The sequence below is a fragment of the Uloborus diversus genome, chromosome 2 (assembly GCF_026930045.1).
Source record: "Uloborus diversus isolate 005 chromosome 2, Udiv.v.3.1, whole genome shotgun sequence".
In the NCBI taxonomy this organism is placed as follows: Eukaryota; Metazoa; Arthropoda; class Arachnida; order Araneae; family Uloboridae; genus Uloborus; species Uloborus diversus.
This window is the reverse complement of record NC_072732.1, coordinates 201,929,704-202,218,061: the sequence shown is the minus strand read 5'-3', so window position 1 is coordinate 202,218,061 and position 288,358 is coordinate 201,929,704. Positions and strand designations below refer to the sequence as shown.

General features: G+C 32.9%; 5 protein-coding genes across 6 annotated transcripts; 2 read left to right on the top strand and 3 right to left on the bottom strand.

Moving 5' to 3' along the window:
- Window positions 1-41,310: 41,310 nt before the first annotated feature.
- Window positions 41,311-94,648, bottom strand: LOC129216759 (cilia- and flagella-associated protein 251-like). Its single transcript, XM_054850976.1, has 25 exons — window positions 94,541-94,648; window positions 92,926-93,072; window positions 91,834-91,937; window positions 87,969-88,305; window positions 86,242-86,322; window positions 84,823-84,900; window positions 81,898-81,951; window positions 78,063-78,192; window positions 77,801-77,978; window positions 76,308-76,379; window positions 68,308-68,490; window positions 67,052-67,111; window positions 65,846-65,943; window positions 60,255-60,394; window positions 59,440-59,655; window positions 57,368-57,511; window positions 55,727-55,809; window positions 54,182-54,371; window positions 52,243-52,334; window positions 52,009-52,140; window positions 49,296-49,404; window positions 47,005-47,095; window positions 45,666-45,800; window positions 42,934-43,139; window positions 41,311-41,521 (listed from the first exon to the last, which is right to left on the bottom strand). The coding sequence occupies exons 1-25, from the start codon at window positions 94,646-94,648 to the stop codon at window positions 41,357-41,359; spliced, it is 3,333 nt and encodes a 1,110-aa protein (XP_054706951.1). The 3' UTR covers window positions 41,311-41,356.
- A 6,013-nt stretch (window positions 94,649-100,661) lies between these two features.
- On the top strand, window positions 100,662-205,797 carry LOC129216245 (kinesin-like protein unc-104). The gene is made up of 45 exons (XM_054850443.1): window positions 100,662-100,740; window positions 110,195-110,330; window positions 110,409-110,491; window positions 113,940-114,019; window positions 115,164-115,329; window positions 116,124-116,302; window positions 117,381-117,492; window positions 119,795-119,938; window positions 121,836-121,914; window positions 122,004-122,082; window positions 123,371-123,507; window positions 126,112-126,144; window positions 127,860-128,019; window positions 131,021-131,102; window positions 132,757-132,836; window positions 133,224-133,315; window positions 134,144-134,284; window positions 134,378-134,419; window positions 135,413-135,533; window positions 136,881-136,953; window positions 137,083-137,206; window positions 147,333-147,487; window positions 148,243-148,421; window positions 151,682-151,837; window positions 154,485-154,622; window positions 157,473-157,591; window positions 157,674-157,765; window positions 159,402-159,513; window positions 162,865-163,048; window positions 164,145-164,235; window positions 166,264-166,391; window positions 166,471-166,563; window positions 166,643-166,714; window positions 167,812-167,963; window positions 177,096-177,201; window positions 180,108-180,222; window positions 180,296-180,378; window positions 182,319-182,443; window positions 183,198-183,343; window positions 184,879-185,196; window positions 185,977-186,062; window positions 187,191-187,434; window positions 188,597-188,716; window positions 201,407-201,525; window positions 203,374-205,797. The coding sequence occupies exons 2-45, from the start codon at window positions 110,231-110,233 to the stop codon at window positions 203,420-203,422; spliced, it is 5,289 nt and encodes a 1,762-aa protein (XP_054706418.1). The 5' UTR covers window positions 100,662-100,740; window positions 110,195-110,230; the 3' UTR covers window positions 203,423-205,797.
- Window positions 205,798-211,238: 5,441 nt separating this feature from the next.
- Window positions 211,239-235,116, bottom strand: LOC129217626 (myosin heavy chain kinase B-like). The gene is made up of 10 exons (XM_054851955.1): window positions 234,942-235,116; window positions 230,129-230,238; window positions 227,914-228,700; window positions 218,415-218,620; window positions 218,213-218,299; window positions 217,326-217,414; window positions 216,129-216,351; window positions 215,081-215,203; window positions 214,115-214,277; window positions 211,239-212,906 (listed from the first exon to the last, which is right to left on the bottom strand). Exons 1-10 carry the CDS (start codon window positions 234,971-234,973, stop codon window positions 212,750-212,752), a joined length of 1,977 nt encoding a protein of 658 aa, XP_054707930.1. The 5' UTR covers window positions 234,974-235,116; the 3' UTR covers window positions 211,239-212,749.
- Window positions 235,117-241,770: 6,654 nt separating this feature from the next.
- LOC129216758 (cytochrome b5 domain-containing protein 1-like) lies at window positions 241,771-255,449 on the top strand. Its single transcript, XM_054850975.1, has 4 exons — window positions 241,771-241,840; window positions 243,834-243,907; window positions 246,120-246,464; window positions 255,219-255,449. The coding sequence occupies exons 1-4, from the start codon at window positions 241,771-241,773 to the stop codon at window positions 255,447-255,449; spliced, it is 720 nt and encodes a 239-aa protein (XP_054706950.1).
- A 2,674-nt stretch (window positions 255,450-258,123) lies between these two features.
- On the bottom strand, window positions 258,124-287,287 carry LOC129217624 (33 kDa inner dynein arm light chain, axonemal-like). Of its 2 annotated transcripts, XM_054851954.1 has the most exons (7): window positions 287,039-287,287; window positions 275,591-275,709; window positions 273,194-273,363; window positions 270,837-271,015; window positions 264,051-264,215; window positions 262,111-262,214; window positions 258,806-258,921 (listed from the first exon to the last, which is right to left on the bottom strand). In XM_054851954.1, exons 1-6 carry the CDS (start codon window positions 287,144-287,146, stop codon window positions 262,149-262,151), a joined length of 807 nt encoding a protein of 268 aa, XP_054707929.1. In that variant the 5' UTR covers window positions 287,147-287,287; the 3' UTR covers window positions 258,806-258,921; window positions 262,111-262,148. The 2 variants fall into 2 exon arrangements, with proteins under 2 accessions (XP_054707928.1, XP_054707929.1); XM_054851953.1 differs by lacking the exon at window positions 262,111-262,214 and having other exon boundaries at window positions 258,124-258,921.
- Between the last annotated feature and the right edge of the window lie 1,071 nt (window positions 287,288-288,358).

Below are 288,358 nucleotides of genomic sequence, written 5' to 3'. Positions count from 1 at the left end.
CAATGGTGCAGTCTGTGTCATGTCGCCCCCCCCCCCCCCCCAAAGTGGGCACACCTGTTTTAGTATCACTAAAAACGAGTGTACATGAGTACACATACCAAGACCGTTATTTCAATTTTTCCAGGGTAGGGGGTCTAAGTTAGCACTCAATTTTCCTCTTTATAAAGACATAGGGACCCCCCCCCCCCCTAGTTTAAATTTATACGGAACCGGTTTCTACTAGAATTCATTATTCCCTGCATAAGGGAAAAAAGGGAGAGCGAGTTTATTAGAGGTGCGTAAGAGCGGGTTTTTGGTCTATGTCATCGGACCCCAATGCATGTTATATCAAAAAACAAAATAAAAAAGAAACAAAAATAAAACTTTTCTACATTTATGTAAATACGTTGGTTTCTAAAAGTCAAAGCGAGCAATCCCCCCTCCCCCCGCAGACTCCTCTAAATGTCGAACCTGAAACGTACCTATTCTTTTAAGTTATTAAAAAACATCGGTTATTTATTTGGCGTGAAAGGAAACATTGTGGTTCTCACATCAAATTTTTGTTTATTAGATTTTGTGATTATTTTTTTTATTTATCAATTTAAGTTATTTCTCTGCTTTTTTTTTTAAATTCAGAGATAGAAAAATCAAGAGTACTTTCCTGAAAGAATTTTTAAATTTTGTAATCATTAACTTTAAAAACGTATTCCCGAAAGAAAACAAAAATAAAATAAACAAAAAGAGATATTAAAGCATTTCTTTTTAAACTTTATCAATAAAAGCACCAATGAGATTGAATAAAAAATTCCACTCTTCGCTTTGAAAATGTTTCTACATGTACACTATCCCACTCATTTCAAAAATGGCCATTTTGTAGCGCAAGAAAACATAATCAGATATTTTGAAGATTATTCATCTGCAGAATTCCATTAGAAAACAGCACTAGTCTAAGCGCAGACTTTCAAAATAAATTATCCCCTTTAAACAGATTTGGCTACGGAGAGAGCGCTCCAATTTTCTTTCTCACTCATGTATGTATATTTCTCTAAAAATTTCTTCTCGTAAGTCCTTCCATTAATCTAATCTTCGTTTCTCGAGACTGGAAACCCGGCTCCACCTCGGATAGTGATACGTAATCTCATGCAAGATCCATAAGTTGTGAGGTGCTTCGATGCAGTTAAAATTACAATCTCTAGCGGAAGAGTTTAGAAGTATTTTGCGACCACATTTAATTTATTGCTTGAAGACTGAAGTTAGAAAATATAAGAATATATTTATTCCGAGGTGAACATCCGGAAATGGTGAAGTCTTATGAAATTCGTTTCCGCCAAGAACTAGTTTCTTTGCTTAATTCTTTTGAACTGTTAAAAAATACGAGTAATTGAAGAAAATTATAAGCAGCTCTTTAATCCAAGCTATTATAATGCTATGGGAATGTCTAAAAATGTTAGTTTTTAAACACCCGCATTATAGCTTTTGCTATGGGGTTTTTTTTTTTTAAGTATTTGACCCCTCCCCCCTCCACTTGTCACAAAGTGCCACACTTCACCATACCTCTTCCCCTTAGCAAATGTATCACCACATTTTTCAAACCTATTCCAATGAAAAAAAAAGTTTTTTCTTTTAACTAAAATGTGTCATGTCACATTTCTAGTCACCCCTTACCTCTCCCTTACCACAAACTTTCAAAATTTCGCTCATATCAACCCCCTAACCCCCCACCCCCCGCTCACGAACATATTGCATTAATCAAAGGTTTTTCAACTAAATTGTGTCATGTCACACTTTTTGTAACCCCTTCTCCCCTACTCCTTTGTCACAAACGTTCACAATTTTACGGCCAACCCCTCTCAAAGCGTGATGTTAGTTATGGACGACCCATACCGTAAGATGACCCAACTTTGCGCCACTTTCCGAGGTTTTTCAAGCACATCCTTTTTTAGCGATAGAAGATTGGCAATTTCGCCAAGGATAAATGAATATCTCTCGTTCACGATAAATGGGTGCTTCAACTTTGTGCTTCAATTTTTTCTCACATGAACTTAAGTTAAACTCGCTCTGGCACAATGTTGTACCACCTCATCGTTTCACTGCTATTCACATAAGAAAAAAAAAAGATTTGAAAAAGTTTTCTTACTTCTTCGGAAGGTGGTATGAAAAATGAAATTATTTTTTAGGGAAGCGTTTTATTGTATACTTTCAGTTAAAAAACAATACATTCAAGCAAAACAGTTTAACAATATAAAACACATAAAAAGGCACTTATGAATGAAATACCTACTGCAATCATGATTTCACAAATTGGAATGAAATAAATTGTCTCCTATCCGTCTAGGAGATGCCAACGGCTCTATTATTTCATTTTTCCGATTCCATGAAGTGTCGCGAGGGGAGGGGGGGTTGGCCTGTACCAGAATTTACCTTTTCTATTCGTGGTCTCCCTGACCGAAATTTTCTTTTTTAAACACCTTCTGCAAGACCTCATTAGAATAATCTCGGTAGGGCCAAGCTCCGATCTTCCTTCTACTTCCATGCATCATTTCAAAAGAAACACGCACACAAGAATTTATTACAAGAGCTACATTGTTAGTTACGAAAATTGATGCATTTGACAAAAACACCCGTTTGGCACATGTTTGTTTGGTATCCTGACAACCATTTTACTACAAGTAATCGAAATAACTAATGATTTCACCGTTTTGGCTATTGTATTTCATCTAGGATAGTTAAGAAATTAAGTTTTAAACTTACCGTAAATCAAAAACGAAATCCAATACTTCATCCAAGCAAGACTATCTAAAAACTTAAAAGCACCAAAAACATGATCCGTAAGCGTAAGTTTTTCGTGGGCAAAACAAAATTCTGACTAAGTTGATAACAGGACGGAGTGCTCTCTGAATGCTAGTCGCCATCATACATTATTTAGAAGCAGTAAAAAAACTAATATATGCCGCTAGGTAGCGAATCGTCGGGCATTTTTTTTTTTTTTCATTGGTACGAAGTTGTACAACTTTACGGTGTTCTTATTTTCGAGTTATTAACTTTAACCCCAGGGACTAAACTGTAATAATCCGTGTGGGAAAGCTGCGTAACGCTCACATTAGAATCCCCGTTGCATAACAAGTGATCACTAATCGTCTATTTCTATTTCTATTCAAGAGTCACAACTGACTTCAACTGTATTTTATGTCGAGGTCTGCATACTAGTGCCTTGCCTCCATTATTTTATATACCGATAGATGGCAGCACCATCACCGGATCGAACAGTTATTGAGAATTTAGAACTAGTCCAAGAGCTAATAGCTACCTGGTACTAGCACCCCCAGAGGTATCGTTTCACTTGGAGGACATTGAGACCACGAGCATATTTAACGTCGCCCAGTCCCCTTTAATGACGACGGTGGGTCTTCGACCAGCGGGGATCGAACCCGAGCCCCTCCGGCCCCGAGTCCAATGCCCTACCGATCAGGTCACTAATCGTCACTGATCGATATGTCATGGCCACAAATCGTCAAACAGAAATTGTAGCTACTTATGAATGTCATTTTGCAGTGACATCACAAAATGACGTATGTAGTGACTTCTTCAAAATATCACAAGGCGACTGGTTACGAATTGATTGCTGCAGCGATGCTGCAGTTAAGTCACATGAAGCATGTCACGCATACGCCACAGCGTGACTCCAGTGAGACGTGTCAATTCTATCACTACGTGACTTCTGACGATTTGGAATCGCAGTGACGTCACTAACTTTGCCTTAACATGTAGTGTTATCAGAGAACATGTAAATTCAGAATAAATATGTGGTTTCGTTGAAGTAAATAGTTTAGTTTCAATGAAACCCTTTATTTAACGTTTCTCATGAAACTGAGTTTAAAAAAACGTAAAATACGGGAAAACGTAAAATAAGGAATATACATAGAAAGCAAAAATCAAATATAAAACACTAAAGGTAGTAACGATGACTGTTTTAGAAGTTATAATATCTATATTTTATGAATAGAGCATAATTATACATACCATTTTAGATCATTTTAACACATTTAATCCGCGTGAATCCGAGAGTATAGACAGAAAAGTATTCCGAAACAGTGGATTGTTTTTAGTCATTGAATTCCAAATAAATGCAATGTCTTCCAAGATGGAAATACTTTGCAAAGTTTTTTCCTTATCTTTACGGGAAAGAAGTATACATAATTTACTGAAGTATAGTGTTTCACTATTTATAAACACTCCAATGCAATATTGAAAGGACGGACGGGTTGTGCTTCCGCTTCTTCTTGTGCATTTTCATTGGTGGACGAAAAGTCTATAAGGTCGGCTACGGATGGAGCAGTAGCATTTCTGCTTCCATTAGCTTTTTTGAAGTACAAGAGGAAACACGCTTCTCATTTTAACAAATTGTTTCCCTTTTTTTCTTCTACTTCCCAGGGAAAACATAAAATGCGGGAAATTCGTAAACAACAACCTTTTTATCCGGGTTAAATTAACATTATTAGTACCGGGAAAAACTGAGACCTGATCATCATAGATTCAATATTTGATCGTTCAGTTAATTCAACTAGAAAACATTCAGTAATTTCGTTTTATGTATATGCTGGATACTCAGGGTCCTATTCCAGAAAAAATCGAAGCATCCCCTTTCGGATTGACCGAGCAACTCCTCCGTCAAACCGTCTCCCTTTTCGGAAATTCTGTGCTGAGACGGTTTGAGGGAGGAGTTATGACGTCAATCCGAAACGGAAAGATTCCTTTCACGGACCGGAATACGCCTTCAAGGTCCATACGCCTATTGATAATGGACAATAAGCGTACGAACCGGTCAAGGTTCATACGCCTAGTGTCCATTTTCCACGAGAAGGCACTTGACTCCGCCTTCAACACGTGGTATCCGATGATTCTATTTCGCTGTTTTCGGCAGAAGGTATATTTAGATCACATGGCATTTTTTCGTAAAGACAGCAGTTTTAAAATGTAAGAATAACGAAAGTAGCAACGGGCAAGTGAAGTAAGGAGTGCAAAGGACACTGGATTTTTTTTTTTTTTTTTTGCACATTAAAATGCACGCTAAAGTTAAGGTTGTCTCGTTTACTGAATTACAAGCACGGGGATATGTTTACCGACCACCCCCGCGTAAAATTGAACTTTGCGTTCGAGAGGCGGGGTGAAGTGCCTTCTCGTAGAAAACGGACAACATCTCTGTTCAGTTACAAATAGTGGTTATTCATATCATTGTTTGATGTTGCTGAAAAAAGAAATTGATATATCTTTCCTAAAGACGGGATCTACTATTCTGAAATTTGTCAAGTTGACTCTGTTTAAAAATAGCTTGGTAATGGACTTTGATTACGCATTCTGTAAACTTAATAGTTTTCTAAAATGGAATATGGAAACATAAGCAACTTTTATTCCTATGCCATCATCGGGAAAGAGTGAAATGTTATCAGGTTTGTTTTCGCTGAAGTAATTATAATACTACGGATATGAATCAAACTTTGAGATTCTGGTCCTTAAGCTTTTTGTGTGACGGAAGTGGCGTAGTTGTGTTTTAATTGTTGGCGAAAACAATCAAAATGTTAGTAATTGTAAAGTTAATTTTGTTAATAAATTCAACGAATTAATTCCAAGATTGAAACTATAACCATACATTGCCATTGAGGATTTTGTTCATTTTAAACTTTTCAAATAGTGCAGGTTTTCAAAGATTTCTTTCATTCAAGTCAAGTCAGCAGTTGAAAAGTGTAATGCTCATTGCTTAAATTTAGCCTTGAAATTAGTTTGTTAATTTTTATCAACAAAATCAAATTTTTAACTATTCGCAACTCCAGCGCTCGAATACGCTACCTTGCGGTAATTTACATAACTGCCGAAAAAACTAAAACATTGCGTTCCACGTATGTCTGTTGAGTAAACATAGGCAGTTTGTTATGAGTATTTATTAACGCATTCGATGTGTCTTGGATTGCTTCCAATAATAGAAAGTGTATTTTCCCTTAATGTTATTCTCGAGCTCCTCAAAATAATGTTAGTCTTTATTATTTCCCTCTAAAAAGTGAGTTGACTGTCGTAAATGGCGTGAAATCCTAAACAAAGAAAAACTCTGGATTAACAAACTTCGCATTTGCAAGTCTATTCGAAGCTTTTTTTTTTTTTTTTTTTTTTTTTTTTTTTTTTTTGGAAGAGGATAACTTTATACAAGGTAAATTTTTTTTATTGTTTTGTGTGAATATGTAAAAATATGTTTTATTATTTATCTTAAGCTCAGAAAAAGGATTGTATGCAGTATTATCGTAGAATGGAATGAAAAATGTTTAACGCTGAGAATTTTCATCGCCAAAATAGTGCGATTATATTTTAGGGTTATAGTTTTAGTATTGTGCGAGCAAAGAACACTTGCTTGGCGAGATTTTGCATGTCAGTTGTAAACCATTTTTATTTTTTATCATGTGTGAATTAAAATGGTAGAAAGATAACAGAATTCGATAAGTTTAAAGAAATAATGGAAGATCAATTAAAAAGAAAACTACTGCCATGTATCCGTGAGAATTTTATTGTTGATGCATGACAGAACTAAATCATGATTCAGAAATTAGAAACATACGAAACCGAATGTAAAACAATTAGCGCTAGCCAAACAAAACAAAAATCTTTCATCTTCCTATTTTGATAACACAGATAAACAAAGGTTTATTTACATGAAATATTTATAGTGTTCATATGGCTACAATAAAAATAGTTTCATCAAGAATTGATAAATTTTAAAATCGACATCGTAGAAATGGCTGCTTACAACTACGAACTACGAAATTTGTATTAATTTCTAATGTTTAGTAATGCTTCTTGAATTCTCATTTCTTTTTACATGGGCCAGAATATCCATAAGACTTTGAAAATTGATTTAAAAGGAATAAAACAAAAACGTCATGCATACAAACAAAAATTACTAGGCATTAGTAGCATTTTCTACGCTATGGCGTGCGCTTGTTTTAGTTTTTTCGTCCGCCATTAGACAGTGACTGCAGTGCTCCCTATAGTTCGTTGGAGTTGCGAATAATATGTATCACTGTTTGTTCTCAACAGTATGAAGTATGAATTTTCTCGTTGTTTATAATATTTATTTTTATTAAAAGATACAATTTTTCTTTGAATATGCCTAATTCAGGCGCAGAAAGAGCAATAGCGTGGAGTAAGAGAAAAGTTCACAGTTCAGAACGTTAAAAAAAAGATAAGATAAAGTCCCCCCCCCCCACAAGTTTCATTTCTATAGTGTGTCTATTAGTGATGTGCCGGATCGTCAAAAATTAGATCCGCGGATACGGATCCGGATACGGATCGTTAGTGTCAAGATCCGTGGATACGGATCTTTTTTTTTTTTTTTTACCCAATTCAACTATCCAAGTGTTTAATTTTTTACGGAAGGTATTTCCGTTAGAATAACAACACTGCTTCTTCAAAAAAATGTCATCTGCGGCGAAAATATAACCAAGACTATGATTTACTCTTTAAAGAAATCTCCGTTAAAATTCAGGGAGAGTTGGAAGGACAGGGTCAGCGCTGCATAAATGCTTAGATAGAATGTGATAAATTATTTCTTGCTTGCTCCGTAGATGTATGATACAGAAGCAAGAGTGCAAAACTGCTACTGGACAGGCTAGAAATATTTTTCGCATTTTATTTCTGCATAAATGCAGCGCTGACCCATTCCACCCAACTTACTCCGACCGACAGAATAACAGAGCCGGGAATACCTTTACAAACAGTAAATAGAGAATTTAGTCTCACTTTTGTTGAAGAATGCCGAGGAAAACTAAAATGAAGAATAACAGAAACCTCAAATGAATAACAGAAACTAATAGTATTAAACTAAAAATTAAAAAAAAAAACATGCTGACCTGATATTGAGATGGATTTCGCGGGTCAGAACACACATTGTTAACAAATATGAACTGACAGCGGATATAGAAATTTTAAATCATTAAGCTTTTCTCCTTATCCGACTATGAAATAGCTATCGATCACGAGTATAAAGACTTTGAATTGCATTTAAAATTTCCTTATTGCGATATAGCTTTTACTGTATATAACTTGGAAGTTCCAAACAAATTTAAAAAGCAGAAAATTTAGTTCTTTGAATTTGGGACCAATATTTTTAACGTACGGTTTCACTACCATAATTCTGAAATACTTTAAGTCGGTTTTTATTAATATTTCCGGTAATTCAAGTTCTGCAAAAACGAGGCCAAGATAAGAACACTTTCGATCAAGTCATTTTTTGAATGAAAAAAGAACTATCAAAATCGTTTTATCTGTTTAGGAGCTACGATGCCACAAATTGACACACAGATACTTTTAAAACTTATTACCCGTTGGGCAATTCCACGGTGTCGGACGTAGAATTTGCACGAAATTTATCAATAAAGGTTCATATTTGTCAGAGTTAAAATGGATGAACTTATATATGTAGGAACAATATAAAAACTTATAGAATTTCTGAAAAAAAAATTCAAACTATAAATATTAAAAATAAAAAACCTCATGGTGTCGGACGTAGATGAAAGGGAAACTGAAAATTGACGTACGTTGAAAAAACCCAAGTTTCAGCTCAATGAACTGTTTTCAGATTTTTTGACTACTTGAATGTTGAAAAGTAAAGCTGAAATATGAATAATTTTTCCTTTTTCACCAAATTAATTCACGGATAAATAGTACATTTTTCCCCCCTTGGTGTCGGACGTAGAATGTGCAAAGCAGACAACATCCGACATGAAATAAACATCTTAAAAAGCTGTTTAACTCTTAGTTTGTTAATGGAATTATATATTATGGTATTTTAAAGCATAAAAAAGGGGAAAATATGCATAACAGGAGTCTGTGCAGAAATTTTCCCAAGGCTCCATTTTTTGTGAAAAATCAAATGAGTTTGTGAAAATTGAAATAATTTGAAACTAAAAATTTTATGCAAAAAGAATGCAGGGAAAGGAGGGGGGGTCATGGCCCAATTTATGTCATAGAACTTGTTTACAAGGAATGTTTTTAAAGACATTTCTTTGTTTTTCTGACTAAATATTATTCTTCTGGGTGTTCTTGAGGGATTTGGGGGGGGGGCTGGGGAGATCTCATTGCTTTTGGGGAGATAGACACCCCTAATGTATCAATATCTGTATACCATTCCAGGAAATTTGTATTTTAATTCTTCACTCATAAAATAAGGAAAATACTATAACGAGAACAAGAGAGATTAGACTCATTTTGTCAAGTTTTTTTTTTTTTTTTTTTTTTACAATCTCTATGTGAACAACAAAAAACTCAATCTCTAGGGTGAAAAGAAATGAAGATTGATTTGTAGAATTTTAATGAAGAAAAATATAACTCACTAACAAATAGTAAGAAATTTGGATGTTGGTTACAAATTGTTGAAAACGAAACTGAGCATTTCTAGGTACAAACAGGGGTTGTTGTGAGTTCACCAAAAATACCTGCGAGTTTTTAAGTGAAAACTGGGGAAGGGAGGAGTGTTATTTTTGAACTGAGAACCCTAATGCTTCTTAAATATGCATAATTTTATACATAACTACTTTAATCACTATTGATAAACATATGAGACTCATTTCTTATCTTCAGATATTTTCCCCAGTCAAAATATTGTGTATATGTTCTTTAAATTTATGTTATATAAAATATAAATACATAATTAGGCATGAATAGCATGTGTGAATTATTTAATTTAACCACGAATTTTCGTATACTTATAAACCTAGTTTCAGTTAGGAAAATATTGGTGTCGGACGTAGAAATTTTTCTGACCATTTATTTAAGCATAACTAGTTTTTTAAATTTAATTTAAATGATTCAGTTAATTGCATATAAAATCTTTATTTGCAGACAAAATATTTTGTAAAAATCTCCACTCAGTTTTACATAATATAAACTTTCAGCCAATTTGGTGTCGGACGTAGAATTACAAAAATGCCTTATATGAAAAAATCCCTAAAAATTAAGTTTTGCAGTTAAAGTGCAATTTTTTTGTACATAACTCTTCTAGAGAGTTCTGAGAAGCATATTTTAGAGAGAATATTTGAAAAATGCGACAATGTAAGTATCAAACAGCCATTCTTAAGTCGTATAAAAAAAGTTACTCGTAAGAACATGGTCATAACAATCTGATTTGAAGCCTCAGAACTCTAATTAATTTTGCTTTTGTTACATATTTTTGTTATTTCCATACACTTCAGATAATTACCTTTCCATTGATACCAAAATTGTGAGAAAAAGATTATTTTAAAATGTTGCCACCTTTTCCCCTTTTCTGTGGAATTGCCCCGTTTCTTTTTGGAGCGAGGGGTACAAATTGGCTTCTGAAATGATACCTTATAATTTAAATAGAGAATAAAACCTAATTTAAACGGAATTTAAGAGTCTTTTATTCAAATATTTACGAATTTTTAGAATAGAAAAAATCCTTTTAAGACCCGTCAAAAAAGTAGCAGATACGGATACGGATATTCGGAACATGACTAGTGTCTATAGCGTGTTTTGTTTGTTTTATATTAAATAGTGTGTCTATACTGTGTATTTCTGTATCGTGTTTTAAGACACTCATTTTTTTTTTTTTTTATTTTTTTTTTTCAAATTGTTGTAGTGAAAATGCCAATAACTTGGCAATTGGCATCATGACGAAGTGTTAGTTAAATTGTGTAAATATAATGACACGCGCTGAAAGTATGAGACAAACATTTTGTCGCCGTAGCAATGAGTGAATTTGGCATAAGATAATAATTTTAAGTCCTTATCTCACAATTCATAAATCAGACTAACTATAATTTCATATCTGATCTTTCATATTGAATTGCGCAATCAATATCTATACAAAAATGTTACTAGGAATGTTTAAATTTTAATCTCACCGGAAAATATTTGAAAAGGATTTTTAAATGAAAGCTATCATCGCTGTTCAAGACGATAAATTCTATGTCTTAATGACAGAACGAACATAGACTAGATCATTAATTGGATCTTTAGAGTGGAACAAATGATTTGCTTGAGGCATAATAATAATGATTTCTCAAAACTAAATTTCTTTAACTATGTTGAAAACTATTAGTCTGAGTCTTAACTATTTGTCGAAGAAATGTAAATTTCCAATTAACCTCTTACTTCATTTGTCGCGTACGAAATGAAAATGCAGTAAAATATCTGCATTTGTTGTTTTGATATTTTATTGGATTGCTAGTTTAAACAGTGAGTTTTGTATAATCATTTTTTTAGTAAAGAAATGTCAAAGCCAGCCTTTCACTTACTGAAAAATGACTAGTCTACCTTTTACACTTTTAACTTGATTATGAAAAACAAATATTGCTCACCAACGACAATTCAGTATCTGCAGAAAGGAATTTTCGAGATATTTAAAGAAACGCATTTTGGATTCAACACTAGCAATTGAGGTTTGAGTAAAGCTATAAAGCAGTATTTTTCGATTGAACAGCAAAGAAAATATCAAGCGAATTGTAGATCAAATATCTGTTTATTTTCAATACACAACCTTTCGATTATATCAGTACAAAAAATGAAATTTTCGTTGAAACGTGATTGAATATCACTATTACATTTCCTTCTATGCGGTATAGTATGTGTGAAACTTGGTTCTTAAATTTATGCCAATTAAAATAAATACCGTAACAGACTTGATTCTATACCTGACATGAAAATTCAACGTTCATACATAAGTCCTAACCCTAATGCTAGCTTTTGAAGTTACTTTCTAAAGACTATAAACATTATTTGAAATCATTTTCATTTTACTGCAAGTAACTTTTAGAATGTTACATTCAAACTATAGGGTAGCGGCACTGGTAACAGACAATGGTCCAGTAACAGACAATCGTAAGTTTGGATTTAAATAAGAATTTTACACGTGTAAAACTGATGTTGGTGTGGCTCATGAATACGGTTGAACCATCTAGTGATATCAGAGTGAATTTTGTGAGCGAGTTGGTATTTACAAGGCAGTGGTGGAAGGTTATGAACAGCTACCACGACGTCAGACCGGTGTTTCATGTTCACTTGAATTTAAAAAGGTGTTAGATCTAAAAATAAAGATTTTTTGCACATTTTGAAGAGAAAACGGGAATTCTGTCCATTACTCATCCTTTCTTCATCCTATCTGTTACTGGGTATCATCAGTTTTTTCAGTATCTGTTACTGGGGGTCGAACCGTTTTTCGAAATTGAGCAAATAAAAGTATAAATAACTCGTTCAGAGGATCCAGAAGCAGCCAAACATTAGATGAGATGTAGTTGCATGAGAGAAAAATAGTTTTAAAAGTCTAAATACATTAAAAGACTCAGAAATTGAGTTAAACTGAGAGCAATGTCTTAAGCATGTCCGTTACTGGTGCCGTTACCCTACTACCGAAGAAAAATCTTTGGTTCCATGAAAATAAAAGGACAGTAAAAGTATTCCAGTTAGCAAAGAAATTAAGAAATGGTGCTTTCCGCGAAAAAACGAAATGAAAATCATGATAAAAGTGCATTCTAATCATCGTATTTTCATTTGTAAGTCAGAGGTAACCGTGATATTACCAAGTGACATCTTTATGTAACTCGTAACGGCAGGAGAAAGAAAAATAAAATGTATCGAAAACAGTATTAATATTCTAAACGAGTTCTCTCAACGATACATTCTGATTGCGTTTGATTTGTAACTTCCATAGCTCAGTCTTGCTATTCATATCCAATTCACAGGTTTATTGTTATTATTAAGCCCATTAAGCATAAACAGAATTTATTGCGATATTTCCGCTTCGGGAGCCTTTCATGCCTGTCGTTTGGGGAAATCAATTCCCCCCCCCCTTCTCCGTGCTCGAGGTTTTACAAACATTTTGTAAATATATGTGTTTTATTCTTTTCTTATTCAACAAAATGTATTGATTAGATAACCGTTGCCTTCGTTGCTCAAATTGGAAAATTTTGAAATAAATATTCTGGAGCTTTTTATTTTACATGATCTCAACTAGACGTTTTCTACTACCAGGTGGGTCGCTATTTGATGTTTTTAGTAATTAATTCACCATTCAATTAATTTCTGTATTCTAAAGTTAACAAAAGACGTATTACCTAAAAAATTAAAGAATGCATTGAATAATTTAAACGTACATGAAATACACCGCCAGTTCAGTCATTCCAGCCGAGGACTGCAGTTTCGTGCTTATTAGCACTCATCAGCCCGGCATAGGAAGTGCATGTGCTTGAGGGGAAAAACCTCTTAAGGAAGCCAAGAGTACCAAACAAACTGGTAGTTAATACAGAATTAGCACTGACCAGACGAGTGACCGAAGCAATGGTTCAGTTCAACTCGATTGAAGGCAAGGCATGGTATTTACAGTAAGTTACCATCCTATAGCCAGGGCTAAGCAGAAATACATGAAATAGCAGAATATGCAGAAACCCCTATTGGTAACTTACTGTAAATTTAAACGTAGTTTAACACTGCTTTGTGATGTAACTTTTCCAAGAGATTTACCAAAGGGAACTTCTTGAAACTAATCATGTTAAGGACATTACATATCTATCTTTGTACGAAACAATTAATCAGCAAATCAACGCATTTACAGTGCTTAGTGGAGCAAAAACGTGCATACACATGTTTCTAGGTTACTGAAAAACTGTTTATTTGTTCCTACAAATAAGAACTTGTCACACATAATATTTTATAGTAAACTAATGGTACTCGCACGGATTTGCCCGTAGTAGAAAATTAAAAGGTCTTTTGGTTTACCTGTAGGTTTACAAAAAAGTATAATGAATTTCTTGCCAATTGGCTTGCACATGTTACGGTTCCACCTTATGATAACTTGGTAATTTACTCGTCCATCTTATGATGATTTTGCTCGGGGAAATGTTCTTAAAATTGGAACAGAAAAAGAACGAAATCGAATTTAAAAAAAATCGCTTCGAGGTGCACATCCCCACGCTGCAAACAAATTTCGTGCTGAATTTCATAAAAATTGGCCGAATGGTCTAGGCGCTATGCGCGTCACAGAGATCCAGACATCCTCCAGACAGAGAGACTATCAGCTTTATTATTAGTAAAAGATTTGATTTCAAAAGAAACAATCGAAAGTAATGTGCTGAACTCTGCTGGCAAGATTATACTTTCCATTTTCTTCTTCCATTTCGCAAAATAAGTTCATTATACTGAACAAAGCTAACAATAACTATGAACTTGGAAGCTATCTTTCTGATGTCGGTATGAAGTCGTTGAAATATCTCTTTCTACATTGCAATACTCTTTGTAAGGGACTGTCCACAAATGACGACAAACTTTTTCTAGCACTTTCAACCCTCTCCCTCTTTTTCCACACAATGTCACACTTCACCTTACCCCCTTCCCTCTTCTTGTCACACATGTTACGCTATATTTTCGTAAACATATTGTTATAAAATGTGTGATGTCACATCTCTTGTTATCCCTCTTGTATTCCACTCACCCCCGCCCCCCCCCCTCTCCTTCTAAGCATGACATTTTTTTGTGGAATGCTCCTTTATGTAATAAATTATATGCGTCACATACACTGGTGTTCAAAAATTAAGGAAGAAGTCGAAAAATTAGCATATCAGCTGAACGAAGAGGCAGAACGGACAGAAAGACCAATCAGGATATTAAGTAAGGTGATGTACGGTAAAACATGCGCAGATATGCAGGCAGACGTAATGGGGGAGTGTCTGAGTAGTATAAAGCATGTTGTCGGTGTAAGATCAGTAATTCTGGCAAAGAGATTGCACGCCGTATAGCAGTTAAAATCACACCGAGTTGCTGCCTCAGCGAGAAATGGCGAATAATCAATCTGTTAGACGACATCTGGATGCTTTTACCCGAGGTCGAATCATTGGGAAGTTGGAGGAAGGCCGCAGTGTGACAAGTGTGGCTGCAGAGTTCGGAATTGCTCACAGCATCGTTTCACGACTTTGGAGACAATATCAAACTACAGGAACAGCTATCCGGGGGTTCAGTAGTGGTCGTCCACGAGGAACCACACCCGCAGATGACCGGTATATTGTCTTACAGGCCAGAAGAAACAGGCGGCAAACAGCGGGAGAAATCGCTAGACACACGACACAGGCGACTGGACGACCGATATCGCGTTTTACCATGGCCAGAAGACTGCACGGTGGTGGTCTGTTTGCACGACGCCCTATACGGTGTGTACCTCTAACACCTGCCCATCGGAGAAGGCGTTCTCTGTGGTGCCGGGAACATCGGAATTGGAGAGACAATGAATGGGGACGAGTACTCTTTACAGATGAGAGCAGATTCAGTCTCAGTAGCGATTATCATCGCATACTCATCTGGAGAGAGCGAGGAGGCCGCAATCATCCCTCGAACATCATTGAAAGGGACAGGTATGGAGGTCGCGGTGTTCTCGTTTGGGGAGGCATCATGCTTGGTAGTCGTACAGACCTTCACATCTTCGACGCAGGTTCAGTCAACGGGACCCGTTATTGTAACGAGATTCTTCTTCCATATGTGCATCTTTTTAGAGGCGCTATGGGTCCGCAGTTCCTTTTCATGGACGACAATGCACCATATCATCGCACAGTAGCTGCCGAACAGCTCTTAGAGAGTGAGGATATTGAACGTATGGGTTGGCCGGCACGATCTCCGGATCTCAATCCCATTGAGCATGTATGGGATTTTCTAGGCAGACGCTTGGCAACTCGTACATTACCACCAGTAACGATTCGGAAGCTTCGATTGGCGCTGCAAGACGAATGGGCAGCAATGCCTCAACAACTCATTGACACCCTCATTCTCAGCATGGGCAGACGCTGTGAAACCTGCCTAGCAGTCGGGGAAGATCATATCCCCTCTACTAAAGACCGGATATTTCTTGCTGGACACCCATCACGGGGATGTTTCGGCCTTCAGTCGCATTGCGCTCCATGCTACTTTTTCAATAAAGCTTCTTTTTATCCCTCTGATTTCTCTTTTAGTAAGTGTTGCTTACATTACACATGTCCTTACGTATTGGGGATCTTACGGTATTAAATGTGTTGATTTGGAAAGCTTTTGTACAAAGTTATGTTGAAAAAACCGTCTCGTCCTTAATTTTTGCACACCAGTGTATGTACTGTAAAATAAAAATGAGGAATCCTATATATTTAAATTTTATTTAGTTATTTTATTTGTTTATTTATTCATAAAATTTATATTTTTGATTTTTTTTTTTTCGTTATTTATTTTTTTATTATTATTTTATTCTCATTTTGGTTCAAACTTTTCCTTTTTTTTTCTAAAATAAGCTATTTTAAATGTCATTTAATGTGTGCTTTCAAAGCCCTTACGTGACAAGATAGTATTCAGGACAACAAGCATATTAGTAATTCCTTTTGCAATGGTGGCATAAACTGTTGATCCTTTTAAACTTTGAATGCTTGTAGAAAATGTTAAGGTTCGCAAAATACAAACTCCTTCATACGTTTTCAAACAGAAATTTACACTGAAATCAAAATAAAACAAATTTCCAATATTTGCATTACGATAGTTGTTAAGCGGCAAGAATTGTAATTTGGTGACGGAAAAAATCTTAATTCGACAAAACAAAGCACATAATGATTTACATGAAATACACCGCCAGCTCAGTCATTCCAGCCGAAGACTATAGTTTTGTGCTTATTAGCACTCATCAGCCCGACGTAGGAATTGACTGAGCTGGAGGTGGAAAACCTCTTAAGGAAGCCAAGAGTGCCAAGCAAACTGGTAGTTAATATAGAATTAGATCGACCAGACTAGTGACCGAAGCAATGGTTCGGTTCAATTCGAAGATTGAAGGCAAGGCATGGTATATTCAGTAAGTTACCACCCATTAGCCAGGGCTAAGGCAGAAATACATGAAATACAACGCCAGCTCAGTCATTCCAGCCGAGGACTGCAGTTTCGTGCTTATTAGCACTCATATCCTATCACTTCCTATGTCGGGCTGATGAGTGCTAATAAGCACGAAACTGCAGTCCTCGGCTGGAATAACTGAGCTGGTGGTGTATTTCATGTATTTCTGAATAAGCCCTGGCTAATGGGCGGTAACTTACTGAATACACATAATGATTTGTTTCAACTGTAAGCATGTCGGATTCTGCTGGAAGTTACTAATATTTGATTAGTGCCGAAAACACGAGCAGTGATTGACCTGGAAAGTTAAACATTAAAAACTACTCCACAACTAGGTTTATTAAAGCATATTTACTTTTTTTGTGTTATAAATATTTGAACTTTGGTTTTCTGCAGTGAGTTCAGTATTAGCTTTTTTTTAATCATGTCTAAGAGTTTTCACCATCACTGTAAATAGTTTTTAAAAAATAACTTCCTAACTTCATTAAATATGCAATACTTACGCAGTTTTTCTTCAGTTTTTGGTAAAAAAAATTCAATAACATTCTTAAAATGTGAGTAAGGCAGTTAAAAATAGAGATATAGGAGATTAAAAAAACCTGAATGATTGTAGCGGCATAAAAGAACTGGCACAAAGTGTAGGAATTCCACACCACACACTTTTCTGAATACATCAACCTATTTTTGCGTTGATTTATTATGCGCACATTATTTTCTAGCAATTTTAGTCTATTATTCCATTTTAGGAAAAAGGCGAATCTCCCCAAAGAGAAATAAAAAGTTAGTTAAAAACCCACGCTGCCGATTTACAAGCCTTTTACGAGCCTATTGCCCGATAAACTGTTATAATATGGTTTCTTTTTTTGTAAATAAAAATTTGCTCCGAAACTCTTATCAAAAAACTTAAACGCTCCTACTTAAGTAGGTAATTTTTCAAGATATTTTTATCTGGGTTTGCTATTTAGTTTAATATATCGCAAGGGAACTATTAAACTTTTTGGTATGGGAAAGTTTGTCGTTTAGACGAAGAGCTTCAATTCGAAATTCTTAAGTTGGAGCCATAATAGGTGTTAAATATTCCAGTCTACAATTTATCGGTTTGAAGCTCGAAATGTTTTGTATTAAAATGCGACATTTATTGAAATAGAGTCAGAAAAGCATTCATAAACAATTTTCAGCTCGCAATTAAATCTCTGCGCTTTGATTTTTCCGAAGTCTTGGAGCAATATTTCTTTTTCGTTGCTGTTTATCCGCATCAATAATTTTTATTACCCTACGTAGCAGTATTAAATATAGGTGTGGTACCACGGTTTTGGCATGTAATATATGCATGAACAAAACTGTGGAAGCTCTGAGTTCAAAAGCTGAAAGCAATGAAAACATTAACAAGCAACAAAAAAAAAAAAACTTATTGCAGCATTTCTTGCTTTAACCTTTGACTATTGAAGTCATTTTCTTTTTCTTTTTTTTTTTTTTGTAATCACGATTGCTTATTGCTTTCATTTGACTGTTTTGATGTCCTATGATTTTATTTTCCCGCCAGGACCCTCTGCAGCATCACCGTCGACCGGCTCCTCACGATGCTGCTCCTATAGCGACAACCGTCTCCAGGTTGCATCCATATCCTACACACACGCGCATACACATACAACTACACACACACACACGCGCGCATACACATACAACCACACACACACGCGCGCATACACATACAACCACACACACACGCGCGCATACACATACAACTACACACACACGCGCGCGCGCATACACATACAACTACACACACACACACGCACACACACACACATGTACACACAAACACATGCACACACACAAGCACATACACACACCTACACATACACACACTAACACATACACACACTAACACATACACACAACTGCTCACACATTCATGCCAGCAGACAGACACAAACACATATTCCTACACACATACACATATCCCACCCCCACACACACACACATTCATACTCACAACTACTCACACACTTATGCCTGCACACATACACAAAAACACATGCCTACACACACATACACATACCCCCTACACACAAACATAAATACCCCCCACAAACAAACACACACGCCTACATACACACACTCGTGATTGTGAAAAACATAATTTGAATCCAAGATGTCAAAATTCAATTTTTTTTTTTTTTTTTTTTTGTAACTCCAATGGTCCGATGGGGTATATGGAACCCCAACATCACATACCTTGCTCACTTCACAAATCAAGCAAAGAAAGTCGAAACACTCAAAATGATAATTTCCTTGTTTGTTTATATAAGTACAGATACAACTGAAACAGTACCGTATGGAACATACATACTGTCCACCTCTGGCAACTTGGAGCTCCGCTGCCCGACCGATTAAACGATTCTATTTGTTGAAATAGGGGGGGAGGAAGAACGGCTTAAGATCTTGTGGATTTAGTTTGCAGTGTTATTGCTCATTTGGCGAACAATATAATTCAGGTAAGAGGTAGCAAGCGGTACAGGATTTTCTCGCCAATAAAAGGGTTGCAATGGAAGCCCAACACTGAGCCTAACAATTCCTCTTCTTAATGATTGCTCTCCCTTAAAAGAAATGGACTTGTTCAAGGCCATAGCTCAACTTCTAAGAGGTGAACAGTGTACTCTCTGACCGCCGATCGGATGGAAGAGCGAGCACCCAAGTTACCAAGGACGGATCCAGAAACTTTTTAAGGGAGGGGTGATTGATTTTTATTACTTACCTTTTACTACATATCTAAGTTTACATGTGTGGGTTACGAGAGCTTCGGCCTTCAATTCCGAAGCATTTCTGAAGTTTAGCCCCAAATTCTTCCCCCCCATCACCTAATATCATCGAAGGTCGTCTAAAATTACGTTATTTGAACTTCAAATTTGAAAGATTGTGGGGAGAGCATTCATGGCAGGGGGGGACATCGGATCCCTATCCTCAAAAAATCATCAAAAATTTTCTAAAATTGAATTTTTTCGAATTTCAATTTCGAAAAATTTCGGGGGAAAGAGTTCTGAACATCATCTCAATTCTTCTCCCTTTTTCAAGAATTTCGTACCACGTATGTCTCCACAGAACGCCGGATAAAACCAGAAGCGATTTCTACAAGGCGCTGTGCAAGACAACCTCCACACAATGACATAGCCAAGGAGGGATGGAGAGTCGTAACTCCCCTCCCCCCTCCATAAAACAGCAAATCTATATGCATGAACACACATGTAAGAGTCTAAAATTTACTCTTTTCGGTCTTTAATTTCGAAAAATTTCATGTTCTCCCTTCCCCCCCCCCCCCTGGAAAAATGGTAACTACGCCACTGCCTCTTACATGTAACTTCTCTGAAGGAAAAAAAACACTCATTACTTCAGTAACAACGGCAAAGCTGCCGTCGCGTGTTGCGAAGTCTATAAAATGAAATGCAATCCGCTTCAGTTTTGCGCGGGTTCTGATTGAAAATTAATTTTTTTCGTAAATGAATGATCTGTGTATTACATTATTGTTTGAATGTAATAAGAGCATTGGCGGGACTGCGCAGACCTTAATGCAACGCAGTATAGGCACCCCCTCCCCCAACACTCACGAATACTACAGCCGTAAGACGGTGGAAAACAACCTGCATAACACATGACACATGGTGCCGTATAGCTCATTTTAACTGCGCCTAAGACGTAGACCGATCTCTATGCAAATGTGACATTTATAAAGCCCCACAACCAGAGGTCACATGGCATAAGATCTGGAGACCTTGGGGGACAGTCATGTGGAAAATATCGACTGAGGATCTGTCTGTCCCCAAATGTTGACCTCAAACGTTTCGTGACAAGAATTGCTACGTGCGGATCCTGCATAAATTTTATTAAATGAATTGCTTGCCTCTCAAGCAAATAGTGATGACTTTACTTTCTGCTTCTGTGGAATCAATTCTCAAAGTAACATCAGTACAACATTCTGAGAGACAATATAATGTGAAATTAACTCATTTGCTTTCCCGGAATAGGTCCTGCAAGAGGGCGCCACCTTGACTTCCCAAAGGACGTACAGGTTCATGAGTGCACCCTCCCCCCCCCCCCCATCCAAAGGCTCACAAGTTCATAGGCGAAAAAAAAAAAAAAAAAAAAAAAAAACGCGAATTCGCACAGGTTTGAGGGCGGGAAAAAAAAGAAACAAAGGCGCACAGGTTCCAAGCTGAAAAAAAGCGCACAGGGTCTAGTTCGCATAGTGGGATTGTATTCACATGAAACACAAGCAACACCTTTAGAAAAGAAATGCAAATCCTCATATAAATAATAGCCGATGATCGAGTAACCCGCGTATTTCAACAATGAAACTCGCGCCACGGCATGATAATTTGATAATATATTTTGGTTTTGTTTTACATGCAGGGAAAGGCTTTATTGTGTGACAAGGCTGAAAACTCAATCCGGTAACTTATAAGTTTTACTGGTAAGACTCATTTCAGTGGAATGAAGAAACGAAAAAATGGTCAACAACGAACGCTACCTACTGGAGTTTAGGGTTCATACAATGCAGTTAGGGTTACAATTTCAATTCTCAAAATATCACCAAACAGGCAATGGCTTCGTTCAAATGTAGAAGAGTAGAAGCAATTTTCACCTGTCATACCTCGACGGGCGACTTTTTAGCAATAATAATAATAATTCATTATATATATTTAAAAAAAAAAGACACCTTGTTTTTGAATCTATCTGTGCAAACCACATAGTTTCATCCAAAATAGTTCACTACGAAAAAGGTTTCAAAACGTCTACAATAAAATATTGCAATAAAACTTTCAAAAGTATTACAAATACATTTAACGACAAAACTACTCATTATCGTAAATCTTTCGTGACAAAAACAACAGTTTTCCCGTTTCTGATCCGAATACAAAGGTTCTGCCTAAATGGCATAAAATATTCCAGGTTTCATTCCTGCTGATTCCCAAAACAACGCTAGCTCATTTTTGCTCGACATCCACATGGAAATGCAATAATTTTACGATAATTCTATCAGCCGTTCCAAATTCGACCGAGCATGCGTTTATATGTATCAATGACTGTTGTGTCACAGACGGGAAAAGCCTATTTCCGCTTGATTTATTTTTGCATCAATCGAGTTTTAGCGCTGCAAAGTTTTCCAATATGGAACGAATACATTTCCCAGAAGAGGAATAAAACGTCAAGCTTTAGCCAGAGTCACAGTTTGACACAGATCGCTCCAAGTTTTATAACTTATCGCATTTTGACTGCCGATTGCTTGGCCAAAACGTCGTAAAGGTTAAACGAGAATTTAAAGGGGGTACCGCTCCGCCACCCTTTCCGATGGTGGTGACTTCTGTCTGTGTGCTTGATGGAACTAAGTTCAAGAATAAGTTGTTTAAGTGGTTTCAAGGAGTAAAGAAGCTATTTTATAAATAGCTGAAAGATCTGTAAAAGAGTATTTGACTAGCTTAAAGTTTTCAACAGCAATTTAATTACTTTTAAATATAAAAAAACCGAATTCAAAAAAAGGAACTAAAAAGCAAAAAATAACTAATTACACTTACATACTATTACCTACCCAAAACTAGAAATGAAATTTTAATTTATAATTACAGTATAAAAATCAACTAAACTAAACATCCAATTATAAAATAAACACTGATTTTAATTACTATACGATGAATTATTTTAAATACCTAACTAATTATATACGATCACTTAAGTTTTAATAACCTTTTGAAGTTGGGGCCTCCTATAAACTACTACGTAACGTAGCTGACAACCCTCCGAATCCTGAATCAAACACTAATTTAACTAAACACGAAATTAGTCTTTAAAACTAAACCTACTCAGTTACGTTAGGTAATAGTTTATAGGAGGCCCCTATTTCAAAAGGTTATTAAAAATTAAGAGATCGTATATAATTAGTTAGGCATTTAAAATAATTCACCGTATAGTAATTAAAATTAGTGTTTATTTTATAATTGGGTGTTTAGTTGATTTTTGTACTGAAATTATAAATTAAAATTTCATTTCTAGTTTTGGGTAGAAAATAGTATGTAAGTGCAATCGGTTATTTTTTGCTTTTTAGTTCCGCTTTTTGAAGGCGGTTTTTTTTTTATTATTTAAAAGTTATTTATTTTTTGCTTTTTTGTTTTGTAAATATAAAATAAGTTCGTAGGATAGAGTATGTAGTAGATGACGTTGAGGCCTTTCTTACGCGCATGTCGAGTAAGAAAACGTCGAGCACATGAGTCTGAAAACAACAACGATAGAAAAAGAAATAGACCACAGCGTCTCGGAAACTTCCGAAGACTGTGAAGAAAGGCTTTTTTAAATGTGCAACTATGTACCAAAAAAGTTTGTCTTCATTATTAGTTCGACTTAATCAAAATTTGCTTTCCGAAAGCAAAGGCACGAGTCACTACAAGAACAACAGAAATCGCTTTACGTTTAAAATTGTAAATTTTAAAATTGTGACATTGTAAATTATATTTCACAACAATACGTATCACACAACCCTCGATAAAGCTGTCATGGATTTAGGAAAATAGAACTTTGTGAAAGGACGAGCATACGTAGCTCTCAGCATAGTCAAGACTTGAAGTAATTGCTCGATCTGATTTAGAACCCTTTTCAACTTTTAACTAAACCTCACGATGAATGAGCATTAGCAGAAATGCAACAATTGATACATCTCATTTCTAATGAAAAGTATAGACTAAATTCAGTATTTAGTTAAAACCATTTAAATGTTTACGGTTTCCCAAACTACAAATAAACTGTAAATTTCAAGTCATAAAATTGTAAAGTATAAATTGTAGCATTGTAAATTGTAAATTGTAATTTATGTTTCACAAGAATACGTGTCATGCAGCTCGTGATAAAAGTCGCATGGTTCTTCAAATGCCCCCATTATAGATGAAGATCAAAAATTCCACTAGAATGAATTTCGTTTGCTTCAGAGAATCCTTGATTCAAAATTTTCATTATGGTTACACTTAATAATCATGTTTTTTAGTACTTTCTTTAACTATGGGTAAAGAAAACACATACCTTTGTTTTATGGTATTTTTTTTAACAATGGATTTTATATTTAATCGTTCGTGAGGGAAATTACATGAAATTGATTGTTTTTTACCCATAACTTTTCTTTAAAGAACAAATAGGGTAAATCAAAGATTTGGAGCCTTAGAGTAAAGTTAGACCACACCCTATCCACTAAACAAAAAAAAATCATAAAAACCGGTTCACTAAATGAGACGATATACACAGTTAATAAAGTACAAATCGCTTTAAATCTGAGTATGCTATTTGAAGAGTTCCCTCAATTTCATCAAACCCGAACTTGATTACCATTAGACCGCCAAGGAAGTATACCGTTTCAAAAAAAACCAGCTGATGTGTGCATCACATGACTTCCTTTTACTCCAATTTAATGTCATTTTCTCATTATTGGCAGTTTTTATATGATTCAATAGTTTACTCTCTAAATGTCACCAACATTGGCCAAATTGAAACCAGATTTTAAAAAAAAAAATTTAAATCGCCAAATTTGTCGCCAAGTTTGTGACAAAACTTGGCGACCAAAAGACTGGCGATATATCGCCATGTGTGCGCCAAATTATAACACCACTTGAGTTTACATCGAAATTAACAATGATTTCCCCCCAAAAAGGGGGCAAAAGACCCCCTTTGGAGCATACGAATGCAACCAAAAAAGAAGGTGCACAACTAGACCCCACTAGAAGTCTACATTCCAAATTTCAACTTTCTAAGACATTCCGTTCTTGAGTTATGCGACATACATACACACATACGCACATACGCACATACATACGTACATACAGACGTCACGAGAAAGGTCGTTGTAAATAACTCGGGGATCGTCAAAATGGATATTTCGGGTGTCTGTACGTATCTAGGCACATATCCACTTGTGGTCGGGTTGAAAAAAAAAACTCAACATTCATTTGGGGGTGAGCAAAATGGAAATTAAGGCCGATTTTTGAGTGAAATTTTTTTCGCGAATACAATACTTCCTTTTTTTGTAAAAGGAAGAAAAAAAGAATTTTCCTAATCGGTACGGGTAGGAGCGTGCACAGAAATTTTGGAGCGTCACAAATGATTTTTCTGGGCATCTCTCCATATTGTTTACCCCTATGCTTCACTCCTAGTTTTAAAAATATTGGCCCTCCTTCAGGCTCGGGCCAACAGGTGTCCTTTCTCTCCTCCTCCCCCCCCCCCTGTGCACGTCCCTGGGTACAGGTGTCTTCGAGTATTTATGGAACATTGTATAAAGAAAAAACAAATCTGATGAGATCAGAACTTCCTCCTTTTTTTGAAGCTGCTAATTAGTATAACCCTTATTTCAAATTAAACTGGTGGCATTGTGAGATAGTAAATCTAGAATATTGGTCAAATTTCAGAAATCAGACACCAGTTACAACATATTATTAAAGAATGTAAGTTATAATCATCGGGGGAGGGGTGTTCTACATTCAATTTCCCTTGGTTGACCACTAAATATGTTTTTAAGAATTGAATTGTGAAAAAAAATTTTAGTGAATAAATTAAGTTATTTTAATTAAAAATAATATTAAGGTAATTGATTCAGCTATCAAAGTAGCAAAATGTATTTAATTTACTGCTTTGCTACGTAGTAAGACATTGGTAGCACCTATAAGTAAAAAATAACAGGCGGCGAAAATTAATCATCCATATGCCCCGAGAATTCTCGTTCAAGATGAAGGCAAAACATTTGCTGTGAAAACCGCACCGTGTGTGACCTGTGACGTATTCCGCCCGTTGACGTAAACTTGCTTACGTAATTTCACAACGTGTGAAATTCAAAGTTTCTTAGATTTCTCCATGACCCCTTATCAGATCCAAATCAAATTACTGTTGGACCATCTAGGAAGTATACCCTTCCAAACAAAAAACGAATTTTTCAAATCGGTCCAGTAGTCTTGAAATAATCCGAACATATACATAAAAAGCCGCAAGACGAAATCGTAATCTCCATTTTTGAAGTCGGTTAAAAAAACGGTTGAACTGGATTAATACGAAATGTCAAAAATCCACATTCATAACAACCGTGAATAAGTGATACTGTGAATAAATAAAGAAATGCTTAACTATATTTAAAAAATAATTGCTACTATTTACATACTAATTGTAATCTTATTAATTCTGAAAAATTTAACTCATTTCTCAAATTTGAATGTTTTTTAGGAGGATATGAAAAAGCAGATGATAATCAGAGCAATTGGGAGACAGAAACAGATTGTAATCTACCATGACATATTTAAAAATATGTGGCATGTTTTTAAACATGTCTGAATGCCAGAATAGTACTTAAGAACTGATATTGCAATCGCCAGTTCAGATATATTAAGTATACAAAACAATACCTAAGCCGACGGCTTGAGCCTAATATTTTAGAGTAGAGTGCAACTTTTTATGTAGAGATGATTTTCATCTATACGACAATGTTTACAGCTAAAAGACACATTTTGTTGGTTATCTTTGTGGTTGGCTATTTAATTACATTAAAAATTTCATGCATAATATGTACATATTTCAAGTTTTCAAGTCAATAATGAGTGTCAAGTGTGATTTTTTTTTTAATTTTTTTTTTTTTTTTGAGCAATCACACTGTTTATTGTTCTCACTTGACTATATTGAATTCCTATATGATTTTATTTTCCCCCGTCTCCCTCTGCAGCACCACCGTTGACCGGCCTCACGATGCTGCTCCTCTAGCGAAAACCGTCTCTAGGTTGCGTCCATATCCTACACACACGCGCATACATACACACACATACATACATAAACACACACCTACACACACATATACATACATAAACACACACCTACACGCACACACTCCTACATTCACACACCTACACACACACACACTCCTACATACACACACCTACACACACACTCCTACATACACACACCTACACACACACCTACATACACACACCTACACACACACACACTCCTACATACACACACCTACACACACACACCTACACACACACACTCCTACATACACACACCTACACACACACGCTCCTACATACACACACCTACACACACACACTCCTACATACACACACACACTCCTACGTACACACAGCTACACACACATACACACACCAACACACACACAAATACACACACACAAATACACACACAAATACACACAGACACTCATGGCTGCACACAGAACCAAACACACACACACTCGTGGTTGCGAAAAACATAATTTGAATTCCAGATGTCAAAATTCTTTTTTTTTTTTTTTTTTTTGTCTAAGGCTCGAAAACATCACGATGCAGCGAGTTTATGTCCATGTTATGTCCACCCAGTTTTGGGTCACATTAAACTGGGTAGCATTAGTAAAAATTTGATTTATTTGTTTTGATTTAACTTTTCAATCAACAAATTAGCTTCAGAATAAACATACATTTTCTGAAGATTTGAGAGAAGAAAATTTCTTCCTCAAACACGATAGAGTGTGTAAATTCCGTGGTTTTTTCAACTATCACTTTCCTGGAAAATATTTTGCAAAAAATAAAATGTCTTATGAGAAGTTATTACATTAGTTTCCTTTTTTTTAAAGGTACAGCTTCTTATTTATTTATAATTTTGCCGGCTATAAAAGGCAAATTTTGCTGTGAAAGAAGCAGAAGATTAAATGTTAACTTATTTAGTACGTTTTCTATTTTAAAATTATAATTTTGACATCTTTAAATGAAAAATATTAAGTGTAAAAATTACGTTAAGTTAAACTTCTTAACGATCGATGCCCTTCATTTTAAAAAGTGAATGTCCAATTTATTTTACTCATTCTAATTTACAAAGAGCATTTCAAATTAAGGAAAGACATTAAGCAAACAAAATATTTGGAGAATTTGGGAAGAAAATAGCCGTTGCCTAGTTACCTAAATACACAACCAGACACTAGCACTAACTAGAAATTGCGTGTTAAAAAGCTTACTGCTTCATTGCGTGCTCGACGTATACTCTAACGTGCTATCTTTACCTAGACCTTCAACGGGTTCAGTTAACTTCGAATGCACAGTTTAAGATTCAGGCCATGATCAGGATTTCTGCGAAACTACCTCCGGAGTTGGGGGAAATCGCCTTGAATTGGGAATGTTCGAGCTTCTATGCAGAGAAAATGCTGTTCCGTTAGCTTTCAGTTTTGACTTTGAATGAGATTTTTCTTTTAGTTTTTCCTCAAAGAAATGCGTAAAAGGATTTGTCAAAAATGACTTAAGATCTATGTCACATTTAATTGGGTTGTTCGTAGGTTATGAGAGAGGTGACTGCTCGGGCTATATCTACTAAGCTATGGGCGTAGCCAGAACTCACGAGGAAAGTAGAGCGTAATTAGAGTGTTGATTTTAAAATTACCTAACCCCCTCCCTTCCTGAACATTTTGGTCTCGCGTTATGTAGCCAATCCTAGTATGGATGGTTCAAAAAAAAATTTTTTGCAGCTAGAGTACAAGAGTCCAAGGCACCCCCTATTTTTTTTTTATTTATTTATTTTTTTTTATTTATTTATTTTATTTTTTTTGAGCAATCATGATTGCTTATTGTTTTCATTTGACTGTTTTGATGTCCTATGATTTTATTTTCCCGCCAGCGCGCTCTGCAGCATCGCCGTCGACCGGATCATCACAATGCTGCTCCTATAGCGAAAGCAGTCTCCAGGTTGCATCCATATCCTACACACACGCTCACATATATATATATATACATACATACACCTACACACACAAACACACACGCATACATATAGACACCTACACATACAAAAACACATACACACAACTACCCACACATTCATGCCTGCACACAGACACAAACACACATACACATACCCCTACACACAAAAAGACACCCCACACACAAACACACACGTCTACATACACACACTTGTGATTGCGAAAAACATAATTTGAATTCAAGATGTCAAAATTCAAATTAATTTTTTTTTTAACTTACTAGTAGTATTATGCTGTAAAAGTTTTAGCTTCGTACTCAAATTTTAAGAGGGTGCTCAATGATTCCTTAATTTAACATTAGCCGTAGCATAGAAAATGTCACAAATTTAGAAACATTTAATTTCCCTCGCTGTTTTTTTAACCCCCGACACACAAAGGAAGGGGGTTATAAGTTTGACGTGTCTCTGTATCTGTGTGTCTGTCTGTGGCACTCTAGCGCCTAAACGGATGAACCGATTGTGAAAAAAAAAAAAGAAATTGTTCGAAAGGAGAGTTTATCTAGAGTGTTCTTAGCTAGGTTGCATCTTTGGATGACATTATTTAACGAAGAAATTTATTAAAAACCTCTAAAAGTTTTTTCGTGATTCTTGCAGTGAAAACATAGTTAATTTTTTTTTAAATTTAATACCAAATTAAAGAGACTTTTTTCTCGCGTCTGATAGAATGTGTTTGGAACTTCCATGTTTCATAGAACTGGAATTACAACGTTTTTTTAAAGCAGGTTTGAATAAGGGCTAAGCCTTTATTCACGCAATTGATAACCGATTTCATTGTTGGACATCAAGGAAATAAAACGCAATGGTTTAAAATTTTTATGTTTCCAGTTTCTATTTAATAGCAAATAAAATACTTGGCATTGATTTTGAATAATATAAGGCTTTTAAAATTATTTTCAATTTTCCATCTTGATTCTACAGTTGCGACTCAGCCGGGGTTTTTATATTTTTTAATTTTATCGTTGCTTGTTGTAAATAATTATTTTATTGCAATGTATATGCATATTACTCGTGTATATTATAATATGCCGCATTGTTTTTTCAGTTCAATGTATTTTTAACCCTCCTCCTCATACTGATTAAGTTTGGGGGAGGGGGTTAAGCACCTTCTTTCAGTTGAAATAGAAACTAAAAACTTTTCAGTATGTTACTATCCACAAGTGTGAAAATAATGAGAGGTGTCTTATTATCTAGGAGAAACTTTTTTTAACATGTATTTTTGAATCACCCTAATGGTCACATAGACACATTGAGAAGCGATAAAATGGAGGGGGTGATGGCTTTCATTCATGAAACCAAGACCCCAAGTCACGTGATAGTTTTTAAAGAAAAGCATTGGAAGAAATCAGGTCTCTTTCGCTTGTTTCACGCAAAACGTGCCAACCATTCGGCGTTGTTTAGTTCGCGACTTGGGGTTTTTGAGTCAGCTTTTGCTAAGCCAAAATTATTTATTAATTATTAATTTTAATTCCTGCTCTAAGCATATACGCCTTTAAGGATTTTCATGGCTCAATTTTTCCTCAAAAAAAAGGTCTGGTTGTACCCCTCGCCGGACTTAGCAAATGCGGTACCTGACTGCAGAATTCTGGCTGGCCCTTTACCGATTGATTTTACAATACTGAGAAGTGCCTGATTGTCGATTTTTCCGAAGTGGGCAAAGATTTAAAATTGCCGCAACTATCCGTTTTCCTTCAAATTTCTACATCACGCTTGATTTGTAGTTATTTTATGTTAAATAAATGAATGAATGAATGCCCACAAAAAAATAGGAGTTACCTTTAAGAACATACGCTAACTAGCTCTGAGATTTTTTATGCACGATTTGTCGCTTTGACGGAAAAGTGCGCACCAAAATTTACAAGTTTTGAAAAAGCAATTTTAGAATGCTTTTGGGGACGTCAAAATTAGGAATGCGCCGATAAGCAAATAGGCCGATAACCGTTTACCGATTAATCGGCTATGGATTAATTGGCCGATTAATAATCATATAATGAGTGTTTTTAATACTACCAATTTCTTCACCATTTGTTTTCTTGAATAGCTTTGACTTTAGAAGTAGTTAAAATATTAGGGGTAGTCTGTGGTCAGCAAGCAGGCTAATATAGGAGGATTTTTAATTTAAATTTATTTTTCACTTACTAGTAGCCATTTAGTTCAAGACATTTATTCTTCACAAAAATGACAAAATTATCTAAAAGCACTTAAGGGAGAAAAGGATCGACACCTGAAAAGTGCTGCAAGTGTATATACAATGACCTGTAAAATATAGTTCCGAAAATCATGTTGACTTTGAACTTTATACATTTTATCCTTCAGACTTTGTATGATTTGCTTTTAATATTTAGTATTTACTTATTTTATATGTAAGAATTCTTTTTTAATCATTTTTTTAAAATTACCTTAAAATTATTTTTACTTCCTTTTACAAAAAAGAAAGTATTGTATTCGCGAAAAAATTTTCACTGAAAAATCCACTTTAATTTCCATTTACCCCCCGAATGAATATTGAGGGGGGGTTTCTTCGACTCGACCACACGTGCATAAGTGCCTAAGAACGTAAAGACACGCGAAATATCCATATTGACGTTTCCCGAGTTAATTACAACGAATTTTCTCGTGACATCTGTATGTACATATGTATGTATGTGCGTATATGCGTATGTATGTCGCATAACTCAAGAATGGTAACTCCTAGAAAGTTGAAATTTGGTACGAGGACTCCTAGTGGGATCTAGTTGCGCACCTCCCCTTTTGGTTGCATTCGGGTGTCTCTAAAGGGGTCTTTTGCCCCTTTTTTGGGGGAAATCATTGTTAATTTCGGACAAATTTGGCGATATTTTTTTTTTTTTTTTTTGATTTTTTAATCTGTTTTAATTTGACCACTGTTGGTGATATTTAGGGATGAAACAATTGAATCACATTAAAATTGCCAGTAATGGGGAATGACATTAAATTGGTGTAAAAGGAAGACATGTGATGCCCACATCAGCTCGTTTTTATTTCCTTTCACAAACGAGCTGATGTGTGCATCACATGACTTTCTTTTACTCCAATTTAATGGCATTTTCTTATTATAGGCAGTTTTAATATGATTCAATAGTTTACTCTCTAAATATCACCAACAGTGGTCGAATTAAAACCAAATATTTATTTAAAAAAAATCGCCGAATTTGTCGCCAAGTTGGCGAAAAAAACTTGGCGACCGAAAACACTGGCGATATATCGCCAAGTGCCCGCCAAATTATTGAATTTACATCGAAATTAACAATGATTTCCCCCAAAAAAAGGGGCAAAAGACCCTTTTTGAAGCATCCGAATGGAACCAAAAAAGAAGGTGCACAACTAGACCCCACTAGGAGTCTATGTACCAAATTTCAACTTTCTAGGCTATTCCGTTCTTGAGTTATGCGACGTACATACACACATACACACATACGCACATTCATACGTACATACAGACGTCACGAGAAAACTCGTTGTAATTAATTCGGGGATCATCAAAATGGATATTTCGGGTGTCTATACGTTCCTAGGCACATATCCACGAGTGGTCGGGTTGAAAAAAAAAAAACTCAACATTCATTTAGGGTGAGAAAAATGGAAATTAAGGCCGATTTTTGGGTGAAAATATTTTCGCGAATACATTACTTCCTTTTTCGTAAAAGGAAGTAAAAAGGAAGAATTGTATTTCGCGAAAAAAATTTCACTCGAAAATCGCCCTTAATTTCCATTTTGCTCACCCCGAATGAATGTCGAGTTTTTGTTTTCAATCCGACCACACGTGGATAAGTGCCTAGGATCGTATAGACCTCCGAAATATCCATTTTGACAATCCTCGAGTTAATTACAAGTTTTCTCGTGACGTCCGTATGTATGTGCGTATGTGTGTATGTATGTCGCATAACTCAAGAACGGTATGTCCTAGAAAGTTGAAATTTGGGACGTAGACTCCTAGTGGGGTCTAGTTGCGCACCTCCCCTTTTGGTTGCATTCGGGTGTCTCTAAAGGGGTCTTTTGCCCCTTTTTGGGGGGAAATCATTGTTGATTTCGGATAAATTTGGCGATTTTTTTTTCTTTTAATTTTTTAATCTGTTTCAATTTGGCCACTGTTGGTGATATTTAGAGAGTTAACTATTGAATCACATTAAAATTGCCAATAATGGGGAAATAACGGCTAGTGTAATTAAGTTGGTGTAAAAGGAAGTCATGTGATGCACACATCAGCTCATTTTAGTACATTGTGTGTGTGTATCATTAGCTATGTCCACCTCTTTAACAACATCTTTTTAAAAAAAAATTAATGGCGTGCGACCGGCATTTTAATATGCGCTCTTAGGTACAAAAAGGTTGACGACCGCTGTTCTAATGTAAATTAAATGTGAATTACAACTGTTTTTAACTAATTTCATGCTAAATTGTAGCAATTCATTGTTGATCACGGTCACTGTTGAACAATGATATTATTCAAATGTATCTCAAACTTTTAAAGTAATATACAGTCTGACCACCAAAGACGTGGAATCTGACAAGCGGTCAAGTTAGGTCGATTCTATCTCAATAAATCTTGCTGGGGAGAAGAGAAAATAGCAATGGGATTTTGATGCACGCGTTTTATAATCTCACTAGGGCTTATTAATTTATTGCATTCTCAAAGTTGAACATGAGGAGAAACAAAAAGAGCTTTTATGGAAACAACAAAAAGAAAATAAATGTTTTCATTTTGTCCAGAAATGAAAAAGCAAAATTTTAAGCTCAAAATTATATTGTAAAAAATAAATCAATGAATTTTTGCAGTGAGAATACAGATCGAATGTATCTGTCATTTTTACAAAATTTGGTTTAAATTGTTAAGAGGCAAAAGCGCATATCTATAACGAACAAACTACCGCTACTGAAAACTAATAGATGTGTCCATTTCCGCCTACAAACAGGATGTTTGTCTTTCCATATTGGTGCTGATCGGACTGTACAATTTTTTTTGAGCAATCACGATTGCTTATTGCTTTCATTTGACTGTTTTTGGCGTGCTATCATTTTATTTTCCCAGCACCACCCTCCGCACCATCACCGTCGACCGGCTCCTCACGATGCTGCTCCTACAGCGAAAGCCTTCTCCAGGTTGCATCCATGTCTTACACACACGCGCATACATAAACAACGACACACACGCACACATACACATACACACCGCCACATACACACACACACCACCACATACACACACTTACACAAACACATACACACACACAAACACATACACACACGCATACATACAGACACCTACACATACACACACACACTTTCATACACACAACTACCCACACACTTATGCCAGCACACAGACACAAACACACACGCCTACACACACATACACATACCCTCCTACACACAAACACACATACCCCCACACACAAATACAGACGCCTACATACACACACTCGTGATTGCGAAAAACATAATTTGAATTCAAGATGTCAAAATTCAAATTAGTTCTTTTTTTTTTTTTTTTTTTTGAATACACTAAATTATTTTGTGGCCAAATTAAAGCTTCGAGATAAAAAAAATATTCGAGCTATCAGACTTCACTTCGAATTAACGAGAGTCAACATGAAAAGATATAGAAAAAAGTTTTCCTATGACCACAATAATATCAGGATTTTTTTTTTTTTTAATATTGTAATTAAGTTTTTTTTTTTAATTGAGTTTTGTATTGCCCTCCTAGAAGTTTTTTAAAAAATGTACCGAGAGTTGTTTTTTTTTTCACATTTTTTTTTATTATTTTCACTTTTGTTACATCGCTGAGGGGCCCTAAGGTGGCCCACAAACTAGTTTTTAAATTTTATGATTAAAAAAATAAATATATAAATAACAAAAACATATATTTAACTTGATATGTACAATTTAAAAAAAGGGACAAAAAAAATCTCAAAAACTTTTTTTTACTTCTAGAAGAGTAATACAAAACTGTTTTTTTTTTATTTATTTTTTTAAGTAAGTATTTAATTACTATAACGAGCAAAACTAGTTTTACTGTGATTATCAGTAAACTAAAATCATTTTATTCTCTCAATTATGAATTCTGTAAATGTGTTTTCTTTACTGATAGAGTTTCAATGCGAAGAAAGCAACCTGCCACTGCTTGTTATTGATATAAAAGTGCTTTTCGCCACACTGATAATTCGGTGTTTGTTGCTTGCTTTAAATCGCAGTATCGATACAAGGAAAAGCTCATTTTAGGTTATATTATGTATTAAGAGTATTATGCATTGAGAAAACTGTGCTTATCATAAAAAGGTAGGTTTTGATTTTTTTTCTATTTAGCTAAATCTTTTTTTTTTTTTTTTTTTTTACATTAAAGAACTTTTTGTGATTTAATTATTTATTTATTTTTATTTTTGTAGTAACAAAATTTCAAAACTGTAACTTGCGGGTAACCTTTGGAGTGAGTCCACAGCGTGGTCCAAAAGTGACCCTCATAATGAAATTTATTTTAAAATGTGAAATTTTAGGAAAGAATGTTTTGGGAACTAAGGTCGACCATAAAATGTGTATTTTATAATTTTTAATTCGTCTTATTGTTCTTTTACTTTTTTAAGGGACGGATTTTCAATAAACGGGGGACCCCCTACTGGAACTTTTTCGAAATTGAAGTTTAAAAAAGGAGTTTTAGTACGGAGATGAGGTTGGGGGGGGAGGTCAAATAAGCCGCCCATGGCCCCTCGAAAGAATTTTCAAAACTGGAGTCTGAAATTGCAAATTCGGGCTATTTTTACTGAAATTATAGGAAAGGGGGAAGGGGTTCCCTACCAACAGAATTTTTTTGTTTTAAATTTAAGATAAGTTTAAGTTGATTTTGATGACGATGGGTATTTGGGGACTCCTCTCAAAAGCTGTTTCCAAAATTGTAATCCAAATTAGACGGTGTTTGATGTAGATCGAACGCCACAGTGGACGAACACCCGGAGTTATAGTCTGGGATGCCATAGCATATCATGGACGATCACTATTGCTACGAATTGTGGGCAATTTGAACAGTACCCGAAACATAAACGAAGTTTTACAGCCCCGAGCTATTCCTTTCCTGCAAGGATTGCCAGGGGCTGCATTCCAGCAGGATAATGCCCGTCCACGTGTCGCCAGGATTGTCAAATCCTACCTTGATTCGCAGCAGGTACAGCTTCTTTCTTGGCCTGCACATTCCCGGATATATCACCGATTGAACATGTGTGGGATTTCGTTGGACGGAGTCTTGCTCGTGATCCTCGTCCTGTTGCTTCAACAGACGAACTTTAGTTGCGCATACAAACAATATGGAATACTCTTCTGCAGGCAGATATTTAAACTTTGTTTCACTCCATGACGAGTCGTGTAGCAGCTCTTATTGCGGCGCTTGGTGGCCATACAAAATACTAATTTCTATTTATTTTTATTGTTTGTTTGGTTTGAAAATGTAATCCTTTATCTGTACCATTACCACTCAAATGTGTATTAAATTTCATTCAACTATAATGCTTCCTTCATGGTGTTGCAATTTTCACAAACAGGAGTGTAATTGAAAATGATTTGTTGCATTGGACATAACGACGGGCCCATGGAACAGCTTAGGGGTCTTTGACATTTGACACCCTCAAAGACCCCTGCACCTACCAATTGCTTCTGCTCTATCGGTTTTAGATTCTCAGATAAATCTGAGCAAGTGGGTTCCTGAGGAACTTTTGTTCCACACTTAGCTACAACACCACTGATCTAACCCATTAAATAAATTGATACGCTAAAATAGCATTTATGAAATCGGATTTTTAAGAAAAATGAAGAGAAACAGAACAATTTATGTGTATAAAAAGGGGGCGAAGTTGTGAAACGAAACCACAGCATTAATGTCCCTCAAAGCCGGGGGGTAGCTATTTTCTTCTCCTGGCCCCTTTAAACGACGAGCCTGTTAAAAATATTCCTCTGTATCCTTATACGAATTTGTTTAAAACTTTCAATAGTCTAATCTTTCATATTGACTTTTACAGCTTTCAAACTAACGCAAATATTTCAAGTGTAAAAGCTTTGTTCCCTACCCAAACTTTTCTATAGAATATTATCCAAGGTTTTCCAATTACAATAAACTAATGCAACTCCCTAATTAGAATTTTCAGCCCGAATAGACATTAATTAATAGCTAGACAAAATTTCGCTTTGATTTCGACATAACCTGGTAAAAAAAAAAATATGATTTAACCGAGATTCTTTCTTTCGTCTTCTTTTGGAATTATGTAACACAGGTGAAGCATGGAGGAATTTTATGAATGGGAGGCACCAGATGACGCCTATCATAGAGAGGTGAAGTCAACACTCGCGAAAGTTTCAGAGTTTCCCAATAAAAAGAGAACTCTGCCAATATTAAGAAACTGTAATGAGTTCTCCGTAGTTCGATCTTTCTAAAGCTGCATTCAATATTAAAGAAAATATTAAAGAATAAAACTTGTATATTTCGTGGTTGGAGACATTGGGTGCCCAATGTGCAGTTTTAGAGGAGGGCTAGGATAATTAATATGTTTCAAAACTTTAATTTAAAGGCAAAATCACTGCTACTTTCTTCTTCTGTTTACAAAGTAATAAAAGATGAGTGAAAATTTCATTTTAAAATTCAACGGAGTTTTAAACAATTTAAGAGATTTCATATTTATGTTATCTAAAATGCGTTGTTGTAATTCTAAAATCAAAATCAACGCAGATTAAAATTAGAAAAAAAAATGAAGTAAAGAATGCTTTAATAACTTTTAACTGATATTCGTGCTCAAACTTTATTTAATAAATTGAAAGTACCAATGTCCAGGGCGAATCACGCCCCCCCCCCCCCTCCTATCCCTCTTTTTTGGCGCCCACGTATCGTCAAAGAAACTGTGAAATTCTGTTTGAGGCAGGTCCGCATCCAAGGGAACCCGTAGCAACTACGGCCTTGAAATTTGCTACAAAATTACTTCGAGCTCCAAGAGTTCGCACCTCGGAACTTTTTTTTTTTTTTTTTTTGTAACTAATTTTTAAGCTAAAGTTTCACATTAATTGCCGAAAAAAGGGCTGAAATATTTTCCACTCTCCTTAACATTCTAAAGAGTTCCTTTTTTCTTTCTTATTCTGCATCTGATCAAGCTTATTCAATCAATTAGAGCAGTAGATATAAGGGTTTCTATAGCGAAAGTCATAGGTTAAACTCAATTCAAAATAGGAGCTAAAGTTCAAAATGTTACTGTTAATGACGAGTTTGAATAGGACTTTTCAAACGTACAAAACGGCCATTTTGCTGCTCAGAAAACCCTAAGCACCTATAGTTGTGAAATTTGGTATAGCTTGAAAAGGTTAGGAAGGGTTCTCTTTGAAGCGTTTTCCTTCACAATTCTTATTCAGCTACTCTCATCTGACCGGTTTGTGAGTTAGTTGCTAGAATTACTGTCGGCATTTTTTTTCTAAAAGTAGACTTAAGTTTTCGAACATCGATACAAAGTACAGATCGCAAAACGAACTAAATCAAGCGGCAGTCATACTGGGATCAATGAGCATGGAGTCAAGGAGTCAGTCATCATTGGTAAGCATGAAGGCGGAGTCAGTCATATGAAGGGGAAATAACTGCGACACAATTTTTCTGTAAGTCTCATGTCTGCTCTGACATCCTTAATACTATGAAATAAATTCGAGCTTCAAAATAAAAATGAAGATTTTTATTCAACACAATCTCATATTCCTGATTTAATATGTTACATTTATTGAGTCGTCTCACTCAGATGCTTGAGAAATACTTACTAATTAATTTGGAATAATTATTTACCAAAACTTTTTTTCCTCTTTGTTCATAATGATGTTACACTTAAGAAACATTCGTCATTTTTCACTTTTTAATCGAAAGCTGAGTAAAGTTTTAAGCATTTTAATTAGGGCTATTTCGTTTGAACAGGCTGGTGTAAATTTTTTCATATGTTCTAGAGAAATATTGATTTTTCGCAAGAAAAACACTTCTCTTCTCGACTTAAATGTCATATCAGCAAAAGCTTCTATGTAGATAAGAGGTATTTAGCTGGCAAACAAACTAGGATAACTAAAGCGGTACTAATTAGCGTGAAAAGCGGACCTCAGATAACATATGCAATTTATTTAATTACCAGATAGGATTAACGAGGGTGCATTGCCAGACGGCGATGAAATTTATTTCCTAATTGCCTCTTACTCCAATTTTGTTTCTTTATTTTTTTTTTCTCTTTTTTTTTCCTCTTTCGTTTTAATATTATTTATGTTGAAAGTAATCATTTTTATATCCTAGTAAATCCTTTAAAAAGTGAAGGAGGAAAAATAATCAATGCTTATCGCCCATTTTTTTAAACCTAATTTAGAAGTTTTTGTAAAAATTAAGGAATCTACTCTCATTCATTAAAAGAACAGAGGCTAAAGCATACTTGTTAACGAAAGTGAAGTAGACAAAAACACTAATATTTTTACCAAAGCGAGTATATTGTTTCTGCTTCTCCTAGAAATTGTCAAGGGGGAATTGTCCTCTATGGTAAAACTTATACAGCTTTCATTTCATCGGCGGGGATTAAGATACATCAAACATAAATGTGAAAATATGTATGTTGAAATATATGCAGATATGCTTGCTAAAATCAATTGTCACTCTTAAATTCGAAACAACGCAACGCTTGCTATACTCAAACAAGCGGGGTAAAGTAGGCATATGCTACTGAATAAAACCACTTATACGACTCCGTTGAGTTAGAGTTCTTATTTTGAAAACAGAACGAAATAGAGAGAAAATGGTTAATAATGTTGTAGTGTAGAGTATCGTCGCCTTAGTAAGACAGACCACCTAGACATGACAGCAAAGAATCGAAGGTTAAAACGTGAATTGTTCTTTCGTGTCTTCCAATTCCAACACTATGAGGAAGAAAAACGATCCTAGTACAAGAAAACAACTAGTTATAACAATAGCAGTGCGATACTGCAAGAACATACTGCTTTACGCGGTATGGTGTTTTACAAGAAGGGTAATCATTTCTCCTTCCGTTCAATTTTCGAGTCGTCGCATCTAGAAAATCGCGAGGAGGGGATATCCGGCATACAGCATTAGTTTGAATTTTGGTCTTGAATTCTAAAATTATGTTTTTCGCAATCACGAAACTCGATACGACTTTACTCGTTGGGTATCTTGTTTCTACAATTATAATGGAATAGAAACATCCAAGAAATTCGCACCTGTCATGTTATGACTGGTGATTTTCTAGAATATGTAATATAAGGCATATCCATATAAAAAAAGAAAGAGCGATTAGAATGCGTTAATAAAGATTTTGTGGCTAATATCCACCAGTACAATTATCATAAAAATTATTTACTGGGTATAACCCCCCCCCCCCCATTATGTATTTTTATTTCTCGCCAAACTTAAATGATGGGAATTAGTGATCTGGAAATTTTGATGAAGTTTTGTTTTTTAAGTTCGTCTTAGTTGATGTTTCTCCTGAAAAATATAATTTTGCACCCCCCCCCCCAGTAAAAACTTCCTTGCATGAACACAGGCGATTTGTAGCCATGACAGCGAATGTTTCTCCACTTAATAAATGTAAAAACAAGTTAGATCCATTCTAGTCGTCATATGACAATCTGGAAAATCAGAGAAACATCAACTTTGGTCAAGTGAGGATAATAAGCAATTTGTGACCGCTCGAAAAAAAAGAAAAAAAAAAAAACTCCACGTTTTTCCATTTTATTCTCTTTATAAGTGTGTGTACAATATCGATGACGCTTTACTACGTTGTAAATCAATCCCCCCCCCCTCCTTCCGCCCAACTCCTTCCATTGAACTCTGCAGTGGACCAGGAGATGGTTTTATTTTGTAGCGCAGAGCTGCTTCACTAGACTATATGCACTGCTTTTTGTTTCCACATTATTTACTCTATTATCATATTTAAAAGTTATACAAAAGATACTTTTGATATTTACGTTTTATTGCAACCAGGGAAAATTTGATGACATTGTGTATTAGAATGCATATTTTTCATACATATCTGAGCTTCAAAGCCAGACTACCATTAAGTCATTATCACACTATTTTGCAGGACAGTATAAAAATGCTTGTCTGAAGCTAACAAAGGCAGGGCCTAGTTCTCTTAACACTGGGAAATATATTTTTCAATATAGAATAACATTGTTATGGAATTATGCAAAATATTATACCTGCATTGCAGTAATAATCTGAAAATTGCCATTCTCGGACTTAAGTTCGTCTGGCTCGGAAATTCAGAAATTACTTTCACTTGTTATTATGTAGTGTGCATAAGATGTCGCTAAATTTTCTCTGAATGTGATCTTACATTTAAATACTTCACTATAATAACAGCGGCAGGGGGTAGGGAGACACCAAACAAAGTTCGCGCCAGTCAGAAAATGGGTGAACTGTGCAAATATATTCTTGTTTTGTTAACTTTCGGTTCGGTAGGTTTTATTAATTTTCTTGATTGATTAATTTTGAAGTAGTCATTGGTTTGGTCCTCCTCCTTTCCCCCTCCCAGTGTTATTATTGCTCTTGGCAATGACGGGCAAGCTATATCTAGTTGAGATAAAAATTAACGAACAATTTCAAAGTTTAGGTTTATTAAACTTAAATATTTATTATGAAGAAACATTGACAAATTTCATACATGGCTCTTCGTTACTGAAACAAATTAAGAGCTTGGATTTCAGAAAGAAAATCACTCAAGCTAGGCTTTTCTTCCACAAGTTTTTGGTCCTCTTTCTTCAAAACGTATTTAGACAAATCTTCCTTGGAAGGTTCCAGGCACAGAATATCTCTTATGAAAATTTCTTCAGTTATATACTAGAATAAAACAAACATTTCCAATAAAAAAATAATACACAATTTTTCTATAATGTTATCAAGTCTTCAAAATGTTCCAGGATCGTGCATTTGAAAACTTGCAAAATCACCTGACCATGCATAGATTTTCATGTTTTTAAATGGGGGTGTACTACTTTTAGTCATTGAAAATGATAGAATAAGCAAAAAAAAAAAACCCCCATGGAATCAAAAACTTTTATTTTTTAAATTTTTTTTTAAATTCAGATTTCTAAAACAAGATGTTTTGTCGCGTGACTCACAAGCCATCTTGTATCGGATCACGTGGCTGTCTTTTCTGGCAATATATATCGCTTTTTAGTGATTTTTCTTTGTCAGCAGTTATTATCAGAAGAGAATTGTTGGTGAAATAAAATATTCATTGGCAAAGCATGGAAAGACCCGGAAACTTATTTCTGGTAAACCCTAGAGACTTGTTCACTTGTGATGTCAGCAGCGAAAATGAAAACAGTGATGTTTTTAACCTAGCTCTTTCAGAAAAAATATTTTTGATAAATGGGAAAAAAAACAACCCAGTTATAGTAGTACAATTTCTGTTTAAGTGTTTTTTCACTTAGGTGAGCACAAGGGTGATATGGCGGTGGGGGTGAGAGATTCTTTTTAAAACAAACATTTTGAAATGTCATTTTATTTGTAATTATGAAATATTTTAACTGGTTATAACAATCTGTAAATAAGGTTTCATGACAATGACAGGCTTATTACTGGAAAAATAACTTTCAATTTCTTCTGAAGTGAGATAACAGACCGGGTAGATTTTGTTACAAACATTTTGTCTATTATACTAAACTGAGAAAAAATTACAGTTAATAAAAACATTTACATCATAAATTGAAACTTAAATGTGAAATAATTTACATTTTTAGCAGAAAATTGTTAGAGATACGGATGTGTATTAAAAATTCCAATAAACACAACTTACAAAAAAAAATAAATAAATAAATAAAAAGGATGAAATGTATAACAAAGAGAGCATTTCTGTGTTCTCAAATTTTTGGATTGTATTGCACACGGTAGTAAAGTAGAGGCAAAGTGAAACGGTGAACTATTTTTGCTGCTTTTAGCGCTACCTATCTGGAAATATTTTAACATGTGATCTATTCCAGTCAGGAAAAAATACCACAGAAGATTAAAGCATATGCAGACAATTTTCAAAAATTGATACTTATAATATTTTGATGCAAGTCAAAAACTCTTTTTGTTATTATAAAATGATAAAGTTCACGTTATTAACATTTATCTCAATCAGACAGCTCCTTCTTGATGCTTTTATTTTTTATTTATTCATTTTATTTTACTTTTTTTAATTTATTTATTTATTTCCACATAAGCAGAAACCTTTATAAATAAAAATCATAACAAAAAACATGAACCTCTGGAATCAGTTCCTCAAATGATAATACAGGTTGTTCAGTTGAATCATCATATTTTTGCTTTTCACTATCTTCCCTCATACCATCTGAAGCTCCTTCAGCACTTTTGAACCCACCACTCTCTTCTCCAATCCATGGAATCTTAGGTTTTACTGTCTTCAGACATCGCACTATATTCACCAGTTCTTCTTTTGACATTTTATCACCTAGAAATCAGTCATAGTCATGAAACGAATTGACAGTGCTGATGAATAATACGTACTATACTTTTTGTAAATGGTTAAGCATTTTTTGAGTATTAATTTTTTTAAATGGTAATTTTTTTCACTGCTTCATTTATCTTCTGTCACATGAAAATATTTTTTCGGTACAAAAATTTTTTTTAAACGTATATTTAAATATATATGTGTGTGTGTATATATATATATATATATATATATATATATATATACAAGGATTTCAAAAATACAAATATAAAGAGACAAGCATAAATCTAACTAACAATTATGTAGAATAGCAACTGAGCTTATAATTAATCATGGTGCCATCTTTCGGTTTAATGTTGAGTATTTGCATATTTTACAGTAGTATTAAGGAAAATTCTCTTCACTGCATAGAAAACTGAATGTGTGCACAAAATTAAGAGAAAACATACTTCTTCATATCATAGAAAACTTAAATACAAAAAAAAAATTTTTTTTATTCATTTATTCATCAAACCAAATTTACAATGATTTTTTTTTTTTTTTTTTTTTTTTTTTTTTTTTTTGCCTATTTGTGTGCAAGTTTGATTGTTACTGCTTGTTTTAGACAAGGGTAGCTGAAAATCTTGTGTAAAAAATAGCTAAAAGCATGTTCAGAAATATAATAAAATTTAAACGCATTAGATTCAATATTTTTAAATACGTTCTAGTTGTGAAATACATAAAAAATTAAGCTTCACTAAACACACCCTGCCCCAAAAATATAGACACAAGCATAAAAAAACAATTTACAGTAAGAATGGAGGGGTTTTCATTTCATACATGTATAATACTATGAAAGTATATGAAATGTACATGACACTCAAGTTAGGGTTAATATATAAGAAAAACATCAGAGGTTGAAGTTATTTGGAAAAATAGAAAATAGCATGTAAGACAATTACAGACAATTTTTTAATTTATAAATTATATTAAAGGTTGAAAAACAGTTACAAATGTTAATACGAAATTGTGTTTCCATTTTCTCTAATTACTTCAAGCATAGAATTTTAAAATGAAAGAATCAAGTTTTGTATTACCTATTGGGAGAGGTCATAATGGTTTATACCATGCTTTGCTCTATGGTCCAGGAATATGAGCTCCAATTTTTATATATCTTTCGCGCTAGGTGTTCCTACAAGTTTTTTTGTTGGATCTAAGTCTGAACTAAACAATGGCAAGTCCGTAACATTGCTATTATTCATGTAGAACCAGCTATTTGAAGAGTGAGACATATGAGTAGGCACTTTGTCTGGCTGAAATACACAGTTTGGTCCTCACAGCAAATCCAGTATTGAAATAAAATTATCCTCTAGTTCTTGTGTGATAATAGCGTGGTGGAAGTTCATTATATCGCTACAAATAGCAAAAGCATTTGCTGATTAAATCCAAAAGCACCAGAAAATTCTAAGTTTAAACTGGACAACAAAAGTGATGTCTTTAGGAGAGAAATGGTTAACAATATTTAATAACAAGAAAAGTGGAATTTGAATGAACCCAAGAAATATAAATTCTACTGGCACGATTTAAGAAGCAAACGAAGAAGTTTTATTGAACCCATTTATTGAACTAAATGCTCATTTTTTGAAATCAAAAGCAAATGAAACACTTCGAGTAAAAATCCTAAAACCAGAAAAAACTACAGGGTGTTCCATTTTAACCTGCAAGACCTTTATTTTCGCAACCGTTAGTCCCAGATGTATACTTCCAGTTACAAAAATGTTCAAAATCAGATGCAGAGTTAAGATACTGAAAGTTTGAAGCGAAAATAAAAATGAGTCAAAAATATACCAAATTCAACTTTTTATAAGGGCCCTAGGTCCCTAACTAATATTTAGAGAAATAATCTCCATTGAAAACTATTACTAACACAAAAAACTTGACCCTTGTGCGACTAAAAGTCAAGGAGATATTACAGTTTAAAGTTTTAAGGGACCATACAGAAGATGAGATTGGAACTTATTGCTGTTGTAAAAGTAAGAAAAATAAGGTATTTATATTTTTCATTGCTATTCAAAAATAAATACAAATGTTATGCCATGATATACAAAAATACACTACAAAACCTCGAATAATTTGAAAACTCTTTGCACAAATGTAATTTTTCACACTTGATAAAAGCTATATTTTCCCCCCAAAAGTTGTTATTGACGGTAAGTGAAAAGTGGTGTAAGTCACAAAACGATTTGTTTCATATATCTGGGTGGCTATTGGTTGTACTAATTTCAAACTTTTTGCGTTGGAATTATTTTTCAATGGAGATTATTTCCCCGAGTATAAGTTAGAAAACCTGGGGCCTGTATAAAAAGTTAAATTTTGTATTTTTCGACTCATTTTTATTTTTACTTCAAACTTTCAGTGTCTTAACCCTGCATCCGATTTTGAACATTTTTGTAATTAGAAGTATGCATCTAGGACTAACGGTTGTGAAAATAAAGGTCTTGTAGTTTAAAATGGAGCGTCCTGTATAGGTAGTTATGAAACTATCACCTTGTGTTGATACTATGTCCAAGAATCGATTCCTAGAAATATAGTCAGGATCATCTTCCAACACAAGAATGTCTTTAAAAGCTTGAATCACTCTCTCTTTAGATAAAAACTCTTGTGGTCTGTAGTTGACATATACTATACAGGGAGGGAACAACAGTTAATATAAAGAAGGAGCAAAATTTAACAAAAGGCAACATTTCTCTCATAACAATACAAGAAAAACCAAAATAAAAAAGAGGGATTTTTAGGTGAATATTTGTTATCAAGAGAAGTATATGAAGCATATTACAGTGGTCTATACTATCCAATCTCTTGTACTATTTGAGCTAGTAAAAATTACAGAATGCTGAAATTGATCATTTGAGGCAGTGAGAAGCAAAGGGATGTAAGTGGCAAAATTAAAAATTTGGATATAATCAGTACACATGGTAGGTGAACCTCTCCTCTGTCTTGGGGCAAGAGACGGTACTAGTAGCCCTTGTAGGTGTTGCTATACAGCAAGATTTAGAAGGAAAAAAAATTTAATGAAAGTCTACATAGGATCTTATATTTAAACGTGTTTTACCCAAAACTTGAAAATATCCACTTACATCCCTTTGCTTCTCACTGCCTCATTTCTAAAACTTGCTCAAGGAGGTATAATAGGATCCCTGTAGGAGGATTTCTATACAAATTGAGAGGCATAAAGAAATAAAACAGAAAAAAAGGAAAAGAAAATGATGAAACAAACAAGGAGAGGGGAGGGGACACTTTTCAGAACTCATTGCATTAGGGAGTTGTGTCAAAGTGCTAAAGACAAAATCAGGACTTACTGTACATTTTGACTCTTGTTAGTCATGACTTTTTACAATTGTGCAACTTGTTGATAAACAGTAAATGTTTGTGCATTAATCATCAATCTTAGAATATGTTCTTAATCATATGGGAAAGGGGGTAGAATGTGGAACTCATCCTATCCACCATTTTCCTTATCTAGATTACATGTTGCCACAATGTGCCAAACTGCCATGAGCGTACTGTATTTCATACTTGATCATACTCAGTAATAATACATTAGGGATGATAATAAACTGGTTTGCAATGGGCGAAAGAATGAGGGAAAAAACTTCTTGTTAAAAACGCAAAAATATATTAATAAATATAAAGTTTCAATTGTAAATCATAACAAAATCTTAGTATTGTATATGCATTAAAAAATTCAGCTTAAAATTATTTTTTTTCCTCTTTTTCTCACTTTTTGAGTGATATGATTGAGTGTCAACATATTGTTCATAGCATAGCGAATAGCAAAATGTATTATGGCTTGAAACTGAATAGGAATAAAATATATATACTGTACATTTCATAACATCCAAGCAATTTAAAGTTGTTTTCTTCCCACCATACATGTATTTATTTTCATGCTTAATATCATTCATCATCAATTCCAGCTACAAAATATTAAAACAATTAATTTATAAAAAAAATAAAGGAATGAAAAATTACCCCTGAAAACATTTTTACTAGAATAATTTTATCATGTGATCTGTACACCCAAGTATTTGAAATGATGTTAGTCCTGCTTAATCGAATATCGTCGGTTCCATGAAATATTATTTGATTAAGGAGAGGTATTTAATAAAGAGGGCATATTTTCTTTACCTTTATAAATTGATAACATTTTTCTTAAAATGTCACAATTATAAATTATTAGCTATATAAGGGAAATAACTAATTTTGTTCATAAAAAGTTTTTTGAAATTGGCTAAGTAAACAACAAAATAGTTTACTAATTTATTCATATATTATAGTACGTATGAAAATTATAAAAAAGTAACTTTCAACTTGAGTTAAGAAATGTTTGTTTTAGCACTTCATTTCCGTACAATATTAATTGGAAAAAATTCTGTTATATTGGATCGCTTGCTCCAAGGTCTTTTGGGAATACTTTTCCCAAGTCCTTTTCTCCTTTCTCATCAGCAGTGTTTTACAATTAATATTTTTCAATGTTCTTTTGTCCGAAATATGTATATGCCTTTGTGTTATCTAATTTATTTATCGACACTGCGCTATTTGTAGTTTTTTGTAAAGGCAACAAAAGAAATTAAATAGAATGAAGGAAATGTTTGATGAAAACAAGTTTTTTCACGCCCGTTGGAGGCAAAAGATATTGTTTTATATTTTTATGTCAACAATTGTTCTTACTTAACTTATTTCCGATTTATTAAAAAAATTTTTAAAAATATTTGCAAAAGCTAATAAATATTACTTGATTATCCGTGTAAGTTATTTGATTTAACGGGGATGTTTAACATTGCGTCTTTGGGGAAATATTCGGTTCCGGGAGGTTTTATTCCTAAAAGCGGGGTATTCGTTTATCCGTTGCCCAATTAAGCGGGGCTGATGGTATTCCATATCATTCGGAAAAAAAGGACTTTTTCAGAGATGTTTAAAGAAATATCTTCTGTTTTAAGAACACATGCTTAAGCACATATTTTCAGAGGGAGGGGTACTGCAGAAAGCTGGATTGGAGCCTGTTATTGCTTTCTCAAGCATGTAGAAATATTTATATCAAAATATTAAATACAGTGAAACCTCTCTGAGCGGTCACTCCTCTCTTCTGTAAAATTTCGGCCATTTAGAGTGGACGGTCGCTTTAAAGGGTTTTCATTACAGTAGCAATGTATTTTAAAAATACATAATATAAGCATGTCTAACACATAAAATGAAGTTTGAAACCTTTCTAAAACATTTTTGAAATTTTTTAAAACCTAAAAGAGAAATAGTATAATTATTATACCTTTATTAATTATTGTTTACCTTCTTCAAAGAAAAGATACAGTTTCTGACTTAAGTTTTTTCCAACAATTGTTTTCAAATTCGTTTTTCAATTCAAATGTTTATCTCCAACCAATTTATTTGTCATTGCATTTGAATTTCTGATGATTTTATCTATTGTCCCCAGAATCACTTCAGCTGAGAGTCGATTACAAGCCATATTAGTAAATTGATTGTCAAAACTGGAATTAGTGCCTGAAAGGCATAAAAAAGTATTTTGTTCAAAAAACGTTAATAATGCACACAGTGAACTGATAAGTTAATTTCAACCAATCTCAAATTAATATTAGATTTGATCAAAAAATGCTTATTTTCGCTGACAGTTAACTAGAAGTCATTTCTCTTAGTCGGCACTGTAGTTATCAAATCACTTCAGTGCTACTTGGTGCTGGAATGAATTTGAAATGCTACTCTATCAATCTTATATTTGAAGTATGCATTAAAGAGGTGAGTGGTAAATTGAAAGATTTTTTTTTTCTTTTTCCTTTCTTCCTTTTTCTCCTTTTTTTGTATTCCATCACTGATTTTTTTTTTTTTTTTTGGAAAAAACGTGTTTACCCAAAAAATCTTTTTTTTAATGTGAAGTCTGCTTAAGTTAAGCTTTGAAAAATAAATATGTATAAACTCAAACCACACATGATTTGTAACTAAGACATTGAAAATTTTGCTCTCTAAATAGATACAAAAAAACAACTGCCATCATGGCAATCTGAAAAACCAGAGCAACATTAACTTTGGTCAAGTGAGGATAATAAGCAATCTGTGATTGCTCAAAAAAAAAATTAGAGAGATTGATTTTTAATTGTTTTTTACATTTTTGACTGTCAAGAAACATCCCATTGCAGCCATTACATATTCTAAGCAGTTTATTGGAATTTCTCCCTTAAGTACAGGCTCTTCACCTCCAAATTTCAATAATTTCCTAAAAGTAGAAGAAAAAAATTCATTACATAATTATAAAAAGAATTGTGTCACAAACACATATTGTTACACTGTATCTTTGCAAATTAGTAATATTTTTTTTCTTTGCAAGTTTAGGTTGCAATGTTGTTTTTCCGCACTTATACAGCTAGTTATATTTGCTAAATTTTTTGGCTATAAGTACTAGTCGGGTACAAAATGAGCTTTATGTAACTTTTAGGTGTTTTGCCGATTTAGAGAGCTAACAATATGATAGCAAATAAATTTCAAGTTATATTATATATGTGGCATGCAGCACAATGATTTGATTTTTATTATTGCGTAATAGGGCCAACATACTTTTACCAGACTCTGGTTCAATTTAAAAAAAAAAGAGACATTTCTTTTCGGCAGAAATGACATTTTGACAGCAAAATTACCATTTGTTTCGGCGATAACACGCAGTTTGAGCAGTTGAATATCAAAATGAACCTCGTTTCAGAGTTCAAAAAATGCAAAAAAGCGAAGACAGAGGCTTAAAAATTACACTGCTTAGCAAGCATGGTTTAAAAAAAACAAAGAAATTATAAACAAAATAAATGGCATGTTATTAAAAAGATTTATATGTGTATAAAATGGTCACACTTAAAAAATTCCGGTAATTTTAACAGAAGTGCAATACCTATTGACACAATTTGTATTGTAGAGCAACAAACATATTTAAATCAAGCTAATTTTAGTTTGTAACAATTCTAAAACTAGTATGTTGTGGCCGGGGGTCATGGCACACCAACGAGGTACGGGGAGATATACCGTATCTCACGGTGAGCAAGACCCACACATTAAGGGGTAAACTCCCAGTTGGGCTGACGCCCAGCACGGGGACCTTCCCCGGCGCAATAAGCACCAAGTGCGTCCGTAGCATGATACGACTATCGACCGCCGCACCCAGCCGTGCGGGGGGCCCGCTACGCGGACCCCCCGGGCGGTGGAACCTAAGGCCTACGGCTAAGAGGTGGGGTGCGTGCGGAGAAAAGTATGTTGTGGCCATCACGAAACTTTCTTCTATATTTTTCTTTTTTTTCTAATCCCTCCCCATGCTTGACGAGGAAGCAATATTCCCAACAAAATCAAAATTACACATGCAAAAACTTGACGACCATCTCAATGTCTGAATTATTGCAAAAGCAAAGCAAAGAGCGAAAATTGAAAGTTATTTTAAAAGCCTTGCTTGAATTAATTACAAATTTTATTTGTTAACAAACATAAGATGGCAACAGTTAAAAATTTTAAATCATTGAGATAATATTTCCGATCAAAATCACGAGAAATACGCAGACGACAATCTATTAGGATTTATCTTTCTTATTGTTGCATTAATAAAGCTATTTTTATTCAAAAAAAAAAATCAACACCTCTTGGAGCGATTGGCGTCAAAATTGAACCAAAGCCTGTTTACATATGGATTCACATATATTCCAAATTTCAACCAGAACGTAGCATTACTTCTTGAGATAGGGCACTCACAATGGAAAAAAAGAACGGGTGATTGCGCTACCCCCCTTTTAGCTGTTGACACCAAAATAAAATCAGCTCTTATACCCACTAAGGGCTACTTGCCGATAAATTTTTCTTTCATTCCGTTCATTATTTCTTGAGATACAGCAGTTACAATTGACGACAAAAAACGTTCTATACCTCAACCCCCGTTTGAGTTATTGACACCAAAATTGAATCAGCACCTGTTCCTGTTAATGGCAACATATGGACCAAATTTTGTTTGATTCCGCCAGTTACTTCCTGAGGAATAGCAAGCACGCGTAACTCAAAAAACGACCCATTGCTCCACCCCCCTTGGAGGAATTTGCGCCAAAAACCAATGGGCACAAGTTCCCATAGCGGCACATATGTGTACCAAATTTCGTTCAATTTCATGCGGTAGTTTTTGCTGTAGAGCGGCCACAAAAAACTGGTCACCCACAGACGTGACACACTCACATACACACACACACATACACACACAGAGACAGACAGACATTTTCCAAAAATAGTCGAAATGGACTCAGCACACCTCAAAACGTTCGAATCCGTCAAAATTCGAAATTCGAAAACTTGTACGAATCCAATACTTTCTTCTATATATTAGATATAGAAGAAAGTAAAAATAAACAAATTTCGACCCCAGTTTCTGTTACAGCAATATTTTTAACTACAGAATAACTACTCCAGAAAATTAGGTTTGCTAGTAAAGACAGGGCAGTATTCCATTACATTTTTGGAGGCAGAGAAAGTTTTAATACATGGTTTTTTATTTGTTTATAGTTAAACAGTATTTGGAAACCTCATTTGACGAACTTGGAAAAAACTAATAACATTTTCAACATGTAACTTTTTTATATCTATATTTGGTTGCAGAACAAACGCTTTTTCGACCCGATGAATTAGAGAAACTTTATCGCCACAAAGAAGGAACTGCCTAATTAACTTAAAATTGGGAAATATACTTTTGTTTTTCAACTATAATGAAACATGATAAATCTAAAATGATGAAACACCTTTCTTTCCATAATATCAATGTTTCTTCATGCAAGAATACTATTCTATTAAAACTATTTAAATTACTTACAACTCTAATTCCAAGGAATACACACTAAGTATAAGTCTCTTCTTCATTTCTTCAGGATCTTCATTAGTTGGAAATAAGTTTTTGAAGCCATCAATTCCTTCACATGCTTTGATTTCTTCTTCAATCAAGGTTCTTAAACAAAAGGTTTAAAATATAAAACAATAGTGATTGAGACTAATATCCTAAAATTAACTATTATAAAAAACAAAGATGTAACGATCAATTCATACATACAATGGATCAATTTCATACATATAAACAAAAGAATCCTCTACTCCAGCAGTAAATACAAAGTTCTGATATCTATCAGGAACCAACATATTAATCTGCAAGATTTCAAAGATTAACAAGCAATTTAACACTTTATTGACATTTTAAGAACAGTTCTTTAAGAAAAATAAAAAAGTTATTTATGCTTTATGAAAAATTTACTATTGGTTTTGATGAACAGCTAAAATTGATTATTTAATTGAAAACTTCAGTTTGTATCTATGATGAGAAAATAGCTGATTTAAATTATAATTGTCAGTATAATAATAAATAATTATACTAATAATTTAGGACGTATTACTAATACTAGCAGGCATCTAATCCAGGCATTTTTTTAGGTCTCCATTTTGTGAAGGAACAAAATATTTTTTTTGGATTTTCTTTACTTTTGTAAAAAAGTATCATGAATTTCCCTTTTTTTCTCGGAAAAAAGTTATATTAGGTAAAAATTTAAATGTTCATAAAACTTTAAAATTTAAATGTATACTATCTTTTTTTCTCAGAAAAATCTTTGATATGATACACAATAATGTTCTTTCAATCACTAAAAATATTGAAAAACAGTATTTACACAAAAACAGATTCCCAGGGTAAAAAAATCTTCAAATTTGTGTCATTGAGGATACAATAAATTTACTGGCAAAGAGGGAATCATTAAGATACTTTTAAAAGTAATTCCCTTTTTTTTATTTCTTCAAACAATTATTTTATTATAAAAACAAATAAAAGAATTAAGCAATCAAGTGCTTATTATTATTATTTTTTTTTTAAAGCTAGCAATTTTCCAAACAACAGGCAGCTACCAATAAATTTAAAGTACTAAAATCATATTAGCAATAAAATTAAATTATCAGAATAAATAAAATTAGTCATCCTAAGTTCGCATATATCAAAATAACATCCATTCTTTTAAATGATTGAAATATTAGCAAGCTGTAAAAAGATTGAAATGCTAAACACAGTAATTTTAAAAAGTTAATGTAAAATTAGTCATTAACTTACATGACATGATCGCCAAAAGATTAAGAAAGGTTACATAAAAAAAATGAAAAAATCTCAAATTTTCATAGTTTGCAACGTTTTATGACTTACAAAAAATAATATAACAATAATAATTATAATGATGAAAAAAAATTCCATTTTTTTCATTTTTTATTGCCACTCTACCTGTTCTTAATTACTTATTAGACTAATTTTATTTTCAAAAACCTTAATAAATTTAAGATAAACTCTGGTGAAACTTAATTTTTCCTGGTCATATTGGCTTTGATAGACTCGATTGCAAATGGATTAAAATATTTTACCCCCCCCCCCCCCCCAACCCCATTATCAGTCAGTCCCATTGTCTATCGATAGCACAAAAAAAGTATGGAAAGTATGTTCCTAAATAGAATTTTCTTCTCTTTGAAGAATTGTGTACAACGTATACTGATTTCCCTTTAATGTTTACATCTAGTACTCAATAAGAGACCTTGTAAATAATTCATGTGAATCTAGCTTACATCCTTTATAAAGTGCACATAAGCAAAGATGAATTCTCTGGTAAAATTGATCTCTGTCAAGTTCTAGTACAAAAACTGCTATGCTTAGCACAGAACATACTGTGTTTTTGACCAATTTGAGAACTACTGGTTTGGAGGATCTATAACTACAGAATTATGACAATTATTAATATCTCTGTTTCCAATGTTTTAATTCATTCATATACTAAATTTACTTTTAACACATTTTAAAATGGGCACTACTGATTGAGATAAAAACTTTGTCTAACTACCCCAACTGTAAGTTAACAAACATTACTGTATATTCGACATAGATGAATTACAAGATACAGTTGTGTAACTTCCTTAGGAAAAAAAAAGTTCCCATGCTAGAATTTTAAATTTTACAACTAAAAACTTACTCCTTTTGGATGACTATCCACAGCCAAACTAGTATTTGGGTTTCCATCAATAGGATATTTAATCAGGCCCACCATCGTATCAGTTTTAAAAATGAAATATCTCAGAATATCTTCCTTTAAGTAATCCAAACATTTACGTCGACCACTTGTAAAAGAAAATAGGAGTTTCTCTTTCTCAAGAAACAAAACTCTGTAAAAAAATAAACCATAGTGAAAAATTACAATCCACTCAAAAAGATTGAACATATTTTTAAAGCCTCAGCTTTCATATGAGTGGGAAAAATAAATTTTAAACACTTTGTTAATTATAGATTATAGTAAAAGAAATTAATTGAACATTTAATTGCTATATTTAACTAGTTGCAAACAGGGGGAGCACAGGGAGACACACCTGTTGACCTGGGCCCGAGCATGAAGGAGGCCTGAGATTTTTAAAATGATAGGTGAAATATATATAGGGACATAGGTTAAAAACAACGTGGAACGGGGCTTGTAAAAGTCATTTTTTCACACAACATTTCTGCACATGCCCAGCTTGCAAAACATATTTGAGATGAGCTAGAAAAATACTTATGTCATTTTTAAAATTATACTGAAAGTAGCTAATTTTAGTCAGACAAAAGCTTTCGTCAGATGTCTGTTTTACATAAGCACTTTTTATTTATTTTATTATTATTATTTCTTTTTTTTTTTTTTTTTTTTGTAATGAATAAGGAGTTTTTCGTAACTGCATAACATATGTTTACGATAATAATTGCTATTTATATAATTTTTATACTGTTCTTATAAGCAACTTACTACGAAGAGGAAAACATTTCATTTTTACAATCCAACTTTTAGGAGAGTTCATGATCCCCCCTCCCTCTTCCTGAATCTGCACCTGTCAGACTGGTTTGAAAAATGAGATTTACATTCAAATATTGTGTTAATGCTTCAGACGTATGATTTGAATGCAGGAGTTATGTAAGAAAGTCACATTGAGCTGGGATCCAAGGGATAGGCCAGGGGGTCACAACTAAAGACAGCCCAAACCTGCTATTTGGGGATTTCTATTTCAAGAAATAACCTGGAAAGTCTTAAATCCCCTATTTATGCCTAAGAATTACATTTGTGAACCCCACCCTTTCCGATTTGTGAGCTCATATTCCAATATTGACCCCTTTCAAATCCAGAAACTGGATTCTGAAAAATGTTAAACTTCAAAATAAAATTTGATACTCAAAAATTATATACCTATTTTTACCAACAAGTGAGAACTGATTGCTTAATTTATACTTTTAAATTTGAAAATTGCATGGTATTGGTTAATTTTTCTTCCATTCACATTCTTTTGTACTATTAATATTCCTTAATCAAGCACTCTCACACTCAATCTTTTCTCAATTACACATTTTCAGGGGCTTTTCTAACTGATGTATTTTTTCATTTGCTCCTCATAAAAATTGCTTGTAATGATGTACTGTAATAATTATACCAATGAATAAATCCAACCCTTAGTAATAAGTAATTTTTTTTTCTCGAAAAGTTAAAACAAAATACTCCTACCTTCTAATAGGCTCCTCAAATATTGGCAATGAAACCATACGAATAAGCTGGTCCTCTCTTGTACTATAAATTCTCATTTTATCCTAAGAAAAACCAAAACTATAAAAAGGAAACTACAACTTTCTAACTTACATAGTTCTTAAGCTACTTTTGTTAATAAATGAAAAATATCAACGTAATCAAAGCAAATTTTCACAAGATGGCAGACATGTTTTGAGGTTACAAGGAACCACTTCTCAAAATTGGCTTTGTACGATATCAAACCCAGGTAATGTCTATTGTTCATTGAATGTGAAAAAGACACTAGAAACTCTGAATAAATTACATTTAACTGTTTCTAATTTTGTTATTTTTAATTTTGATTCCACTGAGAGACCAAGAGTCCCGAATTCTTCTTAGAATAATCAAGTTGGGGTGTAGAAAACTTCAAGAGCACTTCTTAATATTTCCCAAAAACACAAAAGAAAATATTTATTCAGACCATATTTGCACCAAATTTAAAGAGCTATTGAGTGAAGCAACTTTATTAATCTAACGTTTTATACAGCATTACTGTACTTATTATGCCTAATTAATGTCAATTGCTGAATTTCTTACATAAAAAACCATTATACAAAATTTAAAGGCTTAATAAGTTATTTAGAAAAAAAACACAAAAAAAAGAAAGAAAAAATGGTTAATAATGTTTAAATATCCAGCGAGATATCCCTGCATGACATGAACATTTAATGTAAAATCACTCTTTTTTTCTGTGAAGGAGGAGTGTCCTACTTGAATAACAATGTCTCTTGAAACTATTTTGGGAGGTTTGGACATACAGCAGGTCTTCGTATTTTCAATGTAAAAGTGTTTGGCAGTGTGTCATCCATGTCAGTGTCCTCTTTGGTTTTGTCTTCCATTGTCAATTTTAAAAGCTCTTCTTCCAGTGAGCTCTGAATTGTGTGAATTCAATAACTTTACATCTGGAAAGAGCTTTGAAGCCAATCCGAAAAAAATTTACGATATTTTCAAAACTATTTGAAATGAATGTTTAAATTTAAAAATACAGTTTTAACGACAAAATAGCTACATTCCAGTAAACTTTTATTTCATTTTCTCTAACCATACCTTCTTAAAAAAAGTTTTAAATAAATTCTTTATAATAGTGATCTAACAAAAGTTAAAAGTTTTTAAATTATCAGAATAGCACAACATAAGAAACATTTTCTTTAAAGTGAAAATAAGAGAATTCCATTATTTTATCTAGACATTTACCGTCTCCTTTTTATTACTGAAATTTACAGAGGAGGGGCACATGGCCTAGATCAACAATTTTGCTCATTTCTGATATGTATACTCAAACTTCTTTTCATGCGGTGGATAGGGACCACATAAAAAAAGTTTGTTTGTTTGGTTTATAAATAACTTTGTCCATTTTATAAATACTGTCATCAATTGAGTACCAATCTGACTGAAATTTTCATACCCTGCACAAAAAAGTTTGAACAAAAAAAGTCGCGCAAAAAAAAAATGGCACAAAAAGAGGTTTGGGTGTACTACATATCACCACAGGAAAAACTTAGGATAAAAGTTATACATTAAATAGTAGAATAAATTTGATTTATTTTAAAGCATATTAAATCATCAGATTTAAAATCTTACATCATCACTAATAACAGCAATTAGCTCCTTAATGCCGAATAAAGGGTACCAGCTCATGCATATGGGCACAGGTTTCTTCTCAAGAATCATTCGCTTTGATAATTCTACATCATTAGCTTTTGAATTACTTATGTCATATTCTACCTGAAAAAAGGTTCAAATTAAAGACGTTATCAAGAAAGCAAATTTGTGTTACTTTCTGTTCATATATTTCTTACTGTAATCATTTTAGTACAAACTTGTTCAAAATTTAACTTTGACAGAAAAAAAAATTAGACAAATTTTAATAAATCCTTTTAACACAAAACTACAATTGAAGATTTTTTATTTTTATTTATTTATTTTTTTTTATTTTTTTTTTTTTTTTATGTGGCATTGCAAGATAAGTCAGAAATGAAATTTTAAATATACTGCAATATCAAAAAGAGAGAGAGAGAAAGCTCATTCCAACAAAAATAATAAAAACTTCTGTGCAGTAGTGTAAAAGGAAGTACCAACATTGATACCACAAATTGGCAGAGAGCAGCATACATGTTTTTCAGGGCTATAAGGAACCCCTTTTTCAATCTCAACTGATGGATGAAAAGACATGTGACAAAATTGTTTGAATTGTACTGGGCTGAAAAAAAATCATTTGCTATTGTTCGTTTTTTACTTTGGTTTTAAGCATAATTTTACATCAATTTGACAGTAAGAAATACTTTTGAAATTCCTACTAATCAAAAAATCTAATTTTGTTAACTATAAGTTTGTTTCAACTGTCTATGTTGCTTTGAACATCCCATAGTTAATTCTTTGGGAACAAAAGAAACAAGGCTCAGCGGTATTTTTAAATGCTAGCAGCCATTTTGGATTTTTAAAAAGTTATTTATTAATTTTAAACATTTTTAAAAGTGAAGTTTTGTTTTTTTTTTTAAACTTTTAATTTTTCTTTGTATTTTCACCTTCTTAAATTTGTTCTCTTTTATCCCATATTTTTTGTATATTGTTGATTCCCAGATCTTTTATATAACGTTTTACCGGCTATTTTGACTTGCATTTCTCTTTCTGTCTTTACACCAGGGATTTTCTTGCCCTTGCAACAATAATATTTGTTAAGAAATAATTATCTATATCAGGGCTTCCCAAACTTTATAGCCAACAGACCCTTTTGTAAACCAATATTTAGGGGGGCCACAAAAACGCCTTTCCCTGTCATGTTTCTTAAAGAGTTTATCTTTGGAAAAAATATATTACGGGTCATTCAAGACTGATGTCACAAATTGAGAGGGAAGGAGGGGGTAACAAGATGTGAGCCAGCAATTAATTTGGTTGAAAGAAAAATGTTTGAAATATATAGCATGATATAGCATGATATCTGACAAGTAGAGGTGAGTAGGTAAGGTGAAATGTGACACTTTCTTGGCAAAGAATAATGAATGGGGGATCAAATGTGAAGAAAAAAAAGTGTGATATCATTTATATGAACAGCCCCTTAATATTATAATCATGAATCAAAACCACTGTATAGAACTCAATTGATTAAAATTTGAAATTCTTTGGGCAAATATGCAAATTTAAAAAAAAATCACATAAGCACATTTTGTGAAGAGTGATTTCTCAAACTATTATCACTTTGTTTACAAGGTATGAGTTAAGTATTTATAGGTTATGATAAAATTACAATCAATTATGTGCTGCCATCACTTTATAATTCTTTTTTATGTTTTACATTTCTACATTTGTTTTTTATTTTAAGTTAGCCGCAAATATGGATGAAATTGAAATGATTATTCAGATTTTTTTAGCATAAGTTAGAATCTAATCAATTTAACAGTTTAAAACAAACTTATAAAATTATGCAAGTTCTAATTGTAAAGAGCAAATAATTTGAGAATTAAATCTGGGAAAATATTTCATCAAACATGGAAATGGGATGAATGAAAATATATAAGTTTAATTCAAGAGTTTTTATATTTGAAATGAAAAAATAATAAACTAGTGCAGGAAAAAAAAGGTAAAAAAAATAGTGAAGACTGTACATCAAAAATCAAACATAAGGAAGTTACTCTGATTATAAAAGGAATACAAACCAAGAACCGATCTTCTCCTAAAGTGTAAAATAAAACAGATCCTTCTTTGTCAGCTTTATCAAACAAGCAGTCCACAATACGTCCATTATGTTGCCGAGTTTTTCCACCATATGAAACAAAGAGTTCCTCTGTAGGGGTATTATTTTCCATAACTTCATAAGTTTTCAGGGGAACTAATAATTGAAATCTGTATCTGGTAATAAATGATGCAGAGTCCTATAATGCATAATGAAAAGAATATAGGATTTAGGGTGTTTTTCTTTAATCCTTTTACAAAAATGTAGGACTGATAAGAAATAGATGACGGCATTGATCCTTGCCCTCGCCATAATTAAATAGTTATCCTTCAAAGCCACTACTTTTAACTTTCCAGGAAGATTAATTCCAGTTTTCCAGCTTACATTATGTAAGCGTAAATGACAAGGATGTGCTTCAAGCTTCATTATATTGATAATTTTAATATCTTTATAACTCTAACCTTGAATGTTTCCAGCATTTTGATTTAACCTTGGGAATACTTTAATGTCACTAATTTACCATTAGAGAACATTTAGGATTCAATAATATGAACTATAAAAAGCAAAATGAATAAAGATATTTTGTCCATAATTTTAATAACATCAACAATTTTTCAATGATACTTTTTTAAGAAAATCCTCATTGAGAGATTTGTGATAGAGTAGTAGTTGCTTGTATTAGAGATGATTCAATGCAGTAAAACAAAATGAGAGGAGAAAAATGATTCATAAATGCAATACACATAAAAGTAGAAACACAATTATCTAAAAGCGAACAAAAACTTAATTGTAACTTACAACAACAATTAAATGCTGTGAATCAGGAGAAAACTGGATCCTAGTTGGACGGTGAAGAACTTCTTTGTCCGTGAAGAAAGGCTTTCCAGAGAAGACAATAGCATCAAATAGTGCAACACTACCATCAGACATGCCACAGGCTAAAACAGTATTGAAATAGATAAACTTAAAAATGTAGACTTATATGCAGGGGAGTTCGAAGAAAAATGGCGGACTCCGACTCCTGGATTTTGAAACTTTCAACTCCGTTCCCCCCCCCCCTCCAATTTCCCCTCCTCCTGGGAAGTGGAAAAAAAATCTAAACAGGTTTTAGAATATTAATTCATTTTATAAAGTTTTCACGCGTTCTCACCAAAACTAATTTGAATTTGCTGCCCCTTCAGAAGTTTTCACCCAGGCTACGGGCCCCAAATTGCTCCCCACTCTCCCTTTAGATCAGGCACTGAATTTACCATTATATAGCTGATGCTTTTGATCAAAAATCTATGATTCTTCGAGTTGTATAGTTTTAAAGAGTAAATCCGTCAGTGTAAAGTTATTGCTTATATGTAAATCGTTTTTTCTAAGTTATAGCATCATCTTTTTACAAGCAGGGGAGCTTTTTATTATATTATTTTACATTCATTTTAGTTTTTATTAAGCACCTTCTTAACAACATTCTGAGAACATCTGAATTCTTCCTGAAAACAAAAGTCTGTTTAAATGTATATAAAAAAAACTTTTTTTTTTATTTACAACTAGCAATTTCATGTTCTACTAAAATTTTAATAAGTGATTTAGTTTTTACCTTTTAGAGAGTCATTTCTTTTATTATTTTATAACTGAGATCAGAGTAAATAATACGTAACTATTTTTATTTGAAAGTGATAACTTTAAATTAAACTATTACTTCTTTTTAGAAAATATTAGACAACAAATCAGCTTGCTGACAGTCGCTATTAATTAAAGAAAGTTATAAAAACAAGCAAATTAGATGTTCTTGATGGAGGTAGCTGTTACAGAAAATTCGATAATCAAGCCAACTGATTGCCAATGGCAATTTATTTTCTAATCAGTTGGTCTTTCTACCTGTAGACAAACCAATTGATCATCACTCTTTAAAAAATGTAAGGAAATGCCTGGAGTCAGAGTTGTCATGTTTTCTAACGACTCTGACTCAATTACCAAAAATCGATTCAACTCAGACTCCACAGCCCTCCTAACAAGTGGGTTTTACCAAGACACCTCTTTAAACATTAATGTTCCCACAGTCGTTATCCCACAGTCCGATTCTATATACCCACTTAATTATTTTAGTACAAGTAAAGCACAATTAAAAAAATAACAACAACCTTAATTATATTATACATATAAAGGGTTTCCATTTTAACCTGCAAAAACCTCTATTTTTGCAACTGTTAGTCCTAGATACATATTTCCAATTGCAAAAATGTCACAAAATCAGATGCAGGGTTAAGATATTGAAAGTTTGATGCAAAAGTTTAAAAAAATGCAAAGTAAAATGAGTCAAAAAGTACAAAGTTCAACTTTTTATACGGGCCCTATGATGCATAAAACATAATATATGTGTGTATGATCCCTAACAATTCAACAGTTTGCGTTGGATTCAGGCCAAATTTGACAGGGAGGTACTTTTGCACCTGGGAAGATCCACCAGATGTGGTCAAATGCTAAAAATATTGAACTGTTCAAATTTTAATTTTAGAACCCAACTTTCACAACTTTTGGCAGGTTTATTTTCAATGCTTAAAGCAAGGAGCTACAAGTTTTTTTCTTTTTTTCATTTGGTATTTGGTAAAAATCGGCAGAAACTGGCAAAAACTTAAAAATGTCTTTAATAACTCAAGTAATTAGTAAATGATATTTAATTTGTTTAAGTAAACAAAAAATTAAACATCATTTCATCATTTAAAAAAATAAAATCCCATGCTAGTGGCCTTGATTTAATTTAGAAAGGGAACTTTCCAATTACAGAGGCACGTAGTATTTGGATTAATTTAACAAAGGATAAAAAATCATACAGAGGGTGCTTAGGAAAGAGGAGTGACATGCAAAATTAAAACAGGCATTACTAATTGAAATTTGCTCACTTATATCCTTCCTCTCAATTGTTTGTGATTGAAATTATCATGTCATGTGCTTCAAGAAGAAAGTGCCGGAATTTTACTTGCCTAAATTTTGTACCTAATGTCACAGCTTTGCAAAACAAATTGGCCCCATTTCTCAAAACTTATTTTTCCAGACAAATTTTTACCACAACCCCAGTTACTACATGGTGAACCAGTTATACAATAGATGAAACATTGCTTGCTCCTTGATGCATTGTCTGCTAGTTCTTGTTTTAAGAATATTCTAAAATTTCTTATTTGTGCGTAGTAAATTGAGAACCTGTTTAGATTTTTGAAACCACCTTTTCAAAGAGTCAATTGCAGGGTCCAAACAATGTAACATTTGATTTTGAATTGTGATAATTTTGTAATAAAATTACAGTACTTTGGTTAACAATTAAATATTTTTTCCATGCATTTTCAGTTGTATATCAAGAATTAATTTTTCATTTTGTGAGTTTTTGCCATGCCGGTTTTAACCGGTTTCTACAAGTGGTTTTAACCGCTTCGGCAGAAACTCGCCAACCCTGAGAATTCAAAAAGCCACCCTCTGTACACAAATGTAATTTTAAGAACACTTGTTAATCGCAATATTTTCCACCAAAAGATGTCATTGACGGCAAGTGAAAAGTGGTGTAAGTCACAAAACACTGCGTTTCATATCTCTTTGAATATTGGTCCGACTAATTACAAACTTTTTGTGTTGGAATTGTTTTTCAATGGAGACTATCCCCTAAAGACAAGTTAGGGAACTTAGAGCCCGAAAAAAATTATATATGTATGTTTTTGACTTATTTTTATTTTTGCTTCTGCATCTGATTTTGAACATTTTTGCAATTGGAAGTCTACATCTAGGACTAACGGTTGCGAAAATAAAGGTCTTGCAGGTTAAAACAGAACACCCTGTATGTAATAGCCAATGATCGAGTTACGCTCCTGACATCATCAACAATGAAACTCGCCACAGCATGATAGTTGGATAATTCGCAACTCCAGCGCTCGAATACGCTACCTTGTGGTGATTTACAAAACTGCCGAAGAAACTAAAACATTGCCACGTTGCGTTCCACGTGTGTCTGTTGACGTAAACACAGGCAGTTTGTTCTGAGTATTTATTAACGCATTCGATGAGTTTAAGATTGCTTTCAGCTACAGAGATTGTTTCGTCCCGTAATAGTATTCTCCAGCTTCTCAAAATAATGTTAGTTCTCTTTATTTTCTTTGAAAAAGTGAGTTGATTGAGAAATGGTGAAAGCGAAAACTCTGGATTAACAAACTTGGATAACGTCATACAAAGTAAAAATTTTTATTGTTTTGTATGAATTTGTAAGAATATGAGTTTTTTTAATCTTAAATTAATTTAACTAACCATATTTTACAGCAGCATTTAGTTGATATGGACAGTATGCAAAACATTTTCTTGAATATATTATCGTAGAACAAAATGAAAAATGTTTAACCGAGAAAGAATTTACTTTATTCTTTTTATTCTCAGCTGAAAGGTTTCGCCAAATTTGTTTAGGGTTATAGTTTTGGTATTGTGCGAGCAAAGGAGCCTTGGCGAGATTTCGCGTTTTTAGTTAAACCATTTTTAATTTTTATCATGAGCGGAATAAAATGGTAGTAAGATTACAGAATTCCATAAGTAAAAAGAAATAATGGTCAATCAACTGAAAAGAAAACTACCACCATATATCCGTAAGAACTTTGCAGATGATTTGCATAACATGACATAATTAAATTGTAACTCGGAAATTAGAAACATCTAAACAGAAAAATTTTAAATTAACCGATTCGGGAATTCGAGAGAAATAACTCAGCTACAAATGCAAAACAATAAGCGCTAGCCAAGCAAAGCAAAGAAGTATCATCTTCTTTTGGTAATAATTTGTAATGTCACATTAAATTTTCTAGCATTAATTGTAATTCTTGTCAGGCCACAATTATTATTTTGTTTTATCAAGAATCGATAAATATCGAACTCAACATCGTGAAAATGGCTGCTTAGAACTACGAACTACGTAGTTTGCATTAATGTTGTAAGTAATGCTTCTTGAATTCTAATCTCTTTCTACATGGGCCAAAATATCCTCAGGACTTAAAATATTGATTAATAAAGGATAAAACAAAAAAATCATACATACGAACAAAAATCACAACATTTTTGGCATTTTCTTCGTTACCACGTGCGTTTGTTTTAGTTTTTTCGTCCGCCATTAGACAGTGACTGCAGTGCCCCCTATAGTTCGTTGGAGTTACGAATATACTTTCGTGATGTTTAAAATGCTTGGAAAGGCATTTTGTGACAAGGCTGAACTCGATCCAGTATCTTAAGTGTTTACTGGTGAAACTGTGTCATTTCAGCGGAATGAAGAAACGAGAGTTTCTTCATTTCGCTGTACTGGAGTTTAGGGGCAATCCACTGGAGTTAGGGTTAAAATTTCAATTATATAAATATCACCCAACAGGCAACTGCTTTGTTCAAATGTAGATGCAATTTTCACCCCTCAAATCTTGACGGACGATTTTCTAGCATTTAGAGAATTATGAAAGGTTTAAAAAGAGTGTGAAACAATATTACCATAATCATGATTTTTCTCTTTCAAGTACAATTTCCTGCTCTTCAATATCAGAAATCAAAATAAAATAAAAAATCAACAGTTATTTAGACACTGCCAAACAGCAAATTATTATTCAGTATTCTGAATTTGATATTAGAAAATCTGGTGAAAAAAAAATAGGTGCAAATATATTATAAATCAGAAAGAGGCTGAATATAAGAAACATTAGAATAAGAATTTCACTAAAGTTTTCAGAGATAATATTATCTTCAAATAAAAGATAAGACCTCATGGATTGAGAATGAAGATTTTCAGCAACATTGAATATTTATGTGAGGGGAAGTAACAGTTTTAACATAAAAATAACTATAATAATTACTTGAAATTTAATTATATTCTTGGCTTCTTTTTTGCTGAAATACATGTTTCTGCAATGAACTTAAATATGTTATAGGATTTGCATACATTTAATTACATATTATTTGTTTATTCACATTGCTAAACAAAAATATGTATGACATTATGCAATTTGACATAAAGGTGAAAAATTTATTAGGATGTGTTGAGGTTGGCAACAGTCTGCCAATCAATCAAAAAAGAAAAAACTTACATCAGCTGATGAAAAGATTTTATTTTGCAATTCAGTTCCATCTCTGATTTTAAGACTGTAGCAAAGTTATTTTAATGTTTAAGAGCTCTGTAATATTTTTGCTGAATGAAATGTTGCATTAAGAATTGTGTAACCATTATAATTATCTAAGAAAGTATTATCTTAGAAAGCTGATGTGATTCATCAGGTAGATGATAGTTGAGCCTGAAGCCTTTTTGGCCCCAAATTTTTTAGTGTAATAGAATTAGAAAGTAATACAAAGAGAATATATATGAAACTCAAATATATTTATATGAAACTCAAATACATTACCTATGAAACTGCCTTTAATATCAATTGCCAAACATTCAATTTCACAACATGATGCTTTATATGAATCTTCATTGAGAAGTTGTCTAGAGAAACGACATCTTAATAAGATTAAGCAGAAAAAAAAGTTGTAAAAAAATGAGTAAAAACACCACGGGCAATTCGGGGGAAAAAGCTTTTTACTGCTATTCCTGAACACTAAGTCTTTTTCCCATAATAAAAATTCTTAAATTAAATGAAAAAAAAAAAAAAGATCCTAGAAATAGTCAGAACTGTCTTTTAGAAATGTATTACTTAATTCAGATCCAACCAATTATTTGTTGTTGAAAAATAAAATATAGAGTGCCCAAAAAGTCCATGACACATTTAAAAATTCATAGAAAAGCAAAAAATTGTGGTATAAGGATGCAGTTTGCCCAAAAATACCTCACACGTTCACAAATATTTTTTAAGTTTATTTGTGTAGCATTAATAGCATTGAAGATCTGAAGGTACATATGACTCAACTAGCACTAACTGTTCCCGTTATGCAGTCTATGCTGACTACAATATAAAAACCATATATGAACTTTAGTGCCCTTTAGATGTGGTTCTAGCAACAAATGGAGCCCACATTGAACTTTGGTAATGAAAATTATTGTTTTCTATTTAATGAAATGATTTAAAACCTCACATTATGTTTTTTTTTTTTTTTCTTCTTCTTACTGTGATGGTACAGCACCACCTTCGCGCAGTACCGTCAATACAGCAAAATTGTACAGCAAAATTTTGAGGGGGGGTTTTCTTTTTTATAATGGCATAAAATATTCATGAACCTGTGAAGTATTACTAGGCAAACTGCATATTCATACGACAATTTGTTTTCTATGAATTTTTTTTTATGTGTCAAGGATTTTTCGAACACCATGTATTTTTAAAATACTTTCTGTAAAATAACAATGGGTTTGGTTATGCTACATTTTGACAAAAATTGTACTCAAAACTAAGTATTTTTCAATTAGTTTTTTTCCCACCTGGAAGACAGCCCTTTTTGTGTACTCTATGCTAAATTCACAACTTTAGCTTTGGTAAATTTTTATATCACTGGATGTGTTTGATTTTTGCCCAGAAATAGCCATAGGTTACTATGATTTCAGCCAAAATTTAAAAAGTATTTAGAATAGAGGTAAGGAAAACATTATAAAAATATTGGGCCAAAAAAAATCATACCTCGTGTTATAATTCCATTTCTTCAAATTTCCATTTTGATCACCAGTGTAAATATATGGCCTAAAAGTATGGCAAATGCTTTTTTACAAAGTAAAACAAGAGTTTTTACATAAATTTTGTAATAATTTCAAAATTAAATCAGTTGATATGTTTTAGTGAGTGTAAAGTTAGTTTTGAATAAGAGAAAAGTAGCAAGAAGATTTGCATCATTTTAAGCAAATTTTCAAAGCATTTTTTTCTCCCTTTCTCCCTATGTTTGTTTTCTTCTTAAGTTTTATATTTTTAAAGGTACCGTCTTTAAAGTTAGATAAGGCTTAAAATGATTTTTGAAGAAAGTTTTGTTAAATAACATTAATCAAGTAGAATAAACAGGGTATTCGCTACATTTTGAGTTTTGAAACCTATGACTTTCCTTGACTTTCGGCATAGTGCAGGTAAATAGGCCTTTTTTTTTTTTTTTTTTTTTTTGAGTGTTAATTTTTTACAAAGTTGAGTTTCTGATTTTTGTGATAGAGTTTTTGAATATGTGACTCAACCAAAGCGAGAGCTCATTTGCACTGCTCAATCCTGAGTGAGACAGCTTTGGATTATCACTCCCTCAATCCTGAGTGAGGGAGTTATAATCCAAAGCTGTCACCAACACCTCAATTAAGACCTGAATGTCAATCAAACACATTGTGTTTTTGCCATACATTATGCAAAAATGCAAAATAATATGTGCATTGCAGTTCTTTTGAAAATTAAAATCAACTTTCTAAAATCAAATTTTATTTGAATTAAATAAAAATAATAATAATAAAATAGACAAACTTTTAACATTTGTTTGTTGAATTACACTAGGACAAACTCCATTAATAATGTAAACTGATTTGAATAATTGGGTAATAATAATTTTTAAATTGGATAGCAAAAAATAAAATAAAAATAAGTTAACAAACAAATCAAAGAGAATCAACATACATAGTAACCATTCCTATGAACTGGACAAGGAAGGAAAGGAATAAACTATAATTCAAACACAAAATGTAGTTAAAGATCACATAAATATTTGATAGTTATTTGAAACATGAGCCACTGACAGTACAGCTCTTAATTGAAAAATTAAGTATTCAAATCAACGAAGTGTGGAGGAAAATCTCTAGTATTACATGGTCCAACATCTGGCATTTAAACTTGGCAGGAGTTGAATGTATAGGATTGCTACTTAAAGAAAGACATATTCTAGAAAAAAAATTATCTGGACAATAACTACTTACCAAGTAGGACTAACAGCAACACTTTTTATTGAATGAGCTGTTCCAGAAAGGATATCTTTTACTTTTCCGGTGGCTGTATTTACATAACCAGCATAACCTTCAGTTGTACAGACTAAAAAGTCCGTAAATTCTACTGCATCATCATTTTCTTCTTTGCTCTTTCCAAATACCTTGCGAATTGCTCTGCAATGAAAGGTTTTTTTGTTCAAAAAAAATTTTTATTAACTAACAAATAGAATCATGAAATTATTTTCATTTACAGCTAAGGTATTACTTAACATTAAAATTCTGACTAAAATGGTAATAAATGAATATGGTAAAAAGAAGGGAAGCCTCTGTCTCAAAGATAAAAAAAAAACTTTCATTTTGTTAAATTTATTTCATTAAGTTCTAAAATTAAAGAAAAATGAAGTCAGGAAATAAATTGTAGAGCTCAATTGACTTGAGGTAAAGTAAGCTTTCAAAATCTGACATGTGAAAACATCATTTTTCTTAAATTAAAGTTACACTTCAAAAATATTTCCATCATTATGGAATGCTTTGAATTAAGATCTTTTAACAGTTATAACAAGGACTCGTTAATTGCGTCAATTCATTTATCTGACACATGAATGGTTACAAAGACCTAATCAGTTTGATTGTTGAAAAGTCTAGCAGAATATAAAAGCTTATTGATTCTCAGAGCAAAAATAACTAGACCTTCTCAGAAAACGTAGTGAAAGATAGAATCAGTCAGCAAAAATTATTAACTTGTTTCTTTGAAGTACAAACTTTTCAACCAAATTTCCTGATATAACATCAACACATTAAAAATGGCCCCTTTATGTTACATCATGAAGTAAATAAGTTTTCTACTTCAGTTTTAGAAATGTTTTTCCAGGGTGATTTTTAATAACCAATGAAACTGTATCCAATATAAATCATCTTAGGCTAATCTGATATCATCAAATTTCAAAATGAAAAATATATTATTGCTAGAGTCAAGGACAAAATTGGGGAGGCAGGACAGTCATTTGTTCAATCAGGGAAAGGCCAATGTCACCGGATTTTTGGAACAATGTAAGTATGCAGTTGTGTGTATGTTGTAGTTTTTCTCTATAAAATGCATTAAGTATATACTCCCCCCTCCCACATACACACATTTGGAAAATTCTGAAATGTTGGACCTGAGACAACACCTTTTTAAGTTTTAACTTTTTCACCATGTATGGGGTGGAGGTTGTGCATAACAACACTTTTTAAAAAGAAAGAACACTTTTTCTGAGGAGTTAGTAGAAAAGGGAAGTGGTTTTGGTGCTGTATTACATACTGTTACATTCATAGTGGTATTATGAAGATAACCCAATTAAACACCAATAACTTTCCCCTTTTCAATGATCTCCCAAAGAATAAATATTTATTATCAAGTTCAGGCACAAAGTTACCAGAGTCAAACTCACAGATTAGCTTAGTAATTGCAACAATCATGAAGTTTTTTTTTTTTTTTTTGATTTTTTTTTTTTTCTTGTTTGGTTTTATTATATATTTTCTATTTTGGAAGGGGAGCAGCTACCCTCCATTGCCCCCCTCTGGATATGCCCATAGCTGGAGTAATTCTTTTACGCATATTACAGTTTAATATAAAGAGACTCATGAAATACACCGCCAGCTCAGTCATTTCCAGCCGAGGACTGCAGTTTCATGCTTATTAGCACTCATCAGCCCGGCATAGGAAAGTGACTGAGCTGGAGATGGAAAACCTCTCATGGAAGCCAAGAGGGCCAAACAAACTGGTAGCTAATGTAGAATTAGCACAGACCAGCCGAGTGACCGAGTGATGGTTTGGTTCAACTCAAAAATTGATGGCAAGGCATGGTATACTCAGTAAATTACCGCCCTCGGCTGCAAATGACTGAGCTGGCGGTGTATTTCATGTATTTCTGCTTTAGCCCTGGCTAAAGGGCGGTAATTTACTGAATATAGAGAGACTCGTTCGGTTATCTTGAGTCAAGAAATTCTTATTCCATGACTTATTTCATTTTGAGTACTTTGACAGGAAAGCATCATTCCTGGACAATTCCTAAAAGTGATAACCTAGTACCTGCTTAGTGGATCGCAGAAAATTAGGAAAATTTAAATCAGGGTACTTGATGAGTATAAAAGTACAACAGCTAATTCATCTATTTGAGCTACAAAGCAAAAATTACAAAGTCAGGATCAGAACATTGGAAATTCTGACTTTGAGAGAATAAGTAACTGCTGGAGTGCAAGTAAGGCTTTTTTATGCATAAAAAACTAGACAGTTTAAATATTTTTTGATTAGCTTCACAATAAAATACAATTAGTCACGTACATGATGTTTTAAAACATTATATATTCGTAGAAAATATTATATTAACATAAAATATTTTTTAAATGTACAGTATGTGGTACGTATACAGTCTTAAATACAGACAAATCATAACTCAGAACTTTTTTCCTTTAGATTTTTTTTTTCACAAATAATTTAAATGCTCAAAATTGCTATCATTTGGCTATTACTTGTTGAAACACAGTACTTGTAGCAGATTTTTTTTTTTTTTGTTTCTTCATTGCCATGTGAGAAGCAAAGGGAGGTAAGTGGCAAAATTAAAAAATCGGAGATAACCAGTACAAATGGTAGGTGAACACTTATACCTCCTCTGTCTTGGGGTAAGCGACAGTACTAGTAGCCCTGGTAGATGCTGCTGTACAGCATGATTTAGAAGAAAAAAAATCAATGAAAGCCAACCCAGGACCTTATCTTTAAACACGTTTTACTCAAAACTTGAAAATGTCCACTTACATCCATTTGCTTCTCACTGCCTCTTGTGTAAATTAACATTTTGCTATAACTGTGCAGCAATCTTTTAGCATCCACTCTTAGTTAACAATAATTACTTTCTCATTAGTATACATGGCAAAGCATACTGAGCAATACTACAAAGCTATTTTTAGCAAAAATGATTTATTTGTTGTAACAATCAACAAATTGTATAATGAATAGAAATAAAAAGCAACATTCTGCAAAAATTCTCACTACCAAACGGCACAACCTCGAGGGTCACGGATGTGGAAGAAATTCTGGATTTAGGTCGATTTGTATAAGATATGAACCCAGGTAAAGAACCCAGGTAGTTTGACTGCTATGGAGGTCCAAAGTTGCTGGTTTAGCTCCAGAAAAGCAATAGTTTTTCCTTTGAAAATAAACTTGTTTTACCTTTTCATCCTATTGCATTGCAGTACCACCCAGCTAAATGCATTCACAATTTTCAATAAATTCTCCTGCCCCTACATTGTACTAACAAAAGGCTAAAAGATGTTAGGAGAGCCAATATTTTGCCAAAGCTTCAAATTCCAAAGAAAACAATATTGCAGTTTTGGAGCTAAAAAGCCAATTTAGACCCTCCTAACTGTGCCTATGCACTCAAAATATTTAACCCGGGCTCGTATCCAGTACAAGTTGACTTCAATTCCAAAGTTTATCCAGATTTGTGACTCTCAAGTTTTTGCCGTCAGAACCAGACTGATTTCCAAGGTTCTAAAATTGCAATGGCATTTTTCATTGGAATTTGAAACTTTGACAGAGTATTTGCCCTTCCAACACATTCAGTGCCTCTCATCAGTGCAGTGGGGGGGGGGGGGAGATTTATTCCTTGTTGTAAATGTGACCTATGTCAGATGTTCTGCTTGTTTAAGGGGAAGGATGAGTCTGAGAAAGATTTCATTTGCACAAATTGTGTTGAACTCTCAGAAATCAGAGTTAGGATGCTTACTTTGGAGGGTGAGTTAGCATTAGGCTGTAGGCGTGTAGTTGGGGTAAACACTCCAGAGGGAAAGGGGGAAGTTAGCAAAAAGGAGGTTGGTATTAGCTGTGTGTTAGATAGTGGGAATATTCCAGAATTAAAGGAGGAAGTTAGTAAAAAGGATGTGGGAATTAGCTGTGTGTTAGATAGTGGGAAAATTCCAGAGGTAAAGGGGAAAGTTATTGCTGAGGCGACTGACTGGGAAACAAAGGGTATAATTTTGGGAGATTCAATGGTGGGTGAGGTGGGAAACTCAATAGGCAGAGTTAGACGTAAAGTGGCTAGATGTTGTTTGCCAGGGGCTCGGGTGAGAGATGTAAATAGGGTTGCTGAAAAGAAGGGGGTATTTAATAAAGAGGATGTAGTTACTTTGTGGGTGGGAACTAACGATGTAGGCCAAAGTAACAATGATGAGTTTACAAAGGAATGGGATTCCCTGTTGGACAAAGCAACCAACTGTTCGGCAAATGTCCAAGTGGTTGGTTTGCTTCCCAGGTATGGAGTGCATAGGAGTTGGTTAAACCAACGGGCTAGGTGTATGAACCTGGTACTCAAGAAAATTTGCGTTAAGCGTAGTATCAGGTTTATTGATGTGTGGAGTAGATGTAAACGAGATTGGATTGCTAGGGATGGCCTACATCTGAGCTCTACAGGGGTCAAAATAGTTAGTGGTTTGGTTTTAGAGGCTTCAGAATCAAAAAACTAAGTTGGAATGGGGGGCATGGTTTAAGGAGCAGAATTCGAAAGGGTACTAACTATCGGGATTTTAGTAGAAACGGAAATAGGGTGGCTAAAAAGAGAAAAGATTTTAACACTTGGGATTCAAACAATCGTGCAGCATTAAATAAAAGTAAGATGGGCTTACTTAAGGTTTTTTATACAAATGCTCGTAGTATTAGGAACAAGATGGAAGAATTGAAAAGCATAATTATAGACGAGAGGTTGGATATTATTGGAGTTACCGAGACATGGGCTACCGAAAGTGATGAAGATTTATTATCTATTGCAGGGTATAATTTGTTTAGACAAGATAAAGTAGGTAAAAGAGGTGGTGGGGTTTTATTTTATGTCAGAGACACTTTAATTTGCAATGAATTGGTAATTAATGATAAACCTAATGAGATTGATATGATTTGGCTGGAGTTGATTAGTAATAAGGGCAAAAAACTACGTTTGGGGAATATTTATAGGCCACCCAACTTAAGCCAGGGTCAAGACGAACAGATGTTTAGTATTATTAGTGACATTTCTAGCAAGGGGTCAGTCATCATAATGGGAGATTTTAATTTTCCAGGAATTGATTGGAATAATTTTTACCATAGTAATAGCAGAGAAGAGGATTTTTTGAAAGTAATTGGTGACTGTTTCTTAGATCAAATTGTAACTCAGGGTACTCGACAGGACGCGATTTTAGATCTAGTTTTCTGCGACATGGAAGGCTCTGTTCAGGGGTTATGTGTAGGGGAACACATTGGAGATAGTGACCACAACAGTATTAGGTTTGGGATTAAATTTGATTTGCACAAAGTAGAGAATTTTAGGGTTGTGCCCAATTTCAGAAATACTGACTTTGTGGCACTTCGGCAGAGTTTGAAAGCAGTTTTTTCTTCTGGATTGGACAATAGCGATGTGAATCTTCAGTGGGCAGAGTTTAAGGAAAATCTAGCGAATACGGTTAGGGATCATGTTCCTTTCAGGAGAAAGGGTGTCAACACTAAAATTTGGCCAATGTGGTTCTCCAGGGAAACTAAAGACGCTCTAAATTACAAGCAAGCTGCTTTTCATAGGTTTAGAGAAACAGGTCACAGTGCAGATAGGCTCCAATATTGTAAGGCATGGCGTAAATTTAAGTATTTGGTACGGATTCAGAAAAGAGAGTTGGAGCAAAGACTGGCAGATAACATAAACATGAATCCCAAGAGGTTTTTTGCATACGCTAATTCAAGGAAAGTTCGAAATAGTCATATTGGGCCACTGGTTGATGAGCACGGAATTTTAATTCAGGACGATAGTGATATTGCTAATGTTTTTAATAACTTTTTTTTGAGCGTTTTTAACGATAACTGTATCTCAACAGTTGACACCAACAAGACACAAGCTATAGTACAGCTTGAGGACTTTGTATTTTCCAGGGATGACGTTTTACTTCATTTGAAAAAAATTAAAGAGACTAAGGCTCCGGGGCCAGATAATATTTATCCGAAAATTTTAGTTGAATGTGCAGAAGAATTAGCAGATGTAATCGCAAACATTTTCAATGCTTCTTATAATTTGGGGACAGTGCCAGAGGACTGGAAGCTGGCTAACATTACACCGCTCTTCAAGAAAGGGTCTAAAGGGAGTGCGGGAAATTATAGACCTGTGAGTCTAACTTCGGTGGTTTGCAAAATTTTTGAAACATTGATGAAAATTAAGATAGTAAATTTTCTACAGACTAATAATGTATTGACTAGTTTTCAGTATGGTTTTAGGAAAGGTAAATCTTGTGCAACTAATTTATTACATTTCTATGACAAAGTTACCATGGCTTTGGACAATAAGAAGCCTGTAGATGTTGTTTACATTGATTTTCAAAAAGCTTTCGATAAGGTACCGCATGTTGCTCTACTTAGCAAATTAGCTGATATAGGAATAGGAGGGAAAACTTTCATTTGGGTAAAAAACTGGCTGACTGGAAGGAAACAAAGGGTAGTTGTAAGGGGAAATTATTCTAATTGGAGTGAGGTTTTAAGCGGGGTTCCTCAAGGCTCAGTGTTAGGGCCTGTTTTGTTCATTGTCTTTATGAACGATATTCACAAAAATATTTCTGGGAACATGAATTGTTTTGCTGATGATGTCAAAGTTATGGGGACTGTAGAAAATGAACAAGCAAATCAGCTGCAAGAGGATCTAGATCATATTACGGAGTGGGCTGATAAATGGGGTATGGCTGTTAATGTTGGGAAATGTCAAGTGCTACATTTAGGGCATGGAAATAAGTGTACAAGTTATTATTTGCAAGGTTCAGTCATTAGTCAGGCAGACAAAGTTACTGATCTGGGGGTCCTAATAAGTCAGGATTTAAAGTTTAGCCAACAGTGCAGCATTGCTAACAACAAAGCCAATAAGATGCTTGGGTTTATCAATAGATCTATTTCAAATAAATCTAAAGAAGTTCTTCTGCCCTTATATAGAAGTTTGGTAAGACCCCATTTGGAGTATGCTGTTCAGTTTTGGTCTCCTTATCTTAAGAAAGACATTAATGTATTGGAAAGGGTTCAAAGGCGGGCTACAAGGCTAATAAGTGGACTTTCCCACTTAGATTATGATTCCAGGCTTAGAAGGCTAAAAATGTACAGCCTTGAGCAAAGAAGAGACCGAGGAGACATGATTCAGCTGTTTAAATTTATTAAAACGAAAGATGTTACGGGGCTAAAGTTTAGCACCGAAAACAGGACAAGGGGTCATTGTTTTAAACTATTTAAATCTCAGGCTAATATGGATGTTAGGAAAAATTATTATTTTAGCAGGGTAGTGGAACCTTGGAACAGCTTACCGGAAGAGGTGGTAATGAGCAAAGGAGTAGACAGTTTTAAGAGGGCCATTGATCTTCACTGGGGATTGTAAATTGACTAGGACCAGTCTAGCTGGGCCCAGAGCCTGTTGCTGGTCGTTGTATTTGTATTTGTATTCAGTTTGTTTATACAGCAATGCAATTGCAAGAAAGGAATTTTTAAAAAAGTGTAATTTCAAATGAAAAACTATTGCTTTTCTCGACCCAACTAGCAACTTTAGACCCTCATTGCAGCCAAACTAGGGTCTATGCAGTCAAATCCCTTTACCTGTGTTCATATATAGTGCGAACTGACCTAAATCCAGAATTTCTTCTAGATCAGTGACCCTCAATTTTGTGCCGATTGGTAGTCAGACTTTTTTTTTTTTACATACTAAGGTATATTTGGCAAAAAATATATTTGCTGCTAACATTAACTAAACGATGAAAAACATGCTAAATGTAGCATGACATGACAATTTTTGTTGTTTTTTGAGCCCGGTTCTATAATACTGAAATTGAAATGAATCCAGAAAGCGTTCCGGATTTGGGCTCCCACTGTATGTTAAGGCACGAAATAGATATGTAAAAAACTGTAACAAACATTAATAATAATATTGAACAATGCAGAAAAATACATACTTTATTCAAATAAAAAATCTCACCCTTTAAAACTAATACTTGGTTTGAAATTATAAGAGACAGAAATTATAGGTCCTTTTTTTAAAGAAATAGACCTATAAGAAAGAATTATGGAAGAGAAAATGAATTTGAAATGTGTATATTTGAAAACAGGACTATATTCTAATAAGAATAATCATTTTGAAAAAAACACCTTATTCTAACTTATTTTGCAATTACTTATTTTCAAACTCATGTACAAAATTTAAGTTAAAAGCATAAATAAAAAGTAGTTAAAGTTATAGAAATTAGAAATTTTCGACTTTTGAACTGAAATGAATGTAAAACAGAAATTAACAGAAATTGATTCAAATTATTCTAACTTAGTTCAAGTTTTAACTCATCTACGAAATTTAAAAACTAATCATTATCAATATTTTTAAGTAGAGCCTGGATTATATGCACTAAAAATGTACAACGTAAGTCAGAAAATATGCAAAAAAAATTTTTTTTACTTATGTTAGGAGAAAAACGAATTTTTCTCCCAAATGTAAGGAGACATATCTGAATAAAGGTTTGGGTAACCGTTTCTATTTTTGCATTTCGTAACTAACACAATAAATTTTTACGAAAATAGTTATATACACAAAAAATGGTATGTTCATTACTTTTTTTTGCAAAATATCATCATGTTCTACTAGACTTTCTCCAACTGTCTTTTGTCATTTAACATCCATTATAATCATTTTCAAAGATTAAATATTTTATGGAGTTTTATGCACTAATATCAAAAGAACAAATATGTAATTGCATATGCACATATGCATTTGCATATTATTTAGGCTCTATTAATAACATTAAACTATTAAAAATACTCCTACAAAGTAAGTGTAACAATTCATTATTCAAATTTTAAGAGCACTTTCTTTTATTCAAACTGAAAGCATAAAGTTTACAATATATGTTTTAGGATGATAATTAATGCAAGAAAAATAAAATTCAATATACTAATCCATCTAAATCCAGTCTAAAATTCTTTTTTGATGAATTACAACAAAAGCTTTTACGTAGGATAACATTTTCATAAGAACTATATACATATAGAATACAACAGTAGGTCGCCTACCATGAAAATAGCATTGTTGAGCTTTAAGTTATTTTTATATATGTATACTTTGAAAATTGCATTTTCAGGCAAGCATGTGGTTTATTACAGTGCTGCCAAGTTGGACGGAAATTGAATGACTCCAGGAATTTTAGAGCCTGTTTGACTCTAGACTCTGATTCCTTTACCTTAAAATAAATTCGACTCCAACTCTGCAAACACTGGAAGAGTCGCAGACATTAAGGGAAATTGACCAACTCCAACTCCCCAGGAATTTTAAACCTTTTGAATCTTGACATTAACACCTTTACCCAAAATCAGTCCGACCCCAACATCCTGGTTTATAACAAAATAACACTAATGTTTTTTAAAGTCTTAATCATGACTAATTACTTAAAAGTACACACACAGACAATTTTAAATAATATTTACCACTGTATCCTAAAATCTTCATCATAATATAACACTTCACCATGTTCTGTTCCTGCAATCAAATATTTATTCCTGACTTCTAGGAAGAGTATTGAACATTTGGTCGCCATGGTCTGAAAAACTCTAATGCATGCACGTCTCTTTGGGTCCATAAAAAACCATTCATTTGATGTTTTAGCTGAAAACAATATTTGATTACTTGAAAAATAAAAATTCACTAAAATTGAAAATTCCAAAGCAATACATCCTTAGTTTCTTTTACCTGGAATAGTTTTTGTATGTAGAGGCCTTCCCCACAGGATAAATTTGCCCCTTTTAGTAGCTGTTATTGCAAGAGAAGAATTAAGACTAAATACTGTCTGAGTGAATTCGCCAGCTTTTATGCATGCTTTCTAAAAAGGCAGATTAAAAACTAGAATTTATTATGGTAACAATACTGGTTGATAAAAGATTTTTTTTTTTAAGATGTTAAAGTGTAGTTTAGAAAAAGTATCAGTACATTTTTAGATAAAGCATTGTGAAACTGAAAAAGAGAAGCATAGATGTTGTAAATTATTAAGTTTAAAAAAGTTAAATCATGCTTTCTTTTCTTGGTAAAATGAATTTAAACTGGTTTCTTATGTTTTTATGTACATCATAAATTTTCTTGTTGCTCTTAATCAATGCAAATTCTGAGCTAAAAACATGATGTAAAATATTCTTACTACATAAATCTCTATTTCCAGTTGAATGTTTAATAGGTAAATCCATCTTTGAAAATACAACATGTTAAATGCTACATATGTGAAATTTAATTGCGCATTTCAAAATTAAAAAATATACTTTAGATGTGTTTTTGAAAAAAACAGAAAAAAGTCTTGACATTTAAGCTTTATACTTCCTCCAAGAAAAAATGTCTTGCACCATCTACGATGGGGAATATTATTAGTTTTTAAAACATAAAACCAAAAGCAGTTAAAAAAATCAAACATAAAACAAAAAGCTAACTTTTTTCTTTCTTTTAAATATATTTTATAGTTGCTCTGACTTGAAATTCGGGCAGTGTCCCCTGGGTGACCTTGGAGATGTTATCATGGAGCAGAACCACACTTTTGTTCCTGATGAACCTGCATTCAGTGACGTAGCCAGGATTTTATTTTGGAGGGGGTCTAATGGGTGGTGTTGCCAGGATTTCTTTTCGGGGGGGGGGGGGCAAGAAAATTGGACAAATTGATCAGGAAACCTTTGTAAAAATAAGCAAAATAGATTTTAAAGATGAAAATTGTATTTGACTGTTATTAATGACAAGTAATATTTTGAAAGTATTTGAATTTAAAACAAGCAGCAAAATTTAATGCAGAATAGAAATTTGAAAATTAAAACAAAATTACAAAAGCAATCCTCTGTTGGACATAGCCATTTTTTTAATAACCTTATCAAGAGTTACATATTCATCATCATGAGAAACAGATAGCAAAGCCAAACCCACCAACCTATTTTTGCTCATATTACTCCTCAGATATGTTTTAATTCCCTTTAAGTACCAGAAACTATTTTCGACAGAACACATTGTAATAGGAAGTGTGCTTAGTATTTGTAATTAACAATAATGAGATGGAATACTTACTTGTACTACAAGTAGAATGAAGCCGAAAATAAAATTCTCAATATTGTTACCTTATTGTCATGAAGCACGACCCTAAAAAATACCAATGAAGCTAATCAGCTCACCAGCAGAATGGTTCCTTTGATACAACAAGGGTGCACTGAAAGCATTTTCTCTGGTTCTCTGTCTTTTGTTCCCAAGCTATATTCCTCACTTCCACAGAAAGTTTAAGCAGGGACAAAATTCCATGAAATTTGGAGGGAACTAGACAAAGGTGAAATGCCTTTTGCTAGATTCTAAACAGATATATTCTCAGAATCTGTATCTTAATTTGATGACACATTGGAAACCAATATTTTGGAAGCTAGGGAGGAATATTTTCGCACACTAGGGAAAAATTGAGAATCATTGCAATAAAGCTCTACACCTTACGGCGTCCCCTTATTTCCCGTCCCTAGTTCATTCAACTGTACAATTTTCTCTTAATTTTTTTTTTGTATGTTATATATTGTACAGGATAAAGATATATATTATATATGCATCTTTTTCTATTTTTACTTGAACATTTTGTTTGTTTTTAACACAAGGCTTTTTTTCTCCAATCATATAGTTACACTTAGTCATCTCGAGAGCGGTATGGACCTCCCTGGATCCCCCCCTGGCTACGCCACTGCCTGCATTGGCTTTGGAGGGACTCACAGAACACATTAGAGTTAAGACTGAAGGGACCAATGTGGCCCCTACCCATTTTTCGGTGAATTTTTTAAAGTTCTTTCTGAGTGAGTCCACATGCCCGAAGTACCTTCTTTTATGACTAAATAAAAACTTAGTATGTAATTATTTTCTTTTTTTCAGTCTTTACTCGCCTAAAAGTAGAATTAGTTTATCTTTCCAAGAGCAATGGCTACTGTTTGGCTAGTAAGCAACTGGTACAGTTTATAGCATTTGGATATCCAACCCACTGCATAAAGAGGAAGTTACAGGTTAAACTAAAGTGAATAGCATTTTTTTTTTTTTTTTTTTTTTTTTTTTTTTTTTTTTGAGGTACAACAATTAGGAGAAAGGAAAAAAATATATTTTGTGATTGTAAAATACAGGGTTCGTACTCAATTTCAGAAATAAATTGAAGGAGTTTTAGAGGAGTTTTGAAGGAGCAAAATGAGGTTTTGAAGGAGTACTAATGGGCTGTCATTATAAACGATGTCACACTTTTTTTCAGCATATTTGATCCCCTTCATCACTTAGTTTCACACTTCCCCTAACTCCTCCTTTTGCCCCACGCACAGACACATTTCATATTTTCTACAAACATTATTACAATAACTACGTGATGTCACTTTTTGTAACCTTCTCTCTTCCCCTTGTCACAATTTCACGGATCCGTCTCCTCCTCAAAGCATGACATCACTGATGACCCTTTTTACAATATCATAATTGTTATTTACTAAACAATTTTTTTTTGACATAATCACTTAATATAGTACATCTACTTATGTAGTTTTAAAGATTTAAATAATAATTAAACAACCTGACTTCTGCTGCTGATGGTGGGAAAAACAATAATCATAAAATTTGAAAATACAGCCAAGCACCATTTAAGCATGTTTACTTCACTTATGAAACATCTTTATCATCTAATACTATTTTCACCTTCAACTTTTATGACTTAACTATGATCAGTTTGTAAATCACATCTATATAAAAAAAATGAATGCACGAAATTAACATTACAATCGTCGTGGTGACGAAGTTAGTTGCCGATCAAAGTGTTATAAGTTACTGTCATAGAGGAAGATTATGTAGTCTTGAACTAAAAAAGAAGGAGTTTTGAAAGAGATAAAACCAAAACGAAGGAGTTTGAAGGGCCCTCCAAAAAAAGTTCCTAAAAGAAGGAGTATTGGAGGAGTTTTGATGGAGCGTACGAACCCTGAAAATAGCTTAGGGGCCATTATAGCCCCTCCCGTCTTTCTAGGTATAAGGGTCAATATTTACAGTACTATGAGGTCAGTGATTAAATGATTAAACAAGCATTCAAATAGTGTCATATAACAAAAAGTCAGAAAGTTCCAATAAGTTTCGTTTGATATTATTTGAGTTATTGGACAACAAAGTACGCCAGGGGCCACAAAGGCCCCTCCATATTTCTAGTGTTAATGATTGCCCTGTGCTTTTCAAATCTGAACGCTAACCTGTTCTCATACACTGCCTCGTCAATTGGACGCTGCTCTTTGTAAAGGCCTCTGATATCTCCTACTCATACTTCGATTCACACTGGATACTCCTACTCGTGCTTTGATTCACACTGGATACTCCAATCGCATCCCTAGACGTCTCACTACATTCTCCCATAACAGCATAAGCAAATATGTTATAAGGTCACGTTGTTGTGACGTTTGGTACCTTTTCATCTGAACACCCCTTCTAATAAACTGTGAGGTCTCATGCTCAGAATTTGCTTAAAATCAAGTTGTTATACCTTTATAAATAAGAAGTATGAATAAAAGTTTCTTACCTCATCATATAAAGAATACATATCCAAAACTGCATGTGTAATAGTTTTTTCTTCCTAAAGAATAGAAATTGTATGATACTTTAAGCATGAGAATAGATCAAGTTTTGCAAAATGCATAAATATAATTACTTTTAACCCGTTCGCACCCAGCGTCACGCAGACGCTATGCAACGATTCCTCTCCTATCAGCCCAGCGTCACTTCTCCGCTACGAGCTCTGATCGACGCTGAAGTCCCAGCGTCACGTATATGCTTTCTCGAAATGGAACGATTGAATTGAATATTTAAACGATAATAGATGGCGCTAAATGGCTATAACTTTGATCATATTCTAGTCACATGGTATTTGACCTTCATGTACACGCTTTAGTTTCTTATTTGGGCCTCTCAATGGGATAGATTTTTTTTATGTAAACAACAGTGAATCACTGCTCTGCGCATATGATTTATGAGGTCTCAATTGCTCTTGTTTATATCTTTGCTTCTCTTTTTTTTTAACGAGTAATTGAAAGAGATATACATCTAGCTGAATAAATTATGGGGGAGGGAAGGAAGGTTAAAATATTTTTGAGTATGTGTTCCAGACTTTTGGGATTCCCCGTTTAATGAGAGTACAGGAATGATTTCAAGATGCCTGAAGTTTATGATTATTTTTGAATCCTTTCTGATATTGTTCTTCTGTATTTATTCTTTTTCATTTGGAGAATGGAAAACTGCAATAAAAATGATTAGCGAAGTGAGTGAAAGGGAATGTTTTCAAGTGAATTATGAAGCAGTTTTGAGACTTGTCGCGTGGGAAATATAACTTGTTTAAATTCGTTGACCTAAGTTGTTTTAATCAAAATTACATAAGGAACATATTTTTTTGCTACATTTCTTTTTCTTTGATTCCACACTCACGATGTCAAACTTTAACTTTGTTTTTGTGCACATATCATTTAATTTTGTGCACATGGTTAAAGTTTTAGTATTCTACTTATTTCACTTCCTTCTAATAATGTAATAGTCTTTATATTAATAATTAGTAATCAGTAGTACATTGTTTAAGCAAAATTAAAATTTCAAGCCATTATTTTGAGATGCTGATTTTATATGAATATTTTTGTTCAGTTAGGCTTAACTGCTGTAAATGCTCGGGCCGATGGCGGCGTTCCATTTCAGAACGTTCGGTCCTGTAGCTGCGCTTTGTTTTCCGAACGCTGGTCCTCAAGGGGTTAAAAAGAAGTAATGTCTGTATATTATATCCAGGTTAAACTATCCTTACAGAAATGAAAATATGACACAGATTGTTTAACCATTTGAGGCATTGTGACTTTGTTTGAAGTCACCAATTTTTTTTAACCCCCGCCACAACAAGGGTTTTATAAGTTTGAAGTGTCTGCATCTGTCTGTGGCACTGTAGCTCCTAAACAAATGAACTGATTTTGGTAATTCCTTTTTGGTTTAAAAGGATGCATGATCAACAGCTTTCTTAGCTTGGTCTCGTCTTTTTAAAACTTTAACTAGTAGAGATAATTTAAAAGCACAAAAATGAGCATTTTTTTACAATTTTTGAAAGAAAGCTCAATGATTTAAAGCTTTAAACTGCACCCAGGTTCTATTTGTAAAAAAAAAGTAAAATACTTCAGCATATAAGATAGGCTTTTAAAAGGATTATCAATTTCCTCTTTCAATTTACTCTGCTTTTAGTTACTAGCAAATTTTACTAGGTGTTATTATCTTTCCTTTTCCATGTTTCCTATGTTCTCTAGAAAACATTTAAATGTATTCAAATTTTATATGTGTTCTTACACACGAAGTTCTTCTTAAGGAGTTGGCAATCAGGGTCGTTTTATTAAAATGTAGCTTAAAATAAAGCCATTGGTACTTCAGAGGGTTAACAGTCAACAGTATGCACTTTACAGTCTTAATTTTTAAAAATTAAACTAAATTTTACTAAAACATTTTTTATTCACACATTTACTTTTTTCCCTCAGACTTTTCATACTCATTTCTTTACAACATAGCTTATGGCAGCAGTACAAAAAGAAAGCTGTGCTTTTATTCTTTTCCCAATTTCATTTACCTGTTTCTTTCTTTCTTTATTGATTCTTGTAATTTTTGCCCCTTTGATACTGATAACCAAAAATAAAATTGAGGCAACGGTATGCAGGCACTACTAGCATATATCAGCCAAAAAAAAATTATCTAAGTAAATGCAGGACAAGATTTTTCCCTAGAGAGCAAAACTTTAAAACTGGGAAAACCTCTAAATTTATATAAGTCTGCTAAAACACAATTTCTCACATTTTGCAGAGCAAGAAAAAGTGTCAAAAAAAAAAAAAAAAAAAAAAAAATCTGAAGCAGACAGCCATAATCAAATGCAAAAACAAAGACATTCAAAGTATCAAGGATAAAAAAGAGAGAAATCATTATGAATTAGTAATCCATTTTAAATAGACAATGAAAAATAGCAGTTCTATTAAGCATTTCTTTAAAATGCATAATTAGTACTGATCATAAAGTGGAAATATATTGAAAATCTGATTAAACAGAAATTTGATAGATTCAACATATTCACAAAAGTAAAATATTCAAGTTTTAGATAATTCATCAATCAATAAAGCATAAAAAGTTTACAAAAAAGATACAAAACAACATGCCTGAATAAAACAAAATTGATAGCAGAAGGCTGTTAAAGAAGTGACTATTAAAAATTCTAGTTAATTTTAAGTTGAAAGTCAGTATAAACTTAAGAAACATTATCAAGTAACTTTACAGTATTTGCTTACAAAATAAAAACAACAAATCATATCTATAAAGCAAAAAACTTTTTTACAACTTCTATTCATATAACTGTCAAGGTATTTTTTAACATAAACAATAAATACTTTAACATAGGGGCTTCCTGGAAAAAAAAGTACTTACTGATCAGCTAGCAACCTACCTTTTTGAAAAAATAAACATTTCTTTGACTGCATGAAAGAAAATGTGTGGGATCCATGGAATGAAAGCCTGCATAGTGCTAAAGGAAACAAAAGTTACAAAGTTGTATGCAAACAATTTTCAGCTTAGCAACTATAATTAAACTTTGGTTGAGAAAAAAATCCGCAAATAATTTCTTTAACTGAATGTGAAACTAAAAACTAACAAACAAGAAAGAAGAAAAAGAAAAGTAAATAATAACTACCAAAAATGTCTCTTAAATTTAAATGACGATAGATACATATGCGATATACCAGACAGCTTCGTTATCACATCCAGAGACTGCAGTTTCAATCTTACTAGAACTCATCAGTCTGGAAAAGAGAATAATAACCAAGCTGGAGGCAGATGTCGTGTTGTTGAAGCTTGAGAGCCAACGAACTGGTAGATAAAGTTAATTTATCTGCTGTTCTGTCTAGTATATCTGATCTAGCCTCCCTAAATCTGTCTCGTATATAGCATGTAGATTTGACTTAGTCCTGGCTAGAGGTGGTAACTTCCGGCTGAAGTAAGACAGTTTACATAACTATGTCAGACCTCAAAATTTTTTTCTTTTAATATTTTTTTTTTCTTTTTCAAAATTACTCACCTCATGCAAAGGTGTATTCGAAGAAAAAACTGAGTTATGAAATTAAAAATTTCTTTAGGGTCACGGCAACAGACATGCTTAAGACATTGCTCTCTGGTTAACTCAATTTTCTGAGCTTTTTAAATGTATTTAGAATTTTTAAACTATTTTTATCTCATGCAATTGGACCTCATTTAAAGTTTGGCTGCTTCTGAATTCTTTGAATTAGTTGATTATATTTTTATTTGCTCAGTTTCAAAAAAAAGGTCAGATTTTAAGAACTAAAGCCTTATTTAATTCAAATGAACATGATACACCAGCTGACCTCGTGTTGTCTGTTTAACCTTCGTTACCTTATAAATACCAACTGGTTCATAAAATTCACTCTGATAACAATAGATGATTGTGCCGTAATTATGGGCCACAGTAACATCAGTTTTACATACCTAAAATTCTTATTATTTAAATCTAAACTTATGTCTGCCTGTTTCTGGACCCTAGGTAGTTTCACAAGAATATTTCTTTTGGTGTCAACTTTTATGTCAGTTTTACGTATCATCTAAAGAGGTTACAGATGTGAAAATAGATATTATACATTGTATTACAAATAAATGAATTTAATTAATTAGTAAGTAGATAAAAAATATCAAAATTTTTTCTCCTTATTTTAATTTTAGAAACAACTTACTGGTAAACAATATAATGGTGTATAAACTGCATCACAAAGGTTTGGTAAAATAAATGAGGAATGAATGATTTTAATCTTAATGGGCTTTTTTTTTTAATATATATATTGTATAGAAAAAGTATTACCTGATAGAATATTTCATTTTCAAAAACAAAAGAGTCTTCAGGTTCTTCTTTTTTTGATTTCCAATCCCATATAAATAATTTCTTGGGGGGAAAAGAAAATACAATACATGTAGTATTAATCAGAAAGTCAAGTTGTTGAAAACCGAAAGATTACATTTCCCAGTTATTAATCATTTTGTTGCTTTGAAAAGATTTTAAAGTTCTGCAGTTTAATGACGAGAAAAATTTGAGTGAAGCCATTTATTTGCATTAGACTTTTCAAGGATAAAATGAACATTTTAGGACTAGTTATGACCATTTAAACAGAGTAAACATTTTTACGATAATAAATCTGTACTTGTCTTTTTTTTTTTCTTTTTTCTTCTTTTTATTTCCCAGGGGAAAACGTAAAATGCGGGATGACAAACTTACAACCTGGATTAAGTTAACATTATTAGTCATTGGAAAAACTGGGACCTGGTGAACTAACTGCGAAAAAAACATAGTTCTGGAGGCAGGGTTCATACTCTATTTGGATGAAAAAATTCCATGACTTTCCAAAACTTTTTCATGACTTCAATGAAAATTTTCATGACCTTGTTATACGAAGAGAATAGCACTATTTAATCTCAAACTTGGTAATATTTGGAAATGAGCATTAGCAAAACGTCTATATGAATGCTACAGCCTTATTGAAGCACTTACTCGTAATGGAAAAAATATAAATGCATACTTAAAACACTAAACTATTCTTATTTGTCTTCATCATATAAATTTAAGTAAAGCAAAAATGCAGTGAAGCGAATATGATGATGCTTAAATGTCTTGATTTTTTTTAAAAACGGGCAAAATGATATTGAATGGGACAAAGGTTGACTGAGTCTTCACTAAGTTTCAATAAATTTGCTTCAAAAGTTACCTTTTAGTGTCAACAGTGCCTTTAATCATCCACATAACTTGACAGTATTTTGGTTCTTTGAAGTAAAGCCACATAGTTTAGTTCTTTATGTTTCTAAACCAGATTTTTTTTTTTTTTTTTTTTTTGAAAAAAACACTCAGTAATAAATCAATCTTCTGATTCAAAAGTATATTTGTTTTGTTTACAAATTTGCATATTTTCAAATGCATATAAATTAATAGGTTCAGAAATACCGGAACACGTTTAATTCCCGACATTGAACGTAGCAGTGGGTCGCATGAATTAGTTTTGCGTGCCGTATGTTGGGCACTACTGTTTTAGAGCATTAGAATTCCTCTTTTTCTGCATTCTATCGCCTGACTTAAGATCTTTATTTTCTAAAACATTCAACAAATTAAGATAAACTCTGATAAATTTAATAATAAAGTCCTTAAGGAGATGGAATCGAACTCGCATGCAATTGAATTGCTTTTTTTTTTTTTTTTTGAGCGGGCGTGGCAAAACTAAGAACGTGAAATTTTGCTACTACAGAATATGAAACATAAGAAGTGTTGAAAATAAGAGAAAATTCAAAATAAGTTATGTCCAGGCAGTAAAATCAGATCGCATAAAATTGCAAGCGGCTGTGACAGAAGTGGATGCAATGAGATTTCAAAATTCAGATTTGATTTTTGGATCGTTCAATTTTCCACTTTTAATAGCTTTTATGTGCTATACTGTTAAATCACTCAAGATTTCTAATGCTCCCTTAGCTACTGTTCCTTTCTCTTTGTCCAGGAAATTTTTCCATGACTGGAAATAAATTTCCATGACTTTCAAAGGAAATTTCAATTTTCCATGACTTTTCCAGGTCTGAAATTCTGTTATTTTTTTCCCATGACTTTCCAGGATTTCCATGACCCGTACGATCCCTGTGGAGGACATAAAATAGAGATTTCACTGTATACATGTATAAAAGAAAGGTATAAAAATTAAAGAATGCATTTGCTGAAAACATTACTACTAAGCAAAATAATAATTTCGTTAAAGGCAAAATTATAAACAAAATAAAATTTACTTGTGGCTTTCCACCGGTCAAAGTCATTAAGAGTTCCCCATCATGTGAAAAAGACATCTTAACAATACCTTCAATTGGGAAACAGCCAGAGATTTTATTAAAAATCATCCTTAAAATAAAAAATACATAGCATTAACTGAACTCAGGTTATGGGAAATTAAAATCACAGCTTCATTCACTAAAATGAGTCAACTTAGTTCAAGAACAGAAAGCTGTAATGCAAGATGTTTGTGGCATAAAATAAATTATCACTTATTTAATGTTCATAATAAGTAAAATTCATAAAAACTTTAATTCGGAAAGCTGTTACAGCTAATCTTTCAGGTTAGTTCAACTTAAAAGTTTTCAGGACAAAAAATAAGGAAAAGTCTAAATAGGTTAAGTTTACAAGTAGTACTATCATGTTGATTCTATCAAAGCACTACTATTAATATGCTGAATACAAGATATAGGTTAGAATAATACTGTGAAATCCTGTTACAAGGACAAATCCAGATATTTTTTAAAGGAGGAGGCAGTTGATTTTTTTAATTTGCCTCTTTCTATGCATCTAATTTACAGATACTTGGGGTGGGGGATGGCTGCTGCATCCTTTTTATCTAAATTCAAAAAAAAAATTATAGAAGTCGATCCAAGGTGGTCCCTGAACCTATTCCTTCCCTTTTCCGTTGAAGAAAGTATTTTAAATTGTGCTTTAGAACTTCAATTTCATAATAATTCTTGGGGAAAGTTTCGAAACTTCTTCTCCCTAGTATCATCAAAGTCGTCTAAAGTTGAGCTTTTGGAACTCTTTCAGTTTTGCAAACAGGGTGGCGACAGGAACTGTGAAAAAAAATTCCCCGACTTTTCCCTGATTTCGTTCACCAAATTTCCCTGATTTACGTTACCAATGATAATGGTTTTCTTTCTTTGCTCTACTTGAAATCCATTGTATGTTTGTATAAAATGCAGTATTTTAAACGTTTTAAGTCGTGTAAAGTTGTTGAACTAAAGATATATTTTAAAAAGATGCTACTTTTTTAATAAAATGGTTTAAAAAAAAAATTTTTTTTTTTGGGGGGGGGGGGGAATTTACAAAACAGTATATTAATTTTTTACACATGGAAATATAATAGAAAATTAAAATTAAAAAAAAATTACTTTACAAAATCACTAAGCATAAGAATTTTAAGAAACTATTAAAACTACTCTTAAAAACATGTGTATTTATGATAGAACTAAAAAGTAATTGAAATTATTTTGAACTAAGTTTTCAAACAGAATAATAATTGTTGCAAGAATAACAAGTAATAGTGAAAGAATAGAAGTAATGTAGTTATTCTTATATAACTGACATATTTATGCAAAACAGATTAAACCATTTGACATCCATTCATAGGGAGCTTTTCTCTAATCAAGAACATAGGTTTTAATGAATGAATACGGCATTTTAACAATAAAAAAATTAAGATATTTACTTAAGTACACAAGTTTAACTCTATTTCAAATGATTTCAGTATTTTAACAAAAAAAAATCTTAGATTGCTTTTGTAACAAACAACTTTTAAATGCAAGGGAAAAAAAAGAAAAAAAATCAATTAGTTAATTTTAAAATATATAAAAGAAGAATACAACTTGGTTATAAAATTAAAGAATTACTTAAGTCTGAAGAAAAGAAAACCTTTATAATCTGCGGTGACAACAAATAGTCTAACGGCAAAAAATAATGTTTTTTTATTGAAAGTTCAATTTTAGCAATTAAATTAAAAATCCGAAGAAGTAATAACTTTTAAGCTTTTATAGTATTAATTCAAAAACCAAAGATTTCTTTTTGAAATCGTGATTACAATACTTAATTACTTTGAGACAATGGAATAAAAGCAAAGGAGCTGAAACATTAATGAAGACTTCCTCTTCGCCTGTATGGTTGTTTATTTTATGTAGCATTGAAAGCGTAAAAGGAAATTTCAAGCTAGGTAAAATAAATAACCTAACAGACACAGAAACAATCTTAGGAAGTTCATCCTGTGGTTAATAAGTAAGATTCGATACTTTGACGTTGAGGAAAAAAGATGCACAAATATGTGGCAGTGTATAATTGCACCTCAATAATTTTACTTTTTTTTTAAACAGATAAATGAGTAGGGAATTAGAGTACTTAATTTTTTAAATCAAAAAAAGCAATTTTTTTTTCCTTATTAAAATCAATTTTCCCTGATTTTTTGTTATTTTTTTTAAATTCCCTGATATTTCCCTGATTTTCCCCTAATTAATCAAGTTCCCTGACTTTCCCTGATCTCCCTGATTTCCCTGATCTGTCGCCACCCTGGCAAAGTTATTGGAGGAGAGTCACTGAACCCTTTCCTTCCCATAACTCTGAGATGTCTACACTTACATTTTTAAGACTTAAATTTTGCAAAATGCCTGGGGGAAGGTTTCCCCGACTTCTCCTAATGTCATCAAAGGTCGTTTGAAATTTCCATTCTTAAACTTTAATTCTGAAAAGTCTCAGGAAGAGAGATTTGAACCCCATTCCTTTCCTTAGTGCCATCAAAGATGGTTTACACTTGCTTTTTAAGACTTCAATTTGGAAAAATTACCAATGTTAAATCCCTCAAGGGAGGGGCGATTGCACCCATTCCCCCTCACTTGTAACTGTCCTTGGATTACGATGAACTTCAAGAACCGCAAAATTTGTACGTTGTAACAGGAATTTCGTTGCAATGGAATTCAAGCACTGTAATGGAAATTAAATTGGTTATGTTGCATTGGTATTGTTTGTAACAGAATTTCACTGTATAACTTGTATTGCGAATTTCATATTTTCATAAACATTATTCTTAAAAGAAAAGGTAGAAATTGTCTGAAATACACTACATATGAATCTTGCTAAAAGTTGAAAACTGAGAATGATTCAAAAGTGCTTGGGGAACAATCACTTGTTTGATAGCATATGTGGTTTATAGTTAGTAAACGTTCCTGGCAGTAAGCCGGAGTACATTCGAGCTAGTCATTGGAGTTTAGCATTGAGAGGGCGTGGTCCAACGATTAAGAGGGTTAAAAATCATTGGAAAGAATATAGATTGTTAAAATAGCTAGCTGAACAGATATTAATGATGGCAACTATAGATAAGGTTAGAAATGAAATATATTTGTTAGATTAATTAATCAGAATAAACTCTACAAAAGTTTAAACTTCTTTAAATTGATAAATTACTTAGCAAAATTTTCTATCTATTTTAAGTGTCATCTGATATGGACAACACAACCCTACTAATAAATCAACAAAAAAGTATTTATTAAATATTAATACAAAATTAGCTATCAACTGATTGTAACAACTTTGTCTGGTACCAATTTACTACTAGAGAAGTCGCTGCTTGTTTGAATCATATTTGGTCTCAACAGTTTTGATTCCATAAAGCGGCTAATTCAATAAAGTTGGATTTGTTCTGTTTTTGACAATTTGATTCATTAAACGCGGTTAAGTCAATTAACCACTGAATCAATTAAATGGCATCCAAGGAAGATATTTTTATTAATTGTTAAATAAAGTAAGATTTTTTTATGATTTTAATAAATTTTTCACAATTTACAGAAAATATCAATGTTTTTTATCTCGATTTTAGATTTGAATGACTATTGAAAAATATATTACTTTGTTTTACTGTGCCAAATTATCAATGAATTTTCCGGACCAGAATCAGCAGAAGCAATGAACTTCTTACTGGGAGAGGCAGCAATAGAAATAACATCATTTTTCTGTTAAAAAAAAGATTAAAAATTATTAAGGAAATAAACATGAGATAGTAAAAGATGCGGTGGGGCAAGAAGAACAAGCCGTAACTCTGACAAGGGATACAATTGAACCAGCTTTTTATACAGCAAATCACATTTTGATCATGTAACAGTTAAAGAGCTTAGTGGATGACATTGTTTAGTGGCAAGAAAATGAATTTGAACAAAAAATCAACGATCAAGTTTTTTGACATTTTTTCGTCTTTAACAAAGCGTTTCCTGACCTATGGTATGCGTACCATTGGTGCTTGAGCTGCTTGTTGGAGGTATGCAAAAAACAGCTAATAATGGCTGCCATTAAACATTTTTAAAAAAATAATTGAAAAATATCATAGAAATGTTTTTTCCTACATTTCATATATATATTTATTTATTTATTTAATGATATTATACAATACAGTTAATGTGCAGTCAATGATCAAAAATCCGTCACTCAACATTTGCTATTCTTCAGCTGTTAGCTATCAATACAGGGTGGGGACAGGAACTGTACAAAATTTTCCCTGCGGAATCTACGGGGAAATATTATAAGAAATCTAAAAAAATACTTTACTTTCAATAACCAGTTAGAGCATTAAAAAGTCTAAGAAATTATTAAAACCATTTTTAAAAACATATCTAATGATGATAAAACTAAAAAGTTTATATGGGAATAATTCTGAACTAAATTTTCAAGCAGTATAATTATTGCTGCAAGAGTAACAAGTGATAGTGAAAGTATAGTAGTAATGTTGTTTTAATGTTTTTCTTTAATATTTTTTCAGATAACTGATATTTTTTTTAGCACAAAAGACAGTTTCCTTTTTTTTTCTTTCTTTTTTTCCCCCCATACTAAAAATTAGAAAATATTGAATTTTTTAGCACATTTAAAAAATTAAATTTTAATCCCTGAACTAGGAGAAACCAAGAAATAAATTTTGGCATTGAATGAGAAAATATGTGATCAACTTACGTGTCCTACAAGCATTGATTGTGTATTTTTCATCCAATCAAGACAAATAACAATTGAACCAGCAGAAAAAACCACAGACTTGGTTCCCTGTGTAGATAAATTTACAGGAGGCACTTTGCTCTCGTGTCCAAACACCCACTGTAGTTTCTATATTTTAAATAAAATCATGAAACAAAATTGAAATCAATTTACTTATGCATAAGTTACTAACAACTTTTGGACTACTGAGTACTTGGAACAAGAAAATGGATCTGTTGTCTTTTAAAAAGTAATGGAAAATATATAACTATGCTCGTCACAGAGATCCAGACATCCAGAGAGACTTTCAGTTTTATTATTAGTAAAGATGCTAAAAATGCAAACACCTCATACACACAGGTCTCCGTGAACATGATGGTGCTCACATATCCTGTATTGTGGTGTCAGTATCCCATAGAATCAGTTTTATTTTTACCCATGGGTGTGAATATGGGGGTTGGCGGAGACAAGTAGGGGCTCAAGAGGCCCCTTAGAAATTAAAATATGCTTTTAGTACTTTTTTCTTTGCAAAAATGTAAAAACATTTCTTTTCCATCCATTAATGAATAAGTTAATAAAAATGTTAAACTTCAATAACTCTAATCTGTACTGAAATTGGTTACCATGGAGTAAATATCCTGCAAAACCATGGAAAAAATATCCGAGTCCCTTAAATTTTGCATATGGGCGCCCATTTTTATACCCGACTTCACACAATCCACTTTAGACAAAAACAGTACCCAGCACAAAACAACCAACATCCACCCTTGACATTAATTTGAATTTTGGCATCGGGACAGGTTGCTTGAAAATGAGACTGTCCTTTTCAAAATGGGACTTAATGGTCACTTTACTTACACATTAGTGCCAGTACTGTATTTACAAAAAAGGCTACAGAATCAGAGTCAGAATGATTTTAGCTTAAAATTCTAGAGTTTAGAGTTGAAGGTTTAAAAATTGTTTTGTTGCCTCAAGCAAATCACAAAATAGTCAAAATTGCAATAAATTTAGAATTACTTTATATTTTCAATGATATATATTAACATCATTACTTTTTAAATTTAACGAGATTTTCCCACAAAAACGCCCAAAATTCAACCTGCATTAAAAAGCATTAGCGTATCTATGCGGTGGGGGGGGGGGGGAGGGGGGCATCGAAGAAAAATTTCACAGACAGTGAAAAAAATTGCAAAGTATTTTTTTTCTTCTATTGTACTTGCAACTTTCCACCTGTGCTTTAAAAATAAATCTTTAAAATTATGTTGGGTAAAATAGCTTTCCGGATTTTTGAGTTCTCTCTTGTATACATCCCTCCAATCGGCAAACTATGTAACATTTTTTGGTTAAAAAATTTTGAAAAAAATGATTCGAAATTTAAAACATAAAACCCCAGGTGCAAGCCACTGGTGCTCGAGGTAAGTTTGTACAAAATTTCAAGGCTGTAGGTGCTATGCGGTCTTCTGGATGCAGCCCCCCACCCCCCCACAACAGACACCTTTTCACAATTTCTTTGCCATTAGTTTTCTTTAATATACAGAGAAAAATATATACAAGAAATTAAATGCTTGATCGAATAATCATAAAAAGCAGTAGTTACATAAGGCAACTGTGTAGGGGCATTTTGAGTGTCGACCAGAGGCACTTTTTCAGACTTCACACTCGAAGAACCTTCCTGTTGCGCCGAGTTCAAAGCTTTTGAAGACATTTTATGAAAAGATCTTTGAAAAACTGAAAATGAATTCAAATTTAGTTCTGCTTGGACTTACGAACTTTAGTATATTTAAACAAAACAGTGAGGTTTTGGGATGGCTCCGTAAACAAATATCAAATTTATTACTAGAAGGAAATAACAAAAAAACTTATCACAGAAATCAAGAAATTTTAAAATATCACACAGTAATTTTCCTATATTTCATTGAGGAACGAATGTATAATTGCTACACATTAAAAAACGTGTACATTTTTACACTTTTCCACAATGAAAAATTCGAAAACTCCGCACGACGAAAGTGCGTCTGCTGAAAAGTGATTGCCATTCCGTGGCTACGCTCAAAGAGAAATGTTTCCATCACAGGGTATCTTCGGCGAAATTGACCGGTTAACCGGCTTATGTATTCGTCCAAATAATCGCGTTGGCCCTCGACCCTGATCCTTTTTTGAATAATTCCACGGCACTCAAACGCAGGCTTGCGTATTGAAGATTTCTAATCCGAAAAGTGTGAAGCAGGAACCGAAAATATTACACTATATCTGATCTTTTTCTTTTTCTGCACTACTTGTGATTGAAAAAAAGAATGTTGTGCGAAATCTTCAGCTATAAAGGGTGTCCCAAAATTAACGCAAGATTTGAATTTGCCACAATTTTTGCTGTGAATTGTTGGCAGCCACGGAAAAAGAACAGTTTGACAGCTGGGAGTTTAGGGTTAGTAAAAAAGGAGTGTTATGCTATTATACAGCCAGCGAAACAATTCAATCACTGCATGAGGAATTTCCTGTTCGTGTACTCTCTCGTTTCGGTGATATAAATTCGACCCTAGATCGTGTGATTTTACATCATTAGACTTCTCCCTATGGGGTTATTTGAAGTCAAACGTCTATGTCAGCAATCCCACAACCACCTGCGCATTACCTAATTGCGATATCGAACGCCAATAACAGTAAACTGCTTGACCCGCCCAAACTTTAATTATTTTTCAAATAATTGTTCGATAATGAAAACGCATTATAGAATCAAAAACGCTCCATTTGTAATAACCCTAGACCCTCAGCTGCCAAATTGTTCTTTTTTCAAGATTGTCCACAATTTATTGCAAAAATGGCGGCAAATTCAAATCTTGCGTTAATTTTGGGACACCCCTTACATCTATTATTTAATACATATAAAGCAACTGTTTTTTTTTTTTTTTTTTTTTTTTTTTGAGCAATCACGATTGCTAGTTGTTTTTATTTGACCGTCCTTGATGTCCGGTTCCTTTTTCAACTTCACCGTCCTCTGCAGGTGCGACTCCTCTGGTCTTGAGCACTGTCCCCCGGTAGCCGCTGCCCCTGGTCGGTGGCGTCCATGTCCTACACACACGCACGCTCATACCCACACTCACAAGCATACACACACGCGTCTTTATACACATACACACTCGCCAACGTGCACACAACTATACACACGTAACCGCCCAATAGGAGGGCCAGGCAATCGTTTCTAGAAACAAGCGAGTGGGGTATAGTAACCTACGGTCCTGTCGCAACTCGTGATTGCGAAAAACAGAATTTGAATTCAAAACTTTGGAATTCAAGTTAATTTTGAAAATTCGAAAGGTTTTTGAGCAATCACGATTGTTTATTGCTTTTACTTGACTGTTTTGATGTGCTATGATTTTATTTTCCCACCAGCACCCTCTGCAGCGTCACCGTTGACCGGTCGCCTCACGAAAACCGTCTCCAGGTTGCGTCAATATCCTACACTTACACGCATGCATGTACACGCACGTACACACACAAACACATATACACATACATACATACACCTACACACACAAACACATACACCCATACACGCATACATACAGACACCTACACATACACACATACCTACACACAACTACCCACACTCATTCCCTCACAAAGACGCAAACACATAAGCCCACACACACATACACATTCCCCTCCCACACACAAACACTCATACACACAACTACCCACACATTCATACCTGCACACAGACATAAACACACATCTACACACACACATACCCATACCCCCTACACCTACCCCCCCAACACACACGCCTAGATACACACACACTCGTGGTTGCGAAAAACATAATTTGAATTCAAGAGGTCAAAATTCAATTTTTTTTTTTTTGAAAAGTTGAGACAACTGTAAAATTAACGGAGTCCAGCATTAAAATATCAGACTTGAAACGGCAAATGGTGTGCCATATAGATAATTTTAGTTGTTCTAGAGTCCTTAAAAATAATTTAAGAAGTGTTTGAAACTCCTTGAAAAGTGTCGCATTTGTATTTCTTATCAAAAGTGTATAAGCTATTAATTATCCGAATGACCAGGATGCTACTTTCTCGTTACCTACTTTCAAAATCTCTACACCATTTCTTTCAAAGTATTTTCTGTATTTTTTACTATTGATTATTTTACATTTAATTCCGTGCTGTCGTGTTTGTGAGTTATCTTTCCTATTCCCTCGCTCCCCTTCTAAGTCAATTCTGGAACAAGTACCCCTCGGAGACTTATTCTTCAGTCAATTAATGTCAACACGGTTTATGGAGAAGCAGTTTTCATTTTGATTGATCGTAATTTGCAAAAGAACGTATAACTTTTTATAGGTTTTTGTCTGGATTTTTTTTTCTTGAATTTGCGCTGTCCCAATCACTCCTTAGCCTCAAATGCAGAATTGCATATGTATTTTCAAAAATTTTCTCGTGGGACATACCCTTGTGGACCCCCTGAAATGAGAGATATAATTCTATGCCTCACTAAAGTCACTGCATTATTTTTGATAACTCATACCCTTCGAAGGTCAATCCAAAGGAAAAAAAAGCAGTAGCATTAAAACAAGCAAACAAGCAGAGGTGGAGCTCCCTACAGTCTTATGAAAAAAATCCGGTACATTATCCATACTTTAAAAATTAATTTCAAAATTAAAAATGTTAACTCAAGCAAGAACATTCATTTGAAAATTGAAAATCATGCTTACAAAATAGGGGGGAGGGATGTTTTATCAAGTTTTAAATTTAAGTTAAACCACTAGAAAGTTTATGAATTTTTTGGAACATATTTTGGAAAAACAATTTAAGCCCGGATCTTTAAATTTTGCCCCCCTCCCCCGCAATGAAATCTATGGGCTCCCAGAGGCCTTTAATTAAGGGACCTTAAGGCCGTGCACCACCCCCCACTGCGGGGTCTGGATACGCAGATCTGGGAAGGAACAATTTATTACTAGGAAACATCGAAGTATCTCGAAATGAGCACTAGAAAAAAAATCAACTAGGATGCTGCCGGCCAGAAATTTCATGGTAATGAAATTAACTGCTGTTTTGACATTTTTAGAAAAAAAAAATATTTTAGCAATATAACTCAACAGTCTGTTGTTAAATAAAACTCCTTGTATCGCCATTTCCAAGCCCTAAAAATTCAGATGAATCTTTACTAATAACTAGAGGACGTTGTTCTGTTCAAACTTTGTAAATTGAAAAGTTAAAATACTTCAATAAGCTATCAAGTGTTTGAACCGTTTTGTTGAAAAAATATGTGAAAAGAAAATGTTTTTAAGATGCTTGGTGTCAGAATGCGTGTATTTATTACAACTTGATTTAATCTAATGCTCACTGAGCAGTGGTTTTATTAACTATTTTTTCTCGCGTACTTGAAAGATCTTCATAGATTGTATGGTTTGTTACTTCAGTCATACTTAAAGGATAAAAATCGTCCTCAGATATTAAGTGTAAAAAACTAACTACCCATCGAAAACAAACGTCAAATCCCGCTGCAACGTCCCCATATGAAAAAGAATAAAACAATCGAAGGATATCGTTTAAAAAAAATGATAAAAGTAAAAAAAGTTCTCTGGATAAGCGAAAATCACTAATCCCTCGCCTGATGTAAAATAAACACATTCTTCAACTGAAATGACTAAAAATTCTTTAAAAACGAAAAACAATTTTTTGCAATTTGAAATATTGTGCCAAATAAACAAAAAATACAAAAATTACATTAACAGTAGCTTTAAAATGTAAAAAAAAATAATCACGTAACTTTTGTTTATGGCCAAAGTCGCCAAGTCACCACGTTACTGTAGTCCAGCCGATCATAAAGCGAAGCGAACTCCGACCGATTAGCGGTCCAATCTTTTGAACAGAAACTTTTAAGTCCCGTTCTCTCGCTAAGTATTTGTCTCACTTGCTATCTTTCCTTGCGTACTTGGGTGATCTTCATATATTGCTTAATTTGTTCTTTCCACCAAAGATAAAAATCGTTTATAGAGCTACCCTGTTGGACTAAAATAAAATTTGTTTCGTCTTTAGATTCCACTATCTTTTCTCTTAATAATGTACTGATTAGTTTGATAATCCATAAAGTGTTCTTACCATTGGTGCCGAAACTCAGATGGATTTGAGCCGAGAAACAAATGTTGCTAGGTGCGGTATTTTCTGATCATTTGGTTAAGCAAACCTAAAGCACCGATCCGACCACATGATTCAACTACGACGAAAGAAGAAACGTTTACCCGATTTCTTTCCTACTTTAGTTTAAAATATATCACGTGACCAAAAATCGTTGCTTTTAAGAAATGAAGGATTGTCTATTCTCAATTGACATATATCACAGTAGGAAATTTCATTACAAAAAAGCAGAGCTGACTTTCTTATTGTGCTTTGGCAACGGGTTAAATATTCATTTTAGTTCTCACTCAACAATAGGTTAAAATAAATATTAATAATTTGGGAGTTATAACCATCCAATGTTTAAATTAATCAATTAATTAACAAAAAAGTTTCCGATTCGATACATCGCGCTTCGAAACCATATGCTTGCTACAATTTAATTACACACAAAAAATGTGATCAAAATTGGTCCAGCTGTTTAAAAGCCTTATGGTGGCAAACGTCCGCACAGAAGATTTTTATATTTTAAGAACAAAACTGAAAGTCTCTCTGTCTGGATCTCTGTGACGCGCATAGCGCCTAGAAGGTTCGGCCGATTTTCATGAAATTTCCACAGAATTAGTTTGTAGCATGGGGTGTGCACCTTGAAGCAATATTTCGAAAATTTGATTTTGTTCTTTTTCTATTCAAATTTTAAGAACATTTTCCCGAGCAAAATTATCATAAGATGGACGAGTAAATTATCAAGTTATCATAACGTGTATTCGTAACACGGGAAAGCCAATTCGGCATTACATTCACCATACATTATTTGTAAATATACAGACGAACAAAAAGACCTTTTAATTTTCTACTACGGGCAAAGCCGTGCGGGTGCTACTAGTTAATAATAAATTTACGAAACTTCAAAAAAAAAAAAAAAAAATCGGAACAAATAACTGAAAAAAAAAAGAGCAGAGGAAGGAAAAAATAGTGGCGCCATCTATCGTTCACGCTAGAACTCAAATGGATACTCACATTTTTGGGTTTGCTGAAGAGGGGGGGGGGGGGAGCTTTCTCATAGTTTCCAAAAGTTTCAAACTGTATTCAGAAAATTTTATTTGCGTTCACTATCAGCCCTGGATTAACGTCAGGGTGAGTTTTCATAGGAAGTTTTCATCAGGGTTGCGGAGTCGGAGGTAAAATGAGACTCTGTTAATTTTAGAGCCTTCGACTCCGACTCTTAACCCCAAAGCCAAAACCAGTCAACTCTAATTCCACAAGCACTGGCAGAGTTTTACGGACTTTGACCGGCTCTTAAAATTTTAAGCCTTTGATTCAGTCCGACTCCGCTGCCCTGGTTTTTATCCACGTCTGGTTGCACCGCCTGGTTAAACACCGGTCAATCTATTCGAACATACCCTACATTGAATTCCAAATATTTCCCCACAGAAGCTGATATCAAGTTTGAAAACAGCCTAAAACATTTTTTATATTTGCATGAATTCTTTCAAAAATGTAACTCATATGTTTGGACGGTGAAGAAATGCCCACACTCTTCTTTCTGGTCTTTAAAAATAAATATTGCCCGAGAACTGGCATCATGTGCTAGAATGCGGCAGACGGAAAGAAAGGATTGTAAACAGATTTCCTTCAATTTCTTTTAAAATGTATAAAATTACCTAAATAGTTCATTTATCAGGTCAGTATTTTCATTTGTTTAAAAGGTTTTATTTCTTCTTGTACTTATCGTTTGTTTCTAATTATCTTTTCAGTGGGATTACGAATGGGGGCATCAATATTTAAATGTCAATGACTTGTAAAATGCTTGATTAATCAAAATTAAGCATTCAGTTGGATAAGTGCTGTTTATTGATCGACCCACAACACAAAGTATGCTACTCGTTGTAATTATATCTTTGTTAATTACGTGATATCGGTTGTTCAATTATTATGTGATATTATTTCTTCAAAATGTATTAAATTTCTCCTATAAATGAAGACGTTTTATTTTTGAGAGTCCTATAAATAGTTCTTACTTCAATAGCTATTTTTATCACGCGAAAAGTGCTACAATAGATTTTCTTTTGCGTAACTTTATCTTATTAATACAAAATATTGACATCCAGCTTAAGTGTTGAATGTGAGAAAACAACTTTTAATCGCATTACATTGCTGATTAAAATCCAAACTCGGAAGCAAATTTTTCCAATTGAAGTTGCAAAATTTTGCGTGATGGAGCTTTGTTTTCTCTTGGTTGATTTCCAGACGAAGGTAAATATTCCTTTCTCAGTTATGGGATTGTCATTTTAATAAATTGTTACAAAAGTTCTATATGATTTTTCTTTAATCTGATGCAAATATTGTTGGTAGATATTATGCACTGAAAAATGTTTAAGCTGCACTACAAAAATAGTTATTTTTGTGATATTTTTAGACTGAAATCTTTTAGAAATTTTAAAAATTTCTTTTCTGAATTTTGTCATTGTGTATGAATCTAGTGACTTAAAAAATTGAAGGAGACAAAGTTATGAATAAAACTTGCAGCTCTTGAGAAATTCTTACAACATTATTTAGTGGGTTTTTTTTTGGTGATTTTTTATGTATTTTTTTATCCTGAATTTTAAAATGTTCCTCTTTTACCTTGTCTTTACCAATCTTTTTTTTTTTTTTTCAGCAGGTAAGTACTTTTCGAAAAATAAATACATTTTACTTTGATAAAATATTTAATCAAGGTGAATCTGTTGGACAGGTTTTCAAATACTATTAAGTATATAAATAAATTTTATAGAGGAAAAACTTCAAGTTGGATAGTGTGCCTTATCTAGAGTTCAAATGATCCAGTACTCTATTTTTAAATGCATAAATATCAGGTTATTCATGTGTGTTGATTTTATATTAAACTAGCAAAAATACCCGGCGTTGCCTGGGTCAGTAATAATTATGAGGAAAAATCGTTACTTGCTTTTGTTTTCTGTTTTCAGTGAAAGAAGTTAAAACACATCTTTTTGACGTAATTAAAAATCGAGTTTCTTTCTTTCCCATAAAACTAAAATAGCAATAAGTATAAAGAATAAAATAGTAGTGACTTAGAAACGAAAGCACTATATTTAAGCATAAATAAATTTCCAAAACATGAAATTAATCTTCTCATGTTTAAAAAGATTAATCTGTTAATACTTTTTTTTAACATGGAGTCTAAAACCTTCTCTGTGTGGCTATTGAAGTATGAAGTTTATAAAAAAATGTAGCCGCTCTCGTAATCCCCTTATACTTGCTTTAGTTATTTTGGGAAATTTCAATCATTGTGGGCTCTTGGTGCGATTTTACCGAATTTGCAGGAATCGTTTTGGGATACCTTCGATGATGCTCCCCCCTTCTTTCCTTACTTACTATTACTGGAATTTTGCTCTTTCAATTCTTCTACAAGTTTTCATGTTTTTTGTGAGTTTTCTCAAAGTGGACCAACTTATCCTGTGTTCTTGGTCTGAAAAAATGCTTGGTCCTGAAGTTTCTGTTGTTCCATCACAAATCAAGGAGTAAGTGCAGGGGTGCTCATCCCCCCCAAGCTCAGTGGCGTAAATTCTCCCCCCCCCCCCAAAAAAAAAAATTTTCTTGCTTTCAAATCGGGTTAAAGATAAGTTTTTAAGTATGTAATTTCCAATCAAATTCACGGTGGGAGGGTGGGGGTAGCGCTAACAAATACTATTTGATTACTGTTGGATTGTTGACCCGCCTTGCTTTCCCAAATTTTACAACGTAGAGCTTGAGTAAATAAGTTTTGGGACCCCTGAATTTTGCTACGCCTTATTATTATTATTTTTTTGAAACGTATGAATAATTACAGGGAGAGGGGATTCAACTTTCTGACTTGGGATGGAGTAATTAATAAAATTATACAATATAAATTTATACAGTAGGAATTTTATTTTTTTGTCACTTAGGTAGGGGAGCAAGGGATTTCTCCCATGAAAATTTTCGAAATTGTAGTTTTAAAACCACAGTTTTAGACGATCTCTGGTGATGTTAGGGGGATAAAAGGTTTGGTGGCCCCTTCCCGGTAATTTTTCAGTATTGAAACTTTAAAAGTGCAATTGTAGATAGTCTAACGTTAAGGAGGGCTCTCCTTTGTTTTCAAAATTGTAGTTCTAAAAACGCAGCTTTAGACTATCTGTGGTAACATTAGGGAAAAAAGATCCTATAGGGCTCGCCCCAGAAAAATTTTCAAAATTAAAGTCTTAAAAATGCTGTCTATGGTTGGGAGAAAAGCAGTTTTCTAAAAGCTTGAATATTGAAGCTCTAAAATCGCAATTGTAGCCGACCTTTGTGACGTTAAGAAAAATAGTTTTCGGAAGCGTTCCCGGAATTTTCTCAAAATTGAAGCCCTGAAAACCAAATTTAAGACGATTTTTTAATAATGTTGATGAGGTGGGGGGAGAGGGGTAGCAGGGCACTCTACTTAAATTTTCGAACTTGTAGTTATAAAAACGCAGTTTTAATGGATCTTGATAATGTTAGTGGAAGGTGAATTTCGGTGCCATTCCCCCGGCAATTTTTTGAAATTGATACACCAAACACCCAATTCTAGGCTTGTCTTTGATCGTGTTAAAGAAGGGGGAATCAGGGGCTCTCTCCTATAAATTTTTCAAAATTACAGTTGTCGAAACGCTGTTTTAGATGACTCTTGTTGATAAAGAGGATGTTATTCTGGCTTTACAGTGGAGGCGCTCTCCTGTAAGTTTTCCAAAATTGATGTTGCATAGCCAGAAAAGATGGATCACACACACCGTGACAGATATTTTTCGGAAATCCTCAAAAATGGATTCAGCAATTCAGCAACATCGAAAATCAGAACTTTAACGAATCAAATATCCTTCTATACACATCAGACATAGAAGAAAGTAAATATGATTTGCGAAAAATAATTTAAACACCTTCAGAACAGACTGTTTTACTTCCATCAGTGAAACCAAACATAGCTGAAAGTTTTAATAAAAATCATCTAATGATAAATTGAAACAATCAGTTTAAAAATGGTAGAGAAGATGGGAGTAAAGTTAAATGAACAATTCTATATAAGCTTAAGCTAGTCAATGAAGAAAATATATTAATTGTCGATTGGAGGGATAAAAAATATGTTATTCGCTAACTTCAAAACTAGTTCTTGACGATTTTCAAGGTGCAAATGAATCAATGAAAGACTAAGAGCATACTGGTCAGAATTATTATAAACAATAAAACATTTTCGACCTCTCACCCTCTCATCATTGTCACACGTATTCATCATGCAAAATTGTGCTACTTACAGAAAATTTATAAAAAAATGAAAAGAAATCAAATGGTCTCATCCAGCTTTGAAACGGACACCAACTCCATGCCGTCTGTGATGTTCCCTTTATTAAAAAAGGGACACGGTCATTAAATTTTGGAAAGAGTACCAGGGCTGTCACTAGGTCAAAAAACTTGGGGGGGGGGAAGCAGGGGGTACGGTTTTGGCGACCCCTTAATTGTTTCAAACTCATGTTCAAATATGCAGAGAGAGAAGATTTGGCCTCTGGTTTAGCAGGGAAAGTCATATTATTAGACCTTAGTACTTGCAATATAAATTTAATCGTAAGGATAATATTCAGTCAGAATTAGGGGGCGTCAGAGGACTACCTTCTTGCATTATTTCTAAAGTGAAGACATAAAAACGCAGTTTTAGACTATATTTTAAGTTTGGAAGGAAGGGGAGAGGAGGTCCAGGATAGCCTCTCTCGATAATTTTTCCAAATTTAAGTTCCCAACACAATCATACGTCATATTTAATTATGTTCAGAAGAGGGGATCCGGGAGCTCTCCCCCGAGAATTTTCAAGATTGTTATGTGAAAAACACAGTTTTACACAATCTATGGTGATGCTAAGGGAGGAAGAAACTCGGGATCATTGTTCTATAATTTTTCAAAATACAAACTTCAAGCACACATTCTCAATTGTGAATTATTTCTGATTGTGACATGCAAAGGGGGGTTCGGGGGCACTCCCCCGGGAAAAACTTGAAATTGTAGTTCGAAAAATGCAGTTTTCAACAATCTAAGGTGATATTAAAGGGAAGAGAAATGCGGGGTCCACCCCCCACCCCCGGAATGTTTTGAAATTTTAAAGCCTTAAAAACGTGATTGTAGACTTTTTTTGCTAAAATTTAGTGCATCGTCAGTCTTGAAATTAAAGCTCCGAAAACGTAATTTAAGCCAACCTTCGATGAAAGTGGGGGGGGGGGGGATTGAAGGGCTCGTGACCAGAAATGTTTTGTAATTGAAATATTGGGGCACTAAAAGCGAGATTTAAGACGTTTTTGATGATGTTGGCGAGAGAGAGAAGGGGGGGGGGGGGCTTCTCTGGAAAAAATTTTGATCTGTTGAAACCGCAGTTTTAGAAGATTTTTTGGTTTATTAGGAGTGGAGGGATTTGGAGTCCTCCCCTGATAAATTTTCAAAATTGAAATTCAATTAACGCAAGCGTAGACGATTTTAAATAATGTTAGAGGGGTAGAAGATTTTGGAGATCTCTTCTGAAAAATTTTCTGAATTGAAGCCTTAACAATGAAATTTTTGAGTGTCTTCGGTAATAATTGTAGGTCTACAGTTTTGGGACATCTCAAGGAGTTTTTTTAAAATTAAATTCCAAAAGACGAAATCTATTCGGCCTTGAATGATGACGTATGATTAATTGAGTGGGCGTTTCTCAAAGGTTACGTTAGGAGCACTCTCACCGTTTTTCGAAATTGCGGTCCTAATTACTCAGGTGTAGGCCATCTTTTATGACGTTAGGGTAAAAGATGGGTTTGAGAACGTTTTCCCGTGTTTTTTTTCAAAACTTAAGTTTTAAAAACTCACTTCCAGGCCAGCTTTGGGGACGTAAAAAGAAGGGTTTGGAGTTCCCTACTCTTCCTTTCAGTTTGGCTACGTCCCTCCTATCTTCATTGTAAATTTTAATTATTTATAAAAATATTAAAATTTACAATGATAAAAATATTGTGGCACTATTTTTTTCCAATTTTCCTTTGCCAAACACGTTTATTTGCTTGGATTTTCCATAATAAAGTTTTCCAATTTCCAGCCTAATATTTTTTTTTCTTGCAATACAAGCGTTTACGGCCTTAGAAAAAGGTCTTAACATTTTGAACGGATGTGGTAATTTTCTGCGATACCTTAGGTCTCTATTCCACTTCATTTTAATTTAAATATGCTACCTGCATGTCTTGATCAAGCTTTGATTTACTTATGATTTTTACAATCAAACAATTAAAAACTTTTAGTGTGAGTATTCATTACAATACTTTGGATCTCTTTTTGCATTTAACTGTTTTATTTTTTTCCTCTCTCTCTCTATTTCAAATTTATTTCGATGACCCATACATTTTTCTCCTCTTAGCAATGATTTTCAGGGCATTTTTCATCAAAAAAAAAAAAAAAAAACATATAGCAATGTTTCGGCGACTCCTATCCTATGGGCTGTTCTAATGAAGCTGTCCTATTTATTTATGTTGCTGAAGAACCATGAAGCACGGTTTTGTATTACTAGGGCCGCCGAGAGACAAGGCGTTCACCATGTTATTTTGGCGCCCTTCATCCCTCCCATTATGCTAATTTTACTCTATGCACAATTATTCGAGCCGAGCCCATAATTTCCGACTAGGCAGACATACCCACTCTGTGGCCTAGTGAAGAGTGTGCTGTACTGAATACTTTTCTTTTTGTGTTAATAAAAATGTTTGAAGCGGCGTACATTTCTGTGGCCTTACTTAGATACTCTTAATAAAAGAGAATCATGGATGTTTCTAAATTGTATTTTAAGGTTCCATTTTCCATTAAAATTGTACAGAAAAAATACTTTTGTCACTATTATTTTAATTGTTCATTTATAATTACTATTTTAATTTTTCAAAGCAACGAAGAGTTTCCCTTTTTCTTCATTAGTTGCATTGCCAAAATGATATTGACGGCCCCACTTCTGAAAAACTGGGTGGGAGGGGGGGGGGCTACGGCAACGACCCTGAGGGTACGTGAAAAAAGTATTATTAATGCATCTATTTCTTGTTGAATAAGTTTAAACATTTTTTCTTTGCAAAATTCAAAAATTTCATGTTCTAAAGGAAAAAAAATCCCCCCCCCCCCAAAATTTTGATGGCGCAACTTGTGCCATAATCCCCCCTGTAGGCACCCCTGAGTAAGTGAAAGGTGATTTTTGATCTTCTCAATAAGAATTTAACTTATTTATCACACAAGTACTTGGAAAATCTCGTTTAGAAAATGTGGATGAATATATTTTCTCTCTCTGAATTCTCTGCTTTAGGCTTTTGTTATGTTTACTCCTTCACTGCCTTGGATGGATTCAAAGGAGGGGCGATCGTACCCTCCCTTGAGGGACCCTGCACTGGCAATTTCTCCAAGTTGAAGTTCTAAAACTCTAGTGCAAGTTCGACAGCATTAAGGAAAACAATTTGGGCTCGGATCTCTCTCCTGGGAACTTTTTGGACAATGAGTTTCAAAAGTGCTATTTCATACGATCTTTGGGGACGTTAGGAGGACAAGTTTGGAAAAGTTCCCCCTGTTATTTTGCAAAAAATAAGTCTTAATGACCCAATTGTACACATTTCAGGAAGTGCTAATGGAAGAAGTGGATTCAGTTGCTTTCCTTCTGTAATTTTTCGAAACTGAAGTTCTAAAAATGGGCAATTTTAGACGATCTTCAGTCATGTTAAGGAGAGGGAGGTTTTGAAACATTGTCCCGGAATTACAACAAAATTGAAGATCTAAAATGCAATTTTAGAATAACTGTGTCAACAGAAAAGGAAAGGAATAGGTTCTCGGAGACCTTCTTGGATAAATCTCTATATTTTGTTGTGTCAGATAAAAATGTGAAGCCTTCCACCCCCTCAAGGATGTGTAAATTAGATACATAGTGTAGGTAAGCTAAGAAAATCAACCGCACCCTCCTTGAACAAATTCTGGATCCCTCCATGTTCACTGCAAATCCTCAGTAGCTCCATGAGGTTTCCTCCGCCATTGCCATGTATTCTAATGGCTAGTCCTTATCTTTCGAGCAGGCCCGTCATTTATAGGGTCAGGGGGATTAATTATTTAAAAGTAAGTGGACTTGATTCTTGTTGTTTTTTGGAGAAGTAATTTACTTGGAGTCCTCCTGTAAAAACTCAAAATGACGCTTCAGCAGCAATTCTTTTCTCCTCAACTTTCATTGTAGCCGTTGTTGCTTTCTTTTTGCGTTATTTTTACAGCAGTTCTTTAATTTCTTTAAAAGTTTATTTTGTTTTAATTACATAATAATTAAACATTTTGCAATCATATTTCACATAATAAATTATTCACGTAATCCTTTTTAGAATTGAAATAGTAATAAATTCTAAAAAATTAGTGGATTTTATTTTACCAAATCCCAACTAATGTAAAGGTACGATACTCAATCTTCCTCCTCAACCCAACAGTGGCTTCAGAACCCTCAGACCCCCTAGTGGTGACACCCATACCCCTGTATTCAGAATAAAGCATACAAGCTATATGCAATAGTGATAAAATTTCAAACAAAGAAAAAAAACTGACAAAAGGAAGAAAAAGTAAAATTTTTACTATAATTTTACAATATATTTATTGTTAAAATATATTGTAAAATTTATTGAATCAGGGAGGGTGTGCTGAGGCATCAGAATGGAAGTTTCCTTCATACTTATATATTACTGATCAAATATTTTATTAGTGAAAAATACTCCCTTTTTTGAGTTCATAAAATTTGCTCGTTAGCTTAGAATGAGCTAAATACTTTTTTAAAAAAGTAAATTATAAATTTTTTTATTTATTCAACATTTTAAATTTATTTATATTTGTTTATTTTATTATTTGCACTTGTAAGTATTTTAATAAATAAAAAATACTATGCTTTAACAACTGTGTGTATATATATATATATATATATATATATATATATTTTTTGAGTAAAACAATTATACCTATTATAAAATATTAAATTTTCCATCCGAACACCAATAACATGTTTTTATTCGACACCCACTTAATAATCCACTCTGCCCTTCTCCACAACAAGACCATTGATTTTCTTTCATTAGAAAGAGGAGGGAAAAGAGGCCTCAGCTCTCACAGCCCCTCTGAAATGAGACTGACTGCTGGGTATTGATTTTTGGGGTGAGTGGGCATGCAGGAGGATTCTATCATTGGTTGAGAAGAGTTCTGTTAGTGTGTATGTGGGGAGAGGCTGCTTGGACTTGTGACGCAGAAGATTATACTCCTGCATCACAAAAGCAGACATATTGAATGATATAAATGTAGCTAGTTACAGGAATTCCCGTGCCTTCTTGAAAATAGTGAACCATTTTTGCTAAGATATTTTTGGAAACATGTTTCTTGAACTCTTCCGTGGTACCCTTGTGATGTGTAAAAATTTGTACCAAAACAGCTAGGGGAAGGTGGAGCTTAAATATAAACTATTCTGAAATTTTTAAAGTATTTATTACTTCTAGTAAGTGTCTTTATTTATCAATTTCATAATGTTTAAATATGATGTTTTACATGAGAGTTTATCTGAAAGTTGAAATTATTTTTCACTCTGTGTATTTTTAAGGTTAGGCTTAAACAGAATGTCAAATATGTTATGCTGTTTGACCTTGTTTTAAATTTCAATTGATTTTTTAAAATTTATTTTTGATTTTAAATCAAAAATGTTTCAGTTTTTTTTCTGTTTAATATTTCTTTATGGGCATATTTTTATTCTATTTTCAGCAGTTGCGTATGTATTTACAACATTCCATTAAAGGTCATGTTTTGTATTTATTTCCTTCGTGTGTCTTTCATTTACATATCTGCACAGTACTTATAAGTAATACTTTTAATGTACTTATGTTATACTTATGAATAGTGCTTTGAACATATGTACAATATTTAGCATTTCCCTTGAAATATCATTCTTTTTTTTTTCAAGTAATATAAATTAGATTTACATATTTTCAAATTTTCAGAAAATGTTGATGTTTTTACAATTTAAAACTGGTATTTCATATTTTTAACTGTTATGTTGTAATTGTGTGTGACTACATATTTACATGTGGATCATCATTTCAGATTCATGTGTCTCCTTTTTTTTCCAGATATTTTAAAAGAGTGTAACATACTAGAAACCCACAATGACATCGGTAAAAGTAGCTGTGAGGGTTCGTCCCTTTAACAATAGAGAAATAAATAGAGATTGTAAATGTATTATCAATATGACAGGAAATACTACAAGTAAGATCTTACAATCATTAGCTTTTTTTCTATGTGGCACATTTATAAATTTTCACTTACTCATTTTTTCTGTTTTAGGTATATCAAACCCAAAAACTCCTGGAAATACCAAAGATTCAATCAAAAGTTTTAATTATGATTATTCTTACCTTTCCCTGGATGTAAGTACCTGCATATGTTAATCTTTTTGTAAATATTTATTGAATAATTCATACTGATATTAAGATACTTTGGAAACTCAATTGACAGAAGTGGTCAAGACAAGATCCTCTTTGGTTGTTTGAAAGCTTCGGAAAAAGATGGAACTTAAAAAATGGCTATCAAGAGATTACAGAAACCTGAACCCTGTATTTTTACATGCACACATAAAACAAAAAAGGAAATAATCACTAAATATAGTGTTTTAATAACATATTACTTTAAGTTTAAGCAATAAATTTGCTCAATAAATCTTTATAAATAATAACATTCAATGTAAATTTTAATAAGTCACATTGTGAGTATTTTTTTTACTTCAGTTTCTGTTGACCTTGAATAGATATTTTGCTTTAATCCATTTGTCATTTGGTAGCAATGTAGTAATTATTGTGTTATTAATAATGCAATTAATTTTGAACACCCATACGCATTTAAAACAACTTCACAAAAACAAAACTTTTATTTTCAATTCAATCGCTTTTGAATTCAATAGCATTTCAAAGCTAGAATTATTAACAATGTTCCAAAAGTTTACTGGTGGATGTGGGGAAAAAACAGAAATGATAGAAATGAATGGATAACTCAATGTTCAGTGTCTGTTGTAGGAAGTGCTGCCCTTGATGACCTTATAGTGATATTGTTAATTTACAAAAACAAGAAAAAAAAAATTTCTTTGAAAAAAAAAAGATAAAATTTTGATTAAAAAAGGTTTTGGTTGAAACAGTTTCAAGTAAATGACGTTATACTGTATTACAGTTATACAGTAAAGCCTGTCTACAACGATACTGTTGGGACCTAAAAATGATATTGTTATAGACAGGTAATTGTTATAGACAGTTTGATTATTTATTGCTGCCATTCTGCTTGGGACCAAGGAAAATATCGTTATAGACAGGTTTATTATTATAGACAGTATTGCTATAGACAAGTTTCACTGTATATCACATTGAAACTTTGCCAACAACAATCTTTCTTGCAAAAATGTGAAATTTCTGTACAGTAGAAGTAATTGGAGTAGAGAAAAAAAAAACTTTGAACTTTATTTTTTAAATTTTGAAGTATTTGATGTCTTACAATATAAAATGTATAAAAGGACCTTTTCCTTATTGATGTGTGTTTCTACTGTCAAGTAAATTATTAGTAGAATTAGAATAAAGCTTCAAAAAATAAAACCTGACTGTAAATATACAGTCAAACTGACTTAATGGAATAGCCATTTTGCCACGAAAAAATATTTTAATGAGCGGGATATTCCATTAACCGGGATCAAAATAACACATAACATTAAAATAATCAGCTATTGGTTTGGTACATTGAAAATGTATTATATTAAGTGGGATATTCTCTTAATCGATATTCTAATAAGTGGGCTCCACTGTACTTTGTAATATTACCTATACATAGCTTATTATGAAGAATGGGATATGTATTTAAACTGTTACAATCAAGAGAGTAGAACAATGATTAGTTTTCTGTAAGTAAATATTATCTAGTACTGATACTGAACCAAGTTATTTAAGCATACAAATTCAATCAAAAACGTTTAAGGGAGCACAAATTGCTGCTTAATGTAAATGAAAAAAAAAAAATGCAAACATCTTTCAGGAACCCCTTTTTCAATTAAAAAAATGTGAGCTTATAGATGCAAAATATTCAAAGAAATAGTTTTGTTGAATGTCTTTACATCCTTAAGCTTAAGTCTTTTTTCTGCATTTTACAAGGGATTTCTTCTTGCCCCGAAACACATTTCTGCATTTTTTTTACTAATTTGCGTTTTTTAAATGTTGTTTATTTTTCTGTTGTTTTTTTGTTCAAAAGTATTTATTTCTTATCCGAGTATAGTTACAAAATATGGGGGGAAAATTCAATCAGTGAATATCAGATATTTTCTTTATAATGAAAATTCTTCTATTGGATTATTTTCTAAACAACACTGGTGAGTGAAATTAACTATGTGTTTTGATAGTCCATTTATTTTTTCCAGCATTCCTGTAACTAATTAGAAATAATTGCAATTTTCATTTGTTTGACAAACTGCTAGTGGGGATAATAGTTACTTTATAGTTTTATAAGCTAAACAATGCATATTTTCTTCCATTTATTTATTTTAAAACTCTGTAAAAAAGTGCTAAGTATTAAGTTTTTCACTGTATCGAATGTTTTGATTTAGTTTCATCTCTTAGACTTTCATTTGTTTCAGTGTTGCCAGATGGTCAAATCCAGATTTCCCCAATTCCCTTCCAATTTTTCCCCAAAAAACGATGTTTTCTACCGAAATTCCCCAAATTCAAAAATTATTTTTCCACTAATATTTTCAGAAAAAGAATCGACTTCCTCTAATATTTTTGTCTCTTGAAAAAAAAATTCCCCCCCCCCAAAAAACCAATTTTCTTATAAAATTCCCCAACTTTTTTTTTCTTCCCATTTTCGCTTTTTTTTTTTTTGGTCTTCATCTTTATCTTTCTTTATCTGTACTAATAATAAAGCTGAAAGTCTCTCTGTCTGGATATCTCTCTGTTGCATGTAGCTGCTGCTGTTTGTAGCATGGGGGTGTGCACTTTTAAGCTATTTTTCGAAAATTCGATTTTGTTCTTTTTCTATTCCAATTTTAAGAGCATTTTCATGAGCAAAATTATCATAAGATGGACGAGTAAATTGCCAAGCTATCATAACGTGGAACCGTAACGTGGGCAAGCCAATTGGCGAGCAATTCATCATGCATTATTTGTAAATATACAGGAGAACCAAAAGACCTTTTAATTTTCTACTACGGGCAAAGCCATGCGAGTGCCACTAGTCATAAATACAAGTGCCTGACAAAAGTATAAGAAATAGCCAAATTTTTTTTTCTACTTGTATTTACTACTCTGCTTCTGTATGTACATTTAAACTATGATTTTTGTATATATTTATCCAAGAACATTCTTCATCACACTTATTTTTACCCATTTCACGTATCAACTAGTTACTCACGCAGAACATTAATGCGAATTCTGTAGCATAATATTCCACATAATGCGAAATGCGAATGCCATAAAGTTGAGCAAAGCTAAACCAACGCTGTTTGATACAAACAATGTAACTACTACTTCTTGACGCAAATCTAAATACGAAAAAAATTCTTTTTCCCCAAGGTTTTTTTCCCCCCTGGTTTTCTCCAAGAAAAAAAATTTTTCCCCAATGAATTCCCCTCAAAACCCATTTTCCCAAAATTTCCCCAAAGAGCGCCAGATTTCCCCCAATCTGGCAACACTGATTTGTTTTATGTTGTTTGATTATTGGTATATTTGCTAAATGTCTTTTGTACAAAGTTTCATAGTGACTATTTTCTATGCAAGCCATTAAATGAAATAAATTTGACTTAATAATCAATCATAACTTAAATTAAAAAAAAAAGTATATTCTTTCTAGCCCACTGATCCTGCTTTTGCTTCTCAAGAAACTGTGTATAAAGATATTGGAGAAGAAATGCTGCTTCACGCTTTTGAAGGGTAATTGTAATTTTACTATGTGCTCCTTATTAGTTTGGTACCCATTGTTTTTCCCTCAAGAGGATTGGCAAGTGGTAGTGAGCAGGGGGTTGTGTCCCCTTGTTTATTATTTTAAGTAGTTTTGTTTTTAATGACAAATTTTATTGCTTAAAATTTACATTTTTTACTCTTTAAAATAAAATGCAAATATATTACTTTTCTTTTAATCTTTATGTACAAAAATACCAGATATTAAAACAACTGCTCAAATTGTTTTTACAAAGTCATAGTTTTGAGTCTGTGATGCAATTTGAAAAAAAAACAAAAAAAACAAAAAAAAAAACAAATATATATATATATATATATATATATATATATATATATATATATATATATATATAATCTGCAATATAAAAGAATATTAGATTAACAATTATTTTATCTTTTATGCATAAGTCGTAACTTCTTTTAAATCATCACCAAGAAATGCCTGAAAATAAAATTCCAAGTTTAAAAATTACGAGTAACATATTGGTTAGAAAGCTGTAAAATAAAATTGAAAACTGAGATGCAGGTAGCAGCCAGAGTACATGCTTTTCACCTGAGCCAATGAGGACCTCTGCATAGATTTACTGTCCGACCATCACGAGAAAAGCCAACTCCAAAATGTCTGCGCTTGTCTACAGCTGTAGCAACGAGGCACGTCTCATTTTTGTAAGGGAAACTTAATGTTGGAAAAACCCTTACAACTTCACAAAGGTGAGCATACGGGTGGCGAAATGGCGCTAAACGGCATTCCTGCTAACCCTTACAGAAAATGAACGAAGTACTTTTCTATGTCAGTAGACAGACTTAGACTTGACTGTGAGAGCTTTTCTCGTAAAAACAGACAGTAGGTGCCTTTTTTGTTTTTTCTTTCAATTTCTGTTTCAATCTGAACTGTATTTTTCAACTTCAAGTTCAACTATTTTGTGCAGAAAGGGGGAAAAAAATATTTCAAATTCAGAAATAGTCTGCCAACTTGCTCCTGAGTCTGATGGGTGTCGCAACATCAGGTTGTTGAACTTAAAAGTTTTTAGGCTATGCTCTTACTGATTGTCCTCTTCTGATGCAGCTGTTACTCTCTGTAACTTTGTTTTTTCTTTATTTTTGTTTTAATTTTCAGATACAATGTATGTATATTTGCATACGGGCAAACTGGAGCTGGGAAAAGTTATACTATGATGGGTAAACAAGAAGAAGGCCAAGAGGGTATTATTCCTCACATTTGTAAAGACCTCTTCCGCAAAATTAAAGATGCTCAAAATGATGATACATTATACTCTATTGAGGTAATTAGAGTTTTGTGTTACATGTATACATTTGTTGTTCTCTGATTGCATTGTTACCGTTAAAGTATGAAATCCGTTATTTTATAGAATACCTAGTTATGTCATGGAATAACTGATCGTGTCCGTTGAAGTGTAAAACTCTTGTATTTCATGGTTTAATTAGTTATTTCATAGAACAATGATCTGCAGCCCGTTAAAGTGTAAAATAATCTATATCATATATCTTGCACAACAAATACATTTACCTTCCAGCCCTGCCGTATTTATGAACTATTCCAGGCCATAGGGAGAGAACTTGTTTAGCATGTTGGCGTCAGTTTTTGTTTAGAAATAATGTTCTTTGTAATTCCAAATGTCATTTTAGTAATCCTTGTTGTAACAAATGATTTTATGGTACATTTTCATAAATACCATTTATATGATGCATAAATTAGATAAATTGCTTCTTTTTCATTTTAATTGTCGATCATTAGTTTATTTATAGAATACCTAGTTATTTCATTTTAGTAAAATTGTTTATTTTACACTTTAACTGTGTCTCATTAGTTAATTTATAGAATACCTAGTTATTTAATAGAATAACTAGTTAAAATGTCAAATTAATAACATATTACACACTTTAACAAACACGATCAGTTATTTCTTGGAATAACTAGGTATTCTATAAAATAACTGCATTAAATACTCTAACGGTGACAGCAATACTTTGAATTCATGGAAGGATTTATTTCCATTTTTTAGTGCAAAAAGCATAAAGTTTCAAAGGATATAATATTGTTTCTCCTTATGTTTAGGTTAGTTACATGGAAATTTATTGTGAAAGGGTTCGTGATCTGTTGAACCCTAAAAATAAGAATAATCTTCGAGTGAGAGAACATCCATTGTTGGGCCCTTACGTGGAAGACTTGTCAAAGCTTGCTGTTACATCCTATCAAGATATTCATGATTTAATGGATGAAGGGAACAAAGCAAGGTAATTAGCTGCAAATTTTTTTTTATATTGGTGGTATTTTAGTAGTTAAATATGTTTCTATTTGCTTACATTTCAAAAAAATTCATTTATTAATCCTAAATAATTGATAGTTGAATTTATAAAGTCTTGAAATTGGTGTCTATTGTGGTACTTCATTTAAAAATATAGTCATCTAAAACATATTTTGCATGTTTTACATTCATTGTGTCTACATAATGGATAATGAATAACATTATATTCATTTGTTTTCATATGTATTGTTTTTTTTGTTTTGTTTTTGTTTTAAATAATTTTTTCTTTTTTGAAAATAATAAAGCTCTTCAATAACCTTTATTTGTATTGATTTTACTTTAAAGGTTGCCCTATCTTAAATGTGTAGTCTAGATTTTGATCCAGCAATCTTAGAACCCATTAGTCATTTGCACTTATATATTCCCCCCAAGTGGATTCAGTTTTTTGTCATCTTGGCTGACAGGATGTTCTGCTGCAATGCTCTTATTTTACGCCGCACTACTAGTGTAGCCAAAACTTTCTTTTAAGAGAATGGATGGTCATAGAAAGCCTTACATGTATACATATTAACAGACTGGGTTTGATAGTATTGCATAAAACCAAAAGTGCCAGAGAGTTAACCTTTAATCCCCTCCCCTTGCTGAACATCTGCTCAAAACATATTGCAACTGTTAACTTTCATTTAAATGTGTACAATATTTCCAGTTTTTTTAGTGGAATAACTTGTTTTTTTTATTGGAAATGTGTGCCGATTACAAAAATTAAATATATGCAATATACTGTGCTTTAACTTTTCTCTTGCATTTAAATTTATTGATTTATTTGTTTGTTCTCCTAACTTTTAGTTAATTTATTTATTTGTTCATTTTAACAACTTAAAATATTTCAAATTTGAGGGGGAAAAAAGAAACAAACAGATTTTTTTAAAAACTGAAATGAATATTCCTAAAGCAACTCAAATTTAAAACTACATTGTTAAAAGTAAAGTAGATGTTTAAATCTCATAACATTTTTATAGAACATAAAAATATTTGTTTTAATATGTTCTTTCTTATTATTAACTCAGAACTGTGGCAGCTACAAATATGAATGAAACCAGCAGTCGTTCTCATGCCGTATTTACTATTATTTTTACTCAAAGAAAGCATGATCAAAGAACAGGTCTTACTGCTGAAAAAGTAAAGTATTTTTCTTATATTTTTACAAATACTTTTATTTGTAGCTTATTTCTTGATAAATTCTATTGTAGTTCAAATAGATGTGTTCGATAATTGCAATACTGAACTCATTATTTGATAGATATGTATTGTTTTGTTTTTAAAAAATGCTGTTGAATGTTTCCTTGAAACATTTTATTGATCATATTCATATGGCCATTTAACCATAGGCATATTCAAAGAGTGTGTTTGCATGCATTATTGCTGTTGTCTACAAATGATTTTACTATTTTTTATTTATTCTTGATAGCCATTTATAAACCCTTTTCTTGAATAATATTCCAAAATATGATACATATTCCAAGTTATGTTAGAATACAGTTGATGCTTGATTTTACAGGCCTCTAACTTATGACCATTCTTGGATTTAAGAACTATTTGATGGTCCCAAAATATCTTCCATTTAAACAATGTAATTTACCCATCTTAGGAACTGGAAATGGCAAAAATCTCTTTTCTAGGAACTTGAAGTAAGGCTCAAGAATTTAGTTCCTAAGAATTCTAGACACTAGGGAGAAAAAATCTAATTGGAAAAGATAATCCTTTTCATTTAAGTTGTAATTCCAATTCCCCCTTTTGCTTTATTATTATTATTATTACTACTTATATATAATGATCTCTGTTTAGACTTTTTTTTTTAATTGGTGCAAAACAAAAATAATAAAATATCTGCTAGTACTGATTGAGCTTACTATGGAAATATGTGTTCAATACATAGCACAACACATAATTTTTAGTACATTTTAATTTTACAAAAATTTTTTTTGGTCTCAAGGAACTTCTGAAATCGAGGGTCAACTGTATTTATTTAATTTCTCTTCAATTCATGCTTTTAATTTTTGAAAAGGTTGTTTTTTTTTTTTTTTCTTTTTTTTTTTTTTTCTTTTCATGCCATAAAATATCTAAAATTCATCTTTTAAAAGCAAAACTCCTTAAAAAATCAAACTTTGATCTTTTTAAAAAATGTTTCAGAATCTTTTGTTTCCTAAATTTCACCTACTTAATTTAGAAATATCAAAAACTCATGCTCATTTTTTTTTTAAATATGTAATGCTGCCATTTGACAACAGAATAAAAGTGATAGGGACAAAGTGTCAGAGTATCACATCTTTGCTGTATGTCAGCAGATGTTGACGTGCTTAATATATTGAATAATATTCAAACTTGAGTTTGTAACAATGCAAATAACTTGTGTGCCAGAAGTGTGTACAGCTAGCTAATATAAGTATATGTGGTTAGCATATCGTCTCCTCAGAGGCAACAGTAAGATATTGTGGCGAGCCAGGCTCATCTGCCGCTTACATAACTTCCGGGTTGCATGGATCTTATCCAGGTGGCGGCGAATGAGTCAAGTGACCCCATGTTTTCTTATTTCTCTTTGGGGAATTACGGAATGCAATATATGATGCAATTGATGGAAATTACCTAAGCTATGTATTTCATACTTATGGCACAAATTTAGTACAAAGACTCACTGTTCTTCGATACTTCTAACGTTCAACATCTTATAAATAAAAGTGTTATTGTTGATAAATATGGAGTTGGATTTCTTATCACAAACATCAATTACGTTCAGCACAACAAAATATCTTAGTGTTATTTCTGGGATTAGATATCTTACTGTTGCTCTGAGGCGATGATTTCGCTTAGTCATTTTAGATAAGAATCATGAAACACTTTCAAAAATTTATTGTTTACTGTCTTACTGTTAAAATATTAATCCTCATTCATGGGTGTCATAATTGTTTTCATTATTTTTGCCCCCCCCCCCTTTAATTAAATCAAAATCTGTTTTAAATACTATTTCAATTGCATCTATGTTAACTTTTGTTGCATTTATACACATTGATGAGAAGTAAAAACTTTGGTGTTTGCATCCCCATGTGTATAAAATTATATTGATTCATGTCTGTCCCCTTGTTAAACACCAAGGATGTTTGTTATGCATTTGGAATAAGCTGCATAGATAAGTTGCATGAAACTACGCATTTATTTTTTTTATCATTAATGACAGTCTGCAATCATGTATTGAATGCAAGCATTATAAACAATTAAAATGCATTTTTTTTTTCTTGTTTTTGCTGATGTTGATCCATTACAGATCCAACTTCAAATTTCAAGTCTCTTTCAAAGACTGGATAAAATGCTGATAAATTTATTATTTATTTATTTTTTTGGTACACACATGTTATTGGAATTTGTTTTTGGTTTTTATTTAGAATGATTGTGTGTACAGATTTCCTCACTTACATAAATATTTCAGGTTAGTAAAATTAGTCTAGTGGATCTGGCAGGCAGTGAAAGAGCAGATTCCACTGGTGCCCAGGGAACCAGACTCAAAGAGGGAGCTAACATCAACAAGTCCTTAACTACCCTGGGGAAAGTTATATCAGCTTTAGCCGAAATCGTAAGTGTATTTTAAATGTTCTATTTCATTATGAAATTAGTGTTATCCTTACTGATTGGAGACTATAATCAGAGAACATAAAAAATATTAAAGTTTTCAGGTTAAGCTTCTTTTTCAAATTCAGTCTTTATTTTTGCTATTGATTTGTAATGTTGCTTTGCTGAGCAACTTTTATGTTTATATATATATATATATATATATATATATATATATATATATATATATATATATATATATATATATGAACTATTTTCTAAAAAAAAAAAACTTTGGCTAGAGCTTAGTCCAGTGGTATTGCTACTAGTGGTGGTGGTGGGGGGGGGCAGTCCACCCTGGGTGTCACCCGTCAGGAGAGTGACACCCAAAGTGGAATTGCAAGTTTTGAAAAAAAAAAACAAATACTTCAGCTCAGAAAGTTTCCCCCAATATTTTAATATTTACTCTATCAAACGCAGTTGCATCAGCACGCAGGAGGGCAGAGGTGCTTTCATTGTGAGACACCCTCAAGAGGGGGGGGGGGACTGATGCCAAAATGGATTTAAGAGTTTGTAAAAAGTATAAATATTTCAATTCTCAATTTTTTCACAACATTTTAAATAGAATTTAATCTATCATGCAGAGTAGCATCACAAAGGGGGGGGGGGGGGGGTTGCACCAGCTGACATCCTTTTGGGGGGGGGGGGTTACACCCAAAATGCATTTGAGAGTTACTGAAAAATTTAAAAACGGTTCTAAAACTGTAAATAGAGACTCACAGATTAGTTGTTATTGGTGAAATCTTTTTTTTTTTCATCTTGGCTTTCTAAAGAGTAGTTTTAATTGCATTTTTAGAGCTTCTATTTTGAAAAATTGTTGGTCCTCTAAACGTTTCTAAAGATGGCTAACAGACACGATTTTAAGAGGTCAATTTTGAAAATTGCCGATGATTAGCCCAGGAACCTAACATCCTCTCGACCTTATTTCTTGTAGATACAGTAAAACACCTCCTAACGGACTCCCCTCAACTGCGGACACTCCTCTTATGCGGACAATGTTTAATTTCCCAATTCCAAGGCAAATAACATTATTAAACCCCTGTTCTGCGGACACCCCTTTATTAAGGATAAAAAAATTTGTCCCTTTAGTGTCCGCATTACATTAGTTTTACTGTACATGCAAATGTTCAGGGGCGTGTACAAGGGGGAGGGAGAAGGGACAGCTGTTGGCCTGGGCCCGAGCCTGAAGGGGGCCCAATATTTTTAAAATGAGTGGTGAAATATGAGGGTAAACTATATGAAGGGGGACCCGTCAAAATCATTTGGGACGGGCCCCAAAATTTCTGTACACACCCCTGCACATGTTCATATTTTATCATTTGATAAAATTCAGAACTTCATTCGATAAATTGGGAATTACCTCCTCCCAAAAACTAGTTTGAGATGCCTCTGATCTTACTACGTCCATTCAACTGTATTTGAACAGCTATGTTATTTTCTTTCTTCTTACTATCTTCCTTTACTCTTTTCACTCAAATCCAATAACTTTTTCTGAAGTTATCATTATTTATTGTAAGAATTTCAGTTATATATAAAACTTTGTAGTGTAATGGCAGCTGAAACTTAAAGTAAAATTTAAATCCAAGTAACTTTAAAAACTTTTAAGTTTTGATGTTTGCCAAAAGAACATATCTGTACTCTCGTATCATCTGGATGTCCAGGTAATGAAGTTTGACCACATGTTTATTGTGTATGAATATATATATAGAAATTTTTTAAAATATATATATTAATGTTATTTTTATTTTTATTTTCATGCTTCCATAGGCGGTAAGTTTATTAATATGTGTGTAGATATTAGTGTTTAATATAAAATTTATGAAGTTTGTTATCTCTTACTACTGAATTTTTATTTTCTTTAGGCAACAAAGAAAAAGAAAAAAGCAGATTTTATTCCATATAGAGATTCAGCGTTAACTTGGTTGCTTAGAGAAAACCTTGGTAAGAATATATATTAAATTAGATTTCTTAGTAAAATTTTTAAATTATATGTATGCAAATTTTATTGCATTGCTTTTTCTTGCACTCAGGTGGAAATTCCAAAACTGCTATGATTGCAGCTATTAGTCCTGCTGATATTAATTATGATGAAACATTAAGTACTTTAAGGTATGTCATGATGCAAAATTTTAATGTATTTAATTCAAATATCGTAAAGTTTGTGCTGAAATAGATTTGAATATGATGTGCGTAGGGAAAGAAGTTTTATTCTTACCTCACATTCAGATAATTGGTTTACATTATTTTATTTAAAAGTCATGTAAAGGTGAACTTCCTAAAAATATACTTAATCATTTTAACTTAATGTTTTATTTAGTTTAGTATGTTTTCATTTGTTTTTTGCATGCTGCATCTTATTTTCACTTACCTTTATGGATCAATAAATGTATATGTATTACTAAAGTTATAAAAGTGATTGAGATAAAATATAAAGTAAAAATAAATTTAAATAATTGTGGAATGAATATGAGCATAGAGAAAGGGCTCTGAAGTATGTTTAGTCAAATGAGGTAGTGAGAAGCAAAGGGATGTAAGTGGCGAAATTAAAAATTTGGAGATAACCTGTGCAAATGGTAGCTGAAACCCTCCTCTGTCTTGGGGCAAGAGATAGTACTAGTAGCCTGGTAGGTGCTGCTGTACAGCATACTGCCATCTTTATACGCGTTTTACTCAAAACTTGAAAATTTCCACTTGCATCCCTTTGCTTCTCACTGACTCAAATGTAGTTTTCTAAAAATATGTGATCTATATCGCTAAACATTTTATTTAGCCATAAGAATTTTTTGTTATAGAAATAAAAAATATATATATTTAATAGCTAAATATTTTTAAATTAGAGTAGTTCAAAAATATTTAGCCATTGCATTTGGTACAGTAATGTCAAAATATTATTTTCAACAACAAAGACAAAATTGAGATATCAGGTTTAATACTTTGTAAGTAGTAAGTAAGTAACAGATTATTGTATTTTTTAAGGTAAATTTTTTTTTTAAATTCATATCATTTTATAGAAAAAAAAATATTATTTTTCAGCACACAATGAAAATAGTCACCATTGCTCTCTTGTTTACTGTTATTTCCAGAATATGGTTACGTTTAAAAAGCTTAATATATTTCTAAGCATGATTTTAACTGAATGAAGAAATGATTTGTTTCCTAATCAATATGGCTTTTTGAAATAATAATAATAATAATAATAATAATAATAAACAGCTTGAGATGCTTAAACTATTTAATTTTGTCAAGATGTTGAGAAATAATTTAATATGTTTTGATCAAGATTTTGTCTAATTTATATTAATAGTAGTCTTTTGAATTTGCAAGAACTCAATTCTCGTGAGTTATTTTAAAAATATTGTAATAAGTTTAGTGCTTACACAATTTTTTAAACAACTAGATATGCTGATCGAGCTAAACAGATTGTTTGCAAAGCTGTTGTCAATGAAGATGCTAATGCCAAAATTATCCGTGAACTTAAAGATGAAATTGAAAGACTCAAAGCAATGCTCCGAGCTGGTGGTATTGATGCTGATGGTAAATAGTTCTTGAATATAAAATATGTCTTAAGTTTTGATATGTAACCATTATCAAATATTTGGCAAAAAACAGAAGTTGTTGAGTTGAGTTAAATTTCATAATACTTAGCATATTATGTTGATTTTTCTTCTTCAAAGTTCTAAGTACAGTAGAACTCAAATTATATAAATTTCAACTATCTGAATTATATACATCATGCATATTATATACAACTATCTGAATTATTATAACTTACTGCAAAATATCTGAATTGCTTTCAAAATTTCTGAAAAAACAAATGACATTAACATTCTGAGATTTACAAAATAATGATTCTGTCTACATATTCTATTGCTCTCCCAGAGCTAGTGTATTGGGATGATAAATTACTGTCTCATAGCTTCTATTATTGGCTTCTAATGTGCAGCACTGGTTAGTATGCTTAACATGTAAAAGTATCATCTTTGATTTGATTAATTAATAGCTAGTTTTCTTTAAAAATAGTTTATTTTCCCCCTTTTTAGCCTACTTTTCCAGTAAAAGTCAGAAAAAGAAGAAAAAAAGCATGAAAGAAGGCTTAATGCATCTTAAAAATATTGCAAAAAACAAAAAAAAGTCAAAAATAAATGTAATAATTAAATGAATATCGAAAAATTAAAAATTGGAAAGTAGGGTATTGAGATAAGGGAAAATGTCTGTCTGTCTGTCCCCCCCCTAATAACTTTTGAGTGAATAGTCCGATTCAAACAAACTTTTTTTGTTCGAAAGATCTCGACGAGGACACCTCATTCCTATATTTCATTTTTTGATTTGAACTGCTTTTTGTACGATTTTGAACAGTTAAAAGAAACTTAACATCAGCGCCTACGGGGAAATTCAAGGCTTTTCCGAACTGTGAGGCGAATTTGCTTTAAACAAACTTTGTAGGAAAAAGCTTTTGATGAAAAACTTGTATATAAACTATCTTTTTGATTTGAACAATTTTCCGTTCAATTTTGAACAGTTCAAATCCCTTAACATTAGCGTCTACGGGGAAACTAAAAGTTAATGTAGATAGATTACGTACTTGAAGGCGGATATACTTCAAACAAATTTTGTTGGAAATAGCTCTTGACGCCAAACACCAGACTCCGACTCCTAGAATTTAAAGGCACACAATTAATCGAACTCCGTCTCCCCGACTTCGACTCTGATTTCGTAGCTTTGGCAAAAATTTATTCACGAAAGACAAATGATTGACTCCGATTCTTAGTTATTCGACTCCGACACCCCAAAATGAGATCGACTTCGACTCCACAGCTATGGTTTTAACTGTGAAATAATTATTGTTGATATGACTTGTTTTTTTTTTCATGCTAAAGTTTTAATTCAGGTATTCAGTTTTTGGCAGATAAACTCAAAATCATTTATGTTTCTACATAAAAATATGTGCAGACGTTTTTTTTTTTTTTTGAAAATGAAAATTATTTCTTTAAGTTGACATTTTATTGTTTTTATTTATTTTCGTAAGTGCATTAATTCATTAAAAAAATTATTTTTGGCAGCAGGGGAAAAAGAAATTATTTTTTTAATATGATGTATTTATTTTATTAATTTTAATTATTATTCTTTCATTTTGAAAGCTGTTAAAAAAATTTTTAATGGAAAAAGTGCATTAGTTGCTTTGTTTAAAAAGGTGCTGCTATTTTATTTGTTTGTTTTTTGAGAATATTGATCAGGTACTAGAAAGTAGTATGGGAATACGGGAAAGTAGGCTCGTTTAATTCTAGACGGAACTTCTTGTACATTTTTAGCTATAAGTTACCTCCCTAAGCCAGGGCTAAGGCCAGAACCACATGCAATATACCAGACAGCCCAGTTATTACTTCCAGAGACTGTAATTTTGTTCTGACTAGAACTTATCAGTCTGAAATAGTGAATTACCAAACTGGAGGCTAATGTCATCTCATTGAAGCTGAGAGCACCAATAAACTGGTAGATAAAGTGAATTTATCTCACCAGTGAGTGTCCACAGCATGGTGCGGTTTGACTCAAAAATTGATCGCAAAGCTTGGGTATTACCAGAAAGTTGCCGCCACTAAACCAGGGCTATGGCAGAACCATATGTGTGTGCAATAAACCAGACAGCTCAGTTATTACATCCAGATACTACAGTTTGGTTCTTATTAGAACTCATCAGACATACAGTAGTTAATTAAAAAAAATAGACCTTTTTTTCAGAGAAAATCCAACTATCTGAATTTTTGATTATGTGAATGGGGTCGAGTCTCAATTGATTCGAATAATTTGGGTTCTACTTTAATACATAGCTGCCAATTTTCTGTTTTAGTGAACAGTTTTAATTCTCAAGTAATATTATATCCAGAAAAAAAATCTTTTGTTTAGCCAATTTTATGGAGCATTTAACTTTTCTTATTTGTTCTCTAGCAAAAAATAATTTGCTGTTTTTAATGTTAACTTTGAGTTCAAAATTAACAGTTATTGCCATTCCCATATATATTTAATGCTGACATATTCGCACAACCTTTCTGTTTTTTTAAATCGAGAAGTTGGCAGGTATGTTTGTGTGTGAAATATGTTTTGAACAACTTCCCTAACCCCTTTCACTGTTTTGCTCTTTAGCTGTCGATGGAATGAATAACTATTGCAAAGTCAGTAAGTGATATTTCGCTGTGTATCAGCTTTGCATATCAGAATAGCATTTGGCTTTGCTTGATAGATGTGATTTTCTTAAGTCTACCAAGTATAGATTGCTGCTTTTTAGTCCGGGACAATACAGAAACCTAACCATTAAAGTAGTGCTGCATTTGGTTTTTGCTAATCAATGTAAAGCTGTGTGCTATAATTTTATGCCTATGCATGAATTGCTCTTATGGCCATGTGCTTTCATTTACATGTGTGTAATCTTTTATTGAAGGCATTGGTCAGCATACAGCTTATTTAACAGACGCAGTTAAAACACATCAAGGGTGTAAAAAATGTACAAATATATGAGCTTAACAGAACTTTTGTTTGATTTTTCTCTGAAGAGTTGATTAAGTGACATTTCAACTGCAGAACATTTGGTATAGAACTGACTTATTCGTTACTGTCAAGGACCAAAATAAAAATTGGCAGTAAATGCTTTCTTAATGGGCATGGACAGGGGTGACGTTTTTCCATATTGCTGGAGTAATAAAATCAAGTTTTACCATGTTTATGATATTTATTCAACTGCTTTATTTTTAAGTTATTCTCAAATTAACAAAAAATATGAAATATTGTCCCAGTGAAGCTACATACTACTGGTTTTAAATTAACAAAAAAATACAAAGTGTCAACCTGGTTACTGGTTTTAGACTCATTATAAATTTTCTTTCCACACATGGTTCATTTTAGTAGTAGCCTAAAGTATTTTTAATCTGAAATCATTTTTTTTTTTTTTTTTGTGATTGTATTTTCTTTCTTTAACTCTTACAACAAATGCTAACACGGTATTACATATAAAAGCTTTTCCAAGTGTAGTTTTCTGTAGATTTAAATGTGTAACATATCAGAAAATTTTAATTTTCTAATAGGCTCCTTTTTACATGTATGTACAGTACATGTCTCCCTATGGTTATTTGCAGTTAGAAAAGCTTTAGAATAGCAAAAGATTTGGCTTTTCAAATTTCAACTAAAATAATTTTTTAGTTATAAAAAATATGTCCTCATGCAAGGAAGTAATATATTGTTCACATCGATTTCTTTTCTTGAACTATACCGTCTGTGAGCAAGCAATCTTCCATACTTTTGTTTGTGGTAAAAAGTTGACACAAAGTTTTTTTTTCCCATTGGGAACATAAAACTTTTCTTCATTTAGCTCGAACTTGTTCTTTAAGTGCTCTAAGAAAGCAGGACATTTTTTTTGTTTGTCATTACTACAAAAGGATGCAAAGTACCTATATTTATTATTCATTAATTTGAGAAAGACAAAGACACATACTGCTGAGTGCAGGTAAAGGGCAGTAACTGCAAATTTTTCTTTTTTTTTTTTTGCATATTTGTCATCTATTATAAGTTAGCTCTACTGTACATGCTTGCTTATTTGGTTTTCACTGAAAAAAAGGCACGAAATAAACGTCTAATTCCAACATTTTCCCATTATTAGTATTGGATCCATGTATCTTCAAATATTCAAAAACTTATTTCTGCAGACAGCGCCGTTTACCTGCCCATGGCATCATACTTTGCTGTAGTCATTCAACATTTTCTTTCACACTTTCATTTTAAACACATTACTTTTCAGTTTCATTTCAGAAATAATGCTTAATTGCTCAATCATTTAGGTACTTAAAGCTCTTTTTTAGTGGTACCTTTTTGCATGCTATATTTTTGCTTTCATATTCTAGATGAAAACAACAAAAATGCAATCAACAAGAAGAAACGTAGTGTGTCATCAAGTGGAGAAGATGTTATAGAACAGTTACAAGAATCTGAGAAACTTATAGCAGAATTGAATGAAACTTGGGAGGAAAAGCTCAAAAAAACAGAAGCTATTCGACTGCAAAGGTATCGTTTTGTTCTCAGACAAAAGAATTTTCTTCCTAACATTTTTCTGTGTTGTGTCAAAGCAAAATTCTGTGTTTTGCTAAAAAATTTCTAAGACAAATCATGATATACTGAGTAAAAGTTATATTATAAAATTACATGTAATTTTGAGATGTAGAACTTTCTGTACAACTATATGATTTTTTGTGATTGTTGCCTTGAAAGTAGGTCTCAAGCTTCTAACTTCATTTAAATTTTAAATACTCTTGGAATTAAATATGATTTTAATAAATGAACAATTTATACCCTAATTTAGTAAAACAACCGCCCAATATAACGCCCAATCCATATTTGCAGCTAAACAAATCTACTGAAGAGTATTCTATGTAATCCATTTGCTATAGGGTCATTCCATATCAAGTGATCCAAAGTTTTTTCCCTCACCTTTTTGTACTTCTTTGAAATTTGGCTCATCAATTGTACCCTTTGAGGTAATCAAAAGTTCAAATTTTTAGATTTTTATCTCTATTATTTTTTTATTTATGACACTTTGATTTTTCGAAAAACCCTCTTTTTTTTTCATGGATGTTTGAACATAAAATGGACAATAACTCAGCGCCAAATATAGATAGAAAGATTTGGTTAAAAGCATTTTAAAGTACATTAGTTGCTGTTTAATTGGATATGCAACATGACTAATTTCAGAAAGTTTTTAATTTTTAAAAAATGAAATTTAAATTTTAAATTTAAATTTCTCAGAAAAGGTATAATGAATTTTTTTTAAAAATTCTCAAAAATTTGTGTGTATTTTATCTTCATTTGTGCAAAGTTTCAAGTTGGGATCTCAATGGGATCATATTTTTATACATTTTTAAATAAAATTTGACTTTTGAAATAATGACATTTTTCAGATTCTAACTAGTTAAATATAGGGTTCTCTTACTAAGGATGGTCTAGTAAGTAGTAATTGATCATGTCTATGCTTGAAATGAGCTGACATGAATTTGTAGATTGGTACCCCCCCCCCCCCCTGCCACACAACCACTTTTTATCTTTTTTTTTTTTTCAAAACTGTATTAAAAAAAAAAAAGCTGGCACGTAAGAGTTATAATCATAATAAACTGGGATGCACGCTGCTAAACATCAGCAGTGACTAAGGCTTATAAAAGGGGGGGGGGAACTAAAAGTCAGAAAAACTTTAACAGACAAATAGAACCACTCATTTGCAGCTTTTTTTTTCTTTCGAAGAGTGGGACGATAGGGGGAGGGGGAAAGGGAGGGGGAAGAGCAATCTGGAATGAAACTTAACAACATGGAAGGTTATGCTCAAACTAGCAAAATTTGTTTGATCTATAACTGCTTTTAATATATGCATAAATAGATCTCGCTGCATTGCTCTCCTTTACAACTGAAACTAAAAAGAAAACTAGCATTAAAGAAAAGAAGACCGCCGCACTCCAAATGTTGTAGAAAGACAGTTTTATGCGGAGATACATATATGCTCTCTTTTACAACTGAAGTTAAAAGAAAGCTAGCATTAAAGCAAAGAAAAAAACAGCTGCACTCTAAATGTGTGGAAAGACGTTTAGTTTTATGCGGAGAGACATATGATCTGATATTTAGATTGAATTTTAGTTTAGTGTGAAAAGAATGAAATAAAATGGGGGGAAACACTCCTACTTTGCTATGAACTTGGGGCAAACTATTTCTTTCCTCCCTCCAAAATTGAAAGTTGGCGCAGGGGTAGGGGATGAAATGAATCATAACTTTCCTTATCAGATAGTGAATTAATCAAGTAAATTTTGTGAAGTTCGGATTGAAAAAGAAACACTTGGTCCGAAAAAAAAAGCGTCAGGTGAGACGTGATACTATTATAGTGTTAATCGTATGTGTGAGTGGGGGGGGGGGGGGAATGTACTTGGTCTTGCTTTAAAGAAGAACATTTACCAGCTTTTTATATGCTTTCTATTCATTTTGTTTTATTTTATTAATTTATTTATTTTTTGCGTTTTGAAAATAGTTTTGAAAAAAAAAAAAAGTGGTGGTGCTGGGGGGAAAGGCTTTTTCTTGCTTTAAAGAAGATTATTTACCAAATTTTAATAAGTTTACTATTTATTTTGTTTTATTTATTTATTTATCTAATTTTAATTTTCGAAATGTTTTGAAAAAAAATTAAAAGTGGTGGTGGGGGGGGGGGCTTACCAATCTACAAATTCATGTCAGCTCATTTCAAGCATAATCATGATCAATTACTACTTACTAGACCATCCCCAGTAAGAAAACCCCATATTTAACTAGTTAGAATCTGAAAAATGTCATTATTTCATAAGTCAAATTTTATTCAAAAATTCATAAAAATATGATCCCATTGAGATCCCAACTTGAAACTTTGCACAAATAAAGATAAAATACACACAAATTTTTGAGAATTTTTTTAAAAAAATTCATTATACCTTTTCTGAGAAATTTAAATTTAAAATTTAAATTTCATTTTTCAAAAATTAAAAATTTTCTGAAATTAGTCATGTTGCATATCCAATTAAACAGCAACTAATGTACTTTAAAACGCTTTTTACCAAATCTTTCTATCTATATTTGGTGCTGAGTTATCGTCCATTTTATGTTCAAACATCCATGAAAAAAAAGAGGGTTTTTTGAAAAATCAAAGTGTCATAAATAAAAAAATAATAGAGATAAAAGTCTAAAAATTTGGACTTTCAATTACCTCGAAGGGTACAATCGATGAGCCAAATTTCAAAGAAATACAAAAGGGTGAGGGAAAAAATTTCCCAAATTTTGGATCACTTGACATGGAATGACCCTATAGTGACAACAGGATAAATCATAAGTCCCAGAAGAATTACTTACCCAAAAAATAATTTTTTCCTTTTGTTTTCCCCCTCTTTTTTATTGTAAGATATATCTATTATGATTGATACATGCTAAAAAAAATTTTTTTCAAGCACCTACATGTTTTAAAATCTGCGTTTTCAAATACTTTATTAACGCTTTTTTTATGCAGAGAGGCTGTTTTTGCCGAAATGGGAGTAGCACTAAGAGAGGATGGGGACACTGTTGGGGTGTTCTCCCCCAAAAAGGTAAAGGTGTGTTGAAACTTTGTACTTCTCATAGAATTAAAATTTTTATTTCTTGCAGTTTTTCTGGAGTGAGGGGATATATATCCACAAATAATGTCACGCTTTATGGGGAGAGGGAAGTTCATAAAATTGTAACGAAGGGGAAGGGGGGTAACAAGAAATGACATCATGCGTTTTTTACAAGAATCTTATATAATTAAAAACTGAGCGTATCTATGTATGTCCAAGCTTCTTCTCCCGAACAACAGTGAACTGACCATCGAACCAGGTATCGATGGATTCGTAATTTTCCCGTCTTCATGTTTGGCTATTTAACATAATCCTTGGATAATAATTAGCGGAGATATCATTTAAAAACTATTAATTATGATGCTTGGATTTCGACATAAAATCCCTAATTTTCGAAGGCTTTCCTCCATTCAAATTATTATTCAATGCTTCTTCTCAACTTTCCGCAACAATGCTTTTATTAAAATGTATAGCGGTGAAGAAAATCATTGAGATGAAAGATCTGTTGTCATTTTTGAACAGGTAAAATTCTTGTTTTTGTTTTGAATCTTTTCCTGTAATCAGGGGATTTAAAATGTTTACTTTTTGGGTTTTTTTCCCGCCATCTGCCGCAAAATTTCACTGATTTTTTTGGGTTTTTTTTGTTTTGGTTCAAGCCTGAGTGTTGAACTCGCGTCACTTGACGGGGGTAACTTATATTTTCGAAGTGGACCATGCAAAGCCGGGCGGCACAGCTAGTATGTTAATGAAAAATTGGGTGACATATGATAAGAGGGAGGGAGTAAGGAGAAGTGAATCTTTTTGACAGGGGGGGGGGGTGTCAAAAATGTTCAAATAAAAGTGTGACATCATTTGTAGACAATCCACAATGTGTATGTGTCTGAAATTCTTATTAAATTTATTAATTTTGAAAATAAGATGTATTTCCAAAATGATCTTAGTTTTACTTGCTGTATTCAACATATTCCCATTTCAAGCACCAGTGTTTTGTAGTCTTGTTGGGTATTTCCTCTGCAGTTGTTTGTTTTGGTAATGGAACAATTATTGCCTGTCTGCCCCTTTTAAACTATAAAATTCTTAATTTGTGCCTCACAAGTTATGCTTTAGGAATTTAAATTTGATTATTTTTATACATAATAAATATTTCTCCCAATAACTTTGTTAGTCTGTATGAAAATGTCGGATCATTTTTCAGTTCACATGAATTTTCCAGAGAAAAGCTACACATCATGCAAATATTTCTATTTAAAAACTAGTAAAAACTTAAAGAATTAGCATAGTTAACATTCCATAGAAGAAGTCTATTGAGAACTTTGGTAGTAGTAAAGAAAAGAAACTTAGTTCTTCAAATGTAATTAATGCTTTAACTGTTTGTGTATGCATTAAAGATGTAACTATAGCTGAACAATTGCATATGCAGCCAATAAAATTGATAAATGATGTAAAACAAAATTTGGTTTCCTATGCTGCTATCAGTAAAATTATTTGAATGACTCACAAGGTTTATTGTTTCAGTTATATGTTTAGATCTTCATAATAATTTTTATAATAATCCACTTATTACTAATTTAACTACTTTATAATTTAGTTTTATGAAGTTTAAAACTTCAATGTGTTTTTACTGAAATATTTCCATTCCCCTTTTTCTTAGACCCCTCATTTAGTGAACCTGAATGAAGACCCTCTAATGTCTGAATGTTTAATTTATTATATTAAAGATGGAATTACAAGGTAAATGCATTATTTCTACTTTAAAGATCAGTGTGTTTATAAAATTGCTTTTTGATTATAAAAGTGGCGTTCAAAACTTAAATGTGATTATGTCTAAACTTTCCCTTTTGTACTCAAACTTAAGAAAAATTTATGTTGTGTTATGATTGGAAGAATTTAAAACTAATGGATCAATTATAAATTTTAATTGTATGAACATTTTATTCAAATATGGTGTATAACAACACTGGAAAAAAAAAAAAAAAGTAAAATTGCTTATAATTTTATAAATTTGCTCATAAATGTTCCAGGTAGAAAAATATTTATTTTAAAAATAATGTCATTTTTCATCATTTATTTATTTTGCAGTTTGCTTTTTTTTTTACTGAATATTGTTTTAATTTACAGGGTTGGTCGACCAGATGCAAATGTACCACAAGACATTAAATTGACAGGATCTCATATATTAAATGAGCATTGTCTTTTTGAGAATTTTGAAGGTACTGATCCCAATACTTATCCAGCTTTCTACCTCTCATTTATACATCAAAATAGTACACTTTTTTGAAAATTTAATTTGGTCCTACTTAATTGCTGTTTAGTTTTGAAAAAAAAATAAATATTTTTGTGTGTAGTTTAAGAAGTTATTGCCTTTTGTTTTATTTAAATAGCAAAGCTTAAGCTATCCATGCTTTGTTTGAAATTAATGCAAGTATTAATTGCCCCCCCCCCCCAAACATGTCTTTCTTTTAGCATGCAGTGTTTTGTCTCATTATTCGTATAGCTGTACTATTAGTTGAGTGGTATGCATAGGCACTTAAAATAGTATCTTTATAGTATATTTACATAAGGTTTTGTTGAAGTAACTAATAGTTATTTTCTTTTCAGTTATAATAAATGAATCGATTATTTCAGAAAGGGGATAAGTCCAATGGATTCCCGTAGGACTTACCCCCTTTCTGAAATAATCGATACAAATAGTGTTGCAAACAGTTTTGTTTACAGATGCAAATAAACAAGATATTTGACTTTTTATATGAATTGTCCTGCTATGAAAAGGGGAAAACTATTAAAAGCTGTTAAAACAGCTTACAATTTTTTTTTTATTACGTGTAGTACAGTCTGCCTTTTGAACAATATGGTATTTATTTGCTTTTGACTTATTATTATCATCATCATTATTGTATCTTTTTATTGTTTTGATTTGATTTGTTTAGCAAGTTCACTATAGATCATAATCCATTGTGTTCCTTGCATTGCATAATATTGTCATGCTTTATGTACACTTGAATCATATTGTATCTATTTTTTTATTTTTCAAATATTAGGAACTGTGACCATAAAACCTTGCCCAAATGCAATGTGCTATGTGAATGGCAGAGAAGTAACAGATGCTGCTGTGCTTCAGACTGGTTCTAGGGTCATTTTAGGGAAATATCATGTTTTCAGATTTCAAAATCCAGAACAAGGTAATGCTTTTTTTTTTTTTGAGTTTGTACTAAGTTAGATATTTTTTTAAGCTAAATATTATGTTTGACACATTTTTTTCTCAAATTTTGCAGCACGAGAATGTAGAAAGTCATTTATTGAAACCACTCCTACTAGTAAGTATTTATCAGAATATATCATGTAAATTTCTCTGCTTTTTTTTTTTAACCCTTTTACAATGAAATCACATCCCAGTAGTTTTTTTTCATTCATAGAATTTAAGCTTCCTATGTCTAGCACACATCTGCAGAAAATGAATATTGTTTTTAATGTACTGTATTTCAACCTTTGTATTCCACTGGGTAATGTGTTGTAAAATAAAAAAAGGAAAAAAAAAATGAAATTAACAATTAAGTTTGATCTTTGAAGTTGGGTAACCTATAGAAGAATTTGAAACTTAACCATTTACTCCCTTTTTGCATATTAAAGCCTCGACTTTTTATGAATTTTTAATCCTTTGATAGGGCGACAAAATGCTTGCGCTGGAAAAGAAAAACTTAGATAAATAACTTTCTTATTTGTATAATTTCAGTGCAAAAAATCATATTAATACTAAATGAAATAAATAAATTAACTAAAAGGGAGAGCCAAAATGGGAAATGGAATTTTTAAAAGGAAATATAAATGAATTATATGAATTCATATGTTCACCATAAAGTTTCTGAAGCTGATGCATCTTGTTTATTTAGAAAAGAGTTTTTCATAAATTTGAGCTTTCTGTTCATTTTTATATATCTGTACCTGGGAAATAAAGGACACTAAGTCACAAGAACAAAATTGGATGTTAGATGAGTTTTAAGTTTATCTTTTGTGTTGATTTGGATTATACTTTATTGTCGTTTTGAGCTTACAAAATATTTTTCCTCCTCAAAACCTTAGTGCTTTAATACCTCTGAAGAGAGTATAAAAAGTTGAGAATGATGGTTATAAAATTTCAATTTCGAAAAAACAGACATAGGGCCCTTTGCTTTCCAGGTACAGATATGATTATTTAAACAAAATTAGTAGCCATTTAGTCACTGTAAAATGATTCCCAATTATGTTAGTGTAGGTTAATGTATATATCCTGTGAAATTTGCAATCAATATTTAATACATTTTTGAACTTAGGTATTTTACCTAAGGATTCTATTTTGAATCATCCAGGTGGTGATCCTGTTGATTGGACATTTGCACAACTAGAACTTTTAGAAAAACAGGGTATTGATCTAAAGATTGAAATGGAAAAAAAGTATGCAAAATTTATTTACTTTGACTATATTTTTAAGTGATTTTTAAATTTTGAACATTTTAAAGCCATACAATTTTAAATGCTTGTATTAGTAACCTCATTAGAAATTAAACAAAACTCTTATTGAATGCCAGGCATCTGTAAAATTGTACAAAATAAGAAAGAGGAATTATTACATATGCAAATATCTCAGTATTTCTGTAATATTTTTATTGTGTTAGAAATTTATTTTAGGATCTTAAATTGAATGAAAGAAAAATAAAGACATAAAATAAGTCTACATCAAAAAATCTATCAAAATGAATGACTGTCTGAGTGATTGCTGTAAAAAAAAGCATTGTATTCAAGTTACCCTAGTAATTCTGTAGTTGAGGCAAACCTAACCTAGCAGCATTGTAATGCTGTGGTTAAGATTTGTAGAAGCTTCACAATGCTATTAGGTTAGGTTGGTCCCAACTTTAGTTCCATGAAGGTCTCAAAGAAAAAACTTTGTAATATGGTCTGATCAATAATGTACCTTATTTCTGTCTACAGAAATAAAAAAGAGCTAGATAAAAAAAAAAAAAAACTAATGCAGTTTAAATTCATCCATTGTTTTTTAATTCAATTTCCTTTTATTGGAGAATACATATATTTTTTCTCCCTCTTAGCCTAATGTTATTAGTATTTTAATAGTGAATTGAAACAAAAATAATATTCAAATTTTGAAAATCATGTTGTATTGAACCGCAAAATATTGATTTAAACTTTTGTACTGTGTAATATCGAATCTGTGTTATAATGATCCTAAATTTTGTTCCTTGTAATATCGAAACTGTTGTACAAGTACCATGTTATATAAGGGACTCTTTAAATTAATTGTTTGAGTTTTGGTTTAAAAAGTTTTCCATTACTGCTGCAATTAAACAACTTCATTTTTTTTTTCTACACTTGTTGACTGGAATTTAATGGTAAAAAAAGTCAAATTAATATGGTTATTGCTAAACTAAATCTTTTTGTGTTGAAGCAAACAACACAAGAGAAGAGGATTTCTAAGTCCTGAAATACCTGTTTGCTTTTTTGATTTTTTTTTCTCACTACTTACCCTAGTTTTCTGTTGTGTTTGATTCTTGCATGAAGGTTTACTGCACATTTTTAAAATGAAACACATGACAGTCTACATCTGAGCCCTAGAAATAAAACAATAGTAAATTGATTATTTTATACAGATTTAAAAAGAACATTTTTCACTGAAAACATTTTTACTTTAAGTTTGTATTTGATGTAATATTGTTTAAGTGTTTTTTATTGAGAATATTTTTTTTTTTTGTAGAAATTGCTTAATGTGGTTTTTTACTTTGATTGCAGATTAGTAGCATTAGAAGAACAGTACAAAAAAGAAAAAGAAGAAGCTGATCAAATCTTTCAGCAAGAAAAAAAAGTAATTGTGTTTTTTTTTTAAATAATTAAAAATCAATTTCAATATTAAAAAAAAGAAAAATCCTACTATACTGTAGTTTCATTGAAAGATCGTTCTATATAAAAACATTTTTCAAAACCCAATGTATAGAATTATGAAGCGAAAATTGAAAGTCTTCAGAGGCAAGTGGAGGAACAGTCAATGATGTCTAGCATGTACAGCTCTTGTTGCATAAATGAACTAGAACTTACAACTGATGAGGATATCGATTATAGTAAGTACTTGCCTTTTTATGAGTAAACAAGTTAAGGCTGCTCTTCAGTGAGGGAAAACATTGAAGTTAGGGTGTAAATGACTTTCTTCCTTGAACGACGGGAGTGAACCTGAATCAAGTGATTGACACTTCAACAGCCAATGGAGTGGACGGTAACTGATGTAAGGCAGGAACACGTGACCTGTCACAGCTGTCATTGTTCTGGAGGGAAAGGAACCCCTAAATGACCCCCGTCGTGAAGAGCAATCAGGGAAATTAGCTGGCGGCCAAAACCTCACTTGAACAGTACCGACGCGAAGGTTGAACAGAACAGAGAATCAAGTCAGTACCAAAGGGTCTGCGGTAATTTTTGAAACAAAGTTTCTTTTTTTTTGGATATGCGTTCCCAGATTTTATATTCATGAAAAATTGATGAATGAAATGAAAATTTATCATAAATTGAACAGGAAAAACGATTGTCTTATTTTTTTTTTAAACGATGTTCTCAATTACCACGTCCGAATCTTATTTCGTTCATAAAGCTAATTCGTTTCTTGTCTGAAGTTTAATTAAAGAATGCAATTTTTTTGCGTTAGGATAGGATTATATATATATATATATATATATATATATATAAAAGGGAAAACATAAGAGGTATAAGCTTAGTGTAAAACTGTGGTGTAGTCCCGGAAAAAAAGGGTGAGGGGTGAGGAGGGATGATTACATATCGGTTATCGGATATTTACAGTCAAGAGGTGGAACGATGCTGATTTTATTTTTAATTATTGGGAGGACGGCAGAAATGGCGTAATCAGAAAACAATTTCTGATCAGGATATGGTTACATTTCAAAGAGGGGGAAGGATCCCGCTATTTTTAGTATATATATATATATATATATATATATATATATATATATATATATATATATATGGTCGAAAAAGGAATACTTCTGCAATTCGATGGAGGATATGCAACGCTGAACTGACATTTTTGTTAATTAATCAATTAATATTTTAGATATTTATTTATATTTTTCCGGTGATTCATCATGCACAGGGCTGCATTTGTTTACTATCAGTAAACAAATCATCCCGCAAAAACATAGATAATCAGCATGGTGACCAGAGCAGCATACACAAGACTAAATGATTAATATACTTCTTAAAATTGAAACTCTTTTTCAAAAATAATAATAATAATAATAATAATATTAATAATATTAATATTTTACGCATCAGACGAAAAGTGCAACAGGCTATAATAATAAGTAGTTGGTAAGTCTTTTATTGAAGTGTATTTTCGAAGCACGCAGTTACATGATGTTTGAGAACAGGGGCGGCAAATAGGGGGGTCAAGAGGGGGCGGTCGCACCCCCAAATTTTTTAAGCAGAATGATAGAAAATGGGTGAATTCAATTTATGTAAGTTGGAAATCAATGTTCATTAAAAAAAATCTCGCTGGTTCTCAGTAACTATTTGATGAAGCTCGACACATTCCCAGACTAGAAAAAGTGTTTTTCGTTATTTGGATGATAACTTAGAAATTCAAGAAGTATTTTTCGGCCTTTTCTCGGCTAAATATTTCATACTTGTGTGCCCAGTGTAATGATGGTATGTCCAATATGAGAGGCTCGTGCAAAGTGGTGTGGCTGCATGGTTTTCTCAAGAAAATTCCTTGATATTTTACATTCACTTTTACGCTCATTTTTTAAGTGTATATTTATTTAATGAGTGTTCATCGCTTTCTTTTGCTAGAAACACGTTTTAGCTGCTCAATGCATTATCTGCTTTCATAGAAACTTCTTAAAAATGCATGTGCTTATTGAATTAAAAAAAAAAAAAACGTATCAACAAATACCTTTTATGGGACTCTATAGTTATGCAATCTCGAAGTGACACAAGATGGTCTTCAAGAGTTAAAATCATAAAAACCTTTCTCTATAACTTCAAAGCAGTGATTTGACGACTGTGAGAATTATTGCAAAACGATTCTTTCAAAAGCTCATGCCCTTCAAAGCATGTATGACTTCGTTTGAATTTTTATTCAATTTGTTTCTATTGCGGAAAGTGTTTTAAAAATGCTTTACTCTATCAAAACATCTTCAATCCGCCACACTTAATTTTCGGACTATTCAAGCCACAGTTCAATCTACAATTGATCTGTGCGTTCATACTACCATAGTTCAATCTGCAATTGAAATTGAAAATAGATTTTACATAGATGCATATTTAAATCAATGGTGAAACGTTTTCAAAAAAATTCTTCCTCCGAGCCAATTTGAAAAAGGCGCTAAAAAAAGAAAAATCCACATGATGATGTGAAGTCAAACACTGATTTTTTAATATTTTGTATGAAGTAATAGATTGTTTTTCGAATAAAATTAACACAAGATTTGATGATAATTATTTTTCTGCATGGTTGGCTCTATATTATCTGGATTGGATTTTTTGAAAACGAAAAATAAAATGTTTCAATTATGAGTAAAATTTTTAGCACTAGGCAAGAAAAATTACAGGCAATATACCGACAGACCAGTTATCACATCCAGAGACTGCAGTTCCGTCCTTGTTGTGGACTCTTCAGCCTGGAATAGTGAATAACAGAGCTGGTGGTAGATGACATCTCATTGAAGCTGAGAGTGCCCACGAGACTAGATTATTCAATGATAAAAATTAAGCTCCTTGCAATTTTTTAAGTTGCCTGTGTGATTTTGAAGAGCAAGACATAAAAAGTGTTTTCATACATAACTTTGTTACTTCAATTATTTTTTAACTATTCCAATCAGCTCAGCTGGTAGAGAAAATTTTTTGTTAGGTTAGAGAAATATTTTCGAAGCACAATGAGCAAAAGAAAAAAAAAGAAAGAAAAAACCTTTTCTATTTAGCTGTACTGGCAAAACAGCACGACACTGGGTACTGATAGTAAGACGATTCCCTGCTCTTCCGAATTCCAAAAAACATGCATTAAAACTTTTCCAAAAGGTATAAAAACTTCAGTATCGAGATGTTTTGTATGATAACTTATTAGAAAATGAATCAGAATTTTAATTGCGTCTAAGCACTAATTTGTATTCATATTAAACCGATTTTATGACCACTTCTTGTTAGCTAATGTGTGTTTGTTACCGCACTGTGATAATACATATTTAAGAAACTCGACCCCCCAAATGAAATGCTGAAATGCCGCCCCTGTTTGAGAACATTTGAAAATACATTTCGTGGGTGGAATTACACGAGCAACAGGGAATTACTTGCAATAATGTACTTAAATTAAAAATACAAGCTGCAGTTTACTTGCAGTACACTTGGAACAATGTACTTCGACTTATTCAAATGCAAAATGTTAGGAGGAATAGAATAACTTTTTAAAACTTTTTTTTTTCTCTTCTCAGGTCTTTTTTTTTCTAATGGTTTTCAATTTTTGGTTACATTAGTTATGCATTGCTTTCTGCGATTCAAAATAGTGATAATAACAATAACAATTAATCAGAAATGCCTTTCTTTCTGCGGATACTATGGTGAGAAAAGCAACGGCTAAAAGCACAATTTTCAGAAAATTCATTCACGCTCACATTTCGAAATTAAATGAAACCTCTTTATTACCACACAATGTTGACAGCTTCGTGCAAACGAAGTCCTAAACTTGATAGCTGCACTCAATCAAGCTTTCATTGATGCAAATTATTGCAATCAATCAAACAATCGTAACAATTACGTAGAATATTCCCTACTTACGTCAATTGTTTGCTCGTAAGAACGTGAACAATGTCTTACATACGTAATTTATATTCAGAAAAAAATAACAGAATTGAAAATATAATCCGACATTTGCAAATCACACACATTAGTATACTATCCTTTAAATTTAAAAAATATTTCAATTTTTCTTTTTTTGTATAAAAGTATTCATGAAGCAGAATTTATAAATTGTTGAGTGTACTAACATTTATTGCTTTAATTTTTCTAATTTTTCTTTTTTTGATATCTTCTCGACTTCCCGGGGAAATTTTAAACTGTTAGCAAAATTAGGGTAACTCAAATAACTCTAGAACGTGGAAGAGAAATCTGTCAGGCCCAATAAAAACTTTTTGAATGATGTAAAAGACAGAAACACATGTATCTATCTCTATTGATAAAGATGTTCTTGATGTTCTTTCGACTTTATTTTTCTATGCTTTTAATGCAAACTCGTCTGTTCCACGTGTCTTCGCGAGCATGTCCCTCCTCCTGGGTGGTGAAGTTCATTTCCCCCGCTATCGACTTTACTTATTCCCGACCCTCTCGATTTTACACAATAGTTTTCAGACAAAAACAGCATTCAGTCAACAACGTCCAGCATCCAGCCCCTGGAATTCATTTGAATGTAGACGTCTTGTATTCAAATCATGACTTTTACAAATATAATTCGGATAGGAACCATTTGTAGAAATAAGAAATCCAACGAGTAGGGTTCTACCACAATTCGTGATTGTGGAAAACATAATGTAAATTCAAGACGTCAAAATTCAAATGAAAGCTTATGGGCTAGATGCTAAATGTTTCTTTCTTTTCTGTTTGGTATTAATTTTTTTTTTTTTTTGAATTTTCCCCCCCAATTTATGAATAATATTAAGTAATGATAATGTTTCAATGAAGCTTTAACACCATTTTAAATCGGGTGTTCCAAAATATCTTCAATTTTTAAATGTGTAAATTGTAAATAAAATATGCACTTTAAAAAGCATGAGCTTTGTGCAAGGAATAGATAAAAGTCAAAAACAACGTCTTAAAAGCACAAGTAAAAGATGTAAATTATAAGTGTAGAAAATGCATTGCTTGATTGAAAACTTGTGGCTATGTATTTGTTTTTGAATCCAGGATATTAAAAAACTTTGACATTTGACACTTTGAATTAAAATTCAACTAGAAATTTTGGTTTTTCGTACTAATATTCAAGCCCAATATATTGTATTTATGGTTCAGTTCCCTTCTTGTTGTTTACCTTTTTATAGCGAAATTGAAGCTGTAAACGAAATTGTTATTCGGTTCCTTAGACTTCACTATGAACAGGCGCGACTGCACAGTGCATACACACAAATATATATTGATAAAGACCGGCTAAAATTGAAAAACCTTAGGTTTCAGGGAAATTTTTTAGACGTCAGACAAATTATTTGTCTGAGCTTATGAAAATTTCAGTGTAACACGACTACCGAAAGATTCTTCGAACATTGTGTATTCATCCAGTTAAAAACAAAATGGTCAGTGTTCTCCCCCTTCCCCCATCAGTTCTCTAATTATCTGTAAATTTAAACCAGTGGTTCCCAATCTTTTGCACGTTGCGACCCTTTTTTGACCAAGTAAAGGACCTGTGATCCCGTAGCCTACATGTCAGTAAAGTATCGCTAGGTGTGGACCTAACCTGGCAACATTGTGAAAGCTACGTTAGATCCTACATTACAAAACTGCTATGTTAGATTCGATCCACTCCCAACTATGCTGTGGTAGGAATAATGTTTCGACCGAATAAGAAACGCTACACGACCCCATTTGGGGTCACGACCCTGGGAACCCACCCCTGCTTTAAAACAATTTTTTTATACTCATTCATGCTTTAAAGAAATGCAGGTATGTATCATTTTTCTCCTTAGAAAGTTTTCAAAAGAAAAATTCAGTGAAATCCTGTTACAACGTATATCAGTATAACCAAATACCCGTTTCAACCAAATAAGTTTTCAGTCCCGATTTTGAAGTTCATTGTTACTGAATTTCACTGTATTATGAATTACATGATCAATGTGTACATACCTTGTAAAGAATTTTTTACGAGTTTGGCTCGAGAAATTATTTTCAAAAATGCTTGTTGAGCTGTGGAAAGCATTTTATGCGTTTACATTTGTAATAACATAGTATAATATAGACAAAAATAGAGGAATACGGTTTTAGACCCCGGATTTTTTTTTTTTTTTTTTTTTTTTTAGAAATGGTCGCATTATTTCGAACAAAGTCTCAAAAGAGTGCTGGAAATATTTTGCCAGATTTTTTATGGAGCAAAATGTCAAACAGCATCTACCACCTTTTTCAACGAAATTCATTTTTTCTCGAATTTTAAACAATCAAAGAATGGATATTTCAAAAAAGCAAAAAGTACACGACACAGATAGAGGCTTGAAAAATACTCGGAAAAAAATTTACATGAAAACTTCAAAGGAATTTGTAAAACCTTCATCCAACTTTCCCCGCAGGTTAACATTGGATCCGTCGGCTTTCAGACTCTCAGTGAAAAGCATCCTTAAATTTGCTTATAAAGTAGCATTAATATACATATTTATCTTTCTTTGGATGCACCAGCTCCATTGTTTATGCCTTCTTGATGTAGTGGGGGTAGTGCATCCCCAGAAATAGAAATATTCATTAATGCTATATTATAAGCATACTTAAGATCATTTTAATCTTAATTATATCCGTGAATTAATTTGAATAACTCGGAAAGGTTCTTCACTGAAGGTCTGCGATGCAACTTTACGCAAAATGCGATACTTCCTTTTTTTTTAAAATTTACAACGTGAATTTTTTTTTTTTTTGTTCGGATATAGGGTTTATAGGTGTGAGTCCTATACTCTGGTTTCATGCCAAAAAATAAGGGAAAAATTGTAAAACAAACCCCTAGAAAAAAGGATGGGTTTTGATGATTTTAAAAATATAATAAGTGGTAATACCCCCCATGAGTTAACCAATTTCCTCCATATGTTCTTGCGTACAAACTTAGCACCTCTCTAGCCCTTCAGAAAAGTATTAATGTATAATATAACGATCCCTTCCCCTCCAAATAAAAATAAAGGCTATGAAACTGTCAAAAACTGAAAAAAAATTGCGGGCGACATTTCCAATAAAGCGGGACGTGTGAATGGAAAAGGTGGTCATATTTGGATTCAGGAGGTCATTTAGCACAAGAATTCACAAGAATTATCTCAGAAGCACTCTTTAAAAACTATATCCTTTCTAAACACAAATCAAATCGTGAAGATGTTTCCAAGCATGTGGATTCACTTTCAAAAGCACTCATTCATTCCTTCATTGAAAAATGCCTCCGGAAAAGAGGGGAGTAGTAAATGGAAACGGTCGTTTGCACTAATGATTGTAAATCTTATACACCTCACCCGGTTTTTCCCCTCAAGAAAGGAGGGACCGGTGAGGGGCGTGGCTTAGTAGAGAAATTGAGCTTTTTCGAAAATATTTCAGATGGTTGGAACCCCGATATTTTTTTAGAAATGGTCGCATCATTTCAAACTTAGTCTCAAAAGAGAGCTCGAAATATTTTGCGTGTTGGGGCGTTCTTAAAATTTCGATAGCACGATTTGCAGCTTTTTTACAGAGCGAAAGGTCCAACAGTACCTCGTTTTCGAAGAAATTCATTTTTTCTCGAATTTTAAAAAATCGAAGAATGGACGTATCAAAAAAGTAAAAACTAAAATACACAGACATAGGCTTGAAAAATACTCAGAAAAAAAATTGACCCGAAAACTTCAAAGGAATTTTGTAAAATAACATTCAACTTTCCCCGTAGGTTAGCATTGGATCCGAAGCTTTCAGACTCTCAGTGAAGAGCACCCTTAAAAATCACAATAACTATTAATAAATTAAGTTTATGGATGTAGTTATTTCGTTAACTTCATGCAGTGTTTTATCAACTTTACATGTTTCAAAAATTATTTTTAAGTGATTCCTGTACATATTTATATGCATGCAGTATTTTTCCAATACAGTAGCATAGCTGAAAATTTTTCAAGGGGGGGGGGGGTATCCTGCCTAAAAGCAGACAACTCTGATACTTGGAAACTTTAATTGAAGCAAAGATAATTAGGTTTTAATTTTACTTATGCAGTATTACGTACTCTAAATTGATTAGATGGTGAAAAAAGTATTCTGAGTAGAATGGAATAACTTTAATTTTAATTATAGCTGCTAAATTTTGAGCTTCAAGGGAGGGGTTTGAACCTGGGTATTACCATTTTTTCTACACCATTGATTCAATATGTATGTAAAAAATATTTTAACGATAAATACTTTACATTGTTTTTCAAAAGGAAATGATTTAGAACTTCAAAAATCGCATTTTCTAAAAATGTAGATCATTCAGTATCATCATGCAAAATGTAATTGTAATCTGTATAATTTTATCTATTTATTTGTTTAAACATGCATTACATATTAAAAATGTATAGTACTTGTTAGATCATTAAATAACCTGTCTGTACCAACATTTTCCCATTGTCTGTCACAATAAATAAACATAAATAAATAAAGTTTTATTAAATATCAGCCTTTTTTGATAAGTTTAAATTTATTTTTATAGAACTTCCGGAGCTTTGCTTTCAGAAGCTTTAATTGGGTTTTCAAAGTCAAGGCAGGTTTTTCAAGGGGAAGAAAGGCATAAGTTTTCAAGTCTAATTATGGGTATATTGAGATTAGGGATTACAATACCGGACCAAAAATTCAATACTGGTATTCGGTATTTAAAAAATGTGGTACCGTAATACCGGTATTTGATATTTCTCATAAAATGCTTAAAACATATTGTTTCATTGCCATGTATCATAATTTTTCGCAAAAATTGTATTTATGAAAATGCATTGGGTACAAATACAAAATGAAGGATTAAATATCATAATAAAAATTCAATAATAGTAAAAAAACATAATGCATCTATTGAATTGTCTCTAAGCCTGGAGCTCAATTAGTTCTTAGCTTTCCTACAGTTAAAAATACTCTTTCTGAAATAACACAGGTCGATGGTACTGTTAACAATGAGAAGTACACCTCCTCAATTTGCCTAGAAATCCTTCATCTTCAAATAATTCAGTCTCTTGCGTGTCATTTTTGGAAAAATCCTTTTGTGTTGTGTGTACTTTTATTATATCTATTTTTTAGATTTATAGCTAGGTGTAATTTCTTTCCGAGAGACAATACTTTTCCAATATTAACATCGTTTTCTCTTGAGTAGGAGAGGTTTGTGTTTGATTTTTATTAATAGCCCTTTGGTTTGAAATTTATGATGAACGTGACTAAATTTGATTTTGTTAGTTTCTCTTATTCGTTTTCGCGTTCTTTTCAAAATTCTTTACAATTATAATTGTGTAAATATCTGAAAACATGTTTCAAATTATTGTGCTTAATCTCTATGCAAATTTTCAAGGCACTATGTAATTTCTGAATATTATTTTGCCAAGTATAAAGCGAGATGTGACCACAAACCAATGCTGGTGACAACAAATTACCATTCATTTTACTAACAAGAAAAAGGTTTTTGCCAAAATTCAGTACAGTTGAGACAAATATTTAAAGAAAATATCATGAAGTATTACTGCAATTGATAGTTGGCATAAATTATTCATAGAACAAATACATTTGAAATTGCGCTCTAAATTAACTTTCACAAAAAGGAAAGTGAGTGATCAGGGAAATAGAAAAAATAAAAACATTTTGCACAAAAATGCAATTCAGTTCACCATCTATAAATGAAATTATCATTTTGCAATCTTTCCGCTACTTTTGTTTAATGATATTCTATTAGTTCGTGCTTTTGAAGCTGAATTTTTACATCAATAGATTGATTTTGGTTCTGTATCATGGAAAAAGAAATGTACATTTCAAATATAAGTAGATTTTTAGAAAGTACAATTGAAAATTCTTTACTTGAAACTATTTATTATTTTAAGCTAATACCCAAAATACCGGTATTTTTCCGCAACAAATACCGGTATTACGAAACAACAAAATTGCTCGAGATACCGGTATTCAGTATTCCGGTATACCGGTATTGCAATCACTAATTGAGATAAATGTGGTTGTGATAGTTGGCTTTTCATGACTTGTTAAAAATCTTTTGATTTCATTTCAACTTCTTCTTACATACGACTGCATGTTTATAATTTATCTAGCTGTAATTTCATCAGTTTTTATTTGTTATTAAAAAGTTTTTACTCATTGCCACTAACAGAAAAATGTAACTGCTTACATGTATATTAAGAGCATTTTTACACCATTTTAATGGAAAGCAACACAAAAAGTTTTTGAACCAAGAAAAGTATTAACATTTTGTTGGAATAGTATTTCATTTGATTTTTTTTTTAAAGTTATATTTACTAAAAAGTTGCTTATTTGCAGTTGAACCAACATGGACAGAGCATCAGTACCAATTGGCTGAATGGGCTTTCCTGAAATGGAAATATCACCAGTTTACGTCACTGAGAGATGATCTATGGGGAAATGCTATATTTTTAAAGGAAGCTAATGCTATTAGTGTGGAATTAAAAAAGAAGGTAAAATTATTTTTTCTTTTTCTTATAGATAAAATAATAGTTATTGAGTTAGCATGTCCATTTTTGTTGATTGCTACTATATTTTATTACGTGATTAGTTATTTTCACAGCTTAATGTGAAGGAAAATGTTATTTTGAAATTAAAATATCTTAATTTGATCTTATTTTTGTGCTGTAACTGTCTTAAATGTCAGCTAATTCAATCTTTTGAAACGGTTTTTCTTTTATTTATGCTAGTACTTTTGTACTTTTAATTATTTTTTAGCTTGAATATGTATTTATTTTTTTCACAAAATATTAAAGCAATTTCTAGCATTTGGACACATATTTTTTTGACGAGGGGAAAAAAACAACTAAAAACAGAAAATTATTTTTAAGTAATTTATGTCTTTTCACTACCTGCAACGTGATTTTAATAGGAAGAAATGTGATACACTACTTATTTTTAGTTCCTGTTTTTCTTTTCCTTCAAACTGCTATTTAATATTATTGGTATTCTTATGTTATGTGCATCCCTGTATTGTTGCATGAAATACTTTAATAGTGTTTTAATTAATTTTTCCTCATTGTTAAATTAATTGGATATTTTTGAGTTTTATAGTGAAACTTTGTACACAATTCAAGCAGTTTTTGTTTTCCATCTGTTATGCTGTACAGATTAAATATAGATACATATTTACTTTAAATTGAGTTCAGCCATTGTATTATTATGTTATTTACAGTACTGCCATATTTATTAGTATATTATGTAACAGGTACAGTTCCAATTTGTCCTTCTTACTGATACACTCTATTCCCCGTTGTTACCTGATATGTTGAATCATGATGACATTGAAGAGGGCATGGGACGACCTTATCCTCGCACAATTGTAGCTGTAGAAGTCCAGGATACTAAAAATGGAGCTACTCATTATTGGACTCTTAGTAAACTGAGGTAATTCTTTTTTAATAACCAAACAGAAAACTTTTTATGATATAGAATTCGTTGATTTTAAAAAGAAAATGCATGTGGAATTATAAAATTTGGGATATGATAGCATAGATAATTCTAATTCAATTGATGTGAGTTTCCTTAAATACATCACTGTAAAATGATACAAAAATGTATTTTCCATATTTTAAAAATAAAATTTGTAATTGCAGTTAGCTAAAAAAGCATTTGAAATCTATCACAAATTTGGAACTTCAAATATTTTGTGCACAAATATTGAACTAATTTCTCTTGCACAATTTTTCATCAATTTTAAACTGAATAAAAACATGTGTTTTTTTTTTTAAATTGATTATTTATTGTTTTTTTCCCCAAAGATAGTAAACATTATTCTCCTTTTTAAAAGCATCCAAGTATTTGCTAATTTACATGCTAACTGGTCAATATGATCAAGGATAAAACTGAAATAAAAAGCATATATTATTGAACTTTTCCTAATTCATTTTTGTAGATTTTACCATAAAATAAAGGGACTTTAAATATTAGTGTTATATATTGTAAACAAATTATATTTTACAGCAGTTGTGTTTAAGCTGGCGAGTAAAAAAAAAAAATAGATAGTTTAAATAATTGAAAGTATGGATTTCAAGGACTTCTTTTGATGTAAAAGTTTTTTGTTTTAATTTAAAAATAGTTTCAAAGTGTTAGTAAGGCAATTGTTTATATGAGCTTCCAACAGCCCTATGTATACCTAATTTTCTTATGTGCTGTTTAACTTTATTCCTAAAAAATAAAAATAAAATATCTATTTTTTGATTTCTGAGTTGGCATAAATGACAATGTTGTAATTCATTATGTCATTTGTGTTAACTTTTAGCAAAAAATAATCATTTTTTTTAAATTTTTTTAAGCCACCTGCTTTTGAATATATTTACTTTAATTTAGGAAAGAAGTCTGTAATGTTGAGACTTCTTTCATAAATTAAAGTAAATGTGAAAAAACTGTCTGAATGTTTTTATTAGAAGTGAGCAATTTATTCCAAAGAACAAACATTTGAGTGTGGTTTGCTAATGAGCAAATATGAGGCTATTTCGAAAAATAAAGATATAATGACTTGCATTCCTTAAAATTTTTTTTTTTTATAAAAGGTCAGTTACTTCTTATTAACTGGATTATTTATTATTTTTGGACATAATTATCCCCGTTATCCAAACATTTGTTAAGTCGGGGCACAAGCTTTTGTATTCCGCAGTCATAGAAGCTCACAGTCATAGAAGCTGCTTGTGGTCGGAACCACATTTCAACTTCATCTTTAATCTCATCATCCCCCCCTGAAGTCACATCTTGGTGGAATGATTTTCCACCAGGAAGTGACTTCAGGTGAAAGAATAAATAAAAGTTGCTGGGCACAAGGTCCGGGCTGTATGGCAGATAGTCCAGTACTTCACATTTGAATTGTTTGAGTAGTGCTTTGGTTTGTAGTGCTGTGTGAGGACAAGCATTTTCATGAAGCAAGCAGACTCCCCTGCTTTTGTTTTGAATTGTCCTTAGAAGACATGTCCAAGTCTGGCAATATGCAGCAGCATTAATTCTCATTCCGGGAGGCATAAATTCGACCAGAAAAATGGCTTGTCTGTTCCAAGAAACAGAAGCCATAATTTTTTTTGCTGAAATCGAAGTTTTGAATTTCTTGGCTTTTGGTGAATTCAAATGGCGCCATTGCATTGATCGTTGCTTAGATTCAAGTTTATGGTGATAAACCCACATCTCATCACCTGTCACAGTGATCAAGGAACTCATCACCTGCTTTTGCATAGCGTGTGAGGAAGTAGAGTGTAAAGCCCATCTTTTTCTTTTTGTGTTCTTCCGTTAACATTTTCGGAACCCAGCGCGCACACATCAGAATTAGGGGAGGGCAGGCGGGGCTACTGCCTCGGGGCCTCCACAGCAAAGGGGCCCCCCACAATAAAATTTTTACAAAATATCCTGACTTTCACAGGTCGAAAGTATAGGATATATACATATATGTCAAAATACTCGGATATATATCAAAGTATCGGATATTTTCGAAAATATGATGATCTTTTCAAACCCCGATTAGATGCTTCCACTCCTTTGTTACCCCGGGGCCTCCGCACTTCTAAATCCGGCCCTGCATACAATTTCTTGTACCCTAACTTGACAATCACAACTTCATAAAGAGTTGTCATTGACACTTCTGGTATGATCTGATGCAATTCTTTTAATTTGAGATGTCTATTCGCACGAATTGCTTCCTCCGTTCTTTGAAGAAGGGCATCAGAGACATCCTGTTCTTTGTTCGTCATGAACGTCGGTCCTACCTTCAGAGAAATGACGACATCATTTTGTTACATTTTGTTGACTCATAATATTCTCATAAACAGAAACAATTTCTTTGTGAATATTCGCTGGTCTCTGACTTTTTGCATGAAGAAAACATATGATGGACCGCACTTCACATTTGACGGAATTCTGAATCGGCGCAGCCATTTTAAACATGACCTACTCCAACCAGAATCAACATTGCAATGCCAAATGACCCCGAGGAGAAAGCTAAAGGTTCAAAGTTAACACCTGTGTTGCCAACTTGCTCGCCAAAACTTTTCTTTTCCTCTGGCGTACGGTGTATCTTTACTTTTCGAAATGCCCTCGTATAAAGCTAGATGCTTTTTTCCAGGTTAAATATCATTTGATTTTAAATTTGAGAGTTTCATATTTTATATCACAACATATTCTGTGTAATAAATTTTTTGAAAGCTATTTGTTTGACAAAGAAAATTAACACAAAGCTTAATAGCTGTAGAAACAAAAGGAACATCTTTGACTTTAAAAAAAAAGCATAGCTTACATTAGCTTTACAGTAAAATTGCTTGCATGAAAAACCTTTCCATTATGCTCGTTGACTTTTTTTTTCAATGAACATATGAGTTCTTGAAATTTTTTAAAGAAGAGCTTAAGTTGTATCAACGAGTTTTAAAAATAGCACCCAATAGAAAATTTTACAGCTGATGTCATTTTTTTATAATTTGTTTTGTAATATAAAAATTTCTTATTTCCCTCCATTTGTGTCAAATGCTAAAAGTTCTATTATCCCCTTTCTCTACATTTGTTTCTTTTTTCCATTCCTTAAAATTTCATAAGACCCCCCATTTTGCATGTCTGATAGTAAACTTTTAGTACACGCTGTTGCATGCATGCTCGAAAGTAAGTAATTTTCTAAACTGTACTGTGATAACTTGTAGACATCGGCTGGAACTAATGCGCAGCACTTATAATGAAGATACTTCCCCTGAATCCCCAGAGAGTCGTGATGATTTTCTGCAATGCATCTCAGCGTGTGCTAAGCAGCGCCTTTCAGCCGGCCTCGCCATTAACAGCTTAATCCCTTCGAGGAACAGGTTGGTCCTGTTTTTGCCACCCTGTCGTTACCACAAATCTTGTTTGACGCTATGTACCAGCAGGCCAAGTCAGTGTTCCACTTCTCTGCTTCTTTTCTTTGGGTGACCGCCTTCATTTCTTCCATCACAACTCTTGGTCACCTTTTTGTTGTTTGGTGTTCATTGCTTATTAAAACAGAAAGCTTCGTTTTTGAACTATGATAGACTGCTTATTTTAACAGTTGGTTTGTGGAAACTTTTTTCAAAGTATGGTTATTTCATCATTAACCATAATGGAGCCATTTTATATGATTGATCTGCTAATGTAGTCAGAATTTCCTCATGGGCCAAGGATTCGGTTGAACCAGATTTGTTTTCTTGGCCATGTGTAGAAGTGAATATACATATATGCATACATACATGCCTCATTGCAACTTTGATGCTTTCTGAAGTTATTATTTACCTGAGTTTTTTTCTCAGTCTAAATAATAATTATTCTTAAAAAGCCGTCAACATACTCAATACATTTGATGGATAAATAAACTTCTTTCAAATCAGGGATGCAAATGACAATGTTTTTTGGGCCATAAGTAATTGCTCGAACATTAGTACAGGAAAGAGTCAACAAATAGCTCAAAGCAAATTAACCAACTTCTTTGGTACTGTACAGAAATTTAAATCAGCGCAGCTATGCATGAATTTTTATAAATCTTTTTTGCAAACTCTTTTTTTTATAAGCACTCCAATAAGAAACAAATATTGAGGCCCCTTCGCACTCGTTATAAATGAGTTAAACTGTATTGAAAATCATGACTGAAATTAAAATAACAAACATCGCCTGAGTGCAAAATATTTTACGTATCAATTATGATTTTCTAAAATTGACCGTGGCAAATTGCAGTGCTTTTAATGCTTAATCAATAATCCTGCCAGAGAAGCATTTGAAGATGCTACTTTTTGTCTACTACTACTGTTGCTCAGTTCTTCATTCATTTTCTTATAGCTAAATGCTTCATTTATCTCTCTTTCTTAAACAAATAATACACTATATCTTGAATATTTGTTTTTGAATTAATATTGTAGTTTAGTGAATTTACTCTTCTCTCATGAACTTTTGCTTTTAAAATTGCTCATTTAATGCAATTTTATACTGTATGCACTTTTGATTCCACTAATGATTTGCTAATCCATCACAGCTGAAATTAGTGTTATCTTCATAAGCTTGTGTATTTCAAACCAATTGAGATTAATATTGAATCTATGTTTTGTTCATTTTTGAAAGCAAGTGAATTATTTAAGATCTATTCATGCAAGTAAAGGGACCATGTTTTCTTTCTGAATAAAAATTCTGCTTTTGATCTGAGGCATTAAGGTTGGCTCTTGAGATTTATGGCGAAGTGGTCACCCAAAACGCTTTTTCTCTTTGGCTGAAAGACGTACCTTAAAGCTTTGACTATTTTTCCTATCTTTGAATCCCCCACACCTATCAATTCAAAAATTGATCCATGGTTGTTTCATTTAAGTTCTGATTTTTTCTAATTTATGTGTAATTAATGGATGCTTAATTTTTTGTGATTGTTGCTTTTATGCTGACTTTTTGACAAGGTAACATTTATTTATTTATGTTCAATTGTGAGTGCATGTGAAATACTTGAAACTGCTGTACTTTGTTTCTGGAAATTATCTGTAAAAATTTAATTAATAATTTATCTTAAAACTCTTTGCTTCATCCTTCAATAAAAATAAATCTCTGTATTTAAATGAAGTACAGTGACTCAATGGTAATGGTTCACACTTCCAGGCTGCAAGCACGGGACCAATTCCTGTGTTGGGCACAGTCGACTCAACCATTCATCCCTTCAGTGAGTCGGTAAAATGAGTACCTAGTGTGCTTGGAAACTAAACCCTTGGGGATTTAGCGTTCGGCTGACCACCTAACCGCAACATTTGCCTTGCACCCCAGAGCCCTTCCTTTGTCAAGAAAACTGAGATGGGGACATAGGTTTTGGCCGTCATGGGCTGTTGCGCCACTGGGTTTGGTTGGTTTATATGAAAGTTTTTAAAGTTATTTCACTTAAAACTTTTTTGTGACAAAACTCTTTAACTTTTTAATAAACTGAACTTTTTTTCTTCTAATTTTATTTTATTTCATTTTTTAAATAAATATTTTATTTTATTCAATTAGTGTTTTTTTTTTTCTTAAATTTCATGTTAGCACTTGAAAGAATGAGATTGTTAGAATGAGATAGAATGAAAAGCAGGCTGAATTATCGATCCCGTTAGTATGTCATTCATTCTATCAGATGATAAAATTGAAAAAAATATAAACTAAAATTTTTTTCTAAATTTTTAAAATTTTGCAATCATTTTTTCCTGATTATCGGTGAACTAACTTTTTATGCTTAAAAAATGCAATAAATTCACAATAATAACTTTAAAAAAAACTAATGCTTCGGGTAGAAACCACATGGGTATTAAGGTATTGTGCAATGCAATATTTTATTTATTTATATTTTTCCTTACACTTTCAGAGCTTAGCAAGTGATGGTTGGCTGCTAAATTGTTGCTACTTGCATGGCATACTGTGATTTACTAATTGTAAATATCTTTCACTTTGTATTTTTGATGTGAAATTTTGTTTATTATGTTTGCTGCAACTTTTTTCCAGGCAACGCCTTGAGCTAATGCGTGAAATGTACCACAATGAAGCTGAGCTATCTCCTACATCTCCGGAATATAATGTGGAAAGTATAACAGGTGGTGACCCTTTCTATGATCGTTTCCCATGGTTTCGACTTATAGGAAGGTGAGATTTTGGTTTATGTTGGAAACTCAAATCAAATTATTCCTGACTGAATGCAGTAAACCCTCATTAATCTGGACACTCTTAAACCAGACTTTGCTTAATTTGGACAGCCATTTAGGTGCATGTACTGTGTAAATAAAAGACGAGTTAGTGTAATAATGTATATTTGTAGGCCGTAATTTGTATTTTCGTTATTTGCAATTTTCTCTTATGCATTTTTTTTTGTTTTGTTTTCTTGAATTCAAATGTAACTTTTTTTGTGTACAGTAATTTCTTTATGTACCTTGGATCGGCTCAATTTATAGGTTTTTTTTTTTTTTTAATCTGTACTTTCATTAATTCGGACAGTCTGGATTGATGAGATTCTACTGTAATATGAATTTTGAAATAAAGTACTGACTATTGCTGCCACACCAATGAAAAACTTTGATGGTATTAATACATTGACCCAAAAACATTGATGATTTTTAAAATCAAACTTTTACATATATTTTAAGTCTTGTAAACTCAAAAAATGGTTTATAAGAAAAGTGAACGTATAGTCTTTTTCTGATAATCTATACCAAGATTTTTGAACTGTCTAAGCAAAGTCAATAATAATTACAAAAATTTTATTAGGAATGAATTAGAAAAAATACCTTAATTTTAAATCTAGCAATTAAAAGTGAATAACTCATGCAAATTTTTAAAATATAAAATATTTAAGATCAACAAACACTAATTGGAATAATGTTATAACTCCTTTTAATGTTTAACCGGAGTAATACAATACTAAAAAATGTGAACTAATTAGAGGAATTTGTTCTTTTTGAGACTAGGTGACATTAAAAATTAAATTTGAAAAAAAAAGTTTCTTTAAGATTTATTATTTAGTGTATCTTTAAAACGCAAACGTGTGATTTTCAAATATTTATAGCAATTTGAAATATGTGCTGCTGGTAACAGTATGGTACATATTTAATGTAAAACTATAATTTACTTATTTGAATCGAAAATTTATTGTGGAAAAACCTAGAAATAAGGAAGAACTACAATGAAATTCAATAGTCTTGTTAATAGTGTGCTGGGAAAAAAGGATTGTCAACTTTTCTCCAATATGAGTGTATTTTTCATACAACAAATCATAGAACACTTTGTCCAATGTAAAAGATGGTTCAATCATTGATTCATGCTGTAGTTTTATCAGTAGATGTATTTTCATTAAAAAAAATCGATTCAATTATATAACATCGACATCGAACCCGAAACACCACTGGTGAAAACAATGATGTTCTAACAAAAACTTCAACATCAATGTCACACCACTATTACAGACCAAAAGATTTCTTCAGCACCTGTTTTCAATGTAAAATTTAGAAAAAATCGAAAATACTAAAAATAGCAACTAAAATTAGCACTCTCCTTTATGAAAAATGTTTGATTTGCCATCTTACCACCAAAAAACTACTTGGTTATTATTTTGATTTTGTGCTTAAAATTATTTTTCATTAATATTTCTTCTTTTTTTAAAGACTATTAACATAGAAATCATGAACTTAATTGCTATATTATCTTTTTTAATATTGATGGATAATCTGTTTAAAAAATTAAAAAAAAAACGAGATGTAAATAATAAGATGACACACCCAAATTTTTTGGTTTTCTTCTTTCAAAGATATTGAATGCATCAATTTAACAGCTTTTGCTAATATTTGATGCTGCCTTTTTTGTGAGCTGCAAGTTGGCTTTGAATGTTAGTAAAAAAACGTCTCATGTACTATGCATACTTGCTGCTACAATGTCGGATTGAACCAGCATGCTTCTGTGAAAGATTCACGTTTGGTTATTTGTCATATTTCACCATGTGTATTCTACCATGCTAAGCACAAAAGTCGTATCTGTATCTGAGTTGAGAATGAGAAATTGCTGTTTAAAATTTTGCGCCACTATGTATTTGATTCAGATGCAGCTTTTTCAGAATTTTTAAAAACATATTTCACATGCTCAAATAACCATAAAACATTGTATTTAGATAAAAGTGTGGCAAAGAATCACCTGGTGACTGTAACTCAATTTTAATAAAAAGTGCAGATACGACTTTTGTGCTTAGCACGGCAGTGTTGCTGTAACCATTGTAAAGAGTAAGATTTTTGTTAATAATAGATCAGTTTTTTAAAAACTTTCACTTTAAAATGCTTACAACCAAGTTTGATTCTCTTTTTGGCTCAAAATTAATCTGTCAAAATTGTCTCTAACAGAAATTAATCCTATCTATCAGCTCATTTGAGAACCTGTGAAACGCTCTGTTTTCTCACTTAATTTTGTTTTCTAACTATTATGTCAATAAACCGAAAATAAATGAATTTATGCATGCTTAAATTGTTTACAGATGGTAGCAGTTATTAAACGAAATGATAAGTTTTAAAGCAATAATGTCATCTATTATCAGGGAAGTCCTAAATATTAATCAAAAGGTTGAATATGTTTATTAATGGGTACATGATATGGTACCCATTAATATGGTACATGAATATGTTTATTAATGTTTAAAAATGGGAAATATAAAATGTGAAAAAAAAAAAAAAGTGAAGCAATCTGAAAACACAGTAGATAGAATTTATTTATTTCATTATTATGATTTTTATGATTATCATTTAACAATTAAAAATTATTGCCTATTCTGCTTTTCTTTAGTGGATAAAATTAATAAACTTGTTAGAATTCAAGTTGCTTTAGTGCTACCACCTTATGTACCAATTACATGGACAGTGTGCAGGAAATTGCAATAATTTTGTTTACATTATGGTTGCTTTGTGTTTTAATTTGCAATGAACGACATTGCCTAACATTTCCTTTCTCAATTGTGTACAGGGCCTTCGTGTATCTAAGTAATTTGTTATATCCAGTTCCTTTGATACAAAAAGTTGCGATAGTAAATGAAAAGGGGGATGTAAAAGGATACATAAGAGTTGCTGTTCAAGCTGTTCTAGGTAGGTAATTTATTGTACATTTTGTTGAAAAATATATTGTAATTAAAATGTAAGATCACATACTTGATTTCTCTTTCTACAGAAGATGAAGAAACGTCAGATGTCAATCAACGAGGTGTAAGGCAATCAGCTCGCATTAGTTTCAGTGATGATTTATTTCAAAAGCAGAAAAAAGTAATTATTTGTTTCAGAATCCACATGTTCTTTTTATTGATTTTATTATCATTTGCCAACTCGAGTAAACAATCCTTTGACACTGAAAAGATTACTGAAGTATTAGTTGGAAGAAACATTGATTTTTTTATGCCTAACGAGTTGTGTTAGATAAGTAAGGAGTCTGATAACACTGCAATTGGTTTGGTAACTGTGCGTTGTTCTGTTTGTCTGGACAAGTGTGGTTATAACTTCTGTAGTTCAGGGAAATCTAACCTGGCAATGTTGAAATGCTCCGATTACGATCTGTATAGCCATGGACGTAGCCAGGATTCCCATTAGTGAGGAGCAAACATAGGCGCAACAAAATAGTAGTTTGTAGTTGACCCCTCCCCCCTCCAGTGCAGATTTCAGAAATTGCTTGAAATTATAGTCCTCCTCTCCCCCTAGGAAAAGGCTATTTTTGGTCAGATGAGAGCAAAAAAAAAACGGTTATGTGGCTGTCCCACAGAAAATTTTCGAAATTGAAGTCGTACAATTTCAATTTTAAATTATATTTGGTGACAGTTAGAAAGAGTGTGGAAGCCAGAGGTTCTTTTCTCGGGAGGGGCTGTTGCCCCTTCCTGTCCCCCTCTGGCTATGCCCATGTGTGTAGTCTTCACAATGCTGCCAGGTTAGGTTTGTCCCAACTGTAGATGCACAGTTCGAGTTTCAGCTTTGTGCAGCCTTGACATTATTTTTGAGAGTACCATCAGTTTAGTTGTGTTTTTGAAGTGTGTTATGAAAATGGAACAGCCCAATTTGGAGCTATGTTGTGCCATTGTGTTAAATTTGTGAAATCTTCATATCTGCGCTTTATAAAATTGAAACAGGCCTATGGGGAATATTCCTTATCAAGAGCACAAGCTTTTCAATGGCACAATTCATTTTTGGAAGGTCATGAATGCATTGACAATAAACCTCATTCAGAGAGACTTTCCACTTCAAAAACTGATGATAACATTGAATGCCTGAACGCTCTAGTGAGAGGAACAATTAGGAAAATGGGTGACTAGTTAAACTTAAACTCTTCCATTGTACATCAAATTTTGAATTGAACATGCGTGTCACAGAGCCAAACGGGGAGGATAGTCAAAAATTAACTATTCCAAAAGCCAACGCAAGGGAGCAATAAGCGATGCTGTGTTATCTTTTCTCCTCCTCATTCTTCCTCTTGGTCAATTAATGTCAATGACTTGTCGAACCAAAGCAGTTTTTATTTTGACTGATTTTAATTTCCAAAAATGTGTATAATTTTTAAAAAGTTTCTGTTTTGAGAAAATAATTTGTGAAAGAGGGTTGCAAAAAATTTTTTTTTAAAGAATCTCTGATGCCTTTTCTGTATGACTTGTCTTTGGAGTACAGGTTTATAATCCCAACAAGTTAGTACATCAACTTTTATTTTCAATATCTAAATATTATTTAAAATTAAATCAAGTTTCATAGTCACTCATACTATTTTTTCACAACTTCTTCCTTTTCTGCCCTTATTTTACTTCATAATTTAAGATTCAAGTTATTAAAGATGTGCTTTATCCACTCACTTTGCTATAAATAAGTGTGGTAACTTATTTGGTTACAGTTTCTTTGAGATTATTTTTTTTTTAAATTTTTTCAGAATGCTAAGAAAGAGAAGGAAAACATTGGATCTGATAAAGACTTCAACTCTTCACAAGAGAGGATAGTAGAAGGCCAAGGACCATCACCAGAAAATTCTGGTTTTGAAATAGGTTAGCAGGTCCCAGTGACTAAAACTTTACATTTTTGTTTCCCATTAAATTTTGTATTTAAGTTGCTAACACATATAAAACAAATATGTCTGCTGTTTGATGCAAACTAGTGAATATTAATTGTTTAGCTAATTTATTTCAGCTTATTTTTTTAAATTTAAATTCCGAAAATTTTGTTAAACTTTAAATGAATTGTGTTATTTACCTTATTAATTTAGTATTTATTGACTGATTTAAGCCTAAATGATGTATGATTTATTTTTACTGAATGAAAAAATTGCAACTTAAGCAGGAGCAATCTGAGCAAAGTTGAAAGTATTGTGTTAAATCCATAGGCGGATTTAGGACTGAGTTCCTGGGGGGGGGGGGGGGGTAGGATTTTTTTAGAACATTTTTATTGCCCCCTCCCCCTACTCTTATGTTTTTGTCTTTTTCTTGTGATGCATAAGTCTATGCTTTACTTTTTTGTGTGTCGTTTTCATTAATGTGTGTTTTCATGCTGTCCTTTTTGAATTGACCTTAAGAGAGGGAGCCGGTGTCAAGAGAGTGATACAGGGCTCCCTTTTAAGTGGGAAATAGAATATCTCCAATTTTAGGGGGCCGGGGGTTTCTCCTCTGCAGGAAATTTTGTAAAATGGATATAAAATTCTGCATTTTGAAGCCTTTTAGAGGTTAATTAGATAGACATAAAAATTGATAACTAGATTATACAGTTGTACAGTTTAGTTCAAACTTTGTAAGAAACAGCCATTTCAAGTTTGAAAGAAAAAATAAACTATAGATTTCTCATTACAACAACCTTTTTTTAATTATAAGTACAGTGCAGAAAACGAAAAGGAATAGAGGTAGTGTATCATTTTTTTTCCTGGCTAAAAAGATTAACAATCTGCAGTAGAAGTAATTGGAGCCCATTTTGCTTAGGCTTTTCAAAGTCTTATCTAATTATTTTAAAGGACTCTAGAATAAAAGTAAAATAAATAAAAAATTATTTAACGCACTTCATTTGTACTTTCCAGTCTCTGATATTTTAGTACTTGATTGTAAATTTTTACAGTCCTGTTCTAACTTTGAGAAATAGCTATTTTAAATTTAAAAGAGAAAAGTAACCATAGATTTCTCATGACAGCAACTTTTCTTCAGTTGCAAGTGGGGCAGGCAGAAAACGAAAAGAAATAGAAGTAGTGTATTGTGTATTTTTTTCCGTGCTAAACAGAAAACAGATAGACAATATGCAGAAGAAGTAAGATAAAAGCAATCAATACAAAAGAATTTCCAAATTACTGCATTCGGGATTGAATAACTAGCAAGATATGAAACATATGAGTCACAAAATTTATTTCAAATAATGTTACAAATGTGAGAACCATGATTTTTACATTTTTAATACAGGGTGTGGCAAGGAGCTGAATTTGACATATTTTGGCATTCCTCCCCCTCTACCATTTGTTAGACATTTTAAAATTTAAGGTTTGTAGTCACACGTTTTGAAATATTCAAGGTTTTCAAGCACTTAAAAATGAAATTAGTTTTTTCAAGCAATTTCTATTTTTTAAGGAACGAATCATGAATTTTTTTTGGGAGTTAGGGACCCACTTCAAAGCCGGGACCCTAAGCAATAGTTTGTTTATCTTATAGGCAAATTTGGCCCTGGTTGTAATTCACTCTTACCTGCAAATTTTTGCTTGATTTTTTTGTAATTTTTACGAAAATTCGTCAGTTTTTACGGTTAAAGGATTTTTACGATTTTACCAATCTTTGTTGGGTTTTTATAGACTTTTATAAAATTTCAGAAAATTTTCCAAAACTTTTGATGTCTCAATTATTTAGATTTCAATAATTGCAAGGACTGACTCACTTAGACTTAGATGATTATGACTAACCTTACTTTTTAAACAGTATTTATAAAGTAAGTAAAATTATACTCTCCCTCCAAGTAAAAAGATTCATTTAATCAGAACACTCAGATAACTGAAATTTATTCAGTTTGCGATAATATTTATTCTCTCTCTCTCTCTCTTAAAAAAGAGAGAAGGGGAAAAAAACTATGCTTTTTAGAATTTCTTATAGGGCCAATTAATCTACTAAGAACATAAATATTATGCACAAATATACTTGAAATGTGGACACATCATAACGAGTAGATCATTCTGTTAGCGAGAATGGGGGCGGAGGGAGTTTTCCCCCCTTTGCTTTAGGTTCTAATTTGTCAAAATAATCGTCAATTATTATAAATGTTGCAGCTTAATGTAAAGCTTGTTTAGCCTATATTTTCATTCATATACTTGCCCAAATGGTTTTCAGTCCAAAATAGTGAATTTAGACATGTTTTTAGCACTCCAGTGACAGCTGTTTTATTTGTATTTAATGTTCGGTTTTTTTTTCCTTTTCTTTTCTCCCATCAGAAAAGGACATTCGCTTTTCTCTTCATTTTCATTAAACTATTCAAAAAACACAAAGTCATGATTTTTTTGTTTTAAGATTTTGGAAGATATGTTGTTACTATATAAAGTCCTCCCAAAACTGGGGGGCATTGCCCCCTATGCCCTCCCTTATAAATCCACTCATAGCCTTCTGAAATATTCAAAAAAGAAAAAGAAAAATATTTTTTAAAAATTTTTTGGAAGATGTGTTGTTACTACATAAAGTCCTCCCAAAACTGGGGGGGGGCATTGCCCCCCTCTGCCCCCCCCCATAAATCCGCCCATGGTTAAATCTAGCAATCTGTCTTAAAACAACTTTCTTAATCACCTCTAAAAAATGTATTTAAGATTTTTAAATTTGGTTATTATAATTTCCAAGTCACATATCAACTGTGAACAGTGTTATAAATGGGGGGAGGGGGGGTGCAGGAATTCAGAGTCTCCTGAAAGAGTTAGTCTGTTATTGTTAAAACAGTACAAATTGAATGTAAGCTGGTTTGAAAAAAATCTTTTTTTCTAAAAAAAAAAAAAAAGCTCTGTTTTTAAATTGAAGCTGGCTAAACTGGTCTGTTTTGAATTAATAAAAATCTGTCAACCATGCCTGTAGAAAGGTATGTGAGTTCCCCCACATATTTGTTTCATATTGCGCCACTGATTGTAATAAACTGTACTGAATGGTTTTAGGTGAATAAAAACTTATTCGCAAGTCTATGTGAACTTCAGTTTAAAATGTCTTATGGGATAGTTACTACGTTTGATGAAGTGAGGAAAAAGTTAGTGAAAAAAATCTTCTATGAGTTTTCTTATTTTTCTACCATGTATGGTTGGTTACGTTATAGTGTCAATTTGTTGCTCAGTTAGGCAGTAGTACATGATTTTGTTCAGCTTTTTGATTTTTAAATTTGCAGTTTTCATGTTTTAAATTTTACAGACATGTACTGTGATGAAAATGACAATAAGCATTCTGATGAAAAGTGTAATTTGTCAGAAAATGAGGGTAAAGAATGCGATCATCCTGATCATCTGCATCTGGGGAAAGAATTCACTTTCAGAGTTACTGTGCTGCAAGCGATTAATATTTCTAAAGAATATGCTGATATCTTCTGTCAGTTTAAGTGAGTATAAATTGAAATTTAATTATTTTTTTAATATTACGACATATAATTTTTTGTCTACAAAAGTTTTTTTTATATAATTGTTAGGAATTTCTTCATGCAATTTGAATTAAATATCTTTCACCCTTTGTGTACTAACAGAACTAGAATGTTGCACAAAAGAAATTGCTCAGTATAGCTCGCTATTTATCCTAAGACCTTTTAGTTTACATTTATTATTTATATTCTTGTTCAGTTCTGATTTCCAACACTGAAAGACGACAACAAGGAAAAGGTTCAAGTTTTTTTAATAGCAGCAGATGTTGTGTATTCTTTTTTAAAATTGTACAAAGGTATAAATAGTTGTCATTATACCTTATGAAAGAGAAGGTTTATTAATTTTTTCTTTATTTATTTCATTATTATTATTCTATTTTATATATTTATTTAATTTTCATTTTCAATCAGTACTTTTTCTTAAGAAAAAACAGTGAAATTAAAATGTTTTTTTGGCATTTTTTAAACTTCTAAGAGTTTAGAAAGCATCTTTTAAACTTTGTTCATGCTAATTTTTTATCTTTTAATTAATGAAATGGTATCTCAATTTGGTGCAAGAACACAGGGTTGTCCACCTAGAGGAGTCTAGTTTTGGTGCAGACTGCAACATTGAAATTTTTCTGGAGGGGGTGAGAGGTAGTTTTTACTTTTTTGGGGCTCTTGCTTTTGGGAGATCTTCAAAATATTTTTTCTTTGGGGGGGGGGGGGAGGGTGCACCCTTTTTTTTGGGGGGGGATGCACCCTTACTTTCAGGGGAGTGCACACCTCTGAAGAACGTTACGTTGATTTTAGTTCATATACTTAGATTTTTTCCTCCATGTGCACCTTAAATAAATTACCAGGCAGTGCAAGAAAATATTTTTACATATGCTGTGCCTATTATCTATTATGTTTGATGAAAAGTTTCTTACTATGTTGCTTTAAAAAAAATCATACCAAAGATCTTATAAATGAAATTTGATATAAATGACATAATTTTTTTTTGTTACGTGTAAATGTTTTTGCTTAAATATCATTTAGTTAAAATGTAATGTAATATTATGACTTTTCATTAAAATAGCTTTCTACATCGGCATGATGAAGCATTTTCTACAGAACCTCTAAAAAATACTGGAAAAAGTCATTCCCCTGGCTTCTTTCATGTTCAAAATGTATGTAATTCCTTCTTAATTTTTGTGTAACAATACGTTTTCAGTGTCACATGCTCTTTGCATATGTTTGTATTCACATTTTCCCATTTATTTATGAGATTTAAAATTTTAGTTTGATTGATCATAAAATTTAAGTTTAGAAATATTAGTAGTAAAAGCATATTTTCAAATTTATTTATTTATGTAAATCTGTTTAATTTTCATCATAAAGTCTTCGTCATAAGGTTCTTAGTAATATTACTTTTGCTTTTAAGGTTTCTTTTTACTTACGTTCCTGGTACTTTTTAGCTATGATTTTTCAACATTTTATTTTGCTCCTAAATAAACTAAGAAACAGGCCCGGGTCTATAAATTTTGTTCCCCTCTGCAAAAAACCATCAGGCTCTTAATCAGCAATGGATTGCCCCCCTCGCCCCAAATAACTTTTTTTTTTAAATGAGTGATTGTTGTTTGCTTTTAACTGCTTCAGTATTTCTACCTTAATTATTAGTTGTGCATTAATTACGTTTTTATTTATTTATTATTATTGTTATTTTAAGGTTTTGAGTAGTTATGGGGGTTTTTAACCATGATTTTTATAATAATGTTGAAAAAATTTTCAACTTTTAAAATTTGAGTATAGTTTTTTATTTTTAAAGATATTCTTTGGTTTCTCGGACCGTAGTCACCTCCCCCCCCACTGCGGGCTCTAGGGATATATAGAACCGGGCCTGCTTAGAAATTTGGAAATTCCTCACACTTTAAGTCAGTGTCTCTAAAACTTCTAAAAAAGTTGTTGTTGCATAGATCCACCTGAGAGTGGGAGAAGAAAATCATGAAAAAAAGTAAAAATGAATTTATTGACTTGGACATAGATAAGGACGTGCTTATTTGCACCGAGTAATAAGACAAAATATGATATACTCTTCTTTAACAATTTATGATCAGAAGAGAATTGAGACAATCCATTACAGAGTTAGAAAAAAACTCCCTTAACTCATTTTCAGCCTGTGATATAGTATAGTGATGAGCGATTACGTTAAGAAACGACATATCAGAATAACCCAGAGCTCGGTGAATTCACCCCGCGACAAAGTGATTCACAAGTAATTCAATCTAAATGCCAGATCATACGATTTCGTTTTTTGGGATGAACTCCAACTCATTAATGACATGAAAATACATTATGAAAACCCCGCATGTAAATTTGAAGTTGGCATTACAGAAAAAATTCGAGACCAGATAATGAATGAGAATTACTCACGTACACATGAAGAACTGAACGTCGAAGTAAAACTAATCTAAAAGTTCATGGACTTATTCAGTTTATTGTCACATTATGAGCACATTTACATTCCAGCATACGAGAGGATGCACAATCCTTTTACAACACCAGCATAGTAGCAAAACATAAGCGTGCATAACATTTGACATGAACATCGTGACGCAGAACAAGTTACAACGAGATGCATTCGCCCTTCAGCACACACACACAAATGATAACGGCCACTCTGGGACCATTTCGCGGCCAAGCGGATGGGCCAAAATCCCTTCACGCTTCTACCCAGCGTTCCGATGCACGCAGAAAATCTGATCTCTGCCAAAAAAAACATTTCATCGCCTTTTTATCAACTATTCCGTGGAAGTTTCTAGAACAAATATTGCATCAGCCAAAATCCAGCACGGAGCGGTTCAACGGCCAATACAATCGACTCCAAACCGAAACTTTCTTGCGGTTGGCTAAAAGTTCAGGGACCTCACAAATGCGAATCGATGACATCATCAGAAAGCTTCATGATCGCGAGGAAAGAAGTTCACCAAAACACTCTCAGAGAATTTAAAAAAAAAAAACGATTCGCTGGAAATCAAAACTAAATGAAATGGAAGGAATGTGGATTACACCACAGTTGGTTACTCTGCTGCTGAATACTTTTAAAGTTATAGTTATTTTTGGTTTCATTACTATAATTATTATTTTTTCCTTTTTTCTAATATGTTAAATTGTGTTTATTAAGAGGTTTTGACATTGTGTATTTTTTTTTATATTAGATTACAGTAACAGTTACAAAATCATTCCTAGAGTACATAAAAGCACAGCCTATTGTTTTTGAAGTATTTGGTCACTATCAGCAACATCCGCTACATAGGGACTCCAAGGATTTTGTTGCCCAACAGAAGTATGAATTAAACTTTTTTTTCCCTTTTTAGCCAAATGTACCAAAAGTGAATGCATGTATATTTTCGCTTCTCTTTTAGTGTTCGTCAGCCACCCAGGAGAATGTTTCCCCAGTCAATACCCATCTCACAGCCTATTCGTTCCCCGAAATTTGGAGTCTTACAGTCTCTAAGGTAAATAAGTTATTTTTTAAAATTTATTTTAGAGTTGTATTCTGAAAACTATTGGTAAATATTTTTATTTTTCATTTAGTACAACCCATGTGCACGCAAGGCATGACCTTCTTGTATGGTTCGAAATCTGCGAACTTGAACCAAATGGAGAGTAAGTTAACTACTTTTCTCGATTGTTATTGATCTTATCAAACAAATAATTTTGAAATACAAAGTCAATTGATTTTGAAATGAAAAATGTTGACAGCTCATGTATCTGTGATAAGCTTGCTTTTAAAAGGATTAAAATTTAAAGTCGGTTGTCATCTGAAAATGTCCCCCCCCCCCCTCTGAAATTTTTAATACTCTAAATCAGCGGTCGGCAACCCGTCGATCTCGAACCTATTTTTAGTCAATCGCGACAATATTTTTCCTTGGTTTATATCGGAGTACCATTTTCTGAAACAAAGTTAGGTTTAACGTACAATTTATTTGAAAATTTTCCAAACTTTTTTTGTTTAGCAGAACTTTTTATGGTCACTATTTTGTCAGTTTTAAAACAAGCAATATACTTCTGGGGGAAAATATTTCTATGTGAGTTAACAGTATTCGCATAACATTATTTTATCAAATTAAAGCAACTATTTAATTAGTAGTAAAGTCAATTTTGATAAGATTTCGCCTTTAATTTGAAGTCAGCATAGTCTCAAGTTAACCACGAATGCAACACAACAGTTTGCCCTCCCCCGCCCTCCCCCTTCAAGTCGATCTTCGTATTCATCAAACTTGGAAAGTAGATCTTCAGTCAATTTAGGTTGCCGACCACTGCTCTAAATATTTTATGCTATCAAATTTCTTAACTATGACTAAGTCTTAACATAAATAAAATACAAAGTACTTTTTTGCAATTTTCAATTTGTACTTTGTTTTTACTTGAGCAAAATATAGTATTGATCTGATTAATCAAAAAGTTTCATTTTTATTTACTTATTTTATCTTCAAGCAAATTATAAAGGATAAGTTACCAAAAGTTAACTTTGATAACTGTCGTTTTGACTGAATTTGATTCCATCACTATATTAGATCAAACAAAATGTTTTCACTTAAAACAATACATAAATGCAGTTAACTGGCAAAGTTTTTTTCTATTGCAGTAAATGAATGCATTTATAAATAGAAATAATTTTTTTGTTTTAATAATTAGAAACATTACTCAACTATCTTAAAATACATACTGGTTGCTAATTTAATGTTTGATTTGTTTCAAAGATATGTGCCATCTGTTGTGGATCATAATGATGATAGTCCGTGTCGTGGAACCTTTTTACTCCATCAAGGAATCCAAAGACGCATTCGTATCACTTTGGTACACGAGCCTGTGATTGACTTTCAGTGGAAAGAAGTGCGAGAATTGGTCGTCGGTAAGTATACTTTTTCCTTTCTTATGTCATGCTTTGTTGTCTTCTCTTTTGAGCTAATTATTTACCCCGTTTCCCTACTACAGTCTTTCTTTGTTTTTAAATTAAATGTATTAAAATATCATATTTAGTCATGGGCGGCTTGTGCAGGTGGGCAGAGGGGGCAACTGCTTCCTAACTTTCATAAGAAAAGGGGCCTTGCCCCCCACTTTTCAGAAATAAAAAATAAAGATTGATTTTTTTACACGTGGATTGATCTCCCCCCCCCCCCCCCCAAAGAAATAATTAAATAAATAAAAATCCAAAACAAATGAACTTTTCTTATTTCATTGGAATAGAACTTTTAATTGGAATGGAGGATTTGACATTGGTTATCCGTCCTGATTTTCTAGCCATATTCCAGATTTTTAAAAGTCGCTTAGCGGGGAATTCAACTGAAACGCGTTCGATCGAATCAGAAACGGTCGAATTTCTCCTTCGAATTCGAACGTTTTCGGAATCGTTCGATTTTCGCACTTCAACTTGCTTTTTGACGTTTGATCGAAACGTGTAGGGTTGCAATCGAATGTTTTCCTCGCTCGACGTTTCGTCATATAGCTGGAAGTTTGAGGCAGCCAATCACAAAATTGAATGAGGGAATGAAGTTACCTGAAACTGCAGCTGTTGTCCTTGTTTACGTTTGTCATGTCATTCTCGTTTCGTGTGTTTATTTTTCCGGATAACTGCAAGTTATCTTTTACTGTTAAATATAAATCTGAAAACAGGCACACACACATTTTTTTTCTGGAAAACTACCGAAACTTTATAACCATAACCATTTAATTGTCTGGTTTTTTTCTTCTTAGAATAAAAAATATGTTTTAAATCTCATGAAGTTAAAATGTATTGTAATTTAAAATTTTTATGGTTCATTGTAAATCGCAAAAGCTATATTGATTTTACCTTTTCTATGTAACTTGTATCGCAAACAATTGTTGTTTTTATTGTTTTTTAGTTATAATAATAGCTTAGCTCAATACATTTTGCTTTAAGTGTAAACTTTAGAAGTATATTTGGGGGTTAACCACAGCTCAGAAGCAATTTTATTTTCACAAAGCACAATTATTGAGAAAAATGTCAATGGAAAATCATGGACTGGAAAACTCTGAATGTAACAGATACTCTGTTCATAAAACTTCGAAACAAAAAATCTGTTCTATCACATTTTGATTGTTCAGTGGTGTATTACATCTATTAAAAGCAACAACACAGTTGAAATATTGAAATTTAATGAAAAGTTATTAATTGCAAATTATTGATTTATTTTTACACTTATGCATGTTTTCTATATAAAAGTAACCTTTTAAATAATTAGAGCTTCATTTTATCATTGGATTTAATATTTTTACAAAACAAATTACAGTTAAGTTTTCAGTACTCTGTAAATATTTAATGTTGTTAAATTTCTTTTCACTGATTTATTTTTTTATAAGAAACATTACTTTAAAAAAAAAGAGAACATTTGTTTGAGAAAATAACAAAAAATGCAATTTACGAGTAGCAATGTAATTGAGAGAAAGAGGCAATAAATAGCCAAGTATGGCAAAACAATATAAAAAAATATTTTACACTTGAAATACTTCTTGCTTTTTGTAAATAGCATTACAACTTTTTTTGAGCAATCACGATTGCTTATTGTTTTCATTCGACTGTTTTTGGTGTGCTCTCTCTATCATTTTATTTTCCCACCGGCACCCTCTGTAGCACTATCGTCGACCTGGTCCTCACGATGCTGCTCCTATAGCGAAAAATGTCTCCAGGTTGCATCCATGTCCTACACACACGTGCATACATACACAACTACACACACACACATACACATACACCTACACACACATGCATACATACAGACACCTACACATACAGACACACAAAAACATACACACTACTACCCACACATTCATGCCTGCACACAGACACAAACACATATGCCTACACACACATACACATACCCCCCAGACACACATTCATACACACAACTACCCACACACTTATGCCAGCATACAGACACAAACACACATGCCTACACACACATACACACACAAACACTCATACCCCCCACACACAAGCCTGCATACATACACTCGTGATTGCGAAAAACATAATTTGAATTTAAGATGTCAAAATTCAAATTAATTTTTCCTTTTTTTTAATGTTTTTAAATCAGTCTTCACAAAAATTACACTCCTCCCCCTTCCTCAAAAAAAAAAAAAGTTCCTGTAATTAGCCATGCAATGTTTCATTAAACAATAACTGACATTAATTTTAAATTGATCAAAATTATAGAAACTTATCAATTTTGCATAATTAACATTGTTTTCAATAAAACAAAACATTTATTACAAGTACAAACTCATTTATTGCAGATTTGTGCTACACAGTTTCTAACATTATTTGCTTGCACAAATGCGGAAATTTTAGTTTCCTTTGCTGTCATCATCAGTAGCTTTGGCACTCATACTCGGAGATCAAATGTAGGAATCGTAGGTACAACCTGACCATCTTTCAACAACTCCAATTATTTGCAGTTAATGTCACATACCTAAATTACAAAAGAAGGATAAGTGTATCAATTCATTATCAAAAATATGTAACACACAAGGCTGTCCACAGGGCTAAGGCAGAAATACATGAAATACACTGCCAGCTCAGTCATTCTAGCCGAGGACTGCAGTTTTGTGCTTATTAGCACTCAATTTGTTTGGCACTCTTGGCTACCTTAAGAGGTTTTCCACCTCCAAGCTCAGTCACTTCCTATGCCGGGCTGTTGAGTGCTAATAAGCATGAAACCGCAGCCCTCGGCTGGAATGACTGAGCTGGCGGTGTATTTCAGGTAGCTAGTTGGGTCAAACCCAACCTAGCAACGATGCAATACTGAGATTAGGATCTGCGTAGCCTTCACAATGCTGCCAGGTTAGGTTTGCCCCAACTATAGTAAGTATAACATTTTATCTGCGAACTCAATTTTTCTACTGAACCTCATTACTCGACTCTCAAGAAAGAAAACAAACTTATCCGTGAAAAATATATATTTCAGAAAGTTATATGAATTAGTTCGAATATATTGATCAATAATTTCAGAATTAGTGTCGTAAAATGAATCATAATAGATATAATCGAGTTGTATCTCAATATAAGGTCACCCTTCCAGACTGTTTGAAACTGATCTTAGAAGTGAGTGACCTTATAAACAATTCATATTCATTTGTCTACAGTTCCTTTTAAGCTTAATATGTTCGAATATCTAGTGCTGTACCCAGTATTCAGTATATCGTTGCTCAGAGCAACAGTGAGCTATCTAATTCCAGAAATTACACTAAGGTTACTGTTGCTCTGAGGCGACGATATGCTCATTGGCCCTGGTTGTCTGATCCATGACATCAGATTTGCAACTTGGGGCACAGTAAATATGTTTGTAGTCACATACTTCAATTAATACCTCTGGGGGGGGGGGGGGTTGCTAAATTAGGGGTAGCTCAGCTTCTGCCTGGTCTACATGAAAAAACAGAGCTGTATTCAGGGCATGGCCGTCGGAAGACGAGAGCGAATGAGGTAATTGCCCCGGGAGCTTAATTATGAAAGGGCGCCATAAACTAAGCTTTTACTAACTCGTACATTTCAAATTCTTCATTAAAAAATAGTTTTTTAAATCTAACACATTACTTTTCAGATTACATGTTTAATTATGTAATAATTGATTAAAAAAAATGTTTGGTACTTTTCCAAAAAATACCTATCACTCTGTTTGTGACAAGGGGGCGTCAGAAAATATTCGCCCCGGGCGAGATCCTCTCTTGGCATGGCCCTGCTTCAGGGTCCTATCCAACAGGTTAAACCATTTTCAGTAAGTTACTGCCCTACAACCAGGGCTAGGGCAGAAATACATGAAATATGATGGTGTATTTCAGGTTAAATCATGTATATTAGAATGTACAGGGCACTTTGGAACGTAAGGTGTAAAGCAGGGTGTCCACCCCCCTAACACCTAAGGTGAACCCCCTCCTAAAAATTTTAATGTTGCAGTCTGCGCCATGAAACCCCCGTTCAAAGTATATGCTCAGTGCTGGCTTGATCGAAAAAACCTCGGACTTGTAACTGGAGGATTCCGAGTTCGATGACAGCTGGTCAAAGAGTCTTCGTGTTCACTGATGGTGACTGGGTCATGTTAAATATGCTGTGGTCACAAAGTCCTCAAAGTGAAACGATGCTTCTGGGGGTGCTGGAGCAAGGATTAATCAGTTTCTGGTACAACAAGGTTAATCAAAGAATAGTCAAATAAAAATAAGAAGCAGCTTTGAAATTGATCTCCTCAGCATTGGAAATCTCAAAGTAACAGGTCAGGCACCAGTTCTACACAGTGGTTGGAAGTAGCGCGCTACAAGTAGCGACGCTACTGTAGTAGCTACATTTTTTATTAGTTTGTAGTGTAGCGCACTACTTTTTTTAAAAAAGTAGTGTAGTGAGTAGTTAACTACAAAAAAATAGTAGTTTGTAGCGATTTCTTTAAACTACTTTTAAATAAACTGAAAACAAAAACAAAGGTTCAAACGAATTTGATTGGCTCAAATTTTACACAAGTACATCAGCGGATGCAATGAGAAATAAGACTCATAAAAATACGAGCTGACCTCAGGCATTTCATTTTGACGCCATACATTCTATCTGTTTGACGCCATTAGTTTTTTTACCGTTGTAATTTTGATATTTCACCAATATTCATATGGCAAAAAGCACTTATTTTCGCGAAAATAAAGATATCGGTGATTTCGCGAGTTGAAAATTTGGTGAATTTTATATGAACTGACCGAAGATTAAAAAACAAAAATATTTTATCGAGTCGTAAATTTTTGACAGTATTCACCAAATAAAAAGAAGCTACTTAAGATGTTATAGAAAAGGATGAAATTGAACTGTTCTGGAGGACTTACAATAAGTACGAGCATTACAGTGTGTGAGAGTATGATAACGGACATTTTTCTTAATGTCTACTGATGAGCTAATTTATCAATATTTTTGTTCAATTCTCTTACGGTGTGTGTATGTATCAGGATCACCCCCCCCCCCCCAAAAAAATCGAAAATTGATTTTTCAAGTCGCACACTCTCTTATATTTTATCCTTTTACATCCAAAAATAATCATATAATTTGAACAACGGCATCAAGTGCCAATTATGTCTGAAAGTGTGAATCAGCACTTGTGTAATGCTAGGCCAAATTGAAATAAAATGTTTTTTTAGAAACTCAAAATTTCTGTTGATAAAACGTTGCTCCTATACCCACATATGCACCACAAAAACATTTATTCAAATTGAAAACCATTTAGATATCCAACACGTGCCTAACATTTATAATTTTCTTCAAAAAATTAAGTTTGTGATACATATTTTCAGAAATGTAAGATTTTACGAAATTATCAAGCTGAAAAATATAAACAGTAAAGTAGAAAAGTAGGTAATTAGCGTTAAATAGAAATGTTTGTTTTCCTGCAATTTTTAAGTCTCCCACATAGTACTCAAAGATCTTTTTTTTCCAGGTTGAGTTAAATTTTTCATTTAAAATGTATTATTTTTTTATTATTCGTTTGTAATTGTTGATCTTTAAATGTGTTCGTTATTAATTTTTAAACTTGATATTCTATTTAAATTTATATGTAATTTTTTAAAAGATAACTGAAAAAAAAATCAATTTTTAAAATAAATTTATAAATTTTAGGTCAAGTGTGGCATATCTAAATGTTTTTAAATTTGAATAAATGTTCTTGTGGTACATGTGGGGTGTTTGGTACAGGGGCAATGTTTCCCAACAAAAATTTCGAGTTTCTAAAAAACGTTTTTATTTTTGAGCAATCACGATTGCTTATTGCTTTCATTTGACTGTTTTTGGCGTGCTATCATTTTTCCCACCGGCGAGGCGCCACCCTCTGCCAGCACCACACGTCGCGACGGCCGGCCTCACGATGCTGCTCCTCCTGCGAAAACCGTCTCCAGGTTGCGTCCATACCCTACACACACACACACGCATACATACACGCACCAACACACACGCACACACAAACACATACACACGCATACACAAACAGCACCATACACACACATATACAAACACATACTCAAACACACAAACACATACACACACGCATGCATACAGATACCTACACATACACACAAATACACACAACTGCCCACACATTCATGCCTGCACACAGACATAAACACATATGCTTACACACACATACACATACCCCGCCCCCACGCACACAAACACTCATACACACAACTACCCACACACTCATGACTGCACACATACACGTACCCCCCCCCCCACACACATACAAACACACACTCGTGATTGCAAAAAATATAATTTGAATTCAAGATGACAAAATTCAAAATTTTTTTTTTTTGCCATTTGGTCTAGCATACAAGTACTGTTTTACACTTACAGGTACAAGTTGGCACGGGTTGCCCTTGTGCAAATTATATGAAACTTTTTTTCACGATTGTTTTGACACAAGAGGAAAAATACAAGAGTGTATGCGACTTGAAAAATTGACTTTCATTTTTTGAGGGACAACCTATTGTGTATGCTTTTTATTTGCTTATTTTTTCGAAAGTAGCGAAGTAGCGACTACATTTCAAAAGTAGTTTGTAGTTACTACATTTTGAAAAAAGTAGTTGTAGCTGTAGTTAACTACATTTGTAAGAAAGTAGTTGTAATTGTAATTCGCTACAAAAAAATGTAGTTTTTCCAACCACTGGTTCTACAAATATACTGGATCCAACAGGTCACACAGGTGACTTTAAAAAAAAAGCCTAGGTGACAAGTTGTTTTAGGGCAAGACTCTTTCAGAAGGTTTTTCCTATTAACTCGGATAAATAATTTGTCGGTAGCCTACTTTTTTTTCAGACTACCAAGAGTTCACAATTTTTGTCGGACTCTGCACATGCACTGTACGTGTATATACTATATTAATTATACATGCATATTTATGTATGCATATGTAACACATCATGTTTTGTACTCACAATTTGATATTCGCTGCAAATTTCTCTATTCTGTTCAAGTAGGGAACCCAATACGTACTTTCACCTTTGTTTGGTCACTTGCCGTCCGTCATTTTTATATTTCTTGGGAACTGATGCTTTTGGAAGAATTTCATTCTCCTGCCCCCCGTCGGAAGATTCCAGCGTTGAAAAGGAGCAAAGTAGACAGCATCTGAAATGTCAAAGAAATTGCTTAGATTAAAATGATTCAAAGTTCTCAAAATAATGTTTTTTTTAAAAATGAAGAATACTAGTTTTTTATTCATTTACTTAAAAAAAAATATTATACTCATTTATACAGATAACAAGCATTTAAACGCTTGGAAGAGGGAGGGGGTAACAATATATAAAATTGTTTTCTTGAAAACCCAAGTAGTTTACTAAACCTAGATGCTTCAATTTGTTTATTGAAATCTAATCAATTACAAGAAGCATGTTTTTATAGACATAATTGTTATTCATAGAATTTAAAATAAATTTAAACAAACAATAGTATTTTCAGCAATAAGCAATATCTTTTCATTAACTTTAGATGTAAGCAGTAAAAGAATTTTCGGAAGTAGATGTATTCATTAAATAAAGTAATAATTCATTAAATAATTTCATAAAATACTCAAGACTCAATGCTGTCATATGTTACAATTACTTCGTAATTAGAGGAACTGTTATAAAATAGCTTCTTGGCAAACAAATTTTGATTTAATTTTGAAAGCTTGTCACGATGTTTTAAAGTTTAAAAAAAGGATGAATGTTCAAACTAGATAAAAACTTAAATTTAAGCAGCAACCATCGTTACAGAAAAAGTATTACAGTCATAAAAGTATTTATTTGTAATAAAAAATGTAACACTCACCTACAATCAACTGTGGATGAATATAGCAAAATATTTGTCATCGGCGATAACGATTTCTGGCCTCTACTTCGTCTGCCATTGCTGCAAGATAAACAAATAAACCAGTCGAATCTTCAGAATCGTTCGAATCCAACCACTCGGATGTGTAACGTGGTTAAAAACGTTCGAATCGTTTCAGTTGAAGCCGGAGTCGCTACTTTTGATCGAAGGGTTCAATGGAAAAGGGGAAAACGTTCGAAAAATGTTTCAGTTGAATCTGCCCCTTAGTCAGTATTGTAAAAATTCAATAATAAATGGCTCAGTTTTGAGAAAAAAGTGGGAAAATCAACTTTTGGTGGGCTGTTTCCTAACCCCCACTTTTTTGGGGAACCAGCCGCCTTTGCATTCAATTTAAAAAAATCCAAGTAATTTCATCACACATTATGGTCAGGTTTAAGTTGAGGAACCTTTGAGGACCATCCCTCCAAACCTTATCTACAGAAAGCGTAACATTTTTTTTTTTTTTTTTTTTGACCAGGAACAAGTAGTGATATTATTTGACTGTTTTAGCTTCTGTGTTTCCCCAATTCGTAAAATTTTACATCCAATGTCTTGTGCTTTACCACAACTCTACAACTTTATTCATATTCTTAAAAAAGGCTTACCTAATGTTTATTTCACTAAATTTATCAGTGTTCCAAAATATAATAAACATTTTATGTAACAACCGAATACATATTCTCCCTTTTTGTAGAATAGTTTAAAAGGAGAATTTTAATGTTGCAAATCATTTGATTTGTTTCAAAGCACATAATTATGTTGGCAAAAATGAGTTAAAAAATTTTTGAAAAATCTTTATCCGCATTAATTAATGTTAAATACTTTCAGGGATAAATTTTTTGTTTTTGGGTTCTTAGATACAAAAAGATTGTTCATTTCACATAATAGGTTCTTTAAATAAAATAGATAAAGTGACGGGAGCTTTTAATTATAATATTAGTAACTTCATACATAAGTCGAAAAAAGTTAATTTTGCATTTTTACAAAAAATTTTCCAACATTCTGTCATTGTGGATCTCTCATTCAAGCTATCTTCAAGGAAGGAATCTGAGAAATTTTAACCTAACACATGCTATCCCAACCTGCATTTTAACACTTGATGGTGATTTTTTTTTTTTTTTTAAGTTTTCTCTGTATTTATTGCTCATTTTTAAATTTCAGGTCGTATTAGAACTACTCCTGAATGTGATGAAGATGATCTTGATACATCTGTGTTATCTTTGGGAATATTTCCAGGCGATTTTTATGAAAAACCAGGAGATGATAGGTTTGTATCCTTGCTCTTCTAAATTCTTGAAATACAGCAAACTACCGATTATCCACGAGTCAATCAGCAATCCGGAACATGTATTTTCATAGCAAAAAGCAAATACCAGTGGCTGTTTCTTTTTCTTGTCAAAAAAATGTAAATTTAAACTTCGTTATTTTATTTATTTACTTATTTATTTATTGCGCTCTCTTTACAGTTGTTCTTTATTGATGTGAAGTTGTGTTGGGCGAAAATACAAAATATTTTTACTGTACTGTGTCGCTTTTTTTTTTTCACTGTTGGTAGAAAGTATTATGCATCAATGCAGCAAAGTTTTTGAGGAAGAACAGTTTTTACCTAATTAAGTCCCTCATTTTAGCCGATTTTTTATCATCTGCGGCACTTGTGCCACTCAATTCAGTAGATAATCGGAAGTTTACTAGATGAGACATTAGTACCAAAAGATAAAAGATAGAAATTTTTATTGAATCTTTATGCAATCTAATATTAAGTTAAAAAATTTGCATAGTTTAAATTTTCAAACTTATACTTTTTTTAAATTTTCTCCTTTCTAAAACCTTTTAAAATTGTAAAAATTCATTATTATTTAAATGTTTAATGCACAAAGTATTCTTTAAATTCAAACCTGCTAGCTCTTAATCTCATTAAAAAAGATTTTCTTCAAACCATCAAATTGATATTTTATATTGAAGTGTTTTATTTCTTCCATGGAGTGGCACCCTCATAAATATAATAGCCGATGATTGAGTAACCTGCATGTTTCAAAAATGAAACTCACGCCGCGGCATGATAATTTGATAATATGTTAACATGCAGAGAAAGGCTTCCTTATGATAATTTGATAATATGTTAACATGCAGAGAAAGGCTTCCTTGTGATAAGGTTGAACTGAATCCGGTAACTTAACTGTTTTACTGGTAAGACTGTGTCATTTCAGGGGAATGAAGAAACAAAGAAATGGTCAATAATGAACGCTACCTACTGGAGTTTAGGGTTAATCCACTGGAGTTAGGGCTACAACTTCAACAATCAAAATATCACCAAACAGGCAATGGCTTCGTTCAAATGTAGAAGAAATTTTCACCCGTCATACCTTGATGGGCGATTTTCTAGTTAGTATGAATAATCATTTGTACCTAAGGTACGGCCCCAAGAAGTTCCTTGAAGTTTAACACTAAAATGTATCTCTACAAGTATATTTGCTATTTGTGCTTCAAACTTTGCTTTTTTTTTGGTGAGTGATCAAATGATGAACTTTGTTCATCAATATATTTCTCATTAAGAACTAAAAATCCTGCATGTTTTGGGAAAAGTGAAGGTCTTTTTTCATTTACAATATTTCCACCAGCGTTTGTTTGAAAAGATACCTATAACTATGTCTTCGCACTTTCATTGTTGTTGGCTTAACACACTGCTAATTTAAGATTGGTGTAAAAGAAATTCAAAATTAAAAAGACACATCATTTACCGGTATCTGTAATGGTTGCTTGGATTTGTACTCAGTGTGATACTGCTGCATCAATTTAGAGAAAAATCCTAAAATGGTTTGATGATATGAGTTATCACTGGTTATTTGCAATGCATCACAGCATCTTCAACCCTAACATGAGGGTTTAATTTGTAAATTACTGATTCATAATTACGTAGAGTTGTTTACCTCTATCTGCTTGTCTAGCATTTGTAGATAAAAAAGGTTCAGCAAGTTACAATCAAAATTTTACAGCACTTCCCTTTTTGAGGGTTATTTGTCAGTCAGTTATCTAAAGAATTGCCCAGCTTTCATTTGCAATAAGTGCTTCAAAAGTACTGTCATTATTTTACCAATAAAAATATCGATTTTGTGTTTTCTTTTTTTCATTCATATTTCATTTATTATTATAGTGACATTCAAAATAATTAAATACAGTGAAATTCCGTTACTACGAATGCCAATACAGCGAAATTTCCGTTTCAACAAAATAAATTTTTTGTCTCGATTTAATTTCCATTACATTGCTTGAATTTTATTACAACAAAATCCTTGTTATAACGAACAAATTTCCGATCCCTTGAAGTTTGTTGTCACGGAATTTCATTATACAAAACAGTCTTCTTATAAAAGCTTTTAAATCATGGTCATACTGAACGTTCATAAAAGTACGAGGGCAGTTCAGAAAGTAACCGCCGTTTGGGCGTGGCACTGGAAGTACAGTTCGGAGCACCCTCAATCGAATGCACGAGCAATCTGTGATTCAGTAAGTTTCTAGTGGGAGAGTGAGAGTGTTGTAGGACCAAGCATTTGCTAGTTATAGCGTGACAAAATGAGTGCCGCCATAGAAAGTCCCATGAAATGTGAGGCTGTAGCATGTTAAAGAAATTGAAAAGAGCCATCCAAAACAAATATTACAGCCTATGGAGTTCTGGGGTTGTGCTTCTGCACGATAACGCACGCCCTCACACTGCTGTAAGAACGCAAGAGCTTTTGAGCAAGTTCAAATGGAATATATTTCCCCGCCCTCCCTACAGCCCAGACTTGACTCCTTCTGATTACCATCTGTTCACTGCAATGAAGTGGCTTGGGGGACAGCATTTCCCTGATGACTAGGAACTTAAAAGCGCAGTGACACATTGGCTTAAATCGCAGGAGGCCGCTTTTTATGCAGATGGAATTGGTAAAATGGTACAACAAGTGCCTAAATAAATGGCGGCGACTATGTTGAAAAATAGAGGAGAGTTGTACCTTTGATACGTAAATAAATGCTTTTCCTCTGTGCTGGTTTGTCTTATTTACAGCGATTCGGAGGTTACTTTCCGAGTAGTATTCCGAATTGAATATATGTACCAATTACTGAATTTAACATATATTTTTTGTATATTTGTCTAATTCATTGGTATACTCACTCATATTTTGATACTCTTTATAGGACATTTTATCGCTTTGAAGCTGCTTGGGACAGTTCATTGCATAATTCAGCATTAATGAATAGGTCAACTCCTGGCGGTGAACGCATATACATGACTCTTTCAGCATATCTTGAGGTAAATTGAATTACACACTTTTCAATATAGTTACAGAAATCATAAAGCATTATTAATGTAATCTTGTTTTCAGCTTGAAAATTGTGCTCAACCAGCTATCATAACGAAAGATTTGTGTCTTATTATTTGTGGAAGAGATGCAAGAACTGCGCCTAGGTAATTAATATTTCTATTTGAAAAGGGAACCTGTGTGGTATTAAAACGTTGTATCAAGTTTATTTTTGACTATACAATTGTAATAAAATATCTCAGTAATGTACTGTATTCATATTGGTGGATTGACTTTTTTCATATTAATTTTAGTTTTCAAAATTTGTAGTAAACTTCCAATGCCAAAGATTGGGATTTTATAGTGCAGAAACTAGTTTTAATATTTTTGTTTAAACATTACCGGTTAATTGCAGTCACTGTGAGTATTCAATGTTTTAAAAACTAGTAATTGAGTGGGCTTTTAGATAGAACATAATATTTGAATTAAATTACTGCATTAGTGCTAAGGATGTATTAAAAATCAAACATTGAGAACTAAAATAGTGTGAATAGTAATTTTTTTAGATTTTTAGTGATAAAATATTATTGAACACACATTTCAAATGTGAAACAATAATGTAATGCATGCAACATACCAACAGCATCTAAAGACTGCAGTTTCATCCTCGTTCAATACTCATCAGTTTGGAAAAGACAATAACCAAGTTGTTGGCTCATCATCTCATTAAAGCTGAGAATTTAATGCATGTTTCATTGCATAAATATATTTTAGTTTTTTAGGTTTAATTTCAAAACATATAATATCTTCCAACTTTATTTTAGTAGCTATTGATAGTTCTGCCTTAATGTGATTATTTATTGCATTTTAAATTTTCAAAATTTGTTTTCTTCCCTCTGTTTTCTTATATTGTTCATGCCTCCCCAAACTCTATCTTTACTTTATGTAGCTTCCCACATTTTGTCAGCTATTTTGAATCTTGAACCCTAAACAATGCAAAATTGCAAAGACTCTGAGCTGAAAACCTTTTTCATGCTCCAGCTCTGCACAAAGATAGTTAGCTAGGGCTCTGCTTTAGCTCCAGATATGCTCTGACAGCAGGCAGTTTTACTATTTAGCTGTTCCTGCTTTTGAGATTCAGAATTTAATTTACAAGTTTTATTACAAGAGAGAGTATTAAAAGAATAATAACATAATGGATTTAAACATAAGTGTTTTGTTTTTCAGTCTGTTTTATTGGATACTGGTGGTAAATGCATGGCTTTGCCCATAGTTGAAAATTAAAAAGTCTTTAAGTTCGCCTGTATATTTACAAATAATGCATGGTGAATGTCTTGCCAGTTGGCTTGTCCATGTTATGGTTCCACTTTATGATAACTTGGTCATTTACTCGTCCATCTTAGGTAATTTTTGCTCGGGAAAATGTTCTTAAAATTGGAATAGAAAAATGACAAAATCGAATTTTCAAAAAATCGCTTTGAGGTGCACACCCCCATGCTACAAACTAATTCTGTGCAAAATTTCATGCAAATCGACTGAATGATCTAGGCACAATGCGCGTCACAGAGATCCGGACAGAGAGAGATCCAGACAGAGAGACTTTCAGCTTTATTATTAGTAAAGAATACATTCTACTAAATATATTTTGTATTCAATTTTTATGATCACATTTTAATTTTTCTTCGGGGAGAATTGCTTGTTGATTCAATTTCATTTTTTAAATTTCCTTTCGTACATTTTCTGAATCAAGTGATTACTTATAATAATGATAAAGTTAGGATGTATGTATCTGCTACTGGCTAATTTTTTTTAGTGACCAGAAAAGAGAAAAGCTGAAAGATTATTAAAAAAGTTAAAGAGTTGTGGAACAGGGGGAAAAAATGTAGAGCTCCAGCTCCAGGGAAAATGAAGCTCCGGAGCACTTTGGCTCTGGGCTTCTGCTCCAGCTCCAGGTTCCTGCAAAATTGAGTCAAAAAAGTTTAGATATTTCTGTTGGTGCTTGTAGAACTGAATCTAAGAACATTCACTAGCCATTTTTTTCACAGTATATAATTTTGTATATCATTTCCTTTTCATGCATATAATTTTATTATTTTTTTCCTCATAGAATCTCACCAAATGCAAGATCTCTCAGGCATTTATTCTCCGGTTCCTATAAGAACTCTGAAGGCAATCATGTGAGTGGAGTTTATGAAGTCATCATGAAGCGCGCAGCTGATTCGGGAAGTCCTGGTATTTATTTTCATCTAGCATTCAAAGTTGAAAATTATTAGTTTAAACTTTTGGTTTTTTTACAATATCAATTTTGATATAACTTGCAGCATTTCTTTAATGTGTTGTAATTGCTGTTAAATATAATTTTTGGAATAATAATTCAGTTTGGTTTTGTAACATTTAATATGCACAAATAGCAATAAAATTTCCTGTACATGTTTTGCAGTTATAAAGAACTTGTTTTTTTAAATTTAAACAAATAAGATTTTAGATCAAAAGACATATGGCAAAGTAAAAAACTATTTTTGATAATGTAATTAGTCATTGTATGAAGACTTAAATTTTTGACATTTGGATGTCTTCATCCTTAGATTAATTTCTTTGCATTGAAACGAAGGGATTCTTGTAACCCTGAAACTTATGTCTGGAACTTTATTGCTATCTGTGAATTTAACTTCGTTTTGGCTAACTCTTAAATTGTAATAGATCAGTGTTTTAAAAGTACCAGTTTTGTTAAAACTGTTTGCATATCTTACAGTTTGATTTATTACTTTATTATTGTGTTGTAGTTTCTCCCTACCTGTTTTTTTATTACTTTATTTAAACACTTGCCTAAAAGAAATAATTCAAAAAATTAATTTGCTTAAAAACATGTTTTATTTGTTCTTGAAGTTAGGATTCAATTAATTTATTTATATATATCAATTTAAAAAAACCAAGCTTTAATCTAAGTCTTCTTAATTAACTTTGTTTTAATGTATTTTGTTTGCAGGGGTGCAGCGAAGACAACGACGTGTACTAGATACTTCTTCCACCTATGTACGAGGCGAAGAAAATTTGCATGGATGGCGACCTCGTGGTGATTCTTTGATTTTTGATCATCAATGGGAGCTGGAAAAGATGACCAGATTAGAAGATGTAAATATTTCACTCTTATTTGTTTATCATGACAAATCCATATTTATTCACATTGAAACAGTTTACAAATTAGTCTGTGAGAAGCAAGTGGATGTATGTGGACATTTAAAAGTTTTGAGTAAAACCTGTTTAAAGTTCAGATCTTACGTAGATTTTTATTGAAAAATTGTTCGAAATCATACTGTATGGTAGCATCTACCAGGGTTACTAGTACTATATCTTGCTCCAAAACAGAGGAGAGGTTCTACCATATGTTCTAGTTATCTCCAAATTTTTAATTTTGGCACTTTGCTTCTCACTGCCTCAAATTATGAAACAGGTAATATTTTTTATCCTGTTTAACAGCTGAATATGCCTTCTTTATCAGTTGATTATTGGTGTTTAATATTTTTAGATAGAAAATAGACAAGATATTTGATCGAATACTGCTAAAATGTATCAATTTAGTTTTGATTGATAAAGCACCATTCTTGGTAAACAATTTAAAACCTTGGTTGAAATGAACAATATCAGTAATGCTAATGTAGTGGTAAATAGCAGAAATTGAAGTAATGAAAATTTAGTGACTCAAAAAGAACACGATTTAGTCTTCAGAAATATAAAATGGTACAGAAAAATTTCAAAAATATTAACTTAGATAAATCTATACTTCTTATACATATTTGAGCTATAAATTTTGATGATTTAATGCAAAAATAGTAAAATACACTAACTGATTATTAAATAAAGCATCAGTAAAATGTTTTTGGGGACAAATTTTTTATTAAAGTATATAGTTTTGAAAATATTTGTTGTCATTGATGCATATCAACTGTTTACAGAGCTTGAAATGTCGAACTTGATCATTGTATTTAAAGGCAAATAAATCTTCAAATCTCTAGTTCTCATTTTCTCACGAGAAAAAGCTTTAATCTGATGAGATATTTTATCAGTGCATTAAACATTGTAAGTAGTACAAAGTGCACTATCAAGTGTAGCTCTTTTTTTTTTCTTTGTATTTTCTTTGAAATTGCTTTTATATTCCTGATCCACCCCATCCCATTAAAGTTATTTGCTATTTTGCTTGAAACATTGAAGATATCTCTTGAAAAAAGTAGATAAATATGCACAAAAGTTTTTGGATTTAAAAATTGCTTTTTCTAAAACATTTTAGGAGCTAATGCTTTTAATTATTTTTATTTTCATTCTTTTCTGAATGCTTGTTGATTTGTTGTTTCAGTTGTCAGCATTTAATGCTCTTGAAACAGTATTGTTGTTGGTAGCCCTTTGTTTCAAAAAAAATCTAGCGAATATTTTTCAACTATTGAATTTTAGCTACAAATCTGTTGGATTCATTTTTCAGAATGTCATTTACAATTTTCTTTATTTCATGAGTTATCTATTTTTAAGGGTTTTATTGATTTTGGTTCTTTTTTACTCTCAGCATCCTTTTCAATGAGGAAAGTTCAAATATCATAATTTGAATTTTGCATTTGATTGCAATAAAAAATACCAAATTGAGAATAATCAGCAAATGTTTATTTTCTCCTCAACAGGTTGAAAGGGTTCGACATTTGCTTCTATTGAGAGAAAAGCTTGGTATCGACCATGCATTGGGCCACACGACAGACTTCAGCAAGATGGAAAAAGATGCCTGCAATTTAGTTGCCAAGGCAACAAGTGAAGGCAGCATCCCTACAGCACCTCTTGTCCTTTCTCCCACATCACCCACTACAGCCAATAGACTTATAATAGACGAATCTGTGTACGATCCATGGGAAATGACGGAGAAGGAAAGGGAGCTCACGACGAAATGTGTTGCTCTGATTAACAGTCACATTCCATCAAAGCCACCTCCCACACCATATACAAAGGTTTGTTGTGTGTTTTAAAGTTTCATAAAACGTGATATGGTGGCCCCTATAAATGATGTCATGCTCTAAGGAGCAGAGCTGTGGAGTCGGAGGGAAAACGACTGACTCGGGGAAGTATAGACCCTTTGACTCCGACTCTTTTATCCCCAAAACAATCCGACTCTGACACCGACGCCGCAAGTACTGGCAGAGTTGCGGACTAAGACGGAAAGTAACCAACTCCAACTCTGACTCTTAGAGTTTTTAACCTTCAACCCCTTACTTTGAATCCCTTATGCCAAAATCAGCCAGACTCTGAGTCTTTAACTCAGCAGCCCTGCGAAGGAGGAGGGAGAGTGTAACAAGAAGTATGACATCACACATTTTGGTTGAAATTGAAGCATTTTTTCTCAAAACCGAGTTTTTGTCAAACTGAATGAATAAATTTAATATGATTTCGCTTGTACTTTTCTTTTTGCTTTTAGTTTATTTGTATTTTTAGTTGAAGTGATTTTTTCTACCAATAAAAAATAAAATAATGTTCTGAAAAATGTGTTACAGCTAATGTTACAAAACAATGTGGTTGTATTTAAAAGTAGGCTTATTTAGCTTGAGACAAACCTCTTGCTATACTATTAGAAAAAAATTTACCCTAATATTTTATAATGAAACCCTTGTGAAATTTTGGTGCCATTTGTCATCACTTTAATTTCTCAGATCTGCTCATGAATTTGTAGTTTATTTTAGTAATTTTTTTAAAGAAGAGATCATTCAAACTTTCATGGAAGCATTGTATTTTAGGATGAGCTTACTCCAACAGAGGAAGTTGATGTGATATCTAGATCTTCAAGTGTTCATTCTAACATAACCTCTTCGTCTTCTCAAGAGTAAGTAAAAAGTGTTTTTCTTTATATAAATAAAAATTAAAACTGTTGCATTTTATAAAAGAGAAAAGTCCTAATTAAAAGAGAAATTTGTACATAACTCGAGTTACATTTTGGGTAAATGACTAGTTATGGGCACAATTAGAGGTTTTCTGAAATTCAGATACAAATGTTACAGTTTTTGTAAATAGAAAGAATTAATTGTAATGGTGTTAGAACTTAGAAATTGCTGTGATATATGCTTTTATAGCTGTGATATTTTCATTAATTTTCAGTTATGATTTCTTGTGAACTTGAAAGTTCATTAAATCGGGCAGCAATATTGTTGTATGGCTTTATGTAATTTGACTTTTAATGATGATATATTCTGTTATTGTATCATTTACATTTAATTATATAGTAAGGAAAATACGGTTTTCCCTCTAACTATCATAGCATAGCAACTCTGTCAAAACATGGTGGTCAGAAAATAGCTAAATATATATTTGGTACAACCTTGTTTATGTGAAACAATTGGGATCAAAGGCAATCCGGATAAATGAAAATCTGGGTAATGTGAGCAATAAGCAAAAGAAATCCTTAAATAAGTTAACATATCTTTTATTAGAGCAAAAACAATGTTTTTAAACAAAATTACATAGAACCCTTTCATGCTTGTTTTTTATCATTAATAGTTCAGCTGCAATGGCGTTGGATTGGCGTTCCAAGCATGCTGTGAAGTCTGTTAAATTACTGTAACTTACAGTACAATATGTGCAGAAATTGCATATTTAATCAAAGTAATAAGCAAATATTTAGCATACTTATAGTTGTGTACTTGTTACCATAATTTAAAATAATGATTAAAGTGAATATTTTTTTTAACTACAAGTTTGATCCCAATGAATCGGAGATCCAGATAAATGAGCAAGATAAACTAGGTTCAACTGTAGTTAAGAAAGCTTTTAATAATAGATTTGGGTGTGTGTTAATATTTCCTGTTAAAGCTTAAACTTCAATGGAACTAGTAGTTGCCTTAAACTTCTGAATCATCTAAATTCTTGAAGTTTTTTTCACTTGAAGGTTGCTGTAATAAACTCAGTTACTTGGTTAAAAAAAAAAAGATTTACTTATTTTCATTTCTCTCTGTAGCTCTTTCCTCAAAACTATTCCTATGGACAAGTACAATGGTGTGAACGAAGAAGAGCGTAGTAATTTGGTTTCTACTTCCATCACCTCCAGATCATCCTCAACAGTGCCACCCTCTCATCGTAACTCTGGTCGTTTCCTCTATGTTGCTGAAGTGGAAGAGATAAGAGTTAGTCCAGTGGTATCGAGAAAAGGGTACCTCAATTGCCTTGATGACAAGACCAAAGGATGGGTGAAGCATTGGGTCGTAAGTATTGTTGAAAACTGACCTATACTGGTCATTGTCATCCACTTTCAACCCTTTGTGGCGTAGCGCAGGGTTTAAAATATCAAAAATATCTGATATTTTGATATTTACATAGGATATTTTGATATATATCCGATATTTTCATTCGGCACAAACTAAAGTCTTTAAAATAGAAAGTGCATCGAAATCAAATAATGAAGTTTTCTTTCATTATTTGTATCTAATAGTTCATTCAACATTTTTGTCAATTTTAATAGAGTTAATTTAGCATTGGCTGTTTTTCATTTATCTTCTGTTAGCTACTTTTACACAGTTATATGATTCAGAAATAAACAATATGCATTAGTTGGTGCACAGTCATAAGACTTTTCTTTTTTTCTGACCAACATTTAAAATTTAATTAGGCACTTTTATGAATCAAAACTGTTACGTGACTAATAATTTTGTGAATATAAAATAAATAGGAATATTATATTACTTTCTTACAGTAATGATGTATTAGTACATCGTAAAAATATAGTACATAACTTTTTGGTGGCTTTTTGTAATAAATGTATTACCATGATATTATTATATAATATACCTATGATTAATATAATTTTTGTATTGAAAATACCATAGTTGAAAAAATAAATATCAAAATATCATGATATTTTCAAAATAAATATTGGATATATATCGTGATATATCATGATATATATTGACTGATATATATTATCCAATCCTGCTCGGGTCATTAAAATTTTTGAAATGCAAGGAAAAAACATGAGTGGATGTACTTCCTCAACTCTCTAGACATAGATTTTACAATTAAAAAGTTTTTTTAAAATTTTTTCGCAGTGGTATGTCCCTATTAGTTGACACTGTCCACATGGTGCAAATTGTGGCTGCCAATAAAATAATTAATGGAGTTGTTTTAGAGGGTCTGTTTTCCTTTTTGAATGCTCACATTTTTGGGGGTGCTCTGAAGCTTTTGAGGGGGTGCACCATTAACTATTCTAGCACCACTACTAGAAATGTTTGATATGAAACTTGATATCTTGTACAAGATTGTACAAGAAATCTATTTTTTCCTATACATTTTTTTTTAAAATCCCGTATATGAGTGATTATAAATAATGTGTATGTGAATATGCAATAAATATTATCATTTTTTCCCTAGGTCGTACGGCGTCCCTACGTTTTCATTTATAAAAATGAGAAAGACCTAGTTGAGCGTGGCATGATAAATTTAGCAACTGCCCAAGTAGAATATAGTGAAGACCAAGAAGCTATGCTAAAAGTAAATATTTACATTTTACTAAACTAAGATTATACAATCTTTCTTTATATTTTTGTTCCAGAAAATTAGAATTTCCTATAGATTAATTAAGTGTTTTTGTGCAGCATTTCATAATTTTGTTGATATCCATTTTTCTCACCTTTCCCTCCTCTATCCAACCTTTTTTAATGCTTCTTGTGTAAAATGTGATGCAGATTGAAAATTGAATCTTTTACAGGCATCGCAGCGTTCCTATATTCCTATGTTTCTGAAAAAGTTCCTATTTTCCTATAATTCCTATATTTTCCTATATTTTCAGTTTCCGCTTCCTTTTTTTTTTTTTCATATTCCCCCGACTTTTAGCTACTGTCTTTTCCGCGCCATTTTATCTTTCCTTCCGTGTTTCTTCCTGAGCGGAGCTCGAAACTTTCGACCCGACTTTAGCTCGTCTGCGCAGTTCAATTCTGCGCTCATGCAGCTCTTGCGAAAGTCCCCAGTCTTCGCTAAACTTGCGCGATCGTGATGAGCGCATGCGCTTTGTAGGTTTTGACGACGTCTTTCTAGGAAGGACTCGCCAGCTAAGTACTAGCGACCCTTTATACTAAGAGATGCGACACAGGCTGAAATAGCGTTTCTGCGCATACTTCCGAGTCGAAAAAACCGTCCAACTCGAATTGGCGAGGGCATCCGCGCCTGGCGCGTTATCGCTTGTTTGGCGCAGAGCAGCCAGTTTCACGCGGTCAACAATGAATATTCCACGCTTAATTTTGAAGTTTATGTATCATATCGTGTTTTTTTTTTTTGTTTTTTTTTTTTTTTTCAAGGATTGATATATTTGGGACAAATGGTATTTCACAATATTGCTCTTTAGTCCATCGAAATAAATCTTCGGCTGGGCCGGATTTACCTATAAGCTAAACAAGCTATAGCTTATCCCCCCCCCCTCCATTTTGTTGGGGGCCCCTTACTCCCGACTCCCAATAAATTGCATGATTCGTTCCTTAAAAAATTGAAAAGTACTAGAAAAGCCAGTACTAAGGCATTTAATTACAATAAACAAGCAATCTGCTCAATAAATTTAGTTAAGAGAGTAGTTAAATCTAAAACAGCTGAATTTTGATTTTTTTTTTTTTTTTTTTTTGCCATACATTTTGTTTTGATACAGACTAATGAATGAAATATATTTTAAACACTACGCAAATCAAATCTTGTTAAAGGGTTATAAAATTTTTTAATAATATTGAGGCAAACCTAACACGGCAGCGCTGCGTAGCCTTCACAATGTTGCGAGGTTATGTTTACGACCCCAACCATAGAACTTTTTATACATGTATTAAACACATTTAACATATTAAAAATTCATTAATATCAATATATGATATTTTAAATAAATTTCAGTGATGAATTAAGTTTCAACTATTTTTTTTTTTTTTTTTTTTTTTACAGGAGCATTTTGAATTCAAGCACATTAGCTTTTAATATCGTATGAGGAAGAAATCCGTAGAACTGAATTACAACGAAAATCGTTTCTTCGCTCAATTAAAATTTCATTCTGTAAAAGAATAATTGAGTGCATTATTTGTGCAAGTCATTTAAAAAAATTTCTATTAAAAAAAATCTCGTCGAACTGAATTACAACGAAAATCGTTTCTTCGCTCAATTAAAATTAAATTCTGTAAAAGAGTAGTTCTGTAAATTGAGTGCATTATTTGTGCAAGTCATTTCAAAAAATTTCTACTTAAAAAAAAAAAAGATTTTTTTTTTAATAAATTTATTTTTATTTAGTAAAAAATTATTATAGGATTTTAATTGCTGATAAAACTAATTGTGGCAGTGATAATACTAAAAGTTTAAAATGCGCTGATGAAAACAGTTTGCTTCCATCGGGAATCGAACCAACGCCCTTCCTACCCCTAAGTGCGTCCCTTATCCACCATGCTACATAGCCTCGAAAACTGAGGAACTAAGTAATGTTCATTTACGATACTGCAAGCATCGTATTTCCAAAAATAAATATCGAAATTACCAGATATCATGATAATTTTAAAATAAACGTCGGATTTATATGTACTAATATAGCAGCAAACCCTGCGAAAACAGGAGGAAATAAAAAGAACTAAAATGTTTTTAGAATGTAGAAGCCAATTGATTCAAAAGTTCACGCTATCAGATTAAAAAAATTAAAAAAAAAAGGTCAAACGTACACTTGCTAATGGTTTTAAAACAACAACTTTATTATATAAATCACGTAAAAGAGAATCCTTCAATTATCCAGCTTTGTTTGTTTGTAAATACTAACTTTTTAACATTGAGTACAGTAACCTGATTGGCGCGTGTTTAAATCCCGAATGTCGCCAAAGCATGCTTCTTTCATGAATCGGAAAATCCAGCATTAAAACTAATATTACAGGAAAGAAAACACTATGAATTTAGAAAGAAAGTAAGTTAACACATTAAAGTATATCCTAAATGTATCGGTTTGCCATCAAAGTCGAAAATATCGCTTAGGATACAAGAAACAAAACCTTGAATGTAAGCCTGGCAAAACAAAACAATTTTTCACAAATTCCTGGGGAAATTTTCTCTTTAGTGAAGGCAAGATATAGGTAACCAACACGTCAAAGAATGTAAAACCAAAAATTAAATTGCATAGTTTTCCGTATTTTAAAAGGAATCCACCTTTTTTCTTTAAGCGCGTGTTGCGCGCAATGCAAATCCTATGGACGGGAACTTGAGCGTTGGACGGTTTTTGCCAGTGACCAATCAGCGCGCAGTACGCCTGTGTCGCATCTCTCAGTATAAAGGGTCGCTAGCTAAGTACCGTTTAAAGTCTCCACACGCGCGATTTTTCTTTTCTTTTTTTTTAACGGAACTTCGTGGAGTTAGCTCAATTTCGATTGTTTTGGTTTCGATTGTGCGGAATGTAGGTTCGTGTGTTAACTAAACTTTCATTGCAATAATAATGCCTCCGAAGAGACCGCACAACCAAGTTTGTTTTCAAAAAAGAATACGCAAAGCTGTTCCCGATTTTAAAGGAATCGAGGAAGTCGAAAAACATGCATACTTTGGGGTCAATCCAAACCCAAATTGGGTCCGCTTTGCGGCCCTTTCACAGAATTCCGCATCGTAAAAGCGGCCCCATTCAAAAATTTCCACATCTCAAAAGCAGCTCATTCACAAAATTTCACATCATAAAATAAATATAGCAAACCGGACCTTCGGACCAGCAGCTACATGTGAAACTTAGTCGCCATATTTGGTCATTCACGAGATGGAATCAGACAAGATGCTTAAATGTCTAAGTTTATAAGAACAAAGCACAATTGGATATTTATTTACTGCAAACTAATGAAAATAACGCAAAATGTGCTGCAAATCCTTTTTTTTTTAATTATTATTATTTTAATGTTTTCTAGAGAAATGAAAAACTTAATATTTAAAATTTCATCTTATCCTCATTGCTTTGGTCCCTAATGTGCAAAAAACTATAGCATTTCCACTAAATTGTTGTTTTATGAAGATTTTTTAAAATTATTTTTATACTACTAATTAAAATCTGGATCGGTATAGTCGCCATTTTTGGTCATTCCCTAGATGAAAGTAGACAAGACTTTTAAGTGCCTAAGTTTTCAAAAACGGAATTAGAAGTTAATTGCTATGAAAACTATTGAAAATACCGCTAAATGTGCCAGAATTACAATTACTTTTATGCATCAAATTCAAAAGTCTATTATCGTAAATTTTTCGCGTAGTTGCCATGTTTGGTCATTCACAAGATCGAAATAGACAAGACTAATTTTCCGTAAACAGAATTTTAGATGCTTATCTCAAAGCAAACTATTGAAAATAACGTAAAGTGTGTCATAAATCATGGTTTTTTTCTTTTAATTAATTAGTTTTTGAAGAGTGAAATTTTATTTGCACAATTGCATTTGATCCTCATTGTTTTGGAGGTTTTGCTATGAACTTAAAAAAAAAACTATTTCATCTAAAATGCAGTTTCTTGCCTACTTCTCATTTATTTATTTTGAAATAATTCAAAAACCTATTGAAACTTACATTTTCCAAAAAACATGTTTTTGTAAACAAGTGCAAGGTTCTATTTATTTTTTCTGAAAATAGTAAAAATTGACCCCCCCCCCCCCCCGTCTTTTACCTCTTGTACTTAAAAACTTGGTGACAGTGGTGGCTAATAAGATTTTTAGGTCTGGTTTATTTTATACCAAGGTGGAATTGGTCACTAATATTTCAACTGGAAGCGCTTGAAAAAAAAGTTCATTTTTTTATTTACTTGAAAACGTTAAAAAAGTTTTAAAACTTTGAAAAAGTTTCTTAGTGCTTAAATTCTTTTAAAAATCATTAGATTGTGATTAAAACTTTTGAAAAAGTATTTTACTAATGCAATTTTCTGAATATGCGTTCTATTTGCAACATCGCGAAAAATCGCTTCCATCTTTGGGATTTCAATCCTTTTGCATCTTGTAAATATTTTAATTTTTTTTTTCAATTGGAAGCTATTTTGACGTATGATGCCTCAGATTAGTTTATTTTTTAATTAATTTCGATGTCTAAAAAAAGAATTATTTTGGAAACCATAACAACATTGAACTTACCCGGATTTTCAGGATTTCTTTTTTTTTTTGAAATTTCAATCTTTTTTGCCTCCTGCAAATATTTAAATATTTTGGCTAATCGAATGTTATTTTCGCATATGCTACCTCAGATTAGCATATTTTATGTTTAATTTTAGTAAAAAATTAATAAATTTATTTTATGGAAAACATGCCAGCGTTGACCTTACTCAGAATTTACAGAAAATTGCTTCTCATGTTTGAAATTTCAATCTTTTTGCACCTTGCAAAAATTTAAATATTTTGGCTAATCAGATGTAATTTTCATATATATATGCTACCTTAGATTAGCATATTTTATGTTTAATTTTAGTAAAAAATAAATGAATTTATTTTATGAGAAACATGCCAAAATTGAACTTAATTCACGAAAATTTGCTTCCCTTGTTTGAGGTTTCAACCCTTCAGTATCTTATAAATATTTTATTTTTGCAATTAAAAATTATTTTGACACATGCTACATCAGATTAGCTTGTTTTATATTATTTTTTTAATAACTAAAAAATTAATTACTTTTGTTTTGTTTAGTTACATATATACTTATTTAATTTTGCAATTTTAATTTTAATTTATCATTAGCTAATTCTTGGTTATTACAGATTTTTTGAAAAAATTTTTAATTTAATTAACTGAGCACCTAACATTTTAACTTAAAGTTTGTATTTTAAAGATAAAGTTGAGCTATACAATTTTGTAAAACTGAATTTATAAGAACATCATTTTCTTAATGTCTGTTAAAATAATTAAGGTAGGTAACAGGGGTAATTGTGTTTTGATTATTCACTGGAAATCTAGTAGTGTTTGTTATGCTTTCACTTCCCTACTTCCAATTTTCCCCCTTTACCTCAAATGTTCAAAGTTACTACTTTTGTTGAGCTGTGGACACTTGGAACAGCTTACCAGAATAGGCTGTATTCAGTAAAGGGGTAGATAGCTTAAGGAGGGTCATTGATCTTTGGGGTTCAATAAATTGACTAGCCTAGCTAGACCCATTGCCTGTTGCTGGTTATCAACAGGCACTGGGCCTGGTATTTATCTGTATAATATTTTGACTTCATAAATTATTTTAACATAAGAAATAAATTGTATGTATATCAAAAGTAATTGTTGTACACATGTATATTTAGGTAAAAGGGGTCTTGGCTTTGAAAAGTATCCCCCCTCACCCCGATTAGCTCTTTGAAATTTACAGGTTATTTTTTATGAAATTGCAATCATATCTGAATAATATCCCTTCCCTAAATTTAAATTCTAGTTTCAACAATAATCCATTTGTTCCCAAAAAACCCCTACTTTTGTCATTATGTATGTCAACTTCTTGTGAATCTTTTCAGTTAGGGAATATGGCTCTGTGAATCTGAACTTGTACATTTATTGACTATTACAAGTTATTCAGTAAAAGCAGGCTCAAGATTACATTCAGAATATTTATCACTTCTTAAGCAGCTTTCGCGAATTTTAAGGTACGGAGACTGGATTGGAGACTTTCATAAAATGTTTTCTTTCTGACTAAATTTTAAAGTTACTTGAGGACAGTTGAAATGCTTTAACGCCTGATCAACTAATACATGCATACGAATAATTGATTTATACTTTTAATACTTATAAATAATTAACGGACGTCTTGTACTTTTGAACTTAATAGTACCACCGGAAATTACCTTCTGGGTGGTGTTTTTGATCCTAACCACCCTTATATGTGTGCAAACCACTATCAATATTGGAAATAATCTCCTGTCAAGCTGTTCCATTGAATTTAGGTGTTATATTTTCTTCCCACAAAAGTTAAAAGCATTCATTAAAGGTGTTTTTTTTTAAAATTATTTTTGGCTTTCAGATTTTATAAATTATACTTCTTTGAATGTGAAGATTGCAAAATTAAACCTCATGGAACCTGCTCTTCTTTATGACCGATCTTTTCAGACATTTGCAGGAAAACTTTCGACACAGATCTTTTTCTTATCAAAGGTCTCTTGTTGTAGAAAAGGATATTTTGTTTTCCTTTACTTTTTTTATATTATTACCTATTTATATGTTTGCATTAAGGGAAACCTGCATGCAATATTTTTAGAACAAATTTATGGTATTGCCTTGAAAAAAAATTTTTTTTGCCTTGAAAAGTGCTTGAATTTTTTTTCTCCCTAAAGGGTATGTGAACCCTGTGACCAAGTACTTCTAAATCAAATATATATTTTCCTGAGTGCCCTTGAAAGTCATGGGAAATCGTGGATTTCAACTATGATCGAATTTGGTGTTGACAAGTCAGGATTTTCAGAAAAAAAATGCTCAGAGTATCATATCAGAGATTTTTCTGATAAAAAAAAATCGTATACGTTTCAATTTTAACCTACAAATCGTCAAGTGATTTTAATTTTTACCTAAAAACTTTTTTCCCGGAAAAGAAAAGGAAATTCACGATAATTTCTTTTTCACAAAAATAAAGAAAATTCAGAAATATTTTGCTTTTTCACAAAATGGGGACTCAAAAAAGAAAACCTGGATTGACCCCTGATATTACTGTGTGACATGTGACTTTGATTTCAGCATAGTACGTGAAAAGATAATGTGCATGTTTTAACAACTTATAAAACTTTAAGTTCGGCTTTTACTGCATCGTCAAGTGATAACATAATTAGAACGGAACTTTTATTCACAAATTTCATTCTGGAGCACAGCTTTCCCATCGCAGTATCAGATCATGCTAAACTTTCATTAAAAATATGTTCCCGGGCTTGTAGGTAGCAAAGAAAGTACGGCTGTGCTCGTACTGAAACAACTGCTATCATAAACTGCTTAGCAGGGAACACTGCTCAAGAGCTGTCACAAGATTTACAGCATAGTAAATAAGTATTTGAATTCTTTTCTTGAATGAGAGTGGGAACCCTGGAATAGCAATCTACAAAATGCAATGCAAAAATTTAATTGCTCAAAATGCCGTAACTTCAATGTCACATGTGTTTTGCTTGTGAAAATATGTTTTAAAATTCCAAACTTGATTAAGGTTCTTAATTTGGATTCAAATTAACTGATTTTATAATAAAGGCATTTGAAAGTAGAAGGCATTTGTAGTAGTCTTTTTGATGAAATTTAATTTATTGCACATTTTAAGTATTGTTACTGTTGCTGCTGTTTAAAAAAAAAAAATCATTCATTTTTGTTTTTTTTAAAATTATTTTGAACTTGTAAAACTAGAAAGAATCTTCAGTGAGCAACTTATGTTTAGAGATTGATTATGGACGTCACAGCAGACAGTCAAGAATTAGATTAGTAATACAATTATTTTAAGAAAGATTTGTGTACACCTACAAAAAATTTTGTCTAATTTTTTTTATTTTTAAAGAAGAACGCCTTTATGTTATTTATTACATATTAAAGTTTTACACTCTTTTTTTTTTTTTGTAAAATTGATTTTTCGTGTATTTTTAGACATATTTATTCGTATGTATTGCACTTATGTTAGGTAGGAGTGTTATTACATGTTTTTAATCGAATAGTAATGTTGCATTTTGAAAAAAAAAATGTCATACTGGCTAGCCTTGTTATAAAAATTCCTGTATATCCTTTTTTTTTCAAAACGTTCCTATATTATTTTGAAAAATTCCTATATTGTTTACAGAAAACTCCTATATTTTTCATCGAGTTCCTATATTTTTTTCAGAAAATTCCTATATTTTCCTATATTTTTGTTGGCAAATGTCACTTCTATCCCTGCTTTTATTTTAGTATTTTCTCTCTGTGGTGACCAGATGCTTTGTCTTTTTAAGGTTTTAATAAAAAATTTGTTAATTTTCAGTCACTTTGTTTATCAATACTAATATCAAAACATTAAAAGGTAGGGTCTGGTGGGGGAAAGTGGTCAATGGGGTAAAGTGGTCATAATTCAAATAAATGACTATAGCTTGGAAATTAATGTTCGAATGAATGTGAAAATTTTATTTAAGGGTAGTGCATTTAGATACTACATTTTGAATACAAAATTTTACAACTGGGAAAATTTTATTTGGTAAAAAAAAAATATTTTGCGTAAATATGAAAATTTTTAAAATCTAAACACTTTTTTAACTTCCTTGGGAAATTTTGTTTGTTAGAATTATGAACAGATTGACTGCACAGGAAGCTTCCTACATGTCTCAAGAACTCTTACTAATTAGCAGTTAGATGAATCTATTTTGGATAATTTTTTAGAACAATTTAAGTAAGATGGGGTAAAGTGGTCATAATATTAGGCTTAACGAATATTGTTCTTCTGAAATCACTTAATCTTTCAGTATAAGGCAGATGTAAATTTAATATTAATTTCACTTAATATGTATTGTTTTTACAGTAAACAGGGTTAAATATACGAGTATATGCGTATGCATACTCATATACTCGTGTAGGCACGTATATATACGTATTAACATAAATGCACCAATAAACGCGTAGTATAGGGGTAACTGCAAGTATTTTTTGTCTATAAAAATATACATTCGACTATCGATACATAAATGCACCAATAAACACGTATTTGGGTATCTGCAAGTATTTTTTATCTATACAGATAGACATTCAACTATACACGTATATTCCCACTTATGCTCGTATATATACGAACAATTATATACTCAGGGAGACACGTATATACGTGTACATACTCGAGTAGACACTTGCATACAAACATATGATATACATGTATACAGGGTGAGTTTAAAGTTTTGGGCAAATTATTAAAAGGTGTTAAACGGGAGGATAAGAAGCAAGAATCATAAGAAACATATGGAATCAAACTCAAGGCTGACGCACTACATGGACGCAAAGCCAGAAACTGGTGGATGCAAAACAGATCACAAATTTATTACACAAAGATGATTTTATGCCACATTTTAGGATTTAAGAAAGTTTTAACGTTATTGGTGAAGTTTGCGGCCGGCAGCTGTAATACATGCATCGCAATCACTCTGTTGCAATTACGAGACTTTTGAAAAACTTTCATCAGTCGCTGCGCCTTTGTTGCGATGCGTAGCTACTACAGGCCGTAACTTTTAACAACTGCTCCAAATATTTCTTAAAAACTAAAATGTCGGGTAAAATCATCTTTGTGTAACAAACTTGTAACCTGTTTTGCTAACAACAGTTTCTGACTTTTTGTGCATGTAGCGCGTCAACGAAGCAAAAAAAAAAAAAAAACATAAGTTCCTTATGATTCTTTGCTTCTTATCCTCCCCTTTCACACCACTTAGAATTTGCAAAAGATCTTGGATTCATTCTGTAAGCATACATGTATATTAGCGGATATACTCGTGGATATACGTGGATACATGTACTGGTGTATACACGTAAATGCACGTATATACGTCTAATAGGTATATAATCGTGTTTACACGTAAGCATACGTATATATTCGTGCTTCCATATATATTTCCGTGAGTAGACAAGCACCCCCCCCCAAACACATACTGGATATATCCACGAATTAACTCGTTTATACCCATATAAGTATGTATGTACACTTATATATGCGTATATATGTCGACTGTACACGTATATACTCATGTATGCACGCATATACTCAAGATACAAGTGCAAAACACGCATATGATGTTCGTTTATACGCGTATATACTCGCATATACACGTGACACATATATACTCGTGTAGGTAATCACGTATACATGCTTATATACTCGTGTATACACGTATATACTTGAGTAGGCACGTGCATGCATCTGATGTATACATGTATCTATTCATATATGAACATGTTTTCTCATGTCTACAAGACACGTATAGTATACTCGTGTATACCAATATATACTCGCACATATACTTGTAAATATAAAAACAACCAAAATATACCAAAATTAGGGTTATTTGTAACGGTTTTGCAGTTTTTTTTTAAACTATGACCACTTTACCCCATGCTATGACCACTTTCCCCCATCCCATGGGGTAAAGTGGTCATAAATACAAAGGGAAATGAAAGTGTTGTAAAACTTCTTAAACCAATATTTTTTCCCTGAAATGCAATGTACCGTGTTCTTTAATAATGCAATGTAAAATAACAACAAAAAAAATTGAAGTATTTAGAGAATCAGTTGTATTTATTATCTACCTAAGTTGAAAACCAGCGATTTTATGACCACTTTACCCCACCAGACCCTATTTAATAGATGTTTTGAAGAGCTAATATTGGGCTTATCACTTTGATGTACCACACTAGATGGTACAAGAAAATAGTTTTTGCTTTTGTTATAATGAGGGGAATTTAAGCTTCTCCACACCTCAACACTATGAGAAGAACCAACTTAGGTTCTCAAAGAAGAAAAATAACTTTTTCACATTTAGAGCAATTTGTTAAATGCTTTTAATGATTTGTCTATGTATTTATTAGCACTGTTGTTATTATTATTACTATCAAATTTATTTGGCATTGCATTTAAAAGTCAATGGGCAAAAGCCGATAATATTCTTTCAGTTATAAAAACCATCGAATTAATTCCCCTTCCTCTAGGATTTTTTTTATAAATTTTTCGTCGAATTTATTGATTTCTTGCTGAAAATTTCAAGTCTAGCTGAACTTTGAGCATTGTTTCATTAGAAAAACAACCATGGTGCCCATTCTGGTTCTTTTACAAACTTCAAACAGATTTCATTTTGTGAACCTTTTTATAGACTTTAAAGCAGTGCAAATATCAGAGCAGTAAATATATTCATTTATTTATTACTAGCTGCGTTGCCCGTCTTTGCCCGGTCTACCTAGAAAATAAAAATTGTGTCAAGTGACATATATTCAACAATTAGGTGTAAAAAATAAATTTAAAAAAACCATTATGATTTCCCTTCCAAACAATGACGACAGATATTAAAATACTTTTAAGAAATTAAGTCCAGAAAGATGGATTTAAAATGCGTAACCATGGAAACACAAAATAAAATAAGTTTAAAGAATTAAAATGCAAAAGAAAATGGTTCACAATTTAAATAGAATCAAGATTTCTTAATTTTATTTAAAAAGGCTTGTAACTTTTTCAGTGGCGTAGCTAGACCCGACTTTCGGGGGGGGGGGTTACTTCTTTTTATATATATATATATATATATATATATATATATATATATATATATATATACATATATAATATATATATACATATATAATATATATAAATACATATATATGTATAATCGCTTGGAATTTTTCCCTTATCTTCTTTTTTTTTCTTTCTCTTCTCTCTTCTTTTTCTCTTTTTTTTTGAGACTAACTTTTCGGGGGGTTTTTGTCCCCAAAGCCCCCCCCCCCCTTAGCTACGCCCCTGAACTTTTTTTCCTTTTGAAATAAAAGCCTATTTTTTCGACCATAGGTTGAGTTAGATCTGGAGTAAAAAAGGTCGCTTTTTCCAATGGCGTCAAAAAGAAAGCTGTGGGACAATTCCTTCACTTTTTATTGATTTATTTAATGAAGAAAGTAGTGCCTAAATTTCAGCTAGGCCTAAAAAAATTCGAGCTAAAAACGCAAATAACTCCTGCCATAATAAAGTTAGAGCATTGAAAGAAATTGTGTAGAACGCGGAAAATCCTACCCTTTCTAACGATATGTAATATTAATATGTGCAAGTAATTTTTCACCCCCATATTTGAGAATTTATGTGAAAATTGGACGTAAATTGGAATAAAAAAAGAACTATTCATCGAATTTTATTCGAACTGGTCTGCAAACCTTTTCAGGACTTAAAGGAACAATTTGTGAAAATTTCAGCACAATTGGCCGGATAGTTTCTTGAATTTTGCGAGTTCAAACACACAGACGCTTTTTGGGGACTTCATTTTATACTATGTAGAGATGAGCTTAAAATTAAAATTCAAACAGTTTGAAACTGTCCTAAAAGTTTTGAAGTTTTGAAAGTAACCTTTGTGACAATCTCCATTCAAAGCACCTTTAACATTAATTTAATGAAGATCTCTAATAAATGTAGATGTGTGATGTCTACACATTTATTTATGTAGATGATAGAAATGAGAATACCGCAACAAGAGTTAGTTCATCAAAGCTATTTTTTAGCAGTCGGCTCTTTGACTGTCGTTAATTTTACATTTTATTCAAACAGGTTCCAAATACTTTCTCTGTCGTGACCAAACATAGGGGTTTCCTTCTGCAGACTTTAGGTGATAAAGAAGTTTATGAATGGCTCTATGCTATAAATCCTCTTCTTGCAGGGCAAATAAGGTAAGGTGTAGTTTTGGTCATACAATTGTTCTTCTCTGTTTTTAATTTTTCATTACATTAAGACGAAATAGAGCAAACTTAGTCTAATGTTATTAATTCTACAATTCTAAATTTAGTTGGTTTTTTTGTTATATATCTCGTACTATATTCCTATTTTTAAATTTTGGTTTCAATTTGACCACTTGCTGTGCACTACTTTAGTGGTCAACTTAAACAGGTGGTCAACTTACAAAGATCGATTTATAAGATAAGGGCTAATTCCATGCCTGAAAACAGCGGTCAACTTACAAGGGTGGTCAAGTTCACAGGTTTTACTGTAACTTTCTTGTGCGAAGCTTTCTCAGTTGGCAACCAGGAATTCGTAAATGCAATTTTTTTTTAAGTGTAATTTTTCCAAAAGCAACCAAAATGTGAATAAAGCAGTGAAAAGCAATGGATGTATGTAAACTTTTTAAAGTTGCGACTAAGTGCATATAAAGATCAGATCCTAGGTAGCTTTTCATTGTGTTTCTAAATCATGCTGTTCAGCAATACCCACCAGAGCTATTAGTACCATCTCTTGCCCTTAAGAGTAGAGATTTTCCTACCCTTTGTACTGATTATCTCAAAATTTTGAATTTTAGCCTGACATCCTTTTGCTTTTCATTGCTTCAATCTTTTTTTTTTTTTTTTTGTCAATGGCGGTGAGAACAATTTTTAAAGCAATGCCTTACTATTAAGTTTGATGATATATCAAAGAAGTTATGGGCATACTCTTAAAAAACACTATTTAAAAATAATATGTATGATTGAAACTAAATTGTTAATATTTGAAATATCTTATTGATATATATTTTTTTATTGTTATGAATTTTTATTTTTGGTTATTTTTAATTTAATTAATATAATTATTAATTACTGTAAAAAAAGTACTTGAAATCTGAAAAGTTAGGGAACCCGTGGAAATAAAATTCAAATTTCATTTTTTTTTTGCAAAAAAAAAAAAGTAATTTGGAACAATTGGCTGAAATAGTAGTAGTTGAAACTAAAATAATGAAATCAAATAATTTACTAAAAGAATTTTTAATTCATTACAATGTTTTCTTCCACAGTAACCTTCAGACAAACAACTTTCTTGACTTACCCCAATTATTTTTATCTTTTGGAGACATTATAGACAGCACCATGATTTAAAAAATAAAAAACTTTCTTTTACTAAAATGTGCATGTTTTTATTTATTAACATTACTGAAAAACTGAGGATCACCTCTGTGTTCATTTCATTAAAAAATATAAAAAAAGTAGATAAAAAGAAAAAAAGGACAAAAATCCCTGAGGGGCTGACATTGCATCAAGAGGAAATGTGTTATTGCAAAAAAAAAAAAAAAAAAAAAAAGTGGCTGGAAAACTTGACATGATCGAAAAAGAATAAATACTCATTATCTAAATATTGCATATGTTGTATAGGTAGAACAGTAAAGTAGACCTCAGGATAGTTCCAGGAGCCGTTGCAATAAGATTGAATATAGAAAGGTTGGCAAAAAAAGCCAGCAACAGGCATGCTGATATTGCATTGAAAAAGATTGCTTGGCATTGTAGCTATCGAGGTGAAGAAATAGCATTACCTAAGTTGGGAAGAATATTGTCTAAAACTGGAGGATGGTAAGACATTAAAAAAAAAGAAAACATGATTATATGAGAGCAGTTCAAAAAGCCAGTGGAGTAACTAATAGGTTCGTTGATTTTCAAAAATAAGAGTTGCTAAGTGTACATAGTTTTTGAAATCTCTTAAACCTTTTTAAAAAAAGTTTTATAAAATGTTATGTATCTCATGGATAAAACATAATGAAATTTTATTTGCTGTTACAGGTCAAAATTATCCAGGAAGCGGCCTATTCCCCCCAGCGTCATAAATTGAATTTCTTTCAAAGCATAATGGTTGAGAAGCTTTAGATTGTATTCCTGCATATGTTCAAAGCATTAGCTAATTCTCATACGGTGCTTTATGTGTAGTGTATAGCTAATCAGAACTATTATGCAACCATTTCTATATTTATTGTGACCAAAAAAGAAAAATATTGGTTCCTTGACCTTATCCTTTAAAATTGTATACTAGTTTTTAAAGAAAAACTGGCATAAGGTATTGTATGAGCTATTTGTTTCACATGGTATCGTAGTTGCCAACTAATAAATATTTAACCTTTTACTGAATGTACCAAGTCTAAGTTTTTAGATTATGCCTGTTAAAAAAGAAATATATTTTGCAATTTTTAATGATTCTATTTTTGTTTATAAGGTGATCATGTGGCTTCCATTTTGAATAATTTATCATTTACATGAAGAGAGGAATAAAAATAATAAATTTTTAAACTTGATTTATTGGCAACATTCTGGTGGCTTGTTGCATGAAATTAAGTTTTGTACTAGCAAAAACCCGCCACATATGTGTAAATGCATCGTATTTATCATTTGACAACTACTCTTGTAGCAAATGTAAATCTCCTTCAGAAATATTTTGACATTGGACAATGTTTGTCTGTGAGTATGTTTTTAATAAGAAAAATCATATAAAATTTATTGCTGTTATTTTGTGCGCGAATAAAATTTTTAAGCTTTAGAGTCCTCACCCTCTGTAACAAATAAAAAAGAAAATGTTCTTCAGCTGCTAAACTTGCTCCGCTTTCGACCAATATGTTTTGGACATTCAACCAATATGTTTGAACGTTTACCGATTGAATTGAGGTAGCTGCGGAAATGGATGCTGAGAATTTCTTTGACTGTGTAATAAGCATTGTTTTCCCCACATTAATATGTTTTGTGAATTTAAATATGTTGTACCTATTAAAATATATTTATATGATGTTTATATCTGAATATATATACATACATGTGATATATGTATATATTGTTTTGTTTTGGTCAACTGTTACTTGTTTCATGTATATTTCGTGCTCTGCTGTCAGGCATACGTGCCTGAGTATGTGTATAGGAGCAATAGTCTTTTGAGATAATTTATTGTTTTTGTGTTGTTCAAATGTTATTTATTATGTATATAATATAACTTAACTTATTTATAAATTTTAATTCAATTTTTATCAGCATTGCAATTTGTAATATTTTAATCAGGTTTTGTCTAAGCGCAAGTTTTATGCTCGCATAATTCTTGACATTCCTACAATGAACAGGGTACTTGTCACAGGTGAGCGCGACTCATCTCTCTTAGTGACACAGCAATCCCATGTGGTACACTTAATTTTGCTGAATCTCCTGATTGTGTTAAATTTGATTTGGATTGTCGATAAATATTTTCGAAAGTTTACTTTCCTTTTTTTTAAATTTTAAATTGTTTCATGTGGTGAAATAAATTATTTTAGCACTTTGCCATAACAATTGTATTTAAAAATGAAATGTCTAACTGAACTGAAAGGGTAAATAACCAGTACTTTGTATTTTAACTATGTTAAGTACATTGTTTTACTTATTACAGTTATTATTTAATTTAGTTTTAAAAAAATTAATTTGAGAAACAAAACATTACACTTTCTAACAATAATACTGATCAAAAATGCTAAAATGTTCAAAAAATTTATTGAATAATGTTATCAGTTACATCATATATATTGCTTTGAATACAACCACAGTATTAATTCTCAGTATCTTATTATCTGTTGATTGAAGAACCTCTCACTCTCTTTCAAAGCAAAATCTATAATGTAAGTTTTTGTATAACATAATTTGATTATGCGTAAAAATCTATCAAAAAATAATAGTTCTATCTTCAACCCTAATGATTAGTGTTAGATTTGATTAAAATAATACTGATTTTGGTGTTATATTTTTCCTCAATACTGCGGCTATTAGGCATCATGTGATTAAGGAGTTTAGTTAGACATTTCAAAATAATCATGTAAAAGAATTATATATTTATCAAGATACAATATGTTCTTTCAAGTGTCAATGACAAGTGCAATATATTAAAGATTCTATGAATTAAAAATGAGCACTTGAAAGAATTCTTCATTTACTACTGGAATTTCGATGAGAAAATGGTTACATCAATCAAAAGAATATTTCATCGGAAATCGCAAGCACATTGCTTTGTTTGCAGTATTTGTACATATACTTCAAATTGAATGCTTAATTATAGCATGTTTATAAGCTGAAGAAATCCATCACTTAAGTGTATGAGTGTAACTTTCTACATGTAAAAAGTTAACTTGGAAGACTTGTGATAAACACAGTGAATGTGAAAGCAATCTTCCTAAATTTGCATCATAGTAAAAAAAAAAGAAAGCTGAAGATATTATGTATAACAATAGGTACAATTTACTTTCAAATGCACAATGTTTGGCTAATGACAAAGATGCTTTTATTTTGTGTAAGTTTACTTTGTATTGCATTGTTCTAGTCATTCTGCAACAAAGAAGTAATGTGCAATTCAAAAGAACATTCAAGTATCATATGAATGATGGCATGTTGCTTCACTGCTAGCAGGAAACCCTCATGTTGAATCAAGATGGTTATTAAATTATTAAAAGCATAAATCAAATTATGGAGCGTTTTTCTTTTCCTTGTATTTTACTCAGTAAGTGATTTATTTCAACTTGCGGTTAAATAATTTCACTGTGGTCTTTAAACAATTTAAAAAAACTTAACATTTGCACCTACAGGGAAATTTAAGGCAAATATAAATCCTGAATTTAAAGGCGACTTTGTTGAAAAAAGCTCTTGATAAAGAACATGTATAGAAAACATCTTTTTGATTTGAACCATTTTTCGTTCAGTTAAAAAACCTTGCTGAAAATTTTTTAGTAAGTGCTGTACTTGCTGGTCCCATCCTGAAAATCTTAAGGATATATTTATTGAAATACATTAGAAATCATACTTCTTTTAAAAGACATTTATACAACTCGGAAATTCTTGTACAAATTGAATTATTAGATTTTAAAGCAAAAATTTACCCCACTATTTGTGTAATTGTTTATCAATTCATTGTCGCACTCTGAAAGTTTTTGGATCTCTTCATCAAATATTATTTTTTAAAAAATGAAAAAAAAAAGGAAAAATTATTTAAGTAACATATTAAAGTGCATGTGATTGTCTTTAAAATGAGCCGTTACATAACACTGTAGCTCCCATAGAACTTCAGGTATAACATTTTAAAGCACTGATTGCAAAGTGCTTTTAAACGAATATCATAACTTATGAATAATAGATTTTTAAAAAAATATCGGTAATTTTAAGATGAAAGAGTAAGATTTCTGAAAATTTTGGGATGGTCCGGTTGAGATTTTTTTTTTTTGGGGGGGGGGGGGGGAGGGGTTGAAAAAAGACATGGAATGGCCCTTTAGTGGACCATATTCCAAAGATACATTTTTGTTAAAAAAATGTCATAAAACACTGAAAATGCAATGTATTTAAAAATTATTACAACTATAATTCAACATCTCATGAAAATAATTAAAACTTTTTTATTTTTATTGGATTTCAAATATACAACAAGGTACAGGGTGTATAGAAATACCACATAAAACCAAAAATTCACTACATGAAATATATCTCGATGAAGAACTTGATTGTATGGAAATCTTAAATGAGAAAGATACATTCTACTTTCTAAAACAATTAACATAAAACCTGATGTTTGATGAAACTAATATTGAAATGATTTGATTTTTAAAATACTTAACAATATGTAAGCAAATACAAGTGCAAAATAATGAAATAAAAAAGTGATTTCTAATAAAGGACACAAAATATTTCAACATAACCGTAATATACCACCTTGCTAACGCAAAGCTGTCTTTTAGAGGTAAAATAAAAAAAATGTTCTTTTAAATAAACAACTATTACTAACAATATACTGTGCAAACAAAAATTGGGTAACTTCTTATAATTCAACTAAGCTCTTATTAAATATAAAAAGAATTATTAACATATGCTTGAAAAATACAAAATAGGTTTTTTTAGTTTGTACTAACAGTTAAAATAATTATATAACAATCTTATTAAATATAAAAGAATTATTAACATATGCTTGAAAAATACAAAATAGGTTTTTTTAGTTTGTACTAACAGATAAAATAATTATATAACAATAAACATAACTTTTTATTCGGGAAAAATGTTCAAAGAAAAACCATAACAGTCAAGAATATCAACGCAGTTTAACCCAGTTTGAGCAAACATTCCAAGTAATTAAACAGATAAAAATTCAGAGCTTAGGCATGGCCTCACTCAATATGTAACTGGACTTAAACCAATTTTCTGCAAAACTAATTTCTCAAAACTGATCTAAATTTTTCAAATTTAATAAAAACTCTCAAGTGTGCCTAAGATACATTAATGGGTTGATGATTTACAATTTGACACACACCAACACACAAAATGAATAATGAATGAAAATATAAAATTGAAAATAAAAAGCCACACACACAATAATCCACATTTTAAATTTTCTTCACACATTAATAGAAGATATTAAATAAAATTAAAAGTTGAATTATTTCATTGGGTTTAAAATATTCAGTTTGCAACATTTAAAAGAAAATTATAGATATCCAAGCATTCTTGGTGGTGCAAATGAAAATAATATTTGGAATGCTATTTTTAACAACAATGTAAAAAATAGTGATTGAGCATCCAGTAGAACCGTGCAGGGTTTTATATCCATTTATTTTCAACTCTAAAAAAACATATTCCTACTTTTTTTTTTTTAAATTCACATCAAAATACTATTAAGTTCAAAGGTAATTTCTTAATAGAGAGGAATAAATCATCCGATTACAGTTGCCAAAATAACTCTTCTAGATTGGAACATTTACTCCTGTCTAGAAATTCTCAAAAAACATTAAGTATTTGTTGCAAATAAAAGGTAATAAAGGTTTTAAAAGAGACAGGGAATATATGTTCTCAATCCACATATCTCCTACGCATAAATTATTTGAACAAAAATGAAAAGATTATGCAAATAGTGCAGTGCTAAATTTCCTCTTCCAGGTAAAACTTTACTCATCAAATCCCATTAAAAATATCATTTTAGCGAACAATAGCTGCTCCATTTTTTGCACAGTTGAAAAGCTAATTATGAGTGAGACCAGCTCTAAGACAAGCACATACACATATAACAGCATTTACAGTTTCATTGAATAATACAGGCTGTAGAGAAAATAAACCGACTAAAGGCAAAAAAAACTAATTACAAATATAAAATGTCAGTTTTTTTATATAAAAATATCATGGTTTTTGTCTGAAGGGGACAAAGTTATGACAAATCACCCTTGGATGATTGAACAGTTTAGAGGATGAATAGACTAAATAACATTTTTGAAGAAACTTTTCTAACTAAGTAAATAACACATTTCACAGTCATACATGTTTTTATTTTATATTTAGAACCAACCACTGACATCAGAACAAAATTAACAAAGAGAAAAATTTAAATTAATAATACCAATTTACAGATGTGAGTTCTCGACTATTGCACAAGTTCTGAAAATATCCACTCAGCACATGGCAAGCACACACACACACACACAGAAAAAAAAAAAAAAAAAGAGAGAGAGAGAGAGAAAGAAAGGAAAAAAAAGTGATTGGAAAAAAAAAATTTTCTCCTAAAACACTTTTTTTTTTTTTTTTTTTTTAGCTACAACTTAAATTTTCTACTCTTACTTCTTTGTCTATAGTCCATATTGAGGTTAATTGCTCCAAAAAATAATTTTGAGCACATATTTTGTAGGTAATTCATTTTGACAAGTACATATATCAGAGGACATGCTTATTGATACAATCAAAAAATATAGATGTATTGTAAAAAAAAAAAAAATATGTTGGCTCAATATGCTTCATATTGGGTAATGTTGAGATAAAGGGTAGTAAATTTTTTAAGTTGAAAGCAGGTGCTAAAAGATTTCTGCACTATTACAGCAAAATATGTATGACACCTGGTATCACAAAGGTCAAAAATACTAAGAAGTCAAATGCTTATGATTTTGGACATTTAAATGGCAAACAAATTCCTTAAATGTTGAAAATAAAAGAAATACCAAATTTTGCTAGAAAGCTAAAAGGACCTACTGGCCTTTGACTACTAGATAAAAATGAGAATTGGCCTTATACTCAAGAACTGATTACAGAAAGTAAACAAATAGTGCTAGCATGCCAAATTTTCAATTTGCGTGTCACGCAACATGTTTGTCCACGGAACTCTTTTCTTGCTGCAATAACCTTGCAGGTCATTTTTTTTCAAGGATGAGGGGGGGGGGGGGGGAAATGTTCCTGCTCTTTTTCGGATTTCTTTTAAAATGATGTATCTAAATACAACTGTGTCTATTTTAGCTACATCTTATACATCCACTTGTCTTTAAGTTGTTTAATGATTGTAATTGAATAAAGAAATATTCTTCCCATTTCACTTTATCTAAATTCCCACTCTGAAAGAACCTAGTTTAATATGGAAGACAAAATGTTCAATTGAATAATGTTATAAAACAACATACATTTAAACAAATGTAATCATTTATACACAGTGATGTTCCCATCTATTTTTCTGAGGGTATGCTCCTAGTAATCCATTATGCACAATATGTGTATGCAATCACATACGTAATATGTCAGCATATGAAATTTTTTGAAGCTTGAGGGTATACGCTATATGTTTAAAAAATGTTTGAGAGTATACGACGTATATGGAGTATACCCTATGGGAACACCACTGTTTATACAGTAATTTCAGCAATTTAACCTTGTCCCTTCAAAACAAAATTAAGCGTAAGGTGTTCTTTCAAACCAATACGGTTGAATGACTAGCTTTTGTACCATGAAAATGTTAGATATAGAAAAGCAAAACAATGCCTGTAGTTAATACATGTCAAATGACACAAACAGAAAAATGCAGTTCAAAAAATCAATTGAGAGTCTGACTCAAGTTTCAGTTCAAAAAATATAAACTCATTTTTAAAATATAAGCATATGAGTACTTTAAATTATTTATTACTCACATATGACAGTCATTTAAATGGAATATATTTTTTATTATCTTACATTTGGCATTGAAAACAGTTCATTAGACAAGTATTAACAGAAAAGAAATAAAGCTATTATCATTGAATTTACCAAACAAGTGCAACAAATCGTTTCACTAGCCATTCTTTGAATGTAAATAGAATTAAACTAAATGATTTTTAAAAACTGTTAACTTTTAAACATTGCACAAAGTTAATTCATTAATTTCACAACCTAAAAGTTTTATCTGTTTCATAGTTTTGATTTCACATTGTTACCCACTCATTTGTTTTTGTGATTTCTACTTAATAGTTTTTTTCATGCAAAAATCTATTCCTGCACCCTTGCCAAAAGCACATTTTACTACTAAATAGAATGGTACTTAAATAGTGTTCAATTTTGTTGACATACAAAAACAAAGTTTCTTATCAAACAAAATTGTAATTTTTTGAACGATCATAACTCATGCAGAGTTATGAATTCCTTTGTTTTTGTAACAATGATTTGAATTAACTATGAGAATTGATAAAAAGTTTATTATTGAGAATAATGAATAAATTTCTGAACTAAAAAATCCTTTATGAGCCTTTTTTTCTCTCCATCCTTTCTTTCTTGTAAAGGAGACATTAAATCCAAAACAAACGTATCTGATCTGGGGATGGTCTGATTCGACTTAAAATTCAAGAGCCTCTAAGATATTAAATTCCAAGCTTGCAAAATATGAAGTTTTCAATTTATTTGTGCATCCACATTCCTAAATTGATGCTTTTTATTAAAAATATTTTTTTAAATAAAATTCAACAAGTTCTACAAATGATAAGGTGTGAAACATTTTCATTGTAGGTTTCACTTTGTAGTACTACTGAATATCACTTTTCAAAACTTTTATATACCGGTATGTTTGCAGAGTATAAATCAAAAATTTAAATCACAAACAATATCTAAAACTATTTTTTGACAATTGAGCTTACTGTTCATAAAATTGCACTCAACAATACTGAAATTTAGATTCTCTTGTTATTGAAACATAATATGGTTTAGTGCACAGTTTGTTTTAATTTGAATCATGCTTCTAAATGTTTGAATTACAGAGAATTAAAAAAGTATTTTGCTACCTAAGTAAATATTGTTATACAATTTTTAAAAAACATCACATACAGCAAAAGGAAACTGAATTTTGCAAAGTTTTATGAATGCAAACATTTAATAAGACTGTAATCATAAACATTTCACAAAGGTGTGGAGTATAACGAAGGAAATTGAACAATGGCATAATAAGTATTACTTGCAAATAATAATTTGAAAATTTTGCTCCTCTTTGAATTTTAAATTCAGAGAAAAGAAGAAGTAAATTGCATCTCAACAGTATAGAGTTAAATGCACAGAAAAATTTCTTTAAACATACAACAAATTTCAACCTGTCCCCTTCATTATGGCTCATATCTTTATAGCAAACTTTCTTTTGAAAAGTAAAAGACATGGATTTAAAAAAAAAGTCTATATATTTCGAAATATTATGCAATTATCTGAAGTCAATTTTAAACACAAAAAATAATGTAATACTCCTTAGTATATGTGTACTTTTCATTTATTGATACCACCATACATTGTTCCTCTTCCTTTAAAAAGCACTACTTTTATCTATAGAAAGTACTGCTCCATAAAAATAAAAGAATTATGAAATAGAATAATTTGTCGAAAATTCTATTTTGACAAACACTTATTTACATTCTCAAAGGAAAATTTTCAATGTTGTACTAGGAAAATCTAATTGTATGGCTATTGGGAAAGTCTTTAACATTAAAAAAAAAAATAATAATAATAATTAAAAAAAAGCACATAAAATTGAAAAGAAAGAAAAGAAAAAAAGTGTGACATGAGAACTTTAAAACGTCCAAATGAATATTACATTAAAATCTAAAACTCTTTCTAAAATAGAAAGAAAAAAAATCTTTTAAAACAATTTCCAATATTAAAAGCTTTAGCTATTTGTTTTGCAACACTATTTTCTTGCAGCATTATAGATTTGTACTGTACTCTTAAAATTCATTTTTAAATGCTATAATCTTGCAAGTACAAGAAATAATTTTCTCCTTGAGTGAAAAATGATAATGCGATTAAAACAACCCTGACGAAAAAATAACCATTTAAAATCGATGAATATGTAAGCTTTTCAGTGTTAGCTCTACCATGACATCATGGGTTAAAAAAATTCTAAAGGAATAAAACAGCAAAATAGATTTCACATTACATTGCACCATGATGTTTTGCTAGCTGGAATTTCACCGACAGTGGTACTTTTTGAAGGTGAAGCTAATTTATCCATACTTGATGGCTTCTCATTGATTTCAGAGCCAATCTTTTCAATCTCACAAACATAGAATCCTTCCTCTTTCGCACTGTAAATAAAACTTTGTTAGTAACACTTTGAGAAACAGGTCATTTGTTTGAGTTAAGTGTAAGGTTAAAAAAAAAAAAAAAAAAAATCATTGGTTTTCAACAAAATTCCCAAAATTTTCCAGGTTGTTCAATCACTTTCCCCAAATTTTTGTACTCATTAATTTTAACATTTTTTAATGGTAATAAACTTGGCAAAAATTCTTAACTTTTTAAATCTTTCAGTTTTATTAGAACTTAAACAAGTTTTAATTAATTAAAAAAAATCATTTCGAAGGAAAGTCATTCATGTACAGTTTTTCAAGTTTCACATTTTGCTACATACACAAAACTTACAAAGAACAAGTCTCAAAATTTTACAATTTTAATAATGTTCAATTTCATTCAAAGAAATATTACAAATGTGATGTCTCCAGCCGTACTCTAAACACTTTCACAATTTAAAGAAAAGAAAAATGTTTTCATAATTAATAATGTTTTTTTTAACTATTGTTAACAATGTCCCACAACGTAACATCTAGTAAGAGTTCCTATTTAACTTAGTTTTTATTTAATGTTGTAATTCATTGTAAGTTAGAAACGTGTCAATGACAATGCTTAATCATATTTTCTAAGAATAGATCAATAACCGGAGTTCAACACTTTATTTTTTTTCTGCGTAAAAATTCCCAAAATTTCTCTTTATTCCTGGGCTATTCTGCAATATTCCCGACCTTCAAAATCTGAGGTTTTGCAACGCGAGTTGCTGCTCTTTCTACCATAGTGGCAGTCTGGAAGTGGGAGATCACCAATCGTTCCTGCAAAGCTCCATCACACAATCAAGTGTCTTGTAGGACAGGAGATGGATGACTTTTCCCCTGGGTTATCACAAATTGTAATGAATCATTTCAAATAATGTTTTCCTAAAACTATCAGCATATTTTACCCGACATTTTAAGAATGCCATTACGAGGTTCTAATTTTTTAGTTGCTAAAGCCTACAGCTCTATACATTCAGGCGTTAATTTTAAAACAAATTGGTGGTGGAAGTTCTTTTTTCAGAGAAACATGCAATAATAAGAGCTGAAGCAATTAAGAAACCAAAGTAAATCAATTACAACTGCAGAAGATTTAAAAAATATATATATATAAAAAAGCTTTTAGACATAAACCCTAGTCATTCTCCTCCCTCCCCCCCCCCACACACACAGAAGTGAACAATATTACATACTTTTTCTTTGGGGGCCTTGAAAAATCAAAATCCCACACAAGTAGTTGATGTCCTCCACTAACAATGCGAAGAGATTTTTCAGTAGCAGTGAGAGCTAAACTGCATATTTCTTGAACATTTCCAGTTAATGTGCACACATAACTTAGTTCTGGTATACGCCAAACTGAAACAGAGGAAATTTAATTCAATTGAAAGCAAGTAATTTATCTGAAATTAAGTTTGATGTTTATTTCAAGAGCCTAAAAATGTTGTGATTTACAGTTAAAACTTTTTTTTGTTTCGTAGGAAATGAAGAAAATAAAAGAATATAAAAAAGTGTAAAATAAACAAAATAAGTATGAGGAAATATCATAACATGCTGGAATAAGTGATTTTTTATTATTTTTTATAAAGAATACATTGGTTTTCGAGAGCCTTCATTTTGATTGACAAAACAAACACATCAGTGTTGAAACTCTTTTTTTTTTCCCATCTAGGAAAAAATTAAATGAAAATAAATAAACATTTAAGTGTGAGAATTTTGAATCAAATTTTGTCTGTTGCTTTAGTACTGACTGTTAGTTAAAAGAGTAGCAATATTTTTCAAAATTGAGTAATAAACTATGAAATAACTACCAGCATTCAATAAGTTACTTTTAATGTAAGAAAAATCATATTTTATAAAAACATAAATCACCAGAAATGTCCGTTATAAAATTAATCACATAATAAAAGATAAAATTAATAAAAGTCATAAAATATTTAATATTAATGTTGCTACAATTAATTAATATTGGTACATTAATATAAGGAAAGTAAGCTTGTTCAATTCTAGAAGATTTGCTAGTCATTTTTTGTATTCATAAATTAAGAATCAAAAGAGAAAAAAAGGAAAGAAATAGAAGTTTCGAACAACAATTTGATTGCATACAAAACTTGGAGGAGGCTAACGTAATTAGAAAATACAAGTAAACAAATAATTTATACCATTTATTCCTCCTATGTCTGAAGTTGAATCATAGAATGAGCTTAATAAAATGTTGTTTTTAGCTAATACACTTTCGCAAAGTCCACTACCATCTATTAAATTCTTGTATGTTCTAAGATGCCCTAAAAATAGAACAAAATAAAAGTTTAGAAAATATTGTATTACGATATTTGCCCCAGCATTTGCATAATGCTGGTTTCTAAAATCAATACCAAAAATTCAAAGTAAAATAATGTTTTTAAAATTCATAGCATTCAACAGCATAAAAGTAGTTTTGCTGTGAAAAATATGGTGAATGTCATGTTCAGATGGGAAGGGGGGGAATCAAGTTTTTCCAAGGTGGTTTTTTTTTTCAACCGGATATCTTGAAGAGGATTCAAAGCATCTTTAAAAATCATTTAATTCATAATTTATAAGAAAAATACTGATATAATTTCTTAAGAAAAACAGTTATACACAATAAGTGAGCATTAATTGACATGAAATGCAAAGAACTTGGTAGAAATTCATCAGATAAAATTTTAAAACACTTTATTTACTTGTAGAAAATATTGCATGTGATGCATACTGAATATGCTTATTTTAGTTTGGGGGGAGGTGCCAGTAAGCTTTTTCAAAATAAGTTTCTCAACTCCTGACAACTTTTAGAGATTAAAAAAGGAAGAAAGATGATTAAAAATATCTGTTTCACTAAAATTTCACTTTAGGTATTAATATTGACAAAATGCTAGAATCACCCATTCAAAATGAAAGCAGTATGTTATTTAATATTATGATAAGCTTCAAAGCAAATGCAGAGTATTTGTTACCCATGGGTTTTAGTTAGTCAGAAAGAAGCAACATGACACAAAAAAAAAAAAAAAAAAAGTTGATAAAAATGATAACAATCAGGCTTAAAATTCTTAAACAGTCATTTAAGGCTAATAAACGAGTCTTTTTAAAAGAAAGAGCATACGAGCAGATTTTGGATATTCAATATTTTTCAAAACAAGTTTCTTTAAATGTCTCCTATTCAAAATATCAAAATATTGCATCAAAAACACTAACCTATACTCCAGTCCAACACTTTCAAATTATTAGAATTATCTCCCAAGTATAAAATATTGTTAAAAGCAGTCACAGCTTTCCACTGCGTCGGTGCAAAATCTATTTTATTTGAACACAATTCCTTTCGCCTTCTGGTATACAGAGGCTGCAAATCGTCTTCTTCAAACAGCCAAACTTTAACTGTGCCATCAACTGATGCAGAATACACATAATTTTCTTCTACCTGCAAAACATTTCAATTTAACACAAAATTAATTCCACAGTGAAAAAAAAAAAAAATACTGAGAAACTTTTTTAAAATTCTGATATAATAATAAACTTTACTTAAAATAGTTGTTTTAAAGACGAGGAAAGTTATTACTCCAATTCTTAAGGAGTAAAAATTAATAGCAAAACCAAAGAACTATTTTTACAATTTTTTGTTCCAACATCCTTCATGTGATTTTAAAATGCTTTCATTACTAATCTACACATTTCAAATCTGTCTCTTGTATATCAATATGGGAGGGTGGGGCTTTCAAATTGAATTTTTAAAAATGAATTTTATGCTTTAACAAATTCAAAACTTGGGAATCATTGTGGATTAGTTTATCCTCATTATAAGAGAAAATTCAATGTCATAAAACATTTTCTATCATTAAGTAGAAAAGTTAGTATTATATATTCATTCTTTAAGTCAAAAATTTTTTTAAATGTAAAACAAATTGGTCCAGAGCAGGAGTTCCCAAACTTTTTGAGATTCATACTCAATTTTAAAAATGAGGTAGTGAGAAGCAAAGGGATGAAATTGGCAAAATTAAAAATTTGGAGCAAATAGTAGAGAAACCTCTCTTCTGGCTTGGGGCAAGAGAAAGTACTAGTAGCCCTGGTAGGTACTGCTGTACAGCATGACTTAGAAAAAAAAAATCAATGAACGCCTACTTAGTGTGTTACAATTAAACACATTTTACTCAAAAATTGAAAATGTCTACTTACATCCCTTTGCATCTCACTGCCTCAAATCAAATTTATAACTTCCCACCTTTTAGAAATGTCAGCCAATAGTGACCCACTTCATCCCCACTGCATTTTTTTTTATTTATTTATTCATTTATTCAAAAATTGCCATGAGGCTCACCAGCATGTCTTAACTCACAGTTTGGGAAACACTGGTCTAGAAAACATTAGCAAAAAGCAGATAAATTTATTAAAAATTACTTTCAGATCTGAAATAGAATCTTCATGGGCACGAACAGAATGAATAGCTTTAGATGATTCTAAATTCCAAACCTCCAGCTTACCGCCTTCTAAACAAAAATAAATGCTGCTTAAAATCAATACTAGCTGACACATTAATTATAATTAGCATGAGACATTCAATTAATTGAATTAAACTTAAGACAAATTTATAGAACCAAACTTATTTGAGGTCATTACCAGCTTATATGCATAATCTCATTTTCACATTTAATGTTATTAAATAAACATTCAACTAACACTGAGCTTAACAAAATCTCACTTATGATTTCAAAAAAAGGCCCCATAATGAGACATAACAAATTTGAAAACTGTATGATGTACAGTACGATTAATTACATGCTCTGCTTACAAGAGTCAACTACACTAAATAAAGATCATGATCACATAAATAGAATGATCTTGAATAAAATAGTAAAGACTAAACTTAAACATCAAAATAAAATAATTCACAGGGTGTTTGAAGTCTTTTGAGACATTTTGAAAATTTATCGAAAAGCAACTAATTGTTGTATCAATATGCAGTTCAAAAATTTTTTACAACTTCAAAAAAAAAAAAAAAAAAGGGAGGTGGTGTGGGGGGAGGAAGAAATAGAGAAAAGTGTACATAGAAGTAACTTACATTGCAGCTGCTACCTCACAGTTCGGACAGAAAAAAAATCTTACTGTGATGATACAGCAATTACTTACAGCTATGGTTTTCTCACTTTTTTACGATGTCATAAAAAATAGATACTTGTGCACGTACGCACATTTTCAGTTATTCCTTTTCGAAATATCATATCAAAAATATCAAAAAAATTAAGGTAGTTTTTTTAACACTTTCTCTAAAAACAAAACATCCATACCTGTACCAACTACAACACAATGTTCGGATTCTAAATAACCAATTGAAGTAATACCATTAAAAGTATATAAAGATAGCACTTCTTGACCTAAAATGAAATCAAAACATTAAAATCACGGGATGTGCATAGAGATAATACATATGAAAAATGAGTCATTTAATGCAATGTACAACTTAAAATATAACATCATGTTATGCCCTACCTAAATCTACAGACCATAATTTTACATGACAATCCAAGGATGCACTCACTGCAATCCTAGAATTTGGTAAATTTAACTTGGAACATAGATTTTCTGACTGCTTCTTAGTAAGTAGAATAATTGACGTAACTGCATTCGTATGTCCGGCAAAACTACATATTTCCTTTTTCTCCTCAACACTCCAAACTTTTACAGTAGTATCACCACTGAAATAATAAAAAAATTATTTAGTTAACCCCTTTTTTTTCTACCTGCATTAATAAATAAAAGTACAGCAGAGTCCCAAAAATCTGCGGTAGTTGGTGCTAAAGCCACCTCGGATTTATGATAACTCTGATTATTTGGAAAGTTCTTAGCAACTAAATTTTATGCTTCTCGGATGACATAAGAATGCGTACTTCTTACTTCCTTGTACAATAAAAGGAAAAAAATTATTACTTCTTTTATATTGCTGTTTTTCTTCTTTTACCTCATTTCTGAACATATTTATATGTGTTAAGTTACTGGCAACTACAAAATACCATTGGACTGACGGAATCCATTTGAACCTATGTTATAACGTACATACACGTATGTACCAAAAACTGTCACAGAAGGAAAACATGTTGTGAATAGGACTCCAGTTGTACACTTCCTTTTTTGATGTGACATACTAAAATTCCTTCTTTGTAGCAAAACTGTTAATTTTACTTCATTTTGCGCATCAAATCATTATCCCTAAGATATATCCTGTAATCAACCTCAAGTATTTTGTGCCACTGGACAAGTGTTGTTCACAAAGACCTTTTGATATTTTACTGTATGCAATTAAGGAAGTTTTACGATCACAAATGAATTCAATTTTTAGATTTTAATTAAAATTCAGATTGGATCATTTTTAGCTACTAAAATAAATTTAAATATAAATCAAGCACCTTGATTTAAAGGAACCTCAGACTTTTGAGACTCTACTGTATATTGTTAAGTGAAAAACAACCAAATAAGAGAATACTGCAAAGAAAGTAACAAAAAATACATTATCAAAGCTGCAGTGTAGAATGTTTCTTACTTTTATATGACATATGCATTAGCGTAACTATGGGGTCTAGCACCCCTAGTGACTAAAGAAATTGCACCCCCCTCCCACATGGGAAGTCAATTGTGACCTTCAAAAAAAAAAAAAAAAATTTTTTTAGGAACATTTTGATTAATTGATTCAACAAATAGGAGGCAGCACTGTAATTTTTTTTCTTATTTTCTTTTTAGAATTGTTTTCAATGATGCCCAATGTTCCTTCTCAGTAGATGTTATGCATGTGTTTTCGCCTCCAGCTCATGTGTTTCCTATTCCGGACTGATGAGTGCTAAAAAGCACGAAACTGCAGTCCTCGGATGGAATAACTGAGCTGGCGGTGTATTTTAAGTATCTCTGCCTTAGCCCTGGCTTTAGGGTGGTAACTTACTACAAAATGTGTTTATTTATATATACTCCCTCTAGCTCCTTTTCTTGCACATTTTTTTTTTTTTTTAATTTAAAAAAAAAATTAAAAATTCAATGATTCAAAAAAAAAAAAAAAAAAACCCTTCAAAATATTTTTTTATATCAGTCAAAATGCCACCCTCCTGGCGAGAGCCACTCCCGCCAACCCCTAGTTATGCTACTGCACATATGTACATTCAGATGAAATAAATCCATTATTTAATCAACGTTTTCCAAAATCATTAATTATTTAATTTGAACAACTGTAAAAAACCTATTAAAAAACTGTTTTTTCTCTTTTCAATAATTTTTTAGATTTAAGGACAATTTTAAAGAAAAACATGTATTAGGAGAAAAACTTTTTTGATAGAAACTGCTTACATAAAGATTGAAATTAACACTACAAATGCAGGGCTGCTAATGTGGTTTTGTCTTGTTAATTGCAAAAAATGCAGGACATGTGAAGAAATTAGTCAATATGGACATGATCGGATGAAACGTACAAGCATACCACACTTTTTATATGCCTGATGCATAAAACCATTGCAAAGATGAAAATAAATTATCATATAATTCTATTATAAAAAAATTCCTTTTACATTTTTACTAACAATAAAATCTTTTCAAATAAATCATTTACTTAAAATATATATATATATACAAGATGTTCCGTTTTAACCTGCAAGACCCCTATTTTTGCAAAACTTCCTTATTACGTTACGAAAGTGTTAACAAAACATTACTAGTATATAAAGGGTGTTCCGTTTTAACCTGCAAGACCTCTATTTTCGCCAGCGTTAGTCCTAGATGCATACTTCCAATTGCAAAAATGTTCAAATCAGATGCAGAGTTAAGGTATTGAAAGTTTGAAGTAAAAATAAAAATGAGTCAATAAATACAAAATGTAACTTTTTATATGGCCCCAGGTCCCCTAACTTATATTTAAGAAAATTTTCTCCATCGAAAAATCTTTCCAACAGAAAAAGTTTGACATTAGTATGACAAATATTCACAGAGATATGAAACGCAGTGTTTTGTGACTTGAACCACTTTACACTTGCGGTCAATAACAACTTTTAGAAGAAAATATAGTGGTTAACAAGTGTTTAAAATTATATGTGTGTATAAAGTGTAGTTTTTCAAATTATTCAAGGTTCTGAGGGTGTTTTTGCCTATCACGGCATAACATTTGCATTTATTTTTGAATAGCAATAAAAAATATAAATATTTCGTTTTTTTACTTAGACAACCTGTCATTCTTCTGAAAGGGCGATAAGTTTCAATCTCATCGTCTGTATGATCCCTTAAAACTTTAAATTGGAATATTTTCTTGAGTTGTGCTCGCACAAATGTCAAGTTTTTTCTGTCAGTAATAGTTTTCAATGGTTTTTTTTTCTCTAAATATAAGTTAGGGACCTGGAGTTCGTATAACAAGTTAAATTTTGTATTTTTTGACTCCTTTTTATTTTTGCACCAAACTTTCAATATCTTAACTATGCATCGGATTTTGAACATTTTTGAAATTGGAAGTATGCATCTAGGACAAACGGTTGCAAAAATAGAGTTCTTGCAGGTTAAAATGGAACACCCTGTATATATTTTTTTGTACAACTTATTTTAGGAAATATTTAACCGTTAAAGTAATTTAACAAAATAAACAAGATATTGAATATAATAGCATGTTATATTGCATACTAAAAGGAGGGTTTTTTTCTCAAGGAACAATCTTGTAAAAAAAATTGTTTTCTTATTCCATTACAGTAGCTTTTGGAAGAAACGCTGTGGCATTCACGTAAAAGTTAAATTTTCAGAAGTGTGGCTTTTCTGTCGATGCAGGTTTTACACAATAAGACATTTTCTTCCATGGCCTCAATTTTAGCTCAACTCTTTTAGCTAAAGAATAAAGAAATATATCGTGACACATTCTGATACAATTTTTCATCATCTGCCCATTTAACTAAAAGCTTTAATTATAGTAAATGGCCGACTGCTTGAAAAGTGCGGGGAAAAGCACTAGAATTCCTACTTGTAAATTTTTCATTTAATTGAATGCAAGTAAATTATAATTCGTTTCTTAAAAAAGAATGAAATTCAAAACTTTAAAAGGAACGTAAGGAAGCAAAAAATGGAATTCCTGAATTTTATTGATGTTACGAAAAAAGCAAAAGATAACAGAAATAGTATTCACAAAAAGAAATCATTTTGAAAAATAGTAGAAAGGAACATTTTTATGCAAAAATTTCATTATTGCTCGATTTCTGGTTTGCAAACATGATCATAAAATTTTATTTTCTTTCTTTGTAAAGAGTTTATTTGTAAACAAATGCAGCTTTAAAAGTTGGGGATAGAGCCAAAAGAGGTAAATTCCATTTATTCTTTCTTTTTAATGGGTATTTGCCACCCTGATATACCATGGTTGATATAATTATTGTTTTAAAGTACAGCGTTTGTGGCGATGTAACATTTCTGAGCATTTAAATTTTTTTGACACTTTTTTTGGGAAGTGGCCATTGCACCAACTCTACAGGCAATTGCTGCAGTTCCCCAAAGCAGAATACTTAACTATGTTCTGCAATGTGACCAAAATTGTTCTGCAATAACTTCAAGCATTATATATACAAGCAACCAACGTGATCTTTCCCGCAAATCGTGAGTCCTAAATCAAAATCATTTCATAAAAGTTTTTTTTTTCTTTTTCAGTCTTTAAAACTTCACTGTTGTTATGCATTTCTGTGGAATCTAAACCAATTGAGACTGTCCAAAAATAATTTACATGCTTTCTAAAATGCATAAAAAGAGCAAAGATACAAAGATTTATATAAATCCGAACCAAGGTGTCAAACCCCGTTAATTTTACATGCCATGAAGAAGGAATTAAAATAATGTTGATAAATAGCGTTCCCGTTATGCGTTTTTCAAAGGGCGCGGCGCCCTGCCCCTTTTTCTTAAAGAGCCGATGCGTCCTGCCCTCTTTAGATCCGAAGAAACGCGCCCTGCCCCTGCAGTAGAATTTTAATCATGTGCCCTGCCCTTTTACTGGTGTACAAACAATTTATATTTACGATATCCGAAGGGGAGAAAGGAGGAAATGATGTCCGAAAGGAAGATTCAAAATCATGACGTCAACGCTTTCACTCCCCATCGAACGTCGATGGAAGGAGGGAGGGGGAGGGGCGGGAACTGACCGACCCAGCACCTCACATCTTGCACCCCTTTTTTTTTTTAATTCCATGCGGTGAACTGGACAAAGCACGTGCGAATTTGCGGTCCGATCTCTGCCTACGTTTTTCTGAGAACGCTATTCCGATTTTTTTTCCGTCATGCCTTCTATGAATCGCAAACGGGAAGATGCAAGAACAAAGGAAGGAGCATTCTGTAAGAAAATAGTAGATATGGTCAAAGTAAGTGCAAGAATTTCATTTTTACATTAATTTTTAATACTATCTTAGGATCGACATCGGTTCAATTAGTGTTGAAAATCGGAGCAGCCACGTGCTGTTATAAAGTAGAAATTGAACATACCTGAAATTATCATTCTACAAAATAAAATAAAGAAAGGGAAAAAAAATGTTTCATAAATGAACTTACGATTTAAAAAGTAAAATAGAAAAAGGAACTAGTTTGCGCAAGAAGTGCGAACCTTGGTGATGCGAAAGTATTTTGTTGCAATTTGTTGTGATCATCATTTTTTTAAATTTTAATTGTGTCCCAAACGAAACAAATATTATGAGTAATTTCTTTCTATTTTTTTTCTTTTCATTATAATCGTGAATGAAAGTTGATTTTTGCTTTCTTTGTTTGTTGAGCACATTTGCTGCAACAATCTTTCAACATCTGCTTTTGGACAATTTTCCATATTCGAAATTAGTGAACAAAATTAAAGGTATTTATCCAGAATTCAGAGTTAAATTTAATTTTTAAAGGATAAGTTCCATTTACAAGATACTTAGTGCGCAGCAATATTTGAACACGTGCTTTTGATTGCATGTGGCAAAAACGCGTGCAGTATTTTAGCACTCTTTATTCAGTTGCTTTTCCTTAGGCATTGACCAATGGTGTAGCCGGGGTTTAATTTAGGAGGAGCTACAAGCGGTTCGCACATCGGGACAACTCAATCTCACTTCTCAAAACTCCTTGCCCCTCCACTTTTTTAATTTCAAAACTACAGATCGATCGAAAAATAATACTGTTGAGGAATTCATATGTTTAACAAAAGTAAAATTGACTTAATAAGTGTGTATTTTATATTTCTCATTAAAAGGGTACATCGTGCGATTTTTTTTAAATTTATTGCTTTATAATATTGCAGTTTCTTTCCCCACATCGTTTTCAGGAAAATATTTATTAAATGAAATATTTGCAACCATTCGCATTTATATCGTAATGTCATTTATGTCGTGAATAAAGGGCGTGAATCAGTGATGGGAGATCGCCAAGATCTAACCAAAAGGTCTTTATTCATCAATTCTAAATCGTAACATTTGATTTTTCTTTTCCTTTTTTGGATGATTTTCTTCTAATTAAGTATAATGTAAGTATGGTATAAGTGCATCATTCAAGAAATTTCATTCGGTTAAATTAGAATCCCCACCCTCTCCTGAAAATGTAAGTTTCAGCCCCCCTTCTATAACCATTTGATTTATTTATTTACGCTGCTTTATTTCACTTTCATTTTTAATTACACATGCATAATTCTAGCACAGCGCTGTAAGCCACGGGGAAGCTCTTTATATTATCGTTATTTTTAAAAATTAGTCTCTTTATGTCTCTATTTGAAAATTTCGTGTATTTTCGATCTTTTCCCTATTTCTTAATCACATGTGACTATCTTTTTTTCTCTCTTTCTCTCCTTTTTATTTTTCTGCAATCTTTACGCGCACGCCGAAGTTCATCGGCAACGGAGTGTACGCATGACGTCATCTTCGTGGAATCTGGTGATGGGGTTTTCCCCTATCCAAGCTGAAGTCCTAATAAAACGCTATTTTTGGGCTACGGAGGCAGTCTCTGAACAATAATCGAAATGCTAATTGCGACGATCTTTGATGAGCGCAGGAGAAGGTGTTAAGTCCAACCGTTCCCGTTTTTTTTTTTTTTTTTTTGAAATTTTTTTTTTTAATAAAGCTGAATACAGCCTTTTTTTTTCTGATACAATTGTGCGAGTTAGTTGTCCTGAAAGGTTATTAGCCCAAAGTGGAAGAATTTGGGGGATTGTTAGTATCGAAAATGGGGCGGGGGGGGGGGGATTTTTGGGATACAAATATGCTGGGAGGAGTGGATGCGATTTTGTGATACAATTATGAGAATTAGTTTTTCTAGATGGTATTGGCCCAAAGAGAAAGAATTCGGAAGTTGCCAGTCTCAAAAGTGATCCAGGGGGGAGTGGGGGAAATTTTTGTAATACAATAATGGGAGAGGGTGGATATTTGTTGTACAATTATGGGAGTTATTTTTTTCTGAAAGATATTGGCCCAAGGAGAAAGAATTTGGATGTTACCAGTCTTAAAAATGGTGCAGGAGGGCATGGGGGGGGGGGGGTTGTGATGCAATTATGCAGGGAGGAGTGGGGGCAATTTTTGTGATGCAATTATGGGAGTTAAGTTTTTCTGAAAGTCATTGGCCCAAAGGGAAAGAATTGGATGTCGCCAGTCTCAAAAATGGTGGTGGGGAAGAGGAGGGGGTTGCGATACAACAATACAGAGGCGGGAGGCAATTTTCGTGATACATTTATGGAAGCTAGTTTTTCTGAAAGGTATTGACCCAAAGAGTTGTTGAACTATGCACGATTTTTGCAGACAGATTATGTAGTTGTCGATGAAAGCTTTTCGCAGACAGCTACAAAACTTTTTGCCACTGGGGCTGTTGGAGATACTCCCAAAATGTTTTTGAAACAGCTGTCTTAAAAAATCTCTTAGCAAAAGCATTCACTGTGAACAAAATTTATATTTCAGTTTGCAATGATATCATGATGTAAACCAAAGCATGGAGACCTCAATTATTTTCATTCATTTGTTCAAAACCGTTAACATTCAGCAGTAACTTTCTGAAAACACGGTAATAGTGCATAATTCCTTAATGCTGCATGTGTCGCATGTCATGCTTAACATTACCATGTTAGTGTAATCGTATAGCCATCTTTTAATCTCCGCTTTGGGTTTACGAACCTTTTGATTTTCGCACTTTAGTGTACAATACTATGCATATTGAACTAAAATACAAAAATATTTTTCGCATATTTATTTTTGTTTCTTTTATTGATTGGCTATTTGTATAAAGCACAGTAATAAAAGGTGAACTTTAGCAGGGTGCCCCCTGGGGGGGGGGGGTTCATAGCGCAGATTGAGCCACGCCATTGAAATTTTTTAAGTAAGGTTGTTTGAGGGTATTTTTCTTTTCTTTTGGGGGGGGGGGGGACTGTTTATTTTGAGTGGAAGGTCTCTGCGATAAATAGGGAGGGGTGAGCCCTTGCTGGGGGGGGGGGACGATTTGGAAAACGGGGGATGTAGTAAGTATCTTGTAAATAAATTTGTTTATTTTGGAACAGTTTATATTTGGTAAATAGAATTAAAACTGAGAAATTTTTTTTCATTTTTTACGTCCGACACCATAGAATTGCCCAGAATGTCCTTTTAAAGAAAATGTAACAATCTCTGCTTACATCTTGAGAGTTACTTAGTGTCATAAAAATGAATTATTTATGGTTGTACCACATCTATAAAACAACTTTCATAAAACTTAAGTGATGTTCCTATTGATATGATGCATAAGGGAATCAGCTATCAATATTTTCCAAGACAATTTGATTAGACCAGATCACTAGATATATAATTTTAATCTAAATTTGAAAATTATGAGTATATTCCTGTGAGTTTCTTCCTTTTAATTTCATGACTGTAATACACATAGTTAGTACATGGTTTAATATGTCACAAAAGTGTCTTCAGGATCACTCCAAACCCGATTGTTTAGGAAGAAGAAATTCGCAATTTACTCAACTTAAATTTGACCCCATTATTAAATACGACCATGCTCTCATACCTAGATCTAATAGGGGGTCATTAAGTGTTATTTAAAAAGAAAAAAAAAGTATGTTGCATTATTGTCAACAAATTTGCTGAATCGGAAATTTTTAGAAGCTCACGTTCTTCTTTTTTGGCCGAGGGGGGGGGGGGTCTTCCTGATTTTGGAGGGGTATGCATCCTTGCTCTTGGGGGGAAGGGGCACCCCTTGTGTTGACTTCCTACTGGGTCATCCCCGAGTGCCTTTTTACTTCCCAAAAAGTGCCCCTTTTTAAATTGAAAATGCCCTCTCTGAGAAATTTACCCTGCCCCTTTTTGAAAAAAATGTGAACACTATATGATAAATAAATGAATTACTTAAATAATAAACAAAATGAGTCAAATTAGGGCAGCATATAATAAAACCCTTCAAAACTTTATAAATAATTGAAATATATTCAGGATGCAAAAGGATTGAAATCTCAAACAAGACACACAATTATTGGCGATGGACGTGTTTCAATGTTGGCATGTTTCTAAACATACGTTTATGGAGGAAATGGCAGTGGATGAAGATCGATTAGGGTCGATAAGGAAAAGGAAAACCAAAAGCGCTAGAAAAATCAGAATTTTTTCAGATTTAGAAAATGAAATTTCTGCAGAAAATCTGCAGAAAATGCTGATTTTTTACAAAAATCTTCCAATTCAAGATGGAATTTTACAAATTCTGCAAATTTCTTTAAGTTCAAAGTCTATTAAACAAATCTAAAGTACCTGCAGATGACTTATCAAATTCAACATTTTTCGCAAGTTTTCCGATGAATTATCGTAATTTCCGAGAAATTTAGATTTTCTTTTAATTTAAAGAAACCTGCAGAATTTGTGCAAAATATGTTAATATATGTATAAAAAAATTTGTGCGACGAATGTCCCAAATTTAGTAGTATTTTGCTATGGGGCTGCAGTTTTACTTTTCAGCAAAACTTTAAGTACAATACAAGTAAACTACCATAAAAAAGAAGAGTTGCCCAAAATACAGCACATACCTAGAAGATAACACAATATCTTCATCAGCAGCAACCGAGTAGACAACATCTGCATGCCCTTCTAAAACAGTAGCTTCCAAGTAGGATAATGTTAAATTTTCTACATCAAAGTTCTGCTTACCATTTAAGTTAAAATCAGAGTCTAAGTTCCGTTTAGCATTCTTAGAAGGACTAGAATTACACACATCACTTTCCTTTTCCGTATCTTCTAACTGACAAGAATTATTCTGACCAGATATATCCGGAGATGATCCATTGCCATTTGCGATTTCATGATCCACATGGTTCCCCGAGTCATTTCCTTCTTGAATTTTAACCAACTCTGGAAGACTATCCGAATGCATTATATTTGGGGGCTGTAAACTTGTAGTCGGCGAGAAGGAACTCTTTTCATTTGCTGCATTTTTCCGAGCACTTCTAGTCAGTCGCTTCTCACTAACTGAATCTTGTTCATGACCATTTTCTCCTTCTGCCATGTGTACACCATTTTCATGAGATTCATCAAAATTTCCATTCTCTTGGTGAACAATAAGTGAATAGTTTTCAAGAATAGGCAAGGCATCTTGCATTGAATCCTCTTGGGGTTTGCAATCTGAATAATCTACCGCATTGTTCATGGGAATATCTTGAGAGCTTCTGAAATCATTTCCATCGTAACCATACTGCCAAGTGTCAGGAGGAGGAGGAGAATCTCGATCCCCTACATCAGTGTCTCCTTCATAGTTATGCTGTTGATTGTTTTCAGCAGATTCATCAATATGGTCTTCAAAAACACATTCATCGGTACCTGCAAGATTAGCAATAATGGTTTAGCACAGATGAAAAGCAACATTCTTACTTTACACTAGGGTGCAAAAAAAAAAGATTTATTTTCATAAAAAATAAATCAGATTTTTTATGTTTTGTTGAAGATGACTTCAAGAACTTCAGTTATGAATTTATGAAAAAATTATAACTAAACTTGAAATTAACATTTAAAAGTTACAAAGCTGAACGATAGATTCATTGATACTAATTTTCAGTTTTCTTTTTCCATTTTATACAACTAAGCTCCCACTATTGCAACATAACTCATTTGCCAGCATGTTCCTTCCAGGAGTAGTGGACTCAAGTAAAATTTTCTGAACACAGTGTGAAGATGCTCGAGGATATAATACTCCAAACAAACAGAGGTCATTTTGCTACTATTATATATGTGAAACTTTGTTTATGAGGATGTTTGTTACTCTTTCACGCAAAAACTACTGAATGGATTTTAATGAAACATTACAATAATATAGCTTATGCATCAGAATAACACATTATAGGGTAGTTTTCGTCCCGTTATGGGGGACAATGCAAATGAAACACATAAAAGCAATTTTTCACTTTTGTATTAGTATTAATACATGGCAAAGATTACTAAATGTTAATTAAAAATGTAAAACAAAACAATTTAAAAATACAAACTGTAATTATTTGAAATTTTCAGTGCGATTCCTCAACTGTAATGTGTTTTTAAACTTTAGTTTGCACCGAGTTTTTTTCCCCCTTCTTTTTTCAGTTTTGTTCATTATCACAACCTTTGTTTTGCTAAAAATGCTAGTATTTATCTCCAAATACAAAAGTAGATAAATAAATAAAAAAATATTCTTTTGGGTAGCAGATTTCCATGGATTTTTCGCTCTCTACTGTATTGAAACCAGTTCAGAAGCAGATCCGAAAAAAGGTCATGACCCCCCCCCCCCCCCAACTAAAGACAGCCCAACTATTGAGTTTATAGCAATCATATTACGAAAAATTCACCCCCTACCAACACCATGGTAGGGGGGTTCATTTAAGTTCATGCCCAAAAATGACTTAAAAGCTGTCCGTAAATGCCACTTTTTAAAAAACCATTTTTAATCACCCTACACAATAAATTATCCAAGTGTCACACTTCACTTTAACCCCTTTGTAACATGTCCCTCTGTTTTTCAAAAACATTCTTATTAAAAATTTATGATGTCAAATTTCTTGTTAGCCCCTTCCTCCCCCTTGTTACAAATTCACGAAACTCCTCCTCTCTCAAAGCGTGACATCATTTGTAGACAGCCGCTTATGACTTCTTAACCCCTTTTTAGAATACAGAAATGACTTCCTTCAAAAACCAAAAGCTGGATCCAACCTTGATGCTGTTTACAGTCAAATCTGTCTAGAAGAACCAAAATCATCCGAAACTTTTGTACAATATTACCTTCCTCAAGTTTTATGTTTTCTGCTGCAGTTTCATCTTGCTTGATATGGGCAAGTTTGATTCTTTTGCTTTCATTCACTTGGTTTGCTTCAGGTTCATCAGAAGAAGATCTGACAAAAGAAAGTTTTACACTTACAAACCAATGACAATCCCTCTACAAGTAAATAATTTTCAAAAAGTTATTGGATTTCAGAGATATTGGAGGAAAAAACATCCTGCAAAATTCAGAATTCAAAAAAGGGTAACAGACATTTAGGTAGATGATCCAAACAAACCCCTTCGCAAACTTACTGAAAGACACTCACAAGAGAACAATCTGTATATCAGTAAAAATGTCGAAGCTAAAAACGTAAGTGATTAAGAACTAAATGAGTTGAAGCATTTACATGTAGAATGACACAAGCTAGTAGAAAATATATTTAATTTTCTAAACAAACAAATGCAATATCAAAGCATACCATTCCAAATTTAACAAAACAAATTACCATTGTCACTCAAAGAGTTTCATAAAAATAACAAGGATGTATATTGAATATGCAAGTTTGTTTTTATATACAGGGTGACAAGAAATAACTTGAACACACATGACACATTATAAGTAATTTTAATGCTAACAAAAATATTACGACCAAACTTCAAAATTAATATGAAAAAACAATTCCGTCTAATATATTTACAAATTTTCAAAGTGGCTACCTTTAGCCTAAATACAGAGCGTTAAACCGTGTTACAAAACGTTCGACTAACAGGCCGCAACTCACTTACTGATATTTATTACATTCCTTGCATAAGGATTTCTTTAGGGATGCTAAAGTTTTAAGAGGTTTAGCACACACCCTTGTCTCCAAAATGGATCAAACAGAATAACCCTTTGGGTTCAAATCTGGGGTACAGGATGGCCATTCTTGAGCTCCAATGAAGTCTGGAAAATTTCTCTTGCACCAATCTTGATTGATAATCTCTGTGTGCAGGTGAGGAATCCTGTTGAACAGTCCATCTTTTGTTTCCAAAGAACTTTGCGACCAAGGGAAGAAAGACAACATCTTCCAAATTCAGTTTGCAATTTGTTTCTTGATGAATTTTATCCCCGCATCAACAAAAACAAGCGGTGTTTTAACACTAACACATATCCCACCCCAAACCTTTACAGATTTTGATTGTTGATGCTGTTCAATAATGTAAGAAGGACTTGAAGATAAGGGTGTGTGCTCAACTTCACAAAACATTGGAATCCCAAAAGAAATCCTTATGCAAGGAATGAAATAAAATATCAGCCCTAAAACAGAATACTTGATGATGTTATGCAACGTAAGATCATTTGACCAAAATGCTTCTGAAAGTACTTCAAGCATTGTATACACAAGCAACTAACGTGACGTTTTCTACAAATTGGGAGCACTAAATCAAAATCTTTTCATATAGCTTTTTTTTTTTTTTTTCAATTTTTAAAACTTCACTGTTGCTATGCATTTTTGAAAAACCTAAATAGATTGAGATTCTTTAAAAATATTTTATATGCTTTCTAAAATGCATAGAAAGAGTAAAGATAAAAATTTCAAAAAAATCTGAACATAGGTGTCAAACTACATTTTTTGGTTAATTTTACAGGGCATTAAGGAGGAACTAAAATAATGTAAATAAATAAATAAATTACCAAAGTAATAAATAAAATGATTCGAGTTAGGGTAGCATATAATAAAACACTTCAAAACTTTCTAAATAATTGAAATATTTTCAGGATGCAAAAGGATTGAAATCTTGATTGTTTCGAAACAAAACATGCAATTTTCGGCGATGAACGTATTTCAATGTTGGTATGTTTCCAAAACATACATTTATGGAGGATATTGCAGTGAATGAAGATCAATTTAAAAAATAAGGAAAAAAAAAACACAACTGCTAGAAAACTCAGAATTTTTTCAGATTTAGAATATGACAATTCTGCAGAAACTGCTAATTTTCTACAAATATATTCCAACTCAAGATAGAATTTTGCACAAATTTCTATAAGTTCAAAGTAAATCTAAAGTTCCTGCAGATGACTTATCGGATTCAACATTTTTCAAGAGCTTTCCGCCAACTTATCATAATTTCCAAGAATTTTAGATTTTGGTCTAATTTACAGAAATCTGTAGAATTTCTGCAGAACATTTGTCAGAGGCTCTCACATTTGAACAGAATTGTTCTGCACTCAGGCATCTGTTTTGCAACATACGTCGCAAATTTAGCAGTATTCTGCTTTGGGGAATATCAGTAAGAGAGTTGCGGCCCATAGCCAAAAATTTTGTAACACGTTTAAAGCTCTGTGTTAAGGCTCTGTGTGTAGCTCTAAAGGTACACATTTTGAAAATTTGTAAATATATTAGGCAAAATAATGTATTCATATTTATTTTGAAGTTCGGTAGCAATATTTTCATTAGCATTAAAATTATAATGTATTATGCACATCTAAGGTATTTCTTGTCATCCTGTATGAGTCAAATTTAGAATAAAAACTACCTGAATCCTTGAATTTTCAAAAGTGTATGTTTCACTTTAGATAATTTATTCATTCACACTAGTTTATGTTAACCTGGTAGCTATTATAACAACTTTGAATTACATTATTGTAAATTTATTCACTCTGGGTAAACTTATTATTTTTTGTGACTTTCATTCAAATTTTTCAATTTTTATTCACCTCATTAAAAAGTTAAGAATGCATTAACTTTAACTTGTTTGCTAAAAATTTAATTTTCATAACCTCTTGTTACCTTTTTATGTCATTAAATTTCCCTCCCTTTTTCATCTTTTTGATCAATTTAATCGTTCTTATGTCAGAAACAAAACATAAAACTAACCAAGAAAACCATAAACAAAGGAAAAATACATCAAAATGACAAGAACCTGCTTAATGAACTAACTCAGATGAAGCTCAACAAAAGTTCAAATGGATTCATTATAATGAAAAAGGTGACGCTTATAAAACTCAAAACAGATGACAGCCTTTTTTATTGCTATTTGAAATTTTAAGTCACTTTAAAAATTTTAATTTATCACAAAGAGGCAAAAATATTTTTGCAAACCAAGAATGTTTTTTATTTTACTTTGTTCACTTTCACTCTGAATTTTGATAACCTTAATTTGCAAATAGAAAAAAATAATAATAAAAAATATATATTAATTTGAATTTTTGGCACCTTGAATTCAAATTATGTTTTTCGCAATCACGAGCTTGTGTGTGTACAAATGCGCGTGTGTTTGTGTAGGCACATGTGTGTGCGTGTTGTGTATGCAGTGCTGTGTGTGTGTGTAGGCATGAGTGTGTGTATGTGTGTAGGAATGTGTTTTTGTGTCTGTGCACAGGCATGAGTGTGTGTATTGTGTGTAGGCGTGTGTGTGTAGGATATGGACGCAACCTGGAGACGGTTTTCGCAAGAGGAGCAGCATCGTGAGGCCGGTGGACGCGACGGTGGTGCTGGCAGAGGATGCTGGCGGGAATATAAAATGATAGGAATTCAAAACAGTCAAGTAAGAACAATAAGCAATCGTGATTCCTCAAAAAAAAAAAAAAAAGTGACCTACTTCCCCCAATTAATTCTAATTTGAATTCCGAAACTTTGAAATTCAAATTATGTTTTTCGCAATCACGAGTTGCGACAAGACTCTACTGGTTAGAGTTATTGTTTCTAGAAATGACTCCCACGCCCAAGCATGTCTCTCCTCCTGGGTGGTTACGTGTGTATAGTTGTGTGTGTAGGCTTACGTGTGTGCACGTAGGCGTGTGTACGTGTGTAAAGGCATGCGCGCGTAGGGGAGTGTATATGAGCATGCGTGTGTAGGACATAGACGCCACCGCCCAGCAAAAGTGGATTCCGGTGGACAGTGCTCAGGACCAGCCGCGCCGCCGCCGGTGGACGGTGCTGCTGCAGCCCTGTCCAAGCTGAAAAAGGAACCGGAACATCAAGGACTGTCAAATGAAACCATAAGCAATCGTGATTGCTCAAAAAAAAATAGAACAAAAGTAGAAGTTGTGGAAGTTAAATAAAGGTAAATGCAATGCAAATTTAGAAAACCAAATGTTGTACATAATATTCTACACAGCATTTAAACTGCCTGCAGCTTGCTTTGCTTATTATATCAAAGGAATTTGATCCTGTTAACTTAACTAAGTTTCAAAAGTTGCTACAATGATATAAAAACTGTAAGCTGCACAAAATGAAACTATATTTGATGAAACAGTAAAATTCTTAAAATTATTTGAGTCATCAACTTATCAAAGTAAAATCAATCACGACACACTTGTGCAAAACAAAACACTTTTTGAACATTTCAAATATGATATATAAGAAGATATTGAGCTGATTTTATGTTCTACAATCTTATTTTGACAACAATGCCTGAAAACTAATTGGTTAAAATTCAATTGCAGACACAAAAAATAAAAAAATCACAAATTCAGTTTTGACATTATTGGCTAAAATAGAACGTTCTCATGATTACGTTCTGAAAAATAAGCTTTTGATATCATTAAAAGACATGCAATTTTACAATCTTTAGAAACTGCTAGAAAAAATTTGTGTTTGTAAGTTTAAAACACAGATTAAACTCACAAGATTAGCCTTTAGATTACAAAGAAGTTACAACAAACTTAAATTACGAAATTATTTCTTGAAGGTTGAGCAAGAGATGGTTCACTCACTCTATAGAAAAAACATTTTGAAGTAAGGAAAACAGCTTGAACATTCCTACTAAGAATACATAACAATGAAACTTAACAAAAATATACAACTATGGCAGCTCAGTTTTATACGCTCGAGAAAAATTCATGTACCTGTTAGCGCAGACTTGCCGCTTCATGTTCATTTATGTCTAATGCTGTCTTTTGCCAAAGACAATTACTGAATAATGACGAAGGAATTAGTCGCTGGTTATCATCAAAATATGAACAAATAACTCTGTTTATTTGATGTTATTTTGTAAATATTCGGAATAAAGATTAAATTCACAGACGCCGGTATCAATGTTGCCAAAGTTCATGGGCTAAAAATCAATTTTTAAAGGAAAAAGTGTGATCATTTAAATACAAGAGTCCTCCACCCCTCTCGGCATATGACAAAGAAAAATGTACAAAACCATAGATATGAAGAAAGTTCTCCTATTTTAGATCTTAAACTGACATGAAGCGTAGATTCTAATAGGAAACGTTTCGAAACTTCCACTTCCTGTCCGTAACATATAAACACACTGTAGGGGGTCATTTGGATTGTAGGAGGCTATTCAGATTGCAGGAGGAAAAGTATCTACATGTTCAAGACGTCATACTTAATTTGAATTCTGAAATTTCGAATTCAAATTTATGTTTTTCGCAATCACGAGTTGCGACAGGACCCTACTCAGTTATTGTTTCTGGAAGAGGAGCCTGTCCTCCCAAGCTTGGCCCTCGTCCTGGGCGGATACGTGTTTGTGCATGTTGTACAGGCTTGTGTGTGAGCGTAGACCTGTGTTTATGCACGTAGGCGGGTGTGTGTGAGTGTATGAGCATGTGTTTGTGTATAGGACATGGACGCCACCGCCCAGAAGAAACGGATTCCCTTCCCATTCCCGGAACAGTGCTCAGACTAACTACTCAGGGCCAGAGGAGCCGTGCCTGCAGAGGCCGGTGGGCGGTCATGCTACAGAGGCTCACGGTCCAAGCTGTAAAAGGTAGAGTACCTATATAGGGACTCTAGTAAAAGGAACCACAACACCAAGGACGGTCAAATGAAAACAATTAGCAATCGTGATTGCTCAAAAAAAAAAAAAAAAAAAAAAAAAAAAAAAAAAAAATTGAAAGTGCAAATATAAACATTTGAAACCAAAAACATAAATTTTATAAAATAAGTCAGTTTAGTATTTTTTTTTTTTTTGATTAACTGAAGTTAAACTGCTTCACATGCTAGAGGACTGCGTTCAAAACCATAGTCGCCTCCGAACACACAGAACTTAAAATAACAATACCTAAAACTAACCCAATTCACACAGGAAATTCTGAACAGGGGCCGCCTGTGGCTCTGCGGTTAAAACATTGTCAGCTGGAGGTTGTGGGTTCGATTCCTGCCGATTCTCTGTGTGTTATTTTTCTCTTGTGTCGTAAATCTTATCTTTTGAAGACCCGCGCGAGTGATTCTCTTAAGCAATGACACCCATAACACCGGAAACGATTTTATTCATATACAACTCTCTTGACTTTATACAATGATCCTGTTTAGACAAACACAGCATCCAACACACAAAACATCTAACATCCAGCTGTCTGGGGCCGTGGTAGCCCGATCGGTAGAGTGTCGGATTCGGGACCGGAGGGTCCTGAGTTCGAACCTCGATGGTCGAAGATCCACCGTCGTCATTAAAGGGGACTGGGCGACGTTAAATATGCTCGTGGTCTCAATGTCCTCCAAGTGAAACGATACCTCTGGGGGTGCTAGCACCAGGCAGCTATTAGCTCCTGGTCTAGTTCTAAATTCTCATTAACTGTTCGATCCGGTAATGGTGCTGTCATCTATCGGTATAAAAAAATAATGGAGGCAAGGCACTTAGTATGCAGTCCTCGACATAAATGCAGTTGTAGTCAGTTGTGTCTCGGAATCGGAATCGGAATCCAGCTCGCAACTCCAAGCATCCAGCCCATTGCATTCATTTGAATTTTGACGACTTGATTTTATGTTTATCGCAATTATGACTGCGATATAAAGCCATTTGTAGAAACAAGAGACCCATCAAGTAGGACCCTATCGCAATTCATATGATCGTGAAAAATCTAGCTGGAAATCAAGATGTCAAATTTCAAATGAATAGTAATGCCTAGTAGGGTTGGATTTTTAAACATTTTTTTTTTTTTTTTTTTTTCATGTTGTGGCCGTAAGTTAGTACTTCGGATTACGTATAATTCATTTTTCTAGTGCGTTACAAATGGATCTAAAGTTATATCGAATTGTTATACATATCATTCATTATTAAAATCATCTCTCAAGTTATGCTCAGGTTAAAATGGACCTCTCAAATTCTGTATAGCTCCCCGACGAAATGACTGCATCCCAAAATAAAACTAAAAAACTTCTGCAATCATCCCCCCTCCCCATTTAAAATTTAAATGGCGCATTCTGTACCACGGACCTTTCCTCCTCAGTATCTCGGCAGTAGAAACTGTTGTAAAAGATTCATGAGCTACCAATATTCTATTTTAAAGCATAGACCTCCCCCCCCCCCTGAAGTCAGCTTCAATTGTTATATTCTCTACAACATAATTTTAACAATGTGTGCGGAACATATTCAGAAAGAGTTGCATTGTTAGAAGATAAAATTAAAAAATTGACGACAATTTTCTGAAGCAAGTTATTTAGTTCATTTACAACATCAAAATTTTCTAGCAGCTTTTCCAAAATTTATAATAGATTTTGAATTTTAAATTGATTTCATATTCGATGTACACAAAAAAGTTCTACACGCCCAGAGAGGTATCTCTTCACTGTTCTTCGGATGATTTGTGGGTAACAGTATTTGGCAAAGTATTAGATTTGACACCATTATGCAAAGAAAATGAAGGTAACGTTGTACAATTTTTGAGAAATATATTTAAAAAGAGAAAAATAGAACGCACATGTGCATACTCTTTATTCAAAATGATTTTGCCTTTGTAACATTATATTAAATTCTACATTTTTTAGCCTTATAAGAGGTAATTGGATAGACAAAAATCACAGGAAAAAATAAGTAAATAAATGTTTTTTAAAAGTTATACACTTTAAGTGTGCTTTGTAATGTAAGTTAATGCTTTAAAATAAATTGTGTACAGATTTAGAAAATAGGTAATAAGAGAATAACATACTGCTCATTTGATTAATTCATAATTTACACACTTGATAAGAAATGAAATTGAAGCACACTTTCCTTAGAAGTTTCAAAGACTTTTCCAATTCTTTTCAAGGATTCTTGAAAAGTTAAAAACATTTAAGGCATCTCATTTGCACTTCCCAGTCTGTGAAATTGAGTATTACATTGCACAGTATTACAGTATTGTTTAAACTGTGTAAGAAACAGTTATTTTAAGTTTAAAAGAAAAAATAAACTATAGATTTCTCATACAAGCTTTTTTCATTTACAAGTAGTACGCATTGCACAAAAAATTTATTTCAAGTAATATGATACTGAAATGTAACTATGATGTTACATTTTCGATGCAGGATGTAGCAGCTGAATTTGACATATTTTGGCATATTCCACCCCTTACCCCTTCCATTTGTTAGAAATTGTAAAATTTAAGGTTTGTAGCCACACTTTTCCAAATTTTCAAGATTTTCAAGATGGATTTAGTTTTTTCAAGCACTATTAATTTCTTTTAAGAACGAATCATGCAACTATTTGAGAGTTGGGGACCTACCTCAAAGCGGGGCTTTAAGCTATAGCTTGTTTCACTGCAAATCCGGCCCTGGCTATAATTCAGTCCTACCTGCACATTTTTGTTCGATTTTTTTTTTTTTTTTTTGCAATTTTTACGATAAGACGTCAGCTTTTACAGTTTATAAAGGATTTTTACGATTCTACTAATCTGTGCAAGGTTTTCATCAAGTTTCAGTAAATTTCTCCCAAACTTTTGATGACTGAATTATTTAGATTTCAATAAAGGACAATGACTGGCCTGTTTAGATTTAGATGATTACAACCTACCTTTACTTTTTTTAACAGTATTTAGAAAGTAAGTAAAAAAAAAATTCAATTAATCAGAACGCTCAGATAACTGAAATTTATTCAGTTTGCGATACTATTTATTTTCACTCTCTCTCTCTCTCTCCCCTCCCCCGCCCCATTAAAAAAAAACTATCCGAAAATTTCCTTATTGTATGAAATACAGCTCTGACTATTAGTTTCGTTTACACATTTTTTAATTTAAATAAATTAAGAAAATTCAGTTACAAAAACATTTCATCAGGTAGTAAAGCTATCTTACAGGAAACGTGAATAACTTTCGCGCGGGAAATACATCTCCCTCACCTTTTCTTTTATACAGCGGTTTCTATACAATGCATGATTCTGAAAAATCTGAAATTTAGTGTTAAACTGCTACGGATTGATTCCTCTTCATTTTTTTTACCTAAAAAATCAACGCACCGCTTACAGTCCTTTAGTAATTTTACTTTATGTTTGTGTAATAGTTGGACATTTTTTTTTTCAGTTTTTTGTTTCATTGTTATATAAATTCTTTGAGTATGGTGTTAGCGGTTATTCAACAGTATTCCAACATAATGAGCAAGGGGGTGCATAGCTTTAAGAGGGCTATTGATCTTCATTGAGGACTAATAAATTGACTAGGACCAGCCTAGCTGTGGGCCAAGAGCCTGTTGCTGGTCGTCTCGTCATTTGTATTTGTATTTGTATTCAATAGTATTTTGCTGTACAAAAACCTTTTAGCTCTGCACTTCTTTTGCAATAGCATTCACTTCAAATAAGCTAACTTCATTTGAACACATGAAACCAGAAGATTCTTCAAAATCTTTCGTCTATAACAACCCAAAATATCTAGCTTTTGATATCACGCAAATTGAAAATTAACATTTTGAAAAGAAAGAAACAAATCAGAACGAGTAGATCATTTTGTAAGCGCAAAGAGGGGAGGGGATGGGTCCCTTTGTTTTAGCTTCTAATTTGTTAAAATAATCGTCAATTACTTTCAGTGTAGCAGTTGAATGCATAGCTCGTTTAGTCTATATTTTCGTTTATACTTTCCTCTTCTCCAAATGGTTTTCAGTCCAAAATAGTCATTTTACACACATTATCAGCACCCAAGTGACATATTTTTAATTTGTATTTAATGTTCGGTGGTTTTTTTTTTTTTTTCTTTTCTCCCGTCAGAAAGGGACATTCGTTATTCTCTTCATTTTCCCTTCTAAATAATTCAAGCACAAAAAAAAAAAAAAAAAGGGAAAAAATCATGAATTTTTTGTATTTAGATTTCTTCTATATAAAGTTCTTTCAAAACAGGTAGGTTCATTGCCCCCCCCCCCCCCAAAAAAAAACCGTCCATGTACAAAGTATCTCAAAAGAGAGGCGATCGCTCCTTCCTTTTGAACCAACGAATCCTCAGTCCTGTTGTCCCGTTATCTAACGCCCGACCTCGCCCGACCTTGCACGATCTCGCACATAGGGACGGCGCGGCCCTGTTCATAACATCATTAATTCTCTTAAGACTTGTAACTTTTTTAAAAAGTTCACTAACGTTAAAAATTGAGGAAAATTTAAAAAATTGAAAAAAAAAAAAAACCTTCGATTAAGTTTGAAAGTTTAATTTCTGTTGGATATGTTATTTAAAGTTATTTTTAATGGATGTTTGAAGTATTTCAATATAAAAAGGCTTATGAAAATGAATCGAGTATAAGTTAGTTCCTCAGACCTATTTATATATTATTGTTTTATATGTCTATGGGTACAAAAGCACCTGTCCGTGGAGTGAACGGGTTGTTGTACCCACGGGCAAAAAAGATGGTTTTTAAGAAGTTTTTTTTGAGGTTGAAAGCTTTGAGATTTTCACCTGACAAAAATTGCCAAACTAGATGATAAGTTGCAGTGTCTGCCAGAAAAGTTTTCCGATCGATTATCCATTCCCAGAGACTGAACAAAAATTGAAAAGTAAATTTTGTCCGTGGGTAGAGCAACTTCCCCTACTGAAAGATGAGAACCTAGATTTCTATATTTTTGATACAGGATGGAAATAAAGAGCTGAATTTGACACAGTTTGGCTCTCCACCCCCTCCTTTATTAGAAGTTTTAAAACTCAAGGTTTGCCACTACATTCTTCAAAATGTTCAAGGTTTTCAAACATTAAAAAAAAAAAAAATCCCCAAGAATTTTTCATTTTCAAGGACCGAGTCATACAATTTGTTGGGGGCCCCCAACAAAGGGGTACCCCCAAAAATGTCAGTTTGAAAAGTGCTGCGATGAAATGTTATAAAGAAAATAAGCTCAAGAGGATTGAAATTAATTCTGCGATTGCATTTTCCGATAAGTTTTTATGACGGCATTATTTTACACATACCAGGAAGTGGCAGTAATGTGCGGTCAAGCAAATGGTAAGGGACATAGCATATAAAGATAAGAAAGATTGCACTATAAATAATTTCCGATGAGTGGTATTCCTAGATGCCCTACTCTACTGACTGATTTAAGAGTGCTGGAAAATTGTCTTGCTTACTATCTCTAATAAAAATGCTGGAAATAGATGTGTGTTTGCATCAGTGGCGGATACAGACTACCATTTTAGGGGGGGGGGGCATGCTGAAGCACCCCCCCTGAACGAATTTACGGTTTTGGTACTAAAAATTTCTGAAACAGCTTGGGGGTCAATAAAAAGCACCATATCGGTCAGGAATAAGACACTTATTATTGCATAGAAGTTGTTTATTTATTTCATAAACAATGAATAGAAGCAATAATTGAAATATTAACTTTAAAAAAATTGATGAATTGAAAATATTACTGAAATCGTTTACATTTTATTCATCAAGTGGTTGAACACAATATGGACTGATAATATTGTCGACGGTTTAGGAGGGGGGATCATGACTCCCTATTACCCTCCCCTTGTATCCGCCATTGATTGTATGTTCGTATACTGTAGACAGGGCGCGATTATGTCAATTGAAGATACTGGGCAAGAACTGCGGTATTTGCCCCTCTTCATACGATATGGTAAAGTCAGGGGTAGGTAAAAAGTAAAGTGGGTATTTATGAACGCTTGAGATTTGTAAAAATAAGGATGTTCAGTTTAACACAGCATAAATATGCACGGGTTGCGAGGAACTCCACATGGGGCGCCCCGACGAGAGGTCACGGGAGATCACCGTGACCTTCCAAAAATTTTCTTATTTTGTCTGGCGATTCGGCAAAATTTGGCGTTCTGTTCGGAAAAATGATCATCATTCGTAGAACTTAGGAGTTCCGTTCCACAAAATTACCATCATTTGGTACGTACCATCATTTGGTACCATCATTTGGCAAAATTTAGAGTTCCATTCGGTAAACGGAGAATTTTCGCTCCCCCAAATATTAAAATTTTGGGCGCTTGTGGGAACTCGCTTTTCAAAGCAAACAGATGTGAGCATATGGATTTCAAGATATTCGACAAAAGATTATCTTTCAACGAATGATCGTTGCATTAAAAAATGGGTTTCTTATAAAACCCGGATCAACAATATTTTGAAAGTTAAGGGCACCCCAATGAAAGGTCACGGGAGGTCTCTGTGACAGCATAAAAGAATATCTTACTCGGCAAATTTTGTCTGACGATTCTGCAAATTTGAACACTTAAAAAAAAAAAAAAAAGTATTGCAGAAAAAATTCCAGGTTTTTTAACATCTATTATTTAAGTTTTTAAATTTAAATCGAATTCAAGATTTTTAAACAATAACTTCAACAATGAATATTTCTAGGTATTTCAAGATATTCACGGATCATTTGTTTAAATAAAAATTTTGCATACACTGCTTGATGAATATTTAACGTAAATGTCAGGAAAATATAGTCACATCAAGAGAGACAACATGAAACGAAATGTTAGCGAATCACAATGGCATTCAGTCATTTAAAGACAAATTTTACGTCATTCATGAATCCAAATACAGTTTGACGGAAACGAGGAAAAAATGCATTAAAATTACGAATATAAATGAAAGTAATAAACACACAACAGGGCAAAATTGCAAATCTTTTAATGATGCTGAACGTCTCTATTAGAGTCTCTTTCATGAGTGCATGCCTGCATGCTCGTATTTTATCATTCGATAACATTCGGAGGTTCATTTGGAAAAATGAGAATTTCCTCCCCCCCAAAAGAAGGTTCGCTCTGGACGTTCGGAGGAGGAAATTCTTAATTAATCGCATGAAACTCCGAAACTTACGAATAATGCGACACGAAATTAATTTTAAAAAAAAAGCAATGTTGTCTTCAACTTTTTTATTCGCAGAACGAGAACGAAGAAAATTTTTTGAATTCACAATGACCTTTTGTGACTTCTGACTAGGGTGCCCCTGATGGAAACCTTATTTGACACCATATTTGGTCAGAGTTGCAAGGAAACTACTCTTATAGTGAGAATTATACATAATTATGACATTCTAATTGACTTCCAAACAAAATAAGCTATTCAACTTATCGTCATCATTTATTATTATCGTTTCTTTTAAATATTATTACCCCCCGTTTTCCTTTTCCCCTACTTTGTTTGAACATTTATTCCATAACGTCATACTCTATTCACATGATTTTTATGGCAGAATTTGACAGCAACAGGTACATTTTTAACATATTTTTTTCCTTCAAGCATCGTAAAATGATAAATATTGAGAAGAGATAAAATGGAGGGAGTGAAGACTTTCATTCATGAAACCAAGACCCCAAGTCACGTGATAGGTTTTAAAGCAAAGCATTAGAAGAAATATGGTTTCTTTCGCTTGTTACACGCTATACGTGCCAACCATTCGTCGTTGCTGAGTCACGTGACTTGGGGTCTATGGGTCAGCATTTGATAATCCAATGATTGGACTTGCTCCCTCCATTTTAATTCCTGCTCTAAGATGATAAAGTGCTTGAAAGGAAGTAGTTATTGCCTCGCAAATTAAGACTAACTTTTTTTAGAAACGTCCTATTTTGTTCCATTGCATCTTAAAAACTAATCTGAAAGTAATTTCTTTTCAGGGGACGAAGGGTTGCGGCCATTGTTAATATTCGGAGGCAAAGATGTCAGCCATTTTTTCAACGAACAAGGAGAGGTATGAAGATAATTTCTGCACCTCAGAGCCAGAAGGACATAAGTCACATTATGGTAATTTTACAGGAGAGTGGAAAAACTTTTTTTCTGGGCGATGCAAAGGAAGGGAAGCGCGCTCTTTTAACCCTGGTGAAAAATTGAAAAGGATTCTTTTAGAAATAGAATTACGTTCAAATGGCTCGATGCGGGATAGGCTTCTACATACAATGCACTAATAAACGGAAAATCGCAATTTTTGGATTTATGTCAGTCTGGCTCTGCAGATACATATTTTATGTTACATATAACGTTTAAGATACTGGTTTCAAAGCAGGGGCGGGTACAGGCTACTATTTTACGGGGGGAGGGGCATGCTGAAGAAGAACACCCTCCCCCCTCTACTATAAACGAACCTACGGTTTTGGATTCGAAAAATTTCGGGAACTGCTTGGGTATCAATAAAAAGCACTAAATCGGCCAGGAATAAGGCGCTTAGTAGAGCATAAACGTTGCTAATTATTTTCAATTGCTGTCATAAGTCTAAAAGCAGTTATTATTAGTAATATTTTTCTTTTCAAAATATACTTAACGAATTAAAAATATCACTGAAATCGTTTACATTATATTCATAAAGTGTTTGAACACAATGTGGACTGATAAAATTGTCGACAGTTCAGAGCAGGTCATAACCCCCATGGCCAGGCCCGTCATTTGGCGACCAAGTGTGGGGGGAGGGGGCTATTCATCTCTCCCTGGATTTTAGAAACATTTTGAAATTGAGCGTACTTGTGCTTATTATGTTGTTTTTTCCTTACAACACAAACCCTTTGCCCCCCCTCTGGAAAATTGTGAAACGACGAACCCTTCTATGATCTTCCCCTTGTATCCGCCCCTTGTTTTAAGGCAAGTCCAGGGCAGTTCTGAAAATCTTTTCTTTCAAAAGGGTTTCAAAATCGAAAATTATTGCTTTATTTTTCATTCATTTCCATTATGAAAATATTATTCAGTATATTTTACCGAAAGCAGTTATACGGCACAGTAACTATTTGCGTCAGACCCGCTATTTTTACTCGAAAATTATACTCCCCCCCCCCCCAGTAACTATTCATTTATGTCATTTGATGAAAAAAAATAATAATTCGTATTGATATCACAAAGACCTTAAAACGAAGTAAAAGGGAGGAATTGGGCAGAAAAGGGCAATATATTGGTAGTTATCTTTATTGTAACGAGTAATTATCTTTATAATAACATTACATTAATTTTCGTGGTTTTTTTTCTGGATATCCTTTAAAACTTTCTATTCGAATCCAGCTCCTGGTTTTGAAGCGGTCATAATCAGAAGGGAGGGGGGGGGGGGGGGAGTATAATTTCCGAGTAAAAATAGGGGTGCTGACGCAAATTTTCCAAGGCCTCCAAACCGCTGATTTAGGCTATGTTTGGTCGCTTAAGGGGGGTGGGCATGACCCCATGCTCCCCCCCCTCTGGATTTCTGCTTTGATGTTGCAAGGCCATTTAACTGTCTTTCCATCTTTCCAAAACCACTAAAATAAATTGAAAATCCTAGGGAAGAATGTCATAAGCTTAAGAGGTGACGCATTTATTTTATAAAAAATAACTTTAAAATTCTTTTAAAGTTCACCTGTGTGAAAATCAAGCTAACAGTAGTGTCACTTAATCAAATGCAAGCTAATAACGATTTCGATCTTTCGAAAAGAATTGAGAAGATCTTTAAACTCAGTAAGTAGGCTCTGACCCCAGGAAAAAATATTGAGATATTTAAGACCAGCAGGCAAATGAATTGTATAAAATTAACATTTATTTATCTATTAGTTTTATTTTCAAAATGTGCTTTTTTGTGAAAACCAAAGTTTTCTTTCCAGTTACGTTTTTTGATTGCGCAGAAAACGCATTGAAGATTGAGCGAAAAATTTGAACTTCTAATCTTAAACACACTTCTCTTTTTTAACTTGAAAGATATTTTTTCGTGCTTCTGTGTACTGGTATTTAAAACAGCATTATTTTGTGCCCAATTTAATAGTAAGTACCAGCGGTAATTTTGACAGTGGATTCAGGTCCTTAAAAAAAAGTATCCACCTTCAATAGAAAAATCTTCAAATAGTTTTATTGTAACAATGTGCGCAGCAAACATTTCGTAATATCATAAGCCATTGATAGATCCGAATGACAAATGATTGTTATGAGTCCAAGTTATTTTTTTTAATGAATTTCAGGTTAAATATCACGTAAATCCTAACACAAATAAGTTAGATGTGTTTATGCCATTTGGAAAGTTCATTGGCGCACCTTCGCAAGAGTACGTCGCCAAGTTGTATGAGCACAGGAAGCAAGATGAAGATAACCTGGCCAATTGTTTCGTTCAGAGAGTGAAAGATCAGAAATTTGGTAAAGCTCTTACGGAATGTGAAGTTTTAACGTCAACGTCGGAAAATTCTACAAACAGTGAGAAATCTACACCATGGTGGAAAAGCAAAGAGTATGTCATAGGTTACCTCACGAAAAAACCTCGCTGGATCAAAATCAAGAACACAATGATCTTCAAAGATGTTGATTTGGAGGTAAGGGCACGTTTTCATTATGTTGTACCCTTTTTCATGAGTATATCGAAGTATGACCAATTCATGAAACCACTCACTTTTGAAAAAGACATTGAATTGTTTCAGATAATTTTTTGATCACGAGTGCGGTATATCATTTATAAGTATTTGTAGTTTATAAATGTACATTATGAATTTCTGCTGCGTATAACGTACACTATGTTGCACTTGTAGCGTAGGCAGGGCTCATTTTGCATGGAAGCTCAGCTGCTGTTCTTGTTATCAGCTGAACTGAATTTTTTAATACAGTGAAATCTCGATTTTACGTTTCTCAATGGACTGGGTTTAAAAAAACGTAAAAACGAGGGGAATACATAACAGCAAAATTGATAAGTGAACCCGATGAAAAAAACGTTAAGTGCAGGGAAAACATAGATTCGGGTGTTGTCAAATCGTGGTTTTACGTTATTCACTTAAATGAAGGCTATTTGTGCATGAAATAAAGTTTGAAGATTGCATTATCGACACTTCTTTAGCTAGAAATTAAGCATTTAGCGTGGGTTCTCAAAAACTCATTGTGCTGAATGGCATAAAAGCTGTTTAATAAAAGTATTTTATAAAGAAAGTTGCAGGCTAATATTCAAAATTTTAACGAAGTTGAAATTGTATCGTCACTTCAGAGCAACAGTAAGACATCTAATCTCAGGAATAATACTAAGATATCCTACTGTTGCTCTGAGGCGACGATATGGATATGATACCTAATTTTGTTTGCAACTTGCTCCATTCGCATTATTTGTAACTTCCTGTTTTTATTTATTTATATTTTTTACCATGCAATTTTAGTTTACAGCTATGAGCTACATTTTCGGAATTGAAGCTATTATCGTTTCTAACTCATTCTATAAGTTATGGTTAGAGAATTCAGATTTCTTTTCAAGTTGGAGCAAAATATTTTAAGTCAAAAATTTCCGCTATCGTTTCTTATACAGCTCGCTATATTAGTTATTTAAATGTCCTGATTAATTGCCATGTGTTTCTTTGGCAAGAGCTACTTGTCCAAAGATGAAAATTTTCTAAAGGTTGCAATATTGTTACTAGTTGATTCCTCGGTTAGCTGTTAGGGGCTACTTACTAATGATTTCCTGCTTGGGGGGGGGGGGGGTGAAGGGATCGTAAAATTGTGACTGTTTGTGGCAAGGACGGAGAGAGGGGGTAAGAGGAAGTGTGATATCAGGTATTTTTTGAAAGAATATGTTTACGTAACATAGTGTGACACGTCACTAAGGGAGGGAGAGGGTAAGATGAAGTGTGGCATTTTGTGGCAAAGTGAGGGGGGGGGGGGGTAAAAAAAAGTTTTAAAAAAAGTGAAATGATTTATGAGCAGCCACTTATGTGAAAGTTCGGGGTTTTTTTTTTTCATGCCTTCTTTGTAAGAGATGCATATTTCAAACTAAAAACATCCTCAAGACTATATGTGTTGGTGATTTTTACCTCACTCTGTAAACTTTTTTTTTTTTACATTTTTTAAACCTTTTCTCTATTTAGAAACATTGCGCTTACGTTATTCTGACATTTCCTTTAGCTATTTTAGTTTTCTCTTTGCTCTATTTTACCCTTTAAATAAAGAATAAATTACAAAAAAGATGCACTGCCGTGCTACTAAAAAACCTTGACGAAACTGGGATTTCTTAAGCGTTACTTGCAGCTGATTCAGCTTCTTAAGTAACGTTACAACATTACTTAAGAAGTTACTAGAAACGTTTGTAGAATTCGAGTTTATCAGAGATTTTCTGGTAGTAAAATGCTGTTTTATTTTTTAAAAATAGGGTAATGATCACCTGAACAAGGTCTCAACTCTTCTTACACTTTAATAGATGCCTTAGATTAAGATAGGCGTAGTTTAGTTTATGCGTTTTTTGTAAGTAGTTATTATTCCTCCCCACGCCCTCGTTGCAAAATAAATCAGAAGTGGACAACCAGAAAAGGGGGTGGGGAGCCATGGCGCAGACTGCGCCATTGAAATCTTTAGAGGGTTGCTTTGAAGTCTTCAGTTTCATTTTGGAAATAACTCTTTTACAGGCAGGGGAAGGGGGGGGGGGGGACGGTGCCATCGGTTCTTGAGTGATCGTTCTTGAGGGTACGGACACCACTCGAATAACGGATGACTGAACGTAGGTACGCAACCAAGCGGGGGAAGGGGAGGATAAGATAGAAATTTTGCAGTAATTTTTAACACGCTTTTATTAGCTTCACTTGTATGTTTGTGAGTAACTCTCCTTTGGACAAAGAGCTAGTGGCTTATTACTGTTAGTACATTCCACCACTTAAGGAGCGTTCGTGGTCGAGCGGTCTAAGGCGCGGGTCTTCGCTGACGTCCACCTCCGAGAATCATTGGGCGTGCGCTCTAATCCTGTCTACATCGAAATTAAATTTATAATCTTGCTGTCTTTTCGCCCACTTTTTGTGATCGGATTCTTTTAAAATTTGGAATGCAACCTCAGACGCGATGACAATGCAATATTCTATAATCGAATTCATTTATTAATGACTAGCCGCCTGCGGCGACCAGCTGGTCCGCCTTTTTACGCCAAGGTTGCCGCCTTCGGCGGCTGCTTAAATAAATTTCGTGGCGGTATCAATCAATCTATATCTATACTATTATTAATTTGAATAGAATAATTTCTAGACCTTACCGTTTTCCCAGTAAGCGCGCCACACACACACACACAAACATCTTATTTCATCATAGCCGCCTGCGGCGACCAGCTGGTTCGCCTTCTTATGCCATTCGCCATTCTATGCAGGCAGCCACCTACGGCGGCTGTTTGACTAACTTGTCATTTACCTTTTTACTTCAAGTTTGCCGCCTTCGGTGGCTGTTTAAATAAATTTGACAGCAGTATTAATCAATCCATCTCTATCTTTTTTTGTGCCATTCACATTTTTAAGCCAAGATTGCCGCCTTCGGCGGCTATCTACCCTTACAATCTATCTCTTAATTTTCTTATCCATCTCTATTTATTTTAACCTCCCCACCCATTTCCTAATAAAAACAAAGATCCCTCAAAAAATCGCTTTTTTTTATTCAAGTAGAGCAAAAAAAAAAAGTTATCCCCAAAATTTCCCGTTGTGTGCAAAAAGTAGCGTTTGACAAAGAAAAAAAAATCTCGCTGTTTTTATTGAAATAAATGCGCACAACTATGAAATGTAGCTAATATAGATACAGCAAAACTTCCAGTTTGGGCGGGGGGGGGGGGGGGAATGGAAAAAGAAATAAATGCAATCCCTAAATAAAAAAAAAGGAAAGAAAAAAAAGCAAGCACTGCCGGAAAAACACGGGGTCATCACTTCATAAAATGTAGAAGTAAACTATTATATAGGTAAAAAAAAAGATTAACATTTGTTTGCGATTAAGATTCCATCCTAAATATCGAATCGAAATCCAAATAGTAACGTCAGAGACATAAAAGATTGAAGAACGCTTTTTTTTCGACCGATGCGTGGAAAGACGTGATGTGTTCAGCATTAAAAAAATTGTAAAAAAAAACTATTGCGTATTTTTAAGAATTTTTTTCTTCTAAAGAGGGCGAAATGTTTTTACTATTACCAACTTAAATTTTAGAAATGAGGCTTTGATACTTCTCGCAGGATGATATTAGAAAAAAATAAAACCCAGGAAAGAATGCAAATTAAAAAGGTTTTTTCAAAAATGCATAAAAAATACGAAAATTGCTCTATCTTCAAAATTTTTTCCTTCATCATATTTGAAATTAAATTTCCTACACTATAGTACAAAAAAATTTGTGCGGTACGTTTGGTTCGGGGTCTGTGAAGTAAAATGTACTAAAAAGTGCAAAAAAATATATAAAACATTAAATAACTTTTTTTCTAATTAAAATTTCAAAAATCGAAGCCCGAGGTGCACATCTTCGGCAAAAACTGCAACTGTATACCAAATTTCATCTTTCTAGCCCTTACCGTTTTCCCGGAAAGCGCGCCACACACACACACACAAACATCTTATTTTATTATATGTATAGAAGATAAGTTATTAGTTTATTCTAATTAACACGCTTTTATTTGCTTAACTTGATGTTTGTGGGTCCAACTTTCCTTTGGATAAATAGCCAGTGGCTTATTAGAATTACTTACAACGTACAAATCAGAGCTGCGGATTGTAACAATGTTTGCACATGAATTTACCAGAAAGCATTCAAAATGTCTGATGCAAATAATGCAATAGAATACTAAGATACATTCCATTATAAACATCGAACACGCGCACGAAGATTTTATTTAAGAGTTACAAGTGTTAGCAATATTTAGTATCTAAATCTTATTAAAAAAAAAAAAAAAAAAAACCAAAAAAACTCGCTTTAGTAGCAAAATGAACTAAAAAGTTAAAAATAATCTTTGGATGACTATATAAAAAAATTGAACAAACACTTAATTTTACTGTAATGGGGAAAAAAGCATGTAGGAGAGTGCCTGTTTACATTTTTGCAAGTGGAAGAAGCTTAAAACAACTGATAAGAAGCCCTCCACGCTTTTTTTCATCACAGTAAAATTAAGTGTTTGGTCAATTACTTTATATACTTGTCATCCAAAGATTATATTTATTTTTTAGTTCATTTTGCTACTAAATCGTGATTTTGTAGTTTTTCAAACTATTATTTTATCTAGAAAACCAACTCGAGGGTCCCCCCCCCCTTGATGTTTTAAAGAAACATTGAAAACCTTTCATAATTTAAAATCGGAAATCACACGAGGATCATATGGAATTAAAGCCTATTCATAATGACAATGAATTCTCCTGAGTACTAATGAAGCGTATTAAAAAATACATAGTGCTGCATATTTATGAGTTAGTGCTTTAAAAACCGGGTGTTAAATATTATTACTTGTCTTTAAGAAAACCGCATAAGGGGGATAACCTTTCAAATTTTTTTTAATGATCGCATTGCGATTGGAAAATCTATTTTTTAAACTGTTTAGCTCTAACTCAAACTTATTCCATTTAAGTTTCCAAAATCTATGATTTTTTGTCCAAAAACTTTAAAGATAAATCAATTTTATGTAGGGAATTCAAAATGATTCTTTTAAATGATTTCAGATTGAAGGAATTTTTTTTTTTTTTTTGGTGGAACGTTTGCTAGAAGACGTTGATCTTGCGTTATCTCTTTTAAATGCGCAGCAGTTTTTGAATTTTTGAATTTCCACATTAAACATTTAACTCCTTATAACTCTTTAAGAATCTTGTTACTGATTGTCACGAACAGAAAAAATGGCTCAGATGTAGTATGCCCGTCATTTGGGGATTATAGATGTGGGGGGAGGGGGGGACGCGAGCCCACTGGATTTTGGAAACTTAAGGTAATTATGCGTTTCTGCGAGCAATTTGGTTTCCCCTATCGAATGTGCTCAGTAAAAACTTTTGCTTCCCCCCCTCTCCTTGGAAATTTTCGAAGTAGCTGATCTGCTTTGCGCTTTGCAAGTTTTACACAAAGTATTTGCTCGAATGGCGATAATAGCTCTCTCTCTCTCTTTTTTTTTGTCTTTTAATCCTGATTTTAAAGTTTCAAAAAAGGTGATTTTTAACCGACTTCAAAAAGGAGGCGGTTATCAATTCATACCGTATGTATGTTTTTTTTTGTTTGTCCACTCATAGCGTCTCACCTAGTGAACCGATTTTGATGATTCTTTTTTAATGGATAGGGGATGGCTCAACTTAGGTCCCATTACTTTGTTTGACCATATTTGTTCTTTAGAAAAAAAGTTATGGGCAAAAAACAGTAAATTTTATGCAATTTCCCTATTAAATGATTAAAATGATATTGTAGCGAAGTTCGCACTTTTTATCCGTGGATAACGGTGACTCAGTGGTAGAATTCTCGCCTCCCACACGAGCGACCCGGGTTCAAATCCCGACTAGGACAAAGTGAATTTTACTAAAATTTCGTTTCTACTGTTTCCCGTATTTTCTCGTTCATTCGTGGTTCTGAATAAAGATCTCGAGTTGAGACTAACGAGCATTCGCTTCATTTGGCTTTCACATTGTCTTCGTTATCTTCATCTACGCGACTATATGAAACTCATTGTTATAAAAGTTTGGTGCCATATAATAGTAATAGTAATTGTAATGATAATTTTGAATGAAGGCTTCTCTGCAGCAAGCATCAAATTTCTTCAGGGGATATTTCGATAATGTGGAATCTGGCGCTGTCGTCTCATTTTTGGCGTAAATAATTTTATTTTAGTAACCCTCTGATTTATAGTAACCCTATGTGAATTATCAAAATCTTCCTTTCTTCAGTGCTATTGCTCCATAGTAGGGGTAAACCTAACCTGGAAGGGAGGTGATGCAGTGATTAGGATCTGCTTAGCCTTCACAATGCTACCATTAGATTTGACTCAACTACTCTGTAGTATTTTTATCGTTATCATCTATGCCGATAACAGATGATCGGGGTTAAGTAAGAAAATACAGGATTGCATCATGAGCAACTTAGATGCTGTGGAATGTAAATTAGTTAGGAAAAACGTAATACTTAAATGGTTATAATTAAATTAACTACGCATGATTTCCTGAGAGGAACAAAGATAAGTTTTTAGTGCCAATCGCTTAAAGTTTAACGCGTGTCAATAGTTTTTTTTTTAGTATGGAGCATTTTTAAGAAAAAAATGTGAAGTTTCGTGATGGTAACTTCTTATTATTTCTGAAATACCTACATTTACACTAAAAAGAATGAAATAAAAAAATTTTGAAAAAAAAAAAATAGAACCGACTTCAAAATTGCTCTAAAAAGTGAAAAATAATTTCATTCTTTAAACACCATCGATAATGCTTTTAAACATAATTTTTGAAGTTGGCGCAAAAACGATAGATAAAATCATTCACAGCCATAACTCAAATACAACTATAAATTTAACCAGGACCAGTTTCTTCACTATCACATACATTATGCATTGATGACAGCATATTTGAATAGCGATATAAATGTTTCGTTCGTAACTTTGGATGCTTTTCTGAAAAAAAATATGAACGAAGAGTGGTTACACTGGATTTTACGTTTTGTTTTTGCGCCAACTTCAAAAATTATGTTTAAAAGCATTATCGATGGTGTTTAAAGAATAAAATTATTTTTCACTTTTTAGAACAATTTTGAAGTCGGTTCTATTTTTTTTTTCAAAATTTTTTGCCATAAACATTTAAAAAATTTTCCCCATAAATTTCGCAGAGATAATTTATATTTCTCTTTTTCCCTTTTTATGTTCAAATGCAAATATAATTCTTAATGCTTTTTCGTCCTGTAAAAAATCTTCTCTTTCTTATTTTCAACACGGTATTGCTTAACTTTCATAGATAATTGGACTTGTGTGTTTTATCTCACTGAATCCGCTAATAAATCTCCGTCCAATATTACAGTAAGTACATGGAACACCATGGGTTAACAGCACAGAAGAAATTGCATATCACATCCAGAGGTCGAGAAAGGGACTTCAACAAATCGCCTTTTTTTTTGCAGTTCAGACATCAATGTCAGGGCTTAATTTGCATGGGAGCTCACGGTATCTGACCTTCTGTACGTCTTGTCAATTTTATGAAAATTTTTTGCAAATTGGACCAGTGGTTTTCAACCTTGGTGAGCCCATCGCCCCCTCTAGAGGTTGACTGACGTGTATCGTACTCCGTTTTTCCTAGGAAAAACCATAAAACGGGGCTGGTAAATATCGGTATTATTGAAAATTTAAATGTCTGATTTTAATTGATCAAATGAGACAGTGAGAAGCAAAGGGATGCAAGTTGCAAAATTAAAAATTTGGAGATAACCAGTACAAATGGTAGGTGAAACCCTCCTCTGTCTTGGGGCAAGAGATTGTACTACACTGTAAAAAAAATCCGTAAAATTTACAGAAAAAAACTGTCAGCCAGGACGCCAGTTTTCTTCCGTTTATTTTACAGAAATCTTCCGTATTTTTATTATTTATTCAAGCTGATTTATTATTTTATGAAGATTAAAAAATGAAACTATACTTTCATAAATCCATTTCAATATTTACTATACTACTACGAAATATATGTATACAAAGGTAAATTTCCGAATATGCCTCTGAAACAGATGACAAAAAAACATAATAATAAAATATTGATTAGGATGCAATGAAATGGAAGTTGCAAACGATTTAAGACTTTCTCGCTTTAAATAAATATAAGATCAAAAACTCGAGCACGATAGCCAAAATCCAAACACGCGGGCGAAATTTCGAAGATTTGAAGAAAAACAAAGTATAACCGGTTACAGATACAAAAAAACAGAGAAATCCAGTATTTTATTACGAACAGTTTTTTTCTGTAAAAAATACGGATAACTTCTTCAAAATTTACAGTTTTTTTTTACAGTGTAGTAGCCCTGGTATAGCATGATTTAGAAAAAATTTCAAAGAAAGCCTACCTAGGATCTGATCTTTAAACGCGTTTTACTCGAAATTTAAAATAGTTCACTTGCATCCCTTTGCTTCTCACTGCCTCAAATAGGCTCTTTGGTATTTTCTTGGCTATTGGCAACAATAAAGTTTTAATTTGTTCTTATAGTATTTTAGAAGACTAAATTGCGTATGTTGCCAAATGGCAATCTGATGTATTTAAGGGTTAAAACCAGATTTAGCTTTTTCGTACATTTTATGAAGTAAGTTCGTTTCAACTCGTGATTTGCTAACATTAAGTCGTAGAATAAATACCATATGATTTTTATGTGTCCACATATCATCCAGGTATGTACCGAAGACACGATTGAAGACATTCTAGAGAAATATTTCAAGTTTAACAGCCATGCGAGAAGTTACACTTGGAGATACGGAAATGAAACCCTAGATATGAAGCAGACGTTGGAAAACAATGGGATTCCAGACACAGATGAAGTTGCTGAACGATTAAAAATGAATCCTTCGCTCTTTATTCCGACTCTAAATTTGTATTTTAACCATGATTTGACGGAAATGTGACCGAGGTCTTCCTGTTAGGAGTTATAAATAAATATGAACATTTGCCTTCGATTTACGAATTGAACCGCACGATGACTGCGGACTCACGCTGGTGAAATCAATTTACTCTATCTATTAGTTTGTAGTCACACTCAGTCTCAACGACATGACATCTGCCTCTAGCTCGGTTATTCACTGTTCCAGACTGTATAACAAAGACGAAACTGCAGTCTCTGGATATAACAGAGCTGTCGGTATATTGCATGCAAATATGGGCATAGTTTTTGGCCTTTTATTAAAACTGTTTACTTTCACACATAATACATCGTCTTAAATGTGAGGCAGTGGTGGCCTGATCGGTAAGGCGTTGGACTCGTAACTGGAGGGTTCTGGGGTTCGATGTCAGCTGATCGAAGATCCTCCGTGTTCGCAAATGGTGCCTGGGGTGCTTCAAATAGGTCGTGGTTCCCATTCCAAATCAATACCTTTGGGGGTGCCGAACCAGGAGTTGTTCAGTTGCTGGTTTGGATCAAAATTATCGAAATGTGGAAAGATGGTGCTTCCCTTTAGGTGGTGTTCACTTTAGTGGTGCTTTGACTTTGATAAGAAGAACTCTGATGGAGATAAATTAAACAATTCAATTTGCTTTAGTGATTATTATAAAAATGGATTTGCGAATGAATATGCAGAGTTAGCAGTGGCTTACTGAGTCCAAAATATGTCCTGGGAAAAAAGTTGACCGGCAACTTTCCAATTTTTGCAACCCCCCCCCCTTTTCGTGTTGCTCAACCAAATTGTACTAGCGGAACTAAATGTAATTAGAAGAATTACGAAGAAAACTGAAGTACAAAGTGTATTACCTGGGTGCAAAATACTTTCTCATGTTTCAAAATACAGCCGACGATTTCTTATGACCGGGGGAAAGGCATGACTTCCCCCAGAGGATTATAACAAAAATTAGTAAAAGTGTTCCTGAATCGGAAAAGCAGTTAATTTGTTTCCTTTTTGGTGCCAATCGAGCGGGCGGAGCAATAGAATTTCTCGTTAGGCCTGACTGACCTTTTTACAAATTAAAAAAGGAAATTTTTTATGCAGGAGGACTTTAATGATATCAGGTCGTAATTGGGTTTTGACACCAGTCGCTGCAGGGAGAGTAGCGCAATGAAACTTTACCTTACAAGTACAATCATTGATCTTAATTGCTACCGACTCCAGAAATAATGCGATGAGTCAAACAAAAATTGTTATGCAGGTGGACCTTAAATTAAATAAATGCTCAGTTTTGGCACCAATCACCCACCATATAAATAATTTGTTATTTAAAGCAATTTCAATTGCTTCAAATAACAAATTATTTTTATGGAAGATATCGAAGTAAGTTTCATAATGGTCCCAACGTATACAACTTTGCAAATGTACAGGTTTGTTCTGTACTAAACACCGATTCATGGTCTTTGAACCTTTCTTTTTCATCAGAATACTAAAGCATACGATAAACACTCTTAAGGTTTATCACACATTAAAATCCAAAAGATATTTGGTCTCTCAAAATAGTTGATTGGTGACATTAGAGGAAGGGTGGGAAATCGGAAAACTCTCCCTTTAAAAACACATGGGAGTAATCTTTGGTGTCGTCTAGCACGAAAGGGGGAATCCCTGCCGGAAATTTTTTGAACTGAAGTCCTAAACTCGCCATTTTAGGATGTCTGGCGGAGTTGGTCCTAAAAACGCATTATTAAAGTTATCCTTGCTAATAATACGGAAAGACGTGGGGATCGGGGATTTCTTCCGAAATGTTCCGAAACGAAAAGACGAAAAGTGCAGTTTTAAGCTTTCTTTGGCTTCCATGTGACACTTTTGGAGTCGCACTTGGGCTCTCGATACACTTGATTTCGCCACCCGAAGCAAAGGTCTTGACTTTCTTCCCCTTGACTCAGCAATACAAATACAAATGTGACGATCAGCAACAGGTTCTTGACTAAGCTAGGCTGGTCCTAGTCAATTTATTAGTCCTCAATGAAGATCAATGGCTCTCTTAAAGCGAACCACCCCTTTGCCACCGTTACCGCCTTTTCCGGTAAGCTGTTCCAAGTGCCCACAACCCTATTAAAGTAGTAGTTTTTCCTTATTTTTAGGTTATCCTGAGATTTGAATAGCTTAAAACAATGACCCCTTGTCCTGTTTTCGGTGCAAAAATTAAATCCATTAACATAATTCATTTTGATAAATTTAAACAACTGGATCATGTCCCCTCTGACCCTTCTTTGCTCCAGGCTATACATACTAAACCTATTAAGTCTGGTATCATAATCGAAATCTGAAAGTCCCCTTACTAATCTAGTTACCCTTCTTTGAACCCTTTCCAATACACAAATATCTTTCCTCAGATAAGGCGACCAATAGTTATTTTGGAATATTTTAGCTCAAGGACTCCCCTCGTAGTGCTAATTCAAAGTTTTGGAAATTTACTCTGCCGTCTTAGGTGCTTGCGTCATCAGTTACGCAGCAATCAGAGTCGAAACGCTCAGAATCACTTGGGATTTTGGTAGGAGGACAGTTAACCAGTTCCCTTTTTGAATTTGCTCCTCATTCCACCTATCATATCATTTCTTCTTAATGATTCAACTAAGGGTATAAAGAAATAAATGAACACTATAAAAACGTAAAACATTCAATTTATTGTTTCGGAGTTCAACTTTTCTCTTCTTAAATGCACTACTAATTTTCAGCTTTGAATTATCTAATACTCTATACTGAAAGTGTAGCACTTAATGAAAAATGTTCCTGAATTTCAATTTAGTTTCAAGCGTTTTCTACTTCTACTGTCTACGTTATATTTATTCTTTTTGAGTTACCTTTTCGAACAATCAAGAATTTTGAAAAAAAAAAAAAAAAAGATTGAAGATAAATGCTCAGTGACATTCAAATTGCGTAGCTCAATCGTTTTCTTATCTGAACACAGAAACATTGGTTTTGTCTTTGAAAAATCGTGCGATGAAATTTGTTTTCTACAGATCAATTAATAAATCAAATATCACACAAATTAAAGAGTGATGAAAAGTGTGCTGTACTAATAATTTTATTGTTCAATAACTTTCTAAGTTTCTGTTCGTTAAATGCGATACTCGATTCGTCATTAAATAATCTAACGTTCTATTCTATGACGCATCGGTGAAAAATAGTTCATTTCCAACATACAATGAATTCTCTTTTACTCGTCCCTGCTATACGTATTTGTTTTGTACTGAATCGTGCGATAGCACTCATGAACTTATTCCAACGACAAATTTCTGACTCTCTTCCGGTACAAGTTGTACCGCGTTTCAGGCGACAGTTTCATAGCTGGCAGTCTGTATGTTGGGTAGTTCAGGAGGTTCCTGACTCGGGCTCTGGCCGCATTCACTGAGAACATGGCCTTCTTCAAGTAGTAGTCTTTGTAGTATATTGGAGTGATGCTGCTGGAATACCAAGGATATATATCTTCAGGGTACATCTGCAAGAAGGAAAAACACGTCGTTATTAGAATGGCATATATTCTTCTGGAAAGTATTAATTAAAAAAAAAGTCAGTTAAAGTATAACACGTAATTTTTAAGAGGTAATTCATAAAAGTAAAACTGCCTGTGGGGAGATTTTTTTTGCTGAATTCGGACATTTATATGAGAGTAAGATTTTCAAAAAAGGGTAATGAATGATCTTCTCATTAAACGTTTGACTTATAATAGCGTCTCAAAGATGCGTAAAGACTGTACTGGCACATTAAATGAATGACGAATTGGAGACGTCAGTCTATAATGGCACTTGAAATGAACGACGTATTGGATGACGTCAATCTGTAATGGCACTTGAAATGAATGACGTATTGGAGACGTCACTCTTTAATGGCACATAGGAGGATGTCAATCTAAAATGGCACTTGAAATGAATGACATATTAATGATGTCAGTCTATAGTGGCACATGAAATGAATGATGTATTAGAGACGTCAGTCTATAATGGCATATGAAATGAATGACATAATAGAAGACGTCAATCTATGATGGCTCATGAAATGAATGACATAATAGAAGACGTCAATCTATGATGGCTCATGAAATGAATGACGTATTTTAAGATGTCAGTTCATAATGGCTCATAAAGTAAATGACGTATTGAAGATGTCAGTTTACAACGGCACTTGAAATGAAAGACGTCTCCATACGTTATTATATGTCGAGGAGCTATAGTTATCGTAATTGTAACTGTAAGTGATTTTATTAATGTGTCAAAGGGATTCATCTACTGCTCAACTCATCTGTGGACATTGTTCGTTAACATATTCTTTTTGAGGTTCGTACATTTTGTTTAACAAACATTTGGTGAATTTTTAACTACTTATTAATAAATTTAGAGACATAATAATCAATGGCGGTAACATGCATTATCATGTCTTTTTAATGCCTTTCAAAAACATCAAATCGTGGATCAAGATTAAAAATTCCATTAAAATAAAAGATAACCTGCAGAATAACTAACTTTAAGCTATTAAAAATGTAACTAACCGACACTAAATAAAATGGCGTTAAAAGATCTTTTAAAATGTAAAATAATCCACTAAAGGAATGTTTCAAGTGATTTACAATAAAAGTTCGGTTACAATTGTAAAATTAAAACATAAAGCAAATATGACGGCTACGTAAACGGTATTTTTCTGTTTTCGTCAACCTAGGAAAAAACCAAGCTCATTTGAAACGAGTGTAGTAACACCTACTGCCGTGGGAGGGTAAAGCGCAGTATCTGTAGCAGGAAAAGGGGGGAATACAGACTAGCATTTTAAGGGGAGGGGGTGAAAAATATGGAGTTTTGGGAACGAAATATTCTTGACACTTTTTGGGTGTGAATAAAAAGTACCAAATTGGCGAAAAATAAGTCGCTCGGTATGGCACAAACTTTTAAAATTTATATCAGAAGCAATGAAAGGAAGCATTATTTCAAATATTTACTTTTAAACGAATAATTTAAACGAACCAAAAAGATTTCGAAAAAATCTTGCACGCTATTCATAAAGCATTTGAACACAATGTGTAATCATGTATTTGCATGATATTCTACAATCTCATATGCAAATATTAAATTTTAATTACATACAATGATGGTGGGTGGATAGATAATATCGTCAACGGTTTAGGGAGGGAGGGAGGGAGGGGGAGGACATGACCCCCATGACCCTTCTCCTGTACCCGCTCCTGTTCTGCAGAAAAGAGGTTTTGAGATGTTTGAAGAAACACGTTTTGAATTCCATACACTAACAATAGGGGAAGGTTGGAATTTAACGTTTTTTTCGTACTTTATTTCAGAGAAAACTAGTATATAAGCAAGCTTGTACAATTTCGCTAAAGTACAATGGATTAAAAAAAAAGTTGCTGCGCTTTACCTTCCCACGGCGATATAACGGAATAATATCTATTTTATTTTGGTAACTGGTATACTTCAATTAGGTACAACATCTACTGAAATACTAACTAATTGAACTGATGTTTGTGTAACAAAATATTTGTTTTGCAGCTAAGTTGAAGACTTCCGATTTATTCACGCCAATCAGCTATCTGAGATGGCGAAATGATCATGGAAAATTAACGGTTAATAGCCAGAATAAAAAAAATAAGTTCATTTCAATAAATACAAGTCATTGACAGATTCAAGTAACTTATAATTTCGTTTATGAAACACAACATCGTAAGAAACACACTTGCTATTGAAACCTATTTAACATGTTGTGTCTGTATACAGGGTCTTCCATTTTATCCTGCAAGACCTTTATTTTGGCAACAGTTAGTCCTAGATGTATACTTTCAATTGCAAACATGTTCAAAATCAGATGCAGAGTTAAGGTATTGAAAGTTTGAAGCAAAAAAAAAAAAAAAAAAAAAAAAAAAAAAAACGAAATGTAACTTTTTATATGGGCCCCAGGTTCCCTAACTAATATTTAGAGAAAAAAAATCTCCATTGAAAACTATTACTGACACAAAAAACTTGACATTTGTGCGACCAAAACTCAAGGAGATATTAGAGTTTAAAGTTTTAAGGAACGATACAAAAAATGAGATTGGAACTTATCCCCCTTTCAGAGGAATGTTAGGTTGTCGAAGTAAATGAAATAAGTATTTATATTTTTCATTGCTATTGCAAAATAAATGCAAATGTTATGCTATGATACGCAAAAGCACACTGCAAAACCTCGAACAATTTGAAAAATCACACTGTACGCACAAATACAATTTTAAACCTTTGTTAACCGCTATATTTCCCCCAAAAGTTATTATTGATGGCGAGTGTAAAGAGGTGTAAGCCACAAAACGCTGCGTTTTATAGCTCGGTGAGTATTGGTCGTACTAATGTCAAACTTTTTCTGTTGGAATGATTTTTCAATGGAGAAAACTTCCCTAAATATAAGTAAGGGTACCTGGGGCCCGTATAAAAAGTTAAATTTTGTATTTTTTGAGTAATTATTATATTTCTTTCAAACTTTCAATACCTTAACTCTGCATCTGATTTTGAATATTTTTTTAATTGGAAGTATACAACTAGGACTAACAATTGCGAAAATAAAGGTCTTGCAGGTTAAAACGGAACATCCTGTAGATTTAATAAAATTAATTGATAGTGTAAGTAAGGATAAATTAAACATCATTTTGTACACTAACCATATATTAAAGTTATGTGAAACAATCTAACTATTTTCCTATAGAGTTAGGGAATTTTCTATTGTTTCTTGATCAGTTGCAAAGGCGATTGCTTCCAGTTGATCCTGCGAGAGAAACAATGCGATTTACTCTAGGTAATTAAAAACGAAAATAGGATAAACTTTACTTTTCTAAAATCATTGGCAGTTTTAAAAAATGCAAATAATTATTGCTCAAAGAGAAGATATGCAATAAATGTTAATTAGTATGCAAAATATTCTTTCCTTTTAAAAATTAACATTCAAAAGAGATTCAAAGGAAAAAGTTCTCTATCATTATTAAATATATATAAATATTGAAAAGACGTTTTATAGTTATCCTTCGAATCTACGAAAACTAAGGTTATTGCTACGCTATTGTACATGACTATAAGATTACAAAGCTTACAACAAATAATAAACTACACGGCTTTATTCTACGCCTATTTAATAATCTTAAAATTCTTGAAATATTTCTTAACCTGCGGTCTGTTTCATGTGTAGCATTTCCAAATGTGAAAAAATTAAGCAAATTGTATGTAGCTAGTTAAATATTTTTACTACAGTGTTTCCGCTAACTGATAATTTTCTGCCATTTTTACTGAAAAATCGCCCATTTAAACAAAATTAATGATATTATGGTTTATTTTTAAGCAAAATACATATTTTAAGTTCCTTCTGCTTCTAAAAAAACATTAATATTATTTTATAATGAAGTTAAAAAAAAAATCTGCTCCGAACGTAGTCGGTTCTTTAACTGAAATTTTAGACATTTTTCTGAAATTATAAAATATTGTAGGATGTAAGGAGGAATGGTACAATTTTTAACAAAAATAACACTGCTACATCTGCAAATTTTATTACAAATTAAGACTTGTTAACATGTATGTAACAAAAAATGTATTAACGGTAATGATTACGAGATTCGTTTCAAAAAACTACTAAATGTCGTATTCCTAACTTACATAACAAAGGAATTGGATATGTAATTAAAAATTAAAATACCCCGAATAATTTTCAAAAATATTATGCAAAATGACAAAGACAATGTATCATATATGTTATAAGGTTTATATAATTCTGATAAAATCAATTTTATCTCCGTATGAAATATCCATATTCATCTGCCATCAAAATTCTTTAGAGGAGTACCTGTGTAGTATTAAATTTTTTTTTAATGAAGCGTGAGTATTCAGTCTTTGTTATTAAAGAAAGGGATAAAACCACCCTGAGTCATATTGACCCAATCCTCCCTGTTCACAACATAAAATGGCTTAACATGAAGCTTGTTATATTTAAAGCTTGTTTTAACTGCTACTTTACTAGAGTTACATTTAGTCATTTAGAAAAAGTAATAGCAATATGTTAACGCTAATGAATGAGATTGAAAACTTGCATAGGAAAGGATGTGGCAATTTACTTTTGATGATGTTTTATTTTGTGAAGATAATTTTACTGATTCCTGCAGATAAAGTGATTTACAAGTGCAATAGAACCTCGTTTATACGGCCCTCGTTTACCCCAATCAATTTTTGTAACAAAGAGTCCTTAAAAAAAATTACGCTCTCACAGAAAATTTTAAATTAAGCAATAACTTAGCTATAAGTACGCTAAACATTTGCTTTTTTATTTTGATTTGATGAATCTTTTGTACTGCTCTTGTAAAAACAAATTACACCACTGCACCTGAACCATAATGATAAAGTGTTTGAATGACAGTAATTCAAAGTCTCCAGTTCCTTCTAGTACTTTAAATTTGCTCATCGAGTAATGCCTAATATTTGAATTTTGTCTTTTGCATATTGCCTACTATTAAGATGTTGTCTGTCTTTTGTCAATTGAACATTGTGTCCTATTTGAATATTAACTACTGCTCTTGTCAACGGAATTATAAGCTGCACTACAGTCATAGGTTGTACAAACCTTGAGCTGGGAATTCGCTCTTTCCAGCAGTTCAATTTTGTCCCCCAATTTTTTGCTGTCTGCTGCCGACTGCTGCTCATATTCTCTCTGCATCAGAGCAAAACGGGCTTCTTGGAGCTTCAGCTGCTTTCGCAAATCCTCGTTTTCAGATGTCAGAAAATCTAGCTGAGGAAAAAATGAAAAGATGCATTGTTAAATTAAAAATATTCTGTTTGCTTTTACCGTGTAAATTTCTTGCAAATACTTGGAAGCGTAATTCTATGGTATAAAGCACAAGCTTTGGTGGTAAGATTGAAAAAAAAATGAAAAAATCGGGTAATTCTCATTAAAAAGGGCACTATTTTATGTTCTGCGTCAAACAGGGGAGACCCAAACTTAAATTTTTGGGAGGACAAAAATTCTCAATTTGTCGAATGGAACTCTAAATTACGTCGAATGGTGACAATTTTGTCAAGTGAAACTGAAAATTTCGCTGACTGTTATAGTTTTGCAGAATATAACTCCAAATTTTGTCGAACCGTCAGACAAAATTTGCCCAACAGGGAAATTTTTGGAAGGTCACAGTGACTTCCACTGACCTCCGATCAGGCCGCTACTGGGATGATATTAGACCGTCAATCACGATATCATGCCCCTATCTATACTTATAATTTCATTTTATTAGTTTCATTTCTGGGCACAATTTCAATTCATTTGAATCCCGAAAATTCGGTCCTCAATAACCCGCCTGAATCCAGAAAACTCGGCAATATTTTTGCAGGATGAAAGAACCTGTTTCGCATGTTTTCTCGTTAATTCAGCATATTCACAAACACTGCCACTTTTCGGATTTTCATTAGATCGAGTTCTAGGGTATATAATTAAAGAAAATTGTTCGAAAATATCAACAAAAATGTTTGAAATACAATGCTCGACATTGAAAATGCAACACCAAGAAGGAGTGTTCAGAAATTTATGCAAATTTTAGAGTAGACGTACATCACTGAGTTATGTAAATGATGTGAAATGCGGAGCTCTCCGACGCACGTGAAGTAAGATATAAGGGAAGGAACTTGCAGAATGTTCAATATCCGTGTCGTTATTTCTGACAGGAGAATAACGGAAGAAATCTTGTTCTTGTCTTGGAGGATACGTGTAACACGAGAGAAAGCCAGGCCGACGTCAACGAAGGCACTTCCAGCAGATAGACGATTTTACGAGGGATATGGTGATCGGACTGAGAAGGGGAGGTTGGTCCGTACGTCAAATCGCAGCTGAGACCCACATGGATGCGAGCACGGTGCATTGGCTGTGCCGAAGATGGTTGGAACAACGAAATGTGGCAAGATTGAGGGGTGCAGGGGCAGTCAGAGTGACGTCAGAACGCGTGGATCGACGCATCCACCGAAAAGCTGTAGCAGACCCACAAGTCACTTGTTCCTCGATTCTGCTGCAGGTGGAAGATACCCTGAATGTTCTCGTGTCAACCAGAGCCATTTCCCGTCGTTTGGTAGCACGTGGTCTGCAATCCCGGTGTCCGCTATGGAGACTGCCATTGACTCCACAACATAGACAGCAACGTTTAGTATGGTGCCGGAATAGAGCGACGTGGATGACAGAATGGCGAAATGTCGTGTTCTCAGATGAATCCCGCTTCTGTTTATCCAGTGATAGTCGTCGCATACGTGTGTGGCGTCGATGTGGAGACAGATCTAATCCGGCAGTAACTGTGGAACGTCCCACCGTACGACAACGTGGCATAATGGTTTGGGGCGCAATTGCGTACAATTCCATATCACCTCTCGTTCGTATTCAGGGCACTATGACGACCCAACGATACTTGGATAATGTGCTGCGGCCGGTGGCAATCCCTTACCTTCAAGGGCTACCTAATGCAATTTTTCAGCAGGATAACGTCCGACTACACAGTGCTCGCATCTGCCAACATGCCCTTCAAGGCACACAGATGCTTCCCTGGCCACCATACTCTTCTAATCTGTCACCAATCGAACATGTGTGGGATGTGATTGGGCGTCGTTTGCAGACTCTGTCCCTGCCTCGTTCAGAAGAAGAACTGTGACAAATGGTTGAGAGGGAACGGAGAGCCATCCCTCTGGACACCATCCGCACCCTTATTGACTCTATGCCTAGACGTGTGTCTTCGTGTATCGCTGTCCGCGGTGGTCCTACATCCTACTGAGCCGACGCCGTTCTCGATCTGTATTCTGCCTATCCTTTTGAAATTAAGATCATTTATTATTTCTTGCTGTCTCTGTCTTTTTTCCAAATTTCATCACTTTCTGACCACTCCTTCTTGGTGTTTCGTTTTCAATGTCGAGCAGTGTCTTTGAACTAATGATTATTGCATAGCGATACTTTCAAAAATGCCCATAATCAGCCTTAATCAACTGTCGTAATCGGAGGAGGAAATTAGCAGACATTTTCTATGAAGTAGGAAGTGGTTTTATAAATGGTTGCACAATCTTCCAGTGATTATTAACTCAAGTTTTTTGGGTGATATAGCGGAAAAGTTTGGTTGTTAGTTGCGTAATTTTATTGAACCATGCAGAAAAGTAAGTTATAAGTATGGTTCTATGCTGCCGTGGAAAGGTAAAGCACAGCATCTGTAGAAATGAGTTTCAGAGATATCTGAATAAACGTGTTTAGATTCTATACTAACGACGGGGAAATGATGGAATTTGACTTTTCCCCCCTTGCTTTATTGCCAGCGGAAACCAAAAATCAAGCTTGTGCAATAAAGCTAAAGTACAATCGATAACAAAAATGCAAAAACATGAAAAACGAAGCATTTGCAGTTGCTACACTTTACCTTACCACGGCCGTGTAGTTGTTCAATTGGGTGAACCTCCTCAAAAGTTAAATTGAAAAAAAAAAAAAAAAACCGCCATGATAATTTTAGAAACGATAGCCGTGAGATAAATTTTCAGTGATTAAAAAAAAAGACAAAATTGATTTCAAAAAGTGATCCCGGATAGTAGGAAGCAATTTCTCCTCCAAAATACCTATATACGCCTGCTCGTTTACTGTTCCTTGCACAAAGTGAAGCCCATCAACTCCTTGATCAGAAATACATCCCCAAATCATCTGGAATACGGGATGCTATGCTGTGTGTTGAATGCAGTCAGGATGATATTCCTCTCCTTTGCGGCGTCTGTGTACTAGGGTGGATCGAAAAAAATGAAATTTCGAATCCTAATTTGGAATACCCACCAAAAGCTGTGCATGTGTAAGAACAATATACATGTAAAATATTATCAAGTTTGAACAACTCCTTGAGGGTACTACCAAGGCTTGAACTTCTCCAAAAATAGGAAAAAAGTTCAATTTTCCAAAATTTTTATGATAATAATAAGGTTCAAAATTTTTGTTTTAATACCATTAAAATGTTTCCATTTAACACGCTTTTCATGGATCTTCAAAATTATTTACATTCTTTGCAGTATTAGGTTCGCACAGAAGTTCGTGAAATTTCCAAAAACTGACTTTTTTCAAGCCTTTTTGCACATTGCAGTAAATTTTCTTTTAAAGTCCAATTTTTTTTGCAATGACTGCGCAGAATGCAGTTTTAAATGGAAATTAAATTACATTTTATTATATTAACAGCACAGCACCTACGACAAGGAGCGTAATTGCTTCAAACTGGACCAGTGGTAAATTGTAGCACCTGTCTAGCAATTTACCTATTGGTCCTGCAAAAATTCACATGGACCAGCACTTTTACCATCAAGTAATGTGAACGTGACGCAAGGCTGTATGCAGTTCGCACATTAACCATGGGACAGGATGTCCAATTTTATTCTCTATGGTCACAATTGCACCGTTCTTTTTTCTCGTATTCGTGGCCATGCCACCACAGCCAAAAGCTAAAATATCCTTAAGGCTTAAAAAAAATTTCAGTTCAAAACTCACATTGCTGTCGCAACAGGTTTTTCCGTTCCAGAAGTTGGCGTCACATGACCCAAATAAAGAGAATTGGATTTTTCAACCATGGATTTCTCACTTAAAGTTCTTCTATGGCATCTGTTTCCAAGCATTTCTTTGTCATAGTTTTGTCTTTTCGGCTATCGAAAAATGTACTTTTCAAACCCTTTCACTTCCAGTTTGCAGGTTTTGAACAGAGGCACGCGTACTTCGTCTGTGACACTTCTGTCGCTGTCTTCGAATTTTATTCCCATGAACGACTTTAGAGCGATAATTATTTGACACAGTACCAAAATCCTGTAATGTTTCTGAAGCAATTGCTGCAGCATATCGTACATCTTTCAGAAATGCCGTACTGGTGGCACACTCTTGATAGCGTTGGCAGAGAAAGCCTCATTTGTTCCACTTTTGAAGTGACATCAACACCAAAAAATGTTGATGGCTCTGTTGGCGGGAGTATAGCCGTTGCAAATTTTTCTTCCTCTGGAATTGAAACAAAACTTTGCTGTTGATAATCAGTGTTATTACAGCATCTCGTTACGTAAGTGAAAATCTGAAAAAATTATTGATCCTGTCATTCAACGAAATGCCTATTTTTGCCACCCGGAAAATATTCTTTTAACAGGTATCACTGATGAACGAAGTACATCAGAGAACTGGATTTGCGAAGATTTTGAAGGCCAGACAAGTGGATTCTGTTCATGAAAAAATAAGAGAATTCTATAATTCAAGGATTAACTTTAATGCATCAGACTACGCTGATGTTATCAACCGGTAAGAATGTGCAATAACTGCCACCCATTCTCCTATTTTAGCTGGCATATCTAATGAAAGTCTTCAACAATAGATTGAAAACACCAACGCCAATTTTGCGTTCGTTTAGTTCCCCTGTCACACTCAGGTGGTGGAACGCTGTGCTAATGGTGACAGAAGCTTCTTTGTTTGTGATTAGTCAATCGGCAAGACATGACTTCATAAGAGCAAAAATCAAATCTCAAAGTATCATGTCATCGTTTGAATCAAAAAATGATTTCAAAGAGGTTTCATGAATGGATGTGACGAACTATTTTCTGTGGCATTAACTAACTGATACTTTTCAAGTTCCTCATTTTGTTAAATATTGATGCTTATATGTCAAAGCGACTGTGTGTGAGTAAATATACATTCTTTGTAACCAATGCACTTCTCTCTATGTTTTTTTAGTTAATACAACTAAATCATTTTGATACTTTACTTCTAATGTAAAATGAATAATAAATTTATACTTAATACATGTGGCTCGGTAAATGGAAAAGGTAGAATCGAACTCGAAACGCAGCCACCTGTTTTTAGTGGATGCTGGGCTGTTAATGTAATAAAGTTTAATTTAACTTCTGTTTAAAACTGCATTCTCTATAGGCGTTGTAAAAAAGAAAACTGGACTTTAAAAGAAAAAATATTGCAATGTGCAAAAAAGCTTAAAAAGATTCAGTTTTTGGTTAATTTCGCGAAACTTAACGGCTTTTGTGCGAACTTAACACTCCGTCGGTCGCAATATGTTGTAGAACATGACCGGGCGCATTGAGCCTGGGAAGCACACTTTGATCTACTGATCTTTTCTACGCATGTTCACATTTTCTTACGAAAAAAATGTCAACTACAAACACCAAAGAAGGGAAATAAAAGTTTTTCATGATTTTCGAATGTAACAAGTTTATTTGAGAAAATGAATATACATTTTTCCATAAGCTATTGAGGGCGCATGGCTAACTAAAGAATTCGAGGTGTGCCTAATAGATCAGTTGCGCCCGACGGAGTGTTAATAGTGCAAAGACTGTAAATAATTATGAAGATACATGAAAAGAGTGTTCAGAGGAAGCATTTTAACCGTATTATAACAAAAATTTTAAACACTATTATTTTTATAAAATTTTTGGAAAATTGACCTTTTTTTCAATTTTTGGAGAAATTCAAGCCTTGGTAGGACCCTCAAAGAGTTGTTCAAACTTGATAATATTTTACATGTGTGTTGTACTTACACGTGCACAGCTTTTGGCAGGTATTCCAAATTAAGATTCAAAATTTCGTTTTTTTCGATCCACCCTACTGTGTACTATCTGTCGGACCCATGCAGATTAAATTTGGATTCGTTCGAAAACACAACTGATTTCCATTGACCGACAGTCTACCCTTGGTGAGCTTTTGCCCTGTTTAGACGCTGTTTCCTCATTTTTTTGGTCAACAATGGCTTCTTTTGTGGTCGACGTGCCACCAAACCCGAACCACACAGTCGTTTTCGTACAGTAGACGTGGATGCGTGGACATCCGATTCGTTTTCCCATGCTGTTCTAAGGTCTGTGGAAGATGATTGTCTGCTCCGAAGACTGAGTCTATCAAATACCTCTCCTGCGTTGCATTGAATATTCGTGGACAACCACTGCCACTCTTTCTTAATGTGCTTCCGGTGCTGTTTAGCATATTCATTAGTCAAACAACAATCGATTGCGAACAGTTTATTCTTTCTGCTATGGAACGTGACGACAATCCTTGTTTGTCCAATGCAACGGCAACACTCTTCCTTTGAGGTGTCAGTTGAACGTATTTCGACATACTGCAACTCATAAGTCCAGATCGTAAATGAATACGTCGAACGTTCAACTGGTTTTTTTTTTATACAGTTAGAATGATGATGCAATCTTACGAAATAGCTTGCGTCTGTACCGATGCCAATTTGTGTTATATGATGCAAGAACCGTTAAATATTTCATAATTACTTATAAATGCTAAAAATATTTGGATTTCGTGGGTGATGCAATTTTTTTTTACCACCACTGTACGTTAGTCCTGGAAAGTAATAGCCGGATCTCGTATATCCACCATACATACCTTGTCGATGATGTCCATCTTCCCTCTCTCGGACATGAGTGCCTTCCTTATTCCGAAGGACACGCCGCTGTCGTAGAGCGTCTCATAAGCAGCGAGACTCATCCGCAGCTCGTCTCTGACGCGGACGAAGAGCAGCCCCCTCTCCACGCAGTTGAGGGTCTCCTGCCGGATCAGCTCGTCTGCCGGATGGAAAAGATATTTTAATCCACACGACAATCGCAATCTGTAAAACGGTGACGCATCGAAGCGCTACAGCAATCATTTCGCGAGCTCATGGAGCGTCGCCTGCAAATTGATTGGTTAACCATTTGAAGACACGATCACCATTAAAACACTACTGTATTGAGGGCTGTTCACTTATCGACCGTCCATCCCGTTTTTTGACGTGACGGACTGCCGCCGAAAGCAGAGTAGCATTCAAACACAGGCGCCGTACATCAATCACGTTACTGAATTCACCCGCCAGAGAGAAGAGCGTGATGCTCGGCGGAAACCAATGAAATGCCGTTCTACTTTTGACGGCCGTCATATGTCAAGGTTCTTCTGATCGAAACCAGTCCCGTCCAAGATGGCTTGCTGTCATGGCAATCAACAAAGAAAACCTGTTTCGGGAGAAAAAAAAACGTGATGGACGGAACGGACGGCCGGTATGTGAACAGGCCCTATTACTAGTTAGTAGCCGGATGCCGGAAAAAAGCGAGGTTGATTAGCATGCCGAGATATGCGAGGATTCTTTTGCAACAAAACTAAAGTAAATTTTCCCATTCTGTTTCAATCAGAAAGTAAACCATTGTGACTACGATTCGTTCATAACTTTTTTTATATAAATTATTTTTGGTTCCTTTTAGAGAGGTACGTTTAGTTTTTATTTATTGAATAGCAATGGTAAATTCTTTAGCACTGGCTTAGGGGCAGTAACTTACTGCTTCAATGTTTGCTTAGTTTTGATTCAAATTTTATAAAATTATTCGTTATTGAACAATATTTTTCTTGCTAAAATAACAAATGACGTAGTTAATTAATATTTTACAAAATAAAACTGTTTATTGCTACTATTAAGATATGTATAGAACTTATATTAATTTTTAAGCTGAACAAATATTTTTTATAGTATCAATTTTTTTTTACAAACCTTAATTTTAACAGCATGCCGGAAAGGATCAGGCAACTGAATATTGAAAATCTGGTGACCCCCGAATTTTGCGACATGCCGGCTAATGCGGGGTTATACGGTAATTAGCAGACTGGCACAGAGCTTGAACAATTTGACACATCTTTTTTTTACGTATTTAGATGGAGGTTGCCGTTTGTTGGATCAGTGTATAATACAAAATACTAGGCCCATGTTGTCTAGTGCTTACCATGAAAACTCAGGATAGTGTAATAATAATAAATAAAAAAAGTAGTAATCCATAGAGCCTAGTAAAACATGTTTCAAGATGCATAGATTATTTTTCCTCTTGTCCCCGTTTTCAAAATATAAGGGTTTAGACTCTGCCGAAATTTTAAAAACGTACAATAGAAACATGCGCTTGACTGGTTGGGTGACCATACCTAGTCATTTCTCTATGTCTCAGAGCCAGAGTAACGTAAGTGACATAATCGCTACTTTACAGGAGAGAGGGAAAACGTTTGTACGGCACATACAAAAAATGGGACGGGCACTTTTTGAACACTGGTAAGTAATTACAATGGATTTTTCTTAAGAATTACGTTCTTATGGCTCGATGCGGAATAATATTCTACATACAATACGCTCATAAACGGAAAATCGCAGTTTTTGGACTTACGCCACTGTGGTTCTGAGGTACAGAGTTGCCGAATACAAGTATTTTAAAAATTATGCATTTTTTTCATATTTTAGAGACACAAGAATCTTAATATAAAAAAATTACTAATATAAAAAAAATATAGTCAACATCAGAGTTTATGGTCGTCAAAGAGCTAATCAGTGAATAAACATGTCATTTTTTAGTCGTTTCTTTTGTGGAATTGTATAAAAGGAAGTTACTGTTGCCGGTTTTTCCAAGAAAAGTGACTTACTGTTTATAAAAAAAATATATAAATTGTTATGATTGGTTTGACAACGCTACACGATAATTTGTTGACCCGGGATGACCAGATAAATTTTTTGAAATGTCCCCTCCACTGGGAATTTTTCAAAAACTGCTAGTCTGTTCCATACTTTTTTTGTGGGGGGGGGGGGGGCAATATTAAGCATATACGTAGACCAAAAAATATATACTTGTTAAGCTACGGTAAAATATTTCTGTGCGGTACAGATGTTTCAAAAATGTTATCTCGGTTTGACCCATCAGCTAACTAATAGTTTAATTCCCTGTCTCAGTTATTCTTACCAAAACACTGATCGTAGAGTTCTCTCCGTATGGGACAAATTCCAATTTCCCTGGCGTTTCTGTCAATGAGACGAGCATCTAACTTTTCGGCAAGGTTGACTACGTCTAGTCTGGTAGCTGGAGTGCGGGATACGGGCTGAATCCACAGTTTGCCATCTTCTTCGTATTCTCTGAAAATAAAATAAATAAATGTATAAAAAAATAAATACATAATTAAATAAACAAAAAATCCTCACTCCATGATCTTCAAACTAAAATATATAAATGTCAAAACTGGAAAAGTTCGGTATTCTCCTAATAGACGATTTACAGCTCTGTTTGTCTAGTAACTGACTAGAAGGTCCCACTGAAATATTTTTTTTTTATATTCATTGTAAGTGGCGCCATCTATTGAAAAAGTGGACTGCTTGAGCGGTAGATCGCCTATTGGGAAAATACCGCCAACCATTCTTCATTCGCCAGTTGTCGATAGAAACAACTTCCTTACTAGCCGTTTTTTTGAATTAATCGCCACTTATTTTACTGCTGAAAAAACTGCTGAAATTTTTTTTTCCATAGTTTGTTAAAGTTTATAATCCTTAAATATTTGAACCAATGTAAGTAATAGCTTTCATAAAGTAGATCAAAAATGCTGCTTCTTAATTTTGGTGTAAAGATTATGTACAGTTATATTCAAAGTTAAGGTCACAAACATGTTGAGGAAGAGAATATTCTACGTCAAGGAGAGGTCCTCGGGGTCTCCGGACCTAAATCCTATTAAACATGTTTGGGATGGTCTAGGAAGAGCCATTGCACAGCGTAACCGCTCTCCAAAGCTGCCGTGTGCAGGTAAACGGCAGTATCTGCAGAATTGAGTTTCCGGAATATTTGAAGAAACGCGTTTTGGATTCAATACTAACAATAGGGAAATGTTGGAATTAAACGTCTTTTTCGCGCCTTTTTTTCGGCGGAAACCAAATAAGCAAGCTTGTACAGTAAAGTTAACGTACAATAGATAACAAAAATGCAAAAAAATGAAAAATGAAAATTTTGTGGTTACTGCCCTTTACCTGCACACGGCAGAATATTCCCTCAGGAGTTAAAAGCCTCGCTTTTGGAGGAATGGGCTTTGTTGCCTCAAGCATTTGGCGACACCCTCATAAACAATATGAAAGCTCGTTATGAAGTGTAATGTAAAGCAGTGGCGGTGGTAACACTCCATATTAGGCTTTTTCGAGATAAATGCTTTAGCTCTGATTCATAATTTAACACTTTTTGATATAGTTTTGAATAGACCAGTTCAAATTTTTTTCCATGTTTTGTTTCTATATTCTTTCTCCCATTGTAATATATTTCTGTGTCAAAGTTCGTGGCAACACAGTGAAGTTTTTCATTTTTCGCAGAATTTGTGCTTCTGACCTTGTAGTTTTTGACTTGAGTGTATATGTGTTTGTGTGTGATATGATGGGATTTTATGTTCCCATTTTCGGCTCTCAGTTTAGAATTGTAGATTAGCATATTTTGTGTCGTGTTAAAATGGCTTTTTTTTCAATCGCACTACAGTTCTACTTTTCTATTGTTCAGTTTTTTTCACACTGCCTTGAAGAAAACTCAACAAACTCCACAATATTTGGGAAATGTGAAGATTTTATTTTAATGTTATTAAATTGCAATTTCCAAATTTCATTTGATGAAAAGCATTTATAACTTCTTTCGAGCAAAAATTACGAGCAAAAGTGATAAACTAAAGTTTTTCCCGAATTCGTAGGTACTTAGTTACAATGAAATGTTTTTCTAATAGGGTTGTTTCCATCAGTCAAAAGTACTACTTTTAGTCATTAAAGTTGATAGAATGAGAAAAAAAAAAAAAAAAAAAAACGAGGAAAAATTTGTATTTCCAAAACGCTCAATTTTTAATTCATTTTTTAAAATGTCCGATTTTTCAATCAAGACGGGGGTCTTAAAGACGTCACAAGTGATGAACTTTGGCGCGTACTACACTGGAGCACTGAATGCTTACGCTTGCTGTCTCCACGTTTCCAGGTTATGATAATTCAGAAGCAAATTAAATATTGCTCTCCACGCTTGCTATCAACCATATAGTTGCCAGTACATGTGAGTAAAGATGCGAATGAAATATTGCGCTCTGCGCTAATGGCATCAGTGAATGGCATTTCGTCACTTGTGATGTCATGCTCAGAAGCGTAAAAAATAAAATTGAATCTGCGCAACGATTAAAATAATTTTAAAAAAAATTAAACTTTGTCAACTTACTTAAAAAACTGGCTAGAGTTCGATTCTATGTTTTTAAGCATGGTCTTTCAGAAAATAAAATACTTTTAAAATTTCGGAAACAACCCCATTCTTTGAGGTTTGGCTTTTCAGTGATTATTCATTAAAAAGAAAAAAAAAAAATACCTGGGAGGAAGAATTGTGTCCAAAATGTCTGCGACTTGACAATCTTTGTTCTTTGAATCATGTCGAGATGACTTCGGTGATGAGGGCTTGTCTTTGATGTTTGGAAAACGGCTGTCTCTCTGGAAATGAAAGAAACAAGAACTCTGAAAAAGGATCCCGTTTTGAGGAGAGAGATGGGTAGGGTGGTTCAAAAAAAAAAAAAAAAAAAAAACTTTTCTTCAGCTAAAGTCCAGGACATCCCCTATTTTTTTAGACTTACTAATAGTATTATGCTGTAAAAGTTTTAGCTTCTTATTCAAATTTTAAGAGGATGCTCAATGACTCCTCAATTTAACATTAGCCGTAGCATAGAAAATGCCACAAATTTAGAAACATTTAATTTCCTCAGCTTTTTTTTGTAAATAATTATTTTTTTTGCAATGTATATGCATATTACTAGTGTATATTATAATATGTAGCACTGTTTTTTTAGTTCAATGTATTTTTTAACCCTCCCCTTCCCCATACGTATGAAGTTTGGGGGGGGGGGTTGAGCACCCTCTTTCAGTTGAAATAGGAAGCTAAAATTCTTCCAGTATATTACTATCCACAAGCCTAAAAATATTCAGGGGTGTCCTGTTATCTAGGAAAAACTTTTTTTTTACATGTATATTTGAACCATCCTAGGGAGGGATGGTGAAATTGGAACAGTTTAGGACAAAGGAAAAGGAACGGGGTAACGGGAAGTGTGATATCACACATTTTGGTTTAAACAAAGTATTTTTTGTGACAACATGTTTATGTAATGTAGTGTGACACTTTATAGAAGGGAGGGGTTTAGTGAAGTGTGACACTTAGTGGAAAAAAGACGGGGACGTGATGGGGGTTGTCTAATACGTTCAAAAAAGGATTGACATCGTGTATGGACAGCCACATACCATAATCTAACTCAATACCTAATTTGCTCTTCCGTGCAACGAGAAACGATATTATTGCAACAAAATGATACGGCGAAAATCTAAATAAAAAAAAATAAAAAAAGAAACTTGAAGAGTTGTTCTTTTAGCCGATGCTAAATGATTAAAGAAAGAAAAAAGAAGTCCTAAAAATTTTATGTCAAAACATCTTTTCTCGGTGCAAAACCCAAAATGAATAATTTAATTTTAAAATTTAGTACAAAACATGCAAAACATTATAGCTAAATTCTGTCATGAGATAGCAAAATGTTATAAATCAATTTTTTTTTAATTTTTCATTAAAACAATTGTAAAATTCAATGTACCAGGAAAAATCATGATTTTTTTTGCACCAGTAATTATTCAAAAATTGGTTTTTAGATTTTTCATTGTTGATTGTCTGTAAACACAAAAGACACTTCATAACATAAAAATCTCAATTCAAAAATCGACTCGTAATATTTTGCCATCTAACCACAGAGTTAATGGATTAAAATACAGCAGGAAAACAGGTCTTTACTTAGTATACAAGTGCTTATTCCTACTCTGTACATTGAAAAGCAGTAGAAACGAAAAGAGTTAAGTTACTTGGAAAGTCGCCATCTTATTTGGTAGGAAAACTTGAATGAGCTAACGTTACGGAATCAATGACCGTCTCATCAACCAACACGCAATCAAAACTAAGAAAAAATATATCAGTCAAGCAACACCAGATTTAATAATTGAATTCCTTTTTTGTTATACGTGAGCTCGTTTCGTTGATGATGTTGAAGTCTCTTTCTACTACTTAGAAACTTTTTAAATCTGTTATCAAGATCGTTGACGTCCAATAACACGTTAGTAAGGAAGGGCTAATTGGGGCGAATGGAAAAATAATAAAAATGTTTCTACTTTAGACCCATCCCTTCCTTTTGGATGAATGGAATTAAAAACTGATGTGCAATGTGTCCTAACTGAACTCTAAGATCAACTGGGGTATGACTTTGAAAATATTTGTTAGCTCATGCATTTCTCTTTCCATTTACCCCAGTGTGCCTCCATTTACCACTAGAGACTAAGTGGTTAACGAATGTAGTCTTTTCTTTTTCTGTGAGGTTGATGTAGGAGGCAGATAACCGTAGCATAAACAATCGAGACAGCAGCAAAAGGATGTAATTGGACATTTTCAAGTTTTGAGTCAAACGCATTTAACGTTCTGGTCCTAAGATAGGCCTTCACTGAAAAGTTTTATAAATCATACAGTAAAACACCAACTACCAGGGCTACCAGTACCATCTTTTGCTCTACAACAGAGGAGAGGTTCTCCTACCGTTTGTACAATTCATTAATTTTGGAACTTACATCCCTTGGCTTCTCACTGCCTCAATTAAGAAACTCAAGTAGTTCTGCATCAACGATGCTCAATCTGCGGCCCACAGTGAACCGTGGTCACAAGCAAGCCACGAATCCTCCAAATATGATCTGAACTTATTTAAAAAGAAAAATCATTCATAAAATCAAATAGTGAGCTAAAGAAAGTCATGGAAAATACACATAAAAGTGTAATTTAGGTAGGGTTTTTGAAAAGTAAGTCAAAAATAGCTCTGTTGGGCGTACAGATTCTCTGTATGAATAAAAATCACTCTGAAGAAAACGAAGATGATCACAGCTTTCAAACAGTACTGGTGAATGGAGCTGGGGTGTTCACTAACAGGACAAAATGTCATGAACCATGTCCCATCAATGAAACAAGGAGTGTGGTAAGGGTTTTGCATTGGGAGGTTTTGGACCACCTTCCTCACATTTCCTACTTCGCTCTAAGGGACTTCCATCGCTTTGTACCTTTACAGAAACATTTAGGAGAGGTCCGGCATGGAAAAAATCATCGTCAAGAATGTAAAATCACATCAAGATGGCTTGTCGAACTGCGGCATCGGTTCTGAACTGCTGACCTCCCGGATGTTTCTTTTAAGGTCTAAAGAGATGGAATTTACTTGGTGCGAGGGCGGGACTCTCAGGAGAGAAGTCAAAAACCTTATCACACTTCTTGTTTCATTGACGAGACATGTTTCCGTCAACGCAGCATCTTCTGACTGACATTCTATCTTGTTAGTGAACATATAACTCCCTCCACCGGTACCGTGTGAAAGTTTTCATAATCTTCGTTACTTTCAGTGTGGTTATCATTCGCACAGGGAATCTGTACACCCGTCAGAGCTCTGTTTTGAAATCCCATTTAGCATCAAATTCAAATCTTCCAGGAAAAAATAAATAAATAAAAACCCTGAAGAAACACTGGCATGGTTGTTTCCATTTATCACAGAGTATGGTATTAATGGGATAAGTGGGGACACTTAAATTGATCATCAAAAATAGCAAAGAAGTAAAAACTCATAAACTAAATGTTTTTAAAACCTTCAACGTGACAAATGAAACTTTTTGAAACTTGTTATTTGGCATTTGTATGCTAGCAGGAGAGGAAAATGTAACGTCACTAAGTACGAAACAACTTTTTCAGATTCATCTTCAAATAGAGATGACGCCTACTCAACAATTTGAAAACAACAGACATTTTAGTTGGCCCAAGTTTTTTTTTTCTTTCTAATGGGGCTGCGGTAGAGGTACTGCCTTTTGCAGACCTAGTGCAATCCCCCGGCATAGCAACCACCCTTTCACGTGGCACCACTTTCGGTGGGATCTCATTACCAAGAGAATTTTGACGCCCAGTTTCCCTACTAGATGGAGGCCCCTGGGCTCTATTTGATGCGAAAAAACACTAGGAATTTAATTTTGCCAAGAGGCATTCCATGCCAAACGAGTACTTGAGGGATCTTTTACATGCTGCATAATCATACTACAATGACGCTGTCGATTTTTTTCATCTTGAAAATACATCGACTGGAGCCTGGACCGAACCTGCGCCTTTGAGCATAAGAGACCAGTGTCTAAACACTACACCACTCTGTCGGCAGTTGGCCTAAGTTTCACTAAACAATAGTTTAGATTTAAAAATCATCACATGTTTCCATTTGCCCCAATGACCTCACATAAAAAGAGAACAACCTATCTAACCAATAGTTGAGCTTTAAAACTGACCACAAATGTGGTAAGAGTTTGTTTCGATCTACCCCATGTTTCCATTTGCCCCAACTGACCCTACGTGAAGAAAGAACAATCTTCACTAACCAATAGTTTAGATTCAAAAATCAAGAGTTTGTTTCGAATTACCCATGTTTCCTTTTGCCCCAACTGACCCTACATAAAGAAAGAACAATCTTCACTAACCAATAGTAGAGCTTCAAAAATCACTACAAGTGTGGTAATAGAGTTTGTTTCGATTTAATCCATCTTTCCATTTGACCCAACCAACCCTACTTTTTTGACATTCATGGCAACTTTGATTATTTTTTTTTCTCATTTTTTCACTTCCCTACTTATGTTTTAAAAGTGTAAGCACATGTTGACATAATAACAATTCTGAGAAGTGTAAAAATACCTCACCGTTTATGTAGTACATAATCATTCATTATAATACACTAATCAGGATGTCTCATGCTTACAAAGCTAAATAAAATTTAGATGCTGGAAACATGGATCGTATTTTTATTTACCATCAACACTTGAGTGGCAATTGTTGACACTCGATTTTTCAAACTCTTTTGGGACCACGGGAAAAGTTCGTAAAAATGAGAGTTCGTAACAACGTAAGGCATCAGAAACTATGTACTACATATGCAGAGCATATTTCATTGACAGGTTCTAAAAATGTTAATTGAGTTTTTTTTTAAATGCTGCAAAAAAAAAAAAAAAAAAAAAGAAAAAAAAGTTTGGCATCTTGAATTTAAATTATGTTTTTCGCAATCACGAGCGTGCTTGTGTATGAATGTGTGTTTGTGCAGGCGCATGTGTGTGGGTGCTTGTGTGTGTGTATGTATGCATGTGTGTGCTTGTTGTGTATGCAGTGCTGTGTGTGTACGCGTGTGTGTGTGTGTGTAGGCGTTCGTGTGTAGGTAGGCATATGTGTCTGTGTGCAGGCATGAGTGTGTGTATGTGTGTAGGAGTATGTGTCTGTGCGCAGGCATGAGTGTGTAGGATATGGACGCAACCTAAAGACGGTTTTCGCAAGAGGAGCAGCATCGTGAGGCCAGTCGACGCGGCGATGGTGCTGGCAGAGGGAGGTGGTTGGAAAATAAAATCATTGGAATTCAAAACAGTCAAATGAGAAAAATAAAAATCTAAACACCGACATTTAGAATTTCGGATAGTAAGATGAAGGTCTGCTGAATACTTTTAAACCAATTTATTCTTTCACAAAAATGAAAAAGTAACTACGGAGAAAGATGAAATCACAGTTTAGATGAAATGGATTCCCTGAGTTTCTTCCCAGAGATTTGCTGTCCCTGGAGTTGGAATTGTTAGTCGTAAGAGCTACTAGTCTAGTTCGTAAAAAGAAAAGAAAAATTACTTTTTTCAAGTAAAAGATTTTTCGGGACAAACAAACGGTTCGTAAAATCGTGAATTTGTTAGAGGTTCGTAAAATCGCGAGTTTGTAAATTAGAGGTTCTTAAAACACCATGTTTAACAGCATCTTTAGTGAATATCTCATTGGTTGCCTGCAACAGAGCTTCAGTTTTGTTTTCAGTATTTTAGAGAACTAAATTGAGTACTTAGCCAAATGGAAACGCTGTAAGCATTAAATATGATCGAAAATTCAAAGTACAACAAAAAGTATTTGCTCTTTATTATAAACGGTTTGGGTAATTTAAAAGTAATATTTAAAGCTGTCTGAAAGAGCAAAAATGACAAATCTCCCTTGCGTTTTTCTGTTTTATTTCGCCAAAGTTTCTGGATTGGGCCAAAACGGAATGGGACCTGTCATCGAATTGATGAACGACCACGAATATGTTTCGGAATTGATTAGAACATGGCAGTATTTAAAAATAAGAATATTTCCTATGGAAATCGGATACAAATTTGAATTCAACATATAGAATTTAGTTCAACGGAATCTGATTACAAATCCTAATGACTTTCATTTAATACATTTATTATTCAAAACTATCTTCTTTTAATATCTTCCTTTGACTCGAGAATACATTTCTTAACATTGGTTAAAGGGACCTTGAAATTCTCTCAGCACATTTTCAAGGCGCCTGTATGAAATTGACTAGAACTCCAATTATTCAAATATATAGGGACAAGTTCAGGACCCCATTCAGACAGTCAAAAATTCGAATAATTGGTTTTCTCCAAAAAAAAAAAAAGAAAAAAAAGAAAAAAAAAAAAAGGTCTATTTTAATCAAATACTGCATGTGTATTTAACGTCGGAGGAAAAAAAAGAGATCTTTAAGAAAAAAAAGGACTTCTAATAAACTAAATGGAAAGCACGCTACACATTAGAAGCCAATAATAGAACTGCCCTATGAGAAGATGACTCATCACCCAAATAATGTTGAACAATACTAGGAGTAGACACAATGATTTCTTTACGAATCGCAGAATGTTAACGTTTTATTATTTTTTCTTAAATGCCAAAAACGATTCGAATAATCAGCGATTCGGAAATCGGAGTTTGGATAGTTGGAGTTCTACTGTACTTTTTTTTTGAATTTTATCTAAAAAAGAACAAATGTAAGTCACATTTTGTATAGTTCCTATTGATATTTTTGTAGCCTAAGTTGATTGAGGAACAGTGTAATGACGAAACATATTTGATATAAGGACAGTAGGGTTAAATGGAAAAATTAAAGCTTGACCACGGAGAGATGGCACGTGAACTCGAAATGGAAACGGACCATTTCATTTTGTAATACGTAGGATCCACGAGAACGCGAGATTTGGCTGCTTGCGCGTCCAAAACAGGTTACCTTGGAATAATTCCAACCCAACAATGGCGGAACCACTGAGAGAAGTGTGAGGAGTCTAGAAAAAATAATTGTTAAATAAAAACAAAAAACCCGACTGCGTAAAAACCAAGAAAACTAAAAAGAAAAATGTATAAGCCCTGAAGTTTAGAATGTTATTAAGTACTACTGAATAACTACACCGTTGAAGTAGTTTTATAACCGTACACAAATAAGACAAATCATCAATTCAAAAGCAGAATAGAAGGATCAACAGTCGAGTCCCATTCCTTTCTGATTCCCCGTAAAATTTGAATGGGCCCCGATTGTTGATCCTTCTATTCTGCTTTTGAATTTATGATTTGTCTTATCTGTGTACGGTTATAAAACTATTTCAACAGTGTAGTTATTCAGTAGTACTTAATAACATTCTAAACTATTGCATTTATACATTTTTCTTTTTAGTTTTCTTGGCTTTTACGCAGTCGGGTTTTTTGTTTTTATTTAATAACTAGCTGTACCCGACGCGCGTTGCTACGCCAACAAAAAAATACATCATTATACTGATTTTCATGACAATCGGTTGAACGGGGCAGAAGTTGCTACTCTGCAGTGCCACCTGGTGGCGAGTGGCTTCAATGAGCATATTATGCACCTTCTCCGTGGAAAAATACATATATATAGCAATTTTCATAATAATCGGTCCAGGTATCAAGTGAAGCCGTGACTATACTCAAATTTTGTACTCACGCAGTTTGCAAGATCAATCTATCGCTAAAAATATCAAATAGAAAAAGTTTTAAATCCCCCCGTTGCATGAAAAGCCATAAAACAATAAAGAAAGAATTTATTTGTTCAAACTCAAGAAAAATGGCAACAGCTAACTTCTTATTAATGAGATCTTTCACGCGAATTAATTTCTGCAGCCGATAATTTTATTTGTATTTATCCAATGGATTGTGACTTAAATTGGAATAAAAAAGGAACTATCGATCGGATTTTTTTCGAACTGGTCTATAAACATTCCCAGTACCAAAAATAACAAACGGTGAAAGTTTCAGCCAAATCTGCCGGGTAGTTTTTGAGTTCATGGATGACATACAGACAAACATTCATTTATATATATATATATAGATTATTTTATATTTTACACATTTTAGTTAATATTTGTTGACTTAGTTTTAATGATTTTGAGACGGTAAATTTCACAATATTGTCATTTGAGAGAGTTTATATCGTGAAGTTTATTAAGTAACTTGCGGGGTGGTCTAAACTACTGATAATTAGGCCCTCTAGAGACCTAACTCGGCTTACAGCTACATGTGCTTGACCTTCGGCAAAAATGCGCGAACTTAAGTCAACCACAGCACAGCTATATAAACAGCCATGATGACGCGAAATCGGAAACGTCGTCAGCCAAATCTTTCTCGGAAAACTAAAAAAGCCTGTCAAGAAAGTATACGTCGCGAAACTCAGTTCCCAGAAAGAGGGGAAAATACATCCGGGGCGAGGATGTCTTGACCCACCGCCTCAAGCAGGAGAAGCAATCGCTTAGACCACTCGACTACTAAGACCCCAATTAGTAGACTTCGTAAAAAAAAATAAAAAAAAAAAAAATAAAAAAAAAATCAGGCAGTGAAAACTACTCGCCACTGCGTGCGACAGTGTGCAACACTACCCAACGTGCGCCGATCCCGAACTGACAAAATATGGCAACTGGTTGTTGATATGGTGAATTTTGATTACTGTCATGTGTTTAGTGACACTCCCGAGGTTAAGACAAATCGATTGACTTAGGAATTACCAAAATTGGCCTAGACGTTTAGCCCCTAGAACGTCACATAGGAACAGACATACATACATAGACTTATAAACACATTACCCTCCTTTGCGTCGCGCACGCTCAGTTGGGTAAAAAGGGTGTTAAGGTTTTCAACGTTTCACGTTTCCTATTTTTTCCTCAGCCAAAGATCAGCTACTTTTCTAACAGAACTTGCATAGAGAGTGTCCCGTTTAAGCAACAAGTCATCTTTCTATTTTCTTTGCTGTCAGTTCCAGATACGTACTTCTAATTGTGTTCTAATGGCGTTTTTAATGAATTACACACTTACTGTACACTTTTGACAATTTTAAATAACTCTCTCAGTAAATTATGTTCACCATAGTGCACCATATTGAACATGTTAGAAATGATGGAATGCCATCATTTTTGGCTGTGTCCTCTGGGAAATTCTGCAAATATGTCGCGAAGCGTTGTTTTTAAGGTCAGGTAAAGTAATAGGATTATCAAAGCTAAAAATCACATGGCTTGAGGTCTTAGGATAGGGAAGGTCGCAGATCGCGCGAGTGGTCGCTAATGACACGTTCTTTTGTGAAGTGAAAGCAATCGAAAGATAATCTTGAGACTTATTTTTGACGCAAAGCTTATTTGCACTCGTCCACCCGGTACCGAGATGTAAGGTATTAAAGTCTGCAGAAATTTTAAGAAAACCTGCCAAATTTAAAGATTTGGCGAAAAGTTTATTTCACAATTTTACCGTCTGCATTCAGTTACAAATCGTGCGAAAAAATGTTTTCTATTACTTCCTAAAACTCGCTAAAATTGGTGACTTTTCTTAAAATTTTGGCAGACTTTAATACTTTACATTTCTATAACGGGGACAAGAGGGAAAATAATATTTAGAACATTCAGACACAGGTTTTTCAATGCTCTTTCAATTGCTATTTAATTATTTATATATTTTTTTTCATTTTTACACTATCGTGTGATCTTCTGGCAAGCAGTTTTTTGTATGTTTAAATGTCAAAAAGCAAATGTAAAAGATGACGAATCTATTTCATTAAAAAAAGAAACACTGACGTGCACACTATACAGGGTGTTCCGTTTTAACCTGCAAGACCTCCTATTTTTGCAACCGTTAGTCTTGGATGCATACTCCTAGTGGCAAAAATGTTCAAAATCAGACGCAGAGTTAAGATATTGGAAGTTTGAAGCAAAAATAAAAATGAGTCAAAAAATACAAAATTTAACTTTTTATACGGACCCTAGGTTTCCTAACTTATATTTACGAAAATAATATCCATTGGAAAACAAATCCAACACAAAAAGTTTGACATTAGAACGACCAATATTCACCGAGCTATGAAACGCAGCGTTTTGTGACTTACATCGCTTTACTCTCGCCGTCAATGACACCTTTTGGGGGAAAATATAGCAATTAACTGGGGTTTAAATTTATATGTTTGCATAGAGTGTGGTTTCTCAAACTGTTTGAGGTTTTGTCGTGTGTTTTTGCGTGTCACGGCATGGCGTTGTCAAAATTTTTTGAATAGCAATGAAAAATATAAATATTTAGCTTTTTTACTTCGACAACCTGCCATTATTCTAAAAGGGCGATAAGTTCCAATCTCATCTTCTGTATGCTCCCTTTAAACTTTGAACTCGAATATCTCTTTGACTTTTGGTAGCACAAATGTCAAGTTTTTTGTGTTAGTAACATTTTTCATTGGAGATTATTTCTCTAAATATGTTAGGGGAACTAGGGCCCGTATAAAAAGTTAAATTTTGTATTTTTTGACTCATTTTTATTTTTGCTTCGAACTTTCAATATATTAACTCTGCATCTGATTTTGAACATTTTTGCAACTGGAAGTAAGCATCTAAGACTAACGGTTGCGAAAATAAAGGTCTTGCAGGTTAAAACGGAACACCCTGTATAACTTCTTTTATACCCCTATTAATTAAATCGATGTCTTTTTTATAACTTGAAGTAATACACATGTGTATTCAAAAACGCGCATTCAAAGTGATACTTCATAAAATCTTATTTTTTGACTATATTAAAAATATTTTAAATATAGAGTTAGAACCATTTAAATTAAAAAAAAATTAGATGTTTTTGTTAGTTGCTGTTTTTTAAAAATATTGTAAATGATAGAAATCCTAATATGTTGTGAAGCACAAATGACGATTTTTTAAACATTTATAAGCTTTTTTCTTATGCTATTAAGGTGCACTACTTTTGTTAAAATAATTAATTTAATATTTTATGACGAGGCCCAAAGTGACACTTAGTGATCATTTGAGCCAGGATACCTTTGTACCAAGCGAATACTTTATTTTGAAGAATTTACTAATTATTTTTCCTTAAGCTTGGATCTAAAAGTTTAGAAGAGTTTCCTTCATGTTATACCAATCTATATCACTAAAACATGTGCGCAACTTTCTATGTGTCTTTAATCCTATCTCCTCCAGACTGTTAATGTCTGCTAAATCAGTTCTAGTACCATTGGATACAGGGCATTCGGGGAAAGCCATTCCACGCTGTCTCACCTATCTAAACCTTAAAGAGCTAGATATCCTGGGTTGAAGTATTAAAATCATCAATTGTCACCCAATGCAGGTGGCATTGAGCCACTGAGGGAGACGAACGGGGCTTGGTCAGCAAAGTGAGCAGGGGGAGGAGCTCCCAGTAAAACTTTTCAAAAATGAGAGAGACATTTGAAAGTAAAGAAATTGTTGCTTAAAGCTATCCTGAACCTTTGAATGTTCTTTTACATAAAAGGACTATTTCCACATTTTTCAAAGAAAAAAAGGTTTCGAATTTCAATAATTAGTTCTCGCAGGAGAAAGGATTACTACATTGTGTGTTAAAAAAGAGAAATTGTTAAAAGAAAGGAAAGACACTTACCCGAGCTGCTTTGGCTTCAGCAAGTTCTCTTGTCGTTACTAATGATGGAGTTTCATATTTTACCAAAGACAGCGAAGGAGCTGCTATCATCTCACTTAAAGTGGTCATTATTTTCTTAATTCAAAACTCCTTGAGCACAGATCTGTTTCTTCTCCTGGCTTAAGTCCCTCCAGAACATACAAAAGCGTTAATTATTCCACGAACATCTTAACATGTCTCATTCCTGAATTATACAATCTGGAGGATCCATCGGCCAAGAGTCCGTGTAATCAAGATTTGGGGGAAGAAAAAAGTCCCTTCTGTTGTTGTCATCCGTATCCTTGGCGACGAGGTTGGACAACTTCTCGTGCCAATTTTTTCGCTCCCGTCACACTTTACCGCATCGCGAATACCGACCTTGGTACCACTTAGCGAAAAATGATATTAGTCATGCACACCCAGTAAGGAAAAAAAAAGGAAATCCAGAATCCGAGACTTTTGTGCAAATATGAGTCGTGTAGGACTCGTTATGGATAGTGTTTATGATGAATTAAGAGTAAAATTTCCCATTAGCAGTACTAGCGCTATTAACATAATAGTTCTGGGCTCGGATGTTTCAGAGGCGTGTTTGGATGAAACTGACGAAAGGGAAATAAATTTTTTGGAAGATGACACGTGTTGTCGCTTAAATAACTTTTAATAGTTACGTTCAGGAAAATATTAAACTTGTTTGTAAATTGATAACCAAGGATTTTTTCCTTATTTTTTCTGCATACTTGTCATGTTAAGATTTAAGGGCTATTTCTTAAGAGTTACTTTCATTCATAACGCCTGCCTATTCAGTTTTTTTATTATTGTCAAAAGCTGAAAAACATTGGTAATTTCAAAGTTAATATTGTGAATGGAGACTGCAACTTTTCGCCTTATTTCTTACTTTACTTTTCAGCACAAAGGTATTTATTAACCCAACCTTATGAATTTGTTAAGAAACTAACTTCAAACCGGAAATCAAGTTAACATCGATGTGTGAATTTTGAAAATTTGAAACTTATGAAGTAATACAGGTTTACGAAGTTTTATTGAATCAGGTCAACTTCTTTATAAAACCTTTTTTTTCACTATTCTTTTAATTGTTTAGTATTTCAATATTGTTTTAAATTTCAGCTTACAAACTTGCAATATCTAAAAAATATTAACCTCTCTTTATGTACAATATCTTTACAATACCACGAAATTGAATACCGTTTTCTTTTTTGTTTGTTTGCTTTTAGTAAGGATTGGTAACGGGTAGACAATTAAAAAGATAGGGTCTGGTGTGGTAAAGTGGTTATAAAATCGTCG

Excerpts from the sequence above, each read along its gene's own strand:
- LOC129216245 (XM_054850443.1), top strand. The coding sequence starts at position 110,231 with ATGACATCGGTAAAAGTAGCTGTGAGGGTTCGTCCCTTTAACAATAGA. Across the intron at positions 148,422-151,681 it reads TGGACTCTTAGTAAACTGAG|ACATCGGCTGGAACTAATGC; the intron begins GTAATTCTTTTT and ends GATAACTTGTAG. Across the intron at positions 186,063-187,190 it reads ACCTCTTCGTCTTCTCAAGA|CTCTTTCCTCAAAACTATTC; the intron begins GTAAGTAAAAAG and ends TTCTCTCTGTAG.
- LOC129216759 (XM_054850976.1), bottom strand. The coding sequence starts at position 94,648 with ATGTCTTCAAAAGCTTTGAACTCGGCGCAACAGGAAGGTTCTTCGAGT. Across the intron at positions 84,901-86,241 it reads AAAATGAAATATTCTATCAG|CACTATGCAGGCTTTCATTC; the intron begins GTAATACTTTTT and ends TGTTTCCTTTAG. Across the intron at positions 41,522-42,933 it reads TTGAGGAACTGATTCCAGAG|TATATAACTGAAGAAATTTT; the intron begins GTTCATGTTTTT and ends GTTTTATTCTAG.
- LOC129217624 (XM_054851953.1), bottom strand. The coding sequence starts at position 287,146 with ATGACCACTTTAAGTGAGATGATAGCAGCTCCTTCGCTGTCTTTGGTA. Across the intron at positions 275,710-287,038 it reads CTGAAGCCAAAGCAGCTCGG|AGAGACAGCCGTTTTCCAAA; the intron begins GTAAGTGTCTTT and ends TTTCATTTCCAG. Across the intron at positions 271,016-273,193 it reads ACTCTACGATCAGTGTTTTG|ACGAGCTGATCCGGCAGGAG; the intron begins GTAAGAATAACT and ends TCCATCCGGCAG.
- LOC129216758 (XM_054850975.1), top strand. The coding sequence starts at position 241,771 with ATGTCAATTGAAGATACTGGGCAAGAACTGCGGTATTTGCCCCTCTTC. Across the intron at positions 241,841-243,833 it reads ACGATATGGTAAAGTCAGGG|GGGACGAAGGGTTGCGGCCA; the intron begins GTAGGTAAAAAG and ends ATTTCTTTTCAG. Across the intron at positions 243,908-246,119 it reads TTTTCAACGAACAAGGAGAG|GTTAAATATCACGTAAATCC; the intron begins GTATGAAGATAA and ends AATGAATTTCAG.
- LOC129217626 (XM_054851955.1), bottom strand. The coding sequence starts at position 234,973 with ATGAACATGAAGCGGCAAGTCTGCGCTAACAG. Across the intron at positions 218,300-218,414 it reads ATTATGGTCTGTAGATTTAG|GTCAAGAAGTGCTATCTTTA; the intron begins GTAGGGCATAAC and ends ATTTCATTTTAG. Across the intron at positions 215,204-216,128 it reads AGTGTTGGACTGGAGTATAG|GGCATCTTAGAACATACAAG; the intron begins GTTAGTGTTTTT and ends TTCTATTTTTAG.